The sequence below is a fragment of the Symphalangus syndactylus genome, chromosome 17, assembly GCF_028878055.3.
Source record: "Symphalangus syndactylus isolate Jambi chromosome 17, NHGRI_mSymSyn1-v2.1_pri, whole genome shotgun sequence".
Taxonomy (NCBI): domain Eukaryota; kingdom Metazoa; phylum Chordata; class Mammalia; order Primates; family Hylobatidae; genus Symphalangus; species Symphalangus syndactylus.
The window spans coordinates 87,826,911-88,115,268 of NC_072439.2; the positions used below are offsets into that span (position 1 = coordinate 87,826,911).

General features: G+C 44.4%; 1 protein-coding gene across 6 annotated transcripts; it reads right to left on the reverse strand.

Moving 5' to 3' along the window:
• Positions 1-17,791: 17,791 nt before the first annotated feature.
• Positions 17,792-228,111, reverse strand: DGKG (diacylglycerol kinase gamma). 6 transcript variants are annotated; one of them, XM_063621930.1, is made up of 26 exons: positions 227,821-228,110; positions 206,306-206,443; positions 186,984-187,298; positions 173,814-173,890; positions 164,932-165,097; positions 164,291-164,353; positions 155,669-155,839; positions 151,286-151,335; positions 147,187-147,261; positions 146,368-146,490; positions 141,990-142,107; positions 138,713-138,801; positions 135,264-135,380; positions 134,130-134,222; positions 131,415-131,474; positions 128,335-128,414; positions 127,077-127,151; positions 124,463-124,548; positions 119,724-119,813; positions 118,391-118,551; positions 109,775-109,839; positions 79,068-79,158; positions 58,258-58,435; positions 35,104-35,224; positions 31,808-31,868; positions 17,792-20,472 (listed from the first exon to the last, which is right to left on the reverse strand). In XM_063621930.1, the coding sequence occupies exons 3-26, from the start codon at positions 187,048-187,050 to the stop codon at positions 20,374-20,376; spliced, it is 2,376 nt and encodes a 791-aa protein (XP_063478000.1). In that variant the 5' UTR covers positions 187,051-187,298; positions 206,306-206,443; positions 227,821-228,110; the 3' UTR covers positions 17,792-20,373. The 6 variants fall into 6 exon arrangements, with proteins under 6 accessions (XP_063478000.1, XP_063477999.1, XP_063478001.1 ...); XM_063621929.1 differs by lacking the exon at positions 206,306-206,443; XM_063621931.1 differs by lacking the exons at positions 127,077-127,151; positions 206,306-206,443 and having other exon boundaries at positions 227,821-228,111.
• Between the last annotated feature and the right edge of the window lie 60,247 nt (positions 228,112-288,358).

The window sequence follows — 288,358 nt, forward strand, 5'->3', positions numbered from 1 at the left end:
TCTGATTTTCAATATCTTCATTGGATTGAAAAAGACAAGGCACATTGGGTTAATGATAAGGCCTTATCTGCCCATTAGATTCATAGAACTGGGAAGGGTCTTGGGAATTGACTAGTCCCACTTCTGACCGTCCTCCTCAGAAAGTGAAGCTCAGAGAGGCTAAGGGGCTTGCCTAGGGTAACAGAGCCAACCAAGGTGCTCAGCGACTGGAACCCAGTCTTTCCATACCCCACTTTCACATGCAGCCATCATTCCTCACTGCCCGTTCTTTTCTGAGATGCTCCCTTTTCTGCTCCTCCCTCCCAAAGTCTCCTCCTGTTTTGTGCCCCATCCTCTTCTGCTGCCTTCTCTCTCTCTGACCCAGTGTCTTTTCTTTCATACAACAGACAACAGAAACAGGTGTCAAAAAGAGATAGGCGCCGGGCACAGTGGCTTACGCCTGTAATCCCAGCACTTTGGGAGGCCGAGGCAGGCGAATGATGAGGTCAGGAGATCAAGACCATCCTGGCCATGGTGAAACCCGTCTCTACTAAAAATACAAAAATTAGCTGGGCATGGTGGCACGTGCCTGTAGTCCCAGCTACTTGGGAGGCTAAGGCAAGAGAATAGCTTGAACCAGGGAGTTGGAGGTTGCAGTGAGCCAAAATCGCACCACTGCACTCCAGCCTGGCGACAGAGCAAGACTCCATCTCACAAAAAAAAAAAAAAAAAAAAAAAAAAAAAAAAAAGACATAGGCAAGTTAAAGGATAGGCAGAAGTTAACAAGACAAAATGGAAAAGAAAAAAAACTCTGATTTTGAATAGACACAAACAAATGAAGAAATGAAGCCAGGGAGATTTTCATGGGCCTTAATAATGGTTCAGGGCTGGGTGCGGTGGCTCACGCCTGTAATCCCAGCACTTTGGGAGGCTGAGATGGGTGGATAACCTGGAGTCAGGAGTTCGAGACCAGCCTGGCCAACATGGAGAAACCCCCTCTCTACTAAAAATACAAAAAATTAGCCGGGCATGGAGGCTGGTGCCTGTAATACAAGCTACTAGGGAGGCTGAAGCAGGAGAATCACTTGAACCCACAAGGTGGATGTTTCAGTGAGCTGAGAGCATGTCATTGCACTCCAGCCTGGATAACAAGAGCAAAAGTCTCAATAAATAAATAAATGACCATGGTTCAGGTGAAAAGGCAGCCTGGGTGTGTTTGGAGGAGCATGGATTTGGAATCACAGGCTCAGGGCTTGAGGGCTGGCCATGAGGCCTTGGAAAACCATAGTTTCCTCCTCTTTAGTCAACTTCACTGGGTTGTTGTGAGGGGCAAATAGGAGCATGTTTCTGAAACGGTTTTGTCATCTCTGAGACATCATACCAGTGGTGGTTATTATCATTCACACGAGGCTAGAAGATTTTGTTGGCTATGAGAGCAGGATGAAATAGCAGAGTGATATGGTTGCCAAAGAAAGCTAATGTGGTATCGACAGCAAGGGATGCGACTCTCCACTTGACCATCCGTTTCTGGGGCACTATGCTGTGTTCAGTTCCGGGAATTGCCTTTTAAAAGGAACTTTGGCAAACTGTTGTTGTTCCAGAGAAAATCACAAGAATAGCTTAGGGTTTGAGAGTTATGACATATAAGGGATGATTTAAGGATTTGGAGGATGTTTAGTCTGGAGGAAAAAAAATAAAGACTTAGCTAGAATGGGGTAGCTCTTTCCAAATATCTGCAAGTTGTCCTGCGGAAGAGAGGAAAGATTCATTCTGTGTTGCTGGTGGCCAAGCCAGGGCCCAATGATGGGAGTTAATAGGAGGCAGATTTGAGTGCCATCGGAGCCTATCTAAAACTCAGAAAGTTGTTCCCAGATGGACTTCCTGGGAAAGTAGTGAGCTGTCCATAAGTGGAAGTCTGCAAGCAAAGGGGACTGTTTATGGGGACAGGGTGCTGTGAAGAGAAGTCCTGCTCTGGCTGAGAGGTTCAACCAAGTGTTCTCTGTGATCCCTCCAATTCTGAGACCACGATTATCTCCTTCTGCTCTCTCTGATCTTTCTTGCTGATCTGCTTCCCTCACTGTTTTTGATGCCTTTGTTGACTGTCTGCTCCTTCTGAGAATGCTTTAGGGTTTTAGATTCAGAAATATTTCTGTAATCATTGACAGTCCAGTGTAACGGAAAGTAGGAAGGAGGAACATTTAAGAACAAAGGCAGTGTTGTTACTTTGATGGACACACAGTAACCTGTTAAGTGGGGGTAGAAGCAGAAACATGGTGGTGTGTGTTAGGGAGTCTTGTAAATACTACAGCAAACGATTAGGCATCTCTTATTCTTAGCTATTGTTTAAAATGCAAACACAACTGCTAAAGGCCTTTGTTGTTGAATGGACCAGCATTTTCCTTGTTTATACAGTTCTTTTGTTAGCTACAGAGATTCAAGAAAATTCTCACTATAAGAATTCTAGATCATAAACTGCCTTCCAGACTCATAATTTAAGCGCTTTGCTGATTTGGTTATATCAAATTCTGTACAGGAGGTGTTTTCATGATTTCTCGACTTCAGAAAAGCCATTTTCTTGAGGAAAATATTTTTCACGCATAGTTAGTGTTGCAGCTGGGAGAGTAAGAGGCTAGCTGAATCTCTGCAGTTGAGTGGGCAGCTGAGCTATTTCCAGGATTTTGTTCTGCCCCCAAGTAGCAATTATGCATCTGTCTCACAGTGCTCCACCTCAGGCATCCCAACCATTATTTCAGAAACCTCCACCTAGACTCAAAGGCACAAAATAGAACTCAGCAGATCCAGGTGGAAGGATGAGGGAATGGGTAGGAATGAGTAACATTTTGGTCAGGTTCCCTGAGGTTAGAGTCCTCGCCCAGCTCCGAGAATGACAGCAGAGACGTGGAGAAAACTGTGGATCGGGGCGTGAGTTCCAATGCTTTGGGAGCCTTGTTGGTCCACTGTGGCAGGAAGAGCCTGGAGAGACAACAGTAATGGTTCTTCAAATCCGGAGGACTGGCCAGTTGGGCCAGGCTGGGCAGGGTGGTGGGGTGCTGAAGAGGCAGCAGCAATCTGTAGGAGCTGCAGCGTCCATGGTCATCCTCCGAGACTGCTGCCCTATTGCAGACCCAGTCTCTGAGGCTGCTGTGTTGAACCCACATCCTGTTGCCTCAGCTCCACCTCGGTGTGCCCTTGAACCCTGGGCTCAGGACAGCCTCAGCCTGGAGACCAGCAGGTGATTTGCTCTTGGACCTACATCCTGGAGAGACGGACCAGCCAACTCTGATTGAAGCCCAGCCCACAGCCTTACTCCCCACTCATTCTTTTTTTTTTTTTTTTTTTTTTTTGTGACAGAGTCTTGCTCTGTCGCCCACGCTGGAGTGCAGTGGCACGATCTTGGCTCACTGCAACCTCCGCCTCCAGGGTTCAAGCGATTCTCTTGCCTCAGCCTCCTGAGTAGCTGGGATTACAGGCGCCCACCATCACGCCTGGCTATTTTTTGTATTTTTAGTAGAGATGGAGTTTCGTCATGTTTGCCAGGCTGGTGTCAAACTCCTGACCTCAGTCGATCCACCCGCCTCGGCCTCCCAAAATGCTGGGATTATAGGCGCGAGCCATCACGCCTAGCCCCCACTCATTCTTTTATTCCAGACCTGCTTCCTCACCAATCTCTTATGTCTAGGGGTTCTCTTCTATAAGCTCTGGTTTCTGAGTGTATTGAAGTCTGGGAAAATGGAGTCTGGGAATGGAAGGGACTTCTTATCGAGTCGTTTTAAAACCCTGACTTGTCTCTGTTCTTCCAAAGTAGTCCTGCTGTCCCTGCATGGAGTGATGCAATGGTTCTCAAACTTCTGTGGGCATGAGACAGCCCCAGCTTTTACAACAGCAGATGTCAGAGGCCCATTCTCAGAGATCATGATGAGGGAGATCCGGGTGGGTCCCCGAAATCTGCAGCCCAGGTGTTTCTGATGCAAGCAGTCCCTGGGCCACGGTTAGAGAAACATTAGAGGAAAGAACGTGAATTTTGGGGTCTGAGAGAGACAGAACTGGGTTACTTATTGTGTTATGTGTTGAGCAAGTTAATCACCATTTTAATTGAGCCTCCTGTTTCATCATCTATAAAATGCTGACCATGTCTCAGGGGAGATGTTGGTGTGAAGATGTATATAAAGTGTTTAGCTAGGGCTTTTAAAACATTTTATTTTACTTTAAGTTCTGGGATACATGTGCAGAATGTGCAGGTTTGTTACACAGGTATATATGTGCCATGATGGTTGGCTGCACCTATCAACCCGTTATCTAGGTTTGAAGCCCCACAGGCATAGGTATTTGTTCTAATGCTCTCCCTCTCCTTGCCCCCCACCACTCAACAGGCCCCGATGTGTGATATTCCCCTCCCTGTGTCCACGTGTTCTCACTGTTCAACTCGCTGGGGCTTATTAAATAGGGCTTTTGGCTCTCTCTCTCCCCCTCCTTCAACACCAGGAAATTGGCAACAGAGAATTTCAACCCCTCCTAAACCTAACCCATCAGTGGTACCTTTCTAGCAGTGTGCACCTGTGGAATGGTCACAGAAGTGTCTGGAGGAGCATGCATATCCCCAGTGCTCTGTGCCTGGACAGCCAATCCTGATTTCACAAGCAATGGCATGAAAAGAAATGACCAGGATGTCAGAGGTCAGCCACCTGCTGTCATTTTTATTTGCAGTAAACCACAGAGTCAGGACATACACATATACAGTGCATTACAGAGCAAGTCGACGGCACTCTATGCAGGCAGATAAGCAGGCTCAAGCAGGCGACCACTGTTACAGAATAACACATCTAGGGTGGGGGAGGCAGTGGAAGTGGAAGAGCAAGGAAGGAAGGATCTGGATCCTGGTCCTGTGCTTTTAGTTAGCTCCTGTGCCAATCATGGCTGGTAAAGTCTGCATTTCTGCACTGCAATTGAGGTGTGTTAGGACCTTTAGCTTCAACCTGTGCCCAGGGTCATCCCCAAACACTGAGGTTTAGCTGAGTTCCGTAAGTGGAAGCAGTGCTTTTCTGCTGTGGGACTGAAGTCTCTTCCAGCACACTGGCAATTCAGGAGGGCAAAAGAGGTTTGATACACGGAAGGGAATATACTTATATTTCAGGGCTCCTGTATGTGTCTGTGTCAGTGTCTGTGTATGGGTGTGTGTAGAGGTGGAGAGCTTACCTAAGAGTTTCTTTGTAGTGTTTCTTTCATGTTGGACTCCCCCCATCCCCAAATTAGCTGATTTCTGAGCATGATCAGTCAATGAGGGAAGGAAAGTAGATTCTTGGCAGAGGGGCTAGGAGTGGCCCTCCTGGGTCAGCAGGGCTTGGAGAAACCTTGGGCCTGGTGGGAGACCCATGAGGACAAAGACCCTACCTCTTCTCCTATGACGGCCGCATTTACCCAAGGTGAAGCAAGATCGCTACAGCAGCAAGGTCTTTAGAGCACCCCGTTGTTTGACAGATAGAGAAAAGCATGTCCCAAAAGCCTATAGGATGTGTCCAAGACCACGTGAATGAGACAAGACTGAAGCCCATTCCCTGTGCCGCTCTTGTTTTCCCAGGCAGGATTTCATGCCTTATCCTATCATGGGATGTGGAATGATTCCCTTCCACAGCAGCCTCTATGGAGCATTTGCCAGACTTCCCCAAGATAGAAGGTTCTTACTTGTTTTCTACAGAGAGAGAAAATCATCCATCAGGAACCCCTTAGCAAGTGGCTTCTTGGAATTATGACTACTTGCTAATAATAACACTTTCTCTGAGATACCCACCAAACTTTGAGGTCGACGGTATAGAGAAGCATAAAAGCATAAAACTTCTTCCCATTCTATGGAAGAGGACAGCTGTGCTGTAAGCTGGGTCAGCAACTTGCTGTAAATCCTCTTCTCTTTAGTTGAGTTGTCTGCCTCTTGCTGTCTGAAGAAGGAAGAAAGAAAACACGGCAGGTTTTGAAATCTGCCTCCTTGTCGAGTGACCTACACACTAGACCACACTGTCTCTATTAAGACCTCGGCAGGTTAGCACAGACCAAAAAGGGCAACATCTGGAGCATCAGGCCCTGTCCAGGTGAACACCTGCCTTGCCTCCTATCCAGGGTCCTGGGAGAGTTGCTTTGAAGGAATTTTTTATATGCTGATAGAAGAACCAGTACTGAATGACCGCCATTTGTTATTCAGCTATAACTGAATATATATGCTATGTGCTATAACTGAATATATATGCTATATATATATATATAAAATAGCAAACCAAAATATAACTGCAAAATATAAAATATAAATAAAATATAAAAGCAAAAAATAGATATATAAAATAAATATAAAAAGGAAAATAAATATAAAAGCAAAATATAAAAGCAAACCAAAATATAACTAATATATATGCTAGTGTTATGCTGGCTGCCAACTCTACATAAAAGGTTGGACTTGATAACATCTAAGGAGGGGCCTTTCCAACCTAAGGAGGCTATGATTTTAGAACTCCTTGCTCCGTGGACTTCTCATGTTAATTGAGATAGTTTGTTAGAAACTGTGAGTCCAGTAGGGTTGTGCTTGTTGGTTTTTGCTTATTTGTTCTGTCTTTGTTGATTTTACAGAAACCCCATTCACCTAACTGCCACAGCCTCTAGTCCATTCTGGGTTCCTGGATCTGGTTTTACATTGAAACTATGGTCGTTATGGCCTGGGATGTTCCACTACGTCATTATGGGTTAAACTTCCCCACAGTTCTCTCTCACAAAGGTGCTTTATGTCTGTGATGTGACTCAAGAGGTAAAGAGAAAAAGGAGAGTAGTATTGAACAGAGGGGTTTAAGTTAGACATTGAGGCCATTTTTTAATGGAAGAAGTTGTGAGACGCTGGAGTGCATCCTGAAATTGGGCTTGGAGTATGCCCTCTGATCTTTCCTGGGCCTTTTAAGCACAGGTTTGCCTGGAGGTAACAAAGTGGGCAGATGGCCCCTTAAAACCCTTTTCTAATCCTCTGATTTTATGTATGAACATTCTAAAAATAGAACCATGCTGGGGTGGGGGAGGGTGCAGAGACTGAAGAAAAATATCATGAGAATAAAAGAAAAAAGCAGAAGAAGCAGGCTCTGGGTATGGGTAGAGGTTGAGAAAAGCAGAATGTGATGGGAAAAGATGGAGAAAAAGTAATAGAACTGCATTGCGACATATTAAGAGATTAGGGTGCAGTGCCTGACAGACTGACGTTCTTTTTTTTTTTTTTTGAGACGGAGTCTCTTTCTGTCGCCCAGGCTTGAGTGTAGTGGCGAGATCTCAGCTCACTGCAACCTCTGCCTCTTGGGCTCACATGATTCTTTTGCCTCAGCCTCCTGAGTAGCTGGGATTAGAGGCGTGCGTTACCATGCCCAGCTCATTTTTGTATTTTTAGTAGAGATGGTGTTTCACTATGTTGGCCAGGCTGGTCTTGAACTCCTGACCTCAAGTAACCCTCCTGCCTTGGCCTCCCAAAGTGCTAGGATTATAGGCATGACCCACTGTGCCCAGCCCAGATAGACATTCTTTTTTTTTTTTTTTTTTTTCTTGAGTTGGAGTCTCGCTCTGTTGCCCAGGCTGGAGTGCAGTGGCTCAATCTCGGCTCACTGCAAGCTCCACCTCCCGGGTTCACGCCATTCTCCTTGCCTCAGCCTCTCCAGTAGCTGAGATTACAGGCTACAGGCGCGCGTCACCACACCCACCTAATTTTTGCATTTTTAGTAGAGATAGGGTTTCACCACGTTGGCCAGGCTGGTCTTGAACACCTGACCTCAGGTGATCCTCTTGCCTCGGCCTCCCAAAGTGCTAGGATTACAGGTATGAGCCACCACGCCCAGCCCAGATAGACATTCTTTAAAAACAAAATATTTACTGATGAATCCTTTAGTAAGTGTGTGAATCACCCTATCCAGCCCCATTTTACATGTGGGGAAAGTGAGCTGTAATATGACTTGCCCACGTCCCTATTGCCAGTTGGTATCAAGGGAGGCACCAGAGTTGGCCTTGCGAGAGAAGTCCAATGCTGAGCGGAGGGAGAAGAGAGGAGGGATGTGTGGGTAGGAAGTGTCCTCAGGATGTGGCTTCGAAGCTCAGGAAAGAGAATGAGAATGGGCACAGCTAAGAATGGGCACAGCTAAGAGAATGAGAACGGCCACAGCTAAGGCCTGCGTCTTCCTTCCCTGGCCCTGCCTCAGAGCCCCAGGCCTGGAGTGACTGAGGCGGCAGAAGAGAGCCGGGCACTGCAAAGGGCCTCACGCATTTCCTTTCCTTTCGTCAGTGGCAGTAGGAGAACCAAATCCTGTCATACAACCGTCCCTTCTCCTCTTGGGAGCCATGCAAAATATCCACTGAATCTGGAAGCTGGGCTCATGAATGGCTTTTCCTTGCTTTTTCTCTTTCCTCGTTTCTCTGAGTTCCTGAGTGCGGTTTCCAGAAGTTTCTTTTCTCCTTTAAGAAAATGGAGTCTGGGAATGGATGGGACTTCTCACCAAGTCAGTCAGAGGCAGGATGGATTTCTTGCAGATGACCTACCTTTGAGACTATTTGACAGATTTCCCTAAATGTCCTTTTATTTCCCCTTTGGGGGAAGATGGGAATTCTCATCGATTAGGTTGGTGCAAAGGTAATTACAGTTTTTGCCATTAAGAGTATAAGCAAAACAGCAATTACTTTTGCTCCAACCTAATATTTTGTCTCTCCCTCTGCCCTAGTCCCTGCTCACAAACATCTCAGAAGGGACCTTTGAGCTGGAGTCCTCCGAAATGTCACACAGGCGTGGCCCCCAGCTCCCACTCTGTTTCTATCCTTGCTCCCCTGTGGTGACCCGCAGCAGTGTGGCCCCATCACAGAAAACAGCCAAGTGAAGGGGACTCAGCACATTCAAGTGAGCTTTGTCTTTTGAATTCTTATTTTCCCGCTTAGGAAGTTGGGCCACTTTTAATCACTGGGAAATAGGAAACTTTGTGCTTCCTCTTCGCTACTACAAAATGACTGATGAACAGTAGTACAAATAGGCCTCTCTGTTCTGAGGAGATAGAGAAACAAAAAATCATGTTGCCTAGGCGAGGCAAGCACAAGTGTGCAGAGACCTAGCCCAGCATCCGTCTCTGGGAAGGCCTGCCAAGAGCTCTTATATAAGCTGCAGTGAGCTCATGTGTTTGATCAGCAGATCCTGGGCTTCAGGGCCAGGGGTTAGGCTGGAGGAGGGAGCTTAGAAGAGATTGTGTTCTTCCAAAGAGGGGGCGATCTGGGAAGAAAACATGTTCCTACACTCAGAATGATGGAGGCAATTTTCATCTCTGTGCCGTCAACATAGACTTCCTTTTCTCGTGGTGTCAATGTCAGGAGAAGAAAGTGATGCTTGGCGTTATGAACTCCATGATGTGAGGAAAGGGGTGGCGAAGGGAGGGGTGGTGTTTAATGATTCAAAGGCGGGCAGATGTGCACTTGGGGTATGGATAAGAAAGCTTTCCTCTCGATATGTGGGAAGTCAGGTAGGTGCCCGTGTAGCTCCACCATGCACAGGCTGGGAATCTATCAGGCGTTGGTTTCTACTTGTTACTTCTCCCTTAGGCTGTGCTTAAAATGGGAAACTCATTTCGTTCATTGACTGAGACAGTCTGAATATTCTGGCACCTGCTATCACTCATTTTTGCCTGCTTTTCTTTTGTTTGGCAGAATCACTGAGCTGGTAGACCTTTGCAAGAAAACTCACCACCCACCTTGCCCACCATCTTGTCCGGAACATGTGCAGTCAGCCCATCCTGATCCCAGTAGCTAAGCACAGAGCAAGTGGAATGATACCTGCTTTCCATACATTTTGCCTATTGAAAAATTCTCTCTCACCCTGCATAAATGAGCCAAAGCTTTTCAACCAGACTTCCCAGATGTTCTCTCAGGGGTTGACACACTTCCAGATCAGTCTTGCCCTAGTGGAGGGGAGTATCTGTACATCACAGCAGCCTACCCACTCCCTGAGTCTAGCTTCCTATTCTTCACATGATGGGGCAATAACTATAACTGTTTTTTAGCTGAATAAATAAATCTGCCGACATGATGTTCTATTGTTTTACCTGTTCAAACTAATATTATGCCCAGCCATTCTGTAACTACTAATGCTTTAAACAGTTTTTTATTTCAGAATTAAGAACATGAATTTTTCAGGTGAATTTCTTTTTCTTTCTTTTTTTTTGAGACGGAGTTTTGCTCTCAGGCTGGAGTGCAGTGGCATGATCTCAGCTCACTGCAACCTCCACCTCCCAGGTTCAAGGGATTCTCTGGCCTCAGCCTCCTGAGTAGCTGGGATTATAGGTGCGCGCCACCATGCCTGGCTAATTTTTTTGTGTTTTTTCAGTAGAGACGAGGTTTCACCATATTGGGCCAGGTTGGTCTTGAACTCCTGACCTCAAGTGATCCTCCTGCCTTGGCCTCCCAAAGTGCTGGGGTTACAGGCGTGAGCCACTGCACCAGGCCTTTCAGGTGAATTTCTAACTCCTCCAAGTGTTTTGCATTTTCTCTCTGGCATCATTAGTGCTTATAACTCTTTCCAATTCAGTGTCTTTTGAGAATTTAGTTCATGGGCTGTTTGCTTTCCTGTTTCCAGAAGAATCGGAAATGTTTCAAATACAGCTAAGACTGTCTTTGGTTCCACCCCACACTTTCTCCTCATGAGTGATGGTAATGTCCTGATGAATTTCTGCTTGGAAACAATTGGACTCAGTCAGTTGAGAAATGACAGAGCTCATATGCACAACATCTTGAAGCCTTCCTTCAGCAATGCGGACGATACACACAACCTTCAACATTTCAGAGAGAATCCTCCTTGAGGATGTATGCTCAAGTATTTTGGTGTGAGATGTCGTGATACCTATAACTTACTTATAAAAAATTCAGGCCATGTGCAGTGGCTCACGCCTGTAATCCCAGCACTTTGGGAGGCCGAGGTGGGCAGATCACGAGGTCAGGAGATCGAGACCATCCTGGCTTACATGTTGAAACCCCCGTCTCTACTAAAAATACAAAAAATTAGCCGGGCGTGTGGCGGACGCCTGTAGTCCCAGCTACTCGGGAGGCTGAGGCAGGAGAATGGCGTAAACCCAGGAGGCGGAGCTTGCAGTGAGCCGAGATCGCGCCACTGCACTCTAGCCTGGGCGACAGAGCGAACCTCCGTCTCAAAAAAAAAAAAAAATAATTCAGCCAGAAAAGGATGAAACAGGGCAAAACGTTAACAACTGTTAAATCTAAGTGATGGGTACATGGTTGCTCATTATATTCATGGCTGCACTTTTTTGTATGTTTGAGCATTTTCATCATAAAAAGAATTTATTCCCAGATGTTCTAATTTCAGGAGGCGTATTTAACCTGTGGGGGCTTCGGGAGGCTGACAGGGAGCAGATGGGAGGCAGGAATTGCTTAGTTCTCCTAGGTCTATTATCATTACCTTAATGTCTGGTAGTAGCAGAGTACGACAATAGCAAACCTCAAACAGCAGTTCCGTGACACCCTCTGTTATTAACACCTTCCATGCAAGTATGGTTCTCTGAGTTAAAAGATCTAGTTCTCAATCCCTTTACCTCAAGGATGTTGGGGAGAGAGGAAATATTCACCAGGAAAACTTTTTTTTCTTGAAGATCATGCCATTTTCTGGTAATCAATTGGTACCAGTTTTCTTAAAAAAAAAAAAAAAAGACAAAAAAAGTTCATTTATTACTTTGAAAGTACTGTTGTTTAGTCCCTCAGCAGAAAATGCAAACTTTCTGGAATCTTGTTCCGGATTGCCAGGTATATTGTGGGGTTTTAAAATTCATTTCATTTTCTATATTCTAGGGTACAAATACGTTATTATTTTTATTATTCCTCACCTTGTAATTCCTCTTAAGATTTCATTTTTAAAAGATGTTTGCTTTTTGAGACTTAAAAATGCTCAATTTTTTTGCGTTACTCTAGGCAGTATTTTTTATCCCAAATTATGATTCACCCAAAAGGTTTTTAAAAGGCCACTTCAAATCTCCACTCCACCTTTAGAGATGTTACTAAATTCTGATATTTGACTACCTGACCTTGTTTCTTTTGCCCCTGATCTTTACTATGGTCTCTGCATATCTTTCAGACTGATCTTTAATACTATGTGAATACTGTGATCTGGCTGAGTTCTTCACTAGGTATCTACCGTTGTCCATCCTGCTCAAGTAGTGCCTTAGGATATATCCCATCTGGTGCCTGGGAGCAAGGACCTGGGAAGGTAGGAGGAGGTTGACATGGACCTCTTGCTGCTCAGGGCTGCTGCCCCACTTCAGGGTGCCCCTGCATCCAGACATGTGAATGCTATTTCCACTCCAGCTCCGTGGAAGAGGGAGGAGAGGGACTTGGGTTTCCAGTTTGAGAAGGGAATAAGTCCTACATAGGGAATTAGTTTTGGGGTAGTAAATCCCTGTCCATTCCTGAGGCTCAGAGGAATTGGTAATGGCACTGCAGGCACAAACTTGGACTTTGAAGGCAGATACGGACAGATCTGAATCCTGGATCTGTCACTGTGAGATTTGCTCTGTTTCTCAGTTTTCCTCACTTGTCAAATAGAGAACCATATAGGTTTTTGTGAAGTTCAAAAGTGGTCATAAAAATAGTAAGCTTTGGACTAGATAATGATAGTTGTTATTTAATAACAATGTCATTAATACCTGGGGATTTCTATTTTATCATTTATTCGACTTTAGGCTTAAAAAATATTTTTTGAGGATTTCTCAGTTCTTCCTTCTATTTTTGGACTGTAGTGTTCATGCCCACCTCCCTTGCCCAAATCAATCTGCCAAAAAATCCAGTTCTCTATCTCTTTTCATCTTATGAATCTGTATCTTATTATGCTGATCTCTTACTGTGTTGTAACTCTACTTCTGTGCTGCCCTTTTATTCTTTGTCAATTCTGACCTTATCTCTAAGAAGTGAATTGCAAATATTTCTGTCTTTCTGTCCAAGTTGAATTTCATATTTTCTGAATCATGTAGCTGCCCTCCATGTGACCTAGAAAGCCCTTTGATGATCCATATTTAGCTGTATCCATCACTCAACAGATGTCTGGGTAGTTAAAGGCCCCCATGAGCTCCCTCTACATCCTGTGGTTTCAAGTTCCTGAGTTGTTAGTTAAAAAGCTTTCATCCCCCTGCCCCCCACCCATTCCAGGGTAGAAGTACAGATACCCACTTTAGCTATTCATTCATTTATTCATTTGACAAATATTTACTCATTACCTACTGCATGCTTGATACCGGGTTAGACGTTACCCTCTTTGTTCCAAATTGCATTTTCTTAATCTGACCCATTTAGAGTAGTCTTCCAGGTTTTCTGATGATTTCTCTGGAATCAGCATTGAGCATCCAATTAAACCGTCTCTTCTACCTGCAGGATTTCCTGACCCCTGGGAGACTAGGAGGCTTAATCGTAAACTCTGATGTCTTGCTATAATGTACCTGCTATTCCATGAACAGATTTCAGACTTACAAAGGTTCACCACAGCTCTATCTAGGGGAGTTTAGTTCGCAGATGAGGTTGCAAGGCTGTGCTTGTCGTCCTGCACCTTGGACATGAAGAATGAAGTGGCAGCAAGGGTAGAATGCCTAGCAAGTTAAGTAGCTAGTTTCCAAAACCCCTTGGTTTTCTGTGTCCCTGGTTTCCCACAGAGACGCCTATGAGGAAAGATGCTTCTCTGCTTTTTGAGCTCTCTGGATCTTCCCATTAGATAGCATCTCCTGGCATCTGAAAGGCAGCTTGCCATTCTGTTCTCCTGTGGAACACAGATGGCCCAGCCCACGCCTATCACTAATGAGGACTGCATACAGAGCCTCCTTGCTGGAGGCTCCCTTCAGCAACCCCAGTGCTCCTTCCCTTTGCTGGCCAGTCACTGTTGACCATGGCATTTAAATCTGAGAAGGCTGTTTGCTGCTCTCCCACTCACAGAGCTGAACAAAAAAACCTATTAGGTATAGGTCCTGGGAGATGAGTTGCATGAAGACATTGAGGATTAAGGAAGGGATGGCTACTGATTCGATTTTCAGGGTTTTGGGATCCAGCTGCCCATGGAGGCTGTTGAGTTTAAATACGAACAAGCACTGGAAGTTCTTCAGTAGGAACATGATTAGATGGTTATACAGAGGTTGAACAGATGGGATATCAATTTGTCAATGCCATATTATTTCAAGTAGAATACTAGTATGGTTGGAAACAATTAGAATAGAATGTTAAAGGCACTAAAATATAGTAGAAAAAGCATAGATTTTCTTTCTTTTCTTTTTGTTTTTTTTTTTTTTTTTGAGACGGGAGTTTCATTCTGTCACCCAGGCTGGAGTGCAGTGGCATGATCTTGGCTCACTGCAACCTCTGCCTCCCAGGTTCAAGTGATTTTCCTGCCTCAGCCTCCCAAGTAGCTGGGATTACAGGCGTGCACCACCACACCCGGCAAATTTGTATTTTTGGTAGAGACGGGGTTTTACCGTGTTGGCCAGGCTGGTCTTGAACTCCTGAACTGAGGTGATCCACCCACCTCGGCCTCCCAAAGTGCCGGGATTGAAGGCGTGAACCACCGTGCCTGGCTGAGCATAGATTTTCATATGAGACAGACCCGTGTCAAGTCCTAGTTCTATCACTTGCTGTCTGTTGGACAAAGTACTTCACCTTTCTATGTATGAATTTCTATATCTGTAAAAAAGTACAATGTCAATATCTTAGGCTGTTCTGAAGATCAAAAGGGAAAGCACATGAAAAGACCTTGACACTGTGCCTGGCACTAGTAAGCAATGAATGGGAATTTCCTTTCTTTTTTTTTTGAGACAGAGTCTCGCTCTGACACCCAGGTTGGAGTGCAGTGGCGTGATCTCGGCTCACTGCAATCTCCCACTCCCGGGTTCAAGTGATTCTCCTGCCTCAGCCTCCTGAGTAGCTGAGATTACAGGCATGCACCACCAAGCCCAGCTAATTTTTGTATTTTTTAGTAGAGATGGGGGTTTCACCGTGTTGGTCAGGCTGGTCTCGAACTCCTGACCTTGTGACCCGCCCACCTCAGCCTCCCAAAGTGCTGGGATTACAGGTGTGAGCCACCGTGCCCAGCGGGGAGTTTCCTTTCTTATCTCCCTTTCCTGTTTTCTCTTTATAGCAGAAAGTTGAAAGATGCACTCTAATATGGTAGAACATCAAGTTGAGCTAAAATCAATGGCTCCATGTGACAGTTTGTATAATTCTGCTCTCCTGTTTTATTTAAAACTTGTTTGAATTTGAGATGTAGGATAGTTTCTTTTTCCTTGGTATTGCAAGTCTGATACAGGTCTGATATTTATGATTAGAAGTTCCAAACTGTTAATATGGATCTCGGTAGAAAGGCAAAATCTATTTGACTCTAACACTACAATCCATTTTTTTAAGTTCTCAGAGCTACCAAGGGGAGCAATCACAACCACCAGCAGCGACCCTTGAGGGTGCCAGTGAGTCAGGTCAATCCTGCCATGTCCAAGACTGGACTAAATGGTCAGTATTCCCGATCCAGAAATTGCTCTTGGAGTCATTTTTCATTCTTTCAGAAAATAAGGGACACCAAGAAATGCTGTTCAAAGGGAATTAATAGATTTACTGATTTAACATTAATGTCTACGAAAACAGTTTAAATAGCTTTTGGGGCAAGGTAGATTAGTTACTGTTTGTTTCCCATCCAACCAGGTCAAAGCTTTTTCCTATAAGAGCAGGTGCATGTTCATTCCCGCACGTGGCAGCCCTTTCCATATTAGAGCAGCTCCAGGAGCAGTTACTAAATTGAATAAAAGTTAACCTGTCTACGCCTGTGTTTCTCAGACCTGATTCTGGTCTCTAGAGTTACACAGATGAAGTCTGATCTCTACCCGCTATCATGCCTACCCTTTTATTTTTTCTTCTCTTTAATCCCCTTTCCAGTCCCTTCCCAACTCAGGAAACAAAGGGCCTAGATCATTGATTCTTGCTTGAAGATGTGTAGAGGGGAACAATAAAAATAGACAAACAATCTCATAAAGAAACAAGAAAAAGTGTCTTAAGAATGGAGACTTGGCCGGGCGCGGTGGCTCACGCCTGTAATCCCAGCACTTTGGGAAGCTGAGGCAGGTGGGTCACCTGAAGTCAACAATTCGAGACCAGCCTGGCCAACATGGTGAAACCCTGTCTCTACTAAAAATACAAAAATTATCTGGGCATGATGGCGCATGCCTGTAATCCAAGCTACTCAGGAGAGGCAGGAGAATCGCTTGAACCTAGGAGGCAGAGCTTGCAGTTAGCTGAGACTGCGCCACTGCACTCCAGCCTGGACAACAACAGCAAAACTCAATCCCCAACCCTCGGCCAAAAAAAAAAAAAAAAAAGAATGGAGACTTCTTGTCCTAGAAAAAGCACTTTTTGAGATATTATTGTAGAGGATGGTCACTTGCGTGTTTCCACCTCCACTGAGAACAACAGAATAAATGGTGGTCTTAAGGCAGTGTTTTCTAATCTATAGATGTTGACAAATAAAGGACTCTGGTTCTTTACTAGGAGTTCTCAGAGACTCTCTATGTACTTCCCAGAGGAGATCTAGCACTTGACCATGGAACTCTTTTTTCACGGAACATTTGATGGATACTAGTGTTTTGGGAGACACATTTTAGGAAATTATGGTTTCAGATATGCTGTGGGGACTCAGACTGGACATTTGAAATAATTTCGATTGATTACCGTTAGAGCCTGGAGCTGGCGGCCAAGGAAGACTGTGAAGTTTCCTTCCTTGGAAGGTTGGTAGACTCTTCCTCCTTCCCCCAACTCCCGCTGTTTTAATATTAGCATTAGACATGCACCTGCCTGGGAGTGTTGAGGTGTAGGCCTGACATATAGGGGATCTGAGCATCTAGATCCTTCCCATCCCCATGATTCTATTTTTATGGATCCCAATTGTGGTAGTGTTGCATGGAAGGCACAGACTAGCTGGGACAGGAGGTAACTGAGAGTTTTGGCCAAGAGAAGAGGGGGCTAGAGATGGGAAAAGTTGATGCAATTATTTTTGGCAGGAGTTGGAACCAAAGCAGCAGAAGAGAGTAAGTTTTAAGACTCTCTGGCAAAGTAACTTCCTAATCTGTCACTGAGTATGTGTAAAAAAGTGATTAGTGGGTCTCTATATTTATCATGATTACTCACAAATATGTAATTTACATAATATATACAGCACATTAAGTACTATGTCACCTTATATAATGTGCATATGTATAATGTATATGCATGTTATGTAACGCCAGTCTGGAGGCTCTTCCAGGTTCTGCCAAGTATTTCCTAATTTATTTGGCAATTTTAACGTATCTTTTCCATCTGTGGAAAGAACTCTCTTGAGAGGAGCTGGTCTCTGACCTGAATATAATCATCCTACTAGGTCTACCTCCACTCTCAACTCACTGGGGAAACCCCACAAAGACTAAGCCATAATGAGACACAATTCCTAGCCCATCAGTTTAGGGACAACACAATGTACTAAAGAGTTCCTGCTTTATGGTTTTATTGCTGTTGGGGCAGAAGCATGGGGGGCAGGTGAGAACATGTTTGTAGCATGGCCAGAATCAGAATAAGAAATAAGGGACTAGGTTCTCCCCTGACTAACCACGTGGCTTTGAGAAGTCACTAAACGTCATTGAGCCTTGTTCTCCTCATTGAGATTGAGATAATAATACCTTCTCTGCTAACCTCTGAGGTTGCTATAAGGGTCACTATGATGAGGGACTCCACAACAAGAAACCACAGTCATAGTGTTTAAAGGATGATTTGCAAGGCACGATTAAACAACAACACAAGATTTACTAAGGTTACCAAACTGGAAGTGCAATTCCACTGAAGTTGTTATACTCCATGCCTCTAAGAAGGACTTGGGATATGTCTCTCAAGCAACATTGCAAGTCCTGTGCGCTAGGGTCCAGCAGGGAAGGGCCATTTTCTGCACAGCCCCTTCATGAGACTTGTGAGTCTCTGAGAATCAATTTCACCTGTTGATAGTGCCATGTCTCAATAGCCTGTCTTGGGGATCATGGCTGAAACACATGCACGAACTTCTGTAAATGTCTTAGAATCAGCGACCCCAAACCTGAACCTGTCTCAGTTTCAGAATCAAGTGGCTTCCAAGATAGTACCTGTAGTAATTCTGGAGCTTGTTGGTCCCATCACCAAGAATACCATCATTAAAGATATTCTTCAGGTGGCCTGGTTTTCCCCTTACTTAGCATTCTGCACTGTTGGGTTGAGCAGAATGGTCCTAGATCTTGCTCCTAGATGGTCCTTCACAGTTAAGTGCCATTTGTACACACAATCTTAATATTCCCTTCTTCGTCCAAAGCTCCTGTCCAATGCGAGGATATTAGAGGCAGCTCAGTGGAGCGATATCAAGTGGGTCCAAGTTTCCACTGATAAATCTCAGAGACGGATGGAGGCCCAATGAAGCTCTGCATAGCCTTGCCCTTGGGAAAGGATGGTAATGCTGGCACTTGCTGAATGAAGCCCACCGAGCTCTGCTGAGACCCCTCTGTCCTGGCTGCCAGTATCTTGCAGAAGATGCCTCAGTTCTCCTCGTGACTCTCCACTGAGGTTATCCCTGCAGCCAAGGTTGTTTCCAAACTAAGAGACTATGGTACCATGATGAGGTGACATGTGGAGAGTTCAGTCTGATGATCTGTTTAGTACCTTCGACCTCAGACCAACTTCTTTTCCATTCAGGCCAGAGAGAACCTCTGGGAAGCAGCTGAGGCGCTCGTTTTCTTGTGTGGACATATCCCATCCACGCATGTGCTGTAGGTTTGTTCCTCCCTGGCAACCTGGATCCAAGTGGACTCACTTTTCAGTGACCAGAAATGACCCTACTCTGATACGTGTGGGTTCTTTTCTCCGTTAAATATCTTTGTAACGGCACCTACTCTCAAGCTGCATTAGCCAAGACACCACGGAAAAGTCTCTGAACTTTTCTGAGACTCAATTTTCTTATCTGACAAATGGGAGAGTAAATCCAGCCCAGCAGGTCTTTCATGCTTGTTTTGAGGATCCAGAATAGGAGTTCTCAGTCTCTTCATTCATAATAGGGAGCTACTTTCATTCCTCTTAACCCTTGTGATCACTGCAGGGAGATGCATCCTGACAATGAAACGGTGGGGTGGGGGAGTAAGAACCTTCTTTTTCCTTACCACTTTCTGTCTCATACTACCTATCCTTTTTTTTCCAATCAAGAAAAGTCCATCAGTAAATAAATATTTATATATATATATATAAATATATAGGCTAAATACACACACACACACACACACACACACGCGCGCGCGCGTGCGCACGTAAGACCATCAGAAGGTCCTTCAGGTCATACTCTGGGAGTGATGAGTGCAAAGAAGCAGGAGGGAACCGTCTCCTGGTTTCCCCAGTAAAGTTCCTTCCTTCCCATCTTTTCTGCCTTCAGGAATAGTCTGCCACCAGGGCTTGGAACTCAAACAGGAAACACGCTTTGGCTTGAAAAAGAAAGAAGCTGGGGGTGGTTTTTTTTTTTCTTCCCTTTTTACACAATATTATGACACCAATTTGAAAAATAAATCCCAGTTTCTCCGCTTTCCCTCCCAGGTGTTCACAGAACTAAGAAAATAAATACCACATCTAAGGTGTGCTATGCAGGCAGCTCTGAGGGCTCTTGGAGCCGCCTCTAAACAAACACATAGACACCAGGAGAAGGTTCCGGGAAAAAATAACAAGTGCCCACTGACAGCGCAGAAACCCAAGAATGGAAATACAGCTTTCCACGGCCTTTCTGCCTCCTCAGCAGGTTCAGGGAGACGTTGTCACTCAAAGGACGACCAAGAAACCAACGTGCACCTGCTGAGCCCTGCCAAGGATTATGCTCTGAGAGCTGGAGGCCATTTTGTCTCTGTACAGAGGGACCTTTGTGCAAATTCTCTGGAACCAGAGCTCTTTCCCTTGGCCACATCCGATCTCACCATAGGCAGGAAACCTGCAGCCGGCTCCTCGCGAGCGTCCGTGAAGAAACTTGCAGGGCTGGTAGAAAGAAAGGGGGATTCTCTTCAGTCTCAGAAAATTCTACTCAAGGCCTGTGGGAATGTGGAGGCTGCTGCATAAGCCAGCCACGCCCTCATGGGCCCTAAGTCCATTCAAAATGTTTTGTTGGCACTGGCTCTGTTAGGGGTGTACCCACTGTTGAAATAGAATGTATGGCAAGGTGGCGTTTTCTTCCCGAAGGGTGGCTTTGCTTCCACTGGTTAGAGAAGTGTGTATGTGTGTGTGTGTGCATGTGTGAGTGTGCACATAAATGTGTGTGTGAGTGTGCATTATAGTTTCTTGCTTTCTCTCTTGGTTTAGCTGCTGTTTGCACACTGTTTAGTCTTTTGAACGGCTCTTCCTCCTCAACGAGAAGAAGCTGCTCTTCTGGGGAGGCCCCATCATCATGGGCGCTTGGTTCTTGTGAGTAATTTTAATCTAAAAGCAAAGAGGCAGAAATGAATTAGTGGCATGCAAATCTCAGTAGCCTAAGGGAGAGTGAGTCGCAGAGAAAGGAAAGGCCAGCTTCAGGCTGGAAGGAGCCACATGCAGAAGGCCAACTGTCCTTGAAAGGCTTCAAAATTGGCAACTTGACCCTGACTGGGCCTGGAGTTTGGCACGGCTGGAAGTGAGGGGCGGAAGCACTGGGGAGAGACAGGTGTGAGCTTCCCACGTGGTGATCAGCTCACACCTGTCTTGTGTTCTTGGTATTCACAGACTCTCAGAATGTCACAGCCAGAGGAGACCTCAGGGACTCAATTGACCCCTCTGCAGGAGCCCATTAGACTAGCCTAAGTTCACAAACAGAGCAGCAGCACAATTAGAGCCCAGTTCTTCAGATTCCCAGCCGTCATTGCTCCTGGTCATTCCTGCCAAGGCAGTGCTGAGATGTCAATCAAGTGACCGAGGCTTTGGTCTGACCTCTGACCAGGCAACATTATGTGGAGAGTTCCCAAGTGAGTGCCTTATGTATTTCCTCTTTTCTTGGCCTTCGAGTGAAGACCCTAAATTCTTTAAAAAAATTTTTTTTCTTTAAATTTTAGGGTTTATAAGTGTTTTCTCCTGTAAACTTTAAGTCAATCGGAAGTGAAAGACACTGATGTATTCTCATTTTTGCCTTTGTTCCCAACCTTATCCTCAGGTCACGGCTTTGAAATAGTTAATTCCTACCTGAGTGTGGCCTTGCAACCTTAATAATCTACATTATCAGTCCATCCACAATATATATTAAGTATGATAATGCTCAGAGTAGGACGATGAAGTGGGAACAGGAAGCACTTAGAATTCAAAGACCTGGGTTAGAGTCCAGACACTTCCACTTCTTTGCTGTGAAAATTTAGACGAATCATTGAATCTTCAGAGCCAGTGCTTACTGAACTGTAAATGAGGAGGATAACATTTGTCTTATTTTCCTCACAAAGATCAAATAATAGATTGTCAATGAAAGCCCACTGTAAACTGTAAAATAGAAAGTAACAGTTAGTGAAATCCTTGTCTTATGGAGAAAGGGAAAGAGAAAGATGGATGTCAAAAGAAACAGAACCTATGAACTCATTCTTGTGGTTTTTACCCCATTATAGGAAATGACAGTGTGACCGCAGGGAACAACAGAACTCTTGAACACAGAACCATCAACGAGTTTAAATTAATGTCGGCTAACCCAAGTGGTGTCCAAAACAAGGTGGGCATGGAATGAGAAAATTCTGATGGGAACAAGGAGGAAAGAATTTTAAAATCTGAAGGAAGGAAAGGAAATGTGTTGGTGAAAAGGGAGTGGGTAGAGAAGTCACAGATGAGCAGGTTGAGTTCAGGGCAAACTATGAGAAATGTGGTCATGGACACAGGTGGGGGCAGCTGGTGTGGGGTTTTAAAGGGAGGCAGAAAGACTGGGTTCACATGAAGAAACAAGGAAGCATGAAAGATGGCATTCTGTGCTGGAGAATAACATGACAAAAAAAAAAAAAGAGTTTGAGGGAAATTATTTAACAGCTGTTGTCAAGGTGAGCTGGGGTAGTGAATACCTGGCTAAGAGGGCACTACTGTAAGCCAGGTTTACATTGAAAGGGCTCCAGGAACTGTAATCCTGGCACTTTGGGAGGCTGAGATGGGCGGATCACTTGAGGCCAGGAGTTTGAGACCAGCCTGGCCAACATAGTGAAACCCCATCTCTACTAAAAATACAGAAATTAACTGGAGGTGGTGGCAGGCACCTGTAATCCCAGCTACGTGGGAGGCTGAGGTAGGAGAATCACTTGAACCCGGGAGGCAGAGGTTGCGGTGAGCCAAGATGCACCACTGCAATCCAGCCTGTGCGACAGAGAGAGACTCCATCTCAAAAAAAATAAAATAAAAATAAAGGGCTCCAGGAAATGGAAGGGAAGGATGGAACCAGAAGACACTGTGGACAATTAGCATAACCTGGTGCTAAAAGCTGAAAATGATCCTTATGTTGGCTTCCACCAGCCTGGAGACCTAAAAGGGGAGAGAGTCTCTGTTTTGTGACAGTCACCAGAGGAGAAAACCGAGAATGCATCAACATCATTTTGTGCTGTGTGTCTTATTGTGGGCATTATGTTTATCCCAGGACGCACGGAAGCGAGGCATAGGCTGGAGACTGGAGACTCGGACAGCACTTATTTGTGGCATGCAATGTAGCATTCTTTGTGGCATGTTCCCCTGTGGTCAGCCTTCTCTCACTCCTGATCTCCCATGCCCAAGAGGGGAAGGACTTCGCTTATTCACCACGGTACTCTCTGAGCCAGTGCAGTGCCTGTTCAGGGTACAACACACTGTGGAAGTACTGACTGATAAGCCCTACGTGCTGGCAGTAGAGATGGCTATGTTTGAGGCAGAGGATGGTAGCTGGTGCCTACATTTCCCGCTGGTAGAGCCCTCCCGCCCCTTTTTTTTGAGACAGAGTCTCGCTCTATCGCCCAGGCTGGAGTGCAGTGACGCAGTCTCAGTTCACTGCAACCTCCACCTCCCAGGTTCAAGCGATTCTCCTGCCTCAGCCTCCTGAGTAGCTGGGACTATAGGTGCAAGCCACCATGCCTGGCTAATTTTTTTATTTTTAGTAGAGACAGGGTTTCACCATGTTGGCCAGGATGGTCTCGATCTCCTGACCTCGTGATCCACCCGTGTCTGCCTCCCAAAGTGCTGGGATTACAGGCGTGAGCCGCTGCGCCTGGCCTTTTTTTTTTTTTTTTTTTTTTTCAGATGATACAAGACCCTCACTTCTCTTTTTTCTCCCTTTAGCTGAGCTATTTATTTGCTTGTTAGTACCTCCAGGGCACAGAAGAGGAAGTAAAACTCAAATCTCTCCTGCTTGTTTTTCAGCAGTTCTGACAAAGGTCTTGACAGGGTAGGAGTCTGGGGCTCCTGGGTGACATAATATTTTGGTCAGCTTTGTGGATTCTATTACTATAGAACCGAAAGAAGTATGAAATCATATCCTCATTTCCAGTCAAAGAGATATCAGTCCCTTACCCTCAAATTAGGGGCTAGCAGGTAAAATAGTTATGATCCTATTTTAGGAGGTAGTTGGATGTGGCTAAGCCTGCCTTTTCAAACCCTGATAGAAAGAGGTCATCCCACGTTTCTGTAGTTAGCACCCAAGCTTCTTTGGTAATTGGGCAAGTCAGGCCATTAACTAAAGTCTCTATGATTTTCTTAAAAACTATTCACATCACTGACAGCACCTGGCCAAGTGCTAAGATCAGCAGCTTAGTGCATAGTTTTCTGCTTGATCACAGAGAGAATTGATACACTAAACTCTTGCATGATAGTTCGAAGTTCACAAAACTATTACAGCATGTAATTTCCCCTTTAAAATAGAAGAAAAATGTGAACTTCACTAGCTCTGGGGATTGACTTCATTGGGGGCTGTTTTCTGCAAACCAACACATTTTTATTACTTCAAGAGAAGCAAGAGATTGAGGGACTTCTTCCTGAATGTTGCCTTCTCAGGGCGTGTAATTCAGATAATGCCTAGTAAAATGGCCAATAACCTGAAGTGTGAACCCTTCCCAAACCATTTGAAAGGTGTCTGAGGGGCCGGGTGCGGTGGCTCACGCCTGTAATCCCAGTACTTTGAGAAGCCCAGGGGGGCAGATCGCTTGAGCGCAGGAGTTCAAGACCAGCCTGGGGAACACAGTGAAACTTCGTCTCTACAAAAAATACAAAAATTAGCTAGACGTGGAGGCACGCCCTTAGCTACTTGGAAGGCTGAGGTGAGAGGATCGCCTGAGCCTGGGAGGTCGACGCGGCAGTGAGCCGTGTTCTCGCCACTGCACTCCAGCCTGGGTGACAAAGTGAGACCTTGTCTCAACAACAACAAAACAACAAAAAAGAAAAGTGTCTGAGGTCTGCTGTAATTTGAACTGGAGATGCACAGAAAGGCACAAATCTGAAAGGTCTCAAATAGTCTCTGTGATATTTTAAAAGTTAAAGACATATGGCGAGCCTAAGGGAGGAGGAAGGTTTGCATGGCTTTCCGGTCTCAGCTGTTTCCGGGCTCTCCAAGATCCTAGAATGTGCTACTTCCTGACAGTGTTTCCTGCCATCAGAGGCCTTCGAATGTAAATGGACAAGGCCAGGCGTGGTGGCTCACACTTGTAATCCTGGCACTTTGGGAGGCCGAGGTGGGGCAGATCACCTGAGGTCAGGAGTTCGAGACCAGCCTCGCCAACATGGTGAAACCCCCATCTCCACTAAAAAATACAAAAATTAGCCAGGTGTGGTAGTGGGTGCCTGGAATCCCAGCTACTTGGGAGGCCAAGGCAGGAGAATCACTTGAACCTGGGAGGCACAGGTTGCAGTGAGCTGAGATCGCACCATTGCACTCCAGCCTGGACAACAGAGCGAGACTCTGTCTCAGAAAAAAAAAAAAAGAAAAAAAAAAAAGAAAGAAAAAGAAAAAAAAGAATGTAACTGGACAATCAGGTTTTGCAGAGGGTGGGGAAGAAGTGTGGGATTTATTGATGAGTTGGAAAGTTCAACTACGTCGTTGGTTCTCAAAATGTGGCTCATAGGCCAGCAGCATCAGCATCACCTTGGAAAACTTGTTAGAAAGGAAAACTCTCTGGCATCCAGACTTACTGAACCAGAAAATCTGGGATGTGGCCCAGCAATCTGTGTTTCAGAACCCCTGTAGGTTATTTAGATGCATACTCAAGTCTGAGAATCACCAGACTAGATAACTAGGATCATCTTTGACTTTGAGATTCTGCTATCGTCTAACTCTGGGAGAAGGTTCTGAATTTTGACGCTCAAATTATGCCACCTAACTGTGATGGTGAAGCATGAAAGATCATCTTACAGTGTTACAATAATGAGACAAGTTTTCTTAATAAATATATATATAATTTTGTCTATACATATATAAACAAATACGGGCGTTTGTTTTTGTTTCTTGTTTTTGTTTTTGTTTTGAGATGGAGTCTTGCACTGTCGCCCAGGCTGGAGTGCAATGGCATGATCTCGGCTCACTGCAACCTCCGCCTCCCGGGTTCAAGTGATTCTCCTGCCTCAGTCTCCTGAATAGCTGGGATTACAGGCGCCTACTACCACGCTTGGCTAATTTTTTGTATTTTCAGTAGAGATGGGGTTTCACTATGTTGGCCAGGCTGGTCTTGAACTCCTGACCTCGTGATCCGCCTGCCTCAGCCTCCCAAAGTGCTAGGATTACAGGCATGAGCCACTGTGCCCAGCTGAAACCTTTCCCTAAATGTTGGGCTTTTAAAGGAAATTTTTAGGAAATTTCCAACTTTTTGCAATGATAAGTAATGTAGACGTGACATTCTTATATATCAATCTCTCTGTATTTCTGGTAATCTGTATTTTACTTAGAATAAATTCCTAGAAGTATATGAACAATTTTTAAAAGTGAAAGTAAATGAACTAGATCAATGTATATTAATATTTATAACAGTCCTTGATACATGGGTCTACATGCTTTTCAGAATGGCTGTAACTGTTGATACTCTTGCCTCGCTGTGTGAGTGTCCTGGTCTCCCCAAACCCTTGACGGCAATGAATATTAAGACAAAAAAACAGCTGTGCTAATTGGTAAGTGAAACATGGCATGGCTTTCTCACTGTTTTAATTTGAAAATCTTTTCTTCCTTTTTTAAAAACTTGTGATATTAAATATTGTTTCATAGATTTATTAGCCCATGGCACTTCTATGAATTCTCTGTTCACTATTGCATTGTTAGTAATTTTTTTTCCACTGGATTCTAATAGCTGGTTTCTTTACACCTTGTGAGAATTAACCTGATCTTTGGGATAGTGATTGCAAACATCTTGTCCTTAGTCTTTTAAAGATTCTATATTGATTTTTGACTTGTAGAAATTAAAATTGGTTAATAGTCAAATATGCCACTTTTTCCTTAGAAAATCCCTGCCCCCAGTGTAATTATGATCATCTTTTTTTTTTCTGGTAGCTAGGAATATTTAATACTGTAATTGAATTGGAGGTTTTTTTTTGTTTTGGTTTTGTTTTTGGAATATAGTTTGAGGTGAGAGGTTCTATATAATGACATTTTCTGAAACGCAATTTCTTGGATATCGTATGCTAAACAGTTCATGCCTACCTAATTAGTTTATAATCTTTCTCTTTCCTTCATTAGTTTTTATGTATACTAGGGTTTCTCAAGGCTTGCTTCTGTACTATTGATTTATCTATCTATTACCATGCCAATAGCATGTTATTCAAATTATTGTGGCTTTATAATTATTTTAATATCTTGTGAGAAGTTATTTCTCAGCATTCTTTTATAAAACATCCTAGAAATTGCATTGTTTGTAGAGTTAAAAAAACAATTGCACTGGGATTTTGGGATCCCTGTTCAGGAACATGGGATGTTCTGTGTTCAAATCATTTTTTTTCTTTATTGGTTAAATCTTATAGTCATCTTCATGCATTTTACACAGTTCAGTATTTTATGTCTTTTATTGCTTATATAATGATATTTTAAGCTTTTAATTATATTCTTTGAATTGATTATTGCCAGTACATAGGAAAACTATTAATATTTGTCCATTTTTTCTATACGGTTTTATTGAAGTAATTTATCCTTTGAGGTTTTCAGTTTATTCTATTAGCTTTTTATGTACATAATCATACCACATACAAATAATGACAGTTTTGACTCTTTTCCAAATAATCATATTTCTTTTCTGCTTCAAGTATATATTGCATTGGCTAAAATTTCCAATGTTAAAAATACATGTCTTGTTCATGATTTTAGTGAGAATTCCTCCAGTGTTTTATTATTAAGTAAAATATTGGTTATGGTTTGACATATATTTAACAAAGGTATTTATTAGTAGGGGAGAAGCTTTCTGATCTTAGTTTTCAGGATTTTGTCTTTAAAAATCAGAAATGTTGAATGTAATTGAATACTTTTGGGTCATCTATTTTATCATGTAATTTTTCTATTTAAACTAATATTAGAAGGCTTTCTTTTGTTCCTTTGATATGCTCAGAGGGGTGAATGATTCTTTCAATACCTTGTTCAATTCTACCTACTAATACTTTTAACTAGAATTCTTATGTCATATTTATATATAGTCTATAGTCTATAGTTTTCTATTTTTAAGTATAATTTTTGTTAGGTTATTGCATGTCTTCATTTCATAAAATGGATTGAGTAGCTTTCCATCTTTGTCTATACTGTGAAACAGTTTACCTAATTATGTATTTCCTAGTAGTATGGAAGATCTCACCAATAAGGCCATCTGTTTTAAGATCATTTAGTATGTAATTCTTTGAAATAATTTAGTTTCATTAATGGTTACCAGGATTTTCACTCATCTTCTTAAGATGTTCAAGTTCATTAGAATCAAGATGATTATATATTTTGTTTTATAATTTTTTTTTTTTGAGACAGAGTCTCACTCCGTCGCCCAGGCTGGAGTGCAGTAGTGTGATCTTGGCTCACTGCAACCTCTGCCTCTGGGTTCAAGCGATTCTCATGCCTCAGCCTCCCGAGTAGCTGGAATTACAGGCATGGGCCACCATGCCTGGCTAATTTTTGTATTTTTGGTACAGATGGGGTTTAGCCACGCTGGTCAGGCTGGTCTCAAACTCCTGACCTCAAGTAATCCTCGTGCCTCAGCCTCCCAAAGTGCTGGGATTATAAGCGTGAGCCACCACGCCCGGCCTTGTTTTATATTTAAATAAAGCCACGGACACAGTTATATTTTTATATTACATTTATATTTTTTACATTTTAATATCTTTGATTCCTTTCTCTTTTAAAAATTAGGTTTTTAAACATTTGACATATTTTAAGAAGTAATTCTAGAGTTTCCTGTTTTTAATTAATTTCTACTTTTATCTTTATTATTTTCTTCCTTCTGCTTCTCCTAAGATTGTTTTATTATTGCTCTTCTAATTTTAGTATTATTCATTACATTTACTTCTTTTTTATATGATGGAAGATTATGAGGCTTTTAATTTACCTCCAAATATAGTTTAGGCTATATTCTATAATTTTTAAACTGGAGCCTTCTTATTTTTATAATTTTTTGAGTAATCTACCATGGTGGCTTTGATCTCCTCATAAATCTCTTGTTGTTTAGGAGAATTTTTAAGTCTCCAGGTGACTAAATTTTGTTTATTCACTTAATTTTCTATTAGTAATTTCTAGTTTTATTACTTTGTGGTCAAAGAAAATGACCTTTATAATTTCTGCAACTGGATTTTATGGAGCTTTTTGCCTTGTAAACTAGTTTGTGATCTATTTTAGTAAATATGAATGCTTGAACAAATATGATATTTAATTTCTTTATGAGTTATAGAGTTATTTCATCCAAGCATTTTTTTTTTGCTACTTAACCTCAAAGATGGAAACAAATATTTTAAAGCTTCTCAATATCTGTCTGTCAACTTCTATATCAACCTTTTCTCAGAATATATATTGATAATTTTTTTTATATATTTTGATTCTGTTATTAAATATCTAACATTTTATGACACTATATCTCATAATCGAATGTACTTTTTATCAAATAAAAAATGTGTTTACTTATTCTGCTTTATGCTTTAGGCACATGGGAAGGTTAGTTTGCCTAAAATTAGCATAATTAACATTACTATGTCTTCCTTTTAATTTCTTTGTACCTGATAAAGGATAAAATAAGAAAATATATATTATATATACATATGTATAACCTTTCATTTTAGATGTATCTTTTGTAAGAAGCATATATTTGGATTTTCATTTTTAACTCAATATGCGAGTATTGATCTTTTAACAGGGAGTTTTAACTCATCTATTTTTCTTTTATATATATGTGTGTGTATTTTATATATATATAGTCTTAACATCATTCCACTTGCTTCAAAAAATTTTTAAATATTGGCTTCTTTTTTGCTTTCTATCCTGTGCTACATTAATAAGGGTTTATATATTTTAAATTCTTCCAGATTTGAAAGGTGTGCACCCTATTTTTAGTTTCGCTAGTGACTGTCTACCTATTAAAATTATCTTCTGATTTATATGTTTTATCATCAAAGTGAAGAGAGACAATGAGAAACTTCACGTATCTTTACTATTCCTTCAGCAGTGTCTCCTGCATGTTTTTGGCCTTTGTTAATATAATCTTAGGTTTGGGATACAGGTTATTAATATTTACATGATACGTCTTCTCTTTCAAAGAATGATTTTTGCCATTTGCATTTAGTTGCATAACCATATTTAGCAGGTTTTTGGAAACTTCATTCTAATTTCACTGGTTTCCATTTTTACCAAAAGTTCTTTTGGGCTGTGATAGTCCATTCTTAAGGCTTTAATTTTGAATCACTTCTTAGTTGGTGTATACCTTCAAGAAGATGTTTCAACAAGGGGTACATGGGTTTTAACCCTTGCAAGTTTAAGAATGATTTTCTGTTACCTTCTGTTATGGAATAAATTGTGTCCCCCCCAAATTCATATGTTGAATCCCTAACACCCAGTGTGACTATATTTGTATATAGGGCCTTTAAGGAGGTAATTACGGTTAAATGAGGTCACAAGGGGGGAGTCCTAATCCCTTAGAACTGGTGTCCTTATAAGAAGAGAAAAGAGTGTACAAACACAGAGGAAAAGCCATGTGAGGATACAACAAGAAGGCGGCCGTTGCTGAAAGTCAGGAAGAGAGGCCTCCCCAGAAACCAGCCCTTCTGGCACCTTGGTCTTGTGTTGTCAGCCTCCAGAACTGTGAGAACATAAATTTCTGTTGTTTGAGCTGTCAGTCTGTGGTATTCTATTATGGCAGTCAAAGCAGACGGATATACCTTTACATATGGACTTCTGGGCCTCACACTATGAAATCACTGGTTCACAAATTTTTTCATAGTGAGTTGTAATCTCTAAAGGGTGGTATGGAAGAAGGTTGGGTGTGGGCGCAGGGAGAAGTATTTGGCTATTTCAAAATCCAGTGCTTGAATTTATAGGAATAGCAATCCAGTTTTCAGCTAGGACTGAACCAGGTAGGAGAGGGTTTGATTTCTTCCACCTTTTTTTTTTGTAGGGGGGTTGGAGATAGGAGGAACTTGGATAGATTCTTCTCAACTCAGTTCCATCAAATGATAAATAGTAGAAATTCTCTCTATCCGTCCTAACTCCAGCAAGGTGGAAAGCTATTATTTGATATAGTGTGTTTTCATTTTTTCTTAGTCTTCATAAGATTGAGGTAAGATTTTTGCAGAGAAATTTCTGTTTTTGATAACCTTTATAGAAGATGCTACCTTTTCTCAGTAGGTTCATGGAAACCCTCCTTTAGTAGAAGACAACTTGATGTTCTGAAGGGCTCGAAATAGCAGGTGATCAAAGTATCTGAATACTTCACTACAGTGCGGAAGCTTAGAGACTCCACTTTTGTCTTTTGAAATTTGCATAGCTGCAATCTCATTGAGGTTATTACGCATGTAGTATCCCAGCAGAGGCCCTGAAAACCAGGACAATGATTGCCCTCACCACAGAGATTCTAGCTGCGTTTCTAACTGAGGACAAACTAAGAAGGAAGGATGCATGGCTCCTGTACTAGTGCTAAAGGGAGAGCTAACAGATACGGTAAGTCTGGGAATGGAGATACTCTATTTTTGTTAGTTCATTTGTTCAGCCTTTTATTCATCATTTGACATATATTATTGTGCAACTATTACAAACCAGGCACTGTTCTACGTTCTGGGTGACAGTGCCATAAACAAAATAGATAACCTGCGTGGTGACTCATTCAGTGGAATTTTCAAGTAGGTTATCAGGGCTTTGGGTGCACTGATTGGGAGGCGTGTCTGTGCTCTGCGAGGAATTTTCTCCAGGGAGCTCCAGCAGTCAAAGGAGCTACCCTACCAAATTCTAGGTAAGGTAAGTGTGTAGATTTGGCTTCCACATAAGGAAGCAATTTGACTTGTTCATCAGCAGAACAGTCTTCCTTTTGAGGTAGTAAATTCCTTACCATTGACATGATTCAAGCTGAGGCTGTCCAGGATACAGTAGATGAAGTCTCAGAATTCACTGACTACAACTGTGAACTCCTCAAAGTCGGTTCTATGTCTCATTCAATTTTGTGACCGGTGCCTCACAGTGTCTGGCATATAGCAGGTGTTCATTAAGAGTTGGCAGGTAAATGAGTGGATGGATAAATAAAGTGGAAGAGGCGTTGCACTAGATAATCTTCCATGGTCCCTGCAACTCTGAGATTCAGTGATTTCGTATTAAGTCAGTGCCCAAAAGGGCTCAAAAATAAGGCTTCTCATCCCCATCTCAAAGATTGGCAAGACTCACCGTGCAACATGGCTGCATCCAGGGTTCTCCATCCACTTGCATTGGCAGCAGCTTGTTTGTCCTGGAACCCAGAACACCAAGAGAACACAGTGAGCTTTTTCAAGTGGGAGAATCAAGGTTGTTCCCACCAGGAAAACAGAAGTAGGAAAACCTTATCTGCCTACCTAAGAGTGGTTCTCTAAGACTGTTTTGGAGAACTTGTTAAAAATAGATTTCTGAGACCACCTCAGGGAGTCTAACTTGGCAGGTCTGGGGGCCAGGCCCAGTGGTCTGTGTTTCTGTGTGTGTGTGGGTTTTTTTTTTTTTTTTTTTTTTTTTGAGATGGAGTTCCACTTTTGTTGCCCAGGCTGGAGTGCAATGGCACGATCTTGGCTCACTTCAACCTCTGCCTCCTGGGTTCAAGCAATTCTCCTGCCTCAGCCTCCTGAGTAGCTGGGATTACAGACATGCGCCGCCACACCCGGCCAATTTTTTGTATTTTTAGTAGAGACAGGGTTTCTCCATGTTGGTCAAGCTGGTCTCAAACTCCCGACCTCAGGTGATCCGCCTGCCTCGGCCTCCCAAAGTGCTGGGATTACAGGCATGAGCCACTGCACTCGGCCCGGTCTGTGTTTTAATAAGCACTACGGGGGATTCTACTGCCTCGATCCTCAGACCCCACTTTGAGAAATACTGCTGTGGATGAGCAGCGAAATCCACAGAAGTCTGGGATACAGTGGCCAGTGAGTGTGGCAGTGCCACCACTGAGCACACGCTCCTCAAACAATCAGCTAGAAGGCCCGCAGTACACGCCAAAAACTCCACTTTGAAAGGGGAACTGGCCTGGTCTCTATGTTGAGTGAGAGGTTGCATCATGTCGATGAGGTAATGTCTCCAATTTATACAACATACAGCTCAGGTCTGAGTGTGTCTTGCCTTGCAATCTATTCTAACCTCAATCCTGTTTTTTGTTTTGTTTTGTTTTGTTTTTGAGACGGAGTCTTGCTCTGCGCCCAGGCTGGAGTGCAGTGGCACCATCTCGGCTCACTGCAAGCTCTGCCTCCTGGGTTCACACCGTTCTCCTGCCTCAGCCTCCCAAGTAGCTGGGACTACAGGTACCTGCCACCATGCCCAGCTAATTTTTTTGTATTTTTAGTAGAGACAGGGTTTCACCATGTTGGCTAGGATGGTCTCGATCTCCTGACCTCGTGATCCACCTGCCTTGGCCTCCCAAAGTGCTGGGATTACAGGTGTGAGCCACCGCGCCCGGCCCAACCTTAATCCTTTTTTAAAGTCTTCTGAACAAGTACACTCCGGGGTTGCATGGACTATGGGCCTGGCTTACCTGGGAAAGGGGGTCATCCAGGAATACTCTCCCCAGAGGAGAGATGAAAGTGTTGCCTTCTTGCTTGAGAAAAGGCTTTTCTGACCTTGGCATATGAATTTTTTAAAAAGAGACAGGGTCTCACTCTGTTTCCCAGGCTGGAGTACAGTCACATGATCATAGCTCACTGCAGCCTCGACCTCCTGGGCTCAAGCAATCCTCCTACCTCAACCTCCTGCATAGCTAGGACTACAGGTGCACATCACCACACCTGGCTAATTTTAAAACCTTTTGTAGAAGGGGGTCTTGCTATGTTGCCCCCACTGGTCTTGAACTCCTGGCCTCAAGCAATCTTCTCTCCTCAGCTTCCCAAAGTGTTGGGATTACAGACGTGAGCCACCACACCCCGCCATAGGTTTTAAAAGGAGAGAGATGAAGTCTTCTGACTTCCCTCTGCAGAAGAGTTATGAATTCATACTACATTGCCTTTGGAAGAAAAGGCAGGCTCTTTTGGAGGCCTCTGGTCTGGGTGAGCAGGGAACAGTTATCACCCATTGACATAGAAGCCCTCACCTGGGTTTGGCAACTGTTCTGTTCTTGAAATTATAAAATGGGAGGGAAAAGCTATCTTCTGATATGATGATTCTCTGATTGACCCTGAGGGTATTTAATAATAAAAGCAATAAATCTACTAACAAAAACAAGAGTAAAGAGTGGCATTTTGGCTCTTGAGGCTGGGGATAGTGTTCAGGAAAAGACCAGGAGGATGGGGCTCCTGGCTCACCCCCTCTGTTTCTATCTGGAAATAGAGCTCCAGAAAGAAAATGTCCTCCTCCTTATACATGGCTTTTGGATTCCTCAAGGTTCAGGATGTTCTGTTCTCTGTGGTCTTCATAAGTTATGGCTTAGATGTGTTAACAGACTGGACCTCCTCAGTATTAGACTCCTGGAGAATGGACAGGCCTCAAGAATTAATCTGGAAAACAGGGACCCCATCACGACAACAGCTCAGAAAGAAAGGAGAGCAAAGCTTTGGGGAATAGAAAAGACAGAAAACAAAGAGGGGAAATAAGAAAAGGGGTCACTGGAGCAGACCTTCAGCTAAGAGACCTCAGGGAATCTGCTCTGGGGACCTTTCTGAGGAATGCAGTGTAGTGCCAAGGGCAGAGTTTCTTCCGATGTGCCCTGATGACACTTGCCCAGGAGGTTCTGGGAGAAAAGAGTTCTGTGGTCAAATACCTTCGGGAAACCCAGCATCCTGTGGACTCTTCTCGGAGATCCCCAAGGCATATTAATAGATTTGGTCCATAGTAATTCAGTGAAAAAGGAAAGGAATAAAGACTTCTGAAATAATCAGGTGGGAGAAGAATCTCAGGCAAAATGTGATGAACTGCATTGATTAATCAGAGGCAACTGATCAGAGGATCCTCTCGATTAGACCTCATCTCTTCCAGGAGCCTGCAGTGGCTAACCTGTGTGGTCCATCCCCTACAGTTGTCATCCTCTCTGTCAATTATGCCAGTTCTGCTGATGTTGATGGCTTAGCGTACAAAGGCATATAGGAAATAGTGTTTCTCAGGTCACTGTCTGAGAAAGAGCAGAGCAGAGCAGAGCCATCGGTGTTTTATCAGAGTGTGCCCTCTGGCATCCCTCTGCCATCTATCTAACATTTTAATTTGCAAATATAAAAACACCGAGGAGTTGGACCTTTGGTGCTCTGGACCATTTAATCTTATATTCCTGTTTAGAGAACTTCACCAGATCAGTTTAACGGAACAGCAAACTGGTTGTGGTGGGTCCTCCAGTATGTTTTAGATGGGCGCATTATATCCTGTTTGGGAAATGGTCTACAAAGACGTTCTTTACAAACATTATCAAGCTTTTGTGCTGCACTCTCCCTGCCCTAAAATCCAAAGATGGCTTCTTAGTTGTCTGCACGAATGTGTAGGGAGGTGGGGAGATGCAGAGGCTGTTGGGTGACAAAGAGGCATACCTGATGGTGACAGAGGAGCACTGGGCCAGCCTCCTGCCTGCACTCTTCAGGCCGGTGTAGATCTGCCCCATCTCCATGGCTCCTTCTAGCCCCACCACTTCAAGGAGTTGGTCACTGAGGTCTGCAGAGCGAGACAGCAAAAGTAGTGCATATACATCTCTCTGTTCCTCAGACAAGTTCTGACAGAAAGTCTGGTCCCCAGATGGCCAATGTCTGTATCCCTTCGTCTCCCACCAAACACCTTTTTCATATTCACTCTGAATAGGGTGTTTCCCCAAAGATCAATAAATGCACCTTTTCATGAGGAGATGGTCACTTTTAGTGAAAAAAGATTTTGATTCAGACATCATATATATCCAATAAATAGGTTACCGTATCAAGAAGCCTCTTCAAATGTAGAGTGACATAAATGATGAACCAGCTATTTCTGATCATTTTCAACCCCCTAGTGCAGCTAAAGACATATTGGTTTGGAACTAGGATAGGAAGGAATGTTGATGAGGGCCATTACCCAAAGCTGGACCAAGTCTCTCTTCTCTGAATGTCTGAATAACATTTAGCCCCACTGACAATGACTGATGGTTAATTAACCTCAAATTTGGCCTGTGGTAAAAGCCGCTGGTGAGCCAACCTCCTTGGACATCCTCAGGAAAACCAATGACCTCTTTCAGGACACCAGGTGCCTAATCTAAGCCAAGGAAAAGAACATTTCACCAACATCGGAGTCTGTGAGCCCACAGTGGAAAAGGAGGGGCAGGAAGTAGGAGGCTCAGGCTCAGAGTCACTCAGGACCAGTGGTCTCCCACAGTGGGATTTGCTTCTCATTCACAACCTAGATGAGGTCCTTTTCTTCAGCATTGCTGAGGCTTGGATGGTGCCTCCCCAGTTTCTTGTGAAAGCAATAGCAGGATTAATGTTTGATGTTGGGCTCAAAACTCGCTTTTCCAGCACAGCTTTCATTTATTTAAAACAGAAGCAAAATAAAAAGGCAGATTTTAAAAAAGCTTTCCATTCCTTTGCCTACCAAGGCAAAAGTAGCTTTCTCATAAGTTGTGGCTAATCACTAACGCCCTCTTAATGTCCACAAACTAGAAAACTGTGTCTATGTTAATGCTGTTGCTTACATAACAGGTGGCTTCTGTCTTCTGTCTTCTAAAGTGCCTCCTGGTATAGTATAACAGTGTTAAGATTGGCAAGGAGATATTTGAGTTTGTCTTTACTCTTGTTTAGAAGGCTAACTGTTGTTTAAAAAACAATCTCTTGACGGATGTATTCCTAGTGAAGACAGTTAAACAAACCATTGGGCTGACCACAAATGTGTCAACATTGCTAGTCTAAATTACTGATGATCACTAACGGACATCAGCTGCCAACAGATACACGGCTTGCATCAGTCTTTCTGTGACAGGCACATAGCTTTTCCCCTCTACCTGTATTGACAATCAATTCTCCCCTAGTACTCCTTTCTTCATGTTTGTGAAAAGATACGCTCCATCTCATTTGGACTTGGAATAAGAAGCCAGGAAAGGGTAATGTTTGTTTAGGAGAATGCTCCAGGCTCTCTGAAGGAGTTTGGACCTAATAAACAATGAATGTCTAAACCTCTAGTCACTTAATTATCCTCCTTCTTTCCAAAGAGGGTTGAATAATGTTGGAGGGTCTAGCTCACTGTGTCATTCCAATAGTGTCTGTGAAAACAACATGGGCTATGAATGTGTGTGTGTGTGTGTGTGTGTGTGTGTAAGATAAAGACAGAGAGAAGGAGGAGGGAGAGGAAAAGGGGGAGGAGGAGGAGAAAGGTATAGAGTGTGTCTAGGGGTGAGGGGGTTGAGGGTTGATGTTGGGGTAGGAGAGGGGGAGAAAAGAGAAGCAGAACTTTTCGAAGTCTCTTGAGTGGCAGAGACAGATGTCTTGTAAACTGTTGTTCTTTGTACCACGCTTTGGTGTCTGATGGTGCTGTGATAGTTCAATGTTTTCCCTCCTTAAAACATTCCCTGGTAACAAAATGTTCTAAGAAGCAGGGGACTTAATCGACTCAAATGTTTCAGCTTTACAATGTCTTGGTCTTTTAACAAATTTTCCCGTTGAATGGCTTTAACTCCAAAGTTGTTATCACTTCCCACACATTACCTTGCAGCTATCACTTCCCACACATTACCTTGCTTCCTGGCTCTAGAAGAGAAGTAATGAAGGCTGATCTCATCAGCATGGTGGGTGGGTGGGGGCAGGGGCTTACACAGATGTGGGACTGAGGAGATTTGTAGGGAAAGGGGCTAGGATCTTGGCATATTGTTTGCCATCCTGTCTTTGAGTTTTCCCTGGCATAGAGAGGCTGGGATGACTACCACTGAGGCAGGACCTGGTTGCTCTTTTACTTCTCTACCATTGCCTAACTCATCTTCCCTTCCACTTCCTAGAATGCCTACAGAGAGGTCTTGAGGTAAAGAAATCTATGTAACGTTGTTTCCCAAAGTTATAAGACCACAAGACCCTTTTCTTGTGTGTGATGCCTATAAACAACCCACAGCTTCCATTTTTTAGGAATGTATTTTGGGAAATTCTGGCATCACTTAATCCCCTTTACTTCCTCTATCACAGAGATACTCAGGTACAACTTAAATTTGGAGTTAAAATGAAAGAGAACAGAATGCAAGTCAGTGTCTAGGCACACAGAACAATTAATGTTTAGAGCGAGACATCTGGTATACCAGGTGTCTGTTTTACCTTAAGCATCAATGATTCAGGGTGTGATTTTGGCAATTCATGTCATCTCCATATTGTCTTTACACTCTTCAACTGACTAGTATTTAAGATGGAATGTGTATGCACCTTAGTAAAACAGGAATTCACTCACTCACTCACTCACTCACTCACTCATTCAACAGTTACTGAGTAACAACTCAGTGCCAGACACTGTCTTGTAAGAGTTGGGATGCAAAATGTTCTATTCTCGAAAGGCTCTTAGCCAAGAGGGAGAAACCAAGTTAGGTGCAGAAAATGCTGTAATTGGACTGCAGGATCAAGGAAGCCTGAATGACTGATTCTGCTGGGGCAAAGTACAGAAGGCAGGTGTCCCAGACCTCTAAAAGAGGTCTTGAAGGATGAATGAGCGCCAAGGTAATTTTTGGGTTGAAAAGAGGAAGGAAGAAGGACATTCCAGGCACAGGGATGATCATGTGTGGGGTTGGAAAGTCACAGGATGAAGAAAAAAATAATTAAGCAATAAACCCACTTGGCAATTTCATTGGAAAACATAAAAAGTATTTTTTCCTAAGGAGAATTTCTGTCCAGAGACTCTTTTTGGCCAGAGCTAGAGGAAGAGGGTCTCTGGGCCAGCATGAGCTTGTCACGTCCATAGAGCTAGGACTTTCAATGCTGCTCTTATTTATTCCTTGGTAGCAAAGCCTTGTACAGTGTTTTGTGTGTAGTGAACACATAATATAAACGCTCCAAGAAAAGAGGATGATAACAAATGGGAAAATGGAAAAAGGAGAATGTGGAGGCAAGGGAGGAGAAGCAAGGACAACAGTGGGGGTTCCAATCTGGCCCATTCAGTTCAGCCTCCAGGAAATGCAAATCTGATTATGTCATCCGCATATGAAAAATCCTCAGTGGCACCCATCATAATACCAAGTGCTGGCCAGGCGCGGTGGCTCATGCCTGTAATCCCAGCACATTGGGAGGCTGAGGCAGGCGGATCATCTGAGATCAGGAGTTCAAGACCAGCCTGGCCAACATGGTGAAACCCTCTCTCTACCGAAAATACAAAAAACATTAGCCAGGTGTGGTGGTGGGTACCTGTAATCCCAGCTATTTGGGAGGCTGAGATAGGACAATCGCTTGAACTCAGGAGGCAGAAATTGCAGTGAGCTAAGATCACGCCACTGCACTCCAGCCTGGGTGACAGAGAGAGACTCTGTGTCAAAAAAAGAAACAAACAAACAAAAAAACACCAAGCGTTGGGGAAGGGAATATGCAGTGTGCATACTTTCACACTGAAAATGTAAACTGGTAGGAAGGAAACAATTTGGCCAATTTTACTAAGTATAAAACTTCCTTGCTGCTTGATCCATTAATTTCTTTCTTGGTATTGATCATGAAATCACCGATAGAAACTAAGTTCATACAAATATGTACATTGTGGCATCATATGCAACAGGAAATCTCCTTACCCCCATTTCTTCCTGTACAGGAATAGTTAAGTGATACAGTATCTATATGATGAAATTGTTTTGCTGACATTAAAATATTTACAAAATTTCAATAACATTAAATATTGTTTATGTTAAAATGTTAAGTGTGAAGGCAGGACATAAACTTACTTGTATAGCATCCTCTCAACTAGGTAAGAATATGCATAAAAGAAAAGGACAAATCCCAACAAAATCTTAACAGTGGTGAGTTCTAGGTAATTAAATTAAAGGTAATTGTTATTTTCTTCTTTACGCTTTTTGGTATTTCTTATTTTCTATAAGTGTGCATTCATGTTATGATAAAAGTCATGTACAAAAACATATCAACTGCTCTTCACAGTTATAAAAATAATGCTCACATTCCCTGGTTTGATGCCCAAGGTCCAATTCCCATCTGGCAAGGGGCTGCCTCTGCAGTTTTACTTCCTGTCTTTGTGGGGCTAGATGACTGCTGCAGACCTACACTACATGCCATTCCCCAGGCAAACCCTACTGTTGCCTCCTCTGTGCTTTTACGTATACTCTACATATGCTTTCTCCCACCTTCACTTGTCTATCAAAACTCAGGTCAAGTGTCATCAACTTCCAGAAGTTCGAAATGAACTTCAAACTTCTGTGCCTGCAGTTTGACTTACATGCTCCTCCTCAAACTCTCCCAGGTAGATATAGTCAAAGACAGAGCAAGGAAGATAAGGGCATTGATGATATTGGCTGTGGGCAGGAGATGGCTGCAGTAATTACTGTGCCACAGAGTCTGGGTTGAATAGGAAAGGAGATGGACTGAATGAAAAGGAAGAAGGTGAGTAAGAGACTTAAGGAGTTCTAGAAAAAGCTGTTCTGAGACAGTGAAAGACAGGGTTGGGGAGAGGTGCTGTGAACAGCACTAGCTGATGACAAATTCCACCTGTAGTCCCAGTGGTGGGCAGCTGAAGTGGATGTGGAGGGTGGGATTAGAGTCTAGGAGAAATGAGGCTAGGCCAGTGGTTCCTAAACTTTGCTGAGCGTTAGAATGACCTGGGGAGCTTTTGAAAACAACAACGCCAGGTTGCACCCTACACCAATTAAATCAGAATGTGTGAGCATAGGAGCTAGGCATCAGTCTTTGCTTTTAAGGATTTCTAGGTGATTAAAAAATGCAGCACAGTTTGGGAACCACTGGACTAAGTTATTGGGTGGATCATTCCCATCGGTCAGTGGTTCTCAAAGTCTGGTCCTGGACCGGCAGCCTCAGCATCACCTGGGAACTTGTTAGAAATGCAAATTCTTAGGCCGCACCCCAGACCTACCCAATCAGACAGTCTGGAGTTTGGGCCCAGCAGTCTGTGTTCTGACAAGCCCTCTGGAAGATTCTGAGGCATACTTAAGTTTGAGAACTTGGGCCTTAGGCAATAAAACTGCCCAAAATATATACAGAAGTTGGAGTGAAGAAGAGTGTCAACAAGTTATTTCATGACTGCTTTGAACTATTGCTATTTCAATGGAAAATTTGAAATAATAATATTGACCTCAAAGTGGGGTTATGAGATTTAAATGGCAGACCTGTGTGTGAAAGTGCCTGGCACAGAGTGGGCACCCAAAATACATTAGTTTCACTTTCCTTTTTCTCCACATTCACCCTGACAACTCCCAATGGTCAGTCTATCTACCTTCTTGGAGCTGTGTACAAGAGTCCCTAGGCCATAATATTAAGTCTAAAAACATTTTCTTAAATCTTCAATGTTCCTCTTAGTTTTACACTTCCTGTAAAGGTCAGAACTCCAGATGAGATTAACGCTGATGGGTAAAGGCTAGCAGAACACTCTGGGGCACATCTGACACATCCAGTCTTTCTTTGGGAACATCTGGAAGCCAAAACAAACAATAAAAACAAAAAACAAAAACAATGTTCCTTAGCTAGGTGTGCAAATATCCCTCTGTTTGGACAACTCTTGTTTAGCCTCCTGGGATGCCCCAGGCACCATGCTAGTTCCTTCTTCTGTGCTTAGATAGTGGATCTTACCCAACAACTGTCTCTGTACATATCACTCTCTCAACTCCATTGTGAGTTGAAGGCAGGACTATGCTCTTTTTTTGTTTATCTTTGTATCTCTAGCAACTAGACCAGCCTTTGGCATATAAAAGTTTCTTGATATATGTTTGTTGAATAAACTGAATAATATAGATGCTTTAGAGCCACAGACTTTGACAGGTTTGGCCAGAAGAAGGAAAGAGATAATAATCAATAATAATAATAATAACTATAGTTGTCTACAGTTATCAATGGGGGATTGGTTTTAGGACCCCTGCAAATACCCAAACAGATTCTCAAGTCCCTGATATAAAATAGTGCAGTATTTGCATATGACCAGTGCACATGTTCCTGTTACTTTAAGTCATCTCTAGCTTACTTATAATACCTAATACAATGCAAATGCTCTGTAAACAGCTGTTATGCTGTATTGTTTACAGAATAGAGACAAGAAAAAATGTCTACATGTGTTCAGTACAGGCATAATCATCCATTTAGAAAAAAAATCTTTGATCTGCTGTTGGTTGAAGCTACAAATGCAGAACCCATGAATATAGAAACCTGACTGTACTTGCCCAGATTGTACTGGGTAACAGGCTTTCCATGAATTCACTCATGTAATCTGCATATAACAGTCAATTTCTGCCCAGCCTGGTTTTTGCCTCTCTCCTTTATTGCATAATTTTTCTGTCCATTCTCATCCTAGTTGCTCTTTTTTTTTTTTTTTTCCGATATTTGGAGTCTTGCTCTGTCTCCCAGGCTGGAGTGCAATCGGACGATCTCAGCTCACTGCAACCTCTGCCTCCCAGGTTCAAGAGATTCTCCCACCTCAGCCTCCCAAGTATCTGGGATTAGAAGCACCCACCATCATGCCCAGCTAATTTTTGTAGAGATGGGGTTTCACCATGTTGGCCAGGCTGGTCTTGAACTCCTGATCTCGGGTGATCTGCCCGCCTTGGCTTCCCAAAGTGCTGGGATTACAGGTGTGAGCTACCGCGCCCAGCCCCTGGTTGCTTTTTTGCATTAGTGAAAATTCAATCATTTAAGAGGCAGGAGAATCTCTGGGTGTCCTGATTTGGGCTCTTCTTTTGCAGTGCCTTTGGGAAGTGTGGGATATCCTTAGCTTAAGAGGATGCTTTGCTACCCTCAATCCCACCCCCACTCCACTTCCCCTTCCATCAGCACACCAGGGTTCAGGTCTCGGGGCTGCCATGGAGCAGCCCAGGGAATCAAACAACCCTGAATGGAGGAGCAGGGCCCCTGACTGTGTATGGAGCCAACAGAGTTTCTAAACCATACCACCATAGTGGCCAGGAAGCCTGCCCCATACCTTAGAGCATCTGTGTCATGTGATAAAACCTGTGGGCCCTGTCCGTTTACCTGGGTTACAGCAGCACTGGCATGCTAAGATGTTAGGTGCTAGTCTGTGGGCTGGAATCCTGTCAGTTCAGTGGGTAACACTAGTTAGCCAATGCTCATGTTGAGCTCTTACCGGCAGGGGCATGCATCTGATTCATTAGAAATGCAAACAGGAATTTGTCACTACTTAATAAATAGCTACTGATAGAAAAACTGGGGTCACAGAGGTAAAGAAAAAAGCTGGGAAACTCTACACTAAGTTCTTGAGGATGGGACTAATAGCTTAATTGCTGTGTCATTTAGGGTAGGTCATTTGTTCTCTCTGAGCCTGTTTTCACATCTCGAAAATAGGGGCTGTATTAGTCTGGCCAGGCTTCCACAAACAAGCAGCCACAGGCTGGGGGGCTTAAACAACAGAAATGTATTTTCTCACGGTTCTGGAGGCTGGAAGTCCAAGGTCAAAGTGCCAGCAGGGTGGGTTTCCTCTGAGACCCCTCCCTTTGGCTGGCAGCTGGCTGCCCTCTGGCTGCCTCTTCACAGGGCTGTTCCTCCATGCATTTGGACCTTGGTGTTTCTCTGTGTGTCCAAATCTCTTCTTATAAGGACACCAGTTGGACTGGATTAGGGCCCACCCTAATAACCTCATTTTAACTTAATCACCTCATTAAGGCTCTGTCTGCAAATACAGTCACAGTCTCAGTGAGGTGCTGGGGGTTAGGGCTTCTTTGATGCACGAATTTTTGGGGGACACAGTTTGGCCCATACAGGGATAATCATAAACCCTACTTCACTGGGTTATTTTGAGAACAAAAGAGATAAAGAATATGAAGGTGTTCTATAAAAAGCCATGTCCCTTATCATTGTGCTGCTGAGAAGCTGACAAGCGCTGGGTGTGTGTGGGATCCTCTTACCCTCCTCAGAAAGAAAAGACACAAGCCCAGCTTTGCTTACAGTGGGGCCAGATTCAGTCCCCACAGTCTAGACAGGTGAGTGGGAGCTGGCAGGCCTCTTTGCAGACTTAGCCCGCTAAGGCAGCGGCAGGCACGTCCTCGGGCTCCTCTCCTGCCTCCAAATTTCCATGGAGATGGGCATGTGTCCTTGGTGGCTTGGGCACTCAAAGCCCAACAAAGCTGGGCACTGCTTAGCTCCTCTGAGCCTCCCAGTTGGACTGGTCTGCACAGATGAAACACTGCTCCTGGCGAAAGAGCTTCAAAGTGCAGCTCAAAGGCAACATAGCCTGAAAAAAGCCTAGGGGTGGGGAAATGGAAAGAATCCCTAAAGACTGTTTCCTGATCTTCTGCAGGGGAAGGGGACTGGGGTTCCCCAGGAACAAACGAGTGAGTAAGGAAGGAAAGCTCTAACTGGTCCATCTCCATCCCCCACGTTCCTGCCTGGCCTCTCAAAGCACCAGGCCTTCAGGCATCCCAACCATAACTAAGCTGAAGAATACTCTGTGATTAATGCTTTCCCCGGAGAAACTGACCCTGTCATGAGGAGAGAGGCAGAGGGCTTATTCCTTGGTCTTCCATGAACCCAGCACAGGGAATGCACCCCTGTGACAGGCTGTGAAACAGCACCAGCTTAGGACAGAGTTGGGTCTGATCCTGTCACTTGGGAGAAGACTCTTAACTTTTCCGAGTCTGCCTTTTATCTGGAAAATGTATTAATAGATACAATAAGTCACTGGCAGGGTTGTCTCGAAGTTTAGAAGGGATGCCCTCAAGTACCTTGTATGAATAGGATGGGATCAGAGCAGCACACAGAGACCCCTCAAGAAACACTTGCTCTTACTGTGATTTTATGTTTCTTTGAAAAAGGATGTACTCATGAAGTTCTGTCTTTGCTACACAGTAAGTGTGTGGCCTTCTGTAGATGGTAATTAATGTAACTTAGAGAAGGTTATGGAGGAAGAGGAAGGCAATGAGAGGGAGGGAGGGGAAGGACAGGTGAAAAAAAGAAGGGAGGGGCGGGGAGGATTCTGAGAAAGAGAAAGGCAGAGAGACGGTAAAGAGCAGAGATATGACCTTGAGAATTTAGGGTGACTTGCACCTCTGGCAAGTGAAGCATCTTTATTCCTTTTTTTTTCTGTTTACTCCAAAACAGGGAGGAAGCTCACCCTTGTGTTTGAAAATGAACTCCCCTCCTTTCCTTGTGGCTGTGTGTGTGTGTGTGTGTGTGTGTGTGTGTGTGAGATGCAATCCCACAACCATCCAGGTTGCCTTCTCTTGTTCCTGGGCTGAGCAAGGTGGGAGCAGAGCAGCTTCTAGACACCTTTAAGGCATGGGTTGGATACTCCACTCCTTTGTGCCATGCCCTTGTCACACTGGCTTGTGGGTTTCTGCTACTCTCAGGGCTCTGTAAAGCCCCATCAAAGGCATACAAGTGGCCAGAGGGCATCGAGTGGCCTTTGAGTCTGGATAATCCCATTGGGAAGGGTTAGGAAGGAGAAGCAGGGAGAGCCACTGCTTTCTGAGGAGGAGAGGGCCTGCAGAGCCTGAGGGAGAAGCAACGTGTGGGCCCAGCAGGCAGGACCGGAATTGTGGTGTCTGTTCTGGCTCTACTTGTGTGACCTGGGAAAATCATTTCCCTCCTCGGGGCCTCAGTTTCCCCCAGTTGAGGGTGGAGGCATGCTATCCCTAAGGTCTATTTGCACTTTTCCAGCCAAGATGGAGCCTGGATTTCCTAATGGGCTGAGTCAAGGGCAGTTGGGTAGGAGACCTCATCTGTCCTCACACTGTGCAGAAGACGGAACATTCAGTACAGCCCTACACTGAGGCAAGAGAAAGTGTGAGGGCCTGCACACAACGGCCATTGTTGTTGGTTCCTGAAAACCTGCTTGTGTGGTGGGCGGGGCGGGAAAAATATGTCCTCCATTCTGTGTGGCTTTATCTTCTGGGATTCTCCAGGGCTCCAGTGAAGGCGCTGTATGTTGCGGGAGGTGGACTTTGAAAGCTCTGTGCATGAGGGCCAGGTGCTTCAGAGGGGGAGGCAGTGTGCCGGCAGAGCTGTGTGATGGGGAACATCCCAATGGCTCTGAAGCAAGGGTGTGACATGAGCATGCCCCTCAGAGAAGCCAAGGGTGGGGATGTCCTTTAAGGCCTGGGAGCCAGCAGAGCTACGGAATCTTGATCTGGTGGTCCCAGTGAGGTCCAGTGCTGGGCACAGACTCCGCAGCCTAGAGCTTTACAAAGGACAAAAGCGAGAATCGACACATGGGATCTAATTAAACTAAACAGCTTCTGCACAGCAAAAGAAATGATCAACAGAGTTAACCGACAGCTTACAGAATGGGAGAAAAATGTTGGAAACTATGCATCCAACAAAGGTTTTTCTTTCAATCCTTGTGGCAACTCTATTAAAAACTACTATCCCAACATAAAAAACAACAACAACAAACCCTTCAGGCTCAGAGGCTAAGAAACTTGCCTAATATCAGATAGCTGGCATACTGTAAAGCTGGAATTCAAACCAAGGCCCGATTCAAAAAATAAGCTCATTTGAAAGGACGCAAGGCAGAGACAAAGTACCTTGCAGTGACAGGGTATCCGAAGGCAAGGAGGTGAGCTTGGGTGAGGGTGAGCCTCTTCTCATCTCCTCTCAGGGAAGCCTTGGCTACATGATCTTATTAAATGGAATGCTGAATTCTTCGGCTTGAAGGTAAAATACTAGTTGGTATATTATCTGGCATTACTTTACCCACTGAGCTCAGGAATCTTATTCTGGGTACACTGTATGTAATAAAATAAATCAATTAGTGGTAAGATTTTCCAGCTTAACTCAATCCTGATTCTCAGGCGTGGCATATATAAGGTACATTCCAGAGATGTGCATTGGCCAAACTAATCACAGCTCAACAGGCTGCCTACAGCACCTACTATTGAGAAATCATGTCAGAAAGATCTTATAAGGGAACTGATCACATTCACTAAGATCATCTCAGATTCTCCAGAAAGGAAAAGTTGGAGGAGAGTCATGACAGGGAGAGCCTTTTTCTGGTGGTTGGGTCAGGGTTGGCCAGAATGGGGTGGGTGTGGGAGGGTGTTGGGTGTGTGTGGAAAGAATCCTATGTTTGGAATACTAAGATTTGGGCTCTAGTCCCAGATCCACCAGCTAACACAGTCTTGGATAGGTCAATTAACCCTCCCTGGGCCTTGTTTTTCTTATCTATAAAGTATTCCTCAGGGGTGCTGTAGGGGATTAAAATGAGACAATGAATGTAAAATATTTCTGGCATCTAGTGCTAGATCCAAGTAAGTGCTTAACACATGCTGGATGAATAGACCTGAAGATGAAAAGAGATGGGTGCTGGCCTCACGCTGGAGGTGCAAAGGGGCAAAGGTCCCTGCTGATGCCTCTGCTCTGCTAACAGAAGCCCCTGGTGATGGGGAGAGGTTTGGGTGTGGAGGCAGGCAGGAAGAGGCTGAGCTTGTTGGGAGAAGGAGCAGGGGTCCTGCTGGGTGGTTTGTGGGGAAGGAGGAATCACCTGTGTGGCAGCGTCCTCTGTCCACCACTTACTTACTGTTGGCTTTGTCCATTCTTCCCCTTTGGGTTGCTGACTCTCAATTTGAGGCCTTGGAGCTATAAGCCCGCATTCTGCATTAGTCTCCTCACTGGCCTCATTACCGCCAGGTTCTTTCCCTTCCTTCTCATCCAAACTGCACATGACTCTCAGATCCTATTGCTCCTGGCTGAAAAACCTTCATCTCTTCTTATTATTCAAAGGATCACGTTCAAATTCCATGAACGGTCTCCATCTTCTGGTCTTTGCTTTGCTACTTCTGGGTTTCAGTGCCCAGCCCATGTTGCCTTTCTTTTACTGTCTTTTCAAATCTTTTCGAGCTCCCAGGACTAACACACATGCATTTCATCTTGTTCATTCATTTGTTCATCAAACATTTGTTGATCACCTACTAGGTGCCTTGCATGGTGCTGGGCAGCTGGGGCACATATTCTGAAGGGGAGACCTCCTTGCCTCCCACACTCTTATAAACTCGTCTCTTCCACTCCATGGTGCTTGCTCATTATGCCAATATTAATACGATTGTTCTACAGATATTTCTTACATGTAGATAGTAGATTGTCAACTACTTGAGGCCTGGACCATATTGTATTCTTGTCCCCTCCTCTGCAGACTTGGAGCACCTTAGATACTTGAAGACAGTTTGAGTCCAGGCTCTATCATGTGTTATCTGTGTGATTTTGGCCCAGTCACTTAATCCCACTGAGCTTCAGTGTCCTGAGACATAAAGTGGATTAAATAATTATGCAATGGTTTTGTCCCATAGTAGGTATTCAATAAATAATAGCCCAACACATATTTGCTGATTAAGAAGATTAAACACTGCTATGGACTGAATGTTTGTGTTCCCCTCCCCCCATATTCATATGTTGAAGCCCTAATTTCCAATATGATGGTATTTGGAGGTAGGCCCTTAGGAACATAATCGTATTATGAGGGTGGAGTCCTCGTGAATGTGATTAGTTCCTTTATAAGAAAAGACTGAGAGAGATGATCTCTCCACATGAGGATACAGCAAGAAGCATCCATCCACAAACCAGGAAGACGACTCTCACCAGGAACAAAGTGTGCTTGCAGCTTGATCTTGGACTTCCCAGCCTCCAGAACTGTGAGAGATCTGTTTCTGTTGTTTAAGCCACACAGTCCATGGTATTCTGTTAGGAAGCCCAACTCACTAAGAAAAACACTTCTTGCACCAAATAGAAACAGACCACAGAGAATACCAACATTCAGGCTGTGCAGAGCATGTGGCCAGGACGGAGTTTGGCTGTGGGATGGATCTTAGGTGGTGCTCAATATGAAATTGTCTATGAATTCTGCAGGGGAACAGAGACCAGTTTGGGGGTCAAGATGGGCAAGTGCAAGAGGGAAAAACTAAGGTGTCTAGTCCTGCCAAAGAGCCTAGCCTAGAATTTTCTTCTGTATGTGAAAAGTGAAAGGTTCCTTGGCTCTGTGGTTCTATTTTCAGCAGCAAACCTCCTGAGGCAGGAATTAAGTTGGAGTTCAACTCCAGCTCGAACCTGTGTGAGCAAGTTTTTCCTCTGCAGATGCTGAGCAGCCTCCTGAGGCACATTTCCACCTCGCCAGGCCCTCCCAGGTCTTGGAGAAGGGAGTGGGAGAGGGGAGGAGACACAGCTGGAGTCAGCGTCTTCTTCATTCAGACGTCAGCTGAGAAAGAGTGAATGATTGCTTCACTTGAATTTCCAGTGAATTTGAGTTGGGTCAGGACCAGCCGGAAACTGGGAGGCTGGGGTGGGGTTGGGGTGGTTACTCTGGGGTTTGTAGAAAGAATTGTACGTTTGGAATACTAGGACTTGGGTCCAGTACCAGATGCACCAATTAGTGTGAGCTTTGATAGGTCAATTAACCTCCCTGGGCTTCCTTTTTCTAATTTATAAAATTTATTCTTGATATTCTTGGGAGGAGAAACCAGACCTACCAGTGCAGTGCTTCTCAAAAACTTCAGGGTACGTGCGATCGCCAGCAGATCTTGTTGAAATGCAGATTCTGCTTCAGCAGGCCTGGAGTGGGACTTGAGAGTCTGCGCTTCTGACACACACCCATGCAAGGCCAAGGCTCCTGGTTCATGGACCGTATGGCGTTCTAGTGCAGGGATTGACTAACCATGGTTTGAGGATCAAATCCAGCCTGCTGTTTGCTTTTGTAAATAAAGTTTTATCAGAACACAGCCATGCCCGTTCATTTAAATATTGCCTATGGTGGTTTTCATGCTAAATGGACAGAACCGAGTAGTTGCATCAGAGACTGTATAACGCACATAGCCTAATTATTTTAATAGTTACTACGTGGCCCTTTGCAGAGAAGGTTTGCCAACCCCTACTGTAGGTCTGTGTGAGCCAAAAGATCTGCATTTCTGTCTGGGTTTGGCTAAGGGCAAGCCACTTCACCTTGCTGGTACTTTCCTTATCCAGGGAACAAAATAATATCTGCATTTCTAGGCAGCCTGTGATTGTGGGATTTCAGTATTATGTAGAAAACATCATAGTTTCGACAGAAATAGGCATCTGAGAACCATGTTGAATGGCCTGCATTTGGAAGCTGCAAAAACATACCTGGCCTAACCCGGCAGAGTCTAGCAAGGCAGATCTCGCCAGATGCCACAGCTACTTTCTGATATAGAGTCAGTTGGGAATAGAAAAGGGCTTGAGAGGAGAGAAGAGTGAGAATTGGAGGCTGACCTCCTGAGCTCTAGTACAGGTGGATGCTGGCAGAGGGGCCCTGGCACAGCGCATGCCAGCATCACTCACACAAATTCACTCTTGCCGAGAGACCAATTCAAAAACAATTCCCTAACTCACTGCTCCATGTGCCCCTGACTGGGTGCATTTGGTCAACCAATATTAACAAGCCCTTTTGAGGCCTCCGAGACTCTGCCAGGCACAGGGATATAGAAGGGATTATGACATCTGGGGCCTCCTGAGGGCCTCACAGTCTGATGGGAGAAACACCATGTAAATAAATAATTATATGAGAGTTCCTCAAGCCAGCCGTGAAGGGAAACACGTGACTCTGGGTCTCCAGCTTGGGCAACAGGTGAGACATCAATACGGCAGGAAACATGGGTAAGGGGAGGAGGCAGTGTTTTTAGGAGGGGGAAGGATGTGTAAAGATGGGGAAGATAATGACTAGTTTGGGGCATGTTGATTTCAATGTGGGCTGCTTGAAGGACTAAATGACAAAGCTGTGATTTCCTATGAAAAGCAAAACAGCATCTCTGTAGGCCTGCAAATGTTGAACGGGAATGACATGTATGTTGCCATGGTTACTCCCTAGAGCTGAGAAGAGTCCCAGTGCACACACTCATAGTACTTCTGGGGCTCCCTAGGGGTCACCTGCCTTGCTCTGTCTCAGCCCACAGGAGAGACCTGGGCCACAGAGGATCTCTGTTAAATGCAAACTTTTTAGGAACATTTTTATTTTCTCTCAACTTGGAAGAGTGGTGGCTGCTCATTTCTCACTATGACTGTCAAATCTCCACTGAATGGGAAAATTGGGAATCAACAGACCTGGACAGCTCCTGAACCCCTGAGGCCACATTCTGGTATGGCTTCATAAAGGTGAAAAGAAAGCCATGAGAAACAGTGAACTCGTGCTCACAATTATTTTGGTGTCTCAGCTGATCTCTAGTTCCTCACCTGGGAGTATGAATCTGAGATGGCTGAATGGCATCCCATTCCCTTGCTTTGGGATTCAGGGCATAGTCCATACAATTAGTGAGAATCCACATGGGCACAGTGCACAGACAGATTGAACCATACGTGCTTGCAAAGTAGCAGAGCCAAGGTATTGCCCTTCCCAGGTAAAGTGTCCACATCTAGGAGGGCAGATCTGATGACTGCACGTATTTGCCTGAAGAGTGCTTGTGCCTCTGCTCAGTTGGTTTGAGTGCTAGGCTAGTGAGGCCACAGGCATGCCCATGAGCTACACACTGGCTTGCTGGCTTTGCCTGGGCTCTGGGTAGCTAAGCAATTCTTAGCACTTAGCATAGTTCCTAATTATATGCCTGTCTATGGGATTATTTTATTGAGGCCTGGCTCCCCCACTCCTAATGGCTATAAAGACTGTTTGTTTTTGGTTTTGTTCACCATTGTACCATGGTGCCTGGCACCTGGTGGGGGCTTTGTAAGTATGTGTTGAATAAACTGACAGGAAGCCCATCCCCACTGCTGGGAAAATGACTCAAAGTGAACACTACCGAGGGTATCTGTCTCCCTGTCTTTGTTTGCCAAGAATTGCAAAAAGTATTATCTAGTGAGATCCTGGGGAGATTTTGCGCTACCCATTTATAACCTTCTCTAGGGGCTGGGTGCAGTGGCTCACGCCTGTAATCCCAGCACTTTTGGAGGCTGAGGCGGGCGGATCACCTGAGGTCAGGAGTTTGAAGCCAGTCTGGCCAACATGGCGAAACCCAGTCTTTACTAAATATACAAAAATTAGCCAGGCATGGTGGTGGGTGCCTGTAATCCCAGCTACTTGGGAGGCTGAGGCAGGAGAATCACTTGAACCTTGGAGGCAGAGGTTGCAGTGAGCCGAGACTGAGCCATTGTACTCCAGTCTGGGCGAAAAGAGAGAAACTACATCTCAAAAAAATAAAATAAAATAAAACATTTTCTAGGACACACCATTTGCAGTTCAAATAGGATTGACCAAGAAATCACTGAGAGGAAAGTTGTTTTACTGTCAGACAGCCAGAGGGGCCAGGTGTGGATAACGCAGGCTCAAGACCACTGCTGGCATGAGACTGAAGGCTGGATAGGAGCAGGCGTGAGGATCAGTGAAGAGTCTGAAAAAATATGTAGGGAGCCTCTGCATTTATACGTTAGGCTGGGGCCAGAGAGAAACAATGGCATAGCTCCCCAGGACTTTGCTCCTCAACCCCAGGGGGACCGACCCAGCCTTGTGCCATGCCCTTGCTGCTTCCCCAGGATCCAAGACTGGGCACCCTCCCCCTCCCCTTGCTTCACTGGACAGCCAGCTCAGGTGGAACTCCACATGGGCAGCAACAACCAAACATGTGTAGGCACAGAGCCAATACATAACCCTAGAATTACAGGTTGTTAGAGCCACAGGCAATTTAAAGATAATAGATCAAATCCTGAAGCCGTAGTCAAGAGAGTGAAATTCTAAATGTGGCCCCTTTCTTATAATATTATAAATACCTTCCCCCACACCTAACAATAATTCTGATTACTGCTGACCAAGGGCTTACCAAGTTCCAGGCACTCTGCTGAGTCCCTACATGGATGATCTCATTTAACCCTCAAAACAAGGCTGAGGGAGGGAGATCATACTTGTTTCCATCTCGTAAGCATTGAAATGGAGGCTGGAGATGTCCAGTGACTCATCGAATCCGTGGCTGGTGGTGAGAAGCTCTGGGTCTTCTGAATTCTAATTTAATGGTGAGTCCCTACGCTACCCTCTCTCAATTGCAAGTCCTCTAAGCTATATTTGAATTACCTATTTGAAAATGGCCAGCACATCTTACTTATCAAATGAGTTTATAATAGCTCCATGAAATTAAATTCTCAGCCTCACAAATACCCACATGTAACTAAGATTTTTTTTTTTTCTAAAGATTTTTCACTAAGTACCTGTTCCTGTCCTGCTCCAGAATCTACTGCCCACTGGCAAACTGGAGGCAAGATTCTTTCCCCTCTCTCCCCTCTTCCAACAAACATTTCTGTAGAACACATGTGAGCCAGGCAGGGTGGGAGGCTTTGAAGGGGACACAAAGATAAAGAACACTTGATCCTCATTTTCCAGGTAATAGCAGGGAAAACATATGATGAGAACACACATGCCCGTGACACAGGCCAACTTCTGATCAGTGTACTGATGAGATAGAAGGCAAAATTAAGTGCTCAGGGAATTCAGAGGCTGGGCTCACTTCCAGCAGGGAGATGGCCATTAGGCAGGCCTTACAGAGGGAGCAGAATGTCAGCAAGTAGTTGTGGAGCCTTTCCTCGGACTGGGTCTAAATACTTTCTATTTCCTGAGTGCGTGGCTTATGCAAGACACACAGTAGGCTCCCTAACACATTTTCTAAACGCTAGCCACTTGGGCTAGGCTAGGAGTCACGGGCTTGAATCTTGGTTCTGATACCACCACTGGAAGTAAATTGTATAAATCCTACCCTTTCTCTGGGCCTTTGATTTTCCCCAACTATGAAATAGGGATATGGAGGAGGCTGAGTATAACCTTGCTCATGGGTTTCTGGTTAGGATTACACTGTTAATACATGCAAAATTATTTGCAAGCCAAAATGAAATAGAAATACAAGAGGCTGTTTCTCACTATTCTTATTGTTGCCACAAAAACTAAAAAATAGCAAATTCCATATGCTTCTCATGTAGCGAATAACCTTTTTTTGGGGGGCGGGGTAACTACTTGAGGCCAGGCACCAGGGATACAAAGATTAATAACAACCAGCCTCCATCCTTGGAATCTGAAAGGTCTAGGAAAGGAGACAGTAGGTACAATTGGTAATATAAGTTTAATATGCTACAACAAAGGCTGGGCTGGAGTTTGGGCACAGGAGCTCTACTCTTTCTTTTTTTTCTTTCTTTTTTTTTTTTTTTTTGAGATGAAGTTTCGCTCTTGTTGCCCAGGCTGGAGTGCAATGGTGCAATCTCAGCTCACTGCAACCTCTGCCTTCCAGGTTGAAGCGATTGTCCTGCCTTAGCCTCCCGAGTAGCTGGGATTACAGGCATGTGCCACCACACCCGGTTAATTTTGTATTTTTAGTAGAGATGGGGTTTCTCCATGTTGGTCAGGCTGGTCTCGAACTCCCAGCCTCAGGTGATCCACCTGCCTCGGCCTCCCAAAGTGCTGGGATTACAGGCATGAGCCACCGTGCCCGGCCGAGCTCTGCTCTTTCTTAGTGGTAGTGCAGGTGGATAGTAATGCTTAGGACAAGAACTTCAAATGTGAATCAACTGGCATTCTCCAACACAAAATAGAATTATAGGCATAGGGACATTTTTTTTTTTTAGGTTTGAGCTTATTATACTATGTTCCAGGCACTTTCACATCCATCATCTTCCTAATAAGCCATGTATTATTATGCCAGTCTTACAGATGAGGAAGCTGAGACTCAGGGTGGTTGGGTAATTTCCCAAGATCTATAAAACTAGAAGCATAAAGGCAAAATTTAAACCCAGATTATCTAACTGTAAGCATGGGGCTTTTCCCAATGCCCCTTATTGCTTTCTTATCTGCCAATGTTTCTATAGAACCCATTCCATGCTAATCTTGAATGACCTTCTTACTCGGATTGTTTATCCCAGGAGAAAGACTAATCTTTGATGTTGTGCAGTGGTGTGATCTCAGCTCACTGCAACCTCCGCCCCTTGGGTTCAAGCAATTCTCCTGCCTCAGCCTTCCTTGTAGCTGGGATTACAGGCATGTGCTACCATGCCTGGCTAATTTTTGTATTTTTAGTAGAGATGGGGTTTCACCATTTTGGCCAGGCTGGTCTCAATCTCCTGACCTCAAGTGATTCACCTGCCTCGGCCTCCCAAAGTGCTGGGATTACAGGTGTGAGCCACTGTGCCCGGCCTGATGAGAGAGATTTGACAGCAACCCCTCCCATCATCATTTCCTCTTCCATTTCCTATGATAAACTCATTCCCTCCTACTGTGTCCTGACTTCTCCCTCTCCTCCAACTCCAACAAAACTGCCAAGGAGTTAAGAATCCCAACACACGAAGAGGCTGCAGAGAGAGCTCTCTGCCTCCTCAGCCACTAGCCTGTAAATCTCGGGACAAAATACACTGAGAGAAGGGAGAAATTTGAATACAGTTCTGTCCAAGAAAGAGTCCACATAGACCAAAATCTGACTATGCCTTAATTTTGCGGAACTGTAAGGAATCTTAAAATATAATTGTCAGACTTGCTTATTTTACAGATACAGAAAACTGAGACCCAAGAAGAGGAAAGGACTTGCCTCAAGTCACACACTAACGATAGGCAGAGTCTGGACTGGAACTCCAGTCTTCTGACTCCCAGGCTAATGCTTTTTCACTAAAATACGTTGCCTCTTTAGCTTTTCCCATTAACAACTCAACTTACATGAGATCATAGCCCTTTCAAGAAGAAAGCTCAGTGCTGGCATCTCTGCAAAGCCCAGAAGTCAGTGCCCCACTCTGATCAGCTGATGTCCTCATCTAAAGAACAGGAAGTGGTTTCACTTCTAGCTCTGAAAGCACATTGTAGGGGTGAGAAAGGGGGATTTGGGGAAGAGAGTTCCTGTACATGATAGTCAAAAGCAGACACTTTGTTCTTGCTTGAAGAAGGGGAAGATGTAAGGTCAGACATGTAAGGAGAAGATGAAGGTTCTCCTTGATCAGCACATGATCGCATCAAGAGCTTCCCCCAGCCCTAGGGTGGTGGAGAGTTGAAGTGGGGATGGGGGAGGGTGGTGGTGGGGATTCGGCTCTGCTCATTCCCTTCTCTGCTCTGAGGGAGCTAGATACCAGAGTAGGGGTTGAGATAGGAGCACCAGGGTAGGAAAATTTGCAGGAACTTGATACAACCTTCGATGCTTCCCCTACCCTCCGTTAGCACCCACAACTTCCCCTGCCAAGGGAGGAAGGAGGAACACATTATTCAGCTTTATACACTGAAAAGTTTACTGTGTGAAATAAAGGGGACTTAAGAGGTCAACAGAGGCCGGGCATGGTAGTTCACACCTGTAATCCCAGCACTTTGGGAGGCCGAGGCGGGTGGATCACCTGAGGGCAGGAGTTTGAGACCAGCCTGGTCAACATGGAGAAACCCCATCTCTATTAAAAATAGAAAAAAGTAGCCGGGTGTGATGGTGCACGCCTGTAATCCCAGCTACTCGGGAAGCTGAGGCATGAGAATCACTTGAACCTGGGAGGAGGAGGTTGCAGTGAGCCAACATGTGCCACTGCACTCTAGCCTGGGTGACAGAGTGAGACTTTGTCTCAAAAAAAAAAAAAAAAAAAAAAAAAGAGGTCAACAATTCCTGAATCCTCTCTTAAAGGACAGAGGTGTGGAGATAACGTTTCCTGATGACCTGGCCTGGAATATAACTATCTGACTGTCAAATAGATGGGTGTGAAACAAGAGAATAACTTCCCCAACCCCCGCCTCGATGTCAGTGGAGTTTTGTTTCTTCTAGGGGATCACAACCCACCTTAGCACTAACAGCCTGGGACATCAAAGCACACAGACGCAGAGCCATGGAATGCCAGGCATGGGAGAGACTGTGGGCATTTGCCTGTAGCAATGGTGCTCGAACCTGGCAGCCCATCAGAGTCATCTGGGGAGCTCATTAAAATTGAGATTCCCAGGAACCAGCACAGAGATTGATTAGGTAGATCTAGGCTGGGGTCCACAAATCTTCATTTTCAACAAGCAGCTGGTTTAAGAACCAAGGTTCTGGTTCAACCCCATCAATCCACCTATCAAAACTTTGATACAAGATACTGCTTTTACAGTAAAGAAAACTGAGGTGCCAAAAATAGGTTAGTAGCAGGACTTGGACTAGAATTTGGTCCCCTGCCTGCTGGTGTGGTGTTTCTGCCAGTGCTCTTTCACCTGGCTTTCTCCTCCAGCTCACCTGTCCATTGAGGACCTGTGAGGACCCAGGAGCCCAGAGGGGAATCAGCCGCCAGGAGCTTTGATTGAATCTCTCCATTTAGATCACTGGTGGAAAATGGCTACTTCTGGGGCTGGGGTAGAGGTGGTTTTAAGGACATTCTCAGAAAGATGTGTTTGTATTCTGGTGAGTTAAAAGTGGAAGGCCCAGCTGGTGGCCTCTAAAGCATACTACCCAGTTGTTCCACAGAAAGAATAGTCGGTTCATGGGAGAAGCCTGCTGTGTTGGAGGAACCAGAGTGGCGGAGGCAGAGTGAGCGATGGAGAGAGTGGCAGAAGAGGAGGTCTGGGAGGTAATGGGAGGCCAAAACATACGGGGCCCTCTAGGCCACGTGATCTTTGGCTTTTTCTCCAAGCCACTGCAGGATTTTGAGAAGAGGAGTGTCATAACCTGACTGCTCTGATGTGGTGGTAAGAACAGGCTACCTAGGGCAGTGGGATAGAAGCAGGGAACCCAGTGAGGAAGCTTTGCAGTAATCCAGGGGACAGAGGATGGTGGCTCAGATCAAGATGGCAGGAATGCAGGTGGTGAGATGTGGTTGAATCCTGGATGTTTTTTAAAAGTAGAGCTAATAGATTTTCTGATGGACTAGCTGTGAGATGTGAGATAAAAAGGGGAGTCAAGGATGATGCCAAGCATTTTGGCTCTAGTGATGGGAAGGCTGGAGTTACCAACAGAGAGAAAGAAGGCTGTGGGTGGAGAAGGTTTGGGGGAGGGACGGCAGGGCTCTGCATTGGACATGCCAAGTTTGAGGTGTCTGCTAAACACACAAGGGAAGTACGACACAGGCTGCTGGACATAGGAGCCTGGAGCTCAGGGAAAGCTGGAGACAGGCTGGAGGCATCATGAGTAAGCACATGGTATTTAAATAAAGTCTCATGACTGGATGAGGTGATCAAGGGATTAAGTACAGACAGTGAAGAGAAGAGGGTCAAGGACCCTGCCTGGGGATCCTCCAGCATCAAGAGGTCAGAGAGAAATGAGACCGAGAAGGAGTGACCAGTGAGGGGGGAGGAAAACCATGAGCAAGTCAAGTCCTAGAAGCCAAGTGGACCAAGCGTTTCCAGGAAGAGGGAGTGATCAGTTGGGTCACATGCCACTGACAGCTGTGGCAAGATGAGGGTTAGGAACTGACTATTGGATTTAGCTATTGGAGAACCCTGGTAACCTTGACAGTGGCAGCATTTGACTCTGAACCTCATGGAGCCCCACAGCTTGACAACTGACTGTCATTGAAGACACCCTTATTGGGAATTTTTGTCTTCTGGATTAAGTTGTAAACTTTGCAACATCGGATGATGAGTCAGCGTATCCACAGAGCATGGAGTCCTTGCTGGGCTGTGGGGCCTTACGAAGCCCGCTGACACCCACCTGAGGGCTCCTACCACTGGGCATTGACCTAAAACAATTATCCTCATTCCTGGCTTACCTTGAACGCAGAATTTCAGTTCTTTGGGGTCAGTGACACCCTTCCTGCTTTCCCGGATCACAGCCCGGTTCTTCTTGTTTTCTCCCCAGAGATTGGTGCCTCCGTACATGCTGGGAATGTTGAGAATGGCAATGCCTTCCAGGAAGATGTTGCTCAGGTCCACTCCTACCCCATCGCACTGGAGGACAGAGAGAAAAGGCCATCTGTTAGTGTCCTCAGTGTGTCACAACCCAAGGTGCTCTGTGTGTGTGTGTGTGTGTGTGCGTGCATGTGTGTGTGTGTGGTGGGTACTCTCTTAAAGGATGTGACAGGTCCTCAGCCACCACCCTGCCACTGTCAGAAGAGAAATCATAGGCAAAGTCGCTCAGACTTAATGCTTTGACCGCTGTGGTGAGATGAGAGATCCAGACCTGGTCAGCTCCAAGGAAGACAGCAGAAGGCTCCGAGGTCATCTTTAGGTCTAGAAGTGCTTTAGGGCTGATTCTCAAATCAATTGTCAAACTGTTCTCCAGTCTAATCTCATTATCATCAATCTTGCCCCTTCCTAACCATTAGAAGATTTAGTGGAACTGAATTCAGAACCCAACAAATGACAGAAAATTCAGAACCTAACAAATGACAGAAAATTTTCATTTTTTTTTTTTTTTTTTTTTTTTTTTTGAGATGGAGTCTCGCTCTGTCACCCAGGCTGGAGTGCAGTGGCATAATCTCGGCTCACTGCAACCTCCACTTTCCGGTTTCAAGCAATTCTCCTCCCTCAGCCTCCTGAGTATCTGAGATTACAGGCACCCGCCACCATGCCCAGCTAGTTTTTGTACTTTTAGTAGAGACAGGGTTTCACTATGTTGGCCAGGATGGTCTCGATCTCCTGACCTCTTGATCCACCTGCCTCAGCCTCCTAAAGTGCTGGGATTACAGGAGTGAGCCACCACACCTGGCCAGAAAATTTTCGTTTTACCCCCTCCTATTTTATCTCTCTGTGAGAAGCACAAGGCTTTAAGCTTTGGAAGGCTTTCAGAATCTGCCTGTCTCCTGTATCTATCATAAATGCAATTTTGGCATATGTGTTTGCTGAAGGAGCAGAGTTTCTTTATCCAGTCCCCACAACTTGCAGTCCCCACCAGGTACAAAAAGCCAGAAGGCTTGAATTTTCATCTCACATGTCTATAAAGTCAGCCCATTTTGGCATCGTGCTTACCAACACAGCAAGAAATATCAGCTCCGATCCTTGTTCCTCAGGGTAGTAGGTAGTTTATTTCACTTACAGAAGCAAACACTGGACCCAGAGAGTTGAGCTAAGTTATCCAAGCTTGAACAGCTAATAAATAACAGAGCAGGGATTCAAAGTTGGGGGATTTGACTACAAAGTACATGGTCTTTATCTTGTTTATTGCGAGAAAGAAAAAATCAAACGCATACAATAAAAACCCACTATCTCTGAGGTTACGTACAAACCCAAACTTCCAGAGACTGATCAACAGAGGAGGACTAGAAAGGTATTGTTGCCATCAGAGGAGGACTAGAAGACTTGTTGCCATTCACAGTGACTCACCTCCTGATTTCTTCGCAGTTCTTACGTTATGTTATCTTGTTTCCCCAACTACAAGATGGCATACGGTGAGCAACTCTGGTAACTGGGAACTCATTTTTTCACTGGGAAGTTCTGATAATTTGAGAAGTCTCTTTATGTTGATCTGGATTGTCTCTCACTCTTGTTTCCACCGGTTGGTCCTGTTCTCCCTTCTGAACCCATACAGAATGACCCTCCTTCCTCCTCCATAGGCCACCCCCCAGATAGATGATGATGATGATGAAGATCACCATTGTGCACATGTATTCAGCACTGCCATCTACCACACACAATTTTATACACATCTCATTTATTATCTCATAATAACCCTATAAGTTAGTTACTATGACTATCCTCTTTTTACACTGGAGAAACTGAGGCACAGAGGAGGTTAAGTAACTTGCCCAAAGTTCACAACTTACAAGTGGAAGTACACAGATTTAAGGGCAGGTAGTCAGAGCCCAGGTTTTTTATTTCTCCTCTCTCTCATACTACCAGGTTGTGCCACCTCTGGACTGTCAACTCTCTTCATCTTCTCCCATGAGACTTGGGCTTCAGATCTTTTCCCATCCCGGCTGCCCTGTTTTGCACACACTCTAGTTTGTTACCCTGCTATTTGGCAAGGCCCCCGGCATTGAAAACAACACTAACGACGGGATCTGATGGGGGCAGGTGGCTACCACACCAGTACTTCTTGTGGCTGAAATTTTGTGATACTATCATGCCCCAGAAATGAGATGACGTGCAAAGCTCATGTAAGAGCTCAGCACGTTATCCATCATCATCATCCTTATCCTTATTATTCAGTATGATAAAGATTGCGCTGGCCCTTTTGTTAGTGGCTAGATGACAACATCACTTCAGCTTAAATGGGTGGTCATCTTCGTTGCCCAGACCATCTCATGATCTATTTTTCATCCAGTTCTTTGCCATTCTGAACCTGTGTAGATTTTAAAAAATAACATAGACATAAAACTTTACATTTATGTTAATTAATTTCATCTGGCTTTCAGCCCAAGTTTCCTCTAGTCTACCCAGCTTACTTCCAGTCTTCATTCTGTGACCTTTTGTCATAGCGTTCCCATCATTTGGGGATTGGGTCATTAATATGTGTGTATAAAAGGAAAAAACAGTGACCGAGCCCTCTCCTTAGTCAGTTTAACACCAAACACTATGCATTAACATCCTTTGGGGTATGGCTGCTTTATTGGAGCTGCATCCTCTGGACTGGACTGTCACCCAGCCTACTTTTTATTATAAGACAGACTGATGGAATTTAGAGATGAGAGGCACATAAGGGAAGATGCCTCTCATCTTGCATGCCTCATCTTTCATAAATGAGCCCCAGTGAGGTTAAGAAACTTCCCTGTGGTCATCTAACTTATTAATGGTGGAGCTAGATATGTATCCAGGTCTCCAGACCTCAATCCTGTGTTCTTTCCGTGAAAACATAAAACACTGTGCCGAGATCAAACAGCATTTCCTAAGTGACCACTCTACAACCTCTATTAGAAAAGGAATAAGAGAACTCAATTACATCACCAATATCTGTGTGCAAAGCCTAAATACTTGGTTAACAATCTACTCTAGAATCTTGCCAGGGATCAGAATAAAGTGTATCAGTCTGTGGTTTCCAAAATGTACACTATTCTTATTTTTTGAACACTGGAGCCATATTTGTCTGCCTCTTATTGGCTAGAACCTACTCTGTTTTCTGGATTTGTCAAAGTGGCCCCTGAATGACATCTACAGGCTCGTCCGGCAACTTGGATTCAAATGTGTGTGTGTGTTTCAAAGCCAGTTAGTTCTCCATTGATTTACGTTGGGTTCTAGTATCCACCTTTGGCATCTTTTCTTCCATTTTTAGTTTAAGGCCACTGTCTTTGGAAAAGGTGAAAACTCTTCCAGAATGGCAAAGCCCTGTTGAGCTATGCTTTCTATGTTCTTTTTTGCTTCAAACGTTGTCTAGCATTCAGCTTGGCCTTCAGTTAGCCTGAAGCCAGGCTCACAGGTCTGAGTTGCTTTTGTGTATTTCTACCTGGTCGCCTGCCCAGGCTCTGCCTTTGCGTGTATGTGTACCATCTCCTGAAAGCATGGGCTCAACCAGAACTCTCTGTTGCTGTCACATTGATTGAAAAACAAAAACCAACTCCTTTTTCTTTTTTCTTTTCAATGTGATTCATGACTTCTTAGAAACTTATTTTGGAATGTCTTCTACCCTCCTATCCTTCATACACATATTCCTAGAGATTTAGGCTAGAGTCCCATTGGATCACACCTTCTTTTTTCTTTTCTTTTCTTTTCTTTTCTTTTTTTTTTTCTGAGACGGAGTTTCGCTCTTGTCGCCCAGGCTGGAGTGCGGTAGCGTGATCTTGGCTCACTGCAACCTCCACCTCCTGGGTTCAAACGATTCTCCTGCCTTGGCCTCCTGAAGTAGCTGGGATTACAGGTGCCCACCACCACGCCCAGCTAATTTATTTTGTATTTTTAGTTGAGACGGGGTTTCACCATGTTGGCCAGCCTGGTCTCGAACCGACCTCAGGTGATCCGCCCGCCTCGGCCTCCCGAAGTGCTGGGATTACAGGTGTGAGCCACCGCGCCCGGCCCACACTTTCTTTTGTCCTTGTCACCCTCTAGAGGAAGTGGCCACTTCCCCGCCTTGATTGTAGTTGCTTCCACATCATCTCAATTTATTTATTGTTGGTCAAAACATCCCTTTCCCTTCTGAGCAGTAATAATAATATTATTAGCAACTCATGCTTGGTGAGAGCTTCCTAGGGCACTGTGCTGGGATTCACCCACAGTATCTCTTGGGATCTTCACATGAACGTGATGAGGGAGGCAGCATTGCTACCCCCAACTGACAGGGCCTCTTAGGGGTTAAGATGCTTGCTCAAGGCTCCATAGCTTCCCACTCTACAAGATGGCAGAGCCAGGATGCAAACCCAGGAAGGCAGATGCCAGATCCTACGCTGGAGATGAGTCAGTGAGGCAAATCGGGATTTTTGCTGATGCTACGCTTATAGCAAAATTAAACTTCCAGCTGTTTGAATAATTGAGATCTCTCACTACTGCTCTATCTTATAGAGTGCTTAGAGCAATGCCTGGCACATCGATGTTGGATATTAATATTATTATATCTTGCCTCCACACCAGGTTTGTTTTCTAAAAAAGTACATCACCAGCACAGTCCTTGACAAATAGTATTCCACAAAGTCACCTTTCTTCCGTACTACAGTTTTAAGTGTACTCTGTCCCCTCCATCTCTATCCATAGCCAGCTAAGTGTGTTTGCTATTACCTTGGTAAACGTTTACCTCCCCCTGGAACAGCAGACAATCCTCACTCTGCTTTCTAGGTTGTCCCCTTCCCCTATTACCGCAGTGGGTCCCATGTAGATAGGGCAAGTAGAGGAGATGGGAGAAGCCTGGGGTCTGCGGGACGCTGGTGTCCTCTCCTCTTGGAATGCACCTACTTGGAAAGTGGGAGCCAATGTAGTGTCTTGGAAAGAACGTACCTGCCTGGGCTTGGAGGCAGAGAGACATGGGTTTAAATCTTGGCTCTGTCACTTGCCAGTGGTGTGATTCCAGGTTGTTTCCTTACCCCTCCGAGGTTTAATTTGTCATCTGTAAAATGGAGGATGGGGGAATAACATCTGCCTTAAGGGGTTGATTGGTGTCTGGAAGGCAGTAGCACTATGCAACTGTCTGCATTATCACCACAGGTTCCCCAACCTCTGTGCCATGAGGCATTTATCTTCCTGAATTCACTCCCCCTACCTGAGGCTTTGCTGGAAGCATCTTAATGGCCTCTTGGCCCGACCCAGGCTGGTAAGAGCCTTGGGAAGCACACGCCTGCGTGCCCATTCTCCAGAGTTCCTGGCCTCGCGATCGTGCACTGATTTCCTTCAGAACCCCAGGCCCGCTCTGGACCTGGAAGGCAGCCGTGCCGTCTGGGAAAGTGGAGCCGAGCCCGGGACGCTGTCGGCCTAAATGGAACGCCGGCACTGGGGCCCGCTCCCCGGCGGGTTCCCGAGCTAAATCCTCCAACTGTTCCATGACGTCATCGGGCCCCCTCCCCCTGCTCCGGCCCGCGCGGCCCCGGCGTGGCGCGAAGGAGGGTGGCGGTCCCCGCGCGCACCATGGGCCATCCCTAACCCAGGACCTGGCTAGCAGGCTGCCCTCCGAGCCGAGGCTGCGCTGGGCGGAACCAGGGATTTACCGCCCGAAGTGGGGCTGAAACAGAGCTCCTGGCCCGAGCAGAGAACGTGCACACGCTTGAAATCGTGCTCCTGGTGCGCCGGCAGCCAGGTGCCCGATGTCGGGCTTGGAAGCAGCGCCGGAGTCCGTCTGAACCCAGGCCCGGGAGGCCAGAGGCTGCCGGCCACGTTCAACTGTGTCCCCCTTGGGAGGACAATCCCCCCGTTCTGGTTTCTTCCTGAGCCGCGGGTGGTTGGTTGGTTTGGTGGAAGGCGGGTGCACAGGTAACAGAGACAGGGTTAGGAGGCAAAGCGCATTTATGTGCAAATGAAACGCACTGGGAACCCGTAATCCTCTCCACCCCCGCCCTTGATGTCTCGATCCCTACAATCACAGAATTCAAGGCAGAGGCCGCCGACTTCTCCGCCCTCGCCGAGAGGGACCCCGAGCACCGAAGCTTCCCAGCCGGTGCCGGCGTTTCCGTGCCCTCCTGCTCTCCTGCGCCGCGGCCTCAAAAGGGCGGCGGGCGGGGGCCCCTCCACTCCAGCCCTGTCGATCCTATTTCTGAAGGGCCTTAGGGAAGGAGATTCCACAATTTATTTGATGACCTGTTTCAGTTTTTAGCAACTAGGAAATTCCCCCTTCTTCTAACCTCGATTCACCGTGCCACAGATTTGATTTGGACGCAGATAGTTCTGTTTATAGGCCTGCCACTCGGCTTTGTCTGCTCTCAGGAATGACCTCCGCCAGGCCAGATCGGAGGTGGAAGCCAGGACTCGGTAGCTCCGGAGGCATGTGCCCCCTTTCTGCTGGAAATTTTCTTTCTTGGGTACCCTGCCACTGAGTTATTGTCCCTCCCATCTTCCACCACTCTTTCTTGATCTTTCTTAAAAAAAAAAAAAAAAAAAAAGCCGGGCAAGGTGGCTCATGCCTGTAATCGCAGCACTTTGGGAGGCCGAGGCGTTTGGATTACCTGAGGTCAGGAGTTCGAGACCAGCCTGGCCAATATGGCGAAACCCCGTCTCTACTAAAAATACAAAAAATTAGCTGGGCGTGGTGGGGGACGCCTGTAATCTCAGCTACTCTGGAGGCTGAGGCATGAGAATCGCTTGAACCCGGGAGGCGGAGGTTGCAATGAGCTGAGATCGCGCCACTGCACTCCAGTCTGGGCGACAGAGCGAGACTCTATATAAAAAAAATTATGGGTATTTTCAAACATATAGGGAAAGTAGAGAGAATAATAAACCCCCGTGTACCCCAAAACCCAGTCTGGGTAATCAGCACCTCTAGCAACAGGCAGCTAATCTTGTTTTAACTCTATCCCAGTTCACTTTATCACCGCCACACTGAACTAGTTTATAGCAAAAAAAAAAAAAAAAAAAAAAAGAATTACCTTAATACTATTGTTACTCTTAAAAAAATTCTTTAATAAGTATCCTGTAGTTGTTCAAATTTCCTTGATAGTGTCTTTTTTTTTTTTATTGTTAGCTTGCCTGAAAAGTCTTTACACTGCATTTGTTGATATATATATCTGTTAGGTCTCTTTTGATCTATAGACTCCTGTTCTTTTTTATCCTTGTCTTTTATTTATTGAAGAACTGGGTCATTTGTCCTTAGAGCAGTGCTTCTCAAACTTGAATGTGCATGCAGATCACTCCAGGGTCTTATTAAAATGCAGATTCTGATTTAGGAGGTCTGGGTGCGGCCCGAGACTGCATTTCTGACCCCCTTCTTGGTGATGCTGATGCTGCAGGTCCGTGGACCACACTTTGAGTAGTAAGGCTGTAGTGTTGCGCAGATTCTGGATTTTGCCAACTGCATCTCTGGGGTGTCTTTTAAACATAGTCTATCCCTTGTATTTTCACTAAATTGGTATTTTTAGATCTACAGGCTTGACTAGATTTAGGGTTGGCTTTTTGGCAAGATTACTTCATTAGTGGGGCTGTATATTTCCTATTGCATCTCATTAGGAAGCACATAATTTGGTTGTCTCTTTTTTTTGTGATTTTTAGACTGATCAGTGGATTCAGGTGTTGTCAGCCTACACCTTCTATTATACTTCTTGTCTTATATTATAGTTCTTGTCTAGACCCATTAATATAGTCCCCTAATGGTAGGATACCCTAGCACCTTCCCTGTACCTTTCTTCTAAATCTCTACAGATGCTATTTTCTCCATAAATTATTTCCCGTATAGTCTCTTAAAAGGATCTCTCTTTTTCTTTTTCTTTTTTTTTTTTTTGTAAGACTGAGTCTCACTCTGTTGCCCAGGCTAGAGTGCAGTGGCGCGATCTCAGCTCACTGCAGCCTCCACCTCCCAGGTTCAAGTGATTCTCCTGCCTCAGCCTCTCAAGTAGCTGGGACTACAGGTGCATGCCACCACGCCCAGTTAATTTTTGTATTGTTTTTAGTAGAGACAGAGTTTCACCATGTTGGCCAGGATTATCTTGATCTCTTGACCTCATGATCTACCCGCCTCAGCCTCCCAAAGTGCTGAGATTACAGGCATGAGCCACCGTGCCTGGCTTTCAGGACAGTCCAGTATTAACATATACAAACTGGCCTGGCCTGTAGCAACTCTTACAGAACAGTGGCTTCTCCTGCATTCAGAGGTGCTGGTTTACATCATTTTAGGAGCTGATGTCTATTGTGGGCTGTTAGATAATGATATTAATCCACACATATGTTATATATTATTAATATATATCATTTATTCAGTAACTATTATGAACCAGCACTTTATATATTTTATGTCTAATCTTCACAACCCTACAATGTCAGTATTTGTATTCCCATTTTTTTTTTTTTTTTGAGACAAAGTCTTGCTCTGTATCCCAGGCTAGAGTGCAGTGGCATGATCTTGCCTCACCACAACCTCCACCTCCTGGGTTCAAGCGATTCTCCTGCCTCAGCCTCCTGAGTAGCTGTGATTACAGGTGCACACCACCACATCCGGCTAATTTTTGTATTCTTAGTAGGGATGCAGTTTCACCATTTTGGCCAGGCTGGCCTTGAACACCTGACCTCAGGCGATCTGCCTGCCTCAGCCTCCCACAGTGCTGGAATTACAGGTGTGAGCCACCGCGCCCGGCCTTGTATTCCCATTTTTACAGATGAGGAAACATTGACTCAGTGACACTAAGGAAGGAATGTCTTTCCAAATTTGTCAAGGTTCATGATAGTCCTCATGAACCTGCAGGTTTCATGCACGAGATGCAAGTGATGAGATCAAGAAGTCAGCCCAACTTACAGAGTGCACGCACCCAATGCCTCTTACTCTTGTGCTTTGTTACCTATGAGATCACATTTAGAGTATTATAGAACAGGAATTTGATTTTTCATTTTAAGGCAGACCCTGAAAAAAATGGAGTGTATCAAGAGAAGAGTGGTCCAGGATATTTGTGGGTCTATAAATCAAGTCATCTAAGGAACTGAGGCTGTTTAGCTCAGTGAAGATGAAAAGGAGACACCATGAAGATACATCTCCAGCCCTATGAAAGACACTCATGTGGAGGAGTGTGGAGGATGCTCTGTGTGCCTCTGGAGGGTGAAAATGGGCCCAGTGGATGGAGAATTCAGTCATGCACCCCGTAAACACTTATTGTGCACCTATTTTGTTCCAAGTATTGTGCTAAGTGCTGTCTAGGGAAGAAGATGACAAGGAATGGGACACACAATCCTTGTTCAACATCAGGAAGAACTTTCTGAAAATCAGAGCTGTCCAGTAATGCAGCAGGCTTCTTGAAAAGTAGTGAACTTCCTATCTTTGGAGATTCAGGAGGAGGCTGGGTGCCCACTTATCACAACGTGTTAGGATGAGTCTTTTGTGGAGTGGTAAGTGGAACTAAATCCTCTTCCAGTTCCAAAATTCCACATCTACGTTCAGCTTTGTTTTGGCAGGCTAGTGTGTGCTGTGCTGAAAGAGTGCCATCCTGACCCCCCGCTTCCACCCAGCCTTGTCCACCCTGCTGTGTGCTCTGAGTTCTCTGACAGTGAGCTGAGGTGGGCCGGTTAGACTGGAAAGTGGCTGCATCTGTGACAGGGATGATGGAGTTCTGGCGGGTTTGTGTGGGCTCAAGGAATGCAGCATTGAAGCCATGTACACACAACCTGCTTAAGAACATCCCATGGGCAGAAAATGTTTTCTTCCTCTTTAGCCCTCCTCTGTTGCTGTGCCAGGCGGGCACAATGGTGCCTTTGAGAGGGGCAGCTGGAAGGGGGTGTTGGCAGGCAGACTGGAAGTAGAATATTGCAGCTGGGGGTGGGGGTGCCCAAATTCATTTCCAGGAGTGAGCCGGCACAGGGTGCCAGTTTCCAAAACAAAACTGCTGTTTCTCAGAGTTCACAGTGATGGCTTGCTTCAGAGTTGGACAGAAGGCAAAGCTGTTTCCTACCCGCTGCTCCACCCGCCCCAAGTGTTTTTCTTTCTTTCTTTCTTTCTTTCTTTTTTTTAAACTGGTGTGTTAAGGGAATCTTGCTCTGGATGCAGATTAATAGGCTTTGCTGTCTGTCTGGGAAGCTGAGGCCAACCTGGAGTGGATGGGGCTTTTTGAGGGATCACACTTTCCTGCAGACAAAGCAGGGCTTGATGGCCTGGGGGCCGGCAGGGATCATGGGCAGGTAGGCTTCTGAGCCATGAGAGAGGGCTCAGAATGGAGACCCTTTCTGCCCTGCAGGGTGACTTCCACCCTACAGTCACCTGGCACCCTCACGGCCACATGAGCTCTGCCCACTCACTGTCTTAATTCTGTTGGTTGGGAAAGAGGTGGGAGAATGTTGGCATTTCCTGTCCTGGTTCACAGTTGTCCCGGACCCTCTGCTACTATCAAAGATACCACCAATAGCTTCCTAGAGATGGGCGTGGAAGGCCTTCTCACTCACTGTGCAGTTAGGAGAAGGCCTGAGTGCCAGCCATCTTCCCCTTTGTGTTAAAAATGCAGCAAGGTGGGCCCCTTTTTCTGGTAGCTTCCAGGAAAAAGGCATGACTTGAGGCTAGTCAAGTGATCATTTCTAATGTTCACACCAATTGTGGAATTTCCTATACTTGGTTCAATTTTATAATCAACAAAAAACTATTGAGGAATTAGTTCATTTTAGGGATTGTGCTAAGTCCAGGGGTATAGAATGAATAAGATAAAGTCCTTGCTTCAGAAAGCTGACTGCCTAATAGATAGGCCAAGTCCTGAATGGGAGCCCCTTTATCAACTAAATGGACACATGACTTTTCTAAAAGCAAGAGGGTAATGCAGAGGTCATCTCCTACTGCAGGTCCCATGGCATTGTGAAGGGCATATGGGCCGGGGATCACAGATTGAGGCTTGAAACTCATCTGATCTTGGGAGTACTTACTTGTTTTATGAGATGCAGTTTCCTTGGGTAAATAATGGGAATAATACACAACCATGCAGAGCTGTTATAAAGATGAAATAAGACAGAGCTTGCCACATGGTAAGTACTCAGTAAGTTGCTGCTATTGTTATTCATTTGTTGATCCCAATGGGCTTGAGATATAACACGTGTGTGTGCACAGTGGCATTTATCCAACCCCTTGTAGATTCTATGACCTTCTTTAAAGATTCAGTTCTTCTACCTTCTTAATTCCTCTTCTAGTGAAGACTAAGATTGGTAAGTTTATGACCTCACAGGATAAGTTAGAAAAACAAAGACATATCCACTATAGCCAACAAGACATATTTGTATATAATTTTCTCTGTTTAATAACCTGTGATTGTAGAGGAAGAAAAGGATTGTAATGTTTCTCTTCCCTGAGGTTCCCAAATCTCCCGAGTGTGGTGAGGAAGATCATGAATTCCTCTGAATATTCTAAAAAGTCTAGGTCATTCCCCACTGATGGGGCCTCACAGTTTATTATTACTTAAAAGATGCATTTGTTTGGTAGACATTGCTTGGGGAAAGTTATTCTTTTAGTAAGGGACCTTGGTGGTAGAAGACTTATGCTTCCTGGGGCTGGGACAGAGGTAGGCTGAGAGAATCTTCCAGAAGGAAACGTATTGTGGGAGAGCATTCTGACCCAACATGCTGAATCACGTGACCCCCAACTGTGGTCTTCTGAGACTTTCTTGGGCCCCATCTATTAAACATGCTGCATATCCCTCAACAACTACTTTGTGAAAATGTAGGCATAAAACGTAATCTTTAAAAGTTACTTCTAAGTCCATGGAAGACACAAAGTAGATAGAGCCAGGAGTCTGAAGACAAAAGAAAATCAAAGCAATTCACAAAGAACAAAAGAAATGGAAAAGAACAGGAAAATAAAAGCATATGAATGAATTGACACTTGAAGTGAACTACAGGGTGCACATTAGTAAGAAATAAAAAAGAGGGTCATTTAAGAAAGAGAAAAAGTTTTATGTGCCAGAAACTGCAAGCAAACAATGGAATTTTGTAAGGGAAAGTTGACAGAAACAGTTTTTCCTTAGTAAGCTGAACGATTCTAAGCATCAGTGAAGGAAACTTGGAGTCAGCGCATGATTGAAAGAGACAGAGATGGGGATGATGGAGCTGCATTTAAAAATGAATGAAGATTTAATAAGCCAAAGAATCATAGAGGTCCTCAAGAGGCCTGATGTTAAAGAAACAAGGGCTAACATTACTCTAAGATTGAAATGAGGTCAATGTTTTAACAGTGCTGATTCCTGGTTGGTGGGATTGGAGGTTATTTTCTTTTTTGCTCCTCTATATTTTAAAATGTTCGGCCATGAATTTGGATTACCTTTGTAATCAGGAAAAGAGGTTAGCACACATATTAGGAGTAGCAGAAAGAAACCGATTAGGAGGAAGCAGAAAGAAACCAAGTGGTGAGAACTGGTGAATGGGCAAGAAGAAGCAACCAGTAGTGGCAGGAGCTGCTTTGGATAGTCTCACAGTGAAGGTGATGCTAGAATGAGGGAGCTGCTGGGCTGGATTGAGGAAGGGAATAAACTAGAAGGAGGAGCTCTCTCAGGACCATTCTAGCCTTACTTTTGACTCCAGGGTTTGATATGTAATCAGGTTGGCCTCTTATCTTCCATGAACTCAAAATCCCTTCTAGTGCTCTTCTCAACTTTCCCTTCCCCATGCGTGTTTCCATTGCTTCCACTGTGGCTGCATGGATGGGCTGCCCGTCAGCCAATTCCCACTTTCCTTACTCCAGAGAAAGGCTCTACCTGTGGTAGCCGAGAAGAAGGTTCAGATCATGTCAGGAGAGACCAAGACTTGAAGACCTCTTTCCCTCTAGTTTTAAGAGTGTGCAGTGCTGCAGGCGGATGCTAAGACAGAGTCGAGAATGCCCACAGCTGGAGCTTAAGAGCCGGGAGTTCTTTTCTGCACATACTGGTTTGGGTGAACTTAGTCAAGGTACTTAACCTGTGAAGACCTTGATGTCTCTCTTTTAAAAACAATAGCACTGGCCAGGTGCGGTGGCTGACGCCTGTAATCCCAGCACTTTGGGAGGCCGAGGCAGGTGGATCACTTGAGGTCAGGAGTTTGAGATCAGCCTGGCCAACATGGCGAAACCCCATCTCCACAAATAGAAACATTAGCCAGGCATTGTGATGTGTGCCTGTAATCCCAGCTACTTGGGAGGCTGAGGTAGGAGAGTCACTTGAACGTGGGAGGCAGAGGTTGCGGTAAGCTGAGATCGCGCCACTGCACTCCATCCTGGGTGACAGAGCGAGGCTCTGCTTCAAAATAATAATAATAATAATAATAACAATAATAATAATAATAATGGCGCTGGCTTAGATTGGAATAGCTAAAGGTATCTGCCCAATCTTAAAAGATGGTAATCTGACTCATTATTTGTGCTAAATGTTAGTTTTAGAATATGGATTCTCATAGGTGAGACCCATATCCTGATATGGTGATATGGATTGAATATCGCTAGCATATACCCAGCACATCCTTATTTTTTTAATTAAAATTTTTAAAAAAATTTAACCATTTTAAAATGTCAGTGGCATTTAGTACATTCACTCACACTGTCTTTTTAAAGTGTTAGAATAACAGTCATTTGGGTTGGTTCCATTTTGCTGCAATAAAAAAATGTTGCATTGCACCTCCATGCTGATGTGTGAGAAACTCTCTAGATCAATGTTGAGAAGAATTTGCTGGGTCATATAGGCTATAAATGCATTTTCGGCTTGGCATGTATTGCTGAACCGCCCTCCAAAGTGGCTTACCACTGATGTTCCCACCAGCAGTGTCTGAGAGTTCTCATTTCTGCTCCTCCTCACAGATAGTGGCTGGGTTTTCATGGAACTCCATAGAGCAGTTAAAAGTGACCAACCAGGCCAGGTGCAGTAGTTCATGCATGTAATCCCAGCACTTTGGGAGGCCAAAGTGGGCTGATCACTTGAGGTCAGGAGTTCAAGACCAGCCTGGCCAACATGGCAAAACCCCGTCTCTACTAAAAATACAAAAATTAACTGGATATGGTGGTGGGTGCCTGTAATTGCAGCTACTTGGGAGACTGAGGCGGGAGAATCACTTGAACCTGGAAGGCAGAGGTTGCAGTGAGCCAAGATTGTGCCATTGCACTCCAGCTGGGGCGACAAGAGTGAAACTCCTTCTCAAAAAAAAAAAAAAAAAAAAACAAACAGTGACCAACCTGCTCTATCAGCACTAACATGGAGTGACCTCAAGAACATAAAGGTGAGTCCAAAGGTCAGTCTGGAGCATAAAGAGGCTGGGGGCTTCAGCTTTATCTGTAATATTTTATTTCTTCTGTTGAAAAATAGTTGAAGGGGCCAGGTGCGGTGGCTCACGCCTGTAATCCCAGCACTTTGGGAGGCCGAGGTGGGTGGGTCACCTGAGGTTAGGAGTTCAAGACCAGCCTGGCAAACATGGCAAAGCCCTGTGTCTACTAAAAATACAAAAATTAACTAGGCGCGGTGGCGGGCACCTATAATCCCAGCTACTCAGGAGGCTGAGGCAGGAGGATCACTTGAACCCAGGAGGAAGGGGTTTCAGTGAGCTAAGATTGCGCCACCACACTCCAGCCTGGGTGACAGCATGAGCTCCATCTCAAAAAAAAAAAAAAAAAAACAACAACCACAACAACAAAAAATGGAAAAACAGTTGAAGGAAATAAGACAAAATAATGACAATATCAATTCTGAGTGAGGGGGAGTTGGGAGTATTTGATATACTATTCTCAAGACTTTTCTGTATTAAAAAAATCCTCAATTAAAAGGAGTAATTGATGTGCAGAGATTCCCAAAATATACTGGATAACCAGATTTTTTTCTTTTGAGCAGCTTCCAGATTTGGACTTACTTCCCCTCCATCGAAGTTTATATTAGTTCATATTAGTGGAGCTGGCTGGCCTTCCCTTGTGAATATGTTTTAAAGATTGGATTAAATATCAAGGAATTGGGCCGGGCACAGTGGCTCATGCCTGTAATCCCAGCACTTTGGGACGCTGAGGCAGGTGGATCACGAGGTCAGGAGTTCGAGACCATCCTGGCCTACATGGTGAAATCCTGTCTCTACTAAAAATGCAAAAATTAGCTGGGTGTGGGGGTGCATGCCTATAGTTTCAGCTACTTGGGATGCTGAGGGAGGAGAATCACTTGAACCTGGGAGGCGGAGGTTGCAGTAAGCCAAGATCACACTACTGCACTCCAGCCTGGCAACAGAGCAAGACTCTGTCAAAAAAAAAAAAAAAAAAGAAAAAAACCCCAGGAATTTTGGAAGTTCTTATTTTTAGCCAGTGAAATGAAACATCTCTACAAAATGTAAAATAAGTGCTTGAGTTGAAGCCTGTCTGGTTTGCTCTACCTATGATCCCATCCAGAAACCTCTGCAAGGTTATTCTGGGCCTGGGGTAGGGGAGGTGACTCACTGTATGCCTCCCTCGCCCCACCCCCCACCTGCTTAATCAGGTGAAATCAGGTTAGAATGAATATTAAGAGCCTCTGGAAGGGAAGAGATGTCAGAGAGGAGTACCCTGAGAGATCGCCTTAGACCAGGGATGGTGAGGGTGGGGGTGTGGGTGACATGCTGGCTTCTTTTTTTTTTTTTTTTTTTTGAGACGGAGTTTGCTTTTGTCACCCAGGCTGGAAGGCAATGGCCTGGTCTCCACTCACTGCAACCTCTGCCTCCCGGGTTCAAGAGATTCTCCTGCCTCAGCCCCCCGAGTAGCTGGGATTACAGGCACATGCCATCACACCAGGCTAATTTTGTGTTTTTAGTAGAGATGAGGGTTCACCATGTTGGCCAGGCTGGTCTCGAACTCCTGACCTCAGGTGATCTGCCCACCTCAGCCTCCCAGAGTGCTGGGATTGTAGGCATGAGCCACCGCACCCAGCTGACATGCTGGCTTCTTAATTAGGGCCCACAACGATTTATGGAGCACCCAGTTTCCAGGTACAGCACTCACGTTCACAGGCCTTCCTTTGTGGTCTCATAGAAGAAGCATCTAGGGTGAACGTTTGCAATATTTTTTATGCTCCCGTTTTGACAAATGGAAAAAATTGTTTCCGCTTTTAACGTTATCTGAAATGTCAAAATAAAGACTGGGAATAAGGACACTGGATATGCCCAAACCTGGTTGAGAGTCTGTGCTCTAGACTGAGCTTCTCAAGTGCCAGTACTGCCCAGAAACTCTCGGGTGTCTGGCAAACCTGGATTTGAAGCCTGACCTGATCGCTTGTAGGTTATGGACCTCAGGTGAGCTTCTTACCTTCTCTCAGCCTGTGTCCCCCTTCTCTGGAAAGGTGATTATGACACCTGCCACTTAGGGCTGCTTTGCAGATTCCATGAGGCACTTAGCACCACTGCCAGTTACATAAAAAAACAAAAACAAAAAGCCCTGAAAACTTTAATCCTAATAATGGCCTTGGGAGGTAGACTAACTCCTATGCCCCCCATTTTATAGATGAGAATACTGAGGCTCAGATATACAGTTCAATAAGTTGCTTAACCTAAGCACAGACCAGGGCTCACTGCCAGGCCTTTTGACTCCAAGTCAGGGCCCTGGCCATGTGTCTACAGGTCAGCAGGAGATTTAGAGTCACCTTCTCCCCTGCCTGAGTCACAGGCAGGGCCAGGAGTGATTTGACTCACGTGGCTCTGTAGGACTCTTTGCATCTAGTTTCCTTAGCACTAGGTAAGCAAGTGCCATATTGAACAGCTTTTGTGTGTTCTGTGGACTCCCTTCAGTTTCTCTTTTGTCCAGTTGGCCCAGTTGGCCACAAGCTTTGTTTCAGAGATGAGACCAAGTCTCCTATTCCTTCTCAAACAGCCACTAGCCTCGGAGAAATCACCTGTATATCACACAAATGGCTTTCTTTTCTTTTCTTTTTTTTTTTTTGGAGACAGAGTCTCGCTCTGTTCCCCAGGCTGGAGTGCAGTGGCGCGATCTTGGCCCACTGCAACCTCTGCCTCCCAGGCTCAAGCCATCCTCCTACCTCAGCCTCCCAAGTAGCTGGTATTACAGGCCTGCACCACCACACCCGGCTAATTTTTGTATTTTTAGTAGAGACAGGGTTTCACCATGTTGGCCAGGCTGGTCTCAAACTCCTGACCTCAGGTGATCCACCGGCCTTGGCTTCTCAATGTGCTGGGATTACAGGCGTGAGCCACTGCGCCTCGCCATGCAAATGGATTTTAATGAAGACCTTCCCTGCAGTCTCTCATTTGAGCTTTAAGTTTCACCATCTAACGTTTTACCAGATTGGCAAAAAAAAAAAAAAAAGAAAAAAAAAAAAAAGGAAGAACCTAAATAGATTTCATTGTTCCCCTAAGTTCCTTACAGTTGTGCTCTTCCTCTGGTCGCTGAACCTGTCAACCTCAGTTCCCTCATCCGTAAAGTGAGGACATTAATATTGGCCCTGCCTGTTCTGTGCATCAAAATAAATGAGATGCTGTGTGGGAGACCTTTTGCAAACCTTAAGGCAGTTTTCCTCCTCTCTGACTCTCTCTCCTATGATCCAGCCTGAATCTATTCCTTCCTCAAATGAGAAGTAGGACTGAGTCTTCTGTTCTTTGCAAAGCATTTCTCAGCGCACCTGCCCAGCTGCATGAGCTGAGAGGAAATCAGCATATTAAGGAGGAAGAAACAGTGCCTCCTGCTGAAGTCTTTACCCGCTTCTAGCACCTGTTAGGTAAATCTCTATTTATTGAGTTCCAAGCTAAATTCTCTCTAAAAGACCTGGAATCTTCTCTCCTATCAGTTTTCAGCAATGAAGTTTTGGTTGAGAGACTGAATGTACCTGAACCTAATTTTTAAAATGTGATAATACTTGCCTTGCTGCGTTGTCATAGCATATTAGGACATGTTATGGTCGGCAGTCAAAGCACGTGACTTTTTCCTGTCCTACTGGACTTTTCTCTCCTTCACTTTACCCTTCTACTTTTTTTTTTTTTTTTTTTTTTTTTTTTTTTTTTTAAGACGGTGTCTTGCTCTGTCTTGCCCAGGCTGGAGTGCAGTGGCACGATCTCAGCTCACTGCAGCCTCTGCCTCCTGGGTTCAAGCGATTCTCCCGTCTCAGCCTCCGGAGTAGCTGGGACTACAGGCGCCCACCACCCATACCTGGCTAATTTTTGTACTTTTAGTAGAAACAGTGTTTCACCATGTTGGCCAAGCTGGTCTCAAACTCCTGACTGCTGGTGATCCACCCGCCTCGGCTTCCCAAAGTGCTGGGATTACAACTGTGAGCCACTGCACCTGGCCCAGTTTACCCTTCTAAATCTCTGCGCCTCAGCTTGCTTCTCCATAAAATGGGGATAATAATCTCTGGACTACTTAGCTCACAGGGTCGGTTGTGTGACTTTGAAATAAAGGCTGTGGTGCGGAATTGAAGATGGTGAAATGTAGGAGCAATGCCTCAGTGGGGTTATTTGCTGGCCTTGGGCTGGGGAGTCATGTGCTGGTTCTCAAAGGCCCGGCCTGTTGTCTGCGGCAACTACGTTTAGAAGGTCCCTTAGCATAGCTGCTCTTACCAGCTCTTCCTGAGGCCCCTGACCCTCTCCCATCTCCCTGCAAGGCTCTGCGGTCTCCTTACACCTGTTACCCCCATGCCTCGCCCTGTCTTTCTCTCTTAGTCCGCCTCTGGATCGCAAGGCACAGGACCATTCACTGCTATTCTCTGGATACAGAAATGGTGCCTGCCCCAATCCTGAGGGCTGTCAGAAGCTGCCCATCACATGACACGCTCAGCCCCACTCCCCCAGCTAACCCTCATGAATAAATACTAAAAAGACTCATTATGGAGAGATAAGGAAAACAGGAAGTGCTTCTGAAAGCTCCCAACAACACCGTCCCTCCAGACCCAACACCCCCTCCAGAGGCCACCAGTGTCTTTAGCAATGAGGCCCCCTCTGCGGTTGAGGAAGAGCCTCTGTCTCTCAAACCCAGAGGGGACTGTGGGGCCTGGAGCCGGGAGGGCAGGCCAGAGGCAGGGGAGCTGGGTTGCTGTATTCTGGGCACGATTTCAAGGCCAGCTGCAGGGAGAACAAGCAGTCGCTGTGCGCCTGCAGCTGGCTGTGGTTAGGCCAGGGCTGTCCCTCACTTGTGGTATATTTAAAGAGACCCCACCAGACGGCCGTGCCAAGGGGAAAAAATGCACACACATCCCTGTAAGCCACACTCGGTTCCCCTGCCAAGGCCTCTCCTTCCTCAGCTCCCAGCACTGCGTTCACACATCAAGAGAGGAGGACCGGCTTCTCAGACTCCCTATGTGCCACCTGGGGACACACACCCTGGCGCCTGGCCTCTCTGCCCTCTTACCAAGCTGGCCAAAAGTTCAGGGGATTAGCCAGATCGGCGCCTCCCACCCTGGCGTTGGTAACCAACCCAGCAACCGAAGAGGAGAGGCAGGCAGATGAGTCAAATGCAGCCGCACAGAACCTCTGGCTTCGTGTTTTGTTTGTGAAAACTCCCTGTGAGTGAGAAGCACAGGGGCCCTTCCGGCAGGGAGGGACAGGGCTTTCCTACACCACTCCAGGCCACAGGCGCCTCCTCCAGGGAGGCCCAGGCCCCACTGGACTGCAGTGAGGTCTTAGAGGCCAAGCTGGTGGGCCAAGATGAGCCCACCCTGGCTGAACTCTCTGGCTGCCTCTTCCACTTGTTTTTCTCAAGTGAAAACAAGACTACAGGTCTAAATCCCACAGGCCTGGTAGTAAGAACTCTGGGCAAGAGAACCAATGGGCGTAAAGTCCCATGGAGCAGGTGTGCATAGAAGTTTGGGCTTTCAGGTGGCCAGAGACCAAGGAGCTGCCCTCATAGCAGTCAATGAGAGGGCTTCCGGAGCGAAGCCTAGCCAATATGGGGTGAGAGGGTGGGAAGTGGGCAGCTTATCAACCAGGGGAGGGGAGCCAGCAGGCAGACTGTCTGAGGCAGGCCCCTACAAGTGCCGGAAGAGTTAGTGAAACACAAGTGCACCAACAGGATTGGCTACATAATTTGTGGGGCCTAGTTCAAAATGAAAATGCCAGGTTCTTTGTTAGAAAATTATCAAGGATTTCAAGACAGTGACAGAATAGCACGAAACCAAGGGCCCTTCTAAGCACAGGGACATTTTGTGTTGCACACCCACAAAACTGACCCTGGGTACCTGTGAGTCAGCTCCTTGAAGCAGATGTGAAAATCAAGGCAGGTCAGCTGGGGGATGTCTGGCTGCAGCCCCTATACTCCCCACCCATGCTGCCCCGTAACACCAGTTCCCAGACTTCTACCAGGCTTGGGACATTGTCTCTCCAGCAGCAGCCCCTCTCTCTGTGCTGACAGCAATGGAGACTTTACCTCTCAGAAAAGAGGGAATCACAAGGCCACGGTGGAAGGAGGGCGGAGGGCTGGAATGAAGTGTGGCTCTGGGGTCTCGAGGCCTCTGAGTCCCACAGTCCCCCAGGGATTCTCTAGACAGGCCAATAGAGCCTTCCAAGTGAGGATATGGAGGTGTTTTGGAACAGGATGGAGAAACAACACAGACTACGGTCTGGGTCACCTCTTCAGGTCCCAAGAGGATACATCCTGTGCATGTGTGACAGTCTAGGAGCAGAGCCAAGATCCAGGAAGCCTTCTCCCCACTTGGGAACTTACCTCCAACTCAATGTGGTCATGGAGTTTCTTGCAGGTCGCTGCAAAAGTTTCCGAGGTGCCAAATTCAAAGTACCACAGCTTGTTCTTCATCCTGGACCACAAAGCAGAGAGATGCCTCAATATTCCATGCTTGAAATGCTCATGTAAAATAGCTATGTTCTTTGGATTGGGAGTCCCAAGCCTTCAGCAATTTCCCCAATCTTACATTTTCAGCACTTGTTAATCAGATGATCAAGGAATAGAAATTTTTTACCAACTGTTCTTGCTCGGAACTTAGGGAAAATCCACTTATTTCTTAGACATCATGGCAACCCTGGGTGAACTACCAACTGCTCCCCGAGCTTCCTGGTCAGAACAGGAAGAAGGTCTCTGTAGCTGCATTAAGGAAAGAGCTCTATGAGAAGTCAAGCCAGAGGTGGCAAATATCAATACAGTGCTCTGGCCACTGTCCTTTCCATTACTCAGGCAGAACTCTCTTTTGGGTATGTTTGGGGTGTAAAGGGAAGATCCTTCTAAGGCTTGAGGGATGTGCAGTCTCAGGACAGAGGAGGGATCTCCACACTAACCCAGCTAAAATGCGTGCCTCATTGCCCAGGCTCTGATTGGGGAAAGCAGAATAGCAAGAATTAGATACAGATTTGCAGGCAAGTTGGAAAAAAAGAAGAGTTGATTGGTAGCAATAATCACCTCCCCTCTTCCTCAAATGTATTTGCTTAGGCCATGGCAATCCTTCAGTTAAGGGCAAGCATTGTCATATTTGCTTCAAAGTAAGAGTTCACTACTTTGAGCTTTAAAAATTTTCAGCATTTTCCTTAAGAGAAAAAAAAAATCAATCAATGGGGTTCCCATGTAGCTGGGGGCTTTGCAAAGTCAGATGGTGTGTCCTGACACTTGGTGCTTTTGATCAGATGGTCTCTCTAGGAAGTGTTTCTGAAGGTATTCCATTCCTTCCACCCCAACTGTCACCCCATTATCAGGGGTTGGCTAAGAGAAGGGACACCTGTCCAGTTTACGAGCTGACAGATTTTGCTAAGGAAGGATTAAACAAAATCACATTCTTCTTGGCACTCAGAAGAGAGGATGCCACCTTGCGTGGTGCTAATCCTCTCTCCTCAGGTTTGCAGATGAAGGGGAAAGGAGCAGTCTTCAGAGGGAAGAGGGCTCTTATTTTTTCCTCATGTTCCTTAGGTTGTAGCAGATGACTCTCCAGAATAATAGACACAACTCCTTTCTGCAGATTTCCCCAAGCGTCTACCTAGAACTTGAAGATGAAACTGTGTTCTTCCATTGCATGAAGACTTCTGAGATCTAGTTGGTTGGGAAATAGCTTCTCTGACTCTTAGTATGCATGAAAAGAACTAATAAATGATGAAGAAAGTAAGAGTAAGCAAGCTCTGGGAATTATGCCTCATGAACAAAGTTAGAAGAGCTGGGTGTACTATAAGCAGATCGGTGCTTCTCAACCCATGTGCTGTGGCACAGGCATACCTGGGATGTCAGTCTCCTCAGCCTGCAGAGCAGCCAGGTGGGATCTGGGACAGGCTGAGCCCCAATGCTATGGCAAACATTCTCATTTGTATTCCCAGTGTGCCACACATAGATTTTCTACGCATTTCATTTTCTATGCATGCCATGATGATGTAAAATAATTGGGGGAAACATTGTTCTAGATCACTGATTCTCTGTATGCACAGTAATGTCATATCTAATCACTTGGGGATTTTATGAAGATGCACATTCTGATTCAGTGGTTTAGGGTTAGGGCCCAAGATTCCTCATTTTCAGTGCTGCTGGTCTAGGGGATACTGTGAGTCACGTGGATCTGGAGACTATGCCTGTGGTTCTCAAACATTGGTATTTATAAGAATTACCTGGGGAATGTGATTAAAATGCTGCTTCCAGGGCTCCAATCTATAGAGATTCTATGAGATAGTTGTGGAACGGGGCCCAGGATTGTGTATTTTTATGTGTGTCCAAGTGATCATTATGCAGATGGTCAGTGGACAGGACATTGCTGTAGATCCCAGTGAAATGAAAACATGGAAAAGGACAGAACCAGTTAAACCTGAAGGAGAGGATTCTCCAGGGAGGACAGAACAAGGGTCAGTGCCTTTCCACAGTCGATGATGGCAAAAGACTAAGTAACAGGAAAAACATAGATTGTCATAAATGTTAAAGCTGAGCATTCCTTTTTGGCAGCAAGAGCATCTCTGTAGCCAGGAGACTTGTTTGTGATTCCATTTTCAAATATCACTGCTGGCCTGAATCATGACTTTTGAAAGTTATTGCCAGGAGATTTAGAGTTTCAATAAAAGTTTCCGGAAGCCACAGCTATTTTTGCCCAGTAGTAGCTCTTCCGATGAGCTAATAAAGGTTAAGAGGTCATGGTTAGGTCAGCATCGCAGAATAACTGAGAAGATCAAACGGACTACTCATTTATTGCTGGCTGTGTAACCTTTGACAAGTGATTTAATGTTTTTAAGCCTCAGTTTCCTCATCTCTAAAATACAGATAAGAAAAATATCTGCTTCAAGAGGTAGTTGAAAAGTTAAATGAGATGACAGCAAAGCACTTCACATAGGCTTGCTCTATAGTAGGCTCATCAAGAATGCCAGCTACTTACTTATTAGCTATTATTATTTCAGTGTCTTGAGCTGGCATATCTGGATAACATAGTGAGGCAAAAATGACAGATAAGGATGTGTAGCTACAGATATTATATATTAATATTTTTCTGGGCAAGAAAAAATGTGATCATATTTATTAAATTATGTGTCATGACTTTTGGTGAAAAAAATATGTTCCCCATATGTCCTTAATAGATTTTTCCAGAGTCATACCACGCCCTAATCCTTGATTAATTATCTTGACTGGTCACACAATTGGCCAAAGTGATGTTAATTGCTAATATACTTCTGAGAAAGTGCATGTTTGGTGTGAGACAAAGTATTCATCAATTCAACAGACATTCCTTGTGCCAGGGACTAGAGAGGGTGTGCCTGGTACAACAAAGAACAAAATAGCATTCCATGAACTGGATATCTGGAAAAGACAGACAGGAAGCAGACCACAGTGTGGTCGGCCAAGAACCAGGCACCAGGGTTCGTAGCAGAAGGGACACTCCATTCTTAGAAGGATGTAGAAGGCAAACAGGGAAGGTGGAGAAAGCATTTCAGGCAAAGAAGGAAGCTAGGCCATGGGACAGGCAAGAGAGAGAATAGTCTTGCTGGAGGGGACACAGAACTCAAGGTAGGGCTTGGCCAGGTAAGGCTGGAGGCAGACAGGAGCAAGACTGTGAAGAGTGGGCATGCCACACTCAGGGGTTTGTGCTTTATCTTAAAATCTGGTGGGGCGTGACGGCTCACACCTGTAATCCCAGTGCTTTGGGAGGCAGAGGCAGGTGGATCACCTGAGGTCAGGAGTTCGAGACCAGCCTGGCCAACATGGTGAAACCCCGTCTCTACTAAAAATGCAAAAATTAGCCAGGTATGGTGGCGGGCACTGGTAATCCCAGTGGCTTGGGAAGCTGAGGTGGGAGAATTGCTTGAACCCGGGAGGCGGAGGCTGCAGTGAGCTGAGAATGCACCACTGTACTCCAGCCTGGGTGACAGAGTGAGAACCCCGTCTCAAAAAAAAAAAAATTCTGTAGGGAGTCATGGACCATCCTCAAGTGGTTGGGGAGGGGGATATGGTGACAGTAGTGACCTGATCAGATTTAGGTTTTTTAAAGATCATTCTGTTCCAGGTGTGGAGAAGGGACTGGAAAGAGAGGTACAGACTGGAAGTTTGGAAAATAGTTTTGAGGTGGTGTAGAAATCCAGGAGATAACTGGGAAGGGCCTGAACAAGGGTCATGACAATAGCATTAGAAGAGAAGAGCAGGGGAGAGTCACAGGCTAAAATTTAGGAGTTATTTTAGCTTACGGAACAAAAAAGAGGGGTCACAGTGATAGCCAAGTTTTTGTCTTAGACAGCATGATAGATGGCAGGTGCCATTTCCTGAGAGAGGGGCACAGGATATTGATTCTCCAGTGGCAGTCGTCTTTGTAACCGAAAGACAGCACTTTTGTTTTTGGTTAATCTTTTCATTCATCCATCCATCCATTGAATATTTATGGACCCCTACTATGGGCCAGGTGCTGTGTAGGGCTTGGAGATAAGTGATGAATAAGACAAGCAAAACCCCTGCCCCACCCCTCAACCCCCCCTTTTTGGGGGTGGGGTGGGGCAGAGTCTCATTCTGCCTCCCAGGCTGGAGTACAGTGGTACAATCTTGGCTCACTGCAACCTCTGCCTCACCGGTTCAAGCGATTCTCATGCCTCAGCCTCCTGAGTAGCTGGGATTACAGGCACGTGCCACCATTCCCGGCTAGTTTTTGTATTTTTAGTAGAGACGGGGTTTCACCATGTTGGCCAGGCTGGTCTTGAACTCCTGGCCTTATGTAATCCACCCACCTTGGCCTCCCAAAGTATTGGGATTGCAGGCCGCCGCACCCAGCTGAGCTTATACACTTTTAATAGCGTCACCAAGACCTAACATTGAACCTCTGACCCACAAGGGACGTGGCTTTTAGATATGTTCAAAATGGCAATGCTTCTATTTCTCCTCTTTTAACGCAGGCACTTTTTGGCTAGAAGTGAATGCATTCTATTCCCATGGACCTTTGGTTTTGCACTCTGCTAAACATTTTACACACACCATCTCCTTCAGTTCTCAGAAGAAGCATACAGGTAGGTTACTCTAAGATTTCCTTATTGTTACAAATAAGGGCATTCACAGATGGAAGTGAATTCTCCTCTGCCTTGTCTTCCTTTTCCTTTATCATCACCAGCACACCACCACCACCACCCATTTCCAAAGCCTTTAGGAAAAACCTATAGGCACGTGGTACCCTACAATTTGAGCTGGGAGATGCAGCCCCCACTCTCCCTGACTACCAGAGAGCCTGAGTGCAATGTTCCTTCTTCTCTTTCGAAGATGTCTCCCCTGCTACTTTACTCTTAGCCCTTGTTGGAGGACTGTTGCTGCAGAATGTGGCACTGAGCTTTTGTCTGTTTCATCTTCTACTGTACAAGAATATGGCATCTGAGAGCTGAGAGGCTAGGGTTCATGACTGGCTTTGCCACTCACTGGCTGGGCAAGTTATTTAAATTATTTGAACCTTCACTTCTTCTACAAAATGGGAACATTATTTTCTACTCACAAAGTCGTGAGGCTTATGTGGCAAATGCAAAGTACCAAGCAGGTGTTTAATGCATAGTAAGTGCTCAGTAGCGCTTCTTCCTCGTTGCTAGGAGACACATGATTGGAAGAAGACACATTCCCCAAAGGCTGCAGGGGTAAAGGCGGGTCTACTGTGGGGAGTCTATCGTAGGTGGCCCATATTTTTTGAAGAAAATAAAACTAACAATGTTTTCGTGGCCGCTGGAATGCTTTTTCTGCATCTCTCTTCCTGAGTTGTCTTTGGCCCACCATTTTTTTCCCCTCTTATAATCACCTTTCAGCTGGAGATGACTAATCCTTAACCAGCTGTTCTGAGGCTGATTTCTAGTTCCATGAAACTCCTAGGTTCATTGTCAGGCTCTGAACTATCCAGATGGACCCATTCTTGAGGCAGAAGATCCTCCTGTGTGCTCCAAGCGACTCTCAGCCACATGGAGAAATGGCAAATACAAATAGTGACACCATGGCTCAACTCTATTTCTGGGTTTTCTTAATTGCCCCCTGGCTTATAAGAAAATAACATCAATTGCACACTAGCTAGTTGAATCTTTTCATTAGACAGATGAGAGAAAAAATGAGACTAACTAAAAATGTTCTTTTATGTTTGTCAGCAATTTAGGGCTGAAATCCATCATCCTGACAGCTATGAATAGCCTGTTTTCAAGGATGTCCACAGTGAAACCCAGCTAGCTGCTGGCCATTCACTTTACCAGCAGAGGCTACGTACTCAGCTTCCTACAGCACCCCGAGCTTCTGGGGACCCTTTCCTGAGAATCAAGGAAGTTTTAAGGGCATTGGGCTTTTGAAGTTGTCAAAACATGAAAACATTTATTTGGGCTTAGAAGTCTACACAGAGAACACTACAGTTATTTCTAGAAATAGAAGCCCTTGAAGTGAAGGTATTCCTCTTTGTGGTTTGGACTTTGATAATCAGGTTCTCTGAGTGACTCATAACTCACATAGTTAGTTAGGCCTTGGGTGTCAGCATTAGGTTGGGAGGCCTGGTGAAACAGATGCTACCCACAAGATGGTGTTCTGTATTGCATGGGGGGAGGGCAGAATGATTTAGTGGAGACTGTGCTGCACCAGCGGGCAGAGCGGCCTCCCAGACCCTATTATCAAACCCACCAGCACGTGACTTCACGAGAGTCACTCAGCATCCTCAGGCCTCAGACTCCTCATCTTAAAAATGAAGGGCTTGGGGCCGGGCACAGTGGCTCACACCTGTAATCCAAGCACTTTGGGAGGCCGAGGCGGGTGGATCATGAGGTCAGGAGATCGAGACCATCCTGGCCAACATGGTGAAACCCTGTCTCTACTAAAAATACAAAAAATTAGCTGGGCATGGTGGTGCATGCCTGTAATCCCAGCTACTCAGGAAGCTGAGGCAGGAGAATCACTTGAACCAGGGAGTTGGAGGTGGCAATGAGCCGAGATCGCGCCACTGTACTCCAGCCTGGCGACAGAGCGAGACTCCGTCTGAAAAAAAAAAAAAAAAAAAATGAAGGACTCGGACCAACTGCTTTCCAAGGTTTCTCCAAGCTCCCCAGACAACTTGAGATGACACAATTCAGAACAGGTTGGGAGGACTCACGTGTTCTACAACTGCTGCCATGTAGGAGTGTGGGCCCAAGTATTGTCAGAACTGACATTTTTGAAAGAGAATCCAGAAATATATTTTCATGTAAAATCTCCTGATTATTGGAATTGGCAACTAATTCAAGTTTTTAAGAACCTAAGCCAAAAACTACACATTTGGGAAAACTGTAGCTAGCCAACAGGACATTTCTGTATATGAATTATAAATTTTCATCAGGTTCATCTCAATTAAAAAACAAAACAAATGATCTCAATCCCATTTGGGATTTGCTGGGTTATTAGTGGTGTCATTGCTACCACTACTGAAGATAATAGACTAGCATTGGATTACTAAGGTAAATAATAATTTAGCAAATCAGGTATAATAGAAATGCAGAATGGCCAAATGCAACAAGAGTTAAATTATAATTGACTGATAAATATTAGTAATAATATTGACAGTACTTTACCTGTTAACATTTTACATTACTTGAATCTTGGATACCTTTGGAAGCTTAGTAATTATGTTAACCAAAGTTTACATCAAGAGTTAAAAAAAAATAAAAAAGCAAAGGCAGGTGGGGTCTGCTCTAAGGCCAGGATGTCAAGTCCTATAAGGAGCCCATGACTGCCACCTCACAGGTGCTGCAGAGGCCATCTGTGTCACCCGCACACCCAGCTGCCTTGGCCCATCAGAGTGTGTCACCACATCTAATCCACGCTGCATGCTGTCTCCAGCTCTCACTGCTCATCAGAATAGGCACTCAGTGATCCTCAGGCATGGAGCTGTGGATAGAATCATCTTTTCCAAGAGGGGGCAGTGGCCCCTTTGGTTCAAGGGAAAGTGAACACCCAGCAATCAGGAAGGAGGCTTTATAAATAGCTGTTTTTGTACTCTGAATGTGACTCTTGTGCCTGCTGTTCCTGCCAACAGATTTGTGTTGGCTCGATGTGTTTCAGCTTCAAGGGGCGAGGTATTCCCTGGCTTGTTTCCATACTTGGGACAAGACTAGTGTTCATGGCACTCAGAAAAATCTAGGGTGGTGAATGATGGGAAGACTGGAGGCCAGAGACCAGGAAGGGTGGGCAGAAAGATGGAGAACAGGAAAGGCGAGATCTCAAGAAGAGGCTCAGAAAAAAAAAAAAAAAAAAAGGCTGAGGAAGGAGGGAGAAACTTGAGTAGGATGTATTTTATTGTATAACTATGGAACCCTCTTAATAACCTCTGAAGACACTTCTTGAGTCATTTTTATGTGTGAGAAATTAACTGTAAAGTCACAGATGACATACTGTTCGCACTTAAGAGGTCTTCAGCGTTCAGGGACTTATAGCCAGGGGATCACAGGTTCCAAAGAGTCTTCCAAAGTGTAAACGGAGTCCATGAGCTGCTGTCAATATTTCATAATGTAAAATAGTATTTGTGCATTTAATCATAATAAAGACAGCATAGGCTAACTAGTGGGTTAAATTGTAATTTTTTTGATGTGCAATGGAATTAAATCAGTTATATCAGTTACTGCTTGGTAACCAGAGACATGGATTGAATGGCAATTGAATCCTCAATAATCAAAATGGAGAAACAAATGATTACTTAGAACAGCTTTATGGCTGAAAAAAGTCTTATTCAATATGGTACCCATGGTAGGAGGCAGTGGGAGAATGAATAAAAATAGTGCACTATTCCATAGTAAAAGGGTACATGTAAAATTACTACTCTATACCAGGGCTGGATGGTGGTTCTCTTCTAAGCCATGGCAGCCTTCTCATGGAACAGCTTAGGAAACTGAGATCAGTTCTTGATGATGCAGCTGGGAGGAATGGAGCAGGAATACAAACCCCATCTTCCAGCCCATACTCCTTACTGGTTTACTCTCCCTGGGTCCTGTTGCTATGCCCCAGAGGCACCTGAGAGAAATGGAAAAGTCAACCGAAGTCACCAGAGCTAGTGACTGCAAAGCTGTGAGTCATTCTCATTCATGCTCGTGGGCTGGGTTTACTCACATCTACCACATGGGCCACCTGTGTGGCTGTAGGATCCCAGCTTGAGGTTGGCTGGGACCCTGACACTCTTTAGCAGAGTCAGTGATCTAGGCCTCCCCATTGGTCTCCAGTCTCCACTCTTGTCCCAGAGTAACAAAGGGCCAAATCCATAAGCCTCGTGTTTAGAGCAGCCTCTGTATCCCTTCAAGGGTAATTCTGGGCCCCTAAGAATCTACTGCCTCTAAACAGTGACTCTTCTCTTCCATATAAGACAGTGTGTTCCTGTGGACCAAGGACACATTCTCCATTGATAGGATCTCCGAGTTCTGTCTGGCACCTGACAGTATCTCCTCCTAAGGGCAGGACTCCAAGCACGAAGACTGCCAAAGTCTGAAATCGGATCCTTTCCCAGTGCAGCACACAAGGACACACGTGTGCACGTGTGGGCACACACACCGGCCGCAACAAGAAGGCTTCTCTGAGACTCATGATCCACTGTTACCAAATGTGCTCGCAGACACTGCCCCTCTGAGGCCAGAGAGTCTCTCCAAAGGCCCAGCAGCCTGACTGGAGAATGGCCACCGTGCTGTGAAAGGCACCACTTTGGGGGTGGCCCTCAGGGGAGAATGCTGAGGAGCAGGCAAGGCCAGGACCATGTTGTCAGGGTTTTCCTTTCCTGATGGCCTGGGTCTCTAGGGTGTTTTTCCGGTTAGTATCTGTCCTTGTCAAGAGAAAATAGCTCCTTTCCCTCATCCAAAAAGAAAAAGGAAAGAAAGAAAAAACCCTCACACTTTGGCTGCTTCTTAGCAATCCTTTCTCCCTTTGAAGAGTTATTCGTGGAAAGAAAATCCCCTTCAGGCTGATTTGGCGGAGGGTGGAGGGCATGGAATAAGCTTGCTCTTGGCAGTTATCGGAGAGCAAAGTCAAATACTGGGACAAAAAGAAATCCCTGCCTGGACGGACGGGGAAAAGACGGACAGGAATGCTCACTCCTGAGGTTCTGTGGTGATTCCTCAGCTGCGCTTTCCAGCATTCACACATCCATCAGCCCTGGGAACCGGCATCTGAAGGTGGTGGGGACAGCGAAGACACAGGTGGGCGAGGCCTCGTGTTAGAACCTGAGCCTTGAAGGCTTACGGAAGGTGGCTGCCCTGCTGGAGCTGAGCCTCTCGCTGTGGAAGGTGACTTCCTGGGTCCTGATCAACCAAGACTAAAATGTGGAACTGTCTGGAGGAGCAGAGGCAAACCCTGGAAGCAGGTCCACACCCTCACACTACCGTGACCGCCAGGTGGGTCCTGAGGGAGCCAGCTGAGCTCTGCCGGCCCCCAGCTGTTGAGAGGAATCTCACTTCCCACTTCATAAATGTTGACCGTGGGTCTGACTGCACTGGCTGCTTTATGCACCCAAGGGTCCTGCTCTTTTGATCCTCATGTCTACCCCCTGCAGTAGGTACTATGGTGGCTATTTGTAGATGTGTGAGATGGTTGTTCCTTGGCAAACCTACAGCTAGACTGGAACGGGATCGCAGAGTCTGAGGGGATGCAGGCTGGCTGATCCTGTTCTCCCCTCTGGCTCCCCAGCCAGTCTTTCTGAACACGAGGCAGTGCCTGCTTTGTGATAGGTCAGATTACAAAAGTTCCTTGGTTAAGCCAGTTGTTTGTCACTCTGAGCACATTTCCCCATAGAAACAATGTTATGTTGAGGTTGGGTTCCCAGGCTAACCCACAAGAGCCAATTAACCCGTTACGTACCCAAACTACAATGTCTCATTTTACAGAGAGCTTACTGGAGCTGAAGGAGTTCTGGTGGGAAGGCAGAAAGGCCTGGGTTCAAGCCACAGTTCAGTCATTTACTTGACATGTGGCCTTGGGTAAATCATTTAGTCTGTCTCTTAGTTTCTTTATTTTTGAATTGACATGACATGACCTACCTTGCAGGGGTTGCTGGGAATATTGATTAAGAATACACACACATGGTCGGGCGCGGTGGCTCACGCCTGTAATCCCAGCACTTTGGGAGACCGAGGTGGGCGGATCACTTGAGGTCAGGAGTTTGAGACCAGCCTGGCCAACATGGTGACACCCTGTCTCTACTGAAAATACAAAAATTAGGCCGGGCATGGTGGCTCACGCCTGTAATCCCAGCACTTTGGGAGGCCGAGGCGGGTGGATCATGAGGTCTGGGAGTTCAAGACCAGCCTGGCCAATACGGTGACACCCCGTCTCTACTAAAAATACAAAAATTAGCCAGGTGTGGTGGCGGGCACATGTAATCTGAGTTGCTTGGGAGGCTGAGGCAGGAGAATTGCTTGAACCCGGGAGGCGGAGGTTGCCACTGCACTCCAGCCTGGGTGACAGAGTGAGACTCTGTCTCAGGAAAACAAACAAACAAAAGAATACACACACATGTGTATGTGTACTACATATATATATATATATATATACACTCCAATAAAGGCACAGTAGAACTCCATTGTTGTATATAAAACTGGCTTTGTGGCCTCATGATTCTGAGTTCCAACTTAAAGTACAGGGAGCACATCTTTTCTGCTGAATTGGGATTGGGGATCTTTGCTTTCCTCAACTTCCTGGGAAAGAAACCTGGAGACTCCTCTAGCCTACATCCCTGGCAGTGACCCTGAAGTCTGGGCTGGAGTTCTACTTAGGAGGGGAATGGAGATGCCAGAGGGAGAGTGAGAAGCAGCAGAAGTGGAAAGAGTAGCAGAGAGCACACACTGAAGTATGCCTCCTGTGTCTTCCTTTTGCAATCATAAAACTCCAGGATGGTCTGGTTATTTCTGCCTACGTTTCCTGTGCCTTCCCCACCATCAGCTGGTTAGAGGCATCTTGTCTAGAATTAAGTCCACGGTAAGTCGCTCCCTCCTTGTTTCCCTTACCTTTCCCATCATGAAATTGTTAGCAAGGCAAGTCAAAAATGCACTCGATAGGGCAGATGCCTGGATAAATACCCCCCTTCTCTTCCCTATTCCATCTTCTTCCTGTGCCAGTTTAAAAAATCTTAAATAGGAAAGCATGAGCCAGAGCCTCGCTCTGCCTGAGAAGACTGTGGTAGGCCCTGCCAGCAAAATCCTTTCTATTTCATCCTTTTGAAAATCTCATCCATATGCTCTCTACTTTGCTTCCACTCTGACGTTTGTGACTTCTTATTCTTGTGTATACATCCCTGCCACCCATTTCAGAGACTGCAATTTATGTGAACTTGTCATCCTCACCTGGCCTGGTGGTGCGGCTGTGTGTCCTGCCCCACATGAGACTGCAGACTCATGTCTCTGTCTGCCATCTCTAAGGTCGTGCTCCTCTCCCCTAAGGAATACGAATCATTCAGTTTGCCCCTCTCACTGTGCGGTTGGCAAACTTGTCCCAGCTGTAGGTGTGGCCCCAGTGGTCCTCCCTGCCAGTTCCTTGGGAGAGCTGCTTGGCACCACCCTAGCCACGCCTCTTATTTGTAGCTTGCACCTGCTGCCCTTCTGTGGGCTGTGATTTTAGAGTTTAATTTGAACACTCTACTTTATCCAACTTAAATCTCATTTTAAAGCTCTTCTGTTTGGTCTTCAAGTATCTGGCCAAAAATATTCCTCTTGGTTTATGTGATAAGCTCCCAATTCCTTGCCAGGGTCCTCTCATTCCAGCATCAAAATCCATGGTCCAGAAGAACAGGCGTTCTCAGATCAGCTACAGAGCAGCTCTGTGTTCCCCATATGTGCCTGTTTCTTCTAAAATTATGACTCATGGCTGAGGAAGAGACTAAAGCATTGCCTTTGCCCGTGTCCCTTAGCTTCCTACCCAAGACATCAAAGGTCACTAGAGATACTAACCAGGATTCTTCCAAATGTGTCATTTGCCACCATGCCCGCAGGCAGACAGGAGAAAGAGTCTGTAAGTTATATGAGTATGTGCACTCGAATGCAGGGGCTTTCACCAATGAATTCAGCAAAATATTGGTCTCAAGAGGCTCTGGGGTAAGAGGATTCTGTGGTCAGGTAAATTTGGGAAATGAAATACTTTCCCTTGCTTTTGCGTGATCTCAGCAGGTTAGAATCTACATTGAAAGCTCTATAATATCAAACAGAAAAGAATTATGTTTAACTCAATTTTCCAAGTGTATTCAATGATTGACACCGCCCCCCCCCCACCAAATCTTGTGAATTTCCTTTTAACATCCTGTGGAAGGCATTTTAACCAATGCTACATTAATACATGCTGGAAGAAGACAATCTGGGTAGCTACCTCTGCAGGTTCATGAGGAGATGAACCTCATGATAAGTCTGTTAGCTGCTCTGTCTCCCTTCTCCAGAAGGTCCAAATTTATTCTCCTTGTGCAGAGACTATACTTTTAATTTTTTCTCCATACAGGAATTGGGCATTTCCTCTTTATTTCCATATCTATTTATTAATCAGAGTGACTTTTCTTTATGTTCTCTTTGTCCTCCTGAGTCCCTTTTCTTTCTGAATCATTTCTTTCTTTTTTTTAAATGTATTTTATTTACTTATTTTTTTTGAGACAGGGTCTCACTTCATTGCCCAGGCTGGAGTGCAAGTGGTACGATTATATTAATAGTTCCCTGCAGCTCCAAAATCCTGGGCTGAAACAATTTCTCCCCTCTCAGCTTCCCAAAGTGCAGGGATTACAGGCATGAGCCATTGTGCCTGGCCCTGAATCATTTTTTTTGATGACATCTAGGGATAATGCTTTAAAATTCTCCTCAAGCCCATTCATTCTCTCCTTTGGCAGGAGATCAGTTCACATTTATAGCACCAATAATTTGTGACCAAGGTCAAGCAAGAAAAATAAATAATTGGCCCCCATCACAACCCTAAGGTTGTATTTCCTGGGCATCAAAATGACAAGTTGGAGGGCCAAGGCTCTTATGGGACCTGGCAATGTGTTTATTTGGCTTGCACAGTGGTGTTTAAAATTGGAAAATTTTACATACACACCTGAAGCCCAGCTTCTCTTGAGAAATCAGATCTGTTAATACAGGATTGCTTTCCAACCTGGCAACAATCGACGGCCACTGAGAACTGGCTTCTCCCTTTACACAGCACTCAGGCTAGAGTTCTCACCACTCCCTAGAGCCTCACATCTACCCACTTCTCTCATTTACATGAACTTCCTGCCTCTGCATGCGTTTGGATTTGTGACCCCTCATATAGACGTCTGTAGTTTTCCCCTGGGAATTTCCCTGGAAGATGCTTCAAAAGTGTCTCCGCTACTTTCTTCCTCAGATCCTTGCTGTCTGAGCTGCTGGTGTCTTTGGTCATGAGTCCTAATACATGTCTAATTTCAAGGGCTGACCAGCTGCAGCAGGGTGAGAGATGAATCATATTGGCATTTGCAAAGATCACATGCACAGAAATAAAATATCATCCAAATCTACCTCTTCTGGGAAATAATATTGCAGTTGCTCTGTGTTTGGAAGTTAGGGCACAACCTGGTAGATAGATCAACTATTCCACATCATGGAACACTGAGAAATGAACTTGACTCTAACTATTAGAAAAGTAGCCTAAGCTCACATTTACCTTTTCCTTGAACTCACCATTTTGTACAAACCATGATTATTGTGAATTTTAAGATTATACCACCAAGTCTTGATTATTAAGGGACAAATTCTTTAGTAAGTAGATTATCCAATCCTTCAAATTTCTTCTTTTCTAACCCATCGGCTGTTAACCATTTCATTTTTCTTTAGTGCAGTTTTTACCAGTTGTGGAGACGGGGCCAGAGGGGGAAACAAGTACAAAACATGAACCAGAACATCAGCTCAAATCCGAGGGCATCCTGTGGCATTATCTCCATCCCAACCCTGCATATACCTACAGAAACCGTGATTATGAGCAGCCACTCCCCCTCTCCCCACCCAAGTTCAGGGGCAAGGTGGTACAGAAGAGGAAAGGGGGAACCTGACTAATTACAACACTCTGTGTTGAGAGCTCCAATAGAAGTTTCACTGAGATCAACAGTTTGTGGTTTTCATTTACCCAGGACTTTCTCACTCCCTCTTACTCTATGGTAACCCAAAACTGGAGATTACGGACCCACTTTCAGCTTATTGAGTTCAAAGGCAAGGTAGAGTACTTGGCTTGATTGGCAGTTTGGAATGCTCTCCAAAAGGCCCACTTTCAGGATTAAAGGGACACTCCATTTAACAGAATAGAAAACATCTTGTTACTAGACAGTGAAGAATTTCAATCTAAGTGTAGGTTCAATAAACATGAATATTCAGCAATTACGTAAGTCCCTGCTGTGTTAGTAATTTGAGGGTATAAGTACATTCTTGAAGTGAGAAGAGCCCCTCTTTCATTGAAGAGCATTAGAAGATTGGGAAAATGCCTTCTTAGTAAAATGTGAAGTGGTAAGCACCTCCTAACCCCTTCAAATTTAAACACTCCTACAATCTTCATAATAGAGATCTACAGTCTTCAAAGTAGAGATTTGATGACCCCCCTTCGGAGGAGCGTTTATAGAGGGGATGCTTACACTGAGAAGGGGGTTGAAATCTAAAGTCCTACCCAAAGCTAGGAGTCTATAAGTTACTATTACAGACAGGAATCACGACAGCATGCATTTAAATTAGAGATTCTACAGTGGATTCTCACATACTGCTGCATGTTCTCCTTAAAAATCCCTGTAGTAACCAATAGCGTCATACCAATACCTGATAAACTTCAAATCCATTGATTTATCTACTCTAATTCTCACAGGCACCTTGTCAGGCGGTTGTAATTTCCATTTTACACATCAGAACATTAGGAATCAGAGAAGTGAGTAATTTTCCCAATGGCACACAGTAAGTAAGACGCAGAGTAAGGGCTGAAACTCAGTTCTTTTGATGTTGAATGCAATGAAACTCAGGAATTTGTGTCTGTATTTCACATGAGGGTGACACGACCTGGCATAACAGAGTTGTAAAGCCATTTGTTCAGGGTTTCTGTGAAATAATTTACTTATTTCACAGAAGAGAGTTACTGCGTTTCCTGATAAGTACAGTGAAAGCTTGCTTTTGAAATTTCCTTTGGCCCACTAATAAGTGCATTACAACTTTTTTTTAGTAAATGTTGATTTAAATGGGGAGTTAAAATTAGTCACTTGAATCTTTTTTGAGAACATCTATTACCTTTTCGCCTTGTTTTTCAATTTCTTCATAATAAAATGCATGCAATCATGAAAAGTTTAAAGAAAATATGGAGGACTGAATACGCTAATCGCATCAGCTCTAAATACAGATACGGACTCTGTTGTATCACCAAAATACCCTTATGCAAAAGGGCAATAATTTTCCAAAAATACCCTTATGCAAAAGGGCAACAATTTTCTGAAGTTTTAATTAGTAAAGTACAATAGAAGGCCAATAAACTCTAACATTATTTTTTCTGGAGCTAAAAACAAACAAAGAGACATGTTAAACTAAGTTTAAAAGCCACCTAAGTTGCTCTCTCCCTGAAGGCATCTGAAATTGTGGTGGTGAGGAAGAGAGAATGACGTGCGGATTCTTTTTTTCAATATGGATTTCTACTTCACAACTAAATAGCATGCTTTAAAGCTCAGGGTTTATAAGAAAGCTCTGTTGTTGGTTTCCATAGTTTTTCCAGCCCTGATGTACACTGACTCCTCCAGGGCAGCAGAACTGGCTCCTTCATCTCTCTCCTGATGCCCCTCTTCCTTCTGTCTCCCCCTGGGGATTGCCTCTTTTCTGGGTCTTCCTGACTAACACTCTGTCTGTACTATTCTAATACTTCAGAAAGATTCCGTATTTTAAAGTCCCACTGTTTCTAGGAGCCCTGAAGTTTTTGTTCCAGAAATACTTTGAAAGGTAAGCCATTCCTTCATTAATCTGTTCATAAAGCACTTCCTGATGGATACCCTCACTGTCCACTCACCCGCTCCTAGGATAAGATGCAAATTCTGGTGCAGACCAGTGAGATCTGCTGCAACTGCTCCCCCCACCTTTTCACTCCACCCGGGAACCTCCGGCCTCTCCGCTTATGTCCAGTGTCCTCTCACACTTCAGCCCTTCTCCCACACTGCTTCCCTCCTCCTAGCATGTCCCCGGTTGCTTCTCTCCTTGGCGAATTTCCAGTTCTCTCTCCAGCTCTCACGCAAATGTTACCTTCCTGCGGAAGTTTCATCCTACTTTCTCACAACACCCTCATTGTTCACGTCCCTTTGTGGAAACAAAGCTACCATATTACACTGTATTTCCTTCTTCTGTGAAGGTTTGGGGGAAGACCGATGCTGTGGGCTGAATTGTGTCCCCCCAAAAATGATATGCTGAAGTCCTCACTCTCTGTACCTGTGAATGTGACCTTATTTGGAAATAGGGTCTTTGCAGATGTAATCAAGTTAAAATGAGGTTATACCGGATTAGGGTGGGTCCAATCCAATGACTGACGTCCTTATAAGAAGAAGGAAATTTGAAGAGAGACACAGAGACGGAGGGAGAAGGCCGTGTGATGATGGAGGCAAAGACTGGCACGATTGATACATCTACAAGCTAAGGATGTCAGACTGCCGGCAACCTCTAGAAGCAAGGAGAGAGGCACAGAAAATCATTCTCTCTCAGAGCCTGGGGAAGGAATCAACCCTGCTAACATCTTTCAGACTTGTAGCTTTTTTTTTTTTTTTTAGACGGAGTCTCATTCTGTCATCCAGGCTGAAGTGCAGTGGCCCAATCTTGGCTCACTGCAACCTCCGCCTCCTGGGTTCAAGTGATTCTCATGCCTCAGCTTCCCAAGTAGCTGGGATTACAGGTGCCCGCCCGCCACCATGCCCGGCTAATTTTTGTATTTTTAGTAGAGACGGGGTTTCACCATGTTGGCCAGGCTGGTCTTGAACACCTGATCTCAAGTGATCCGCCTGCCTCTGCCTCCCAAAGTGCTGGGATTACAGGCGTTAGCCACCACACCAGGCCAGACATGCAGCTTTTAGAGCTATGAGCGAATACATTCCTGCTGTTCTAAACCACCCGGTTGTGGTGCTTTGTTATGGCAGCCCAGGACAATGATACAGTTGGTATTAACTTCTGTATGTGCTCATCTTCCCAGCTACACCCACGAACTCCTGAAAAGCAGAGGCTGTGGTGCTCCATCGTTCCTCTCAGACCTAGCATGATGCTAATACAAATAGATGCTCAACGCGTTTTGGCTGAATGAAGAAACATGCTCAGCATCACCCTTCTGGATTTAGTTCAGTGGATCCCGAAGACAGTCTCACTCCTCTCCGAGTGAGAAAGCTTATGAACAACTTGGAGACATAACAGTAGTTTAGCATCCCAAACAATGAATTATAGAAGACAAAGAGGGCGCAGCAAAGTGGGGCAGAATGTGTCAAAAACATTGGAGATGGGCCGGGCACAGTGGCTCACGCCTGTAATCCCAGCACTTTGGGAGGCCGAGGTGGGTGGATCACGAGGTCAGGAGATCAAGACGATCCTGGCCAACATGGTAAAATCCCGTCCCTACTAAAAATAAAAAAATTAGCCAGGTGTGGTGGCGGGCGCCTGTAGTCCCAGCTATTTGGGAGGCTGACGCAGGAGCATTGCTTGAACCCAGGAGGTGGAGGCTGCAGTGAGCCAAGATCACACCACTACACTCCAGCCTGGGCAACAGAGCAAGACTCCGTCTCAAAAACAAACAAACAAACAAACAAACAACAACAAAACATTGGAGATGGAGTCTAAGAGAAAGTGGAGTACCAAATGGATTGATCAAGTAGGCTGGTTCAGAATATTCTGTGCTGCATTTTGAAATAAGTGATGACTAGGTCACAAGAGGAGATGTCATCTAGGTTGAGGGATTGAGGGCATGAGAGCAGCTGTGTGGGGAAGGTGAGAGTAACAGAGCAAGCAAACAGGAAGGTGAGGCTGGTGTTTGAAGAGGAGAATGTTATAAAGGGCGCTAAATGCAAGCATGGGATGTAACGTGGGACGGGGGTGGTGGAAGTAGGGGCTTGTGCAGCAGCAACAGGACCACAAACGTGTCCCAGGGAGACAAACGGGCAGCACCAGGCAGGGTGGGCCTGAGTGGGAAGGGCATCGAGATGGGCCAGAGGGTGGCTGAGGAAATCCTGAGGACGGGACATCTTGGAGACCAACTGGGAAGCGAGGAGCACAGGAGGCAAGCGGTCTCACAAGTAAATAAAATTGCGCAATTAAACTGTGCAGCCTGGTCAGTTGTGGAGTGGGAGACAGAAAGCTCCCATCTGGGTGGGGACCTGCTGGGTGCGATGAGTACGCCGCTGGGCTCAGAGAAGGTGGTGTGTTTATCGTCCCAGATGAACGCAACTCTCTGTTTTTGGAAGCCTTTGCAAGAGATTCCAAAACTACTCTCAATAACTCATTTCAGTCTTTAATATGTCTCCAGGCCAGAAGATTCTTGCTCCCATCCAAAAGACAATTCTTTACTTTTAGAGCACATTTTTTCCCTCTCTTTCTTTCCTGAACCGAGATGAAGAGGAAGGAGGTGCAGTCACTATTTCCTGTTGTGAATCCTTCACACACTTGAGGCCCACTCCCAGTACATTCTCTGTTTCTCTGCAGGAAAAGTGATTTCGGATGACTTGTGGTTTTCTCATGGGTCCTTTAATCATACCTGTGGCTCTTTTCTAGCCTTTTTTTGGGTGCATCTTTGGTCATGGGGCACAGAACTGGGCACATGGAGAGGCAGGGAATTGTAGCAGGCTAAGAGGAGATGTGGAGTAGACAGGCCTAGGTGTGAATCGTAGCTTCTCTAGTAACTAGTGTGGTCTTGAGCAAGTTGCATCATCTCTATGAGCCTCACGTTTCTCATCTGTAAGATGGATCAATAATACTTACACCTGGCGAGTTGTGCCGTTAAAAATAATGTACATGAGATTCTTGAAAGCTCTCAATAAATGATGGCTACTATTGTTGGTATGGGTTGGAGCAGGACAGATTACATTGGGAAAACCACCTTTCTAAACACTTTAATAAATGAACTCATGGTTATTCACGCTTTAAAAACTATACTAGGCCAGGTGTGGTGGCTCATGCCTGTAATCCCAGCATTTTGGGAAGCCTAGGTGGTTGAATCAACTGAGGTCAGGAGTTTGAGACCAGCCTGGCCAACGTGGTGAAACCCGCTCTCTACTAAAAATACAAAAAAATTAGCTGGGCATGGTGGTGTGCACCTGTAATCCCAGCTACTCAGGAGGCTGAGGCAGGAGAATTGCTTGAACCCTGAAGGCGGCCATGTCAGTGAGCCGAGATTGCACCACTGACTCCAGCCTGGGTGACAGAGAGAGACTCCGTCTCAAAGAAACAAAAATAAAAACAAAAACGATACTACTGCATAGTTCAGACGGCAACTCTTGCTATCTCTGGTGGTCAAATAAAACACAAACTGGTTCTTTTGAGATACAGCAAAACTATGGACAGGACCCACAATCGTGTTGAAAGGATAAAATATTTTTCATTTACCCTGTGCAATAGTAGAGCTGCACAACATATGAAATAGTTATTTCAATTGTGAAGGGACTTGGGTAATGGTATCTTTAAAACACTCAATGACTGAACAAAAGCATTGGGACTTTTTAATTGGAAAAGGCCAATAAAACTCCTACAGCAGGTGAACTCACTCCATTCAGCTCCTTTCTATCATCTTCCCTTCATAACCTATAAATGCTACTATGTTAATAATGTTTTAAACTAGTGTCTATAGCATGATCTCAAGTCAGTGAAATTGTGCAATTAAAATGCTGAAAGAAAATATGTTATAGCACTGAGTGTTTATTTCTTGGAGGAGGGGATGCAAAATATGATTTTTTTTTACAATGAGCCTGAATGACTTATATAAAGAAAAATTAGTTTAAAAATGGTGTGTATAGCTTATAAAAACACATTATCACAAATAGTTTAAGGTATATATATCAAGTTAACTGCTGTAATGCACCAAAATGGCAATATTGTGTTTCTCCATGACGGGACTATGAGTGATTGGTTTCTTTTCTTACTTTAACTTTTCTGAACTTTCCAAATTATTTATAATGATATTGCAATGTGCTATATAATAACACTGTGTGATGTATTATTAAATTACATGATAAATGTATTGATATTTTATTGGAAAACTTTTAAACAAGATAAATGACGAGAAAAATAATTCCATATATTTCTACATTGATGACTCACACCCTATTTAATATTAAATAGATATTTATCTGCCTATATTAGAGAATCACCAAAATTCAGAGTTTTAAGGGCTTCTGAATCATCTAACATGATTATTATCTGATGTAGGATCTTTGTAATAAGAATATTAATAACAATCATAATAGCTACCACTGATGTGCCCGACTCTGTAATAGACACTTTAAATGCATTGTTCCAATAGATCCTTGAAATAAGCCTATGAGGTTAGTAGGCGGAACAATGCCCTGAAGATGTCCACGTTCTCATCCCCAGAGCCTGTGAGTATGTTAGGTTACGTGGCAAAGGGGCAAAGGGGGAATTAAGGTTGCAGATAGAGTTTAAGTTGCCAGTCAATTGACCTTGAGATGAGGAGAGGATCCTGAATTTTCTGGGTGGGTTCAGTGCAATCAGAGTTCTCATAAGTAGAAGAGGGAGGCAGGAGAAAGAATGTCAGAGGGATGTCATATGAGAAGGACTCTACTGGCCACTGCTGGCTTCAACAGTGGGAGGGGGCCAGGAGCCAAAGAGTGGTGATGCCTGGAAAAGGCAAGGAAACAGCTTTTCCCCTAGACTCTCCAGAAAGGAATGTAGCCCTGATGGTACCTTGATTTTAGCCTGGTGACACCTATTTCAGACTTCCAACCTCCAGAACTGTAATACAGTAGTGCTCTTTTTGTTGTTGTTGTTGTTGTTGTTGTTGTTGTTGTTGTTTTGAGACAGAGTCTCACTCTGTCACCCAGGGTGGAGTACAGTGGTGCGATCTCGGCTCACTGCAAGCTCCACCTCCTGGGTTCACGCCATTCTCCTGCCTCAGCCTCCCAAGTAGCTGGGACTATGGGCGCCCGCCACCATGCCCGGCTAATTTTGTTTTTGTATTTTTAGTAGAGACGGGGTTTCACTGTGTTAGCCAGGCTGGTCTCGATCTCCTGACCTCATGATCTGCCCGCCTCGGCCTCCCAAAGTGCTGGGATTACAGGCGTGAGCCACCATGCCTGGCCAGTAGCATTGTTTTAAGCCACTAAGTTTGTGGCAGTTCATGACAGCAACAACAGGAAATTCATATAATATTATACCCCAGTTTTACAGGTGAGCAGACTGAGGTTTAGGGAGAGTAACTTGGTCAAGGTCACACATAGTGGTTAATGAGAACTCCAGGATTTGAATCCAGGTTGTCTGATAATGGACCTTTCCCATTGGGCACTTGCTTCCAAAATCATTGCCAGCATGGGCTTGAACGTAAAATAGGAAAACTCATCACCTTCTCCAATAGCTCACTGCACTTGAGGATGGCTCTGACCGGTAGAATTGATGTCCTATTTGGGGCTTAACCCAGTCTTGCATTCCAGTCACCTTTTCATTGATTTATTGTGCAAAATAACACAATTCCTGCTTTATATGAAAAGGCTTTTAAATATTTGAGGCCAATGATCACTTCTCTCTAAGGCTTCCCTTCTTTGGGTGAAACAATTCCAGATTCAGACTTTTGTTCGAAGACATCTAAAGTTCCAGCACCTTCTCAACCTCTCCCTTCTGGAAAGCATCCAGACTGTCAACACTCACGTTAGGATCCAGCCAGTTCCTACCTTACTTTGAATTTGTGTGCTTTGATTTTCTTCCATAAGGTTATCATGCTAACCTCAACTCTTGTGAACTGATTACATATTACATCTTGAGCTCTTTGATGGAAATATTTCTAGAAATCAATCAGTCAGTAAATACCGATAACTTTGGGATTATCTGGCCTATAGTCTTGAAAACACAGGGTGCTTTCAAGTTCCTTCTGATATGATCACAAACTGATTCTACTCTTTGTTGACATGAATAAGACCTTTCCTGTTCTAGCCTGGCAGGGGCTAGAAGAAAAAGCCCATTAAGCTACAGAAAGAAACGGTTCTGGCCAGTGGGTAACCTTGTAGGGAGGCTTGAGACGCCGCAGGCTGCTGCTGTGTAACAGTCTGAGAGGTTGTGCTGTCTGTTCCCATGCGGACTACGGACCCAGGAGGAAAATGAAAGGATTGTTAAGAGTCAATGTGATTTCATCATTTATTTAAAATACTGTGAATGTTAGGGCAGAGAGAACTGCATACAAATATTAATAACAGACTCCCAAAATCTTTGATCATCCACCACTTTAGATGATCCATGTGGTTGCTCCCTTGTTTCTGTGAATAATCAAGAGTTAACTAAAAACAATCCAACAACAACAACAACAACAAAAAACCCTGGACTTCTGCAGTTGTGTAATGATGAGCACCTGATGAAAAAAACATGAACCCATATTTCATTCATTTTACTCTCTGCATCTCTCCCAAAGAGAGGTGGGGAGGGTGGGGGACAAAACATTTTTGTGGCTTAGTATATAAACATTCAAGTAATTAAGTCAGTTGCTCTGTCAGAATTGACTTGAAAATCAAAGGTTCTTGAGCACAAAACATAAGGTTTGCATTTCTTTATAAATACCTACAGGAATAAGAAAAAACATAGAAAATGCCGCAATTAATTTCATTTGGGGCTTTTCTGAATGCCAGATATTTAAGAAAAATAGTTTCCTATATTGAGGGAAGCAGGTGCAGACAGTCTGGACCTCTGGCTACCTACAGCAGGTCTCTTTTGAGGTGCCAAATATTAGACGAAGAGAGGCAAAGCCCACTTCAGGGCACAGAATGAAGACTTTGATGGCAAGGATTTTTAACTTTGCTATATTTGCTGCTGTTGAACCTTTATGCCTTGAGAAAGTCACACATCTGGGTTGTAATAGTGGGCTACCTCACAGGACGCCAGGAAAGAATAACTTAGAAGGGTTTCATTTTTAGATATAAGAAGAAAATCTTATGTAAATTGTGATATATTTTATGCTTGTGACGGCAGAGCATACCGCAGGTATTCAAGAGAGGAAGCCCTTCCTTTCATTTTCAGAACTGTGTGACTTGAGCTTTGTCGGTTTCTATTTTGTTCCCCACAGAACATCTCTGTCTTTATCTGAGGTCAGGGTTGGGGAGAGGTACGTGGTGGGTGAGGGGAAAGAAGTACCCGTGAGGGAGGGGTAGTCACATCCCCAGCATCTGACCACAGGGCCACTTGCCTACCTGCCATGCAGTCCATGACCCCTGCTAGTAAGCCAGAAGCACCCAGGGAGCACATGGAATCTGTCCTGCCACTCTCCTTTACTCACTTCTGCCCTGCTCCTCCTGATACCATTTCACCTGGGGTCTGTGACCCCCTCCCTTGATCCTGCTAGCCTGGACTTGGCACTGGACTTCGAATCTCTAGTGTTCAGATCCCCAACCTCTGCTTCTCCGACTTCCATGGAGCCAGTGAAGGGGATTTCCTCTAGAGCTTCTGTCCTGTAGAATCCAAACCAACCGAAGTGGTGCCATATTCCCACCCCCAGGAGAAGGATTTGGGCAGATTCAATGCATCACTGCTAGGGTCTCCTCCAACTTTTGGTTGTCCTCCAACTTTTCAGGTTAAAGGCCATGTCAATGGAGCATTGATTCTATGATAACTGAATCCCATTTGCCACTCCATTAAAAACAACCCTTTTATTGTCAATACTTTATCGTCAATTTAAGGCAATGCTTGTTATTCAATGATATTCAACAACAAATGTTTATTGCGAACCTACTGTGTACTATGAACTTAGGTATTATGTCACTAAATACTTATAGCAACATTGCAAGATTTTCAAAAGAGGCAGCAAAGGATTAAGAAGATTAACTTGCCCAAGGTCACATAGCTAATAAGTGGCAAAGCCAAGTTTTGATGCCAACTTACTCTATACCCTGCTGCCTTCTTCTATAAATAGTTACTAAGTGCTTAGTTATTTATAAGGTATATTTCCAACCTCTTAAAAACTCAAGCTACATTAGGGCTTCTGGGGAGCCCCTCATCAGTGACTCCATGGGACCTGCTCCAAGAAAGCTAATATTTCAGAACCTGTTAATTAGTCAAGGGCTTTTGAGAAAGGTGGTCAGCTTCTAGTAGGAATGAAGCACTGCTTCGGTCCCTTTGAAGGGCCTAACAGGAAATAACTTGCTTCAGCCTCAACTGCTAAGAGACATAGTCAAGTGGATACACTCAACAGGTTTAGAATAACACATTCCTCAAGTACTCTGAGTTTCTAACCAACAATGAAAACATTCCACAGTTAGACTTCTCTTTCTAGACACTCACTGACAGTGACATTAGAATTAGGTGGCTTTTATATATAGATTTCGTATGCAAAACCCTTCATGGAGACTTACTCTGGAAACTTCATGGTGGGCTGGTTTTTGGCTATCTGGAAGACTTTGATGGGATTCTTGGCTCCTCTGCTAGTACTGACTGCTGCCTGTTTGTGGGACTGAGAGTCCCTTTCCTTCTCCCTAAGTTGAAACTCTCTTTCCTCCATTCTTTTGACTTTATTGCAAACACCCTACTCTGTGACTACTGGCAAATGTGTCTTCTTTTTATTAATTCCTCTCTCCTTGCCAGGGCCACCTTATAGGTGTGAGATGTAGATCCCAGGGCCCCACACTTAAGAGGGCTCAGTGCTTAGTTCAGTGCTTTGCTGTCCCATTTTTGAGGAAGGGGCCTCACATTTTTAATTTTGCACTGGGCCACACAGATCATATAGCCAGTCCTGCTCCTTGCTGTGGACATGGAAACGGAGAATACTCACAGCACACAGGATATGACTGGATGGTGTACCTGTTTTCTTCCCCTTTGGAACTCAGCAGGCATTGTCCCACAGAGACAATCCATAAAGGCAGATGATGCCAATGATAGCTTCATCCTCCTTAGCCTCAGTTCCTTCATTTCTAAAATGGGGACAGTGGCACTTACCCTTGCATGTTATTGTGAGCAATGAGTGGGATGATGTATAAACTACTTATCAGAGTGTCTGGTATACATCAGTGCTTGCTCGGTGAAATCCATGGGAGACAGCAGTTGCAGCAAACAGAGCTTAAACTCTGGAGTGAAGAGCTAGGTCAGAAATTAAATGAGCCCCAATGCCTAAAAAATACATGACTTTTGTCAGTTGACTTGGTTTCTTCCAGCGTCAGTTCCTTTATCTGTAAATGAGAATGCTAATATTTACCTTGTAAGGTTGTTTTGTGATTTAAATAATTTAATGTATTTAAAGACCCTAATTCACCACTTGGCATCTAGGAGGAGCTAAAAAAATGTTAACAGTTCTTAGTCAGGTTTCCCTTTAACAATATTGCTAGGAGGAGCTAAAAAAATGATAACAGTTCTTAGTTTCCCCTTTAACACTATTGCTACACCTAAAACAATCAATTTGGCCAGGAGTGGTGGCTCATGCCTGTAATCCCAGCACTCTGGGAGGTCAAGGCAGGCAAATCACTTGAGGTCAGGAGTTCAAGACCAGGCTTGCTGACATGGTGAAACCCCATCTCTACTAAAAATACAAATAAAAGTTAGCCAGGCGTGGTGGTGCGAGCCTTTAATCCCACCTACTCGGGAGGCTGTGGTAGGAAAATCACCTGAACCTGAGAGGCAAAGGTTGCAGTGAGCCGAGATCACACCACTGCACTCCAGCCCGGGCAACAGAATGACTCTTTCTAAAAAAAAAAAAAATGTCCAAAAACACCCCCCACAAAGAAAACAATGCATTTGCAAATGATGTTTGGGATCTGACCATTAATAAGCTCTTACACATTATACAACTTCCTGTATACTATAGCACCTATGAAACGCAACCACCTTGTATGTTAAAATAATTCTGTAAAAAATATTCGAGCACTATTTTTCCTTTTCTTTTGCTAGACGATGATTTCCTTGAAGGCAGTGGCCATATCTTATGTGCTCTTTATTCCAGATCACTTTCAAACACTTTAGAATCTCAGCTGAATTGAATTTCTCTTTTGCTCTTTATGCCAACAGTGAGATGATAATCTCCCTAACATTCCTCAATTAGCAATTAATAATTAGCTTATCGATAACTAGGAGGTAGACAGGGTCAAAAATAACCCCATCTCTGCCCTTAAAGGCCTTTTCTTTTTTGCCCATCACACATGGCTCATATTCCTGCCTCCTCGGTTCTGGTTCTTGCTCCATTAATGTAACTATTCCATCAGGGAACATAACTTGGTTTTCTGGAACCAACTATCTTCCCTGGCAACAATCCATCGAGAGAGGCCATGGAGGAAGAATTTCCTGAAACCCCAACATTTGAGTCATAATTTGTTGCCTCTTAGGATTCAAAGAGGCCTCAGACCTGTGACTTTTAAACATTTTGGGAGTACAGTTTCCTTTAAGAATCTTCTGATAGTTATGGACATTCTCTGCAGAAAAATACATTCAATACCTTAGTACAATTTCAAGGTGTTCTCAAAACCCCTGAAGCCTTTGGATCCCAGGTTAAGAATTCTTGTTAGAACAGCCAAGAAAAGGGAATCAGCAATGTGAATGATTCCGGTTTCCTGGTAAGTGTTCTAGCCCTGACTAGTCACTCTCCCTTGCTGAAAACAAAATAAAACAGAACAAAACACAGCAATGACAACTCCCAAGATTTAACCTCAAGATTATCCCTGAGAGTCCAAACCTGGGCAATAATGCTAAAGGCTTCCAGTCAAGCAGTAACTACTCTTTGGAGAACCTAAGTTCAGCTGAGTAAAATAAGCCTTGTTTGATAATACCGTTTACATTTCCAAATCGTGGGTATCAAGCTTTCTTCCTATCCCTTGCGGCCCTTCCTAAGTTTAGCCGCTGGTGTAATGGGGTAACCATGGCAACAACCACCTGCCTATTTAAAACCATCTCCAATGCTAAATAAGGAAGCCTGAAGAAAATGGCTGCTTGCCTGCCTCTCAGTGGACAAATTGGGCACTCCTGGGTATTTTAGACATGGGCGAATAGGCAGGGTAGAAGCAGTATGTATGCAAAGTTCTTCATAGGAAGCGTTTGGTGACCTTGTGAAATAGGTGCCACCTCAGCCCTTCTGTCTTTGTTAGGCGAGCACGCAGGTTTATGTGCAAATCCGTGTGCCTGTCACCATGTCATCCATGCTACCTTGACCTCAGTCAGGTGAAGAGTGAGGTGAGAACCTACCCTCAAAGAGTAGTATTGTTTATGGGACCTCGGAAGGGAGAAGGGAAAACAGTTCTACAGATCACAGTGAAGTTGTTCATACTTTGCATTAAAACGCACACTACAATCTTTTTTTTTTTTTTTTCCGACGGATGTGTCTTTCTAATTGTACTTAATCATGTGGGTGATGGATGATTGCTCTATTTATGTCGTATGTTGGCCTGCCTATTGATTTTTGGCATATGGAGAAATTTCTCCCTCCCTCTGCTTCCTTGCTTTCTGGGAATTACAGAGGTTTGGTTTCTTTCCTCTGCCGAGACCATACAACTGATCACACTGAACATCTTGCTCTTCCACAAGTATACTGTACCCTCTCACTCCTTCGTATCTTTTTGTACATTTGCTTCCTTCTCCCTGTGTTGCCCTCCTTTTTTTCCATGTCTTGGTTCAGGCATCTCTGTCATTGGAAAAACCCTCCATGCCACATTTCATGTCCTTGGTTTTTGCTCCCATAGGTCACCTCCAGTCACATCACTTAACACAAACCATTCTGCACATCTGCTTTCCAGCCTGTTTCCAGCACCGGGCTGTGAGTCCCCTACATGGGTCTGTCCAAAATGCCTGTAGAACAGTGTCTGGTGTGCATTATGTTTTCAAAATATCTGTTGAATGAATGGATGAATGAATGAACAGAGCCCCATGGCTTTCACAAGCATATGGCACATGTGCATGAGTACGTATAAGGATACTTGTGTGAGGCTGGGTGCAGTGGCTCAAGTCTGTAATCCCAGCACTTTGGGAGCCTGAGGTGGGTGGATCACTTGAGGTCAGGAGTTCGAGACCAGCCTGGCCAACATGGTGAAACATTGTCTCTACTAAAAATATAAAAATCAGCCGGGTGTGGTAGTGGGTGCCTGTAATCCCAGCTACTTGGGAGGCTGAGACGGAAGAATCGCTTGAACCCAGGAGGTGGAGGTTGCAGTGAGCTGAGATCACGCCACTGCACTCCAGACTGAGCAACAGAGCGAGACTCCATGGAAAAAAAAAAAAAAAAACAGATACTTGTGTGAAAAGAGGGCCTTAAAAGTCTGAGGAACGGGTTGAGAGGAGACTTTTTAAAAAAGTGGTTTGTGTGTATCTGGGAGTGCAAAAGACTGTTAGAGGAGATCATCTGAACTGTAAGTCTGTGACTATACTATCAGGGGCTGGAAGTACATGTGTTCCTAGTGTGCAGTGCATATAGTCTGTGTGTGTGAGAGCAAGAAGATGCTGTGGCAGGATGCACTTCCTAAAAGGTTCGTTCAGCTGCTATCAGATCCCACAGATCACTCTTTCTGAAGCTATAGTGTTCAGTTTCTGACCTCTAAAAAGACCTCCTTCTTCTTAGTTGGCCTCTCAGGCTGTGGGGTCAGGACAAAGAGTAGGAATGAAAATGACAAGTGCTGAAAATGATGAGTACTGGGCTTTAAATGAATGTCTTCAGTGAACACTCTAACCTCTCTTTTAAAGACAATTCTTGCTTGTAATCCCAGCACTTTGGGAGGCTGAGGAGGACGGGTCACTGGAGGTGAGGAGTTTGAGACCAGCCTGGCCAACATAGTGAAACCCCATCTCTACTAAAAACACAAAAGTTAGCCAGGCATGATGGCGCACACCTGTAGTCCTAGCTACTCAGGAGGCTGAGGCAGGAGAATCGCTTGAACCTGGGAGGAGGAGGTTGCAGTGAGACAAGATCATGCCACTGCACCCTGGCCTGGGTGACAGAGTGAGATTCCATCTCAAAAATAAATAAATAAATAAATAAAAAGACAATTCTGTGGGCTAAATAAAAGTCAACACCTTCAGGTTCAAAGACAAAGTCCAAATCATCCATCCTCCTCCCCACCTACCTAGGGTTGAGGTGGGAGCAGTGTCTGAAATAGTGGTCATCTTGAAATAGTACAACAAAGAAAAAGAAAGAAAGAATGAAACTTAACTAATGAGAAGAAACAGACAAAGAAGGAAGGAGGGAGAAAGGGGTAGCTGTATGTCAGTCACAACTCAGTTCTGGCGAATTTCCTCCTACAAGGAAGAAGGGCTTGCTTTCGCTTGCAAATGACCTGGTTTCCTCTTTCCTTTCATTTTTGAACCTAACTTGGTGACTTCACAGAGTGCCCAGGCTGAGGCTGGGACTTAGTGGGTTCTGGGTCTCCAGCCTTTGCAGGTACCTCTCTGCTGCTGCCCTCTGCTGTCGGGGGAGGCAAAGGAGATGCCCTTCTGGTCCTCCTGGTCCAAGCCCTGGAGCTGCCACCTCCTCCCATTTGAGACCGACAGAAGCTAGGGTCTCTTCCGGCCTCCCTGCTCTTCCCCAAAAGAATCATGAGGGGCTGGGGTTGGAGGCGCTGTACTAGGAAGCAGCAGAGACTCAGGACAGGGGTTCCAGTTAGACAAGGGCAGACGCCCTCCCACCTCCTCCCCTGCAAAAGCAGGCCCTTCATACCCACCTCCTGCCCCCCAGCCCCGCCCTCTGCACAGATCCTTTGGGAGAGGACAGGCAGTTAGCCTGCGCCAAGTTTCTGACATTTTTTTTTTCTTGGAAATGGAAACCCTCCTTCCGGCAATGTGGCAGGAAGGCCAAGTCCCTGGCGGCCCTGGCTGGGAACATTTCCAGAGAGCAGGTGAAAGGCCTCTGTTCTGCCAGGGCCACACTGGGTGGGTGGCAGTGCAGCTGGGCCTGCAGCTTACCTGCTGTTGAATTTTTCAGGATGTTTCTCTCTCATCACATGGAATCTATGTGCAATGGAAGCGTCCTGAAAGTGAAAGAGACAAAGCAGATCGTTGGTGAGTGGTCATGACAGTGCAATGTGGAGGGAAGGGACGCACGCATGCCCCCGCTGAGTCATGCCAACCCTGGGACTCTATCGCATGGTGGGGTTCCAGGTCACATCCGTGGAGCCAACAGAGGCTCAACACCGCCTCCAAGGGGATGAGCTAGCACCACCAATACTCTTACAGCCTATGCCAGTTGACTCTGGAGTCCTTGCTGTTTCACTCTAGCCGGGCCCGCCGAGAACAGATAGTTCAGGGGTGAGTGAAGGGGAAAGCCTTTGCCCTTTGGGGAGACTGAGAGTCTGTGAGCAGTTAGAGATCAGGAGCCTGTGTTTGGGGCTGAGCACGAGTCTCTGGAAATGACTTTCCATATTAGTTCTTTTTAAAATAGTTTTTATTTTGGAATATTTTGACTCACAATAAGTTACAAAAATAGCATAGAGTTCCTAGGTCCCTTTCACTCAGCTCCCCTCAATGATAACATTTTATATAACTATAGGATATTGTCAAAACCAGAAACCTGACATTGGTAGATGCTAGTAGATATTAAGTCTCAACCATCCACACCAATAGAAAGAATTAGCGGCATTGGATAACATGCTTAGTAGATAATAAAACAAAATTAAACTCTGGCTTCTGCTTCTTGATCACTTCACTCGAAGGACTCTCTCCAAGGCCAATAAGAGTCATTACTACATCATGTGGACACTGCCTTCCTATTAGCACATCCCTTTGCACTCCAGCACTCACAGTTAGGATGGCTGTCATGCACTGTGCTCCTGGGCTCTCCATCCCCTGACCACAACTCCCTAACCCTGGGTTCTACCTGCGGCCCCTACTCCACACCGTGGCCATCTCGTGAGTTCTCGTGGCTGTTACCAGCATCTGAATGATGACAGCTCCAAAGTGTCAATCTCTAGAGCCAACCCTAAGCCTCAAACCTGAAATGGAACTCGTCTTTCCTCCTCAAACTCGGTCTTCCACCCACGACAATGGTCTCATTTTCCAGCAGAAGAATGTGTAGTGCCCCTTCACTGCTCAGGCCCCATGCTGGTACTTTGGGTGCAGGTGCTGGGCTTCAGAAATAAACAGGCTAATTTGAGAGTTTAAAATTTAAACTTTAGCTATTGATTATTATTTTTTTTTTTGAGATAGAGTCTCACTCTGTTGCCCAAGCTGGAGTGCAGTGGCACAATCTTGGCTCACTGCAAACTTCACCTCCCGGGTTCCAGAGATTCTTCCGCTTCAGCCTCATGAGTAGCTGGGATTACAGGTGTCCGCCACCACGTCTGGCTAATTTTTTGTATTTTTAGTAGAGACAGTTTCACCATGTTGGTCAGGCTGGTCTCAAACTCCTGCCCACCTTGGCCTCTCAAAGGGCTGAGATTATAGGCATGAGCCACTGTGCCTGGCCAATTTAGTTTTTAGTTTAAGATATATTAAGGGTTTAAGGTCTTGGAGAGGCACCCCCATGGGTGCATGGGTGAGATGTGCGGACCCCAAGGAGGCCTCTGTCCCTGAGGCCTGTCCAGCCTGCACCGCTTCCCTGGGCAGCAGCACTTCATGCTCCCAGACTATGCCCACCTCCCACTCTCAGCAAATTTCAGTGAACACCCTCAATAAGATTCATGTGACATTTGTCAAATGCTTCTCTAAAATTCAAGAAAATATTCCATCTACTTCTGTTCCTTTGAAGCACTAATTTTCTTCTGTCAGGAAAAAAAAAGGGGGCGGGGAGAAAAAAGCAATCACATGTTGCCTGGCACAATTTGTACTTCACTATCCCCTACCCCCAATACTGCTGACTGACTCCCAGCTTTTTTATTCTCTGGGATACGTGTACAGGTCCCCTCCTTCCATGCAGTTCTGGTTGTCCTTGGTTTTTCCATAACTAGGTTTTGCAAAGATGCTTTTTACAAAGACCAGCCTTTAAAACATTATTAGTGAAGCACGTGGTCCCTAATTTGACAATGTAATCCCTTGGCAAATACACAAAGTAGCAAGAGAGAGTAGAGCACCTCCTTTTCTAAGTCTTAAAAAGGCAATGAGGGTAAAGACTCTGACCACGTTTCTCTACCTGGGGATTAAAAAGAGAGTCGAGATTCACTTTCACTCTCTGGAGCTTCTATGTCAGGCAATGACCTGAGCATATTTACAATCCGTAGTGACTTCATTTAAATTTGGGAAACCAGGGCTACGATGGTTCAAACCCTTTCTTGGTTATTAAGGCATAAACCCTTTCTTGATGGTAATTAAGGCAAAGCGAGACTTCTGTTCTGAAGGCAGGAGACGGGAATTACAAATCCATAGAAGTGATGGTAGTATTTCTCACAGCCTTACTCTCTGAAGTCTTTTCTTTCACGTGTGGGGTGAAGAGGAGATGGTGGAAGGTATGGACATAGGGCCTCTTTCCTGAACTACAACTCCAAGCACATGGGTGGACAAAGAAATTTGGGCCCCTTCCAAGTACATGCATCAGTAATTTGGACTCTGAGATATTGGAATGTCTAGGCCAGTGCTATCCAATAGAAATATAGAGTAAGCTACATATGTAAATGTAACTTAACATTTTCTAGTAGCCACATAAAAAAGTAAAAAAAAAAACGATGAAGTTAATTTTTAAAAAATTTTTAAATTTTTTTATTTTTTTGAGATGGAGTCTGACTCCGTTGCCCAGGTTGGAGTGCAGTGGCATGATTTCAGCTCACTGCAAGCTCTGCCTCCTGGGTTCAAGTGATTCTCCTGCCTCAGCCTCCCGAGTAGCTGGGATTACTGGTACCTGCCACCATGCCCGGCTAATTTTTGTACTTTTAGTAGAGACAGGGTTTCATCATGTTGGCCAGGCTGGTCTCAAACTGCTGACCTCAGGTGATCCACCCGCCTCAGCCCCCAAAGTGCTGGGATTACAGGTGTGAGCCACCACGCCCGGCCTGAAATTAATTTTAATAATATATTTTCATTAACCCAATAAGCCTTGAATATTATCATCACATGGAATTAATAGAACAATTATTGAGACATTAAATTTTTTTATATCACATTTTTGAAATGTATCCTATATTTTATACTTACACCTCACTTGACATCTTAATTAAGACAAGCCCCATTTCAAGCACATCATACCACATGTGGCTGATGGCTATTACATTAGATAACGCAGGTCTAAGTCACTTTGGCAATTTATGGAGATAAAAAGATAGAAAGGAGACCATAAGACAGATTATTTGAAATTTGGGTTGTTCTGAAAATTATGGGAGATTGGGGAACGGAAAAGGGTGTAGACTCTTGTCCATGTCCCTCTGGGGAGTCCCACTGTATTAGTATCTTCATGGCTCTCACAGGTGACAAATAACCTGGTGCCAGCAGAATCCAAGAATCTGCGGGAAAAATTATGTCTTGTTGAGAAATTCCCTATGTGTAGGACGCTTATCATGGTGGGAAGCTTGTCTGGTGATACCTAGGAACGATCTGCAAGGTGGAAAACGGTGCGAGGGTCAGTGCGACCACTGTGGCCTCTCCTTGGCCCCTGGGCTCCCCTAGCATCAGAAATAGATTTCACTGAATCAAGGGATTAGCTGTTCACCCGTCCTGTTAAGGCTCATGAAAGCAGAGCTTGTGAGGAGTTCAGAGTTACACATACCCTGGGAATTATTTTGTAGTCCCAAACTTCCTGTCACTGATACCTGGCCATCCTGACATTTTCTGCTAATCTAAAAATAAAGAACAGGGAGGAGCAGGCCAGCGAAGTCAGAGGAAGTGGCATCCTGAATGACTGTGTTTAAAATCTCCTGCCAGTAGATATTATCAGTTAGAAGGACTGATAAGGCCAATGATCTTCGCTTCTCACTGGTGAGAAACTGATGTGTGGATGGGGCTGTCATAGCAATGAGGGCACAGTCACTCCCTGGAGAGGCCAGGAGACCCTGCCTTATTTATTCCCTCAGCTATTAAATGGGTTCTGTTGGCATCAAGGGGTCTCAGTAAACTCATCAGAGAAAATTCTACCCATAGCACCCAAGGGCACTGCCTCAGAGGTCATTGTCATCATCTTTATAAATACAAAGCAACAGACGTTTGATATCATAAGATATTCTAGGTCCTTCAAAAGAGGCAAAGACCTTGGCAGGGCTCTCTTTGCCAACGGAGTCCGCCTCTATTTGATCATCGTAAGGAAGTAAAACTTCCTTGGTTTACATACCTACTTCTCTTACAAAGTTTGGGAAGTCAAATAGGGAGCAAGACCTTCTGCAAATGTCAGCCCCGGACTCTGTTAGGGTTGCGTGTTGGTTACTTGTTTTCTCAAGAATTTCTCTTTTTAACTTTTAAAGAGCGAGCATACAAACCCTGCAAACATTTTATTGAGAGAAAGCCAAGGGCACACCAATGAGATGAGAACAGCCCTGGTTTCTCATTCTTCTGCAATATAATATTAAACATGGATAAGCTAAAGGTGTATGAAAAAAATCACGAGAAAGATATTGTGAAGTTGTTCATAATTGGAAAGATGAATAGATTGGATTATTATAAGTCAGCCCAAGGTTGGTAAATTATCTTGACCACTGAGAGTGATGGAGAATCTGTTTATATGTGTTTCCTCAGGGACAATTAATTAGCCAGCCAGCAGGCCTTCCTTCCTTCCTTTCTTCCTTCTTTCCTTCTTTCCTTCCTTTCCTTCCTTCCTTCCTTCCTTCCTTCCTTCCTTCCTTCCTTCCTTCCTTCCTCCCTTCCCTCCTTCCTTCCTTCCTTCCTTCCTTCCTTCCTTCCTTCCTTCCTTCCTTCCTTCTTCCTTATTTTCCTACTTTTTTGCTAGAATAAATTAAAACCATGATTACTGAATAGTCTTGGCTCTTGGGTTTAGGGCCTGGCTATTTAGTTGAGGGAAGGCTGTCCATTCCTCTTCATGTGTTCATCCGTTTGGTCAGCAGATACTAAGGAGGACCATATTATACAGGGCACTGTGTTGAGACAGGGAGGTGTGGGGAACCATGTTTCTGTCAGCCAGAGCCGGGTGTGTTAGAAAGGGGAGAGGTGGGGCTGAAGCTTCTGCAGGCAGCTGTGCTGTAACCTGCTGTCTAGAAGCTCTCCCAGGCAGCTCTGCCAGTCTTGCTCCTCAGCTCTGGCTTCCAGCCCATTGCTTAGAGGGCTAGTTCTCCCCTCCTTCCTTGCTTCCCTCTCCATTTATTTCAGTTCTGGCTTCCATGCCAGCGAAGAGCCACTTCCTTTGACCATTCTTCTCTGCTCTAGTAGGTTGTCTTCACCCCCTGAGAACTTGGTCAGGACCATCTGCATCAGAATGATCTCAGGGGCTTGTTAAAAATGCCAGTTCCCAGACCTCGCCCAGACCTACTGAGTTGGAATAGGAATCAGCATCTGTTGTGGGGGTGGAATTTACATTTCTGATAAGAGGTGGTGGTGAGCCACCACAACTAAATTTTGAGATTCCCCTCTCTCAAACTGTGTTACATTTGGCAACAAGAAGTTGGAGGGGGCTTCAAAGAGGCACAAAGCTCAGTGGTCCACAGCTCAGTTGGCTCTAGAGTTCAACTATTATGATTCCAAGCTCTGCCACTCACTAGCCTGAACTTGTTTCTGTACCTCTCTAAGCTATGGTTCCTTCTTAAAAAACACAAATGGATAATGCCTGCATCCACTGGCAGGGAGGCTATGTCTGGTGTGCAGTAGGTACTCAATAAATGTTAGCAAGTTATGCTCTGGTTACTATAGGAAAAAGACATATGAGTTTTTTTTAACTGTAATGATGGGAAGCCCACGCTCCAGAACCCCGGACCTGTCAGTCATGTCTAATTTGCAGGAGCTGAAGGCTGCACATGTTCCTGCTGGGGGAAGCGGAGCCTGAGCAGCCGGTCCAAAAAGGAGAGGGGCCTTTGAGCACTAAGAGGAGGGAGGGCATCTGCATGGGTCACTGGAGGGGGCACCTGGAAGAGGTCCAGGGAAAGATTCCCCTCAGCCGAGGCCGGGGATCCAGTGGGATGAATCAGATTGGGGAATAGGAACCCCTAAACTTGCTCCCAGTCCACCACCTCCACCCTCTCAGAACCTGATCATGGGCCCAGCAATGCTTCCCTCTTCTGCTTTAGTAACAGAAAAAGAGCACTGGATTAGGAGTCAGAAAATGAAGGCAAATCCCTTAATCTGAGTCTCTGTTTTCTCACTCATAAAATAGAGATAATAATGCCCTTCAGAATATATCTGTGAATATGGTAAATTTTAAATCCTTCTGTAAATATAAGGTATTATTATTTTTAATCCTTTCTTCTCCCATGGTTCTCTATTTAGCCTTCTTATTAAAAAGATAAAACCTAGGCTGGGCGTGGTGGCTCACGACCGTAATCCCAGAAATTTGGGAGGCTGAGGCAAGGGGATCGTTTGAGGTCAGGAGTTTGAGACCAGCCTGGCCAATGTGGTGAAACCCCGTCTCTAGTAAAAATACAAAAATTAGCTGGATGAGGTGATGCACACTTGTAACCCCAACTCCTGAGGCAGGAGAATCACTTGAACCCGGGAGGCAGAGGTTGTAGTGAGCTGAGATCGTAACATTGCACTCCAGCCTGGGCGACACAGCGAAACTCTTGTCTCAAAAACAAAACAAAACAAAACAACACCCTTTACTTAAACTTGCTATCCCCTCAAGCCACCTATCATTTCTCCTTCTCTTTCCTTTTAAAAAAAATTAAAATACCAAAATTTAAAAAGAAACACAGCTGAGGATGGTTGAGGAGTGCAGGTATCAGAGAGTCTGGGGCAGAGGATTAGTCTGGAGGGTTTCACACGCATGTGAAACTGGGCAGCACAACTCCAAAGACAGGGGAACAGAGGGGAGAGAACCTGGCTCCAGAGCAAGGCACTGCCATGAGAGTCAAGGCTCTCGAAGCCTCATCTGTAGAGTGAGATGAGTGGGATAATGATACCTGCAGGACTCCTGTGAGGACTGGAATATGTACAGCCTAGCACTGCGGAGAGCACACAGGTATTCAATAAATGCTAGTGTCTGTTCTCACTTATAAGTGGGAGCTGAACGATGAGAACACATGGACACAAGGGGGAAACCAACACACACTGGGGCCTGTGGGGAAGTGGGGGGAGGGAGAGCATCAGGAAGAAACAGCTAATGGATGCTGGGCTTAGTACCTAGGTGATGGGATGATGTGTGCAGCAAACCACCATGGCACATGCTTATCCACATAACAGACCTGCACATCCTGCACATGTACCCCTGAACTTAAAATAAAAGTTTAGGGAATAAATTTGATAAATATTTGTTGAAAAAAAGAACAAATAGTTCAATAATTCTGTCATTCTTTTTTTTTTTTTTTTTTTTTTTGAGACAGAGTCTCACTCTGTTGTCCAGGTTGGAGTGCAATGGCATGATCTCAGCTCACTGCAAACTCCACCTCCCAGGTTCAAGCAATTCTCCTGCCTCAGCCTCCCAAGTAGCTCGGATTACAGGCGCCCACCACCATGCTAGGCTAATTTTTGCATTTTTAGTAGAGATGGGGTTTCACCATGTTGGCCAGGCTGGTCTTGAACTCCTGGCCTCAGGCAACCTGCCCGCCTCAGCCTCCCAAAGTGCTGGGATTACAGGTGTGAGCCACCGCGCTTGACCAATTCTGTCATTCTTAAAAAAAGTAAATGCTAGTGTCTTTGTTGCACCCCCATCCCCTCCCAACCCCCAGCTTCATTTATAGAAATGATTGATCTGTCCCCTCCCATTCCGATCCTGTTCACAGCAGCCTGGGAAGCAGTGCCCACCCCAATCCTCTTTGGACCAGAAGCTGAGCTACAGTAGATGTGCTGGGGCTAGTGGATGAAAAAGGAACAGAGTGCTGTCCTTGCACTGCGGGAGTGTGTGTGTGTGCATGGCGGTGGGGGGCACCAGATAAGTAAATTAAACCAATTCCTTCAATCTAATGCAGAGTATGCATGAATGGGGTGAGCATAAGGGCTGTGGGAGCATCAGGGAGGCTCACGGCATTCAGCCTAAGGGGTCAGCTGGGAGGAGACGCCCCTAGAGGTTTATGAAGCACATGGAGTGAGTGGAATGGGGTTGAGAGAAGAGAGAATAGGAGAGAAGGAAATCTGAGTGTTAAGCCAGCCAAGGCAGCTTGGGACCACATGGTCCTCCTTTGAGGATCAGAATTCCCAGTTCCTGAAGCTCATGTGAGAGTTTCCTACCAACCTTGTCCCCTGGTTATTTCTTGGTGTTGCTTTTCTATGACTGCTACAAATTGCAGAAGGAGTAAATATGTCTTTTGAAAAGTTTTCAGTCTTTTCCTGTGTTAGTTAAAATGACAGAGGAAAGAATTTACTCCCTAAACAAGAGATGGGGAATAAAGCGGGGGTGCAATCAGGGTGTCCACACTCAGGCCAAGTTTCAAAATGCTTGGACACAAGTCAGGGCTGTGGGGGCAGGTAAGACAGGTAGACACTAGGGACCCAGAGGGGACAACAGAAGGCTAGAGCCCTTCCTGGGCGCTTCTCTCCATGCAGAAAGGTGATCTTTGACCAACTCACCACACCAATGGAGAAATAGTTGTTCATGATGCTGTATGGGACCTGGTCCCCGTTTTCCACTTCCTCTCTGGGGATGACTTCCAGATGCCAGCGGTCCAGCATCACCAAGGGGCTCTGCTCAATGTCCTTCAGGATTTTTGTCAAGCTGCCCCCTTCATAACCTGTGGAGGACAGCACTGCATTTGCCACCGCAGCAGAAAGGCAGTGTTCTTGCTAATGCACAGGTAGTTGTCAGGGCAGGTAAGCCCAGGGCATCTGTGACTAGGGGACTCCCCACTGTGTCTGTGGGCTGGAGACACTTATGTTCCCTGAGCCACAGAGAAGGGGAGGATAATTGAAAGTAATCAGAGGCTGGGGGCAGGGGAGGGAGTGGGTGCTGGCTAAAGGTCACAGGCCTATGTAGCTGAAGTGAAGCAAACCCTGGAGAAGCGATGGGCTGGATGGCTGGGACTCTGCATGGGAGAACAGCAGATCCTTCTGGGCTGTGTCATGTGGGAGACGGACAGTGTGGCAGGCAGAATTTTAAGATGGCCCCTAGGCCTAGGTCCTGCTTGCTCTGACACTGCCCACCAAGCATGGCTGATCATTGAACACTGACCGTTGCACTGCCTGGTCTTGACTCATTCTCTGAATTATCAGCCATCTGGAGTCCCCACCCCTTTTCTGGCCGGCAGCCTGATCTGTCTGCTCCATGTGTTGAGCTGAACTTCTCCACTTTCTGGCGCATGCCCAACTCCATGGGGGCTACAGCAGTTTGCAAAGTTCTCTGCCCCTTGCCTTATAAACTGGTCACCACTCTGTGTTTCCTCTTAGGGAAATTTCAAAATGAGGGCCCACGGCCATGGGGCTTAGGATAATCTGAATGCTTCTAGTGACCGTAAGTAACTGGAGATGTAGCATGTTGGTCCTCAGTTTTAGTCCTAATTCAGAAGATTAGCCATTTGTGGGAGAGGGAATTTCACACAGAAAACATCTAAGTGAGCACCTTCTTGGATGGGACTCTGGGGATGGGACACATGAGACTTTGTCTTTACGCTACAGTTGATTGCTTTCTACTGGGGAAAGCAGGCTCTAAGCTGATGGTTTCAGGATGATAGTAAACATGGGGGTGAGGGAGCAAAAAGCTCCCAGAGCCCAGAAGATGGGCTTCTATTCTAGATTCAGCATGGGATGGAGGGCAGAGAAAGGGTCATGGACTTGACATGACTGCAGATTTGAGTATTACACTGTGGAATGTGATCCATAAAAGGATAAGTTCAGTTTAGCTCTGTAGAGCATCTCTGTAAACAGGAACACCTGTTCCCAGGGTAGCACCACTAGCATGCAAACTCACCTCCTCCCCAGCGGAGACAACGGGCAAGGTCATTTCCTGTTCCAAGAGGCAGGACAGCCACTGGTGGATGCTTTGCAAAGTTGGCCTTATCTGCAAGACACATAGAGGAACAGAACCACATGCCATGGGACTGTAGAATGTTTGAGTTGTCTTTTTATCCCTGATCTGATGCTTGAACCCCTCCATAGCATTCTTTGTTTGAATACCACCCTGATGGGAAACACACTACTTCCTAAAGCCATCTATCCCATCTGCAGCGTGTTAACCACCACTAATTGAGTTAAATCTGTCCAATTGTATTTTATATTGAGCTAAATCTGTATCCCTGCAACTTGCACATGTTTATTCAAATTTCATCCTAAATTGTCCTTTGGGGTGGCAGCATACACCCCAAAACATTAAGTTGCATGTTTTTAATCCTTAATGATAATCAGCACTTACTTCATTTATTCCTCAGCCTAACCTTGTAAGATATTATCCTCCTTCAAGTAGCTGAAGAAACTGAGATTGACAGAGGGAAAGTAGTCTACAACCATTCTACCCTGAACACGCTCAATCTCATCTGATTGTAGGAGCCAGGCCTGGTCAATACTTGAATGGGAGAGAGGGAAAGTAATTCCAGAGCCAGGATCCAAACCCAGATCTCTATGGCTCCAAGTCCATTCCCCTCCTCTCTTCAGGGGCTAGGCAGGTATACAGATTAGTAAAACCGGTGGGGCTAGGACACTAGGGAATAGTGGGACATTGGACAAGCTGAAGATGCTCACCTTCAATTTTTCACCACTCAAGTTTAAAAGTTTAAAAACTAACATTAGCTAAACGAACAAAACCTCCAGGTGTTATTTGGCCCCCACAACCAGTTTGTCACTTCACCACCTCTCAGAATTGCAATGACACAGATTCCTAATCATTCCTCTTCTGATAGTTGTGAAGGACATCAGACAGAACCATCAGAGAAAGCACAACAGAACATACTTTCATCTGGCCTCAGATCTACGGTGGCATATTGCTTAGGCTGAGAGAGCTGAAGAGGGCACAGGCATCCATCAGTCTTGGGGTGGGTGGGTATTTCCATGAGACCTCAGCACACATGGTGCCTCTGGATGTGAGCAATGTGATTGCGGCGTGGGGAGAGATGCAGGAATCAGCAGGGGAGGCTCAAGCTAGGGCTACCCTGGCAAACTGGGAACTCATAGGTCCTCCAGGTTGTCTGACCTATATCAGAAATGGCTGAGCACAGGCAAGACCCAGGATTGAGACGGCCACTGGAAGGCTGGAGATAGAGAGTGGAGCAATGCAATGGCTTCTCTCATTGTCCTCAGAACATGTGATCAGAGCACTGTCTCCCTGCCTTTGCACAGTCGGCTCCCTTTGCTTAGAAGGCTCTTGTTTCCTGTGTCTGCCCCTTCTTCTGTGTCCCCACCTCGGCAGGTCAACTGTCCTTATGGTGTTGAGGCTAGAAACCTGTATGCCACCCTAGGTTTTTCCTTTTCCCTCACACATTCATTCACATATCACATTCTGTGTGTTATCTCCTTAATAGATCTCCAAGCAATCTCTTCTCTCTATCCCCATGGTGATGCCTGAGTGCAGGTATGATTCCTTCCCACTGGTATTGCTGCAAAAGCCTCTTCTCAGCTCTCTCCACCTCCAGTTCCACCCTCCTAGTGTGTCACCCACGCTTTCACCAAGAAGGGCAGTCCATGAACCACAGCCCCTCACACTGGCTCGCTGCTTTCACTTCTGGGATGGGGCTGTGTGGCTCCCCATGGCCCCATAGCCTGCCACAGTAGGCCCAGGAACCAGGCTCTGCCTTTCTCCCTAGCCTCATCCTTCTGCACATCCTGCCTCCCACACAACATGTCAACCGTTCTCAAGTGTTTTCACTTCCTTAAAGCACAAAGCTCTCTGTGGCTCAGCTCAGAAGCTGCCTTTGGGAGGCCCTCCCTAGTTGCCCCAGCCTGGACCTGGTGCCTCGTCAGAATATTTCCTTAGAGCCAGAAATGATCTCATTGTACTCTCTCATAATTATCTCCTTGTTTGTTCCCTGAATGTATTGTAACCTCCCTGAGGGGGACTGGGTCTCATTCTCACAGCATCTTCACACATATCGACTGAAGCCTGCTATATGCAGATGCAGTGTTAGGTGCTCCAGCTCTGAGAGTGGGCAAGAAAGCCATGGCTTGGGTTCTTACGGTGCTTACTTACTGTCCAGTGGGACAGACAGATAATAATGAGGAATCCATGGAGACAATGCATCATTTCACATTCACGTTGGAAAACAGAGGAGCACTGTCCTATAAGAAGGTGGCTGAGGCTGGTGGGTGTGTCAGGGGAGGCTCCCCTGAGGAAACCACATGTCAGCTGAGATCTGGAGTGGAAGCTGACTGAGCGAAGGCTGGGGCAGCACTGCAGACAGGGTGGCCAACTTGTGTGAAGGCCCTGAGGTGCAAGGGAGACTGGAACGCCCAGGGGTCTGAGAGATGGGCCGGGACCTGAGTCTAGATGGAGAGGGATGGAGGTAGAAATAAGGCTGGAAGGGTGTGCAGCAGCTGGACCACCCAGGGCCCTGTAGATTACTTCAAGAGTTTTGTCTTTATCCTAAGAATAATGGAAGCCACTGGTGTGCTTTGTGCACACCACGCACCCAGTGACATGCAGGAAAGATCACTATGGGTGTAGGGAGAGAACAGGTCAGAGAGGCGACCATGGGGGGGCGCTGGAGAGCACTGAACAAGTGCTGAAATGAGTGAATGGATGAGTATCTTACGCAGTTATCCCTTTTGCTTCTGCTTTTTTCTCTTTGGGTCACTAACCTGTGAAAAAAACTAATGTTTCTTCCTCCTTCTGTGATCTTCTTTTTTTCTGTTTTGAGCAGCTTCTATCACCTGTGTCCTCTGCGGATGAACTGCATAAAGCTCTCCACCAAAGCCTACTTTCTCCCTCGTGGTGGAGAGGGAGCCGTGTGAGTAGTCCGGTACCGCAGCCATCCACCCTCTGCGGATCAGCTTTTCCTTCCTTGGCTCCCAGAGGACTCCTCCCTCCTCCCACAAACAACTCCAGAGCCCAAGGTGACAGGAGAGCGTGGGTGGCTGCTTGGCAGGGCTGTGTCCATGGCAACCAAAGCGACCGGGGGAGTGGCGGGCGGCAGGTGTACGGTCCTGCAGCTTTCTCACCCAGCTAGGTGGTCTACTTATAGCCCCCGGAGGCACAGCTTTCTCTGCCCTGGTCACGGTCTAGTCCTGGCTTATCCTTGACTTCCCTCTTCCTCTGATCTCCTACATCCAGTCTGTCAGCAAATAGTATTGCCTTCACCTTCTAAAGATATCCAAAAGCTGGCCACTTCTCACCACCCCTCTGTTTCTCCTGTGGTCCAAGCCCTGGACATCTCTCTCTTGGAGTGCTGCAGTGGCCTCCGAACTGATCTCCCCGCTTCTGCCCTCTTCTCTTAATCTGTCATGTTCCTCCTTTGCTCAAAACCATCCAGTGTCATGGGACCCTCCCAGTATAAAAGCCATATTCCATAGAATGTCCTATATGTCCTAGTCACCTGGCCCCTCATCACCTCTGCTTCATCGTCTGTAGCTTTTCTCGAATCCACTCTGCTTTAGCCATGCTGGCCTGCCTCCAGCAGCCTGGCCTGCTCCCACTGCAGGGCCTTCGTTTTTGCAGTTCCTTCTGCCTGGACTGTCCTTCCTCAGGTATCCACTTGGCTCACCCCTCCTCCAGATCTCCATGCCAAAGTTGTCTTCTCTGTGAGGTGTTAGATTGCAGCCTTGAGCTCGCTGTGCCCCTTCCCTGCTGTATTTTAAACACCTCCTGACATACTATGTCTCACTTATTTAAATGTTCATTGCCTGTCTCTTTCCTCTACACGGTGAGCTCCATGAAAGTGGAATTTTTGTCCGTTCATTCCCTGCTGTATCTCCAGTGCCTGGGGAAGAGCTTGACACATCGTGGAGCACAGGCAGCATTTGTGGGATGAAGAATGGAAAGCCCAGGGCTCATTACTCAGGGCCCAGTCTCTGACTTTGATGACTGTCCTCCCCAGTGCTCCCCTGGCTGCTTTCTTGTCCTTATATTACACTTTGCAGTGTTTGTCTGGGTTCTGTAGGGTTAGATCTTGACTATGCTTCCATCCCAGAATTTCAGTCAGTTTCCATCACTTACTGGGGCTGATGTGTCTGAGGACCCACAGATCCAGGTAGAGCTAGGTAGAACTCAGGCTACCAGCCTTCCAGCCTGGGCCTTTTAATCTAGGTTACTGTACTGGACACAGCTCAGTGTGGTCCTTCTTTTCTTGCACTGATCTGTACTTTGTAGATGCACTTTCTGGGCTCAGGATCCGGGTGTTCATTTGTCCCAGGCTACGATCTATGCTTAGTTCTCTGGCCTTTACCAACCCCAAAGGATCTGCCCAGAATTCCACTCCTGTCCTCCCATCCCCCAAATCTGGCCTGTCCTGCCACTGCCCAAACCCCAGCCATGACAGATCTGCTTTACAGGGAAGGCCTGAAACTAAACTGTTACCTCTGTATCGGAGGGAATCATTCCATTGTCTTATTTCTTTATTTTATTTTTTTCCACCCAAAGCAAATATTTAGTCAAGTGTTGGTTCAGGGGAAGATATAAGGATGAACAGACATGGCTCCATGCCTCTTTCTTTTTTATTGCCTTCTGCTGATTGTAAATATGCTTACTATAGATAAACAGCAAAGGCCCTCTCAGCCCATGCTTACCAATGCAATCCAAAATCCAGCCAACCGTCCCATCTCCACCACAGGCCAAAACACGGAAGTCTGGAGTATCACGGAAAAAGTTCAACCTGGGAAGAAGAAGAAAGGCCAAAATGGGCTTGTTACTAGGTTGCGGCTGACCGATACATGTTGAGTCAGAGTCTGCCCTGTTCCCCAGGAGTATGTTAAGACCTCGATTCCTTTTGCGGTTGAAAGGGTCACTCCATGTTCTGAAACCAGAAGTTACTATGCAGTGCCTTGAATATGGAGCCAAGGCCAAGGGGGCCATCCTTGTGCAAGGAGAATCTGACTCAACATTCGACACAAATGGAAAACGGTTTTCTAGAAATTCTGTACTAGTTACGCAGAGGAGTCCAGAGTTTTGGCGTCAATACAAATAGCCCCCAGTGTTTTCACTCCTCTTGGGCTCTCCTGCCTGCTCTGTCCTGACACCCGCCCTGGTAAGCGAGATGCACCGAATTTGCTGGATCTTCACTTCACTCTCCTGTAGGCCACAGTGAGTGGAGTGACGCCCTTCTCTTCTCAGGAGCCTTAACCCTGGAGAGCAGGGTGCTTAACCTGCGGTCCATCAACCTCCAAGTGTTCTGTGGATCAGATTCAGAGGCCATGAACTTGGAGGAGAAAATATTACATTCTTATTTTCTCTAAGCTCAAACTGAAATTAGTAGTATTTCCTTCAATTCAGCATGTAGGCAACAACCCACAGAGGTCTGAACGATACCCATGACTTTGTCAGCAGTCAAAATCGCAGCCATGTTCGTGTTTCATTACGGTTGTGGCAGATGCCTCATACCACCGCCAGGCTCATCACTGCTTAGAATTTACGGTAGTTATTAGATCCACTTCTGGGTCTTCCTATTTAATGTATTGGTGAAGCTCATATATTCTCATATCACTAATTTTAGTGTTTTAATAACTATTTTTTGATATGGCTTCCCTGGTCACCTTTTATTATTTTATTTTATGCATTAAGAAATAGTCCAAGGGGGAGTTTATGTGTTTCACCAGACTGCCAAGGGGGTTCCTGGCACAAGAAAGTTAAGAACCTCTGCTTTAGAATGAATGTGCCCTGCGGACACCTTGGGGGTGGAACTTGGGAAGCCGAAGGTCAATATTTCCAATCTGCCCAGGCTGGTGGTCTGAGAAGAGCCCTGGAGCTTTCAGAATCACTGATGCATGTGTAGGCAAATTAACATTCCTTCTCTTCCACTTCTCTTGGAGAACTCTGCTCTCTGACGGGAAGTGAATTCTGAACAGAGGCTCCCTCCAGCTAGGCAGCTTGTCTGATTACAGAGTGACACGCACATGAGAGACCCTCAGGGTGCATCAGCCCGGGAAGTAGCCACCTGGCTCGTCATCTCAGATGAAAACAATTTAGAATACATGAGGTTAAGCTGGAGGACTGTCTGCAAGTTTTGACAGTGGGCTGGTAAAGGTGTCTGTGGGGGGCTGCTCCGTCACAAGGCTGTGCTGTTCAGCAGTGACGGCAATCACGGTGACTGTGATGGCAACTGCAGTGGTATACAGAGGTGGGCTCTGTTCTGAAATTAGTTTTACAGGTAAATCATGGCAGGAGTACTGAATCTGCACTTACGTTTCTTTCTCTTTTTAACTGGGCCTTGTACTACCGCTGCCATAAATAATAGCTTTGGTGTCAGCCAACCAAAGACAGGGTCAAATTCTCTTTTCAGAGTCCTTACTCCAACCTCTCTGAGGGGTCTTGCTGAACCCGGAGTAGAAATCCCGGTTTGGAGGTGGGGCAGAGTGGCTGCGTGCTGGGCAAGCCCAGCCGAGTATGCAGACAGCCCCGGGTCCGGGGCCGGCCAGCAGGGGGCTCTCGAGCACCGGCCCGGACTGGGAGGAAGCCCAGGCTTTCCCGGCTTTCTAGCCCAGGTGCTGGAGGGGCCGCATCACAGGGACCAGGTGACTCTGCAGCATCACAGGGACCAGGTGAGTCTGCAGCTCACCATTAGCTGCAGACACAGGGACCACGCCTCCCACCAGGCCTCTTTACAACCCCACGCTAACGAGCAGAGAATAGCCAATGAGTAAGTGGCAGAAGGAGCAAAACAACCTCAAAATCGAATGATTTAGAAAACAAAAGTGATTCCATTGAACAAGTAATTGTCTCGATCCTAAAATTACCCCACAGCGGAACACCAAGGCAGAACTCCGAGTCACTGTCTAGATTTCCAAACTGCTGACTGACAATGATAAGAAAACTTTCTCTTCTCTGATGATTCAGTATGAAGACACCAGCTAACAGAGCCTTGCAAATAAGTTAAAATAATTTACCAGCCTGTTCCTCCTGTCAATCAAATGAAAGGTGCGTGCAGTTTTCCCCTCTTATAAAATCAACAACTTTTTCTAGGACAAGCTACAGGAGGCCACTTCTCAAACAGACTTAGCCTTCCTGGGCATCCTGAGTATCTCCAGGAGTCAGAGTAAGACGTGAGAAAAAGCAGAGAAAGGGAGTAAAATGGCAGGAAGGGACAAGTTGAGAGACGACAGAAAAAAAAGGTGACAAAAGAGGCATCTTCATTGGAGTTTAAAAGGGAAGGGTAGAAATAAGAGGTAAAGATTGTGATCTCCATACCCTGGAGTAGGCCCCCCATTGTCCAGGTTGAAAACTTGTTTGGGGTTGAGCAGATAGTGGAATTTCCGAAGAATTCTATGGAAAAAAAAAGAAACGGAGGGAGAGAGAGAGACAGAGAAGGAATATGTCATCGTGAGAAGTCACATTAGGGCAAACACCTCTGGAGCCCACTGGTGGCAGGGATGAGGGTTCATTTAAACCCCGGAGGGGAGGGCACTGCCTGCTGACCCTGGCGTCCAGGCTCCACCTGGCATCACCCGTGTTATCACCCCTGGTTCAAGGCTGAACTACCAACCTAGAATCCGGCTTCTAAGCCCAGAAGCATCACCCCTTACAAAGAGGACAGGGCAGAGAAACCCAGAAAACAGAACTTTCATTCTAAAGCTTTATCCTTCACAGAGACCTTCTCCCAAATGTTCTGTGTGGTCTAGGCAGTGTGATTCTGCCCTCTGCAGACTGTACAAAAGCATCACAGGACCCCCCTCCTCCCCAGGGAGAGGCCTCCTGCAGTCCTGGGATCAGGAGGGAATGCAGGAGGTGGCGTTGGGCTGTGGGGGAGGAGGGGTGCTGAGAGGCCGTGACTGCACCCGGGCCTGCTTTCCTGGCTGCAGCTTGGAATTGTCAGGTCAGTTCAGGAGGGGTGTCCTGCCCCTTGGACGGGGATGGGGGTCCTCATAGTTCTTGCTTTAACTCTACTAATTATTATTTTTTAACCTGGATTCCAGAGCACGGTGCCATCTGTTAATGATCCCGGAATTGGGAGGCAGAGCTGCTTTAACCATTCCCTCTGTCCTCCTGTGCTGTTTAGCAATTTCTAGCCTCCACTGAACTGGGCATTTCAGCAAACTGATGAGGTGGATGCACTGGCTTCTCATGGGTGACGGTAGCCCAGGAGGTCCTAATCAATGGCCCCCCATCATCTCTTAAATCAAGAGATCTGAGAAGCAAGAAAGGCACAGGCCTCTCAGCGTGGTCTAACTCTAGTGGTCTTAATAATGGCTCACGTGGCAGGCCGTGGGCTAAGCACCGTGTCTAGTCTCACCTGTGAGAGGAGGAATGATAATTATCTCCATTTTACAGAGGGAGAAACCGAGGCCCGGGGACATTAAGTCACTTGGACCAGGTCATAAAGTGGCAGGTGGCAGTGCTGGGATTTGAGTCTGCCTGTTTCCACAGCCTGCTGTGTTCCTGCCAAGGGGAGGAAGGGCCTGAGTCATGTTGCCCTAGTTGCTCCACTTTGAAACACAAGAGAACGTACCTTTCTCCTTGTCTCCCTCCACTCTTGGGGTTCACCAAGACCAGCAGCGGGTGGGTACCCGGGGTGGGGATGATCTTGTACTTGAAAGGTAAAAGAAAAAGAAATGAGCTCTGCTGCATCCAATAGTGGGGTGAGATGAGAGTTGAAGCCAAGACAGCTTCGGAGAGGCAGATGAGAAGCAGGCGGGCAGGCGGTCAGGTGTTTTTCCACTGGCTGAATTTTCTAAGGGGCTAAGTAGCTAAGTGTCTCCAGTTTGAATGGCCTTTAAGGAGTGTTAACGGAAATGAGAGTTTGAGGTCGGGATCAGCGATGGGACAATGGTGCTGTAGCTTCAAATCATTCAACAGTGATGTGGTCTTGTACCTACAGCACAAGATTAAATTTTGTGGGAGACACAGCTGAATATGGTCTTAGAAAGCACAGCCGTCTCATCTTACGCGTAAGCGAAATGGCACTCATAGAGTGAACCACCCGCTTCCACCGTGGCGCCTTCCAAACGCTCATTTCCGGCCCCAGTTTCCTCCTGAACCCTGGTCCCACATTTCTCACTGGCCAGTGGGTAGTACTGTCGACTGCACATCTCACCATCAGTACAAGCTCAACATGCCTCATGCATGACCCATCTTCTCTCCCTATGAAACTCGGCCTTTCTCCTGGTTCCCTGTTTCTGTTATTCATCCATCCATCCAAGGAAGGTCTTGTCCTGCCAAGTCTTTCCCTGAAATGTCCCTTTACCTCTGGCAGCTGCCACAGCCCCATGCTGCTTGCGCCTTTCCCACCCTAGGTAAGTCCTGCACGCCATCCCTACACGGTTCCTTCCCAGGACAGCAGGTCAGCCATGCCACTCTTGCCCAAAAACTTGTAATGACATCTCGTTATTAAAGGAGGATTTGGATTTTGTGGATAAAATGTAAAACTCCTAACCTGGAATCAAAGGCCTTTTCAGTCTAGCCCTATTCTACTGCTGTCTCCTAATTCCTGCTAACCGTCAGCTGCAGGTGCAGCCAAGTCCTGCTCTTGCTCCTCTAGTAAGTCTAGAGTGTGTCTCTTGCATTCCCACCCATGGGTCTGCTCGTGCTTGTTTCTTCTCCCATTCCATGCCCTGAAATGCCCACTTCCTTCTTTGCAAACTCTTAAAAAAAAATTCTGGCTGGGCATGATCACTCACACCTACAATCCCAGCACTTTGGGAGGCCGAGGCAGGCGCTTCACAAGGTCAGGAGTTCAAGACCAGCCTGGCCAAAATGATGAAACCCCGTCTCTACTAAAAATACAAAAATTAGCCAGGCATGGTGGCACGTGCCTGTAATCCCAGCTACTTGGGAGGCTGAGGCAGGAGAATCGCTTGAACCTGGGAGGTGCAGGTTGCAGTGAGCCGAGATCTCACCACTGCACTCCAGCCTGGGAGACGAGCGAAACCCCATCTCAAAAAACAAACAGGCAAGCAAGTAAGCAAGCAAACACACCATGTACTATCTTCTGGAGTTTCTTTTGTTGTTCATTTGTATTATTATTTTTTTTTTACTTTCTTAGATAAATGACTCAAAACATCAACTGGATTTAAAATGTTTTGGGAGGAGAGTGGGGTGTGTGTAACCCTACTACCAAGGACCCTATAGCACCAGACACAAGAGTGGGTGCTCAGCAAATACTTGTGGGTTCAGTGGAAGGATACACCAATGCGGACGCGCAGCTCTGCTCCATATTCAATATCTAATGCTTGCTTTTCCAGATCTCAAGCTAAAAGTCCAGCAAACACAGTGCCATGCTGTTTGAAAAGGATAGTAGCATTTGTCTCAACTGCCCAGGGTGACGATGTGATGCTCAGAAGCATCTTGGAGGCTGAGGAATAATTCCTCGCCTCTGGAGATGATACTCAATGTATTTAACAGCCAACCGTACAGTGTGGGCTCTGCCCCATCAGAACAGATGCAGGACAACCCGATGGCTGCCTGCCCTAAACAACTGGCATACATGTATCGGGTGTGGCTGTGTGTGCGCCTGTGTGTGTTTCCCACCTTTCTGCCCTTCTAGGTGTCTAGAGCTTTCTCACATATTAAGATTCTCCCCACATTCGGCCTTATATTTCACTTTTCTTTTTCTTTTTTTTTTTTGTTTTGAGACATAATCTCCCTCTGTTGCCCAGGCTGGAGTGAAGTGGCAGAATCTCGGCTCACCGCAACCTCCACCTCCCAGGTTCAAGTGATTATCCTGTCAGCCTCCCCAGTAGCTGGGATTACAGGCACCTCCCACCACGCCTGGCTAATTTTTGTATTTTTAGTAGAGATGGGGTTTCACCCTGTTGGTCAGGCTGGTCTCGAACTTCTGACCTTAGGCGATTTGCCTGCCTCAGCATCCCAAAGTGCTGCGATGACAGGCATGAGCAACTGCACCCGGCCTTTTACTTTTCACAACACATGAATCTGTATGTTCTCATTTAATCTCACAGACCTCTGCGAGGTGGGCAGGGCAGGGATTACTGTGTCTCCTTTGAGCGGAGGAAACTTAAGGCTCAGAGGCAGAGGAGGAGGCCCTGGTTTTCTATTTCCTTTTCTAGTACTCTTTGTTCCTCACCAGGCTGCCTTCCCTGCATTCCTTGGAACTCTGTGGAAGACACAAAAAATGTTCATTGCTGAACCCAAGTAAAAAAATGAGTTCTTAAGTATACATTTAAGGATTAAGAAGAACTTTTAGATCTGGTTAGCTTCATTTTGGCAGATCATGTTCTGGAGACAGCTTGGCAATCTTGAAAAACCCATTGTCTATTTTTAGGCCACATCTTTGTTATTATTTAGGACATCTGCATATTAAAGTTTTATGTAACTTGTTCCTAAAATAGTAATAAAGCCCAATAAGACCAGCAATGGGATCAGCCAACCTTTCCTCTCACCACTTGCTGACAGTGTGGCTGTCAAAGGTAACACCAGAGGCCACAAATAAATGCCCTCCTGGGTGGTATAATTAGTCAGATGAGAAGGCAAATGCTGAGATGCTTTTCCATAGAACCGGAACCCCATCCTGCCCACCACAGCCCTGGAACAACTTAGAAGGTGCAATCGGATTTAGAGCTCATGAGGTACCTGCATGACAAGTTCGCCCTTGGCGGACACGCAGCCATCAGACTTCCCACCTGGCTTGTCCTGTGACAATAAAGGAAAGACAAGCATCTTTTGGAAAAAGAAGCCAAATACAAAGAAAGAGATCAGATGAAAAACAAATGGCTGATACAAAGAAAGAGATCAGAAAGCTAGTGTAGTACGGAGACGAGGTTTTCAACATGGGGCTTCTGACCTAAATAAAGAAATGTACCCCTATGACTTTTTCTAGGATTCTCCAAGCCTCCAGTGATGACATCGCGGGCTGACTTTATCTTTGAGGCAAGGGACGTAGTGGGGAGCACTGAGATTGGCAGAATTCCACTTGGCTGATTTAGAAGCTTGAGCTCTGAGAAGAAAATTCTCAGACTTGGCGACTTGGCGACTTGGCTTTTCTTTCTTTCTTTCTTTTTTCTTTTTTTTTGAGACGGAGTCTCGCTCTGTCGCCCAGGCTGGAGTGCAGTGGCCCAGTCTCGGCTCACTGCAAGCTCCGCCTCCCGGGTTCACGCCATTCTCCTGCCTCAGCCTCTTCTAGTAGCTGGGACTACAGGCGCCCGCCACCACGCCCGGCTAATTTTTTGTATTTTTAGTAGAGACGGGGTTTCACCGTGGTCTGGATCTCCTGACCTCGTGATCCGCCTGCCTCGGCCTCCCAAAGTGCTGGGATTACAAGCGTGAGCCACCGCGCCCGGCCTCTTTTTTTTTTTGAGATGGAGTCTCGCTCTATCACCAGGCTGGAGTGCAGTGGCGTGATCTCGGCTCACTGCAAGCTTCGCCTCCCGAGTTCAAGTGATTCTCCTGCCTCAGCCTCGTTAGTAGCTGGGACTACGGGTGCATGCCACCATGCCTAGCTAATTTTCTTGTATTTTTAGTAGAGATGGGGTTTCACCACGTTGGCCAGGATAGTCTCGATCTCCTGACCTCGTGATCCGCCCACCTCAGCCTCCCAAAGTGCTGGGATTACAGGTGTAAGCCACTGCGCCCGGCCGTAGACTTGGCTCTTCTGCTGAGCACTATCTAATGATATGATATTGTCATTTTTCTTGGTTTTGTTTAATTTGTTTGTTTTTCTGATGTTTATTTTATTAAGGTTTTCTCACCTATAGTAAAATGCTCAAATCTAAATTGTACAGCTTGATGAATTTTGTATATGGGGATGGCCTCATAACTACCTCTTCAAGCATAACCCTTTTGTGACTCCTGATACGACATGGGTTTTGCCTGGCTTTTGAATTTCATATAATGGATTCATAGAGCATATCTTTTTCTGAGTCTAGCTTCTTTGGCTCAGCATTATGTTTTTGAGATTCTCCATGTTTTTACTCTATGCATAGTTTGTTCTTTTCCATTGCAATGTAGTTTCCCATTCTATGAATGCCAGATGCTGATATGCCTCAATTTATTCATCTATTCTCCTGTTAATGGTCATTTAGCTTGTTTCCAATTTTTAACTGTTATGAATAAAGCTGCTATGAGCATTCTTGTGCATGTCTTTTGGTGGAATAAATGCTTGTATTTTCCAGGTAGATGCACTGGGGGAGAATTGTTGGGTTATGGAGTTTGTATATTCCAATACAGTAAATATTGCTAAATGATTTTCCAATGTGTTGGTATTTTTCAGGGTTTTTTATTTTTATTTTTGAGAAAGAGTCTCATTTTGTCACCCAGCTGGAGTGCAGTGGTGTGATCTTGGCTCACTGCAACCTCCACCTCCTGGGTTCAAGCAATTATCCCGCCTCAGCCTCCCCAGTAGCTGGGATTACAGGTGCCCACTACCACGCCTGGCTAATTTTTGTATTTTTAGTGGAGAGGGGGTTTCACCATGTTGCCAGGCTGATCTAAAACTCCTGACCTCAGGTGATCCACCCACTTCAGCCTCCCAAAGTGCTGGGATTACAGGCATGAGCCACCGTGGCCGGCCTTTTTCTCAGGTTTTTAATGAGAAAGAAGTAGCTGGTCAAGTCCAGAGTGAGATGTGAGGAATGAGTGGGACTTGCAACATTTTTAAGATGGGAAGATGGCAAAGTTAAGTGTTTGATGCTTGTTTGAAAGAGGAGTCTTCAACACAGGGGACAACTTGTCAGGTGGGGGTAAAGGAGCTTAATTTTGCTGCTTTCATTTCCAAATCGGGCTGAGACACCCAAACTCAGGAGGTAGAGGGAGATAGGGTTTGGATGTGGCAGGGAGATTGACAGAGATGAGGGAGGTTGGGAGCCTGGCCATGCATAGGTGGTGACTGAGGTTCCTTGTGCTGTGCTCTGCCTGCAAGAGGCTTAGAACAAATGTGCTTTCCTTGATGGATCATTTCAGGGCATTCGGGGTGGCCAGCAATTGGAAACAGTTTAGTTAGAGAAGTTTTCTCTCAAAATCCGATCTGTGCCGCGCTGACCTCTTTTAAGCACATACTGAAAGCACAAACCCAACAGACAGGAGCAGAAAAGATTAATGACTGGGCACTGGGCTAAAAACCCAGGTGATAAAGTCATCTGCACAATAAACTCCCGCGAGACGTGTCTGCCTGTGTAACAAACCCTCCCATGTACTCTCTAACCTAAAATAACAGCAAAAAAAGAAAGAAAAGAAAACCAAACCCAGAGTTGTCAGGGAAGCCCTGGGAGGGATGTGAATGTCTGGAAGCTGCCTACATCTGACACCAGAACCCGGAGAGGCTAGAGCCCTCGACGCGGCACGAGCCCTTACCCGGGTGACGGGGCATATGGAGGTGGGCAGCAAGATGTGGTCTCTGAGTTCCCCACCGTCACACAACGTTGATAATTCACATTTGCGGTGAAACTGGGGGGAGAAATGAAAAAGAGAGTGAGCAAAAGTGAGCAAAGAAACATCAAACATGAAGATGGAGAGGTTTGGGGGAGAGGTGAGCTGCCTAGTGCTCCCCCAAATCCTGATGCACTGCTGGCTTTGACAGCATTGCCGTGTGTGTGTGTGTGTGTGTGTGTGTGCGCGCGCGTGCATGTGTGTGTGGTTAAGGGTGCAAAGCCTGCCATGGGCCGAGCAAAGAGGCCAAGAGCCGCTCATGGCTACCGAAGCGACATGGTCATGAGCCGGCCTGTGACCCTTCAGTGTGGCACCCCGTGTTGATTCCAGAGCCCCCTTAGATATGTGCTCTCCAGGCCCCGAGACTCTGGGAGGAGGGAGATCTTGATGAACAAACTCATGGATGGCTGAGAGTAAACCTTGTGATTCAACCTTTGTATTTTGAGAGTTCTGCCGTCTGGTTTGGAGAAACCTACATTTTGAGGCTGATACCTGGGGAGAAGGACAAGAGCTGGCACTGAGTTTTGACAGGCAGGTCGGCCAGCTCAGTGGCTGCCAGTGGCACTCTGGGTGTCCTGTGGGGCTGTGGACTCTAGCATGTGCTGTGGCTGGTGGCAGCAGGTCCAAACCTCTGGCCCAGGCAGTGGGGCTGCTCTGAGGAATGTGCCTTCAGAGCAGGCACCCCCTCCTATGATGCTCCTGTTGTCCAATTTTTCTCCCACTCTGTCAGTGTCCCTGGCCCTAGGTGACACCCAGGTAAAAGAAGTTCATAGTCGGGCCTGCTGATCCCAGCTGCCAGGCCACACAGACAGTGGACTGGCCAGCTTCTCATTCAGCAGTCCTCACTCCCCTGGTTCAGGGGTGCCCTCTCTCTAGGCAGCTTGGTAATTCACTGGAGCATCGTTAGGCTGAGGGCATTGAATAGTGGCTGTGGGGCCCTCCTAGCCTCGCTCCCCTGGCTCTGCTCATGCCCTCTGGCCAGATGTTCACTGCTCCTGGGCTGCAGCTTGGGCAAAAAAACATTGAAAAGAAGCAGGGCCGCCCTGGGCGCCAACCCACCGTCATCCGGCACCACACACAGTGCCGCGCGGTGACACTCTGGTAGCACTTGATACTTTTGTGGCACCGGTCACACTTGACGGAGGAGTTCCCTTCCACCCATGCGTGCTGCATCACCTGCGGGAGGGAAGCGAAGGATGCCAGGGAAAATGGCAGAACCATGTGCCCGGGGCCCTGGGCTGGAGGAGAAGGATCTGGGAGGGGACGCGGGGGAGCCAGAGGGACTGTTTCCTATTTAGAGGATGCTTATTGGATGTTGAGTGACTTTGCCTAATGGCATGATGTGGTTCTTCCCTGCCTAACCGCCATTGTGCAAATCAAAGTAGATTAAAAACCCACTTGGCCACATTTTGAACAGTTCAGTCGCCCTGGCAGGCAGGCCTCTGAGCAGCATCTTGTCTGGCAGTCCATCTGTTTGTCTTGCAGAACTCCTTGCAGAGTGATGTGTTTATATGCGCCCTCTTCTGGAAGGCAGTGTGGTGCAGAGGAACTCTGGAGGGCTTGGGTGGGCCACAGACAAAACTGGCTGGAGTCCCTTTGAAGTGGTGGCCTTTGGCCAGTTCTTAGACCTCTCTGAGTCTCAGGTCCCTGACCTATGGAAATTGGTATAAGAAGTCCCACCTCTGAGGTTACTGGGGCAATGCAACGAGATAGCACGTTTAGAAGGGCCTCCCTGGTACAGTCCTGGCCCTATGGGAGTACCTACAATTGGGTAACGCCTTTCTCCTTCCTCAGCTTTAGCTGCCCATTAGAAGCACCTGGGGGAGCTTTTAGACGTCCTAATAGCCAGCCGACACTCCAGACCAAATAAATTAGAGTCTTTGAGGGTGGGGCACATGATTAGTATGTTTTAAAGCACTCTGGATGATTATAATGTGAAGCTGAGACCAAAAAGCACTCTAGAAGGAAGTTAGAGAAAAGTCCAAAGAAATTAGTGAGGGTCCATTGGTGCTTTTCACACCTGTTCCTGGGGAGCTGGTTGTATCTGCTCCATGACCAGGAAATACCACCAGGGCAGGCTAGGCACTTGGAAACAGGTGGGGATGGTGGTAATGTTTTTGTATGTGTGTGTCAGTGCAGCTAAAGCAATAGCAGCTGGCTAGTAGCCCCACTATCTGGGAGGCTGAGCCCTAAGTTCTCTCCCCCAGAAATTCCCACCAAAATTCTCACTCAAAAATTTTCACCATGGTACCCCAAATAACAGAAGGAAGTGGATATGGATGCTGGGAGAAGGTGGGGGACATACCCTGGAGTGCCTGACTACAAGTGCAGTATTAAAAACCCATGAAATATTTGTGTGATTCAGTCCAGGTTTGTATTAAATAAGAATAAATGTGTTTTTTTGAGACAGTCTCACTCTGTTGCCCAGGCTGGAGTGCAGTGGCATGATCACAACTCACTGCAGCCTCGATCCTCCAGGTTCAAGCGATCCTCCCAGCCCAGCCGCCCGAGTAGCTGGCACTACAGGCACATGCCACCACACCAGACTAATTTTTGTATTTTCTTTTCGTAAAGACAGGATCTCATCATACTGCCCCGGCTGGTCTCAAACTCCTGGGCTCAAGCTATTGGCCCTCGTCAGCCTCCTAAAGTTCTGGGATTACAGGTGTGAGTGACTGCACTTGGTCCAAGAATAAACGTTTTAAATTACTTAGCAATTAAGTTGCTTAAGTCCTCCCCTAAGAATGTTTTTGGCAGAATTATTGCTCCAGAAGATGTGTCACGTTTGGTTGGTAGCTTATCACCTTGTGCCTTGCACTTCTGAGGGTGTAAAGAACTCGGTTTGCTAATTAATCTGTCATCTACATGGCCACAATTGAATTTGCTCTGAGATTATTATTTCCATTTTGCAGAGGAAAAAATGAAAGTTTCAGAGAGGTTAAGTGACTGGCCCCAGGTTCCAAGGCTGGTAAGTGGCCAAGTAGGGTTTCCTAGCCAGGTCTTCTGACCCCAAGTCCGGGGCTGTTTCCCCAACACGACATTGCCTTTGCCATTCTCTTTGGGATCTGAGGAGATGGTGAAAGACTGGGTTGCTCCTGCAGGCTGAGAAGTTTGTGAGTGTGCCCTGCCGGCCCCTAATCAGCCTCACTCTGTTCTCTGTGTGACAGGTGGCCAGAGTGCAGGCTTAGGGCCTGCATCCAGCAGGTACACCATGTGTCCCGGTGAAAGGCATGGACATGGAGCAGGGTGTGCATGGGGTGGTGCAGAAGGCATGGATGAGAGACCATGCAGTATCCATGGGGCATGCACACAGATCCTAGGAGGTGCCTTTCTCTCCCAGGAGTCTTTCTGCAGGAGGGCTGGGTACCACTCTCACAGCTGTCTCCTGACTCACATTCCTCCGTGTAATCTTCCCTTTTCAGGAAGGCAAAGTGCCCTTCCCCCGCTCATTTTAAGGTAAGTCTATTTCCAGACTTGGAGAATGGCATCACCCAATGGCCGAGTTAGAAACCTGGGAGCCATTCCCTACCTTTTCCCCTCTCTCATCCTCCGCATCCCCGCCCCCACATCCTGGTCCTAGTGGTGGTACTTCCAAATTACCTCTCAAGCTCTCCCTTCATTTTCTCTCCTTTAGCCAGTGTGACAGTCAAAATACCCAATAACCGGCATGGCCTGGGGGACCTCAGCACAGGATCATCCTAGAGCAGTGAGTGTGGATCCCACCCCAGTCGGGCCCCCAGCGCAGTACTGCCTTTTGCCTCAAGTATTGGAAGAGTTTCCGTCCTCTGATTTCTCTCCCACATCACACTCAGAGCTATTAACCTAACTCACAAACTCAGTCACATCTTTATGTGCTTGAAGCTCTTCAATGGCCCCCCGGCTGCACAGAAAACACCTTTCTCACTCAGCTGGCCTCACAAGACCTGCTTCAGGCCAGATTTCACCACTTTCTGAGTACATCTCCTGCCACTTCCCTTTAAGCATCCTCTGCCCCAGCTATGCCAAACTAAGTATGAATCCTGGAACAAGCCACATCTCATGCCTTTACACATGAGGCTTCCTCTGCCTGGAGAATCTGGTCCTCCTCGATGCCTCATGAAGTCCTCCCAATTTGTGTTCAAGACACAACTGCAATGCCAGCTCCTTTGTGCAACTTGCCCTGTGCTTCCACTGTACCTTCCACACAGCTGTGTTATTGTAGCACACATCTCACTATTCTGTTCTTTGCTTATGTGCCCGTCTCTCCTTCTAGACAGCATAGTTCTTGAGCAGGCTGGGGAACATCTCTTACAACCTGTGTACCCCCTAGCATGGAACCTGGCACAAAGCGGGCACCAGGAAGGTGCTGAATGGATTGATGGATGAACGGAATGGTTTACAGGTGGTCCTCAAGGCAGAGAAGGGACTGGATGAAGCTCCCAGCGCCCCTTCCTGCCCAGGAATCCATGTTGATGGACATGTTTCCTGGATAAGGCATGCAGTAGAACAAGGCAGTAGATGTCACCAACCTCACCGCTCCTTTTGGTTTTTGAGTACGTTTTGACACAACCAGGAATGTTTTTGGACACACAGCGTTCGTGGACAGTGTATTTACAGTCTGAAAAGAAAAAAAATCAAATCAAGGCAGGTGCTTGTGAATGTAGGAGAGGCCCAGCCACCCTCCCACCCTAGCCAAGGCCTGTATCTCCCTTTGGGTGGCTGGTGAAGGGCAGGGGACACATGGGGCTGGTCTTGCCTAATGGAAATTCAAAACAGTCTCTAATTGTTCTTGGAGGACAGAGTCCCTGCTTATCTGCTGCGGCTGCACCTCCACCTGCCTCACTGCCTTCCTCTGTAGGCAGTGAACGCAGCGGGAACACATCCCCAGAAAGGTGCTTTTTGCTGAAGGGGAGTGTGTGGCATCATCCTCCTGGCTATGCCAGTGCCACTGTATTGCATGCCCAGGACATTGGAAAATGGATAGAAAGGCCAGGGCTTTTTTTTTTTTTTTTTTTTGAGATGGTGTTTCGCTCTTGTTGCCCAAGCTGGAGTGCAATGGCATGATCTCAGCTCACTGCAACCTCCGCCTCCCGGGTTCAAGTGATTCTCCTGCCTCAGCCTCCTGAGTAGCTGGGATTACAGGCGCTACAGGCGCGCGCCACCACGCCTGGCTAATCTTTTGTATTTTTAGTAGAAATGGGGTTTCGCCATGTTAGCCAGGCTGGTCTCGAACTCCTGACCTCAGGTGATCCACCTGCCTCAGCCTCCCTAAGTGCTGGCGTAAGCCACCGCACCCGGCCAAGGCCAGGGCTTTTGAAGGCTAGGCAGGCCCCTGTGACAATCCACATGACCTTGGGTAAATTGTTTTACCTCTCTGAAATTCAGGGTTTTCTGTAAAAAGGGAAGAAAACGGCCTGTCTTTCTCTTTCTCTTTGCAGGGATGTTGCAGCAGTACATGAGATAGTTTGTGTAAAGCATCATGTGTCTGGGTCAGAGTAGCTATTCCACACATTATTGCTGTTGTTTTTACTACCATTATGTGAACAGCAGAGGCCCACGGGCCTAGAACTTAATGGGAATGAGATTGATCTATAAAATGTGGGTGAGAGCTGGGTTTGAACTGGCACTGGGGAGACTGTTGCACCTCTTCTTCTTCTTCTTTTTTTTTTTTTGAGATAGAATCTCACCCTCTCACCAGGCTGGAGTGCAGTGACGCAATTTCGGCTCACTGCAACCTCCGACTCCCTGTTTCAAGTGATTTTCCTGCCTCAGCCTCCCAAGTAGCTGGGATTACAGGCACGTGCCACCATGCCTAGCTCATTTTGTATTTTTAGTAGGGATGGGGTTTCACCATGTTGGCCAGGATGACCTTGATCTCCTGACCTCGTGATCCGCCCGTCTTGGCCTCCCAAAGTGCTGGGATTACAGGCGTGAATCACCGTGTCAGGCCTGGTGGACCCCTTCTTTAGCCCGTTGATGCTTGGTCTTTGTGGACAGTGGGCCCAGCTCTGCCAAGGTGACTTTTATGGCTGAGGTCACTTGCTGCCTAATTCACACGTGCATGTTGGATAAAGCACTTCAACCTGGACCACAGCCAAGGGGCCTCCCTGCAGCAGCAGCTCCCTGGTGTCTGGTGGGTTCAGGCTGAGTGTTGCTGTCCACATCACGGGGCGGGCGGCAGGGCTCTGTGCACCCACATACTCTGGTGCCTGCCATGCCTTCCTGCTGCAGCCCCTCTGCCTTCTCCTCCCGCTCCCTGTGTCCCCTTCTTTCCTACTCCTTATTACTCTTTTCCCCAACTCTTTCTCCTGTCCACCTTTCCAGTCTTCCTCTCTGCTTTTTCCTCTACCACTTGCAGTTTTTTCCACCTTTTCACTCTGACTTTACTAGAGGAATTAAAAAGTGAAAGAGCTGTAGAGTTTTAATTCCCATTGCATTTGCAGAATGTAAAATGCTTTTTTGTTTGTTTTTTGTTTTTGAGACAGAGTTTCACTCTGTCATCTAAGCTGGAGTGCAGTGGTGCGATCTCAGCTCACTGCAACCTCTGCCTCCTAGGCTCCAGTGATCCTCCCACCTCAGCCTCCTGAGTAGCTGGGATTACAGGTGCACGCCACCACGCCCAGCTAATTTTCTTTTAGTATTTTTATTTTTATTTTTTATTATACATTAAGTTCTAGGGTACATGTGCACAACGTGCAGGTTTGTTACATATGTATACATGTGCCTTGTTGGTGTGCTACACCCATTAACTTGTCATTTACATTAGGTATCTATCCTAATACTATCCCTTCCCCCTCCTTCTACCCCACGACAGGCCCCAGTGTGTGATGTTCCCCACCATGTGTCCAAGTGTTCTCGTGTCCAATTGCCACCTATGAGTGAGAACATGTGGTGTTTGGTTTTATGATCTTGCGATAGTTTGCTCAGAACAATGGTTTCCAACTTCATCCATGTCTCTACAAAGGACGTGAACTCGTCCTTTTTTATGGCTGCATAGTATTCCATGGTGTATATGTGCCACATTTTCTTAATCCAATCTATCATTGATGGACATTTGGGTTGGTTCCAAGTCTTTGTTATTGTGAATAGTGCCACAATAAACATACATGTGCATGTGTCTTTATAGCAGCATGATTTAGAATCCTTTGGGTATATACCCAGTAATGGGATGGCTGGGTCAAATGGTATTTCTAGTTCTAGATCCTTGAGGAATCACCACACCATCTTCCACAATGGTTGAACTAGTTTACAGTCCCACCATCAGTGTAAAAGTGTTTCTATTTCTCCACATCCTTTCCAGCATCTTGGTATTTTTAGTGGGGACAAGGTTTCTCCATGTTGACCAGGCCAGTCTCAAACTACTGGCCTCAAGCAATCCACCTGCTTCCGCCTCCCAAAGTGCTGGGATTTCAGGTGTGAGCCACCATACTTGGCCCCAAATGCTTATTAATTTTTTAAAAATAAGTTTCCTCTGAACATATCCCAGGATAAATATTGACTAGAAAACCCAACCGAAAGTAGTATGAGAAATTTTAAATTATTTGTGGACTTTAATAATTTTTTTCTAGGGGGTCAGTGGCTCATAAAAAGCCCCCAATAATAAATAGTCCAAGACCTGTCCATTGGACTTGGGTAGAGTAAAAACAGGACATGAAGGCCTCGCTTTATTCCTTCTGTTGGAACAATATGGGTGGTCCCTCAAGCTGGGAAGCAGAAATACCAACATTTTCTCTGCAATGGATCAACCAACCATGCGCAGAGCAGGATAGTGCCTGGGGGAAAGAGGTTTGAAGGAAATTTACTTACAAGTGCAGCACAGGCCTTGCTTGCGGACGCCCATGAGCATGATATGGCAGAAGTTGCAGTAGGTTGGTTTCTTGAAGTGCTTCATGGTCCAGGCATGCCGCCCATCCCCCTTGGAGCCCTGCAGGGGTAATAGGAGGTGAGACCCCGAGCTGGCCGCCCTGAGATGGAGGAAGCCAGGGGCTTCCTCTTGCATGTTCTTCCTTTTCCTAAATAAGACTCTTTTTTAATATTCAGAAGACGAGTTATTGATATTTTTTACTGTTTTAAATACAAATAAAAACAAAATTTTTGTGTGTGTGTTTTAAAAATTAGCAAATATTAAAAGCAAGAAACATCTGAATGGAAGTATGTGTATGTGGGATAAAATAAACACTCTCCCGCATGGCTGGCAGAAGCATAAACTGAACAACAATCTGATCTATCTATCTATCTATCTATCTATCTATCTATCTATCTATCTATCATCTATCTATCTATTATCTATCTTATCTATCTATCATCTATCATCTATCTATCTCCTTTAAATGTTTACAACCTTTGACTTACCAATCTCTCCTCTTCGACTTTATCCTAAATAAATAATTTTTAAAAGGCAGATGAGCCTTTTTGTGCCCTGCCAGATGCTTAACCCAGTATTATTTAAAATAATGAAAAGCTGGAAATATCCTAAAGGTCTCAAAATTACCAAAAGGCTAATTGTAGTACATCCATCTGATGTAATGTTAGGTGGCAATCAAAAAGATATCTATAAGACTATCTAATGGCATGGGAATGTGCTAATGATACAATGCTAAGTGAAAAAACAATGCCATTTCAATGATATGTTATGATTTCAGTTTTATATAATAGATCTTTGATGGGAAGTAATTTCACTAACCTGTTAACAGAGGTTGGCTATAGCTGGTAGCAATATGGATTTATTGTATTCTCTGATTTCTACTTTCTGCTGTGTGTTCCAAATTTTTTACAGTGTGCATATACTAGTGTGATAATCAAGATGAAAGAGTTTAGTAAAAACAACGTATTTCTCCTATCAACTTTCGGTACACAGAAAAAATAGTAAAAAGACAGACAGAGAAAGGGTTAGACCATCTCCTCCTGACTTTGTTCAGAAGTGAAATCATCTGCACCTACTAGGTACACCAAGCCTCGCACAGTCACGCCCACATCTCCCACATCCCATCCCAGGGGAACACAGCACAGCTTGAGGCTGTGGCTTGAGGAATGTCCCGCCTGCATGTGCTATCCCTGAACCTTTCTCATAGGCTCCATTACAAGAGTAACACTCTTGGGCTGTAAGTAAAAAGTAAAAGCTACAGTAAGGTGATGAGGATCGATGGTCATGGACGTAGTATCCAATGTGCGGGACTCAAATGTAATTCTTACTTCTGGGGTGCGTATGCATGTGGGCTGGTCACTGCAACCAGACCTCGGCCTGTGCTCAGGCTTCTGTTATCATCTCCAGAGGAGCTCACATTCTTTTACAAATGCTGGCTTCCTCCTCTGGGCCAGAGAAGCTATTTTCTTCTCATTACCTCAAACCCTGCCTCTTCCGGGACATGAGTTTTATAGAATTAAAACCCCTCGTATCTAATGGTTTCCACTTTGGTAAATGCATTCACAAATTGATAATGATTCATCAAAAGACTGATTCATTCATTTATTCATTTGACCAACATCTACCTCATGGGATTTTTGTAAGAATTAAATGACATCATGTAAGTAAAGCTTCTAGTTCAATGCCTGACACATTGTAAATTCAAACTTTCATTAAGTTCTTATTCCATTCCAGATACTGGGAGACACAAAATAAACTAAAAAGTGTTTGTTGACATGGAAGGAGGTAGATTTGTTCCCATTCTACAAATGAGAAACAGAGATTTGGAGAAGTTCTGTAACTAGCCCAAGCCCACACAGATAATGAGGGACTGAACGAGTAGTCAAACTTGGGTCTTTTGCTGGCCAGAGCCCATGCTCTTTCCATCCCTCTCCTCTACCTCACAAGCCAGGGTTTTCCTGTGTGGGTAGAAGGAAAATGATAGCACTCTTCAGCAGACTTCTTCATGTAGCCCAAAAGACTGTCAATGTATCTGAAAACAATGTAGCTAAGTCAGTTAGCTCATCCCCCTTTCTCAGCTACTGTTTTCATGGATGTAAGAAGTGCATGGACCGTGATTTGGGATAAAGTAATGTTTCTGCTTGGGTTATAGCACCATCATGTGGCTCTTTCCTTTCCACATGATGGTGGCTGCAGAACGTGGGCATAGCCTTCCTTGTGCTCGCCAGGTTTTATGCTGCTGCTACGACTTTCCTGGGAGAGAGTCTGTTTTGCAAATATCCCATTCAGTGATTCCCCAGACTTTTCAGTGGTTGTATGTGGGTTTTGAAAAAGCCCAAGAAGCAATGGACTTTTAAGACATTGATGGGGGCTTTCTCCAAAACCCCAAATAATAAGTGTTAAAAACTTTTAAAGTACATATTTAAAAATAAGTGCATAAAACTCTTGATTAATAAAACTAAACTTGCATTTAATAAAACTAAACTTGCACTTTCCTGATATAAATGAAAGTTTTCTACAAGGCTGATCTGGCATTTAGGGGAGACACTGGGGAGAATGCTGAGGAAGTAATGGGCTCTCCTTCCTCCTGCCACAAAACAGTGGGTCTTTTCCATGCAAAGAGTTGGTGGTATTTTGAACCTCAGCAAGTCCAAAGTAGAACAGAAAATGGAAATTGGTTCCCTATAACTAAAATGTCCCATCTTTATTACTTAAATGAGACAAAAAAAATGGTGTTTTGGAACAGCACCCGAGCAGAACTTCCATTCTGATTTGAGTATAATCTTAAGTGAGTAAAGTCAGAAGAAAGCATATCTAACTTATCTGAGCCCTTCCAGTTCCTGGATCACATGGGTTCTTGTACGTAAAGCTTCTTGGCAAGGGATCATTGGGTGAGAGGCACGATGTGACTGAGTAAGGGGGATGATCCCTGGTGCTAGTTTGGTGGATGTCCTTGGGCAAGTTCCTTCACTTCTCTGGGTCTCAGTTTGTAAAACAAAGGGGATCAACCAGGGACCACAAAGATATTTTCCAGCTTGACTTTCTAGGGTTCTAAGGAATAAGAAGGGGGTCATGTAGATCCTGGTTCCTTGATTTCTCCTTAGTGCTTGGAAAGCACTGGACATGCTATGAAATGATTGCAAGATTCATAGTTCTTGAGTTTCAGAAATGGGGGCTCAGCTTTAGTCCTGAATTGCAGAGCTATGAAATGAAGATATTATAGGTAACTTGGTCAGCTAGAGGGTCACCCAGCAGCACTTGCTGTTCTGTTCCTCTCTATGGAATAGTCTCAAAGAAGTGTAATCTTTGAGATCTGTAATCTCAAAGTAGTGTTGTCACACAACTGGTGTGACTAGTAAATGCTTAATGTCACCATTTGTGCTTCTACTAGTTTTAGTCTGCCCTACCTCATGTATGGAAGTGAGTTCACTTGGTAAATAGGTAGAGAATACAGTAACTGGGTCAGATGAAGGTATATATAACCATCAGTTTCACATTAAGCCTCTACACATATGCCCTACTCTGATCAAATGGGAGATTTGCCTAACACACCCAGAACTTTCTTTCATTTCTGTTTTTAATCAAGCTGTTCTCCAAGCCATAAACTCTCTCTAGGTCTTTAAAGCCACCTGCTCTTTATTCTCAAGAACGGGACATCAAAATCTCATGCATTCTTCAGGGACAAGTCAACACCTTCCAAGATTTCTTCCCACTGGCCTAACTCTCATGCGTGGGATATTACAAAGTGCAATATCTTTGGTATCAGAGACAAATCCTCACTCCTCCTTTTGCTCCTTAGGGTCAGAACCTCAGTTTTCCATCTGTATAAATTGGGATAAAAATATTTACCTTATCTGGTTGTTTTGATTGTTATATAAGATACCACGAATGGAAGCCACCCCCACAACAGATCAGTATTTTTTCCTCTCTCTCTTCATTCTTTCCTCTCACCCTTCCTTCGCCAATTCTCTTAGCATTTTTAAACCTAATTTGTTGAAAAGACAGAATTCTTCTTTGAAGTTTGTGGCCCTTTGCCTGGTTGAGTGTAAGGTTCCTGCAGGCAGATAATGTGTCTGTATTCCCTCACAGCTTGCAGAACAGTATTTTTAATGTAGTAATAATGTAGTAAATGTCTGTCAAACGAATATACTTCAGGCACTAATGGATACAAAATAATGTGAATAGAGAGTACTTTGGGGCTGGTCATGGCACGTCTGTTGGGCAGTCTGGAGCAGAAGCCAAAGTGATATGTTGATATTAACATGGAGCCCAATGTTCCTGAACGGCAAGAGATCTCTGAACTCCAGCTTGTTGACTTACAGAGTCATCCATCCCCAGGAGGACCAGCAATGGGATGGTGGTCATCCCTCCGTGGACCCATTCCTGTAGAGACACGAAGCCGTCCCGGTCATAGTCCATCCCTTGCAGCATCTCCTTCAATATCTGTGGAATCCAAAGAGCAATCATTGTCCATTTGCATCATCGACATGTCTACCTGCCTTCTGCCTCTGCTGTCTTGTTCGTCTCGCATTATCTGGTTTGTGTTTTACCCCTTTCCCCTCCTGTTAAGTGTGAACAGAGCAGACTGGGAGTGAGGAGGCCAGGCTTCCAGGTCTGGCTCTGTCCTTGGGCCTTGGGCCAGTCACCCTGACTCTGTGGGCTCTGGTTGGCTTATCTGTAAAAATGGAAAAAATATTGTTGTGTTTGTGGCACTGTAGCAGGGATTAGAGAAAATGAATGTAAAGTGAATAACAAAATACCTGACACATAGGAGCCCCCAAATGTAATTATTCTTATAATTCGTATTATCTGGTGATCGAGGAACATCTCTACAATGCTTTCTAATAGAAATTTCTACAGTTCTCTCTAAATTCTTTGATTGATGAATTTCTGTTATAACATTTTATTTCTGGTGAAAAGATGAGCATGGTTATTTCAGTTATGTCTGCACGTTTTCCTGCTGCCTACATTTTTCCTATCAGAGAGGTAGGAGGTAAAGTGCAGGACTCCAAAGAAGCTGCCTATAAGAAGATGAGTCTGGGAGCACCTGCAGAGTAAACACTCATTCATATCTTGAGTGTGTCCCCCTCCCATCTTAGAAGCTCACTCCAAAGCCACCCCATCCTTACAGAAACTCACAGGCCTCAGCTCTGTGGGATCCCACTCCAGGTACTGGGCAATATGCAGCATCTGGTTGACAATGCAATCCATCTCCTAGAAAATAGCAAAGGGAGAAAATATCAAAAGGAGACAACCAAAGATGTGTCATTAAGAGCCGAACTCAAAATTAAGCCCAGTGGGAAGAGGGACAGGGCAGGGCAAGAGAAGAAGCTGGTGCAATAACTGGCATTTTGTGAGGAGCTCAGTTTATTTCTGTCTCGACCACAAAGCTCACGAGAAGCACAGAGCATGCATAAGCCGGAGGTATGCAAAAAGCTCCGAAACACTGACCTCCTCCTGGACCCACCTTCCTTCCCTTATTCTGCGCTTTAACTTGGAAAGCATAGAAAGCACTGCTATTTTTATCCCTCTTTGTCATTATAGCTTCCACAAATACTTACAAACCAAGGCAGGTTTCTCCTGTCACTTCTTATCACTCATCCCCACAGCTGTAGCAACTTGGGATCCATCTCTCAACTCGAGGCCAGTTTCTGTTGCATGGAGGGTTACTGTGTGTGTCTTAGCTCAGGTACCATGATTTTGATTCCGTTTGTTATCTCCTCTGTTTCCTTTTTATCATGGTGCAGCCCTTAGCCCAGCCCCCAGGAGTCCGTGAACAGGAAACTCAGAGGAATATGTTTACTTGATGACTGAGCCTTTTGGTACTGAGGCCAGGCTCCATCTAACACCTCACAGAATTGTTGGCTGCCAATGAGTCAGTGTTCTGAGAGCCCCGCTGAAACACACCAGACTGAAGAGGCATTTGGTGTCAAAGTTAGCACCATTTAGGCACCAGCTAAGATGTTCACAGTAAGATTGCTTTGGGAGGACACGTCGGTAGACTGAAGCAAGGTTCAAAAGTGTTACCTCAGCCAGATAGAATGCTGGGTCAAAATAGCAAGCCAAAACCCAGCAGGGATTTTAAAAAATTGTATGTTATTTAAATTAAAAAACAATCCATTGCAAAACTACAGGATAGGCCAGTAGATGAGGGTAAGAAAGTGGGCACAAAGGTGGGGACAGGTTTTGGCAGAAGTTCCAAAAGAAAAGAACTTGTGAATCTGGTTGGGTCCAAGATTTAATGAGAAAATGTAATTCAGGAACAAAGAATTGGACTCAGTTTTGGGCTATGTAAATAGAAGCAGAGTTGGCAGATTTCAAAAGGAAAAAGTTCCCCTGAGGTCTTCCTGGTCAGGCCACATTGGGATACTTAAAGAGTCATAGGGGATGGATTCTGTTCTGTGCCACATTTCAGGAATGGCATTTACAAACCAGAGCTTGTCCAAAGTGGATATTTAAGCCTGCCTTGTGAGAACCAGTGTAGGAATAGAGAAATTTTAGCTTGGAGAAGATTTTAGGGGAGATGTGATAGCACCTTCAAATACTCGAAGGCCTATTGTATGGGATAGGTATTCCACTTGTCCTGGCCATGTATGGGGGACAGAAGGAAGCAGAGGGATGCAGGGAAGGGAGGAGTTGAGGATTGGCTTATTTTGGCCTCCCTGCTGGGTTTGGGGAGAAGGGGAACAGAAGCAGGTTTTGAGTTGAAAACGATTCCCCACCACACAGAGGAGTGCCTGTGTTTGAGAAGGAAGCCCTCTCCAGCAGTCACTCCCAGCAGTAGAATGGCTGTCTTTCCATATGCCAGGGATTCCAGGTGAAAGGTTGAACCAGATAACTCTTTTGAGATTTGCTTCAGTCTTCCAATATTACCTTTAAAATGTATCTGGAATTTAACAACTTCTTACCACCTGCAATGATTCTACCCTGCACAAGTCTACACCATTTCACGCCTTGATTGTTTCAATGGCCTCCTAACCAGTATCCCTGCTTGCATTCCCTCTGTCACCCAGGCTGGAGTGCAGTGGCGCGATCTCGGCTCATGGCAACCTCCGCCTCCTGGGTTCAAGTGATTCTCCCACCTCAGCCTCCAGAGTAGCTGGGACTACAGTTGCCCACTACCACACCCGGATAATTTCTTTTGTATTTTTAGTAGAGACCGGGTTTTGCCATGTTGGCTAGGCTGGTCTCAAACTCCTAACCTCTGGTGATCCGCCCACCTCAGCTTCCCAAAGTGCTGGGATTATAGGCTTGAACTACTGCACCCAGAGTACAGTGATTCTGTTGAAACATAAGTCAATCATATCACTCCTCTGCTCAAAATCATCAATGGTTCTCCATCTCTCTGGAGTAAAAGATACACTTTTTTTTTTTTTTTTTTTTTTTTTTTTTTTTTTTTTTTTGAGACGGAGTCTCCCTCTGTTGCCCAGGCTGGAGGGAGTAAGTGGCGTGATCTTGACTCACTGCAACCTCTACCTCCAGGGTTCAAGCAATTCTCCTGCCTCAGCCTCCTGAGTAGCTGGGACTACAGGTGTGCGCCACCATGCCCGGCTAATTTTTGTATTTTTAGTAGAAACGGGGTTTCACCATATTGGTCAGGCTGGGCTCAAACTCCTGACCTCGTGATCTGCCCGCCTCCCAAAGTACTGGGATTACAGGCAAGAGCCACTTGCCCGGCTAAAGATAAACACTTTTAATCACCTATAAAGTTTAATAAGCTTTGCAAACTCCCCACTCACCTACCCCCATCCCATGACTTCTCTGATCTCATCCCCTATTACTTCCTCACTCTGATCTCATCTGTTTTCTCATTCTGCTCCATTCACACTGGCCCGGAGTGAATCTTCTAACATGCTAGGGACCCTCAGGACCCTCGCACTCACTGTTCTTTCTCCTGGAAGTCTCTTCCCCTAGAATTACTCCCTCGCCTTCTTCATGCCTCTGTTCGGATGCCCCCTCCTAGAGAGGCCTTCCTTGGCGACCCTCGCTAAAGCTTCAACTTCTTCCAACACTTCCTCTCCTGTATTTTTCTTCTTAGCACCCATCCCTACCTGACACGTTTTTACTAGGCTGCTTAGTGTCTGTGCTTGGACTAGAATGAAAGCTTCATGAGGGCATGGAACTTTGTCAGTTGGCTACACTGCCATACCCTCAGTGCTTAGAAGAGTGCCTGACATGATGCAGACACTCAGTAAATATGTGTTGACCAAATGCTTGAGAATCTGTGATTCTCTGGATGTTCCCTCAAATGACCCAACCCACAGCATTGTAATGTGACTGGAGGGATCCCATAGAGGCACCCTGGGGTTTACAGGGAATTGGGATGATTCAGTTTGTCTAGTGGACTTCTTCCCTCCCTTCCTTCCTTCCTTCCTTCCTTCCTTCCTTCCTTCCTTCCTTCCTTCCTTCCTTCCTTCCTCTGGTCTGACTCAGCCCCATGCATCTCAACCTCAGGGCCTTCCTGTTAATGAGCCCTATCTCTGACATTGACAGTCAGGACCACAGGGCCTGTCTGACTCTGCTTGCCTTCTTTCTTTCTTTCCATTCTTCCTTTTGCTCCACGAGCCTTGATCGATGGGTGAGGGTGAATCTCAGGCTTTCTCAAGTGCAACGGGTTGGGAACATGTACTTAGAGCAGACAGAACCAGACTCCTAGGCTAGTGCCCTGGAGTAGAAGCAGCCAAGGGTGACGCCAAAGCACATCAGCAGTGACCAGCAGCCTCCTTCCTTGCAGATCAGCAGTGACCAGCAACCTCCTTCCTCACACATCAGCAGTGACCAGCAGCCTCCTTTCTCTCAAATCAGCAGTAACCAGCAGCCTCCTTCCTTGCACATCAACAGTAACCAGCAGCCTCCTTCCTCGTGCCCTTTTGCCCTGGTCTTGCTGCCTCCCCCGCCCTCTCCTCTTGGCCTCAGGACTCCTGCAGGAAATTGCAGGAGGCACTTGTGAACTGAATGGGAAGTTAAACTAGCTGACATGCTAAAGCATCCCTCCATCCTGAGATTTGATGATTCCCAGGCTTCTAGAGTGAAAAGGTAAGTTGGAATTCACGCTCTGCAAGGCTGGCCCTTTGGAAATAGCGGGTGGAGAGGTCCTAGTTGGATTTCCTCAGCCTGCATCGAGACATTGCTATTAGTACAAAGACGGAGCTGAACATTTTCAGATTCTTCCTCTGCTTGCTCCCTGCTCCCCCAGCCTTTCTCAGGTCCACGAGGGATATTTAGAGTGAGAACTTACCGCTTGGTCCAGGAGACCGTTCTCATCTGAATCATAGAGGCGAAACATGACTGTAAGAAACACAGAGGTAAGCCTTGAAGTGTCCTCTAAGAAGCACGGATGGCTGAAGTTTTGATGCTGCCAAGTTTTTAGATTAGTTCTGTCACCACTGTGACGGAGGTTATGGCAGCCAGCTCTCCCTCCCTCTGAGCGCAGAGTCTGACTTCCTTATGGAGCGGCTGGGCCAAGGGAGGAGAACCACCTGGCTTCTGGACCTGTCTAAGCAATACCTATGTGGCTGACCAAGCCCAGGTCATGAGTGTGATTCCCTGGGGAGCATGAACACCTTTCAGCATCACTAGAACACAACCTAAAGCAAATGCCCAGCTGGTGGTGGGGCAGAGGCACCAGAATTTTGCTTCTATTGAGCATAGAAAGTGTAGAGTTAGGCAGATTTAAATCCTAGGGCTGCCCTGCCACTTCTGGGGGGTGCCCAACAAGTTACTTAACTTCTTTGAGCTCAGCTTCCTTATCTGTAAAGTGGAGAGAATAATAGTTGGTTTCTCCTAGGATTATTATGAAGATTAATGTATAACTGATAGGCCAAATCAACTGGGCTTAGAACATAGAAAGCACTCAACAGATGTTACTAATTTTTATTTTCCTTTTAAAATGAACATTTATATATGGCATTTAACATATACAAGGTACTGTCCTATAGACTTTCTCGTTATTGCTTAATCCTCAATAATGCTATGGGGTAGTTATTATGGAAGCCATCTTTTCCTTTTCCTTTTTTCTTTTCTTTTTTTTTTTTTTTTGAGACGGAGTCTCGCTCTGTCGCCCAGGCTGGAGTGCAGTGGCGCAATCTCGGCTCACTGCAAGCTCCGCCTCCCGGGTTCACGCCATTCTCCTGCCTCAGCCTCTCCGAGTAGCTGGGACTACAGGCGCCTGCCACCACGCCCGGCTAATTTTTTGTATTTTTAGTAGAGACGGGGTTTCACCGTGGTCTCGATCTCCTGACCTCGTGATCTGCCCGCCTCGGCCTCCCAAAGTGCTGGGATTACAAGCGTGAGCCACCGCGCCCGGCCTGCCATCTTTTCCTTTTTCTAAAGGTATTCGGAAATATGCCATTCAGAAACATCTTCAATCACGTTCTAACTGCAAGGAGGTGATGTAGGATAAGGAAGATCTGGGAGAAAAATTTGGACAAGGGACTACATGTTTACTTATGAGACCTGGAAACCTATATTTTACTCAACCAAAAGGCAAAGATCCTGTCTGTGGTCTCGTAAGTCAGCATGGCAGGAAGCAGAGATAAGCATTTCTTCATTTTCCTGCTATTCTTTTTTTTTTTTTTTTTTTTTTTTTTTTTGAGACAGGGTTTCACTCTTGTTGCCCAGGCTGGAGTGCAATGGCTCCATCTCGGCTCACTGCAACCTCCGCCTCCCGGGTTCAAGCGATTCTTCTGCCTCACCCTCCCGAGTAGCTGGGATTACAGGCATGCGCCACCACACCCGGCTAATTTTGTATTTTTAGTAGAGATGGGGTTTCTCCATCTTGGTCAGGCTGGTCTCGAACTCCAGACCTCAGGTGATCTGCCCGCCTCAGCCTCCCAAAGCGCTGGGATTATAGGCGTGAGCCTCTGCACTCCCCGGCCTTTCCTGTTATTCTTTAAAACCCTTCATCATGCCTGCTTTCTCTGCGGAGCACCCATTGACTGATGCGGTGCAACCCCTTGGGGCATGTACTCAGCCCGGTCCCCTTATTTCTGCTAAGTTGTCCTTGTGTCATCATTTCCTCCTAGATGTTTTAATGTCTCTGCACCTTGTGTTTTTTTCGGAGGTGTATCGCTGGTCCAAGTCAAAGTCCTTTAAAGGTAGGGTGATGGGCTTTCGATTCTTTGTGATTCCTCAGAAGGTCCCAGTCAGAGGCATGCATCATATGCTGCTGACTCACCCAGCAGATGGTTGAGTGACATAAAAGGACAGCCCTTTTCTGCTAGCATTATTCCAGGACTCTGGGCCTAGGCGACTCTCCAACGCTGACCTCTCTCTGGTCTTACTGTGCATGAACAATAGAACTAGAAAGGCCTGAGTCAGCGTCCTTAATTTTAGCAGTGCAACCTCGGGCAAATCTTTTAACCTTCTTGTGCCTTCCTTCTAGGTTACGGTGAGGTTAAAATGAGAATGCTTTCAAAGTACTTAGCAAATATAAGGTGTTTATTGATGATAGTTGTTATTATTGCATTGGCAATAGGTGTGGGATTTCAGGCTATTATTTCCAAAAAATACATGTTTGGTTTTTAAAAAGAAAAGTTTAACTTGTTTTCAATCCTTAAAGTTAAGGAAAGATATAAATTGATATGGTTTAGTAAAAAGCAAACTAAAATGAAAACTCTATATGACCAAGTTTCTGCAACAAAAAATTGCAGGCCGGGCACCGCGGCTCACACCTGTAATCCCAGCAATTTGGGAGGCCAAGGCGGGCGGATCACCTGAGGTCAGGAGTTCAAGACCAGCCTGGCCAACATGGTGAGACCCCGTATCTACCAAAAATACAAAAATTAGCTGGGCGTAGCGGCAGGCACCTGTAATCCCAGCTACTCAGGAGGCTGAGGCAGGAGAATCACCTGGACCTGGGAGGTGGAGGTTGCAATGAGCAGACATCCTGCCACTGCACTCCAGCCTGGGCAACAAGAGCAAAACTCCATCTCAAAATAAATAATAAATAAATAAATATAAATAAATTGCAAGGAAAAAATTAGCAAAAGATGGAAAGGGATCCAAGAGATCAAAAGAGAGTAAAGAGACATAATAACCAGTGGTGATGTATGAATTTTACTCGGATCCTGATTCAAACAAACAATTAAAAATATCTAAGATAATTGGAAAAACGTGAATACTGACTATTTGATAATAGTAAAAGGAATCATTTTCTTTAGCTGTAATGATGGTATTGAGGTTATATTTAAGAAGAAGAGTCTGTGATTTTAGAGGTACATACTGAAATATTTACAGATAAAATTATACGATGCCTGGAATTTGCTTCAAGATACTCTGAGGTAGAGGGAATGGTGGGAGGTAGAAACACAACAAGATTGACCATCAGTTGATAATTGTTGAAACTGGGTGATGGGGCCATGGACGTTCACTGTACTCTCTACTTTTATCTTTCAAATTTTCTGTAATAAAAAGTTTCAACATTTCTTTGCATGGCCATTATAAGACTCAGGTGGAGAGTCATTAATATAAAAAAATCTGTCACCTTCTCTTTGGTAGTCACTAACAAATACAATGCCTGAAACTCAAAATCCAGCTAAATGCTGGAAATAATTTGATGTTTCACTTTTAACATTAGCTAGAAGAAAACAGAAATCTGCTACATTTGCCACCAAATTAGCACTTAAGACTTGCAATTGTTAACACTTCAAACCTATGGGAGAGATTCTAAGCTCAGCTAATGAGCAAACTGTTTCATTTTGTTTTTGGCAAGAGTTAACCTTTGGCAGACTTCCCTTGCTTATGTTTAAGTTTTGTTGACTAGTCTTGTTATTAACTGGAATTTTGACTTTGGCTATAACATGTACATTTTTTCCCCCTTACTGTCTACTTAAGTTCCCAAGAGAAGCAAAGACAATACAGATTTTTAAACAAGGTCCTATCATCTCCTGTTTTTTTAGAAGTATGTCTGTAGGCTCACAGAAGCCGGAGAAACCATCACTGGACTGAATCATCTACGAGACTGCAGGCTGTTTCAGCCACTGTGAACTTTCTGCCCCCAGCTCTTACTCTCCTCCTGAAGACATATTTTTAAAACCTACTTTAGTAGCACCACGAAACTGAGCTCAACTCCTTTAATTAACTGGCCCCCTCGTTCTCTAGAGGCCAAGAATCTTGGGGTGGGGGGCACAGGTAGAGAAATGGACAAAGCCTTATCAAGACAGAGGTTGATGAGATCTCAAGAAAAGAATATTTCCTCATAGTTAAAGAGTTGCCTGGGCACGGAATAGGGGAAGGAGGACAGATGTTGAATAGCTTTGTTTAAAAAATCTATTAAGAGGAGGTAGCAGTTTTCTGAGTAAAGGCTTTCAGGAAGTCCTGCCAGCAAAGCAAGGAGGTCTTGACCACTTGATGGGACCCATTCCCCTTTCCAGATTCTGGTTCTCAATACCTGGGTTTCAGATGCCCTTCCCACGTGATACACAACTGGTACTATGTCCCAGGGTGGATTCTAGGAGTTGTTCATGTCACTGCTGGTAACAGGACAAAGAAACCTCCCCAAAGAGGCAGGACCTATATCCATGATACCAGTTCAACCTCCAGTGTGTTTAGGAATAATGGATAGAACCCCAGATCTTTCTCCAGGAAAAAGCTGAAGCCCCTTGACAGGGTGAGCACTTACACTCCAGCTTATCCTGAGGCCTCCCCGTCTCCAGCAGGGACAGGTAGCACACAACATCCTTCAGGTACACCATGGGGGATTCCAAGCTTGAAGACCGAGGGACGGGGGGTTCCAGGGGTGTTGCAGCCACTTGGTCTTCAGTTGGTGCTTGCTTCTCAGCCATAATTGATTCTGCGATGAACAAAAGGAAAACATCCAAGGACATTTTCTGTTTAGTAAATATTAACCCCTCTTTGTTACCCCATCCTTTTCATGGTAGAGGCAAGAATTTTGTAGAAGTGTCTTCAAAAGCTTTGGTTACATAGATGTGACCAAATTAGTGGCCCTAGAAATCCAACCTGTGGAGTTCATATTCTCTGAAGGGATCCCATGCTGACCCCTTTAAGAGTCTATTTCCTTGCAGGAAATTCATCTATACCCTAACTATTCGTAAAAGATGATGGTGATTATTGGTAATATCAATAATCAACAGGTAAATGTCATTTGGCCTACTTTTTTGGGAACATACCCAACTTGTAGAAGTAATTTTGGCTGGGATTTCAAAATGGTAAATGGCCAACAGTCATTTCTCAATAAACCTTGCAATTTTCTTTTCAAACACATTTAAAGACACATAAAGAATGAATATTCAAAAGAGAAAACTGGGATTGATAATCAATGAATCTCCAGAAACTAGGGAGAACTCAAACTAACTGCAAGTCTAATCATTTGCATGAAGAAAATGCAGAAAGCGGATTATTGTACCACAAGAATGGGGTAAGTTTTCCCTTTAAAATTTCTCATTTCTAAGGCAGGAAAACACTTTGTCTCTTCCACACTCTGTCCTCTGGTTCAGAAATACAAGCTCTATTACTAACAAGAAAACTGGGCACCCCTATTTTCCTGTGTGAATTCTATTTTTTGAGACACTTTGAGTGCTGTCTTCCCTCTCTACCTGCATGCTCATCAGAAATGATCTCTTAATATCTACTAGGAGTGTACAACTCACAGAAAACAACTAGCCAGGGAACAAAGGGAAGATGGGCAGTGGAAAACCCAATGTTTTAGGTGTTGTAATATTATACCACCAAGTAACAAAGTACTGAAGGTAGAGGCAGTGGGAGAGACAGCCTTGATGATAATGTCTGTTGAGGAAGACAATGTTACCTGTACACTCTTCATTCGGAGAAACAAATAACCAAGCAATGGGAGTAAATATTCCATTTTAGGCAAGCAGGACTGTGCTAGATGAAAGCCTTCCAGGTTCCAGGGGTTCGGTTGTGGGTCTGAGAAGGGAGTTAACCATCATCCAGATGGACAATAGGAGAGACCAAAGGTCACTGACACACTTTGTATATTACAAAGGGCCTCATGAAGAAACCAAGATGGAGCCTGTGAAACGCAGCTGCAAAGTGAGGAAAGAAAGCTTCATCCTGAGGTCTCAGAAGACCAGATTTTCGAAAGTAATTTTCTACTGGACAACGCCTTAGCAGGATGCAAGAAGATATCACCTCTATTATACAAAAGCAGAAAGCCTCAGGGTTCGACAAGCAGAGATGAAAATACAATAGGATGAGATAAAGACAGGGATAGTGAGATAGGGAAGGTTGTAATAAAATTACATATTTAATGAAGTATTAAGATTGTCACTGGAGGAAAACATGGGAACAGGCCTTTGTACTGTGTAGTCCACTACACCCAAAGTTATTGCTAGGTCCTCAGATTATTCATCAATTAAAACACTATCGGTGACTTCTACCTTGACTAAAATGGACTAACAGAGACCAGATTTACCCTCTCACCTAAAACAGTGACAAAACTGGACAAAATATATGAAACAATGGTTCATAGGATATTACATTATTAGGGAGGACCAAACACTGATCTCTGAGAACATGAGATGACTCCTACAACTGCCACATCAGACTGTTTGGAAAGAGCTTCTAGGCCGCAGCACAGAGAGGGGGAAGCCAGGCCAACCCTGGAAGTCTCTCTGAGTGGAGGTGAAGCTGGAATCTGGAACCCACAGTGGCTAGGGTTCACAGAGCAGGCACTGGAGAGGAGGGGATGCACAGAGAGCTAGCTCTGAATATGTGTAGAAGTTCCCGTTTGAGTAACAGCAGAGAGTTCCCGTCAATTATTCAGCTGAGTAGTAATTAGCACACTTGTGGAAGGAAAACACCTAAGGCTAAGGCTGGGGAAAGAACTAGGATTAGAGGGAATAATCCCTGGAATGCAAAGAGAACCAGGAGTAATGCCTATTCCCACCAACCAGGGTAGAAAAGCCCCATAATTCGTGAATCATCGATAGAGTATTCAGAAACATTGTTTCTCAGTAGTGAGTAAATGCCTTTCTGGTCCTGTCCAGTGAAGCTTAAAAGATAGATCCAAAAAGATCAGACTGTTTCCAAGTAACCTAACTGTACCTAAAAACAAAGCTCAGGAGTATTTGTAGGAATGTGAAAATCCAGTACTCAACATTTAGTGAAGAGACACCATAAATTCTATACAAATTCTTCCAGAAAATTTAAGAGGAGGGAATCCTACACAACCCTTTTTGTGAGGCCAGCATTACTCTAAAGCCAAAAACAGACAATGACATGATAAGACATGAACATGCAAATCAATATCCCTTATGAACACAGAGGCAAACGTTCTTAATATTTTAGCAAATTGAGGCTCATAATGTGTAAAAAGAAATTAAATAAGACCAAATAAACAATTAAGTACACGAAAAGATACTCAACATCATTAAAGCACAAGAATATTTATAACACTTTTATTTATGATAATTATAAACTGGAAGCAATCTAAATGTCCATCAGTAGGTTAACAGACGAACAAATTGTGGAATATCTATTAAAACACTAATCAGTAACTAAAATATGTGAACTATTGATACATACAAAATGGATAAATCTCAAAATTATCATGTGGAGTGAAAAAAGGCAGACCCAAAAGAGTAGATAGTGTATGATGTCATTTATATAAAATCTAGACAATGTAATCTAATATATATGGCAGAAAGCAGATCAGTAGTTGTATGGGGATGAAGGGTGGGGAGGTAAGGAAGGTGGAAAAAAGGGATTACAAAGAAAACTTTTAGAGATGATGGGTATGTTCATTATATTAATTGTGGTACTATTTTTACAGGTATATAATACGTCAAAACTTATTAATTAATTATACACTTAAAACATGCAATTTTTTGTCAATTTATATCTCAATCCTTGGATCTTGAACCATTTCTCTAGTTTTCACTGAAGTCTACTGCTCACTCCTGTCATAGAGCTGCAGGGGTCCAGGAAGGCTGAGAGGCACTGACACTGTCTCATTAGTGTCCTTCCTCTTCATTCTGCTTTATATGAAATAGCCCTAACCTATGGCCATCTGAGTACGTCCCTCAGGTACCACCAGTAAAAAATGCCAACACCCTCTTCTGGATCACAGAGGTTCTGTCCTGGTGCCATGTCCTAAACACTTTCGTGTGACGGCTCTTGGGCAGACCTAACTTCTTTCACTTTCTCTCTTGGTATCTGTGTTACTTGTTCCCTTCCAGTTGGGCAGTGTGGCACAGTGGGAAGAGCTCCAGGCCAGGCAGCAGAAGACTGTGATTCCACCACTGAGTTTGTGTTCAATTGTGTGTGATTTAACACCCAAAGTATGTGTGTGTGATTTAACACAAGCAGGCTTACTCCACCACACTCAACCTCAGTTTTCTCGTCTGTTTAAAGAGGGGATTGCATTAAAACTGATGTTTACCCAAAGTCTTGAATTACAGAAATCATTCAAGTAAATGACTTAATTAAGTGAAGAACAAGACTGGGTCCCAAGTCCGGGCGCGGTGGCTCATACCTGTAATCCCAGCACTTTGGGAGGCCAAGGTGGGTGGATCACCTGAGGTCAGGAGTTGGAGACCAGCCTGGCCAACATGGTGAAATGCTGTCTCTACTAAAAATACAGAAATTAGCTGGGTGTGGTGGTGGGTGCCTGTAATCCCAGCTACTCAGGAGGCTGAGGCAGGAGAATCCCTTGAACCCGGGAGGCGGAGGTCGGGAGGCAGAGGTTGTAGTGAACTGAGATCGTGCCACTGCACTCCAGCCTGGGCAACAGAGCGAGACTCCATCTCAAAAAAAAGAAGAAACTGGGTCCCAGATTATCTATACAATACAGTCTGATCCCAATTCTGTAAAAAATTTATAGAAAAATCTACAAGGAGATTACACACACTCACATGTAATTGCATTGGTGAAATTATGGGTGATTTTATTGTGCTTTTTAAAAAACACATTTTTTAGAGCACTGTAAAATTCAGAGTAAAACTAGAAGAGGGTCCAGAGATTTTTCACACACCATGCTTCCCTACACATGCATAGCCTACCATGCCTCACTCCCCCACCAGAGTGGTACATTTGTTACAGCTGATGAATACATCAACACATCATTATCACCTGAAGTCTATAGTTTGTATTAGGGTTCACTCTTGGTGTTCTACATTCTGTGGGTTTGGGCAAATGTACAGTGACATGCATTCACCATTATAGTATACAGAGTAGTTTCACTGCCCTAAAAATCCTCGGTGCTTTGCCTATTCATCCTTCCCTTCTCCTGACCCTTGACACCACTGATCTTTGTTGTTTCTTTATTTTTTTTGTGTCCTTCGAATTTCTTACAATGTGAGTATATTACTTTTATAATTTGGAAAAACTAACACGAAATACTGGGGGACTTTCCTTGAGATTTCAGTATTCCAAGTTGCTGAAACATCTCGACAGCCTGAGAAACTAATGAAACACCAGGACACTGAAGTTCTCCTTGTTCATCCCAGTTAGTCCCGGGCCTTCATGAAGGGAAAGGTGGGCTCAGCCTTTCCTGAGCTGACATTCTGACAGTAATAGATTGCTCAGGCCTCCAAGCCGAGGTCTGGACCCTGAAATCTCTGCTCTTCTGTCTTTATGGCTCTGGGAATGAAGTGGGCTTTGCTGGATCTGAGCTTGGTGACTGATCTGATAGGCCTAGACAGGCCACATGAAATAAGAGTCTAAGCTCTTTCCCTGGCTTCCACCTGGGCAACAGGAAAAGGGTGGTCTTTTCAGCAGATGGCCTGATTGAAGGTGAGTCCAGGACTTGGCTCTTCCTCGCCAGCAGAGGCTCCTGTCTGTGGTGACTGCCTGGTCCTATAATTCTTGTTTCTGGTGAACAGGGACATCTAATTAAGACATCTGAGGAAGAGGGCCTAGCAGGAAAAGGTTTTTTCCCTTAAATCTCAAGTGTCAAAAGAAGATGAAAAAGATGCTGTATACCTCCTTGGACCAAGAGTCAGATAATTGCCCTTTCATGATTTTACTACAGGGGCCTGATTTTTCCCATACACAAGGAAAATAGTACACCACAAAGTCACTTCTCCAGGAGGAAATCTCTGGAAGTTTCTCTTTTAGACCCAGAATAATACAACTATTGCAAATAGCATGGAGGTCAAATAAGTCAGCTAATTTCCATTATCATCATCGATCATCTTTTCTCAAATATCACATAATGACATATCCCCAATAAGTTATTCCTTGGTACCCCAGAAACATTAGCCGTGAAAATACAACCTGCCCAGACAATTTGGAACCTCAATGAATGAATTGTATCTTCTTCTAGGTTCCTCTTGAAGTTCCAGATAAAATAAACCCTGTCTCTACAAAAAATAGAAAAAGTAGCCTGGCACGGTGGCATGCACCTGCAATCCCAGCTACTCAGGAGGCTGAGACAGGAGCATTGCTTGAACTCGGAAGGCAGAGGTTGTGGTGAGCTGAGATTGCGCCATTGCACTCCAGCCTGGGCAACAAGAGTGAAACTCCATCTCAAAAAAAAAGTCTCTAGGTAAAGAATTTGGGGCAGGATGCTTTTCACCACTGTTTCTTGGTGGGAGTTTTAAATCTCAGAGCTCCTAGTTTCACCCTTTCCTCCCTAGTATGAGAATGATTTATGCCAGAATATGCCTCCTCTAGTCCATAGAAGATATAAGAGTTATCTGTGCCTTACGTCCATTTCACCAAGGGGCTATGGACTAGCATGGCTGAGTGGTGTGCTGGGCAGGGCATGGACGAGCCAGCACTTTTGTGGAGTCTTGCCCTGCTGCTGTCCCTGAAGCCTTCAGGAAGGCACAGCTGCTCCTAGTCCTTGCTTTCCGGTGCTCTGTGCGCAGCCTGGAGTTTGCTGAGCTTATGATCCAGGGGTAACTGTTTTTCCCCAACCATGCTCTGCTTTCCATCTATCATGAACTGTTTACCTCACCAGTCCTTCAGTTAAACACTGAAAACTCGATAATCCTTCCAGTTTCTCTTCTTGCTGTGACAGAAAAAAAGATTAGAACTACGTTGAAGAAACTCTTCCAGGTCCCTGTTGCAATTAGTCCCCCTTCTCCTTCAGCTGTAGTATCTCTAATCTATCTTGTTTTATATATATTTAAAATATAGGCTGGGCGGGGTGGCTCAAGCCTGTAATCCCAGCACTTTGGGAGGCTGAGGTGGGCAGATCACGAGGTCAGGAGATCGAGACCATCCTAACCAACATGGTGAAACCCTGTCTTTACTAAAAATACCAAAAATTACCCGGGTGTGGTGGCGTGCGTCTGTAGTCCCAGCTACTCGAGAGGCTGAGGCTCGAGAATCACTTGAACCTGGGAGGCGAAGGTCGCAGTGAGCAGAGATCGTGCCACTGCACTCCAGCCTGGTGACAGAGCGAGACTCCATCTCAAAATAATAATAATAATAGTAATAATAATAATAATAATACTGGATTCTTTCTCCCGGCACATCCTAAGAGCTGGAATTCACCTTTGGATATCTATAAAGCTTTTCAATAAAATGATAATGCACAGTTAAAAAAAAAAAAAAAGGTCTGACTCTCTGAGTCTTTGTATTGAAAGCTTCAGGAGCAACCTGGGAGAAAGAGAGCCCATGAGAGACCTTTCATGAGAAGAGGATGCCCAGGTGACACACTTGGAGACTGAGGTTGCAGGCTGAAGGAGATAATGGCAGACCATACTGAGTTAAGAATAGAGTATACTTCTGTGCTGGGTGCGGTGGCTCATGGCTGTAGTCCCAACACTTTTGGGTGGATCACTTGAGGTCAGGAGTTCGCGACCAGCCTGGCCAAGATGGCGAAAACCTGTCTCTACTAAAAAAGTACAAAAATTAGCCAGGCATGGCAGCACACTCTTGTAATCCTAGCTACTCAAGAGGCTGATGCACGAGAGTAGCTTGAACCTGGGAGGTCGAGGCTGCAGTAAGCTGAGATTGTACCAGTGCACTCCAGCCTGAGGGACAGGGCAAGACCTTATCTCAGAAAAAAATTAAAAAAAAAAGGAATAAAGTGTACTTCTGGAAGGTGGCCTGGATAATAAATGCTAATATTTATCAAACATTTACTGCATGCCAGGCACTGTTCTAAGCATTAGCATATCTAACTCACTTAACCTTCATAACAACATTTCTTATCTCACTTAGGGACACTGAGGCACAGAGACATTGTTCAAACATGCCCACGGTTACAGAGCTAGGTAGTGTTGGCTCTGGGAATCAAACCCAGGCAGTCTGGCTCCTTAAGCAACATGCTCTGTTGCCTGATCCAACTTGAGTTGATAGTACTCAGGACATTTGTATTGAATACGAGAATAGAAATTAAGTATGGTAACCTTTACTTCTCATTTTTGTAGGAGCTTCTGGCCTTGGGCCTGGCCAGCCAACAGCAGAGAGGAATGGCTTGCCATTGATAAACGTGTCAGGGAAGATTCCACATCTCTCACAGCCCAACAGCGGGCCTATGGGCAGCAGGCACCACTACAGCAGCCCCACTCATTCCACAGGAACCAACCACACCACCAGGACCACTGTGTCCTCTCTCCATATAGGAAAGACTGCAGGAGTTTTGAGGTTGGATGATTCTGGATTGAATCCCTGGCTCCACAGGTCACACCAGTGGTATATAATCTCTTAAGGCCTCAGTTCCTCCTGTGTAAAGTGGTGTGATTGTGAAGCTTAAATGAAATGTGTAATGAGCAGATGCCTGGCAAATATCTCTTCAAGGCCATTTGAGCTGGCTTCCCTTGTTAACTTATTAGCAACTCCTCAACTTAATCAAAATAGTGTATATATGTTGTTGGAAGCCAACAAGGGCACATTTTTACCCTCTTGCTCTGTTCCTCTCCAACCACCCACTGGTAGAGTCATCTGCACCTCAGCCTTAGAGCCACAGCCATCTCTCTCTGTCTCTCTCTGTCTCTCTCTCTCTCTTTCTCTCACACATACACACACACACACACACACACACATGCACACACTTTCCCATGAGAAGGCTCTCCACTTTCTGGGTAGGCAGTCATATCAGAGGTAAACATCTAGCAAGCTGTCCCAAGTCCTGACCTGCTCAGTTCTAGAGCAAGTGAAGCAAAAACCTTTACCCAGCCTCAGAATCCGAGGACATTCAAATGACAGGAGCCCCAGAGATGGAGGTTCTGAAGGCCACAGGAGGACAAGATCTGCATAAGATTGTACAATTATATGAGCACAGCACTGTTGGTTATGTTTCCCCACTTCTCGCCAAGGATGAAGTATTCCCTACTTTTCCCACAAATCTTACATTCCAAAGACTTACCAGTATCAGGGGCACAGGCCTCGTCTGCTTTGGTGGCATTATCTGCATTCTGTATATTAGTATCTGAGGAACAAAAAGAAGATTTAAAGACCAGCCCAGGCCCTCCAGCTTCTTGGAAGGACAGGTATGGGACCTCCCCATGGGACCTGGTTCACCTGGGTTGTGTCTGTGTCTCTGGGTTACTGTCAGCTGGGTTCATGCTCGCTTATTGGGATTGGCTGTGTCTCCCCCATTATAGCCCAAGCTCCAGGAAGACAGGGATCGTGGCTTCTCTCTCCTCTAACACTTCCAGGCTAGTCCCAGCCTGGACACAGAAGCTGAATGTGCTCCATCCGTGGACCGTCAGCCTTTGCTGAAGGCTCTCTTCCCCCGCCATACATTATTTTGTGTCTCCTCTTTCCCCATCCTGCTCTTTGATCCATAGTGGCAGGAATTATACCTCCTCTTATTCCTCTTGCTGAGAGGTTCATCAGAGCTTCCTGTAAGGCACTACGAGGAAAGGCGTCCCTGTCCCTTGGTTCATATTCGCACCCATGGGGCAGTTACTATGTTCAGGGGACCCTTTAGGAATGCAGTCTGTGGCTGTGGCAGGGGCTGAGAGCTGCACAAGGTCTTCCCATCTTGGGGAAAGCTCTGTGTACCTGGGCTGTTGGCCTCGCTGTTGCTGGCTCCCTCCGTCGGGTGGTCAGAGGTCTCCTGTCTGGGCTTCTGGCTGAAGGCCAGGAAGAGGTGAGTGCTCAGTGGCTGGGGAAGGTCCACCTCCAGGTACGCCCTCATGAACAGCTTGAAGACATCATAGCTAATCGGCTGAGAAGGGGCAAAAGGGCAAAGTCAGTGGAGAGAAGCAAAGGGACTGAGAGGAAGAGAGAAGAAAAGGAATAGAAAAGCTGGCAGGTGAAGGAAATGGAAAGGGAGGCAGCAGGACATGGAGGAGCTGATGGGGACAGGAATGAAAGGGCCAGGGAAGTGATAGGGAATGAGAGGCACAGGGTGCAGGGGATGGGTTTAAGAGAGAGAACATGCTGTGGTTGCATATTGGGGCTTGGTGGGGCACAGAACCAGGGCAGGCTCCTGTAATAAGAAATGGTATTATGTAAATTTAGATAAAAAGGGAGAGATTGGAGAGTGAGCCTTGGGAGTGGAGGCCAAAGTGCAGGGCTCTGCCTTAGTCCAGGCCCGTGTGAGGGATGTCGCTTTAATGAGCAGGGACAAGATCTGTGCCCTGGAACCCTAGTTAAGATGAAGAAAGATGCAGTTGAAAATATGATGGAAAGAAATGGTTCTTCTGTAGTATCTTGGTTTTCCTCCTGTACCATGACGGATGTGATGCGTGAGTATTCAGGTCTCAGAAAGTAGGAAAGACCTGGAAGAGAAAAGAAAAGGCTCCATCCTTCATGACTTTCATAGTCCTGATCTTCCCTGGAAAAACCCTCAAATAACAAGGGGGTGTGTGTTTCTGGCTCAGCTGCTTCTCAAAACATGTCCTTGTGAAGGTTTTAGGCACCAGGAGAAGAGCAGGAAGCCAAGGACAGAAGGTAGAACCAAGAGATGTGCCAAAAACTAGACCCTCTTCCTGCTGTGTCTCTCCCAGTACCGCCTGGCTTCTTGTCCCAGGCTGGGAGCAGCTATGCCAGAAAGGGCTGCTGCACTCAGCAAACACTCAACAACAATAACAGTTTGCAGTGAGTCATCACTGGCTTGTGCTTTGATGGCATCAGATTCTTCATCAAATCGGCAGATGCTCCTGGAAATCATTGGAGGAAGCACTACTCTGAGATCTGCTGTGCAGGCTTTTGTGAATAATAGCAGCCATGAGAATAAAATCCCTTTGCAGGAGCGTACTTGATGTGCCCATCAAAATGTTGGTAGCATTTAACCCCTTGTCTGTTCTGGGAGATCTGGGAGACGTCCCAGAACCAGAGACTGGCTTACATGTGTATAAACAAGTTTGAGTCCAAAATCTTGGCCTTAAAAGCAAGTAATGGCCTCCCCACCCCACTGGGGGGGCTCACAAATAAATTTCTGTTTGGCACCAGGCTTGGCTGTTCTATCCGTCTCCTTTGCAGAGTGAAGGAAGTCTGATTCAGCTGGACAGAGGCTCTTACCAGATTAGGAGAACTCCAAGCAAATGGTGGACTCACATTTCTTGTGACAGCTATCCATCTCTCTCTTCCTTTTCTGTTCCCGAGTCTCTGTGTCTCTTTATTTCACACTCCGTCTCTCTCTGCCTCTATAGTTTCATTGCCTCAGAATGTCCTTTCCTCCCACATCCTCCTCCTTTTTCCTAATATACAATAACCAAATCTTTTCTTCCTCCTCGTTTTTCTTTTCTTTTTCTTTTTCTTTCTTTTTTTTTTTTTTTTTTTTTTTTTGAGACAGAGCCTCGCTCTGTCACCCAGGCTGGAGTGTAGTGGCACGATCTCAGCTCACTGCAACATCTACCTCCTTAGTTCAAGCGATTCTCATGCCTCAGCCTCCTCCTAAGTAGCTGGGATTACAGGCACGTGCCGCCATGCCAGGCTATTTTTATATTTTTAGTAGAGATGGGGTTTCACCATGTTGGCCAGGCTGCTCTTGAACTACTGACCTCAAGTGATCTGCCTGCCTCGGCTTCCCAAAGTGCTGGGATTACTGGTGTGAGCCACTATGCCCAGCCCCTCTTCTCCAATTGTAACCCTCCCACCTTGATCCTTGATTCCATCCTCGCTGGCTCTGATTGCATGTCCAGCATTTTCTTTTCATCTACCTGCAAGTATGTTAAATGTCCACTATTCCAAAGAAATTGCTGTCTACCAGATCTACTGGCCCATCCTTCTCCCCTTTCCTTTCAAATTTCTCCAAACAGACCAGATTAGCCTCCTCACCTCCTTAATCCCATTCGGATTGGATCCTAGCCCATTGCCTCTGAAACTGCTTTGTTGAAGGTCACAGACACAATCGTCTCTTTTTAGACTGTCTCATCTTTGGCCTCTCTGCAGCATTTCATCCTCTCTTCTTTTTGAAACTCTCTATTTTCCATGGAGTTGTTCTCTTTTGGTTCTCTTCATTCTCTACTTTGATTTGACTGAATAATATGGCATTGTTCTTCATTAATTTGTTTCTAAAGCTCTTTTTGCATTGTCTTTTTGTACCACTTTAATTGACAAGTACTATTTTTTTTGTTTTATATGATTGCTTTTTATTTAAGCTATATTTATTTATTTATTTTTTATTTATTTATTTATTTTTATATTATTATACTTTGGGTTTTAGGGTACATGTGCACAATGTGCAGGTTTGTTACATATGTATCCATGTGCCGTGTTGTTTTGCTGCACCCATTAACTCGTCATTTAGCATTAGGTATATCTCCTAATGCTGTCCCTCCCCCTCAGTACTATTTTAAAGGTACTTTTCAGTTCCAAAGTGTACTATTAATCTCTTCAGCTAGCATCAAATGAAAACTATCAGAATAAAATATTTCTGGAAAGCAGACTGTACTAAATGATCTAATAAAAAGAAAGTTTGGTTAAACAGTCTAACATTATGCTGTAAAAAGCCAAAGCCAAAAGATCATGAAACAAGATCAGCATGAGGTTCAGGAAACCTCGTGACTGGTCTCAGACCAAGCGCATTTCTCCCCTTTTTCCAATCTGTTTCTTCTTCAGCAAATTGTGAGTGCTGAACTAGAAGATTTCAAGTTCTAAACTTCAATTAGCTTGCTCCCTGAAAACCAGCTCCTCTTCCTGACTCCACAATTTCTGTTAATGCCAATGACACCATTATGCTCCCAACATTACAGGCTGAGCTTTGAACTGTCAGTTGGCTGAGACTAGTTCTTGTCCCTTCCTTCTGTCCACTGTTCTTCTGCAACATCTGTCACATCCAGACCTTTTCTATGTCCATCGTCCCTGCTGCCATGACCAAAATTCCTGGATTCTGACTTCTGTTCCATACATCTCACCTGGGCCATTGCAATACCTCTCCAAAGCTTCTTTATCCCCATGCCCATCTGTTGGTCCTCCCACCTATCTTACCTATCCTTGCCCTATTGATCTTCCTAAAGCACAACTCTGATAAGATTGCTTCTCTACTCAAAAACTTTCCATGTGACGGGCGCAGTGGCTCACGCCTGTAATCCAAGCACTTTGGGAGGCCGAGGTGGGCAGATCACGAGGTCAGGAGATCGAGACCATCCTGGCTAACACGGTGAAACCCTGTCTCTACTAAAAATACAAAAAATTAGCTGGGCGTGGTGGTGGGCTCCTGTAGTCCCAGCTACTCAGGAGGCTGAAGCAGGAGAATGGCATGAACCCGGGAGGCAGAGCTTGCAGTGAGCCGAGATTGCGCCACTGCACTCCAGCCTGGGCGACAGAGCGAGACTCCATCTCAAAAAAAAAAAACTTTCCATGGTTTCTAATTGCCCATGGAACTGAATTGAGATCAACTGATGTACTACTGTGTTCTTACACTATACATTATAAAATATTTGCAAAACTAAATTGGCAAGTGGAAATTAGATGAATGTAAATAGAAGGTCTAATATGCAGTGTTCTACAGTCCAGTGGACCATCCTGTGTACTCTCCTAGACCTTTGGGATTCATAGCCTCCAATAATGCCCTCCAACCTAGATTTGTAGTTACTTCAAGCTCTGAGATGATTCTGGTATTTTCTCCTATTATTCCCCATGTGCATGTGTGCACTCTGTCCATGCTGACCAACCCTCCATGCACTCTACCCTGCAGGAACTGCTTCCATCTTTACATGTTCAAGTTCCAGTCATGCTTTAAGGCCCAACCCAGATTCCACCTTTTCCAGAAAGCCTTATGATCTTCTATCCCTGAATTTCCCTACTTGGCACCTTGGTTCCTGCATTGTGACACTCATACGTGCTGCTCTGCATTGATATATCATTGTTTGTGACAGACCTTTGTTCCTCTACTCAATCCAGAGCTCCTGGAAGTAGTGATAATGTCTCCTTTCATCTTTGAATCCCCCACACCACCTACCACAGGGTTCTTCATAGGTATTTGAATGGATGATGTGTCCTAATCAGTGCACCTGAGGAATAGCCTGGTGCCTGGTCCCTGGATGTCATCAACTACTATGGGATCCATTCAGTCTATGTATAGATTGAATAGATATATATATCTCCACTCACAATTTGCTGAAGAAGAAACAGATTGGAAAAAGGGGGGAAATGTGCTTTATATATGTATACATATATTTATGTGTATATGTGTGTGTGTGTATATATATATATATATATATATACACACACACACATATATCTTGAGCCTCTCAAGTGCAAGGCACAGTACAGTGCTGGGCACCAACGAATTAGGCATGAGTCCGTATCTTCAAAGAGTCAGTGTTATATGAGAGGTAGAGGTAAAGATATTGAAATAATTGCAATGCGTGGTCATCAGTGGCGAGTGCCATAGGAAAAGAGCTGACTAACTGTTATGAGAACTTAAAAAATAATACTGATGGAACTCATCCAACCATGCATATCCCTATCCTAGAGAACAGGATGCACAGAATAAACCCAGATGCACAGAACATGCAAACCAGAAGAGTCTCAGAGGGCACTCAGTCTTCTGATGCCCCCGAGGCTCAGGAAATTCAGTAATGAGCCCCAGCGAGCTAGCAGCAGAGTGAAACCAGAAGCCAGACCTCCTGACTCCTAGTCCAGTGCTCCTGCTACTATATCTGTCACAGGGTCCAGAGCTGGTATAGTGCTCCCTGACACTCCCTCCCAGTATCCCATGTTCAGCAGGCAAAGACATGCAACGATGTGCCACACTCTCAAGGTGATATCTGGGTTATGCAAAAGTTCTTTAAAAGCACAGCCCAGGAACACAGTAGCTGCTTAGTAAATGCATGATGAGAGAATAACTAGCGAGTGGCTAGGGGTCATGCCCAAACCAGATGACCAACCACTATAAGGCATGGTGGCAATTCTCTGAGACCTGGACTAACATCCCAGGCACATTCATGGTTCAGGCCAAAGGAACTCTGTTTTCCCCCAGCAGCTTTTATGCAGGAATTAGCTGGGCAATTTGCTCCTGCTGCAACATGCTTAAAGAGAGTGTGTTAATCCCTACACAGACCAAGAAGAGAGGAGAACTAGATGGAGAGCTTAGCAGGCATCAGGCACTTTCATTCTCAAGACAGCAGTGTGGGGAAGAACTGTTACTGTGATTTTGGGGATAAAACAAATTTTGGCAACATAAGTAACTTGCTGAAGATCATAAAGCATGTGGCAGAGCTGGGTTTTGTGCTCAGGTGTCTGGGTCCAGGCTCACAGTGCCACCAAGCCACCTGCCTCTTTTGCTCTTTTGGGTTTTGTCCACTTTCTAGCTGTCTGCCACCACTCTATTCTCCAGAGGATCACTTGGTACTGATGGGCAAGCGCATGTTCATCACGGCCAGATGCAGCTCTGCCACTCTGCAAAGTTTTATTCCCATCCTACCTTTGCTAGCAATCTGCCCCTTCCCACAGCTAACTCGTTTCTCATTGAGACATTTTAGCAGCAGTAAGCCATCAAACTCAAGAGAAATTAAACCCTTCTTGTTTCCCTAACCCCGTGCCATGACATTACACCTACTAGAAGTCAGCTGCACTGTGTGAGAGAACAAAATCAGAGTGCCAGAGCTCCCTGGGACCCAGCAGTGCCTGGCATTACAAAAAGTGGGGGCCAGCCCCGACAGAGGTGAGGGCGGCTGCGTGCTCATAGCAGCCAAGTGACTCCCTGCTTCTGAAAGCTCCTGTGGCCTCCACATCCGCGGTGGCCCTGACCAAACTGTTCCTCTCCCACTCATCAGCCCCAGGGCGGACAAGCTGATCAGCAGCCCCCGCCAGGATCTGTTCCCGTGTTTTTGGAGCTGGGGGTGGGGGGTGTGGGGCAGTGAGTTCTTTGCTGGCTCTGCTATCTTCTCTGCGTGGTTTCTCCTCAGGAATGTTCTTTGAAATGGTGCATTCTCAATCTCGCCCCTGTTCTGGCAACCTTCTTCCTGCTTCAATCTCTCTGCAACTGGTGCATTTTATCCAAAGCCCCTCTTAGGTGTACCTTGAGGGCACAGGCTCTGTTGATTCATTTCCAGTGTCCAACAGAGAAGGTGTTGACTCAGTTTTGTTCAATGGTTGACAACGTGAATAAGAAAGTGGCCAGTGTCTCCCTAAGTTAATCCTGCAGATCAGTCACTTTGCTGTGGTTAGTCTTTATAAAACAACTCAGGAGCAGGGAAAAGGGAATTGAGTTAAACACATTCTGGGCAAAGGGGATGGAAGAGGGATAATAATAGGTACAAATTTTTAAGTGCTTGTAGAATGTTAGCCACTTTGCAGAGATCCCGTCATTTAATTCATTCATCCACAAACTTCGAGGCTTTTTTTGTTTTATACAGTTTATAGATGAGGAAAGTGAGGCTCAAAGATATGAAATATTATTCAAGACCATTTGTTGATGAAAGAGGTAGAAGTCTAACTTAAGACCATGTAATTCCAGGGTCATGGCTTTCAAAACTGCCATGTAGGAAGTAAGTCCTGGAGGGCAGGAACTGTGCTTCTATATTTTTATGCCTTCTACAGTGCCCCATACAGTGCATAGAAGCCCAAGAAATGTTAGATTTATTGAATTTGAAAGTAGGGGGAGGTCTTGCGTTCATTTATTCAGTCCACAAATATTTATCGAATGCCTGCTATGAGCCAGATATTTTTCCAGGCACTGAAGACACAGCAGTGAACAAAAATATGCTAGTGGGAGAGACAGACAATTAATTAGGTAAATTATATAGTGTGACAGGTGGTAAGTACTTAGGAGGAAAATAATGCAGAGCAGGGGGATAGGAAGTGTCAGGAAAGAGGGCTTCAAGTTTTAGACGAAGAAGGTGATGATCACTGAGAAGGTGACTTGAGCATAGACTGGAAGGTGGTAAGATAATGGAGACTGTGATGTGCTGAGGAGGAACATTCTAAGAAACAGTAAGAGCAAGCGCAATGGTGCTGAGGTTATGGTGACACTGGCTTGTTTGATAGCATCAAGAAGGCTAATATGCTGAAAAGGAATGAAGATGGGGAGAGTAGCAAGAGATGAGGTCAGAGAGCTGGAGGAGGTGCAGATTGTAATGACCTTCATGTTTACTCTGAGTAGGGATGGGGGGAACCATGGGAGATTGTGGAGTAGAGCAGTGACAAGCTCTGACATAAATTTTAACAGATTGCTCAGGATGTGTGTGAAGAATAGACTGAAGCAGCAAGGGCAGAAGCATGGAGACGAGTTAGGAGACTCTTGCAATAATCTGGGCAAAATATGGTGATGACTCAGGTCAGGATGCTAGCAGTGCAAGTGGCGAGATGTGTCGATATTTTGGATCTATTTTGAAGGTAGATCTAACGGAATTTGCCAATGAATTGGATGTGGGATGTGAGAGGACAAAAGTTGATGAGGACTGCATAGTTTCAGGTTGAATAACTTGAAGGGTAGAGTTGTCATTTACTGAAATGGGGAAGACGGCTGGAAAAACAGGCTTTATAGGGGAAGATTAAGGACACATCAGTTTAGTTCATGTTAAGTTTGAGATGCCCATTTGATTTTTAAGTGTAAGTGTCAAGTAGAGGGATAAGAAGAAATCGGGAGAATGTAGCATCTTAAAACCAAGTGAAGAAAATGGAGGATGACTTGACCAACCATGTCCATTGTTGTTGAGCAAAATTGCCATTGGATTTAGCCATAGGGAGGCCCTTGGCTATCTTGACTAGTGGTTTGAGTGGAGGAGTGAAGGTTACAGACTGATGCAAGGCATTTCAAGAAAGTAGGAAAAAGATAATTTGGAGGCAATGAGTATAGACAAGTATTTTGTACAGTTTTGCTATAAAACACAGGAGGGAAATGAGGTGGTACCTAGAGGAGGAAGTGGAGTCAGGAAAACGTTTTTTAATATAGAAGAAATAACAGGTTGTTTACATGCTGATGGAAAAATAAAATATACAGAATAAAGTCGATATGAAGGAGACAGAGGTAGAGATATAGAAAGAAAAGGAGGGAGGAGGAGGGAGGGAAAGAGGGAGTCTGGGGAAGACGTGTTGCTGAAGGAATGCCTGTCAGTAGGCCAAAAGAGGATGGGGATGAGTGCACACGTGGGGGAGCTGGACTTAGATAGGAGCATGGAGAGGTCATCTCTGGTTACAGAGAAAAGGTACAGATAGGTGGGCATATGGGGTGAGGGAGCTTGTGAAAGATCTGTTCTGTTCTATTTTCTCAGTGAAGTAGAAAACTCAGTTGTTAACTGAGGATGAGGAGAGGAGGGGTGAGAGATGAGCAGAGGGGAAGTGGTGGTAGTCTTCTAGGACAGTGGAACGGGTGTATGGGCTTGGGAAACATATAATGCCAGGTAGCATAAATGGCTCACTTGAGACTTAGGAGGAAACATGCTGAGGAGCAATTTCTTCAAGACAAGCGGAGTCTCCAAGAGGGAAACAAATTATGGAAAGGCTAAAACACAGGGGTTTTTAAAGGCTTAAAATGGAAATGTTCTTACCTCATGTGGGTCATACTGTTTGAGGCTCCCACCCTCATTAAATTCAGTCAAGACATCTTTTATCTTCTTGGAGGAATCTGAAGAGACACAATTCACATGTGAAACACTGGCAAATAGCTAATGGAAGCTGGGCCAAGTAAATTCTCCCTGTGTAACCATGTTTATGTTGGAGCTGCCCCTCAGTCCCAGAAAATCTGGAGAAATGTCACCCTCTTCTACCCTTTGTCCTCTCACTTTTTCTTTTCCGTCTGATTTCCCCCTTGCATCTAAATAATCTTTCTGAAACACAAATCTGATCAGATCATATCCCTACTCAAAACCATTCCAGGGCTTTCTGTTCCTCCAGGATAAAGCTTATCATTCTTAGCTTAGAAGATAAGCCCTTAACTTGGAATACCAGCCCTTGGTGATTTTATCTACCCTATTCCTCATTTCCCTATTTACTCTATGTTTCAGCCATATCAAGTTACATTTCCAGACACCCCTGAACATATTGTGCACTCTCTCATGGTGTTTCTTCTCTGTTTTGCAAATTTCACTCATTCTTCAACATCCAGCTCAAATGTCAACTCCTTTGTAAAGTCTTCTTTTGCACCCGTCAGAGTTAAGCATTCCCTTCATTGGCTCCCACGTGACTTGTACACAACTATGTAATAGTGCTTGTCATATAGTGTTATAATTATTTATTAACTTGCCTATCTTGCTCATCTCCTGCTTCAGCTTTACCTTGAGAGCTGTTAACTAGCTGGTGAGTCTTTGTATATCATACTAAGACCTGACGTGTAACTAGGGCTCAGAAAAACAATATGTAGATAAGTATATAAACATCTGAGTGAAAATTTCAAAACATTAAAAATTCATTAAGTATGCAAGATGGGTGGGCATTAAACCCCATAAGGCTCTGTCCTTGGTGCTGAAACACTGTTGTACACTATGGCAAGATAGTTTCTTCTACTTCTGGAACCTTGACAACTCTGTCCCTTTTTTTTTTTAACCTGATTTTTATTTTTTATCTTGGTGGATAAAATTGAGCTACTCATTCTGACACATAAAACATAACCTCAATTATGTCTCATAATTAGCATGGTTGATTTTATGTTCCCATGGTATTTCTCACATATTTCTGACAGCCAGAAGATTTTCCTCTGAAAGTTGAGGCCTCCACCCACCCGCCATGATTTCCCCTTAATGTTCCCTCTATGTTGCATTTACATTGGAAGGGGATAAAGAAAGACTCAGATAATTCATGAAATATGATGTTTTGGAAAATGCTGCTTTCCATAGGAAATCATTCAGAAGCAACTGGAGGCAAGACTGGCTGCTTCTTTTTGGAATTTTATAAAGGAATTGGGAATCCAGAAAAGAGACTCAACAATTGTTATTAAAAACACATTATGAATGCATCTTGTGTAGCTATCAGCACTCTAGATATCAAAGCAAACCAGGGTTTCTCTGACCTGGGCTCTCCCTCTCTCCCAATATTGTGGGTAATTAAGAGCTTTCCAAGCTCCATTATTGTTGCTATTTAAACATCTGAGCCAAAGGACAATGTTATTAAAAGCTCACACAGTGTATTTTATTGCCCAGGCTCTTTGTACAGAGGGTTAATGTCTCTTAAGCCTAGGTGAAGTAGACATATTCGTGCGCTGGGCTATTCTCCGTGGCTTTGCTGACTTGCATTCAATCAAGCAGAAGTTCTAATCATTTCAGGATTGAGACATATTGAAATACAACAGGAAAATGCTTCTGTTGCCTAAAAATGGAAATTTCTTTCTGAAATTCAAAACAGATGTTGAAAAACTAATAGCTCAGTGACAGCCAGGCAGCAGATGCTGTCAATTTGGGCTGCTTCCATTCAATTCAGAAAACACTATGGAGGGGAAGATGTGGCAAGATCTGTTAATGGACTAGTGGGAAAGATGATCTAAATAACTGTGGTACTAATAGCTGTCCCTTACTGGAGACCTTCACCTGCATAGTCTCATCAACTCTCCTCTATTAATCCATGCAAGTATTTTCTTCAGTTTACAGATGAAGAAGCTGAAATTCAGAAAAATTAATGAGACCTGCTCAAGAGCCAGGGTTGTAAGTCAGGTCTAGTCTGGCTCAAAAGTATATGGTCTTTTCCCTTGAGCATTATTCACTACAGCTTCCTAAACATTTGTTAACATAAAGAAAGGTGTAATTAAGGGTGACACAATGATATGAAGTTCTATGAAACACCAAGTGAAAAAGAAGGAAAATTAGGATGAAAGTGGGGTGGGTAGGGGTGGGAACTGAGGCTGCCCTATAAGGAGGTAGCATTTGAGCTGAGGCATAAAGAATTGGGTAAAGTTTATAAGGCAGATATGAAGTGGAAAGGGTGTTTTCGGAAGACACCAAGGGAGCAATGGTGCAGAGATGGCCACCATAGAACGTTTAAGACAAGTTAGAACCAGAGAGTCATTTGTGGCTGGATTTGTGGGGGGTCTTGAATGTAGAGTTAAGAACATTGATTTGAAATGGTTGAAGATTTTTTTGAGTGGTGAAATAATATAACCAGCTCTCTGTTTTCTAAAGACCACTCTGGAAACAGGATGAAAGAGAAGTTAGAATGAGATCAAAGCTCAGTTAACATCACACATATATGTTATTCCACAAGCAGCTTAATTATTTAGGAAAACAAATCCTACATTTTAGAATCTACTTTAATGGGAGGTTGTTAGCTCAGCCAAAATGGCTAAATGAAATTAAAAAAATAAAAATTTGAGAACATGGGTACCCCTGGTGTGACTTCTGCAAGAAGAGTGTAGAGTTAGCATTTTGATTGAGAACCAATGGAGTAATTTCAATTGAATATATGATATTTTGATGTTCTCATCTCATTTTGGATATTCCACCATTCACTCTAGCAGAATTCCTTTGATTCTAAAGGGCTGCTGGTCTATTTTAAAAATCCTGCTTTATATTTAAATGTGTGATATATATACACACATAAATTCATCATATGTTTGCATAAAATAAACAGAGGTTTCAAAAAGAAAAAATAGAAAAGACATTTATTTTAAGATACCTGATTAATAGCCTGAAATTAAATGGAAAAAAAAGCCACGGCCGGGTGTGGTGGCTCACGCCTGCAATCCCAGCACTTTGGGAAGCCGAGGCAGGCAGATCATGAGGTCAGGAGTTCAAGACCAGCCTGGCTAACATGGTGAAACCCCATCTCTACTAAAAATACAAAAATTAGCCGGGCATAGTGGCACGTGCTTGTAATTCCAGCTACTTGGGGGGCTGAGGCAGGAGAATCACTTGAACCCAGGAGGCGGAGGTTGCAGTGAGCCGAAACCGCGCCACTGCACTCCAGCCTGGCAACAGAGCGAGACTCCGTCTCAAAAAAAAAAAAACAAAAAAAAAAAACCACAACAACAATCTAGGAGGTTTCTAACTAGCTTTCCATGAGGTGGATTACTCATCACACATTTACTTCAGTTTTCTTCATGGGCTTTCATAGGATTATAGCATCAATACCCTTTAAAAAAGAGAATCAACCTAATTCTCAAATTTGGGACACATTACTTTCTCCTTGGATGTCCTTATATACTTTACAACAGTTTTCCTCTTAATAGATTTCTGGGTTGGGTTTCTTTTTCCATGAGGAGTAAGTAGGTATTATGCATGACTAATCTGCTTTAGTGACAGCTGCTTTATTCTGTTTCATCTTAAGACAGAAAAGAACAATGAAGGAATAGCATTCCTTGGTCTTATTTTAGGTGTCATCTGTGGGTCCAATAGTATAACCTCGCAGAAAATTCCTTTGTCAAAGCCTTTACCATAATACCAGCACTAGATTCAGAGGACACCTTGCTCCATTTCTGACTGTACAAAATAGGGCCATTTCCACAGCTCTTTGTAACAATTCCCGTTTTGTGGAGTGCTTATTATATGCTAGATGCTGTCCTAGTCACCTTACATATTTTATTTAAATCCCCACAACTACCCTCTAAGGTAATAATTATCCTTATTTTAGAGAAGAAACCGAGGCTTATGGAATTTAAGTGATTCTTTCACGGAGACTCAGCTCGTAAGTCACACTTTTTAAACATTTCTAAATCATGGGCCATGGTTATTCGATTCACTGGATACTTGAACGTTGGCAAGTTAGAAGCCAGGACTCTTCCTCTGTGAAAGTGGCTCTCAAACCTGCCTGCATGTTGAAATCACCTGGGGAGCTCTATACACACTGTAACCCAGGTCTTACCCCAGGTGAATTAACTCAGCATCTCTTGAGGAACCCAGGACACAATATAATTTAAAAACTACCTGGAATTCAGATGTACAGTCAAGGTTGAGGACTGCCATCCTAGGACATGATTTTATTGTTGTAAATGAAGACTGTCTTAAAAAGCCCCTGAACTTGAATACTTATTGCCAAGGGAAAAAAGCTTATAACTGCTAAATTTAAAATTGCTGTGCTTGGCAGACGTTATCCATTGTTTAAGTGGACCACACCAAAGAACTCTACCCAACAGGTCAACTTGTTCAGCTGCTTGGCAAGGTAGGGGTATGTTTTGCATTAACTCAGACTGTCAGGACTATCCACATGCAGTTCTATCCTAAATCGGGTGTTCAGAAAGTTTTTCTCTTTGATCAAGGTTACCAGTGCACTAAGAAGTTTTCAGTCCAAAATTGTCTTCTATACTTTATGTGCCAAGAACTCTGGGACCTAAACCAAGCACTGTTCCTAGTGTTTGAGCAAATTCAAAGCCTTTTAAAGGGAAAAATTTGGCCCTACACACAGACACCTTTGTTGCCTTGTTGGTGTGGGACAGGGGTGCATTCCATCTGAACAAGCAGACAAATCAGAGACTTCAGTGTTTACAGCAGAATATTCGTTGTGCTGCCAGGACTAGACCCCAAAGTTTATAGTCTGTTGTCTAGTTAAGAACACAGAGTATTTGAGCATTAGACCATTAAACTGTTAAACTTTGAAAAAACTATAAATCAACATTTTCAAAAGTGAATCTGAAAATCCATATATGAGAGTGGAATTCTAAGGTACATGATAACTCTTCATTCCTCAAAGTTCTCTATGAGCTTCTCAAACTGTAATGTGCGTATGAGTCACATTGGGATCCGGTAAAAGTGCAGATTCTGTAGGACTGGGCCATGGCCTGAGATTCTACGTTCTGAATAAGATCCTAAGTGACACCAATTTTGCAGGTTCATGGACCTCACTTGATACGCAGGCTCTAAGCAATGTCCCTGTGGATCTGGGGCTGACTGCTGAGGCTTGCCTGTCACAACCCAGAAAAGACCATGATGCCGAGGACAAAGGAACATATTCTATGGAGTGGAAAGACCATAAGTGGTGGGCAGGGGGAGTCACTGAGCTGACGGGAAGGGAAATTTGGCGCATGAGCAAAAAAATGAAATCTAGATTTTCCTTCTTCCAATGAAGGCTGGGATGTAAGAATACATTTTCTAATTACTCTAGGAAGTTATACAGTGAGATGCACAAAAACAAGAGCAGAGTTTTGCGAGGGTCCTGAAAAATGTCAAAGCAGAAGGGCCAGGACCAGGAGCACTGAATCAAAAGGCCCACCTCTTTAGCCAGCTGGAGTCAGGCCTCAGAGCAGCACGTGGGAAGCACAGGGGAGAAGCTCAGCTTCATAAGCACGGATGTACTTGCTACACACATATTCTCCCAACTAAACTTTGCTTCTGTTCACTGTTCATCCCCAGCATGCAGCCCATTGCCTGGCAAAAACATAGATATTCAAGAAAGATCTATTGAATAAATGAAGGCTAGCAAAGGGATTGAGCTGGTCACACTTGACCCACATGTCCTATATTCTCAGGGGCATGGAAGGAAAAGGTAGACTAGTGGTTATCAACTTTGGCTGCTTATTGAAATCACTGGGGGGGGGGGGGGGGGGGCTTTAAAAATGCTGATGCCCAGGCCCCATACCTACAAACTGTGATTAAATGATCTGGGAGGTGTGGGCAGAACATTGGAAGTATTCCAAGCCTTCCATGTGATTTGAACATGAGCCGAGGCTGAGGACCACTGACTTGTGGAAGTGATGGCTCTGCCACAGATGTTACATATGAAATAATAAGAAAAGACTTTATATAGAAGCAGAGGGAATTGGGGTCAATAACAATAAAACACTTTTTAAGACACAATTTTTTGTCATCATAAATGATCTGAATGACTGGTATGAATTATTTGTGTAAGTAAAATTTGTATTGCTAGAACATTTTCTCACCTTTTCTCCAAATAATTTGGCTTCATCGGTCATATTTCAAGGGAAGGTGGAGCAATGGATCAGACAACTTGGACCATCTTGCAACTAAAAGTGTGGTCCCTGGACCAGCAGCATCAGCATTGCCTGGGAGCTTGTTAGAAAAGTAGAATCTCAGCAGTACCCCAGACCTACTGATTCACAGTCTGCATTTCAATAGCTCTCCAGGAGATTCATGTGTACATTAAACGTTGAGAGCTATTGTTCAATAGAAATTCCTCCCTGTCCATAGATTCTGTGACTCCTGGTGGGCAGAGTCCTACCCATCGTTAAAGGAAAAGAAGGTCTGTGGTGCTGAAACACATGTCGGTGACAAATAGTTATGGCTATCCTTCCAAGATAGAAGCAACTAGGCATGACCCTTCATGGGCCCAGGACTTCATGAGCATTTGATCCAGTCTCACTCTACTGGCCAGCATAAATAGCAAGGTTTTAGTGACATTTACTTACAGCCTTCTATGGTTCTACATATCAGCCCTAAATATGTTCTCTGACTCTGACAGTTTTGTATTTTGAACTGTACCTACATCTTAAAGTCAGAAACTTTGTCATAATCTGATTTGAATGAAATATATTTAAATAGCACAATTTAATGATTGATTCTCTTTACATATTAAAATTTTGCTTTAATGTAGTTTAATTGACATATACATATCTGCACACGCACACACACACACGCACACACACACACACACACAAATGTATGTTTGAAGGTTGAGCTCCAGTGGGTACTTTTTGTTTAATTTGTTGTTGCTGAACTGAAGCAAATGAGTTTGTACTAGAATTGAGAGACTTTTGGTTCTAATTTCTATTTTACCATCGACCTTCTGTAGGACCTTGGGCAAGTCACTGAGCTCTTCTGGACGTAGTAGTGTCAGTTTTAAAATGAGTAATGCTTGGCATTGATATGGTTAAGATTTTTCCCAACTTTAAAAATTCTGGCCGAGTGTGGTGGCTCATGCCTGTAGTCCCAGCACTTTGGGAGGTTGAGGCGGGTGGATCACCTGAGGTCAGGAGACCAGCCTGGCCAACATGGTGAAACCTCGTCTCTACTAAAAATACAAAAATTAGCTGTGCATGGTGGCGGGAGCCTATAATCCCAGCTACTTGGGAGGCTGAGGCAGGAGAAACGCTTGAACCCTGGAGGCAGAGGTTGCTGTGAGCCGAGATCGTGCCACTGCACTCCAGGCTAGGTGACAGAGTGAGACTCCGTCTCAGAAAAAAAAAAAAAAAGAAGTTCTACACAGTCCAAGCAACTGCTGGCTGATGTAGGAAATGTTTGGTTTAATTTCTTAGAGAATTAAAAGTTTAATGGATGCTTCATCAGTTGTTTTTCCTTTTTTCTCTTTCTGAATAAATGAATAGTTTCTGCCCTTGGTGCATCATGGAACTTTTAAGGAATTAACAAAAAATTGAAAAAAAAAATGCCCACCTCCCCAATGGCCACCAGCAATTCTTGTTAGGAAGAGGGTCAGTAGGGGGCATCCCAACATGCACACACCCTCTGCAGTAGAAATCTATTTAAATATAGAAACCAAGTACTGGAAGAGCTAATGAAGGTCATTTAATCAACCAGATGACTAAAGCTGTTATCTCCCCTATAGTGTCTCAACTAACTCTCTGCCCAGACAGTTCCAGGGAAAGGAAACCCAGTCACTTTTAAGTCAATTCGATTCCATCTTGGGCAGATTTGACCACTAGTAATTAATGTATTCCACACTTTAAAGACTTCCTATAACTTCCTCCCATTAGTCCTAGGGCTACCTCTTGAAGTCATTCAAAATTAACTTCACACATCTTCCCACAACAGTACTGAGCTATTTTAATACAATGAGCTCTTCTTCACCTTTCCCTTCCCTTCTCCAACAAATATGCACAGTATCTTCATTTCTCCATAATGTGGCTGTGAGGCTCCTCACCAACTCTCAAACAAGTTCCAGGTTGTCCATGTCCATCATAAACCATAGTGACCATAAATAAATTCAGTTCTCTAGAGAGGTCTGATGGTCTATCAGGGTAGGCTAGAATGTGGATATCAGTTTGCCTCACTAGGCACTATGAGTCTATGAATACTACCTAGGATTGCAATGACTGGTTCGGTTAGATGAAATAGTACAAATGTAGTAAAAAAGAAAAAAAAGAAATCTCTGCAACCGCTAAAAGCTATGCTTCTGAAGAGTACAGAATGATGTGGGAATGACTCATGATCGATATTGTGTGCTAGCCAGTTTCCAAAGACGGCTGCCATAAATTCTTTCCCTCCCTATGTGAGTCCCTCCTCCCTGAGATGTGGAGTCCATTCCTCTACTTCACTGAATGTGAGCCAGGCCTGTGACTGCACTGACCAATGGAACGTGGAGGGAGTTCCGTTCTAGGATCTCTGATCCCAGGTGCTAAAAATATCTGACAACAGCTTCTTTTGTGCCCTTGGAGCCCTGAGCTGCCACGTTAGATTTCCAGGTTACCCTGCTGAAAAGAAAGGACATATGGAGAGGCCCTGGAAGACAAGAAAGTGCTGGAGAAAGAGGTTCCATGAAGGAACACTGAGGTCCCACCATGTGAGTGAATGAGCCATGCCGGATGGTCTAAGTCCTCACTTGTTTGAGGCCTTCCTCTTGAAGGTCCAAACACAGTGGAGCAGAGATGAGTCATGGCCACCATGTCTGCCCAGGTTCCTGACTCACAGAATCCTGGGAAACCAAAATGGTGGTTGTTTCAGCACACAAGTTTTGAAGTTGTTTTGATGCTGCAATAGGTAACTGAAACATATTGTTAAGGGGAAGAAAACAGCATACAAAATAGCACAGCATGCATATTCTCAAGTTTGTTTTACACGTGTATGTTGTATATGTGTATATATGTATATGTGCATGTATATTTTGATATCTATATTTATACTTACATTTATACATAAACATGCTAGTGCTGGTTATCACTGGAAAATAGAATCATGGGTAGCTTTAAATTTCATCATTTTATAATACAAATTTCTTAATATCACATTAGCTCTTTTGATAAGTACTTTGTATTGTAGATTGACAACAAACTTACTGTCAGCTATATGTGTGTGTGTCTGTGTGTCTGTGTGTATATGTATGTACGTATACATACAAAGTTAATATACATGTCTCCAAGAGCAGTTTTAAGATGCCCCACCCACACCCTGTAGAAGGTCACCAGAGAAGGTGCCAATTTTATACTATATAAATGGAAAACACCAAGAGCCTCTCCTACCTGGTAACCCCACTGGAGAAAGTTCTCAATTCTTAGGCTGTACACTTCATTATTTTGTTATTGTAAAGCTCCTGTTTATGTGGTTATGGAAGAGTGGTTGCTATGGCAATGCAATCCGACTGAACACCAGAATGTGTCTAAAATTGGTGGGAATGACTTTTGCAGGGTTTCCTCTGAGGATTAATCATTTTGTAAGAATTGTACCTTTTTTTCCTCTCCTGTTCTAACAACAGTAGCAGAGTGCCTCATCCAGTCCCGCGACATGGACAACACGAGCAAGGGTCAGAGAAGGACAAAGGTAAATGTTTAAAGAAAAGGCCCAACCCCAACAGAACCCTCTCCTACTGAATACTCCAGTTCCTTTTCATCCCTCCGCCTGCTCAGCGGCTTTGCTGCATTTGGAGCCCCTCCTTGCCTTCGCGCCCTCCATACTGCACTCTTTTCCACCTACTTGCCTTTCTGGTTCTTCTCTCTGTGTCTTCTGCTGACCCCTGATAGAGGCATACCTTAAGCCTCATTCTCTAGCCTCTTCTTTTCTTTCCTAACATTCCTGCTGTCTGAGTGCCTTCATTCATTTTCTTTCTCTCCTTGCTATCTCCACGCATGATTCCCAAACCAGAGCTATGGACTGACCCCTCATTTCCACTTAAATCCCATCACACACCCTCCTGGGGCCTGCAGGACATGTTGCTTAGAAAGCAGGATTCCCCAGGATGGGGTCCTACTTTCCTTTCTAGTTCTTCCCCCAACACTCCTGATGCCACCACCAACACATGCTCTGGGCTCTCAGCCTGGGAGCTGCTTGCAGTTCTTGGATGCTCCCATGATGTCCTCCTCCCTGCCCTGCCCTTGCCCATGCCATGTCCTCTGCCCATAATGCCCTTCTCCCTCCCTCCCCTACAGTTCCTGGAGTTTGGAAACAATGCATGCATCAGGAAGCCTCCCACTAGGCTGAGCTGGGCCTTCTCCTCCCATGCTGCCCACTTCTGAGCACCGGCTATACTGCAACACTCTTGCCTGAGTCCTGTTTGTCTTCCCCTGTGAAGCAGTGATCTCTTTGAGGGCAGGAACTGTGTCTCATTTATTGCTGGATCCCTGGAGCCTGGCACATAGGAAGGCATAGCGGATGTGTTATCACCATCTTGAAATCAACATTCCCAAACATTCTCCATCAGCCCTGCATCCTGATGTCATTTTCTACAGATTCAGTCTGCAAGATATCTTTGATGGTTTCCTTTTGTTCTACATGTGTTGATGATATTTCCACCACAGTTTCCCATGAATTAGCATTTGTTCATGGCCACACTCACCATCTTAGTCTAGCTCTTTGGTTCAGACTAGGTTTCCTCCAAATGATCCTGCCCAATTCCCTGGCCTGGAAACTACCTGATCCAAGCCACCCTGCACAGTCTCCAGATTCGTGGCTCTAAATTTTGCCCACACTTTGACACACAAAGCCCAAGACCTCCTGCTATCCCCATGCCTCCTATGCCCTCCTCATTCTCTGTGCCTTCTCACCATCCAGCCCAGAATCTCTCCTTACCCACCCCTGCACACCACAGGAATGCATAGTGGGTGTGTAATCACCATCTCAAAATCAACATTCCCAAACATTCCTTTTGCTTCCATCGTTCCCCTTCCATCTACTGCTCACATTTTAAACCTCTTTCCTCCACGGAGTTTATCCAGCTAAATCCTCTGTTATCAGTTCAACCATGCCCCAAAACTCAAATTTATGTGTTAAAGTTCTATCCCTCAATAACTCAGGATGTAACCTTATTTGGGTTGTTGCAGATGTAATTAGTTAAGATGAAGTCATGACAGAATGGGGGGGGTCCAGGCCAATAAGGCTGTGTGCCTAGGAAAGGGGCAACTTTGAACATAGAGATACGCACACAGGGAGACTGTCATGGGAGGGCATGCAGAGATAATACGGCCATCCACAAGCCAAAAACACAGCCCTGGGATGGATCCCTTCTCCACAGCTCTCAGAAGGAGCCAGTGCCACTGACTCCTTGCTTGTGGGCTTCTAGCTCCTAGAACTTTGAGACTATAAGGCTTTGAGACAATAAACCCACGCTGGATTGAACCAAATAGCAAAGTATTATAATACAACCCCATACCAGTTTCCCTTGGTTTTTGATCCCCTTCTTGTTTCCACGCTTAGTTTAGCCAGCTCTACCAGAGCTGTTTGCCTGCTGCCTTAAAGCTGTTCTCTGTGTCACGAGCACATTTCTGATTCCCTAACAAGATTCTGATTCCTCAAGGGTAGGCCTCTCCTTTGTGCTTCTTCTTCATCCCTGACAGGGCTTGGTTCTTTGCTGACCTACAGAGCTAGCTGAATTAAATTGAATTTACCCTGGAGGGTGATTTTTTGCTTCTTGTCAATATATTAGAGTTTTTCTAAACCCATGGAGGTCAGATGAGAGACCAAAGGCTCTAGAGTACCAGGAGGGTGACAAACCATTAGCCCTATGGCCCCCTGTTGACCTTGGAGAGCATTCAGAGTCACAAGATGCTGGGCTGGAAGGGACCGCAGGGAGAGAATGCCTAGTCCAACCCTCCCATTGTATAGAAGAGGTTGCTGAGACCGAGGGGTGTTCAGGGATGTCACAGCATAGAGAGCAAGAGGCAGAGCTGGTACCTGAACTGGATCCCCTGACTCCTAGACCAGCGCTGGGGACAAGGACTGCCTGCTGTGTGAGAAGGGAGACCTGTGCAAGAGCAATAAGGCAGGTCAACAGCTGCAGGCCCCATGATTTACAGAAGCGCCAACACAGTTAATGTGAAGGGAGAGACCATGGGACAAGGGCATGGAGCAGGCAGTGCAGCTGAGGACTCTGCAAGATGAAGGGCCTCCTGGAAAGTCAGTGCCACGCAGGGTAAGTGATGGTCACTCTGTGTGGGCAGCGTGCAGTGGTCAGGTGGTGTCCTGCCACAGCCCAGCAGGTTCCTCTCACCAGTCAGGATTAGGAGTTGCCTGAGGGGACACAGCCGTGGGCGCATGTGTGGCTGTGCACCTTACCACCACTGTGTCTTGCACTGAATTGGTTCTGGGGCACAACTAATGGGAAACCAAGAGCCCCAAGTAAAAGCCCAAGCCTTTGCAAAACAAAGTCAAGAAAGAAACACACATCAGCATTCAGCATCTTACTGCAAGAAGGCTTTGGGTCCAAATGCAGGAATAGATTACAGTAAACGATTGAGTAACATTGTAGCCATGCAGCACGCAGCCCTTCAAAATTATGCTCTAAAGAGCTTTAATGACCTGAGAAAATACATACGATATATTAGGTGGAAAATACAGGCTTAACGAAGGGTGTATACAGTGTGAGCTCAACGGTGTAAAGCAATATGCACAGCGGGGAAGTGCTCTAAGATGTTTGTAGTGTTGTCAGTGATTTTTAACCTACTCTATTTTTATCTATGTATATTGCAAATTTCTATGGTGAGCACATAGTATTTACTGAGCCTAAAGATAATTGTGTTTTTATGTTAAATACACTAATTCTGTATTTATAAGGAAATATAAGCCGTCAGGCCTGACATCGTTCTTTGTGCCTTTGCAATGATAATACTGCTATGCTTTCCAGAAATGATGTCTCCAGCCAAGAAGAAATCCCGTCCCAGGTCTGTCAATGCATTTACTCACATTCTGAATATTTCTGGAGTTGGTCAAATTCTTCTGGAGTGAGGGAAACCCACCGTTCTTCACCCATTTTTAAACTTTGTGTGAGAGGCTAAAGGGCAGTGATGGAGTTTTGTTCACTAGGCTGAAGTGGAGGCCCAGCCCAGGGCCTGGCTCATTGCAGGCTTGGGATGTAAGCCTTTCAGGAGACTTCTGGGAGCACTCAAGTGTATACAGCAGCAGCAGGCACCTCTCAGAAGATGAGACGAAATCTCTGCTATTCCTTAGGCAACATCCTCCTGTCTGTATTCAAGGTAGATTCAGAAATCCTGGCTCTTCCTAGGTAGAAGCAGAAAAGACATTGTAAATGAGAATGTTAAAAAAAAAAAAAGGCCCCCAATGTTCTTTGCTGAAAGATCTACAGGGGACAATGGTTCAATGGTTCTCAAGGATGGTTCTCCCCTTAGAGAGGTCTGAAGAGGGCACAACGACAGTTGTCTGGCTGGGGGTGAGAGTTGAGGGGCAAGCTGTGGCCTGTATGAATAGGTGGCCATGCTACTCAGCTCTGGGAAATGTTCCATGTGTCACATGAGAGGTGGTGTTAGGGCTGCCTAAGAGCATCCTCAGGGCATAAAAATGCCTTAGGCTATTGGATGCCTCATGAGTAATTGCAGGAACAGGAACCTATGCAGCCATTCTCTCCTCCACTGATTTCTAAATTCCACCGTGATAGCTCTGGTGAGCCATTTTGGAATACTCCCAAGGCTGGCTAACATCTAGTGACTGAAGCAGTTCTCTGTCCTCTTGGAGCCATTAAAAGGGAGTTAGAGGGATGGGCTGCTGGCCTCAATGAGGCAAGGAAATGGGGATGGATTCAAACAAACATGGAGCATCTTTTCCTTTGAGCCTCTCATACTGTGGGTCATTAAATCAGTTTTGTGGTTGTGAAATTGATGTAATGAGTCACAACAAGCATGTAAACACATGAAATGGAATAGGATAGAATGAGATGGAGTTGAAAATACTAGAGTGCATCTACCACAGTAAGGGGATGTATTATGTCATAAGACTTTTCCTTCAGTTATACACCCGTGGTTATACTGATCATATTGTGAAGTGTCTTTCTTATTCTCAGTTGAGGTTACAAACATGGTTGGGAAGCCACCAACCTAAAAAGGTGAGAAATAAAGACCAATTGAAACACAGGCTCTAATGTTGCCAAAGAACAAGCCCAGTTTTAACAAAACAGGATCCATCCTGAGGGCCAACTGCAAGGCAAGTCTGGGGTTCCTGGAGCATATGAGCAGTGCTGGATGAGATGACCAAGTTGGGAGGCATATATGGACCATTCTCTGGGGAAATGTGTAGACTGGTTGTTTTGGACTTGGAGAGTGAACTAGAACTGAGGGAAGATGCTGGAGAGAGAGAGATTCTAGCTTTATAAAGAAGACCTTCCATTAACCAGAATGCATGGCAAGGAAATGAGATACCCACATTCCTGGGGACATTAAGTTCTAGTTTCTCGCCTTGACAAGTCTAACTCTCTCCTTAATCCAGCCAGCTTGACTCTGCTTCTTGGCACCTGCTGCTGTCAAGGTCATCGGTGACCTAGCTGCCAAATCCAGCAGGCACCTTTCAGTCCTTCCTCGGCTCGTCTCTCTCTCTGCAATGTTTGCCATGGCAGAAAACTTCTACCGTGAAACTCTCTTATCTTTCTGGGTGTTTCTTGTCAGTCTCCTTCAGCCTCTTCTTTGCCATTTAAATATTGAAATGTTGCCACAGCAAATACATAGAATCAGCCTAAACGCCTATCAATGGAAGACTGGATAAAGGAAATGTGGAACATATACACCATGGAATACTACACAGCCATAAAAAAGAATGAGATCCTGTTCCTTGCAGCAACATGGACGGAGCTGGAGGGCATTATCCTAAGTGAACTAATGCAGGAACAGAAATCCAGATATAGCACATCCTCACTTATAAGTGGGAGCTGAACATTGAGAACACAGGGACACAAAGAAAGGAACAATAGGTACTGGGGCCTACTTGAAGGTGGAGGATGGGAGGAGGGAGAGAACTGAAAAACTACCTACTGGGTACTATGCTTATTACCCGAGTGACAAAATAATCTGTACACCAAACCCCCAGTGACATGCGATTTACCCATATAACAAACCTGCACACGTACCCTTGAACCTAAAAGTTAAAGAAAAAATCAGCGCTTCCAAAATTCTGTCCTCAGCCCTCTTCTCACTCTACATCCCTTCCCTGACGGACCTCATCTACCTCCAAGCTTTAATGACCCCCAGCATGCTGCGGCAGCCCTGAGCTTTCTGCTTGGTCTGAATCTGAATATTCAGATATTCAGACGCCTTAATCCAGATCTGAATATCCAACCATCTACTGTGACTCCCTTGTGTGTCCCAAACCACCCCTGATCTGCAGCTTCCAGTGTCCCCAGGTGCTTGGGTTATGCCTAAGAGAAGCCAGTGCCCAGGTCAGAGGCGGGAGGCTCAGCTAAGCTCCTCCCCTTTTCTCTCCTGCCAAACCCAGGCACTAGCCCTGGAGTTTGACTGTCCACTGTGTGCTCCCTCTTGTCCATCACACCAGCCCTGGCATTAACTCAGACCTTCCTTATCTCTTGCCTGGCCTTTGACAGCAGCCTCCTGCTGCTCTCCCTGCCTTGCGCTTTGTTCTCCTCCCCTTGGTCTGCTCTTTAAATTGCCAACCAGATCACATCTCTCTCGGTAATAAAATTCTTCAGTAGTTTCTACTGCCCGTAGAATAAGATGTAATCTTCTTTTCATGATACACAAAGCTCTTTATGATCTGGCTCCTGATGATCAATTTAGTACGAAAGTGAGGAGTATCCTTTAGAAAGCTTTGCCATCATGCCAGGGAATCTAGCATTGCAACCACTGTCACCACTGCTGCTGCTATCAATGAATGGACATATACTTTACACTGTGCTATATGCTTTATATACATTATCTAATTTAGTCCTCTTAATAACATGTCAATTCAATATTGCTGTCCCTGTTTTGCACATGAGAAAAAAATGAAGCTAGGTGTTTAGTAAACATGGTGAGGAGAAAGAAGGAGCCACTAGTGCTTCTGTTTAAGAATGCCTCCTGCTGGGTGCGGTGGCTTATGCCTGTAATCCCAGCACTTTGGGAGGCTAATGCAGGAACAGAAATCCAGATACAGCACATCCTCACTTATAAGTGGGAGCTGAACATTGAGAACACAGGGACACAAAGAAAGGAACAATAGGTACTGGGGCCTACTTGATGGGCGGATCATGAGGTCAGGAGATCGAGACCATCCTGGCTAACATGGTGAAACCCTGTCTCTACTAAAAATACAAAAATTAGTGGGGTGTGGCTGGGTGCAGTGGCTCATGCCTGTAATCCCAGCACTTTGGGAGGCCGAGATGGGTGGATCACAAGGTCAGGAGATCGGGACCATCCTGGCTAACATGGTGAAACCCTGTCTCTACTGGAAATACAAAAAAATTAGCCGGGCATGCTGGTGGGTGCCTGTAGTCCCAGCTACTCAGGAGGCTGAGGCAGAAGAATGGTGTGAACCCAGGAGGTGGACCTTGCAGTGATCCGGGATTGCGCCACTGCACTCCAGCCTGGGCGACAGGTGAGACTCCGTCTCAAAAAAAAAAAAAAAAAAAAAAATTAGCTGGGTGTGGTGGCGCATGCTTGTAATCCCAGCTACTCAGGAGGCTGAGGCAGGAGAATCGTTTGAACCAGGGAGTCAGAGGTTGCAGTGAGCCGAGATCGCACCACTGCACTCCAGCCTGGCGACAGAGTGAGAGTCTGTGAAAAAAAAAAAGAATGCCTCCATGGCCTGGGCATTCTGCACACCTTCAGAAGCACAGAGGGAGATCTAAGAGGACACAGAGGCACACTGCATGACAGAACAACACTGAACTAAAACCAGAAGGCAGAGAATTTGAATCTGGGCTCTGCCCTCTCCTGAGCTATTTCAGCCTAGACATATTTTTCATCTCTTGAACTTTGGTTTCTTCTTCTCAAACACGAAGATACTAATGAAAAAGCTTACTGGGTTGGTGTTGGGATTAAGTGGGTTAATATATGCAACAAACATAAAAACAAAATCCCCACCTGGTGCAAGGCCTGCACATAGCAAACACTCAATAAATGATTGTTACTATCATCCAATTGCAAATACAACACGTAGCAATATGGCTTAAATGATCAGATGAAAAAAAAAAACCCAAAATAACCCCATTAAAAAGTGGGCAAAGGGCACAAACAGACTCTTCTCAAAAGAAGACAATACAAGCGGCCAACAAACACGAAAAAATGCTCAAAATTGCTAATCATCAGATAAATGCAAATCAAAACCATGACTATTATTAAAAAGACAAAAAATAACAGATGCTGGTGAGGCTTTGGAGAAAAGGGAATGTCTATACATTGCTGGTGGGAATGTAAATTAGTTCAGTCACTATGGAAAGCAGGTTGGAGATTTCTCGAAGAACTTAAAACAGACCTCCCATGCAATGCAGCAATCCCATTACTGGGTATACATCCAATGGAAAATAAGTAGTTCCACAAAAAAGACACATGCACTCATATGTTCATCACAGCACTATTCACAGTAGCACAGACATGGAATCAACCTGGATTTATCCGATTTATCCATTTATCCAATGATGGATTGGATAAAGAAAATGTAATACACGTATACCATACAATACTACACAGCCATAAAAAAGAATGAAATCATGTCTTTGCAGCAGCATGGATGCAGCTTGAGGCCATTATCCAACATGAATTAACGCAGGAATAGAAAATACCAAATAAAAATACCAAACACCAAATAGAAAATATGTGAAAACCAAATACTACATGTTCTTACTTATAAGTGGGAGCTAAACATTGGGTACATATGGACATAAATATGGAAATAATAGACACTGGGCATTACTAGAGGGGGCAGGGGGAAGGAGCAAAGGCTGAAAAACTGAAAAACTGAAAAATTGGGTACTATGCCCACTACCTGGGTGATGGGATCATTCATACCCCAAAGTCAACATCATGCAATATACTCAGGTAACAAACTTGCCCCTGTACCCCCTGAATAATAGTGGAGATTGTAAAAAATCAGCTGGCAGTAGTCGAGTAGAAAGTTTCTAGTATTGTACCACAGGTTTCTGAACTTGATCTGATACTGCTCCAGGTTGTTGTAATTTTGTAATTACTCATCCAACACTTATCCACTAGTTTTAGCGTCCACTAATGGTTATTGCCTGGATTAATTATTACAACGATACTGATTTTCGAATTCCATCATTCCCTCTATATTTGCTAGTTGGGAGTCTATTGTAAGTAAGAGCTTTCCCTTCTTGTTATTTATATCGATTCACATGTAGACTATAAATAAAGATAAATTATAAATATATAAAGAATATATATGTGTGTATAAAAACTGCATTTATATATAGCATATATTTATTTTCACAGATTCTTATTTTATTCTGTGGGTTACAAATCTGTTGCTGTCTTTGATTCTCAAATTGTTCCAGATTTGATCAGTGGAAGCTCAGTCAAGGTGGTGATTTGTTCTTTAGATATACCTCAATCATTTTTTGAGCACATCCTTATTTTCTAGCACTACAAAATGTTTCAGGCTCATCTAGTATTTCCTCAGCTCAAGTGCTAAAATCAGTCATTTCTCTAAGGAGCTCCTTTGCTGAAGAATGGCATTTGAAGCCAAGGCTTCGGTACCACGTATGCTCATAGCTGCTGGGGTGTCATTGCTTCTAGGCCCTATCAAGGACAGAGCTAGAAAATAGATGCATGTGCTGGGTGTGGTGGCTCATGCCTGTGATCCCAGCACTTTTGGAGGCCGAGGCGGAAGGATCACTTGAGCCCAGGAGTTTGAGACCAGCCTGGCCAACATGGTGAAACTCTGTCTCTATTAAAAATACAAAAATTAGCTGGGCGTGGTGGTGCATGCCTTAGTCCCAGCTACTCAGGAAGCTGAGGCAGGAGAAGCACTCGAACCTGGGAGGTGGGGGTTGGATGTTTCAGTGAGCCGAGATCCTGCCACTGCACTCCAGCCTGGGTGACAGAGTGAGACACTGTCTTAAAAAAAAAAAAATAGATGTATGTACACAGACACATACACACACCCCCCTCATCTCTCTCTCTGTGTTAAATACCTTGAGTTTATACTTACACCTCCAACTCCAGTCCAACATTACAAAGTTAATTGTAGCCTTCCCTTCCTTCCATATTTTTTAACTTTCTTCTCTAACAAGCTCTGTTTCCATCATCTACAACATGCTTTTTGCTTAAGACACAGAAAGTAGTTTCAGAATTGCTAGTCCACACCTCTGTGAAAAACAAAATAGACTTCAAGATTTGTTTACAGTTCTATTGTTTTCAGGCAACAGCATATCCTCAAAATACTACTCTCAAAAGTTACGTAGGTTAGTTCTTTCTCACTCCCATCAGTTTCTGTTTGTATTTCATTTTGGGGTATTTTCTTCATATCCACTGATTCTTTTTCAGTATGGTTCCAAAGTCAAAACTATATAGAAAGATACATTCAGCCAGGCGTTGGTGGCTCACTCCTGTAATCCCAGCACTTTGGGAGGCTGAGCCGGGCAGATGCTTGAGCCCAGGAGTTCTAGACCAGCCTGAGCAATATGGCAAATCCCTGTCCACAAAAAATACAAACAAAAAAATTCACCAGGCATGGTGGTGTGCATCTGTGGTCCCAGATACCCAGGAGGCTGAGGTGGGAGGATCACCTGAGCCTGAGGGATCAAGGCTGCAGTGAACTATACTTGCACCACTGCACTCCAACCTGAGCAGCAGAGTGGGATCCTGTCTCAAAACAAAAACAAAAAGAAAAAGATATACTCAAAGAAGTATCCCTCATTCCTCTTACTCTGTTCCCAGCTCCTCTTTTCTATCTTATTCCCACTCACCCTTATAGTGTCTAGTTTATACTTCCTGTGTTTATTTTTACACATGTGAGAAGATATATGAATATCTTATTTCCCCCTTTCCTCCTCCTTCTCCTCCTCCTCCTTCTCCTCTTCCTTCTTCTTCTTCTTCTTTTTTTTTTTTTTGAGACATGGTTTCTCTCTGTCACCCATGCTGAAGAGCAGTAGTGGAATCACAGCTCACAGCAGCCTTGAACTCCTGGGTTAAGCAATCCTCCCACTTCAGCAGCCCCCTCCCAGCCTTCCCAGTAGAGTAGCTGGGACTACAGGTGTATGCCACTAGGAACTGCTAATTTTTTTTTTTTTTTTTTTACTTTTTGTAGGGACAGTGTCTCACTATGTTGTCCAGGCTGGTCTTGAACTCCTGGGCTCAAGTGATCCACCTGCCTCGGTCTCCCAAAGTGCTGAGATTATATGTGAGCCTCTGCCTGGCTTCCCTTTCTTTCTAATACAAAAGGTAACACATTATAGATCGTCAGCTTCACATTGTTTTTTCACTAATCAATACACCCATGAATCGCACCATACCTGTTCATAGAGATCTTTCTCATTTAGAATTAAGTTGGACTCTGACACTTACCTCCTTAAAATCCTTCAGAGGCCTCCCTTGGCCTCCAGGAAAAAAAGAGCTGCCTCCTTAGCTAGTTCCACAAGGTTCTTTACCTGTGGTAATAACTCACCTCCCCATTCTCACCTCCATTACTTCCTGCCCCCCACACTCCACCTTCCAGCCAAATCTACCTTCTGTCTACTCTTAGCACTAGCAAAGTGCCTGGATGTGGGAGGACCCCGTAAGCATTATGGACTGACAAATACACCATGCCTTTGATCTACTTGAAATGCCCTTTACTCTTTCCTTCCTAAAACAAATCTCTACTCAACTCTTTGGATCCAGACTAAAAGGTCACTTCTTTTCTATAGCTTTTTGGAACTCTTTGAGCAAATTTGCCTGTTCTCCCAGCTGTGTTCTGCAGCATCCTATGTATTTCTCTATTGTGGTAGTTGATGATTCCCTGTGGGAGACAGGCACCCAAACAGCTATTAATAATTAACACACAAGCTGGCAAGAGAAGTGGTGCAGATATGCCCAGAGATTTATGGGGTCATCTAATGTGTCTGAAGCAGGCACAAGGAATCAGGAAAACCTTCCTGAAGGAGCTGATGCTCCTGCTGGGAAGGGGTGATGAGGTGATGTGGTATACATTGCTATAACTCAACAAATATTCTTACTATCATTATCATGGTTGTTCCATTGTAGCTCAGTGCTTGACTTCACAGTGGAAAGAGCTACACTATTTTTTTTTTTTTTTCTTGAGATGGAGTCTTGCTCTGCCTCCCAGGCTGGAGTGTCATGGCATGATCTCAGCTCACTGCAACCTCCACCTCCTGGGTTCAAGCGATCCTCCTGCCTCAGCCTCCCGAGTAGCTGGGATTACAGGCACCTGCCACCACGCCCGGCTAATTTTTGTATTTTTTGTAGAGACGAGGTTTCACCATGTTGGCCAGGCTGGTCTTGAACTCCTGACCTCAGGTGATCTGCCCACCTCGGCCTCCCACAGTGCTGGGATTACAGGTGTGAGCCCCTGCACCCGGCCTTACACCATTCTTTATTTCCTTCAAGAAAAGTTAGGGGCCTAAAACATTGCCTGACTCTCCAGATGGTATCCCACGTGACAGCCCGCCTCTGGCTTCTGCCCTTTGATGAAGGTGACAGCTGACAGCCAGGAGGGCTTTCTCTAGCTCACGAAGCCCAGCACTTCCCTCAGCAGCCTGCTCCGTCACTCCCATCTCAGAGGCTCTTTATAGTATGAACAATCTTCTTATTACCACCCCAAGCATCTTTTCTGACAGAAAAAATTGAATAGGATTTTCTAAATAAAACTCAGATTGGATATTGTCTGACTTGGGTAGGAGAAGAGTATTTTATGTCTCTACAGCTATGTCACTCTGAGCAACTGCTTCAGCTCCTTTGGCCTCAGTTTCCTTGTCTATAAAATGAGGGGGTGGGAATAATGGTTTCTAATGCACTTTCTAGCTCTGCAATTTTATATACTGGATCAAATTCTATTTGTTCTGTACAGATGTCAGCATGGAAATCACAAGTCAGGAAGAAGAAGGCAAATTTAATGAGTATTGAATTGCACCCTGGGTCTCTCTATTCATTTGAATGAATCAGCCATACCCAATTATCCAGGAAAAAACACCTCCTCATCTCCTCTTTGCTCTCCTAAAAACATTAATTCATGAATATGACATCAGATTGGAGAAGCCTATTTATGTGCATTTGAAGGTTTATTACAAAGCCATAATGAGTACGTGTTCATAAGGGAAGAAAGACTAAAAGCTACAAAGACAAAAACCCCTCTCTCTTCTCAGACTTGTGGAAAGTCACAACTTGACAAGTGCCCCATCTCTGGCTTTTACTCCTACTGTTCCTTCTTCAACTCTGTAACTCTTATGCAGCCTTTGGAGTTTAGTTCAAGTTGCACATAAAGATGCCCTCTTTAATTGCCCAGACCTGGCTGGGCACATCTTCTCTGCTCTCTAATAGCACTTTGGGTTTTTCTCCATTATGACATTTACTGCAGTGCATGTACTTACCAACTCTCTTCCCTATAGGGCTTTGAGCTCCTTCAGGGCAGAAAGAGTGTCCTGTCTGCTTTGTAGCTCTAGCTACCACAAGATTTCTAAGAGTTCATTTTTTGACACTAGAAAAATGATTCTCAACCTTTTTTGGACCAAGATCATTTTCATGGAGTCAAAGTTCCTACCACATCTATTTACATGTCCCTGTAGAGGAAGAACTGGGTGATAAAAAGAATTCAAGAAGAACAAAAAACACAAGTTGCAGTACAATTGTTGATAATATCACTTATGGGTCACTTAATTTACCATAAAATATACATCAATACTCACATTTTAATATTAAAATAATGACCTACACAAGTATAGGCTATCAAGGTTATAAAGTTATAACAGATACAGACTTATAATCAAGTTACTTTATTATGCTTAATCTGATAGTATTTTGTAAGTTACATAAGTTGCTTGAATTTATCAATGAACTGTCACTATTGTGGTTGTCAGTTACATTGGTGGTCCCCCAAGCCATGCTTCCTGATATTTATGTCCTTTCTAGTTTCTTCCCTGAGTCCGGACTGCACCTGTAACTTGCCCTAACCAAGAGAGTGCATTAGAAGTGGTGCTGTGCCAATGTCAAGCATAAGCCTTGAGAAGGCCTGGCAGCTCACACTTCTGAGATCCTAAAGGCACTGAACTGCCATGTAAGAAGTTCAGCCATTTTGCTGGAGAGATCACATAGAGACCACATGGAGAGGCCACATGGATGAAGGGAGATCTAGCATTACAGAGAGGAGAACTGAGCAACCCAGCTGATGACAAGAACTGAAGCCCAAGATGTAAGACCCCAGTCAAGCCATTCCAGCCAGCACCCAGTCATCTAAGTCATCCTAGCTGTGTTGTGAGACAAGAAGCCATTTGGGATTTCCCAGGCATAGCAGACATCACATGTGGAGCAGAGATAACCCCTCTCTGCTCAGCCTGGTCTGGATTCCCAGTGCACAGAAACACATAGTCGAATAACATAACTGTGGAGCAACAACATTTTGGGGCAGTTAGTTACGTAATCATAGATAACCAAGACAACTACACAAGCACTTTTAGGGGCAGGTTATGCATGTGTCTATTTGGCAACAGAATCTGCATGATTCATGCTTGAACTGCAACTTATTCATGTCTTAAAATCTAGTAATTGGAAAATTATAGGCTAAAAATACCTTCGATGCAAATATGTATCACTGCCTGCTGTAGGGTTAACCAAATATCCTTCACAAACTAATATGATAATGATGAAGTCAAGTGAACTATAATTTCTAATTAATAAGCAAGAATAGCAGTAGCTGAAAACCACAACCAACTCAAAGCAAGACTGACATGCAATGATAACAACGGGGCCTTCCCCAGGTCACAGGATTCTAACCATCTGCTTGAGTGTGGGGGCTGTAGCTGCTGAGCATTTAGAAGCAGCCTGATTTCACAGATAACTGAATTGAAGCCCTTGGGGAACTTAGCAATGATCTAATTTAAGTTTATGAGTGGCAAATATGAGTAATACCTAATAACTCATTTAGCAGATTACTGGCATATAGTCCTTAAACAAACATAAACATAAAAGTCTTGGGATTGCATTCTATCCATAAGAATTCAGAGAGGATTTTCATTTGAGAGGTACTTTGTACACCGTCAGTGGCCTCAGAGTGAAGGTAAGAATCTCTGCCACAGGATAGTCATGAAAATGTCAGGCTGAACCAAGTGCCCAGGTGGGGGAGCTGGGAGTGGCTGGTGCCCAGAAAAAGCTTTTGGGCTCTGAGGAGAAGTTGAGGACTGCAACTTTGGGGGTCTGTCTTTGGCACAGGCAGACAGTGTTGGTCTAAGAAGACTATAGCTTAGGGGCATCACAGTCTGAGGATTGGTCATTCATTCATTTGTTCACTTGCTCAACAAATCACTGTAATAACAAGCAATAACAGCAACCTCCATTTATAGATTGCAACACATCTTGTGCTTTGCAAACTTGATCTGTAATAGTCACCAAACCCTGTGAGGAATGTATGTTTTATGCCCATTTTACAGCTGTCGAAACAGGCCCAGAGTAATTCTCCCAAGTTGTCCTGCTAGTAAATGATGAGACTGTATAGGAATCTAAGTCTGTGTTGTTCCAAAGCTCATGGTAACATCTCTGGATGAATGAGTACTGAGTAGCTAAGTGTTGAGCCTGTGCAGGTACAGATGCCATTAATAAGCCACCTGTGGAGATGCCACGCCCTGGTCTTCAACATGGAAGGGGAATGGAAGCCAGAAGAAGAACCATGGCCTGCTCCTGAAAAGCCAATATTATTTGAGGGGGGAAAGCTATATTATATTAAACATGAGCACAGAATGGAATAGAATGCAAAATATGCAGGAAATTTGTAGGCAAAACATGGGACTTCGAAAGAAAACCTTGCTCTTGCCCTGGGGCCACCTCTGTGAAACCTAGCAGAGTTCACTCAGCTTCGCCACTTGGGGCCCTTAACAGTGGAAATGTTAAGGAAGCAGGGTTGTGAATAGCAATGGGAAAGTCTGATTCTGAACTCCAGTGCTGAGGGGCTGATGTAGGGAAGGGATTGTGAGTGGAGGTTTCCTTTATGAAATTACTACCTGGGGAAGCATCTGCCCTAGACTATGCCTTGTGTCAGGGAGACTTCTGCCCAGAGCACCAAGCACAAGTCTGGCTTTGGAATTAGAGACCAGAATTAAGATCTTGGTTCTATCCCATACAACTTGTGACATTAGCAAGTTCTTCATCTCTAAATGGGAATGATGAAAATATTAACACATGCTTCCCAAGGTTATTATGAGGATTATTTGTATAATGTTTGTTATGGTTTGAATGTTTGTCCTCTCCAAAATTCATGTTGAAATTTAATCTCCAAAGTGGCAGTATTGAGAGGTGGGGCCTTTAAGAGGTAATTGGGTCCTGAGGATGCTGCCCTTGTGAATGGATTAATCCATTCGTGGATTAATGGGCTATCATGGGAGGGGAACTGGTGGCTTTATAAGAAGAGGAAGCAAGATCTGAACTAACACGTTCAGCCCCCTCACCATGTGATGCCCTGCACCACCTTGGGACTCTATGGAGAGTCACCACCAGTAAGAAGGGCCTCACCAGATGCAGTCCTCAACCTTGGACTTCTCACCCTCCATAACTGTAAGAAATAAGTTCCTTTTCTCTGTAAGTTACCCAGCTTCAGGTATCCTGTTATAAGCAGCAGAAAATGGCCTAAGTGTTTATGAGAGCATCACTAGTAAAACTTTCTGTCAGTGGCTTTGAAAGCGTGGTCCGCATCCCAGCAGCATCAGCACCACCGGGGGAACGTGTTCGGAAGGCAAATTCTTGGAACCCGCACCAGAGCTAGAGAAATTCAGGGAGGCCTGTGTTTTGTAACCACTGCTTTATGTTAATGTAAGGAACAGGACTAAGAAGAGAAACTTGGAGTATTTGGAGCTATTTCTTTTTCTTAATGGGGACCTTAAGCAGACAGATTGTGGGTCTGTCAAATCAGTTCCACTTTCCTGAGGCAGTAAAACATTATAGGGAAGCTGGAGGCCCATGACTGCCAGAAAACTGTCATCATGCCACACTTCCAAAATTGTCATGTTATGACTTATATTCCCTGCAGAATTTTCCTTTCTTTCCAATCCGGATCTGTTTTTCATACTCCTTCTATAACATTTTGTGCAAAATATTCATTTAGAGAAGGCACAGAACAGGTAAGATTTTCCATCATAAAGCAAATGGACAAGAAACAAACTAAAAATCCAAGATGGTAAGAAAATGACAGCTCCATTAAGGCCAGCAGCTCATTCCCACACCAGAAATGGACCTGTCAGCGAAGAGACATTGCAGAGCCCTGGGCATAAGTATGGGGCTTGGGCAGGTCTAGAAAGACAGCTCTGTAAAAATGCCTAGGTATTTTGGTGATAGCGGCGTGGTGTGTACGTGTGTGTGTGTTTCAACAGTAACCACAACAAAACCCCACTAAAGAGAAAACATTCAAGTTTGGAATGGTGTGTAAAACCATGCTCAGCTTGGTAAGTTCCCAAGGAGGAACTTGAGGTCAGCCATCCAGTCATCATTCTCCACTTCATGAAGTGCTTGTCTTCTCCCTCCCCTCTCTCTTCTGCCAACGCCTGATCTCCCATTCTCTAATTCTCCTTTCCTTTTCCTCTTCCCCTTTTTGCATCCCATAACAACATAAACAGCAGCAGCTGTTTACTGAGAGTCTACTATCTGTTCTGTATTAATGCAATCCTTAAAATAATCTCTCAGGGTAAGTAATATTACACCTGGGACCAGGTTCCTTGCAGGAAACTGAGCAATCATTCAAACCCATGTCTGTCTGAGTGCAAAGCCCATATTCCCCCACCCCACCCTGCATCTGTACTGCTTCTCAGACCTACGGAAATTATTAGTACCATCTCTAGATTGTAAACTGATGGAGGGTGGATTTACCGGTTCATTCCAGAAACCTAGGGTTGAGTTTATGGAAGGCTCTGGGTAGCCAGGTGCCTCTTCCTCCACCAACCAGCAGTGTCCTAATGGGCAATTATGTAGCAATGGTTCTGCACTGTGGACAACAGCATTTAGAGGTGCATACACCTCAGGCCTGGCCCAGACAGTATGTCCCTGGATGGCCTCCTCTACCCCAGAGGTGTCTAGAACCCAGTTTGAAATAAATACTTCATTAATATTCAGTAACCTTTACAATGTGACAGATGGTCCTAAACAACTTGCATGAATTAGCTGGTTGACTCTTCATAACAACTCTATTAGGTGGATACAAATATTATGCTCATTTTAAAGCTGAGGAAACTGAAACCCGGAGGTTAAGTAACTTGTCCTAGGTCATAGAGCTATTAATTAACGAATCCAGGATTCCAATCCAGGTTGCTCTGACTCTGGAGGCTGTTCTCCACCATTATGATATATGACACAAAGTTAACGGGCATTGGCTTGTGGCAGTACTTGGCATAAGAAAGTCATCAAGAAAATGCAAATATACCTGTAATAATTTTAAACATTGTCATTTGAATAAAGTACAACATTGAAATCATTTCACAGGGCGCTCATAAACCCCAGTTACAGAAACACCACAGCTTGATGGGGTTTGGAAACCAGAAAGGAAGAACAAATTAATTTTCTAAAGCAAATAAAAGGTGTTGTAAGACCTGGAGCCCTTGGGTCTAACCCAAGTCCTGGTATTTAGTAGCTTGCCCAGGCTGGAATGCAGTGGCGCAATCTCGGCTCACTGCAACCTTTGCCTCCTGGGTTCAAGCGATTCTCCTGCCTCAGCCTCCCAAGTAACTGGGACAACAGGTGCCTGCCACTGCACCTGGCTAATTTTTTTTATGTTTTTAATAGAGACGGGGTTTCACCATATTGGCTAGGCTGGTCTCGAACTACTGACCTTGTGATCTGCCTGCCTTGGCCTAAGCAGTCAGTTCTACTCTGTATGCTTCAAGTTTCTCATTTGATAACTGTAGTGAGTGAAATAAGTAGCATTTAAGCTCTTTTTAAACAGTAATTTTATTTTCCTTCCAGAAATGTTAGACATAAACCCTTTACTTTTGCCACATGGTATCTCATGCCATCATTTTAGGCTGGGGAATGCCTTTTGTTTTCATATTCATAACTATACTCCATTGGATGGAAACAACAGTAAGATACTTTTGCCACCTACCAAATTGTTAACAATTTAAAAATAGTTAATATCCTTGTTGGTAGGAAAGGAAGGAAACAGAAACTCTCGGATGCTGCTGGTGTGGAAGTAAATTAGGCAAGGTAACGCTATATGCCAATAGCCTTAAAATGTACCTTTCCATGAAATTTTACTTCTATAAGTTTATCTTAAGAAAGCAACTATGGACAGTAATAACAGTATTACTTTCACAACTATTACTATTATTTCCACAAGACTTCAACTCCCAGGACATTTGTGGCAGCACTGTTTATAATAGCAAAATATCGAAACAATTTAAATGCCACACAATATAGGATTAAATACCTTTTAGTACGTACATCTAAAATATTAAACTATACATATTTGTAGTAGGTGCTGAACTGTGCCAATCATATCTCCCAGATACTTGGGAGTGGTGCTGGCAGACAACTCTCAACTGTCGATTATTTTCAGGAATTGCCTTAACTCTAAAAAACTGCCTTGTCCAAGGTCGTGTCCCCTTCTTGGGCAGCCCACACCAAATGACCGGATGATACACAGCGGTATGGTATAAAAGCCTGGTCATCTCACCCCAACTGGGAGCAACTCGGCAGGACCATCCCAGTCCAACTTCTCCCTTCACCAAGTTCCATTTCTGTTCCTTCCCTTCCACGAATGGTGATCCCAAGCGTACTCCCTAATAAAACTCATTAACACTTCTGCATGACAATCTCCATCTCAGAATCTGCATCCCAGGAAATTTTATCTGCAGCAGTATGAAAATTGAGAAAAAGATCCATGCATTCTTCAGCAACTCCATGTTTAAAAAAATGAAAATATGAAGATTTTAAATATCAATGTAGTAGATTACAATTTGGTTAGAGCAATGCTTAAAGGACACTTTGTAGCCTTAAATAAATTTCTTAGAAAACAAGGTAGATGAAAACAAAAATGAATGAAGCCTCCAACTCAAGAAGCTAAAAAAGGGACACAAAAGTAATCTAGTGAAGTCAAAGAGGGCAGTAATAAAGATAAGGGCAGAAATTATGAACTAGAACCCAAAACAAAACAAAAAACTGGGCAGTTTTGGTTAAAAGCAAAAGTTCTTTTGGTTGTTAATATTGTTGAAAAATCCAATAAAATAGGCAATCCTTTGGCAGAGTATGAGACAGAGAGAGAGAGAAGTGGAAGGAGGAGGAGGGAGAGGAAGAAGAAAAACCAGTAGCAATATTTGGAATGAAAAAGAATACATAACTATAAATGTAAGAGATTTTATTAAATTATGAGACACTACTATATTCAAATTTATAGCACCACTTTCAAGAACCTAGATGAAATGGGAGAATCCTGCAAAAGTATAAGTAATCAAAAGTGACTCAAGAATTAGAAAAGCCTGATTAGTTCAATAATAGATAAAATTGAACCAATATTAAAAGGCCTACTTGCCCCACCCTCCTGGCCCAGACAGTATTACAGGCAGTTCTAGGAGTCATCAAAAAACAGATAATTCTTCTCTGACATAAACCATTCCAGAGCACAGAAAAATATGTTAAGTTACAATTTATTCTATGAGGCTAGCATAACCCCATAACAAACTGAACAAGGAAAATACAAAAACAAATTATAGACCGACCTCATCTAAATAGAGTAAAACCCCACATAAAATAGTAAAATTCAGTATAGTATTAAAAGAACAGTAAACAGAGTTTATTTCAGTAAGGCAAGACTGGGTCAATGTTATAAAACCTATCAATATACTATATTAACAGAATATAAGAGAAATTCATATGACCATCTCAATATATGTAGAAAAAATTAACAAAATTCAGCACTCAAATATAATTAAAAAACAAACAAACAAACAAACACATAAAACAAAACCTCTAAGCACATCAGAAGGTAAATGAAACATCCTTTAACTCCATAATGGCTATCCTCCAAAATCCTACAGCAAACTTCATATTTAAATGGCGAAATACTAGAAGCATTACCATTAAAATCAAGGACATGATAAGGATGCATGTTAGAAACTCTACTATTCGGCAGTCTCAGTCTATGAGAGATCCCAGTCAATGCAATTAAATAAGACACAATTAGAGGTATATAAATTGGAATAGAAAAGGCAAATCTGTCATGATTTTTAAATGATATGATAGCAAACCTAGAAAAACCAAGAGATCACATAAATATAAATTATTAAGGGATCTCAGCAAAGTGACTGATACAAAATCAATATTAAAAAATTGCTGCTTTCCTTTACACTAGCAATAGCCAATTAGGAAATACAGCATAATAGAAAAAGATCTTTTTCAAAATTTTAATAAAAAGTAGAATGGGCTGGGCACAGTGGCTCATGCCTGTAATCTCAGCACTTAGGGAGGCCGAGGTGAGCAGATTGCCTGAGCCCAGGAGTTCAAGACCAGCCTGGGAAACAGGGCAAAACTCTATCTCTACAAAAAATTCTAAAAATGAGCTGGGTATGATGGTGTGTACCTGTAGTCCCAGCTACTGGGGAGACTGAGGTGGGAGGATCCCTTGAGCCCAGGAGACAGAGGTTGCAGTGAGCCAAGAACGAGCCACTGTACTCGGGCAACAGAGTGAGACCCTGTCTCAGAAAAGAAAAGTAGAATGTACATTGGAGTGAATCTAACAATTAATGTTCAAGACCTTCATGGAGAAAAATGGAGAGACCTGTAGACATTTATAGCTGGACAATAGGGAAATCTGAATAAACGGATACATGTTTTATTCATGGATATGAAGGCTCACTTTAGTTCTGGTACTTACTAGCTACATGACTGGTAAAATTTTTGAAATCTTTGTCTATCTGAGCCCTAGTTTCTTCATGTAAGTGATAATGGAATCTCCCTTGTGGAGTTTTTTGTGACTATTAGAACTAGTAAACGTCATTTTAAAAACCTCTCAAAATTACATGCAATATTTGTGGTGGTACAAATATTCTTATGTAACAGTAAAAAAGAGAGATGTGAAAGGATATACACGAAATGTAATCATGGTTACTTCCAAGAAATACATAAAATTTAAAAGTTGAGGTTTTGTTATCTGTAACGTTTTAATTCTTTTTAAAAAAGGGAATGTATAATGTATTATTTATACTTTTTAAAAATTTGAAGGAAAGTCCTTATTTCTACCATCTTGGTCTGCTTCTTTCTATTTTTTTTCTGGCACAACTCAGTCTTTTCAAAGTTTACCTACATTGGTTAGAGATGGAGTCTTACGGAACATTGACTTGAAGAGAGACACCCAAGAAGTTACTGCATGGAACATATCTATGTGTACTATGTATGAACACGTGTAATGTATGTGGGCTTATAGGATGAACAATATGTATTATGTCTTTTCATTCTTTATGAGTATTATTTATATACATGAGAATTTTAGTATCTGTGAACGATGTATGAATGTATACCATTGTTAGATAAATGAATTACCTTCACCTAAAGTTCCTCTACACCAGAAATTATAGACGACTTTTTCTACCTTGAAATCCTATTCTATCTTCTATTTAGCTTATCTTTTCCTATAAAGTTGGTTAAAATAATGATGTCCAATAGGCAATTATGCTTGTGCATTTATCAAGCTTTTGGTATGTTTAAAATACTCTGCTAGGAGCTATGGGGGATGCAAAGATGAATTAGGATTACCTTAGCCATCAGTGAACTTAAAGCCCATTGGGGATATCACAGAGCTTCCATAAAAGCTATAGTACTGAGCTGTGTGTGCTAAGGGCTGTGGAGCTCAGAGAAAGAAGAGCTCAGCTAGCAATGATGTTGACATGGTTGACTGAGAAGAAAGAGCAGAAAAGATTCCTGTTTACTAACTGTGTCTTACATACCTCCACCAGAGAGAGGAACTACTAAAATCAAAACCTCAAGACTCCTAAATTGGATGTAACTTTAAAAGAGGTTTTTTTCATGCTATGAGATTATGTTTTTGTATTTTCAATTTCAATAAAAAATATAGCTGATGGGTTCCTCAGTTCAAACTAGTTAGGAATGTGCTATTTCATTTCCCCCAAATCTTCCAAAATAATGAGCCCAGCTTACTGAGGCATGTGTGTGGGTTGTGGGGGTGGGTGGTATGCCAAGGGGCCTGTGAGATATTGAAGGTTTCTCTGCTGCTCCTTTGTACTACTGGCTTCTGATGTGGAGCACAAAGTGTCAGCAGTACCCGGAAATCTATATCTGCCAGGAAACAGAAAAGAGTATCACCCCAAGCTCCAACAAACCTGAGTCAGCATGTTCTCCATGACATTTCCTATATTTGTGGTCTCGAGCATACTATTTATTCTACTTAATCTCTTGAGCCCAAATTTCCTCATCTGGAAAATGGGAATAGTGGTATCACCTTACACAGTAGGATTAAAGATAATGAATATAGGTTTCCCAGGGCCATGCCTGGCACAGGTCTCCACAGATGTTAATTCCCTTCCCTTCTTCTTTATCAGACACAGGTAAATATGCCAAGATTCCCTGACCCCTTGAGTGTCCTCATAAAATGGAGAAGTGGTATAAAATGAGAGAAAGTATGAATTTAGAGATGAAAAATCTTCGAGGAAGAGGATGGGAGGGAAAGAAGATGCTTTTCAGTACCAGCTGTAGAAGACAAAACATTGTAAATTTTCACCTTCACCTCTAGAAGCTGTTAATGAATAAGTAAATTTTAAAAACTATAAACTTTATGGAAACATCTGCTTGCAGGGGTTAGGAGCGGCTGGATGTGTGGGCCAGACTAATAACACTGGAGGGGTTGGGAGAAGAGCACAGAGTTAGTCATTTGGCTGAATGTGTTTAATAAATTACAACCCAGTTGGAGGGACTGGCTCCCTGGGTGAGTCACTTTGAACTAGGCAAAAATAGCCAACAGATACCAGCCCCAACTAAAGAAAAATAAATCATTTTATTTGACTGACTGACATTGTTTTGATCAGAGTGTGATATCACATGCTGAGTTTAGTTTGGTCAGAAAGGCACCCTGTTGCTCATGGAATCACATGCACGTATTCATTCCTCTAACCACTTGCTAGATGTAACTTTTAAATATATAAATAATCTACTCTCAAACTTACCTTTCTCCCACGTCTATCTCCAAAACTAAACAACTAACTTTTTCAACGAAGAAGTCATTCTCCACATTTCCTGGGCTTGATGCATTGGCTTTATTTACCTTTAGTCTCCCTCCCCTCTCTGAAATCTCAATACCAAATCAGACATCAACTCACCAACTTTTGTCTTTTATCTGTCAGCTCTGCCCCTTTCTCTCCATTAAATTACTTGTAACAGCACCTCCAGTTTCTGGGTAGGGGCTTCTTGATGGCCCGAGCAGGTCTCTGGTCTCATAACTATCTTCTCACTCATTTCAGTCTGTTCTGCACATGAGACTTTACCGAAAACCACAAGCTTCAATTATTTTCCAGGTCAAGAACTAAACTATCAGTTTGCGTTCAGTGCCTTTTCCAAGTATTCAAGGTACTGTATCTCCTAGGCTAACTGGATCTCCCACTGGTTTGAGGGGCGAGACTGTGAAGGACTTGGGAATAGGGATAATGTTGTCATTGTTCTTTCTGCTGACCATTGGGATTCTGGGATAACAAAGAAGCAGATATCATTAACTGGCTGTAGATTTCTGGACCATGATTTATCATATGCTGGAAGGGTAAGTTCATGTCTGGTCATGAAGGGCTTGTATCTACCAAGCATGCGGGACATGTATTTAGTACCCGGTGATGAGTAAGAGGATCAAAGAGCTGGGATAGAGCCAGATGCAGTGGTACACGCCTGTGGTCCTAGCTTCTTGGGAGGCTGAGGAAGGAAGACGGCTTGAGCCCAGGAGTTCAAGACCAGCCTGGGCAATATGGTGAAACCCCCAACTCAGAAATAAAAATAAAATAAAAAAGAGTTGGGATAATACCATGAATCTATCCAGGAACTGCTGGTAAAACAAAGACAAATAAGAGAGGGAAGGTATCTGGTGACACGTACACATATGTATACATAATTATAAAGAATACTAGAAACTACATTGATGGGCTGAATAGTCTAGACAGCAAGAGATTGATTTGTTATGGGAATTCATCACCCTAAGGATAGAGCACCTAGAGATATCATGAGTGAGCAGAATATGGTAAAGAACACACGTGAGCTCATTATGAGCACTTTCTACAGGCCGCTTGGCCACAGGAAGAAATGGAGGGTGGATTCCTAGCCACTCTCATTCTGTCATAAGGGAAGTTACAGCAGTGAAAGTGGTCTTGTGCTGGCTGAACACTTACAAAAAGCCCTTTTCAGCTAAAAATAGAGCATCAGACAAGTCTCTTCATTTCCCTTGTTGACATGGAATAAAGAAGCTTAACTAGATACACTCCTCTGTCTCTCATTCTTTATTTTTTTATTTAATTTTTTGTTTTGTTTTGTTTTTGTTTTTTTCTCTCAGTCCCTCATTCTGACCAACAGAAAGACCCTGCTTGGTGAAGCAAGCAGAAGAGACATATTAGGAGAAACAAGCCACTCCAGCTCAGAGGTCATGATTGTCAATGAGGAGGAGGCTGGCTGTAACAAATAGCCAAGAAGTCTAGATTTAGGCAGTCTAAAAAGTTAAAAAGACGATAGTTATGATTAGATGAGATTTTGGAAGAGAGGCAGACTGAAGTTTTCCAAAATGGGGAAGCATTCAAAAATCATTCCAATAAAAAGGGAAAAGAAATAGTTCTTTTAAAAAATGTGCCTGTAGCCTCACCCATGGATTCCTGTCTGAAAAAGACACTTAGAGAAAAAGGAAAAGAAAGGCACTCAACCAAGGAACATATAGGAAGATGGCACAAACTTAAACTTAAAAATTATTATGTGAAAAAAATAGCTGAAAGTGATCTGAAATACTAAATGACAATAACAACAAAAAACCCCAATATGGGCCAGAAAAAGTTGGAGGAATTCTGGGAACTGGGCCAGTTCATTTTAGACCAATAAGAGCAAAGAGCAGCTTAGTCTATTGCTTGGGAACGAGGATTACCAGAACCTCCATGGAGGCTACTGAACCACTTTCGTTGATCTTTGAAGAATTTTGGAGAAAAACAACAACAAAAAGCCAGAGGACCAGAAACAAGCACATCTAATCTTCTTTCTTTCTTTTTTTTTTTTTTGGAGACAAAGTCTCACTCTGTCACCCAGGCTGGAGTGCAGTGGCGCAATCTTGGCTCACTGCAACTTCTGCCTCCCAGGGTGAAGGGATCCTCCCATCTCAGCCTCCTGAGTAGCCAGGACCACAGACGCGCACCACCATGCCTTGCTAATTTTTGGTAGAGACGGGGTTTCACCATGTTGCCCAGGCTGGTCTCAATCTCCTGAGCTCAAGCAATTCGCCCGCCTCCCAGAGTGCTGGGATTAGGTGCAAGCCACTGCACCTGGACTATCTTATTTTTATTATCAAAAAAAGTGGAGGAAAATATATTCCACAAACTATCAACAGTGTGAGCATGATACTAGCCTTAGCTAAGAATCCAAATCATATTTTTAAATGATTTTAAAATAAAAATCATATATCATCTCATTATCCAACTATAATGACAATTAACATTTTGCTGTAAATTCTTTCTAGAATTTATCCATATATATGTAGGCATTTCTTTAAAAAAATTCAAATTTGTTTTAGCTCTTTTTGTCTTTTTTTCACTTAGCAGTATATGGTGAGCATTATTTGGTGTTACTAAACATTCCTCAATACCAGGAAAACAATACTGTTTTCCCTGGTTACCTAGTATTTTATTGTGTAAATAGACATAATTTATTGACAGTTCCCTCTGCTGTTGTTTATCTTTAAAATCCATTTCTTGCAACTCAAAACCACAATGAGATGCCATCTCACACCAGTCAGAATGGTTATTATTAAAAAGTTCGAAAAAAACAAAACAGATGCTAGTAAGGTTGTGGAGAAAAGGGAATACTTATACAATATTGTTGGGAGTGTAAATTAGTTCAATCGTTGTGGAAAGCAGTATGCAGATTCTTCAAAGAGCTAAAAGCAGAACTACCATTCGACCCAGCAACCCCATTACTGGGTATGTACCCAGAGGAATATAATTCATTTGACCATAAAGACACATGTGTGCAAATGTTCACTGCAGCACTATTCACAAGAGCAAAGACATGGAATGAGCATAAACGCTTATCAGTGACAGATCGGATAAAGAAAATGTGGTACATATACACCATGGAATACTATGCAGCGATAAAAAGAACGAGATATGTCTTTTGCAGGAACATGGATGGAGCTAGAGGCTATGATCCTTAGCAAAGTAACACAGGAACAGAAAACCAAATGCCGTGTGTTCTCACTTACAAGTGGGAGCTAAATGATCAGAACTTAAAGAACTTATGAACACAAAGAAGGAAACAACAGACACTGGGGTCTACTTGAGTGGGGAGGGTGGGAGGAAGGAGAGGAGCAGAAAAGATAACTATTGGGTACTGAGCTTAATACCTGGGTGATGAAATAATCTGTACAACAAACCCCCACGACACAAGTTTACCTACCTAACAAACCTGCACATATATCCCTGAACCTAAAATAAAAGTTAAAAAATAAATAAGTCAATAAAATTCATTTCTAACAATTAGAAACTATGACTTTTACTATTTTTGCTTGGAGGAACCTGCTAAGGTTTTATCTATACCCTGATGCATAATTAATTTTTATAAATGTTCCACGAGCCCTAGAAAAGAAATTTTATTATGTGTTTTGGGTATTACGCAGCATATAATTTTTTCAGTAGTGTTCATTATATTACACAATTCCTGTATTTATATTATGTTTTGTTTGTTTACTTGATATGTGAAAGCCTGAGAGTGGTGTTTTGAAATCTTCCACCTCCATCGTGTTTCCATCAGTTTGGGATGCAATATTAATTGATGTGCATATTTCCATGGCCATTATAACTTCATTGTGAATTTGATTCTTCATTTATAGAAAATAATCCTCATTGTATTATTTAATGATATTTGTCATGAATTGCATTTTCTTATATCAATAAAATGACTTCTGCTTTAGTTTTTGTGGCATCTCCCTGCTATACCTTTTCTCAGTGTTTTAATTTTTGCACGACCCTTTGTTTTAAGGGTTCCTATGGTAAACAACATAAAGCTGAATTTTCATTTTTGATCCCATATGAAGACTTTTATTAAAAATGAGTGATTTAGTTTACTTATGTTAGTTGTTAATAACTGAGGTGTTTGGTGTCTTCATTTTCATGCTCTATTTTATTATCATTTTAATGCTTCCTTGCTGTCTCCTTTGTTTAATTAATATTTAGTTTGCTGCATAGAGTTTGCTTTCTTAGACCCCCTTGATTCAGAAGGTGGGTTATTGAAAACTCTGTAACTATTGTCTTCTAAATTTAAGTGTCAGGAATGAAATGACTGTCTCATAATTGAACCAAGGAATTCAGAACACTTTATTTTCACTGTCTTATCCTTTCAGACAAACACCAGTATTTTCAGGCTTTAAAAATCATTATCTGGGGTTTTAGGCCCAAATTTTTTTCAGGATTTTTTGTATCAATGCATATCTGCTGTTTGAATGTATTTTACTTTTGCATACAGTTTTGTTTTGTTTTGTTTTGTTTTTGAGACCGAGTCTCGCTCTGTCGCCCAGGCTGGAGTGCAGTGGCGTGATCTCAGCTCACTGCAACCTCCACCTCACAGGTTCAAGCAATTCTCTGCCTCAGCCTCCTGAGTAGCTGGGATTACAGGCGCCCGCCACCATGCCTGGCTAATTTTTGTGTTTTTAATAGAGATGGGGTTTCACCATCTTGGCCAGGCTAGTCTTGAACTCCTGACCTCATGATCCACCTGCCTCGGCCTCCCAAAGTGCTGGGATTACAGGCTGAGCCACCGCCCCTCGCCTTGCATACAGTTTTAAAACTTGATGTACAAATTATTAGTTAGATGCCTTTTTTAATTGGCTTCAGTACTAGTTGCCTATCTTTTACACTATTACTGCCTTCACATGCTTGGTTTGACTTTTGATAGAATACTCTGCTCATTAATTCCAGCTAGTGAATTTTAATTCTGCTGTTGTGCTTCGATTTCCTCGCAGTCCGTCCATATTTCATTCACATCTTTGAATACCATTTTTCATTTTCATCTCAGCTTTATTCTTATTCTCTTTTGATTTGTAAAGACCATGCCCTCTAGTGCCCTCTTATGAGGATTCTAGTCTACTAAAAGATTCTTTTAGGCCCAGCTGGAGTAACTCATTTTCATTTCATATGCTATTATTTACTCCCTTATTTTACATTTCCTTTAATTCCTTTATGTTTTACTCTTTATTCATTCTTAAAGAAGGAAGCATTCTATAAACTTGGTGCTTGTCAAATAACAGGTCTTTTTGGTCTTGTTCTCACCGAATGCTGAAATCAATAATGGTGAGTGGATGTACACAGGTCCTAGATCTACATCAAATTTCAAGGATAGATTATCCTAGAGTAACTATACTATACTATATTGTTTTATTTGCCTCTTACTGCCAGAACAAGTTCTACATTTTTTGAAATGTATCATAATTTTTTTATGATGGGATCAAAATAGCTCAATATTTCATAAATATTTTAATATATTTTTTTCATTTCTTAAATGTAAAGTCCCATATATGTCCATTCCATCAAGCTCCTTATAGCCTTAAAACTTTTATACACTAATTTGTTTTTGGCACTCAATTTGTTGCAGATTGATAGACGTATGTTAGATTTTCCCTCTGCAATTGTGTTTTGACAATTTTATTGTATCATTTAATGACTTTTTTATTAAATTTTACTTTTAGCTATAGTTTAAACATAATATCACCCTCCTTTCTTTTTGTTTGCATTTTCCTGATATATCTATGCCCTTTCATTTTTTATCCCCTTTCTCTCCCATTTTGTTTAAACCAGCATATATTTAGAATTGGGTTTTGACCAATGTGTGGTTCTTTGTCTTTTAATAGAAATGATTGGCCAGGTGGGGTGGCTCACCCCTGTAATCCTAGCACTTTGGGAGGCTGAGGCAGGTGGATCACGAGGTCAGGAGATCGAGACCACTCTGGCTAACACAGTGAAACCCTGTCTCTACTAAAAATACAAAAAATTAGCTGGGCATGGTGGCACGCGCCTGTAGTCCTAGCTACTTGGGAGGCTGAGGCAGGAGAATTGCTTGAACCCGGGAGGCGGAGATTGCAGTGAGCCTAGATTGCAGCCACTGCACTCCAGCCTGGGAGACAGAGTGAGACTCAGTCTCAAAAAAAAAAAAAAAAAGGAAATGATTAAACCATTCACACTTAATGTGGTATGTTTGACCTGGCTTCTATCATCTTATTTTATACTTTTTATATTAATGTTTCCTTGCTATTTCCTTTTTTATATATATATATATATATATTTTCTTTTCTTTTCTTTTTTTGAGGCAGAGTCTGTTAGACGTATGTTAGATTTTCCCTCTGCAATTGTGTTTTGACAATTTTATTGTATCATTTAATGATTTTTTTATTAAATTTTACTTTTAGCTATAGTTTAAACGTAATATCACCCTCCTTTCTTTTTGTTTGCATTTTCCTGATGTATCTATGCCCTTTCATTTTTTATCCCCTTTCTCTCCCATTTTGTTTAAACCAGCATATATTTAGAATTGGGTTTTGACCAGTGTGTGGTTCTTTGTCTTTTAATAGAAATGATTGGCCAGGTGGGGTGTTCTCCTGCCTCAGCCTCCTGAGTAGCTGGGATTATAGGTGCCCACCACCACGCTAGGCTAATTATTGTATTTTTAGTAGAGACCGGGTTTCACCATGTCAGCCAGGCTGGTCTCAAACTCCTGGGCTCAAGTGACTGCCTGCCTTGGCCTCCCAAAGTGCTTGATTTATAGGCATGAGCCACGGCACCGGTTGGTTCATTATCTTACTACCCCAAAATTCCATAGTCATACCTCAACTTATTTCTGATATTTAGTGTTGCAGAATGTCTGACACTTGCTTATTTTTTCTCTGAAAATAAAGCATTGTTTTTCTGTTTTCATACCAACAGATTTTTTTCTTATAATTAATAATTTTCACCAGAATATACTTTTAATTTTTCTTGGTACACATTAACTATTTTGAACTAATGTCAGGAAATTTTTTTATTTAAAAAAATATTTAAATTTAAGTTATGGGATACATGTGGAGAATATGCAGGTTTGCTACGTAGGTACACGTGTCATGGTAAATTAAATTTTTTTTTTTTTTTTTTAATTAGAGACAGGTCTCGCTCTGTCACTCAGGCTGGAGTGCCATGTCACGATCTTGGCTCACTACAGCCTTGACTTTCTGGGCTTAAGCAATCCTTCTGCCTCAGCTACTTATATTTTTATTATAACATCTTCTACTTTTTCTTTTCCTGAAAAATTCTGTATTTATATGTTTAATGTATTGAATAATAGCCTCCATTTTCCCCTCATTATTTCACTTTCACGTTTTTTGTCAGAATTGCGAGAATTCATGCTCATCTTTAGCTTTCTGCATTGTTCCAATGTTTGTGCTTCCACTGCATGATTTTAATTCTGCAAAATATTTTTCATTTCAAAGCAGGCAAAGTTTCACAATCTCAGATTGCTCTCTTTCAGACCGCTCCATGTTGATAGTTCCTGCTATATCCTCTTAAATCTCTATAAATATAACTTGGAGATTTTTAAGTTTATGTTCTCTCTTTTTTTTTAGCATCTATTTTAAAGAGTGACATTAGCTTTGCATTCTTAGATGTCTCCCTTCTTTGGAACAGCTAGATATTGTTTTCATGAGCTTCACAAAGAGTGAGTCCCATGGCCCCAGCACAAGGCACATCTGAGGGGCCACTGGATGTGTTTGATTGAGATGTGTTTCCCATCGCCTGCCCACCTAGCATTCCTGTAGCTCTTGCCACTTTTTAAAGTTTTTTTACATGGTAAAATATGCATAACATAAAAGTTACCATTTAACCACTTTTAAGTGTACAGTTCAGTGTCATTAAGTACAGTTAAATTGTTGTGCAACCATTGCCACCATCCATCCACAGAACTTTTTTTTTTTTTTTGAGACAGGGTCTCACTCTGTTGCCTAGGCTAGAGTGCAGTGGCGTAATCATGGCTGACTGCAACCTCTGTCTTCCAGGTTCAAGCGATTCTCATGCCTCAGCCTCCTGAGTAGCTGGGATACAGGTGTGTGCCACCACGCCTGGCTAATTTTTGTGTATTTTTTTTTAAGTAGAGGTGGGATTTCATCATGTTGGCCAGGCTGGTCTCGAACTCCTGACCTCAGGTGATCCACCTGCGTCGGCCTCCAAAAGTGCTGGGATTATAGGCATGAGCCACCAAGCTCAGCCTTCCACAGAACCTTTTCATCTTGCAAAACAAACTGTGGCGTTAAATGATAACTACCCATCTTTCCCACCACCACACCCTGGCAGCTATCATTTTACTTTCTATCTCTATGAATTTAACTACTGTAAGTACCTCATATGAGTGGAATGTGCAGTATTTTTTCTTTTGCGACTGGATTATTTCATTTAGTTTAATGTTTTCAAGGTTGCACATTGCAGTATGTGTCAGAATTTCATTCACATTTAAGGCTGAGTAATATTTCATTGTATGCATTTACCACATTTTGTTTATCCAGTCATCCATAAGGGAACATTTGTGTTGCTTTTACTTCTTAGCTATTGTGAAGGATGCTGTTATAAACATGCATGTACAAGTACCTCTTCATGTTCCTGCTTTCAGTTTGGGGGAGTATATACCCAGAGGTGTGATTACTGGATCATACAGTGATTCTATTTTCAAGTTTTTGAGGACCCACTGTGCTGTTTTCCACAGTGGCTGTACCACTTCACATTCCCATCAGCAGTGTACAAGAGTTCCAGTTGCTCTACATCCTTGCCAACACTTGTTATTTTCTGTTCTTTTAAAAGATATACATAATAGCTCTCCTAATGGGTGTGAAGTGGCATCTCATTGTGTCTTTGACTTACGGTTGCCTGATGATTCATGATGCTGAGCTTCTTTTCATGTGCTTATTTGCTATTCATATATCTTTGTTGGAGAAATGTCTTTCACGTTCTTTATCAATTTTTGAATTGGGTTATTTTGTTGCTGTTGTTTAGTTTTGGGAGTTCTCTATATATTCTGGACTTTAATTCTTCTTCAGATATGCGGTTTTCAAACATTTATTCCATTCTGCGCAGCCTCTGATGCTTTACCTTTGGAGATGTTAGTGGAATTCTTCTAGGAGTCCTTTCCATTTAATCTTCAGACCAACTTTTCCTTCCATTCTGATGACTTACAGTTGCTTGGTCTTTCCCTCATTCACTGTTGTGAACACTCTTTATTATGGAATGTTTTCAAAACATCTGACATGTGGATTATATTGGTGTCCTTTGCTAGTTGTCAGTACTATAACAAATATTCCCAAATATTTATATATTAATTTGGTTATTTCAATAAAAATCATGGAAGGTAAGAGTTAAATGTGTAGGCTTCATTTTCCATTTTTAAGGCCTTATTTTTTGAAGGTGGTATCACTGCACCATAGTTACCCTAACTACTGGTTAAAAACTCTGGTTCGAGGCCCCCTTCCCAAACCTCTGGCTCAGAGTCTCCCAGGAGAAAGCCTTAGGATCCACGTTTCATTACAAAAGAAATCTCTAGGAAGTTCTAATGCAAATGAAAATTAGAGAACTACTGGGTTCAGTGGTGACTTGTGAGCAGTTAAAAGAGAAGGGAATGATCCCTTGGAACTAACCAAGGTTCACCAAGAAGTCATGGCGGGTGATTCTTACATCTTCTTGACAGGTACATCAGTTATATAACTCAGGTAGACAGTGGATATAAGTGCAGGAGACTTGACAAAGTTTTCATGAGCCTTGCAGGCATGATGGAGAAATACCCATTGAATACAAAAACAGGGATAACACGCTATCAAGACCATGGCTGGTGCAAATCCAGTTTCGGTTGTGACACCTTAAAGTAGCTTTTAGAGAAACTGTAATGCACACGTAGGAGATTTACCAGAGGAGCTAAGGAATTAAAAGCTCTGTGATTTGAGAAATGACTGAATTTTTTGTTTAGCAATGGTTCTTGACTCTTCTGAACATTGGTATAGTTGGTAGCACTGGGAGACGTAAAAAAGTACTGAGGCCCAAGCTTTGACCCCAGACCAATGAAGTTAGCATCTCTGGGAGTGGGACCGACAACTGGTGCTTTTTCAAGGCCCTTCCACACACCCCCCCCAGGCAATGTTAATGTTAAACAGAGTTGAGAACCACTGGCTTAGAGAGAAAGACCATGCTTACAAATTTGCGAGCTCTAATATGGAAGAGGGGCATAAGTGTTTCTGTAAGCCACCCCCCTGCTTGACCATTCACCTGGCAGAAGTGGACATTGGTCTGAGTCAATAAATGGCTATTGGGACAGCTCAGTTGCCAAGCCCAGACTCTCAATGCTGTGAGATGTTTCTTTCCCTTATTAGATAGGCATGGACCTCCTTGACATGAATCTTTCAGGTACTGGCAATACATTGATCAAGATACACGGAAATCGACTCTCCCCTGATCTCATGAGTTTTCAGTTTCACCCACGACTTGCACTGAGGACTTCCTTATCTGGGCCTCCAGCCACAGAGCTCATCTATCCAATTACATCTCCATCTGGATCTCTCACTGAAACCTCAAAGTTAACATGCCCTGAACTGAACTTGATACCTAACCCCACACCTGCTCCTGTTCCTCGATTCTCTTGGTCGATGAAACCACTATCCTCCCAGGTGTAGGAGCCTGGTGGCCACCTTTGGCTTCTCTGCCTCCCTCAGCCCCCTCACATACACTCAGTTACAGGTTCTTTCCTGGTTCTGTCCCCCATTCCACCTGTACTGCCATTGGTTTAGCCCCTATCTCCCTGGAACTCCCTCAAAAGCCTCTCACGGGCAGCCTCACTTTCCATCTTCTCTCCTTCCAAGACAGCAGCCTGAGGGATTGCTCTAATGTTAAAACGTGGCCATGTCAGTTCCCACTTATGAGTTCTCAGTGCCCCTCCCCTCATCACTAGCTACAAGAAAAAAAATGCACACTTTAATGTGACAAACAAGACCCTCCATGACCCAGCTGCTGTCCACATTTCCAGACTCATCTCCCATAACTTCCTGACTCACAGTTTTTGCTCCAGAAACATTGAAGTACAGACAACAAGAGCTGGCTTCGCATACATGGTTCCATTTACCTAGAATTTATTACCCTCATTCCTTCACTTCACTTCACGCATCCTTTAAATTTAGGTTCAAGCTCGTCTACTCCAGACCGTATTACCTGATTTCCTAGGTCCAATACCTTCCTAGGCTGAGGACGTGACTCTCTCCTGACTCTCATCTAAAGATTGACTCTGGCTGGGCATGGTGGCTCATTCCTGTAATCCCAGCCCTTTGGGAGGTTAGGAGGGTGGATCACCTGAGGTCAGGAGTTTGAGACCAGCCTGAACATGGTGAAACCCCATCTCTATTAAAAGTACAAAAATTAGCCAGGTGTGGTGGCATGCATCTGTAATCCCAGTTACTCGAGAGATTGAGGCAGGAGAATTCCTTGAACCTGGGAGGTGGAGGTTGCAGTGAGCCAAGATCACACCACTGCACTTCAGCCTGGGTAACAGAGTGAGACCCCGTCTCAAAAGAAAAAAAATGTGTATATATATATATACTTTATATCTATATCTATATCTATATCTATATCTATATCTATATCTATATCATCTATATCTATATCTAACAGTGGACTCTGTTCCACTCAGCTCCTGGAAACCCAGTTGATCCTATCCCCAGAAATGAGTCCTATGACTAGCATGAAGTGGGTGCTCAGCACATATTTACTGATTGAATATTGGTTAAATGATGGAGCATCCTCAGGAGAGCATTGCTATGGTTTGCATCATTTAGGGATTAGAGAACGGTATGGTCTTTGGGGCACCATGGGACTTTTTCCCCTATAGGAACATATGGCTACTAGCTTCCTAATAGTTGAGAAAGATCACTTTGTGATCATCCAGGCCTGCTGGACATGCTGGCATGAGAAAAGGGAAGAGACTGACTTCCACCTGTGAATATCTTTATGTCAGGTTCTGGGGATCAGGAACATCCTTGTTGATGAGAATTTAGGATGGGGAGTTTGGGGGCTAGATGAGAGTAACCATTTTGTGTGGCTTCCAAGGAAGGGATACCCTGGCCTTCTGGGAGCTGGAAAGAGCTTTCTCTAGCTTATTTACTTTAACTGCAAGACAGGGGCACGAGGGAGCTGGTGAAGTACTATGAGCCACTGTTCCCAGAGTAGAGGGGTGGAGAAATGCAGCAGGAAATGGAAACATTTAGGCCAAAAACATTTCAAGTATTTCAGCATCTAAGGATCAAAGTGGCCTCACTGACCTTTGGCTATTTGTAACTTTCACACCAGATCAGCCATCAGCAAAGTGAAAACTTGGTTTCTGTGTAGATGATACTGTTTATTCCCCAGGTGAGAAGAACTTCCAATGCAAAACCCACAGAAAGGAGTGATGGACCCAAATGATTAACTGGGCAGGCAAGTCTGGGTTTTGTCAGCTGCTGTCTGGCCATTGAGTTTTTCTCTTCCATCTCTTTTCTTGCCACAGCAGACTTTTCTAGATGCCTCCATTTTTCACTTGGAAAATGAGAGCTCTTAAGCTCTTTCCTTCTTTTCTCTTACACATCATGATTCCAGGAAAGAATCTTTAACTTTCACTGAAGCATCAATGCCTTAAGAAGCGAATTCCAAGAGGAGAAATGGATATTTTTGCAGGAAATAAAGCCTTAAGCTTCTTCAGAAAAGAAAGTGAAAAGAGGAGTTATGCCCTGGAGAAGGCACTGGTCAGAGTGGTGAGACCCTGGCTCCTGTTCTGGCTGGGTAACCCCAGTCAGGGCACTTATTTTGTTGGGGGTTTCCTTATTTCTCAGGATGAAGGCTTAGAACCAGATGTTCTCTTGGCTCCTTCTCTGATCTCATTTTCTATGACGCCAGAAATTCTTAGATCTGCCCCAAATTAATATATATCTCTTATCCTAATTGAATAACATCCCAGGGTGCTGAGACAGTGTGCAATTGAGGTAATTAGACCATGCTCCTTAATTTGTTCAGAATCATAGAGTTAAGGAAGCCACTACTATTGCCATCATCACCCTGCCCCCAACCACCATTATCATTATCACCACCATCACCCCCACAACTATCACCACCACCATCAATACCACCACCAACACCACTATCGTCAACTCCCCGCACAACTGCCATCACCACTACCGCCACCACCAACACCACTACCACCACCACCACGATCATCATCACCACCATTATTGTCACCCCCCACCACCACTACCATCACCACTATCACCACCACCAAAAACACTACTCCCACCACCACGATCATCACCACCACCACCACCAACACCACTACCACCACCACCACGATCATCATCACCACCATTATTGTCACCCCCCACCACCACTACCATCACCACTATCACCACCACCACCACCACTACTCCTACCACCATTATCATCACCACCACCACCACTACCATCACCACTATCACCACCACCACCACCACCACTCCTACCACCATTATCATCACCACCACCACCACTACCATCACCACTATCACCACCACCACCACCACCACCAATACTACCATTATCATCACCACCACCACCACCACTACCATCACCACTATCACCACCACCACCACCACCACTACCACCATTATCATCACCACCACCACCACTACCATTACCACTATCACCACCACCACCACCACCACCACTGCCACCATTATCATCACCACCACCACCACTACCACCATTATCATCACCACCACCACCACTACCATCATCACTATCACCACCACCACCACCACTCCTACCACCATTATCATCACCACCACCACCACTACCATCACCACTATCACCACCACCACCATCACCACTACTCCTACCACCATTATCATCACCACCACCACCACTACCATCACCACTATCACCACCACCACCACTACTCCTACCACCATTATCATAACCCCCACCACCACTACCATCACCACTATCACCACCACCACCACCACCACTACTCCTACCACCATTATCATCACCACCACCACCACCACCACCACTTCTACCACCATTATCATCACCACCACCACCACTACCATCACCACTATCACCACCATCACCACCACCACCATCGCCTCCACTGCCACTACCATCATCACCACTATCACCACCACCACCTTACCACCATTACCCCCACCACCATCACCCCACCACTACCACCACCACCACCATCACACCCCCACCATCACATTCCAACATCATCTCCTCCACCATCACTACCACCACCACCACCACCATAATAATCACCCCTACTACTGCCACCACTATTACCACCACCACCACCACCAGCATCACTGTCCTACCACCACCATCATTACTTCATTACCACCAGCACCACCACCACCACCAGCATCACTGTCCTACCACCACCATCATCACCATTACCACCATCATCACCACCACTACCATCACCTTCATGAGAAATAAAGTTCTACTTTTTAAAATGGGAAAATTTATAAAAATGTCTTAATTTGAGGGACTGATGTTAATTCCAGGAAACATTCTGGAATGGGATGTGGAAGGAGCTTTTAGGATTGAAGCTGTGATTTCAAGGAACCAACATGGAATCACTGAAATCAGTTTATGTCAGACCAACAAAATTGCTTCTTTGACAAGATTATTGGATGGAAGATCAAGGAAATACCAGTGATGAAGAATATTTGGACTTTATCAAGACCTTTGATACGATTCCTCTAATAATGTTGAAAAGGATGAAGAAATATGGGCTCAGTTATAGTACAGAAAGCTGAATAAATTTTCTAAGTAAGTGCTGTTTAATTATTGAATTAATATCTATGTTTAGGGAACATACAGTAGAATGCCTCAGAATCCTATAGTGTTCATTATTTTTATTGATGACTTAGATGAAGAGGTCGTGCTCATCAGATTCAGAGATGGCAGGAAGCTGGCTGAGAGGGCCAGTAAATACACTGGAAAATATACTGGATGATAGAATCACAGCCAGAAATATCTGGGCAAGTTGGCAAGGCAGACTTAACTGAACAAGATAAAATGAGAAACAACGCACAGTCTCTAGAGTGTGAATAACATCCCAGGGTGCTGAGACAGTGTGCAATTGAGGTAATTAGACCATGTGAGGAGGTGTGGGCAAGTATGAGGTGAAGGCGAGCAGGTGGGCAACGCAGTTCAAGAGCAAGTTTAAAAGAGAATTGGGTTACTTCAGTTGATATTAAGCTCAACAGGTGTCAATGGTATAGATTCTTAATTAGACCTTAAAGAGTTTTAATAGAAATAGGAAATAGAATGAGGAGGTGGTAATTTCAGTCTTCTCCATGCTGATTAGCACTCCCTTGAAATTTTGCACTTTATTCTTTAACAATAAAGAAATTAGAGAAAACTAGGACAAGAGTGATGATAATAATAGTGAGGGCACTGGAGCAAATGGCCCATGAGGTAGGGTGGAGCAGTGAAAAGGGCATCGGCCAGGGAGTTGAGAGCCAAGTTACCCCATTAATAGGCCGCGAGGTCTTGAGAGCTGGTTCAGGACTCCCTGAGGAGAAGCACAGACTGTGGTGGTTGACTGATCTGCTCTTGTAGGTTTTGGTCCCCTGGTCAGGCCACACTATGGGTGGGTTCCTTTCTCCCTCCCTCACCCATCCAGGGACAGGTTCTCTTAAGACCCCTGAAGAAAATTTTGCACTCTTGATATGTGATTCAGAGTCATAAATTATACCCATTGTTTCTCTTGGAAAGCTTTCAAAAGGCCCCTTTCTGTGATTTCCCAGGAAGCCAAGATGGCGGCAATCCTAATCCACATCACCACACACAGCAGTTATTGAGGCAGTAAAGCAAAAGGTCCAAGGAAAAAAGAGAAGATAAATAAAGAGAAAAGGCTTTGAAATCATATGGACCTGAGTTTCAATCTCAGTCTCTCCTATCAGCTTTGTGACCATAGGCAAATCACTGAAACTTTCTGAGACTCAGTTTCCTTATCTGTGAGATGGGGTTAATACCAGGCATGTAGTGATGTGAATATCAGGTGAAGTTAAGAGTGTACAAAACATAGCACAACGTGGGACTCAGAGTCAGTGCCCAATAAGTGCTATTGCTAATATTACCACAACATTTACTACCACCATCCCTCCTTTATCTTTCCCTCCCTCATCTCTTCCGGGCTAGGCACTGTGCTAGTGCAGAGGATACAGTGGAAAACAAGACAGACATAGACACACACTTTGCTTGCACCAAGCTTACACTCTAGCACAGTCCAGTTAAAGTTTTGGCAATGATGGAAATCTTTTAAATGTGCATTCTCCAATATGGTAGCCAGAAATCACATGCTGCATTGTCAGCATTAGCAATGTGAGTGGTGTAACTGAGAAACTGAATTCTAAATTTCATTTAATTTTAATGAACTTAAGTTAAACACAGAAATAGTCACATGTGAAAACAGACAGCACAGCTCTAGTCACCTTTTAGGTACGTTTCTGGGACTGACTACCCTGAGTAGAATAAAGGTACACTGAAAGAGAAATGCACGTAAAGCATTCAGTAAGTACAGGACCTGGAAAATTCTCTTATTTGTTCATTCATCACATTTAATTGTTGACTATGGATTGGCACTATCTCAGGTGCTGGGGATACAGAAAAGAATTAGACATGGTCTCTGCCTTCAGGGGGCTCATAGTTCAGTGGGAGATATGCAAATAAGTGACTTCACCATACGAGGTAAGCTTACGCACAGGTGCTATGGATTCAGGAAGTCTCTAGGGTGGGCTTCCCTGAAGGATGTTTCAGGACCTGAGCTGAATCTTGCATAAATTGATCTCAGAGTGGGAGCAACAACAGATCATATTCCAGGGCTACTAAACCCACTGCTGGTGGCAGAGGTGGCTTGGAAATCAACGAGGCTCTAGGAACAACTCGTAGCTAGGGCCAGTTTGTTTTCTTCTAACTCGTTTGTGTGTGTGTGTGTGTGTGTGTGTGTGTTTTGTATTGCCTAATTCAATCTCTCCTCTGCCAGCCACATTTTGTTTCCGCCTGAGGACATTTTTTTTTAGATGATGGGTATAACCTTATTTTTAAATTGTTTTATTACTATTAATAGTTACTAGCCTTGATTTTTTTTTTTAGTCAGACAAACTCTGTTACTTATAAAGTGACATCAGCTCTCACTATGGTTGAGTGTGGAATTCTGATACTTGGTACAAATAAACAACTCTTTGAATATGGCCAGTATGTGAAGAAGCTGTTGCTGATGGGTTAAGCTTGCTGAATCTGGCTGTGATCATGATGCACGTTCACAGGAGTGAGTGTTGTTGTAATGACTTGTATGGAGAAGTGGGACATTATACACATTTGTATATTTTACATGATGGTTTGATTTGTTCAAAGTTAGTATGTGACATTTAGCTAGAGAATTCTGCAGCTGATACTTACTCACATAAAAATAGGTATAGCTTTATGTTGTATGGTTTCCATAATCCCTCCTGAGTGTATAAAGTAAGGTGATATGTGTGATTCCTTCTTCCATGAGACTGAAGAATGCTCATGTGATGTGGCTTGGTCGTGTGAGGCCTTGGCCTATTTGAATTCCTAAAGGTCATCTGCTTTAACTATGGCTGGGTTGCTTCTGGTGAATGGAATCGTAAATTAGCGTACCCTTTCTGAAAAGTGGCTTCTCATATATACTGTGAGCCTTCATGCCCTTTGGCCTGGTGATCTATTTCTAGGCATCTATCCAAAGGAAGTAATGGGAAGTGTGTGCGGTAAAGACTTTGCCCAGAGTTATTTGTAGTTGCTAAAGACAGGAAGCAACTTAAATAACTAACAGTGTAATAATATGCAGCCAGGAAAACGATGTTCATGAAGGTCTTTTGCTACAACACTAATTCAGAAAAAAGCAGAGAAGCAATAGCTACAGAGGCTGAGCAACCATACTTTTGAGTCAGACAGCCTGGGTTTGAATCTTGATTCTGCCATGTACTAGCCATGTAACTTGGGCAAGTCACCTGAAGTCTTAGAACCCTAGAAAAATGCAACCCTAGAAAAATGGGATTCATAGTAATAATACTCACCTCAGAGGGACTCCTGAGGATTAAAGGACATAATGAATATAAAATTTAACACCATGCAAAGTATACTTATTAGGCACCCAATAAATGCTGGCTCTCTATGGATTGTATGATTTCAAGGCATAAAAATAGATGGAAAGGAAATATGCCAGTATATTAACAGTGTGGGATGGGAGTGGTAGGATCATGGGTGATTGATTTGTTCTTTGCATACTTTTCAACTTCCAAATTTTTTGGCAATGAACATGAATTACTTTTATACTAAAAGAGTACATTATAATGATGTAATACAATAAGATATACATTTTAAAAGTTTTAAAATTTTACCACAAAGAAAGGATACTTCCCCACCCTTTCCCCCCTTCTCTTCCAGGGGAAGAGATGGGGCCAGCATCCACCAACTCCCATCAGTAGGAGAGGGGAGAGTTGCTGGCTTCTGGGTTCTTTCCTCGCAGAGGTTCACTCATGCACAGCCTGGGCCTCTGGGAGTGTCCGGGTTGGAGGGATCCTCGCCATCTGTTGATGCTGTTGCGTGGGGAGTTGGAGCAGTTGGGGGAGCTAGAACAGATGATCTTAGTAGTTACTCCCATCTCTGGGAGTCTAGATTTCAAGACATGCTGATGTTTATCGTTTTCTCCCCATGTCTTGGTTGATCTGATCCAACCACTCCATAAAATTCTAAGATAGGAAAGACTCATCTACTAGCTTCCCACCCTAAAGTCCCTCCCAGAAAAATACCTGTAGTAATGCCTATAGTGCTGGGCGTAAACGTTAAGGGTGATTGGCAAAAAAGACATAGATCAGGAGTACGACCGGGAAGTTAGCTTAATTGCAGCGGCTTTATTTAAGGAGTATAATTTATATTCGGACTGGAATCTCCAGCAAATGTAGTCTTTTAATATGACAGTGAAGTACCTTCCTATGTTAGACACATGCCTGGAATGAGAGGGACATAAAACATAAAGGGGTGTGTGTCTGTGCCTGGGTTCATGACCAAACCTCAACATTTGCCCTCTATGATCTAACTTCCTTTATTGACAACCAGGGTGCCCTGTGTGCCAGCAAGTGGCTCTGCCAGCTCTATTTTACAGAGAATCCCAAGCACCAAAATAACAAAGTTGATTCCCCCATCCAGACCAGAGGGGCCGTTTCCAGTCCTGTGTCCTGACCGCTGTCTCTCATCATGACTCCCCTGGTGTTCACCTCCAGATCCAAAGTGTCGTCACCAAGTCCCCAAAATAAAGGAATGACAAACAGCCCTTTCAGGCCCTCCCCCCAACAGAGAGGTCATCGTATGCTAATGAAGTCCGAGGAGGCAGCGGCGCAGCGCGGGAGAGCGCGCCCACGGGTTCACAGCGCTCCCGGGCACCACGGGTTCACAGCGCTCCCGGGCACCACTGCGGCGCAGCCACAAATCGCCTCGCGCTGCAGCAGACCCTCCCGCAGCGTGGGGCGACTGGGGGAGGGGTCTCGACCGCCGCTCTGAGTTCCGCAGCTGGATCCCTCCCATCTGGAAGGTGGTTCTAGCTCTAGTCCCACGCTTTCCACTGCAGTGGTGGTGGGGATGGGGGCAGCACGTCAAATCACCTGTAGGGCTTTTTAGAACTCCACAGCCCTCTCCCCTAATTCTATTCCACTAGTTCAAACGAAGAAAATCGCAGACTAGGCAAGGGGAGGTGGACCGGTGCAGTCTGCGAAAGCACCACAGGTGACTCCGGGTACGCACTCTTCAGGACACAAACACACACACGGACACATCTTGTGACTCTGAGACTACACAGATCAACCTTAGATTCGACCCTTCCCTCCTTTATTCTCTGAGGTGTCTGTGTTCTCTTCAGCTTCCCTTTAAGTCGCCCTGCCCAGGGGCTTTGTGGAGTGCCCCCAAAGTCCTAGAACCCCGCGGGACGGTCGGAGGCTTTGGCGGCCAGACATTAGGAAAAGCATTCCCTGCTTCTCGGACTGCCTGGAGCGCGAACTGGATATCACGGAGCCAAGGTAAATCCAGGAGAAGAAGGAAATCCGACCAGTTGCTTTAGCAAACTGCCTGGAGCAAGGCCGCTTCCCACCCGCACAGCTTTGAGGCTTGAGGGGGCCTCTCAGTCGCAGAGAGAGCCGAGCCCCACCCTGTGCCTTCCCCAAGCCTGCACCCCTCGAGCGGGGCATCCCTTCCTTCAGGGCTTTGTGGCAGGTGGAACTGTCGGGGTGGGCGCCGTGGCTTTGGCTGCAGCCCCTTCCCTGGCCGCGGGACCGGCTCCCGCTTTGCCCTCCTTTTCCAAGTTGCTGCACCCGGCGCTCCCTGAGCGGGGGACCCCTTCCGCCGCCCCAGCCGCCGTCTTACCTCACCAGGCAACACTTGGTTGCGCGGTGGCCCGGGGCGCTCCTTCCTCGCGGTTTATTCCCTTACTTGGGAGGAAAGAGGAACCGAGAGACAGAAGGGGGACCGAAGCTGGCCTCTGGGCGTCTTCCCGCCCGCGCAGCCCTCTCGGGGGAGGGGGATGCAGCCCGAGTGGGTGCCGCGGAGACCAGGCGGCCAGACTGTGGTTGGCAGCGCCGGGGTCTTCACCCTGTGCTCGGGGTTCCGCAGCTCCAAAGCCGTCTATCTCCGTGGCCCGCTACTACGGCACTGCGGCTCTGTGCCCTGCCCCTCGCAGCCTGGCAAGTCCAGCTGCCACTCTCACTGCGGAGCCCTGCCCCCGGGCGCAGAGCCCGCCCCCGCCACACACACCGGAGCGCGCGCGTACACACACGGCACACACAGACACGCGCTGCCACACATGCACACGCGTGCGCACACACGAATGTGGATCCGCTCGATGGGAACCTGACCCCCTTTGGTGCAAGTAGGGCGCGGGCATCATTAGGACGCTTTTTACTGACAGGGCTTCGGTTTGGGAGGAGGAGTTTCAGGCTTAGGAGTGTGGAGAGGATGCAACAGTGGTGGGTGCCAGAGGGCCCCTGACCCGGAGGCAAAGGACAACTGTTTGACAAATAAATACCTACTGGGCGTTTCCTTTTCTCAACTCTCGTCAAAGCTACCGTAATATCCCGACCAAATCGAAGAAAAAATAAAGATATAAAATCAACAAGTTCTCTTTGTTTCCCAGGAACTCAGTATCTCTAGGCTCCAAATCACTGACCCTATCCAGAGGGTCATTTCTGACAACCTTGACTTTGGTGGCAGTGGATTGGTGGCCGTTCAACTTGAAAAGGTTTTCCCCTCGTAGCCTGGTGGAGACTGGCACAGCCTGCCTGAGCTGGACTCTGTTGGATGGGTCGGGTCTCTGGGTGTGTTTAATTCCCATTCTCCTTTACTTTTAGGTGACCTTGGACTGTACTCCTGCAGAACAAATAGATCTCTTCTTTTTTAAAAATGTAGAAAAGCACCGAAAAGAGGCTGGGGTGAGGAGTCGGGGGGAATAGGGGAGCTACATTGGCCGAGGCACTGTGACTTGTTGCTTCTCTTTCCATGACGTGCATGTCCACGTGAGGGGGTGATGGTGGTGGTGACACTATTTCAGGCATGTCACACAGCAGGATGACTTCTGTCCATTTCACACCACATTTAGAGTCATGAGGAGTTTAGACTGTCATCTTTAAAATATGTGGAGTTTACTCGTTTCCACAGCCGAGAATTCTTTTCTGCCAGTGGGCAGTGAAGGTCCCTGGGCCAGCACTGTAGCCAAGAAAAGCTTTCTGCAGAGTGTGGAGGTGCTGAGGGGCTCTGGGTGTCTGTGCATTTGGGGAAGAAGCCTCAAACACGAATGTCAGACAGCCCTGAGGACCCTGTTGGGTGGTGTCCATACTGAGCTATCTGCAGGCAGGCTGGTGAGGCAGATGAGAAACAGAGCTGAGAGATCTCCTTAAGGTTCCACACAGTGATGAAGATAGAGGTGATACCAGAACCCCGTGTTTGCGACTCCTCTTATCCTCTGGGTCTTATCCATTCGATCACCCTGGGTCGCTTCTCAAAGTTCCCTTCAGCTAGGCTGAAATAATCTCGGTGAGGGTGTCTTCAAAGTTCTTCCTCTGTCCTTTCTTGTTGCCTCTTCAGTCACTGACTCATTCATTTTACAGCTATTTATTAACCTCCTACTCTATCTTCAGGTGCTTCCCCGTAACTCCAGTCCTGGGCCTTACTTGGGAGGAAAGAAGAACTGAGAGACAGAAAGGGCTTAGAACTGTCCTCGTCCCTGGAAGAGGGGAGCCCTGAGCACAGGTTTCTGGTATATATTTTCACTCTGCTAGGTTGCGTGGATGTGGAAGACACAATCCTTGCTTTTTTTGACTGCGTGCTCAATGGAGGAAAATGCACATACATGTCACAAGAAAAACATTCTGGCTGTCTATTCTTGACTCCTTCTAAAGAAGGCTAAACTGAAGGAGACCCTGTGTTTGGCTGAGCGTCATAATGGACTTGGGGTACATGTTTGGAGGCTGGTGTTAGGACAACATTGAGTTGCTCTGCCTATTAGGACAGGAAGGAAATAAATTGAATGGAACAAATGAGGAAGACATGCAGAGACTGAGTGTGGAGCCTCAGCTTGGTTGAGAGCACACTGGGGAAGGGTAATGAGAGGGGAGGAGCTCTGAGGACAGGGTTGCCAAGCAACTTGCCCGAGAACAGGCAACAGGGTTGCCAAGTTGTCCAGGGATTTGGACAGGGGACATGCTTGCAAAGATTGGTAAATAGTTTGCTGTGGGATGGGCTATGAAAGCCCCGGTCCTATGAAAGAAATCATTTGTAAAGTCAATATTGTTCACCAGTTTGTTTGCAAATGGATTCCTTCGGGATCAGGATGGAGGCAAATTATGCATCTGAGTTGCTGCAGGATGAGTTCAGAGAAGGCTGTGTGGACTGAGTTACATGCTAATAACATGGAGGAAAAGGGTGGTAATAGAGGCTGAAGCAATGTGGAAGGCAAAGAGGGATGGGGCGGGAAGAAGCACCAAGAACAATTAGTGCTACGGAGGCATCATGGAGGAGGTAGGGTTTCAGATCGGATTTTAAAGGGGAATAGAGATCTCACTTAAAGATCAACAGGACAAGGGCAATCTAGGCTGGGAAAAAGCAAAAGCAGAGAAGTAGGACAATTCATGGTGAGTTCTGGGTCTTCCCAGCAGAAGAAAAGAAGGCTGGGACAGTATTGTGGGAGTCTCCAAATGCTCTTCTGGGAGCATAGGCCTTGGGTTCCATAGTGAGGATCTATGGCAGGTGTGGATTTTCTGTTGTTTGCTTTTGATGGGAAATGAGCTGGGAAGCAAGCTGGGAAGTATCTGATGCCAGCTTTCCCAAGGTAGGCCTTCCCCATCAGAACGGAGCACTGTGGGGAGGGAGTCCTTGTTGCTGCTCTCACGAGGAGCCAGAGCCCAGGTGGCTTATGTGGCTCGCTGCACAGGACACCCAGCTAAGGGGCTGAAATCCAACTCATGCCCCACTTGCCCAGCCACACAACCTGGCAGGGTCATGTCTGCCTGGAGGGAGGGATGCCTTTTCTCCAATTTGCATGGGCTGACAGAGGCCCTGCAACTGAGCTCTTTATTTGAAAAGGCTGAAGCTACAGTGAAACAAGCGAGGATTTACCGGGCATTTGCTGTATGTGCAAACATAAGGTAAAGCAGAAAGAGTCTTGAGGTCAGGACTATCTGTGAGTCTGCGCACGTCTGTGCTCTGCGGTGACACCCTGAGACACACTGTAGGGTAGAGAGGAGGAAGCTTAGTGCCTCCCCTCGAAGATTTTGCAATCCATGTCAGTTATAAAACAAACGCTCCACTGGTTCAGAAACAGTGAACGACAGTATGGAATCAAGTGCCAAATTGTACGGGGCAGATTCTCAGGGCTTGAGAAAGGAGACCTCATCTGGGCTGAAAAGAATCAAGGCAGGCTTCATGGAGGAGGAGGGCTGGGTTTGGCAGTGGAGCATGTGTATGTTGGTTCTCAGCCACAGAAAAGACCTGCGAACAAAGAGCCAGAGGAAATGAAGCTGGGGGCTTCTGAGCATGGATTTTTAGCCCCCACAGCCACCCTAATGCCATTCCCAATTGTAGCACAAGCGCTGTGATGAGTCACCCTTGTTTCTGAGAGACGGGGCATTTTTGGATGTTTAACTGGTTCAACACTTTACATTCCCTGAGACTTCAATGTTGGCAGCTCACACTCACCATGTTGCTCTGGGAACACATCACCCAAGCCAGCAGCTGATGCCTGGTCTCCATTGCCAAGGCAAAGCGAGGGCTGAGTCAGGTACCTGTGTCTGGAAATTTTTAGTCCCACTGTCTCTGACAAGCTGAGCGAACAGCACCTGACAGTTGGAGCACAGCTGAGGTCAGGGTCACCAACCGCAAGGTGGGCTGGGTGGGGGGGTTCTGCTCGCCTTCTTAGGCCTCGCTTTTCTCATGTACAGAACACAAAGGATTATACCAGATTATCTCCAAGCTGTCTTCCACCTAATATTTTATGATCTCATAATTAACAGGATCTCTCCATGTTATCAAGCAATGACAGGATGGGAACAGATATTAGCCAAGTCCTAACCTTAACTTTCCTCTTGGTTTTGATTGTGAAAGCTGTGGTGGAGTGAGACTGTGGGTTGGAAACGGGAGAACCAGGAGCTCCTGGTCACAGTTTTGCCATGAATGGGATTTGGGATCCAGCCCTGGGAATGTAGGCAGGAGATTCCCTCATTTTAGTTTTCTTAGAAAATAAGGAGGCTGGAAACGGTCCCTACAACCCTTTCTGGCACTGATACTCTGTTAAGTACCAGGAACTGAACAACTTTTAAGTACTGCCCCCTTGCCTGGGTGGGGCCCGTCCACAAGGCAAGCTGGGAAAATTCTCACAATATCAACTGATAGACTTGAAGAAAAGCACAAAGGAGAAGCCATGGGGTTCAGAACAATAAATAGATAATTTAGAATTAGATGGAGTCGAAAGAGCTAGATCTGAGTCTCTAAGCTCCAATTTCCTCTTCTGCAAAGTGGGGATAGTAATACATGCATCTCAGGGTCATGGTTAAATGAAGAAGCTTATTTGAAAGTGTTTTAGAAGTGCTATGCAAAAATGTAAAATATAGTTATTGAAGATAGTCTGTTCCCTTAAGGTAGTCTATTTTTTAAAGCCTAATTATTATACTACTTGCTAATGTGTCTGCTTCCTAAGAAACAGCAATTCAGGTCAGCGACTCTTTCTACACCACATTAAAATATAGTAATATTTTAACATGAAAGGAGCTGGTGGACTTCAGGACTACCAGAGTGCACATCTGCCCCCTGCCTGGAATTCTACAGTGTCACTGGAGTTGCCCACAGTGGATTTCCCAGGAACTTTGATTGTGTTTACTTGACAATGAAGGAGACACCTACCCATCCAAGATCCTGCTTTGATGATTGCCTATCCGGAGACAGATGGTGGAAAGAGGGGAAGGAGGTGTGAGTGAGTAGGGAGAAAAAAGAAGGAGGCTTTCTTCTTTCTGTTATATTTTGGGCAAAGGATGTTAAACTTTATGCTTTAATGAGCTTGTAAAAAGGCTAATTTGGGTTCACTACATTACTCCAGGTCTGTTTTCTGCTATGTCTGGTCAAGAGACACCGCCGTGGAATTCTTCACTGTTGTCCCTGGAGGGGAAGATTTCACAGAAAACGCTGGGAAGAGCCACAGAGGGGAAAAGGTTCTAACTCCCTAAATGACCATTTGCTTCAAAGCCTGCCCAGCCCACAAAACTTTTGAAAAGATCAGTCTATTTTTAGAAATCCTGCTCACTTCTTTATCTCCTGTTAACCAATTTGCGGGGACAAAATGTCATAATATGTTAGCAATTGAGGGAGCCCCAAGTGCCAGCACTTCTCTCATCTGTTCTCATTTGCTGCTGCTGGAGGAACTTCTGAGAGTTTAGACCCCAAGGCCCTCTCTTTGTTCAAAAGCCTTCAAAGCCTCAGATCCCTCATCCATAAAAGGGACATAATAATACTTAGGCATAGGCTTTTATGGAAGATAGAAGAAATATTTATAAACAGTCTACAATAGGATTGGTCACATAGTAGGTTCTGGATGAATGGAATTATTGTTATTACTGCCTTAAATAGAGAGAAATAGAGTCCCTAAAATGGCATTCAGGGTCCTCCATGAAGTGGTCCCAGCTCACTCATCCACTTGCACGTCCGGTAAGCTTTTCGAGGACATGGTGCGCACGCTGCCCGGCTTCGTCTTCCGAACACACCTTGCACCTGCTCCTCCCTGTCCTGCTCAGGCTACTCCCACGGCTGGGAGAACTGCCTTTTTTCTCTCTCTTGCTCCTTCTGTAGTGCTTTTTAAATCCACCCAGTTGCAGTTAATTATTCTCTCTCCTGTACTTCCATTGAAACTTGTTTATAATTTATTCCGGTACTTACAACAGACTGCCTTGTATTATGATTACTCGTCTATGCTTCATACCCGTTGTCCACCCCCATCCATGGAACAGCAATTTATCCTCCTTAGACTACATCTTGTTTTTCTATCACTCACAGAGTACTGCACATAGTAGGCGATCAATCATATGAAACTGAATATAAAGAAGACAACTACACGTCCCTGATGGCTCTGAGATTCTACAATTACAGGAAGGCTTATTCCCATTTTCAGATCTTGCTAAAGAGCTTCCTCTCACTGAGCACCTATCATGAGCCAGGCACTATGCAGACTTGGAAGTTAACCCTCCCAAGAGCCCTGTGAGGCGAGAATCATCCTCCTCACTTTACGCAGAGGTGGATGGCTGGGCTCTCCCAGCCCGTACGTGCTGGAGGCAGTATTAGAAACCAGAAGCCACCGTGTGCTGTGCGCTTCCTCTGAGAGAGCTTCTCTCACGCTGAACTTGCCTTAATTTTCATTCTGCGGCACTTGTCGACAAACTGAACTGCATTCTATAAAACTGGCTTATTGTTGCTTGGCTATACTTTTTTACGTCTTTGTCTTGATTCTCCAAGTATATTTTAATACAGTTGTAGGGCAACACAATAATAGAAATAAATAAACATTTATTAAGCATTTATAAAGTTTTTAGCACTTTATACACACACATCCTATGAAGATGTTATTAATCCCAACCCATGGGGAGTTTCACCGGGGTAGCTGCTACTAGCAGGAGGTTACTACCTGGGAGAGCAGTACTCAGGGCAGAGACTATTTTTCCAGCTTACAAAAATTTTTGGTTATTTCAACCACCAGCATGCCGGCTGCATCTCGGCCCTCAATGTTTGTTGAATGAGTGATGGGATCTCTTTCATCTCTCACCTATGCTGTTTACCCTGAATCCCTGACTCTACACATAGCCTGTGGAGTGACAAGTCGTTACTTACCCTCTTCTCCCACTGGAGAAGGAATCGGGAGAACGAGAGAGGAGGCATGATTCTGTACCAAACAGACAGAGGCGGTCTCAGGAGATGAGCCTTCAGCCCAGGTAGAAGTGATGTGGCATCTCTTCTGGGCTAGCAGTTCTCTAGATGTGTTCCTCACATCAGTTAGGTCAGACTTTCCCAAGTGCTTGTTAAAATGCATATTCCTGGGCTCTACCCTGACCCACCGAATGTGCCTCCCTAGAGGGAGAGACTAGAAATCTCCATTTTGAACAAGCCCTGCAGGTGATTCATCCAGGCCCTGAAGTCTGAGCAGGACAGCCTGGTCTAAGCATCTCCTCAGGTGTCCCTTTCAACCTCAGCAGCTACTGCAAATACAACGTGCTTTTTTTCTCAGGTATCACCATTTACAATAAATAAAAAAGAAACCATTTAAAATTTCATTTTATTGCTTCCAAGTATTGCCCGTTGTCCAAAGGTTACAGTGTAGTTTGACACATTCCATATGTCTATTTTATGATGTGTAAAAGAAAAGAGTGGTTCCATAGTATAGCTTTAGTGCTTCCTATTATTTTCCTTTGCAAATCTCTCGAGTTGGAGCTGTGTTGTCAGTTATTCTTCTGAACACAGTTCTATGAGAAAGTGTATTCTGAATTTCAAAACAACAATTTCATAAATAGATTTTCAGAATACAGCATGTTCCTACGTAGGGAACTGCCTGTATTTTAAAGTTTTTGTAGTTATTTGTTGCTGAGAGAAAGATTTTTACAATTGGCCCTAGAAGGATGTAGACTGGGGGGCTCTGAATTTTTCCAAATCACCGTCTCACAGATCTCTGGCTAGCGTCATAGCTTACTTTATTCTGTAAATAATTTCTAGGTGTTTCTGGGAGGTTTGCCAATTGGGGATATATCAAATTAGAGGTATAGAAAGTACTTTTTTTCCCCCTCTCATTTGTGAATTTGTTCATTAACAAATGCTTCTTGGGCACTTCCTGTGAGTAGATGCTGTGCTAGCCACGAGACTCAGACAGGGGTGTTGCTTTCTGTCTCTGAGGGGCTCATGGTGGAGCAAAAATTATAGACCACACAGGGGAGAAGTTGGTGGTAAGAAGATGCAGTGGGATTAAAGGTCTAAAGAAGAGAGAGTTGAACAATCTGTGGAGGGAGAATAAAAGAGAAGTCCCAAACACCTACCAGGAATTCTGTTGATTAATTGTTTGAGATGGGGGTTCTTGCTCTGTCTGCCAGGCTGGAGTGCAGTGGTGTGATCATAGTTCACTGCAGCCTTGACTGCCTGGGATCAAACAAGCCTCCAGCATCACCCTTCTGAGTAGCTGGGACCACAGGTGTGCACCACCATGCCTGGTTATTATTTTTGTTTGTTTGTTTTTATTTTTGTAGAGATGAGGTCTTGCTATGTTGCCCAGGCTGGTCAAATGATCCTCCCACCTTGGCCTTTCAAAGTGCTGAGAATACAGGCATGAACTATTGCACCTGGCTTTGCTTTGTATAATGAGAGAAAACACTGTGGACTGTAGCCTCTACTACTTTGAATGTTCCCAACCTCTGCTGGGCTAGGGATCGCACAAGTGGAGTTCCCTCAATATTTGTGGCAATAGCAAAAATTCCTTTTCCTGTGTTAGGGTGTAGAGGCAGGGGAAATAGACTAGGGCGATTTTTCAAGTGGGTGACGGGCAGAGGATGCTAACTGAAAAGTAGAAGACAGAGAGGACCCTGCATTCTATAGATTTGTAGGAGCTAGGGACTCTATTTCTTCAGAGACTCTAAACTACTTCCCTGCCACTTCCTCGTTTTGGTCCTGGTTTTGTCCACTGATATACAGAAAAATAAATCCTATTCTTAAAAAAATTTTTTTAGAGACAGGGTCTCATTCCGTCACCCAGGCTGGAGTGCAATGGTATGATCATAGTTCACTGGAACCTCAACTCCTGGGCTCTAGCAATCCTCCCCCCTCAGCCTCCTGAGCAGCTGAGACTAGAGACGTGTGACACCATGCTTGGCTAATTAGAAAAACAAACCAACAATTTTTCTTTTTGCAGAGATGGAGTCTCATTATGATGCCAAGGCTGGTCCCAAACTCCTGGCCTCAAGTGTCAACTCTTTTTTTTTGCAAGGGGTCTTTGCAGATGTGTGATGGCAGCTTCCGTGTTCCCCCCCACCCCCTCCCACGGAGCATTCACTCATTCATTCCAACATCCAGTCAATAAATGTTTATTTATTTACATGCCTACTTTTCCAGGAACTGCATCAGGTGTGGGAGAATGGAAATGAAAACAGGGCCCTGTGTTCACATGGGAGGACTGGCATGTGGACACATGGTGACACCATGGCCTCACAAGTGATCTACAAGAGAGGAGCACAGGGTGTCCAAAAAGGTGGGTGGGGGGACTTCTCAGGGACAGATGATGGTGCCCCATCTGTGTCCTCAAGTCTAGTCAAGGCCTTCCATCTGCCCTTGTGTGACATGGTGGCACCCACTGACAACCGCAGGCAGTGGTGGTCCCAGGGGCCTACCAAGTAGTGGGCTGGAGGCAGGGGTGCTCATCTCTCCCCGATTCTGCATCTGGTGACATCTGGTGCTAGTTTCAAGCCAGCCATGGTGGGAGTATTTAAGCCATAGCAATCTGCAAATGCTATAAATCAGAACTCTCTTTCTCCCACCCCCATCAGAGCTGACTGTCAAATATTTACTAGTACAACATTGGTCCTACCATACCATTCTACCCCTAATGCCCTGTAGAAACTAACACAGGGACGAGAAAGAGATGCAACCTAGCTTCTGGTTCTAACGTGAATGGTCTGCCTGCTTTTCCTACCGCTACCTCCACCAAGGTTATGGTTGAACATTCCCTGGGGACTCTCAGAGTGACTCCTTTCCTTCACTGCATACCTCAATAGAAGCCCTGATGAGTTTCTGGGAGTGATGGTTTGTGGCACCATGTTGAGAATCACAGTAAGCTTGTTTCAGATGGTGAGTTGTCCTAAGGCTGATGCAGGTACAGAAACTAGAGACTACTGGCCACATGGTTCTTTTCAAATGTTTCCCACAAAAATATCACTGTCAGTGGAGAATAAACTTGTGTCTTCCTCCTCAGGTCTTGAGGCAAAACTTGAAGCACATCACTGCGTGCTTTAGTTTAGTTTGTTGTTGTTGTCGTTGTTTTTTACTGGCATCATGTTTGTTCATTACAATTTATAGAAATGTGGGCTGCAACTCCATGATCTTTTCATGATTGCTGAACATAGAAATAAACAGTAGACAAAAAAAGAAAAAGAAAAAAATTAAAAAGGAATAAGCAGTAGAAATATGCTGTTTATCCTTTTGTGTTTGGAGATGGAGACGAGTCCCAAGTGGAACTCCCAACGCTGAGTTGTGGATAAGCACAAATTATCGTTGAGCTACTTTGTTATAGATGACAGTCTGCCTTTCATAGTTGAAACGGATTAAACTAGAAAAACGAATACATTGAGACATTTGCTTTTGCGGCCTGGGTGTTGGTGTTACCTCATCTCTGCAGCATTAAAAAAAGGGAGGAATAGGAGCTCAGCCAATTTGCCATCAGTCCACAGAGTGAGATTCGGCTCATTTTGTTGGATTCTGGATGAGAGTTTTTCAGCTCTCTTCTGCTGACAATTATATTTAATGGTAATTTAAGAAATTGATTGATGCCATTGAGTCCTATGCAGTTTTATAATTGATTTCTAATCTTCTCTGGAAACTTGAAGATACAGAGAAGAAAAGAAAGGAAAGAATGAAGACACTCATCATGTGCCTGCTGTGTGCCAGACCTCTCTCTAATGCCATTTCAGTCTCACAATCGCCCTGTAAGGGACAGAAGACCCTGAAGTCTGGGAAGTGAGATGGGCTGCCTAAGATCACACACCTGGGGTAGCAGGAAGCAGACAGTCCTGTTGGGCGTCAGGACCCAGGCTCCTTCCACCTTGCTGCTTCTCCTCATAATCACCAGATGTTTTCAAAATCCAGAGAAGCCGACGCCAAACTCAATTTTTCACAAACCAAGCGGAGACCTAGAGCTCCTTGTGCAGGGAGATATGTCCAGGGGATGTCCTGCCATCAGTGTCCTCCTAGAGCTGGGGACATTTGGCCAGAGTGCCCCAAAGGGGTGCAGGATCATTCCTGTGGTGGTGAAGCAGGGGGAACCAACCCATGAGCAGCTGGAAGAGGAGAAATGGAGGCAAAAAGAGTAGTAACAACTACTGAAATTAACCCATCCTCTCCTCTGCACTGGTCACCTTGCTGGGTCAGTTCTCATCCTGACCCTACAAGGAAGGTATTATTATAAGCATTTTACAGATGAAGAAGAAACTGAGCCTCAGAGAGTTGACACAACTTGGCCAAAGTCACACAACAAGGTTTTCTCCTGGAATTTGAACCAAAGACTATAGGGCTCTAAACTTTGTGCTTTTTTTTTTGAAACTGAGTCTCTCTGTGTCACCAGGCAGGAGTGGGGTGGCACAATCTTGGCTCACTGTAGCCTCTGCCTCCTGGGTTCAAGTGATTCTCCTGCCTCAGCCAGCGGGGTAGCTGGGACTATAGGTGCATGCCACCATGCCCAGCTGGTTTTTTTTGTATTTTTAGTAGAGATAGGTTTGACCACGTTGGCCAGGAAGGTCTCGATCTCTTGACCTCATGATCTGCCTGCCTCGGCCTCCCAAAGTACTGGCATTACAGGCGTGAGCTACCACACCCGGCCAGTTTGTGCTGTTTCTGTTGTACCAAGCCATCCTCTGGAGGTAACTTTGAGGTCCATTTTCTTTTTCTCTCCCATTGCAGACCACTTTGGGGATTGCTTTGTATGTAGGTTGCTTGTCATGTTTTCTTTTCCTATTTCATTGTCCCTGCATACTATTTACCTCTTTGCTTTTCCCTGACATTCTCCTCATCATTGTGGTTTTTCCTCCCTAAGTAGCAACCATCATCTGGGGTCATCTTTGGCCTCTTTCTGCAGGTGCACAAACCTGCTTCTATTCCCTTCTGTTGGAGCTGCTGCACTCCCCCTTCCAAACCCGAAACCAGTATAGAAAAAGCATATCTGCAACAGACATACCTGGAGGGTGAGGGCAAAATAAAAGAAATGGTAGGTTTTGGTGTTCTGTACAGTGAGTGAGATTTCTTGGTAGGAAACTTAGAAGCATTTCTAAACCCAGCCATCGCTGCTATAGCCTCCAAAAGGACTTCCCGGGAAAAAAATGTCAAACTGAAGGGATAAAGAAATATTGGTCTTGGCTACTTTGGCTGTTCATCTTTCCAGAAATAGGACTTGGGGAGGTGGCCTTCTCAGACAGGGTCTGTCCAGTTGTTCCCATCATATTGGGTTCCACTTTATTAAATGGAAAATTTTAAAACAGCACCTCAAACTCAACATGTCCCACATTCAACTTGTATCCTAGTGCCCCACACATTTGCATCTCCCCTGCGTTTCTTTCCTTAGAGAATGGCTCCCACTCTCTGCAAATTCAGTCAAGCTAGGAACCTCAGGGTTAGCTGAGACTTCCCCTCTCCTAGGCCCTCTTCTTCCTCTCCTGGACCGCCTTCCACCTTCAGTCCCTGAACGATGACAATTCGTTTTGCTTTCTTGTTGATTTCCAAATCTGTTGCAAAAGAGGAAGATTCCTCATTGCTGCACTTCCTGCCTGCATTTAAGCTTGCATCCTCTCTCCCTGGACAGCTGTGCTGGCCTCCTGGTCATTTTCCCTGCCACAAGTATTGTTGTGCCAGTCCAATCTCCTAATCTATACCTTCTGTCCTGCAGCCAGAATGAGCTTCCCAAAGTACAGATCTAATCATGTCACTCTCCCGTGATTTTATCTTGTTACAGTCTCCCCAATAATTTCAATATAAAATCTTAAACTACTTTGGCCAGCCTGTAAGACCCTTTGTGATTTGGCCCCTGCTTACCTTGTTCTGAGTCATTTTTCACCTCTTCCCACTCCTTCCTGTGCTCCACACATTTTGAACCACTTCCTTTGGAAGTTTAAGTAGTTATCACTCTTTGTGGCTCCCTGAAAAATATGTTTTTGTTTTGTTTTGTTTTTTTAGACAGGATCTTGCTCTGTCACCCAGGCTGAAGTGCAGTGGTGTGATCATGGCTCAATGCAGCCTCAACCTCGTGGGCTCAAGTGATCCTCCTGCCTCAGCCTCCCAAGTAGCTGAGACTACAGGCATGCACCACCATGCCCTGCTAATTTTTGCATTTTTTTGTAGAGATGGGGTTTCACCATGTTGCCCAGGCTGGTCTCGAACTCCTGGGCTCAAGCGATCCACCTGCCTTGGCCTCCCAAAGTGCTGGAATTACAGGAGGGAGCCACTGTGTCTGGCCAAAATATGTGTTTTTATCCCCACTTTTAAGTGAAGAATCTAAGCCTCAAATCACAGAGCTGCTAAGTGGCAAAATCTGATTTTAAAGACAAGCCTCGCTGACTCTGAAGATCAGGGTCTTTAAGACAGAATAGGGGAGCCTGGTGTATTTTGTGGAGTCCACCAGGTCTGCAATGAGGAAGAGGGGGAGATGGAAACATTGCGACTCAGAAAGCCCTGACATCATCTCACTGTAGCCCTGTCCTTTTTCTCTGACCCACATGATGTTGCAGATGTGAGGGGTGACTGAGCCCCAAGATTAATAATCATTGCAAAACTCACTGGGGCCAAGGAGAAAGCAAACCATTCATCATGTGAACTGTGCTCAGACTCCATTGCTTGAGTTTAATCAGACTAATGAACCAGCTGGCTTCCTTTCTAAAATGATTTCTGCTGTTTCCATAACTGAATAACAGCACAGCAGGATTTGAAAGGAAGAGAGAAGAAACTTCGACTGGAGAGAAAAGACATCCTCCAAGTTAGCCAGCTGACAAGTTGGCTGTGCTGGTAAATGCTGGGCAGAGTGGCTGGGGTATGAGGAGGAACTGTGTGGGACCTTGCTGATGTCCAGTCCAGGCCTATTACCTCCAAGCAAATGTTCTCAAGGAATAGAGCAAATTTTTTAAAGGGTGGATAAGGACAGCTCCAGGGGACTTATAGGCCAGTGTGTTCAAAGAACAGCCAGGGTATTGAAGGAAGCTGAACCTAATGAATACATTCATTTATCTAACATTTATTGATTCTGCCATGTGCTGCAATATTTTAAACACTGAAAATACAGTGATGGGCTCTGCCTCAAATAGTTTAAAATCAAGGCAATTATTTTCAAATATCTTTAAACCACAAAATGATTTGTTCAAACAAAGCCTTTAAGATAAACCCAACAGTGAAACAAAGGCAAAGCTCTATGTGGCCCCGATGAGCCCCCTCTGAACACTACACAGAGTTAAGTGGACCATGCTGAGGAGCAGGACCCACAGGCAGAGGACACAGAACTGTCTTCTAACATTTGATGGGGATCCTGGGGGAAAAGGGTCTGGCGTATCCATTGTGGTTCCATGTTAGTCAAAACTCTATTAAGAAGAGACAACAGAAAGTGAACCCAAACCTCTGAACTACCAAGCTGCAGAAAGAACAGGGAAATGAAAGGATCTCATGAACAACTGGAATCAGGGATCAAATGTCATCATTTCTCTATCTTCCCCTCCCCTTTCCTCCTAAGCCCAATCTTATCTCTGCTTCTTTCTGAACTTCAGCCTCATCCTCTCACACTCCAGACCAACTTTCTCTAGATGGCAGAAAACAATGATATCTTGTCTTGGTTCTAACTTTTAAAATCCCGGGGAAGGAATTTGATTGACATGAGTGAAGTGCTCACTCTTGGACCAGCCATCTGTGGCCTATGTGGAGAAGATCATAGAAGCTCCAGCTGATTCCATGGGGCTGGAAGGAAGTTCCGTGGAACTCCCTTAAAGGACCCAAGGCATAGAATCAGAGAAAACAAGCCAAAAGTTAGAGGGAAATACATCTTGGCTCAAGAAAAGAATAAAGTCCTAATGGTCAGAGATGATAAAGAGTTTCTCCTGCTGCTTCTAGCAGAATAGAACACATTTTTCATGTGATTCCCTCATGTGCTTTACTCAGAGTCAGCCAGGATGCCTATTTATTTAGGAAAAGTTTTTTGTAGGTTTTGTTTTAGAGTGCACAGGATGTGATCGACAGGCTCTTACAGAATGCCTAAGTATGTCATGTTGGGCTGAACCTCTCCTTGTTCAGTAGTAATAATGGTAATGATGGCTACTGAATGTCATAGCATTAATTTCATACTTTATCTTACTTAATCTTTGAATAAGTCCCTTAGGATGAGTCTTATCTCATTTTTCATATAAGGAAACCAAGAGTGAGAAAAGTTAGGCAACTTGCTCAAGGTTACTCGGTTACTAAGTGGTGGAGCTGGGATTTGAACTGCAAAGCCTTGCTATTAATCGCTGCTGTATATTGCCTTCAAGACCCATCCTCCAACGCTAACCCTGTCTGTGTCTTTTTTGGCTAGGGTAAGTGCCTGCTTGACATTCAATTGGCTCTGGGGCTTTTGAAATTATGGTTTTAGCATGAAAAATGTCAGTGCTAGAGAGAGAATGAGTGACCAGGAGAGATATTGAGGTAGGGATGGGAATGATTTAAAAGGAGAAGATTGGCTGGGTGCGGTGGCTCATGCCTGTAGTCCCAACACTTTGAGAGGCCAACGCGGGCCGATCATCTGAGGTCAGGAGTTCGAGACCAGTGTGACCAACATGGAGAAACTCTGTCTCTATTAAAAATACAAAAATTAGCTGGGTATGGTGGTGCATGCCTGTAATCCCAGCTACTTGGGAGGCTGAGGCAGGAGAACTACTTGAACCCAGGAGGCAGAGGGCGCAGTGAACCAAAATCACACCATTGCACTCCAGCCTGGGTGACAGAGTGAGACTCCTTTAAAAAAAAAAAAAAAAGCAGAAGATTAAAATTCATTCATCCACTCATTCCACAAACATTTGCTGAATTCCTAATACTCTAGAGATAACTCAAAGTACCTTCTAGTCTACTCCATACTCTATATTCTAAGGGAGTCCCCACCGACAGGCCTTGCCTCAGTGAGTGGCCATGAACATTTGAGTACCCATGTCCTATGCCATGTGGTAGCCCACACACTGACACCCTGACTGGCCCATTTGATCACCTGACATAAGGATGGCTAACTAACCTAGAGGTTGGCCAGTGGGTATAACTTGGGCTTGCCTTGAAAAGATGAGCTGGGACAAAAGGATCCTCCTGCTCTGAAAACCTAAGCCAAGAGACACAGAGAGAAATTGCCAGTTAGCTCTGGGAAGAGAGGGACAAACTTACGGGTTTGGGTGCTGGTATGGCCATATGGATTGGATGACCATACATCCCAGTTTGCCATGGAGAATCCCAGTTTATCCCAGCATAATTATGACTAGGATCCCTTTCTCTCTTATAAGTATCCTAATTTGGATGAAAAAACTATTCAATCACCCTAATTATGGACCATGATGGGATGCGGAGTGGGAAAGGAGAGGGAGGAGAGACGAGACTGGGGTCAGGCCTTGAAAAGCCCTGTGGGTTAGGCTAAGGAGGCTTGATTTTTGTGCTGAAGGCAATGGGAATTTTAAGCACGAAAAGTATGAGTTCAGATTTTTTTGCTTTAAGAAACAGTACTCTGATAAAGCATGAACAGCAGATCAGAGATAGGTGGAAGTGCAGGCAAGGAGATCATCTGGGAGGTTCATTGAACAGTCCAGAGAAAGGCTGGCTGGAACTAGACTAAGTGACTGCAGAGATGAGAAGGCAGATGTGCTCAAGGAATATCCAGGAGAAAGAGTTGAAAGAATTTTGGAGACTGATTAAATTTTGAGGGGATGAGGGAGAGAAAGGTGTTAGCGGGGAGAGCAAACTTCTTGTTTGGGCAACTGGTGAACAATGCCACCTTTCACCTAGAAGGTGTTGCTGGTGGTCAGAAGATGGAGAGTATAGCTTTGAACATGTTGGTTTTGAAGGCCATTGTGTTAGTCAGAGTTCCCCAGAGAAACAGAGCCGACAGAAGGATGGATGGATGGATACATTGATTGATATATTAAAGGAATTGGCTCACACCATTGTGGAGGTTGAGAAGTCCCACAATCTGCCATCCACAAGCTGGCAAACCAGGAAATCCACTGATAACTGCAGTTGGAGTCTACAGGCTCAAGAGCTAGGAGCTTCGATGTCAGGGGCAGGAGAAAATGGATATCCCAGCTCAGGAAAAGAGAGAGAGAATTTTCTCTTCCTCCTCCTATTAGTTCTATACAGGCTGTCAACAAATTAGATGGCACCCACCCACATTGGTGAGGGTGATCTTCCATACTCAGTCTACTGATTCCAGTGCTAATCTCTTTGAGAAACACCCTGTCAGACACACCCAGAAGTAATGTTTTCCCTGCTATCTGGGCATCCCTCAGCCCTGTCAAGCTGACATGTACAATTAACCTTTGCAGCTATCAAAGTGGCAACTAAATGATTAGAACTCAATTAAGGAAGACGGGTCTGGGCTGAAGATGCTGAATGGTGTGTGGTTGTCAGGGAGGTAGTTTCATTCATGGGAATTGAAAGAGCACCCAGAAAAGATGAGTAGGGTGAGGAGGAGGGTGAGAGAGATGGGTGGTGAGGACAACCCTCACAGCTGTCTGTACTTCTGTGTTTCTTACTCTCCTTTGTATTCTAGTTATATTTTTTTCTTGCCATTCTCCACTGTAGACTGCAATCTTTTTGAGGTCTGGCACCCTTGTAATCCTTGAGTCACTCAGCACAGTGCATTTGCATAGCACATTGTTAGTATGTATTTGGGTGAATGATGGAAGTGTTTTAAAGGCCCACGAGATTGATCACCAAGAGGTCACTGATAACCTTGGGTGGGTATTTTTTCATGATGTGCTGGGGCAGATGCCAGGGTGCAATGTTACATGGAACAGAGGGTGAAGGGAATACTTCACCAGTAACTCAAGCTATAATCTGGGCTGCCTCCCTTTCCTGTAGCCCATTGTCTTGTTACAGTAGGTAGCTAGTCAGACATGAGCAGGGCAGGAGAGTGCCAAACCCCATCAGGAATGTCAGACAACCATCAAGTGATGGTCAGGTGGTGTTAAGCTGTCTCTCTAAAATAATAATTGGTCACAGCCAGTGCCAGAGAAAGGCAGTCTTGCGATAGATGGAAAAAACCTGAAACTGGTGATCAGCATCTTCCCAGTAAGATTTCAAGATCTGGTTGAGTGGGCTCAAGCATGTACACTAAGAGGCAAAATAGTGGAGTTTAACTGGTGTGCGACCTTCTAGGAACATTGAACTGGTAAGGGAAGAACGCCTCAAGTGCGCATGAGTGCAACTCCAGTAAACACGCTGCACATGCAGCTCCTTCCAAGGGCTGGCAGGCCACTGTGCATGCAGAGAGCTCACCCTAAGGGAAGAATCAGGGGAGGAGAGATGCAAACTCTGGAAGCATGCCAACATCTAAAGCCCCAAGTCAATGGTCAAACTGTGCACTTGATCGCTCAAGTCGCCTGCTTGGCCCTCTTCCAAGTGTGCTTTACTCCCTTTTGTTCCTGCTCTAAAGCTTTTTAATAAACTTTCACTCCTGCTCTAAAACTTGCCTTGGTCTCTCACTCTGCCCTATGCCCCTCGGTTGAATTCTTTCTTGTGAGGAAGCAAGAATTGAGGTTGCTGCAGACCTGTATGGATTCGCCGCTGCTAACGTAATTTGGTACCTCATGACTCAGATACGTTCCCTAGTGGTAACTCTCTCCCACCTCACATTTTGAAGGAGGTATTTTTAATTATTCTTGAAAAAAGGCAATGAGTCATTTGGGAGGGACAAGAGCAAATGGAGGAGTCAGAATGTCTATTGACCTGTTTTGTTTTTCCCTTTAAGGGTAATGCCCCTAGAAAAACAACAGTACCACAACGTAATAGGAAGTATTATACTATGTGAAACCCCAGCTCTGTACTTGGGAAGGACACCATTCAGATAGCCCAGAATCGTAGGAAGAGCTTTGGAATTTGAAATCAGATCAACCTGGGGCCAGTATTCAGGTCTATTCTTTACTTATCTAATATCTTTGTAAACTTTGTAAAGTTTCAACATCTCTGAATGTTAAGTCACTTATCAGAAAAATGGGCATAATAATGAGTACCTTTCAGTCTGCATAGCTAATCCATGGGTAACAGAAACTGAAACTTACAGAGGTTTTATTTACGTACTCAAGGCACTTGGCTAGTAGGTGATAGAGCTGGGATTTCGACCCAGCTATCCTCAATTTTGGTGCTTTTGTACTTTCTAGGGCATACCGCTGCTTGGCACACGGATGACTTGTATATGCCCTCAACTCCTCTTTGGAATGAAGCAAGGCATAAATAACTAAAGAAATGCTCAGATCAAGAGTATATAAAATCCTCTTCCTTACCCTCATTTTCCTTGGGACCTTAGGAAAACCTTTGTTATCACTGAGGTTTCTCATCTACAAAAGGTTGGGAAATTATAGGGCCCGCTACACAGGCTAATTTTGAGGCTTAGAAGAGTTAATGTCAACAAAGGCACCCAGCAGTGTTTACACAGTAGGTGCTAATGAAATGGTAGCTAAGAGTGGTTCTAACTTTAGAGGGTGGGGTCAGCTCTTCTAACAAGCTTTGCTGATAATGACAGTGATTGTTGCTGTGGTGGAGGTAGTTGTAGTGAGAAAGCTTTAGCTAACATTTGCAGAACACTGGAAAATCTTCACGTGCCAGGAAGTAAGTCTCATTTAAATTCACAACAACCCTCTTAAACAGGTGTCATTATTTATTCCTATCTTACCGATTAAGATAGCAAGGCATTAAGATAGCAAGGCATGAAGAAAGAGGGTAAGTAACATGCCCAAAGTCATCTCGTTAGTAAGTAGTAGAACAGAGATCAAATCCAGGGCTCAGGGTATCAGTGACATTTCCACCTGCAGTGGATTCCACCACATGAACCCCAGGGTTTGGTCATAATTTATTCCCTTTGTGGGGTCTTTTGTGCTGAAAAGGAAGTAGGAAGTCTCCTCACAAGCAGACCCGGCTGGTTCCCTGACTGTAATTCTGCGAGCGGATTCTGGGCTTTCGAGGACAGTGCCTACAGCTAGGCTAGAGGGGAGGCCATTGTCATGATGTCATTGTCACTAAATGGCTCCTTAGCCCCAGCCTGTACTTCTGTGGCCCTGTGGCCTGCCAGTTCCCACTGAGAGACACTGCCAGCCTTACTGAGGCCACTGGAAGGGAGAGAGGCATGGGCTAAAGGCTGGAGAGACCCTCACACAGAGACAGGGAGAGAAGCAGAGCGAGAAAACCCGCTGAGTGGACCAAGTGGATGGGCAGCAGGGAGTCTGCCAGTCCGCTCATCTGTATGCTCTGAGGCTGAGAGCTGCGCGGAAGCCACTGCCCAGGCAGCGTCATTTGAATGTGGGCCATGAACCAATCAAGGCTCAGAGGCACCGTTCTGAGCTTCTGGGGGTTCTGATCCCATTCCCTGCTTTGCCCCTGTCCTCTGCCCAACAACAAGATCGGCCTGTGGGTGTGGTGTGTACATTCCCATACCACAGAAGCAGAAAAAAATGAAAGTCCTGGGATCCATCCCCATCCCAGAATCCAGTCCCAGGACTGTGTCCTCTCACTCTCCCTGAAGCCGCTCTGGAGTCCTCTCCCCCAGATTGTTGGCAAAGCTGCAGAGCTTCTGATTCAGTGACATTTTACAGGATCACTGTGTTCTTTCTTTAGAGCCATTTCAGATAGAACTGAGAACAGGAAGCCCACTGTCTCAGAGGATGAGATCGAGAATGGTGTTCCCCCCAGCAGCTGAAGGCTGCAGGGTCTCAGAGCAGAGGGAGAGAAGAGGGAAGGAACCAACACCCCTTGTGTTCCAGGACTTGCATCATGTATTTTCACGTATTGTCTTTTCTTTTAATCCCCTCAGGAATACTAGAAAGTGGGCAAAACTATCCCCATTTACAGGTAGAGAGAACTGAGGCTGAGAGGGATAAAAGTGACTTGCCTAAGATAATTTAGCAAAGTAAGTAGCCTAAAAGGCTTTAACACCAGTTTTCTCTAATTCTCCATGATGACTCTTCCTGCATGTCATGCATCCCCCAAGCTTCGCCACAAGCCAGGGACACATCACTGGGTAATAAGGCAATGCTGAATGTTGTGAGTTGGAGGCGCTTGCTTGTGCACAGGGGGTCATTGTGCCTTATCCCCTTCTACACACTCTTAATCTAAGTCTGTCAGAAATTCTCATGGAAAGGCCAAAAATTCTTGGAGCAGGAGGAAAATGTGCAGGTCGTTTAATTCAAATTTCCAATTCGTGGATTAAAGTTACAGTACCTAAAGTAAACAGTTTGCTCGTTTGTGCTTGGAGAGTTATAGATTGTAAAGGACTTGTACAAAGGGAGGAATTGTTATAAGAAATAGTAACAAGTGGCTGGGCGCGGTGCATCATGCCTGTAATCCCAGCACTTTGGGAGGCCGAGGCGGGCAGATCACCTGAGGTCAGGAGTTCGAGACCAGCCTGGCCAACATGGTAAAACCCCGTCTGTACTAAAAATACAAAAAATTAGCTGGGCATTGTGGCAGGTACTGGTAATCTCAGCTAGTCGGTAGGCTGAGGTAGGAGAATTGCTTGAACTAGGAGGCAGAGGTTGCAGTGAGCTGAGATCGCACCATTGCACTCCAGCCTGGGCAACAAGAGAGAAATTCTGTCTCAAAAAATAAAAATAAAAAAAATAGAAACAAGCAAGATTTGACCCCCATAAAGCACAGGCTTACATGGCAAACACCCAGAATTATGTGGTGGCAGTGGTCATGATGAAGGTGGTGTGGGATTGGTAACAGTGGTGATGGCGGCAGTGATGATGGTCATGATGGAGGTGGAGGTGATGATGGAGATGAGAATAACAATAATTACAATAATGAGGGGGGAGTGGCCATGATGGTGTTAGTGGTTGTAGTGGTAGAACTGGCAGTGATCGTGGTAAGGGAGGACAATGGGGGTTGGTAGTGGAGGTAGAGGTGGCAATGATGGTGGCGGTGGAAGTAGTAAGGCCAGTGGTGGAAGCAGTGTTGGCAGAGGAGGTGATGGTGGCCAGTGATGAAGGTAGTGGTGATAATGGTGGTTGGAGATGAAGGTAGAGATGAAGGAGGAGGTACAAGGGTGGTAATGGTGGTTAGAGATGGAGAGGAGGACATACTAGAGGAGGAGGAAAGGATAAAGGTGGAAATGGGGTTGGGGTGGTCTTGGGGGAGAAAGAGTGTCTTACTCTCTAAGATTTAGTGCAAGTTGGAGTCCCCAAAGCCTGAGGCGCCAGTGCACGTGGGGAAAGCCCCAGGCCCAGTATTGGCAGAGTGTGATTTCCTTCCCAGGTTCTCAGTTTGGTTTGTTTGTCCCCTGCAAATCTCATGCTGAAATCTGATTCCTAATGTTGAGGTGAACTTCATGGGAGGCGTGTGGGTCATGAGGTGGTTGGGTCATGGATGGATCCCTCTTGAATAGATAATGCCCTCCCTGAGTCAGAGGGTGAGGAGGGTGTTGGCTGAGTTCTCACTGTATTATCTCCCATGAGAGCTGGTTGTTAAAAAGAGCCTGGCACCACACCCCTCTCTTGCTTCCTGTCTTGCCACTCTATCTCTGCATATGCCAGCTCTACTTCACCTTCTGCCATGAATGAAAGCAGACTGAGGCCCTCACCAGAAGCAGATGCTGGTGCCGTGCTCCTTGTTGTATGGCCTGTAGAACCATGAGCCAAATAAATCTCTTTTCTTTATAAATTACGCAGCCTCAGGTTTTCCTTTATATCAATAGCAACACAAATGGACTAAGACACCAGGACATTAAACAATTGTCCAGATTGCCCCAGGGTAACTCTTCCCTGTGAGGAGAATGAATAAATCCATGGCTGTCTCCTGACCTGTATCGCTAAGGGTGCTGCTTTGTTCTGGTGTCTGCCTAGGCTGGAATCCTGCATGCCAAAGCCATTCACCTTCATTCCCACGTGGCCAGGGGATAGGGTCCTCAGGCCTGGTAGAGTTATCTAAGCTGCGTGGGAGTGCTTATGATGGAAACATTCAGGTCCACACACTCTAACACATTTCCTCTGATAGGCACATATATACTCACACACTCTGACACATCTACACACACATATCTGCACACACAGAGAGAGTTTCTGCAGAAGCCCATGCTTTTTGTCTTTAGAGCCAGTAGACACAGGATGGAGTGTGTGCTTAATGTGCAACATGTCCACCTCCACCATCCTGATCTGGAGTGGTTACATAGCGCTGGCAGCTTTGCCACTGACTCAGCCACTGAGACACCACCAGTGAAGAAAAATGAGGTTGTGAAGTGAGAGCACAACAGATGAAGATGCACAAAGGGTGGCCTTGACAGCAGCTATTGATGGTCCCCCACTTGCCTCCAGGCTTGCCTTCTGTTTCGTTCTAGCGACCTTCTCATCTGTCAGGAGTAATATATGGGATATTTGATGAAAGCATCCTCCATTCTGTGTTATCTGTATTGATTTGTATGGCTCATTGGCTTCCCTTCAGAAGTGGCTAGTTGCAAGGCTGGCTTAGTATAGCCTTGACCCATAAGACTCCTGCTATTTATTATGCTCCACAGTACTCCTTCCCCACAAAAACACGTGTGGTTCATACTCCATGCACCCCTCTATCCAACCACCTCAAGCACTCCTAGTGGTACCACCCAAATCATAGATTCACTGAAGTGCCTTTCTTTAATATGATTTCTTACTTCCTTACATGGAGTAAGTAATAATCTCTAGAGCAAGAAGGCAGAAGATCATATGAATGTCATTCCTTCTTTGGTGCCTGGTGCTTAGGCAGCATTTAGAACATGTGTGTTCAATGAAAGGCATGTGAGGGCTGTAGGACACAGGTGTGGAAGCTCCGCCGTGTTTTCATGGCCATATTAACCATGGTGCAGGGAAAGAGTCAACCCAAAACTTGGACAGTCTCCAGGAACAGAGGCCCCAACTCAACACAAACACACCGTACATATGTTTTCCCACGTCTACAGGCTATAAAGACAGCCACCAGGCTGTCCCTGCCTGGATGGCTTTGCATAAGACAATGACACATGTTGGTACCTAGCAGTTCTCTAGAGACCCAATTTTAATGATTTCTTTTATATCCTAATTGCCTCCATGAAGACAAGTCAGCTCATGACAACTACAGCCTTTTGAAATTCTGGACAGTGACTCAGAGATTAGCCAGAAACCACACCATGTCATCTGCAGGCCCAAGGCTTAGGCACTGTATGTACCTGGCAAGAATGTCTCTGCCATCCTGCCTAAATTCCACCCTATATACAAGGAGAGGCCCTCAAATTCCAGTGAACCAAAGAAGAAAAGGCCAGTTTTAAGGAAATTGCCATTTACTTGAAAAAATAATACCCAGACCCTCTATAGCAAATTCTGCTGGTTGCCAAGCGAACTTACCAACTGAATCCTGATTTTATTCAAGGCTCCATCCATTACTAACTTGGGGCATTGCACTGGCATCTGTTTCTGGTCCAGGTGTGGGAATGTGTATTTGGTGCCTTCATTGATACCCAGATTGCATCATGCCTGGGCCTCCATTTATGTCAGATAATACATTTCCTTATTGTTTCAGTCAGTTCGGTTCCATATGTTCTGTTCCTTACATCTATGAAGACACTAAGTGAGATGCTTTGCAACACTAGCTGGAGAGGAAGATTCTCAATGTGAAAAGAGGCAGAGAACAACACAGCCCCGCTCTTCTTTCCAGAAGGTCACCTCCCATGGTGACCTCAGAGGGTGCTGCTCCTCTTTGCCCCACCACAGTCCTTTTTTAAGCTCCTCCACCCATAGAGCAGAGGGCAGGCTGGAGTATTTAAACAACCCTAGCCCAATGCTCTGGGATATCAATAGGAAAATAAGCATGGGGAATAATTTGTAACTAGATAATCTGGTTTTCAACATATGACTTGGTTTTCTTCAGATTGTGGCATTGGTTTTCATTCAGTCTTTATATGATGGGCTCCACCTAGCATCATAGAGTCATGCCTTAGAGATCTATGTTCTTTGACATCTAGTCTGGGAGTGTGTGTGAGAGAAAGAGACAGACAGGGAATTCTCTCTCCCACTTCTCAGTTTCCTGTCTCAGGTCCTGCCTCTTCCTACACAATGATTGACTCACGAAAGGCCACATTTCCCAGTTATAGGAAGAAGTCCTACTTAAGGCCACAGTAGTTGCCTAGCTGCAATGAATATTTATTGAATAATGAATGAGAAGAAAACTCCATCCCAGTTCAAGACAATGACTCCAGCACTGATACAAGAGCCAGAAATAGGCTATAAGGGGGATAAGAAGATTATTATAAGACAGCCATATCAGCTGGGCCCATGCCTCTACAGCCCCCGTTGAGCACAACATGAAGAGGCATTACAGCACATTTCCTCCAACCCATACTGACAGTGGAGTGTGGTAGGAGTGGAATACGGGCCCACTGCCTGGCCTTGATCCCTTTTCTGCCATCTGCTTGTCGTGTGAACTTAAGCAAGTTATTTAGTTCTGTGTGCCTCAGTTTCTTCTTGTACAAGCCTACTATATATGTTGCCATGATGATTAAAAAGATAAAATATATACCTGTGCCTGGCACACTAGCAGTTTCCTAATATGTGGTAGTTTCAGTTATTAGTAACCACTTAGCCAGTTTCTCACTTCTTTCCTTGACCTGTTTCAGACACTCCCAGCTCTTTGTAGCTCATTCTTCTGTTGATCCTCAATGTTATCCTCAGATTTGGCATACAAATTATTCCTTCCCAAGTTCTAATACTGGTGTTGACCATGCCCCACAGATATTCTTGGAGAATGACCTCTGGCATTTCAAGATCCTAGAACTCTTCTTGTTTAGATGTGACCCCGGGTGCACTTCTGCCCATCACATCTAGACAGAACTCTGGTAGCAGCCAGAAAAGACTGTCCCCAGGTTAAAAAAGAGCCCAGAAGGCAGCCCCCATGGAAATGTTGGAGAGGCGTATGGATCTCACTTGAGCTTTTGTCATCTCAACGATATGACTGCATCGAACGGTGCATCCCCATGCCAGCTTGGAGAGGAAGCAATCTGGACAAGGCCAGCATGCTAAAGAGTTTGATCTCTCTCAATAAGGCCTCTCTGACTGGGGTGGACCAGAGCCAACAGAATCTTCTGGGGCTACGACAGACAGATGCCTTTCAATGGGTTTTGCCATTGATCTTAATCAATATAAGGAGGCAGAAAGTGGGCTGATAAATAAAAAGCCATCCTGGCCTGAAAGGCTTATGTTCAGAAATCCTCACCATTTCAAATAAATTTACCCAGTATTTGCAGGGCATCTCCCATGAACCAGTCACTAACTATACTGGGCCATGTGATTACAAAGATGAGTAAAAGGCACTTCTGTTCTGGAGAGGCTCAGAGCCTCCAGAGAGAGGCAGGGGTGTGGGCGGATGGGGGTAGAGTAGGGTAATAATGATTATAGATTCCAAGACAGAGGCCTAAATGAGCTGCAAAGGGTGCGCTAAGGAAACAGGGGTCAGTTCACCTGGGAGTAGGAGGTCAGAAATGTCTTCACAGAGGAAGTGTCTCACATATTATCAGTTCCATGATATTTATTGACTGACAAAACAGCACTAATATCTGCGCTAAGGGATTTCACAGGCATTATCCCATTTATGCTTCACAAAAATCATATGAAGTAGATATTATTCCTGATTTTCAAAGATGTGAAAAGGTAAGTCCAAAAGTTGCATGGTTAATCATGATGTTGGAGCTTTGACAGGATTTTAACTCTCAGTCTGACCACTCAAGTGCCCTAACTTTGGGGCCTTGTTTTGCCCATGCACATAAGCCTTAGTTATATAAGGGGATGCCTAGATATCTACTCTTCATTCTGGTGACAGTAAAATACATGCAAATGAAACTCACAGACAGAGTAGCTAAGGTAAACCTCCCTCCCTCGTATCCCTATACTCTCTCAGTTTTGAAGGCATTGAACTTGACAAAAAAAAAAAAAAAAAGAACTCTTTGCCCTCCAAAGCCACTATTCTTCTCTGTTCCATTACATTGGCCTTGAAATTGACAAAGAAAGGCCTATTTCCAAGGAAGTCAGAATAGAATGGGCTGGGGAGGGAGTGGGAGAGGAAGAGAGAGTGGGGAGAGGAGAGAGTCCTACTTGGGCTGTGAGGACTGAGGGCTGAGGGAAGTAATGAGAGGGTGAGAGTGGAGGCAATGGCACAATCAAATGGGGAGAGTGAAGACAAGATAGACCAGAGAATCAGGGAGAATGAGCAGAAAGAGCCATAGCCAGGCTCAAAAAGGATACACAAGGAGGGACCACACAGCTGGGTTCTCTCTCCTGAGATAATATCCATAGATTCAGTCAATCCCGGTTACTCCTGCCTTGATCTTTGTGTCCCAGACCTGAAGGCCTCATTAGGGGATACTGTGCTGGTTCTTTAAAAATACAGACTCAAGTAATGGAAGTACTGGTTTCTGGGGGAAGGGGACTCAGTAAACCTAATTTCACTAAGTCCCAGTCTCTCTATCAGTGAAGGAGCGGATTGACCGAGTTTATCTCTACGGACATTTTCAACTTTGGTTTTCTAGGATTGTTGAGCCTGCCCATTTTCCCTGGATTTGGTTGGAGAGAAAGGAGACTAAGAGCCTAGGAACTTGAGCCAACTCTGCAGGTGCATAGGAAGAAGCATCAGATTTAAGACAGAATGAATACCTTGGCTTGGGGCTACAATTACCAAACATGTTATTTATGGAAGGCTGTCTTAGTTTTACTCTCATTCACGTGGCTTTCCCCAAATTCTTTTGTCACTATATTTCCTTTTTCTCAAATATAGGAATCTCTAACTGAACATTTACCCAGAGGCAGAAGAAGCTGCTGTAGTGTGTAAGCCCCCAGCCCAGCAGTGCAGGCTGAGTAATGTCCCTCAAAGTGATCAGGTCCAAATCGTGGTACCCATACCACGTGGCCACCTTACTTGCAAAAAGAGTTTTTGCAGATGTGATTAAGTGAAATTTTTAAATTTAATTTTCTTGTATTATTTCGTTTTTTAGTATAGATGGAGTCTCGCTATTGCCCAGGCCGATTTTGAACTTCTGGCCTCAAGTGATCCACCCACCTCAGCCTCCCAAAGTGCTAGGATTACAGACATGAACCACTGTGCCTGGTGATGGAGTTAAACATTCTGAGAAGAGGAGATTATTCTGGATTGTCCAGGTGGGTCCTAAATGCAATCACATCTGTCCTTATAAGTGGGAGACAGATGGAGATTTGACACACATGGAGGAGAAGGCCATTTGTGGATGCTGGCCTTGAAGGCTGGAATGAGTGAAGCAAGCACAAGCCAAGGAATGGCAGCAACCACCGGAAGCTGGAAGGGGCAAGGAAAAAATGCTCCCCTAGAGCCTCCAGTGGGATTGTGGCCCTGTGGACACTTTGATTTCCACACAGTAATACTGATTTTGGACTTCTGGTCTCCACAACTATGAGACAATAAACTTGTTTTTAGGACACTAAGTTTGTTATAATTTGTTACAGCAGCCATAGGAAACTAATATACTCAGCCTCATCCCATTCCCAACACCTATGTGTTCTTCTGCATCCATACCCTGCATTTTGAACATGCCATGGGCCCGCCATTTCCCTTGGAGGTGTGAGGTATCATCTTGACCCTCTGGATGAGCTGTAATTAAAAAAAAAAAAAAAGCCATAGACCTGGAGGTAGGATGAAGACCTGAATTGGAAATCCAGTTTGTCACTTATTGGTGATGGGCAGAGGACTTAACCTCTCCAAGCCTGTTTTCTCATCTGTAAAACAGGAACTACAATCCCTGACTAGCTCGTTGTTGTCGTTTTAGGACTACATGATATAATGGACTTAAAGACTGTTTGTGACCTTTAAAGCTTGACATATTCATGCCAGGAATCATTTACTGATTTCATTAAATTGTGTTTCCTGGACATAATCCTGGGCAGATTCCTACTGATATCAGCACACAATCCTGAGGAAATGCAATTCAGGGTCAGGTTGGGAAAAACTTTTGTGGCCCTTGCTAGGCTTGACATTCCCCATTGCTTGTTTTCTCTAATTCTGTGTGACAGGAAGCCATGGGACAAGGTGTGAATGATCTAAAGGAGAGTTGATGGATGTAAACCCTTTCCCAGGCCCCCTACACTGCCAGCATTGAACTTGACAAAAATGACAAGTAACTGACACTACACTGGAGTAACTGATGTGCTTTATCTACAAACTTGGTCAAGACCATAAAAGCCTCAGTGTACTCTACTCATGACCTTAGCACCGCTAAGGTGAAAGGATGTGGCATAAATCCAACAACTTGTGGACAATCTCTTATTTGCTTTGTATCTCTAGTATCTAGGTTGGAGGGCCCAATAAATGTTTGTTGGATGAATGAAGGAATGAGTAGATACATGAATAAACTATTAAAGAAAGGGAATGAGTCCTGAACACCCACATAACCTCCAAACCACAACCTTCTCATATCCTCCAATGTTTGTTTTGACTATATGTTTAGGTTTTAGCCTCTGTTCCCCTGTCTTGCACTGTTTCCCTGGATCTCTGTTCTGAGCTTGGCTGAGACAAACTTTCACAAGTCTCCATCAAGAGTCACTGCCAGATCAAAGACACAATGAGAAAAGAAAACTACAGGCCAGTAGTCCTGATGAATATAGATGCAAACTCCTCAACAAAATACTAGCAGACCAAATCTAGCAACACATCAAAAAGTTAATTCACCATGGTTAAGTAGGTTCTATTCATGGGATGCAAGGTTGGTTCAACATATGCAAATCAATAAATGTGATTCACCACATAAAAAGAATTAAAAACAAAAACCATATGATCATCTCAGTAGCTGTGGAAGAAGTTTTGTATAAAATCCAAAATTCCTTCATGATAAAAACCCTCAACAAACTAGGCATCGAAGTAACATACCTCAAAATAATAAGAGCCATCTATGACAAACCCACAGCCAACACCATACTGAACAGACAAAAGCTGAAAGCATTCCTCTTAAGAACAGGAACAAGACAAGAGTGCCCACTCTCACCCCTCCTATTCAACATAGTACTGGAATTCCTAGCCAGAGCAATCAGGCAAGAGAAAGAAACAAAAGCATCCAAATAGGAAAAGAAGAAGTTGAATTATCTCTCTTCACTGATGATACAATTCTATAACTAGAAAACCCTAAAGACTCCATCTAAAGGCTTGTAAAACTAGTAAATGACTTCAGTAAAATTTCAGGATACAACAACAATGTACAGAAAATTGGTAGCATTTTTCAGGAATGCTCTGGGGGATTTTAAAAAAATTCAAATCAGTAGCATTTCTATACACAAATAATGTTCAAGCTGAGAGCAAAATCAAGAACACATTTCCATTTGCAAAAACTATAGAAAGAAAAAAAGACCTAGGAATACATCTAACCAAGGAGGTGAAAGATTTCTACAAGCAGAACTACAAAGCTGAAAGAAATCATACACAATAAGAACAAATGGAAAAATATTCCATGCTCATAAGCTGGAAGAATCAATATTGTTAAAACGGCCATACTGCCCAAAGCAATCTACAGATTCAATACTATTCCTATCAAACTACCAATGTCATTTTTTACAGAACAAGAAAATACTACTCTAAAATTCATGTGGAACCAAAGAAGAGCCTGAATACCCAAAGCAATCCTAAGCAAAAAGAACAAAGTGGGAGGTATCACATTACCCAACTTCAGACTATAGTGTAAGACCACAGTAACCAAAATAGCATGGTACTGGTACAAAAACGGACCCATAGACCAATGGAATAGAATAGAGAACCCAGAAATAAAGCCGCACACCTACAGCCATCTGATCTTTGACAGAGTCAACAAAAATAAGCAATGCTGAAAGGTATCCCTATTCAATAAATAATGCTGGGATAACTAGCTAGGCATATGCAGAAGATTAAAACTGAACCCCTTCCTTATACGTTATACAAAAATTAACTCAAGATGGATTAAAGATTTAAATGTAAGACTTCGAACTGTAAGAATCTTAGAAGAAAACCTAGGAAATAGCATTTTGGACATAGGCCTTAGGAAAGAATTTATAACTAAGTTCTCAGGAGCTATTATAACAAAAACAAAAATTGACAAGTGTGACCTAGTTAAACTAAAGAGCTCCTACACAGCAGAAGAAACCCTCAAGAGAGTTAACAGACAACCTACAGAATGGGAGAAAATATTTGCAAACATGCATCCAATAAAGGTCTAATATCCAGAATCTATAAGGAACTTAAACAATTGAACAAGCAAAAGACAACCCTATTAAAAAGTGGGCAAAAGACATGAACAGACACTTCTCAAAAGAAGACCTATAGGCGGCCAACAAACATGAAAAAATGTTCCACATTATTAATCATCGGAGAAATGTAAATCAAAACCACAATGAGATACCATTCCACAACAGTCAGGATGTCTATTATTCAAAAGTCAAAAAATAAAAGATGCTGGCAAAGCTTCAGAGAAAAGGGAATGGTTATACACTATTGATGGAAATATAAATTAGTTCAGCCACTGTGGAAAACAGTTTGAAGATTTCTCAAAGAACTGAAACAGAACTACCGTTCAACACAGGAATCTTGTTATTGGGTGTATATCCAGAAGAACATAAATCATTCTACCAAAATGACACATACACTCGTATATTCATCACAGCACTATTCACAATTGCAAAGATATGGAATCCACCCACATGCCCATGAATGGTGGACTGAATAAAGAAAATGTGGTACATAGACACCACGGAATATTATGCAGCCATGAAAAAGAACCAAATCATGTCCTTTGAAGAAACATGGATGCAGCTGGAGGCCATTATCCTACGTAAATTAACCCAGGAACAAAGAGCCAAATACTGCATGTTATCACTTCTAAGTGGGAGCTAAACATTGAGTATACATGGACATAAAGATGGGAAAAATATACTCTAGGGACTACTAGAGGGGATGAGTGGGAGGGGATAAGGGCTAAAAAACTAACTCTTGGCCAGCCGTGGTGGCTCATGTCTGTAATCCCAGCACTTTGGGAGGCTGAGGTGGGCAGATCACTTGAGTTCAGGAGTTTGAGACCAGCCTGGCCAACATGGTGAAACTCCGTCTCTAACAAAAATACAAAAATCAGCTGGGTATGGTGTCTTGTGCCTATAATCCCAGCTACTCAGGAGGCTGAGGCAGGAAAATCAGCTTGAACCTGGGAGGCGGGGGTTGCAGTGAGCTGAGATTGCACCACCGCATTCCAGCCTGGGTGATAGAGCAAGACTCTGTCTCAAAAAAAACAAAAAAACAAAAAACAAAAACCCCAAAAAACTAACTCTTGGGTACTATACTCACTAGCTGGAATCAATTATACCTCAAACCTGAGCATCACATAATATAACTATGTAACAAACCTACAGATGTGCCACCTCAATCTAAAATAAAAGTTGAAATTATACAAAATAAAACTACTTCAAATGGGGAAGAAAAGAGTCACTGCTAAGACCCATAAGCACTGTCCATGGTCTTACCCTGCATCTACTGGTTACTGTAATCACCATCCTTGTGAGTTTCCAACTACTCACTGTACTGGGCCCCACAGGTGCACAGCCAGCCCTAGTTATCTGAGGGCAGTACCCTCTCTGTCTTATATTCTTGAACAGTCCATATGCACCTTAGAACCATCAGCTCCAGCAGAATTAGGGTTTCTCAACTTTTATCTCACCCTTTCTTTCTCCTGGGCCGCTGTGGTTCCCTCAGATTTCATTAGAGACATGATTGAGAGTGAAAATAGGACCAAATATTTCTATAGATCAAATGGGATTTTTGAGTAACCTGATTTTCAAGTAAGATATGTTCATTGTATAGAGCTTGGAAAGTACCTAAAAGCATAAAGCATTAGAAAAAAGTAATCGTAATTCCATCTTGAGTCAATCACTGTGAACGTTCTTGTACATTTCTTTCTAGTCGTTTCTCTAATTTCTACATAATTAAGATCATAGAATATGTACAATTTAAACCTTGTTCTTTAAATTTATTTCGTACAAATCATTTCTCATATTGTTAAAAATTCTCCAAAAATGTAATTTTTAACAGCTGCATAAAATTCCTCAACCTCATATTGATTGCAATTTATAGGTATAATCCACATGCTGACTTTCCCTTATTGCTCTGGCTCTGTCCTATTTTCTTTGTTCCCTGTAGAATCCATTTGCAGAATTCAGCATTTCTTTGTGTCCCATAAGAAGAAGTAGTTCATTCCAAAGCACTGAGAGTAATACAGACTTGTGCTGAAGATCCCACAGGGAAGATGTAAGAAAGATTTTACATGGTATATCCTATGCAAACAACTTTAGTAAATACATCTCTTAACCACTTCTGATTTATATTAAATCAGAAGCCTCTATGTGGCCGGAGGAATTTTTCCCCCTGGTTCTTCTTTCCTTCTTCCTAGTTACCACCTCCACCCCATCATATTTTTTAACTACTCTTGTAAGGAAGAGCTCCTAGTTTCACACACTTATCTTCATCTTGAGACTAAGGAAAACAGACAAGGTCTGACCACCTAGACCCACCTATCTTTCTAAAAAGGCAATAGAGGCCGGGCACGGTGGCCCATGCCTGTAATCCCAGCACTTTGGGAGGCCGAGGCGGATGGATCACGAGGTCAGGAGATGGAGACCATTCTGGCTAACACGGTGAAACCCTGTCTCTACTAAAAATACAAAAAAAATCAGCCGGGTGTGGTGGTGGGCACCTGTAGTCCCAGCTACTCGGGGGGGCTGAGGCAGGAGAATGGTGTGAACCTGGGAGGCGGAGCTGAGATCACGCAACTGCACTCCAGCCTGGGCGACAGAGTGAGACTCCGTCTCAAAAAAAAAAAAGGGCAACAGAGTGACAGTCATCTGATATTTGAATAGGCCTTTGAAACCCGCCCCCGTTCCAACTGACCTCACTTATCATCATCAAAATATTTCTTCCAGACACATAAAATGCTTTCCTAAGAGTAAATGGCTTTCTCAATTTTATTAAGTTGGTGTGTAATAAAATCTCCTTGATTTGTTTTTCATGGAATCAATTCTTTTTCATTTAGGTCTGAATAGGAAATTTTTGTTTTAAGAAGGAAATAGAAAACTGTTCATGAAATTTGGAACCTGTATATATGAATTCCATAGATACCCCCCAAACAGTTGTACCCATCAACTCTAACCAGAGGAATTTGATTGGAAAAGGGGGAACGGACATTACTTACATAAAACAACTCCAGTCCATACACACTTGGTGAAAGAAGGAGTTGTACCTCACTGGCTGGTAGTCCAGAGAAATTCAGGCTACATTAAGCAGATACAATCACATTTCAAAATATTGTAATGTGATATTTTGAGAGTGCATTATACAAATTGCTTTCATGTACATATTTTGCAAAGCTCACAACTCTACAAGGTAGGCAGGATCTCTATTTTTCAGGAAGTGAAGGTTGTAAAGGGAAGAAAATAGGCATCAAATAGCATGGCCAAGGCCATATAGCCAGAAAACAGCAGAGCCAGGATTCAAACCTAAGTCTTTAAAAAAAAAAAAAATTAACTTTTAGGTTTAGTGGTACATGTGCAGGTTTGTTATATAGGTAAACTCATGTCATGGCGGTTTATGGTACAGATTATTTTATCACCCAGGCATTAAGCCTAGTACCCATTAGTTATTTTTTCTCATCCTTTCCCTCCTCCTACCCTTCACCCTCCAATAGGCCCCAGTGTATGTCATTCCCCATGTGTTCTCATCATTTATCTCCCACTTATAAGTGAGAACATACAATATTTGTTTTTCTGTTCCTGAGTTTGTTTGTGAAGGATAATGGCCTCCAGCTCCATCCATGTTCTTGCAAATGACATGACCTTGTTCTTTTTTTACGGCTGCATAGTATTCCATTGTGTATATGTATCACATTTTCTTTATCCAGTCTACCATTAATGGGCATTTAGGTTGATTTCATGTCTCTGCTATTGTCAATAGTGCTGCAATAAATGCATGTGCCTTTACAATAGAATGATTTTTATTCCTTTGGTTATATACCCAGTAATGGGGTTGCTGGGTTGAATGGTGTTTCTGTTTTTAGGTCTTTGAGGAGTCACCACATTGTCTTCCTCAATGGCTGAAATAATTTACATCCCCACCAATAGTGTATAAGCATTCTTTTTTCTTTGCAACCTTGCCAGCATCTGTTATTATTTGACTTTTTAATAATAGCCATTCTGACTGTTGTGAGTTGGTATCTTATTATGGTTTTGATTTGCATTTATCTAATGATCAGTGATGTTGAACTTTTTTCATGTGATTGTTGGCCGCATGTATGTCTTCTTTTGAGAAGTGTCTGTTCGTGTTCTTTGCCCACTTTTTAATGGGATTGTTTGGGTTTCCTCTTGTAAATTTGTTTAAGTTTCTTATAGATGCTGGATATTAGACCTTTGTCAGATGCATAGTTTGCGAAAGTTTTCTCCCATTCTGTTCACTCTATTGATAGTTTCCTTTGCTGTGCAAAAACTCTTCAGTTTAATTAGATCCCATTTGTCAATTTTTGCTTTCATTGCAATTGCTTTTGGTGTCTTTGTCATGAAATCTTTGCCAGTTCCCATGTCCAGAATAGTGTTGCCTAGGTTGTCTTCCAGAATTTTTATAGTTTTTGTTTTTACATGTAAGTCTTTAATCTATCATGAGTTAATTTTTGTATATGGTGTAAAGAAGGGGTCCAGTTTCAATCTTCTGCATATGGCTAGCCAGTTATCCCAGCACCATTTCTTGAACAGAAAATCCTTTCCTCATTGCTTGTTTTTGTTAGGTCTGTCGAAGATCAGATAGTTGTAGGTGTGTGACCTTATTTCTGTATTCTCTATTCTGTTCCATTGGTCTATGTGTCTGTTTTTATACCAGTACCATGCTGTTTTGCTTACCATAGCCCGGTAGTATAGTTTGAAGTCAGGTAGCATGATGCCTCCAGTTTTGTTCTTTTTGCTTAAGATTGTATTGGCTATGCACAAACCCAAGTCTTCAGACTGCTTTATTCTGTTCTTTCTACCATGCAGGTTCCCATGGCAACCCCATTAATTGCCCAAACACAGTGGTGGGCAGGAGGCAAGGAAAATCAAGATGGAACAAGGTGGGCATCAATCTCTCCAACCCTCTGCTGTCCCCCATATGCCTCGTGGTCTTTGGGCAGTGAGTCATCAAGCATTGTTCTCCCACTTCTTAAATCCCTGCTTGGTGCCCTACAATACGTCTTCAAAATGGATTGCAGAAGCTGGAATTTGTGGGTGCCTCCCCTGGGGGCTGGGAGGGTGGGATGAAGGTTGCTGATAGCTGTCCTCCCTCATCACCCCTCCGTGAGATCATCCACCCAGCAGTTGACTTTAGGCACTAGATCCTCCAAAACACAACTCAGAAGGCAGCTTCCATGACTCCGCTCCCCTTTGAAGGGCTGATGGCACCCAAGAAAAACTGCTCTCAGGCTGCTAGAGAGAATAGGGATAAAAGCTGCAATGTCTTGACCACTTAGGTGCTAGGCCTCATGTTGGCACTTTATATGCATTCTCATATTTGATTTTTTCATGCCATTTCTACTAAGTGAGCATGACAATCTTATTTTACAGATGAGGAAGTTAACTTGCCCACTGTTGCACAGATGGTAAGAAGCAAGGCCAGACCAGGACCAGAGGTCCTGTCTCTCCATCTGGACACCTTTCAACCACACCATATTGCTTTAGAGGCTCATTTTGCTTACTCTGGATGAAAAGGGCATGGGTGTGTGGGAAATGAAGCAATGATAACTGCTCAGTAGAATTCCTGCAGATGAACAAACTCACCTGTTCCCACCTGGTGTGCAGCAGATACACACTGAGGCTGAACTGACTGCTAAAATGTCATCTGGTTGGTAAATTGCCACCCAAGTGCTTCCTCAGCACCCCAGCCTTCCTGGCCAGACCCCCAGGACCTCCTCACTATCCAGCAACTAAAGGGCTATCACTTAGGCACTGAGATTGCAGGGTCCTGCCCAGTGCTATGGTCATTGTTTCCTCTGACTGGTTCCTTGCTGCACCAGTATTATATGTGTTGGCATCATTCCTACCTGACTGAATGAAAGCTGTGTAATGGGGACTGTTGGAAGTTAAGTAATATCTGGCATAAAAAAATCCTGCTTTCAGACGTAATTTGTGGGTGACGAGGTGTCTCCCCAGAGGGAGGGAGAGTGAGCACCAGTGAAGGTTTGCTCAAGAGGATCTCATGAGAGAGAAAGGATGTGTGCCTGCAAAAGTGGCCATAGGGTGAAATTCTTCAAATAAACCCTGTTGTCTTATTGATTCTTATGATAAAAATCAGAATTACACTTGAACGGTCAGTTTATTATTGAAGAATAGAGGGACACGTTTCTGATCAGGCAGGGAATGAGGTGGCCTGTGCCTGAAGCATGCTGGCTTTTGCAATATAGAATTGCTTTTGCAGAACTTTGCAGACTTGAAACACTTTGTTAACCTTAGAGTCTCCTGTCTGCTGCAACCTTTCAGCCCTTTTCAGGACATAGGAATCTCACTAATTTCTGAGAGTATGACTCAGAGCTTCTGGAACTGGGCTCCCTTCTGTCCAATTCTGCTGAGAAATGGTCATAATAACTCTTATTTAATGAAGAGTTCAGATCTGCCAGGCACTGTGCTATATGGTTAACATATTTTATCTCATTTACTACTCATTGCAATTTAGTAATATAAATTTATTATATTACATAAAATTTATAATTTTATTATGTTCACTTTATAGACAAGGAAACTGAGGCTTGGAGACATTTTTAAAAGTTATCTATGGTAACTCAGCTGGCAAAAAAGCAAATTGTCTAACTCAAGTACAGCCGACTTCAAATCCCGTGTTCCCCCATCTCTAGTACACCGCTAGGTGGTCTGGGTAGTCAGGGCACCTCGCCGAGCTCCAAGGCCCTGACGTGGTCTGGCTGCTGCCTCCTACTGTGACCTCGTCCTGGACTCTACTCTCCTCTTCACTATCCTCCAGCCACACCGACCTTCTTTCTGCTTCTCAAATGCACTGTTTGTTTCTGTCACTGTGCTTTCACTCTTGTGACCTGCAATGCCAGGAATCTAGAAACTTTTCAAGTTCTGAGAGTATAAAGATATAAGAGACAAAGTTCTTGCCTTCAAGAAATCTATAATCTAGTGAGGGGAGGCAGATCCACAGATTAATACTTACAATGCAATTTACTAAATTTGAGAGTAGAGTTTTGTATTAGTCTGTTCTCACACTGCTAATAAAGACACACCTGAGACTAGATAATTTATAAAGGAAAGAGGTTTAATGGACTCACAGTTCCACATGGCTCAGGAGACCTCATAATCATGGTGGAAGGCAAAGGAGAAGCAAAGGCACGTCTCACATGGCAGCAGGCAAGAGAGCATGTGCAGGGGAACTCCCGTTTATAAAACCATCATACCTCATGGGACTTACTCACTATCATAAGAACAGCACAGGAGAGGCCCGCCCCCATGATTCAATTACCTCCCACCCAGTCTCTCCCATGACACGTGGGAATTATAAGAATTATGGGAGCTGTAGATTCAAGATGAGATTTGGGTGCTGACACAGCCAAACATACCAAGTTTGCTAAAGACATAACAGAAATATAGAGATGGGAAACTACCTAAAGGAAACTACCTAAAGAACAGTCTGGAAGACTCTCTGGAGGAGTGATGCTGAGCTGAATCTTAAAGAGCAAGATGGAGTGTAAGTGAACAAGGCAGAGTGTGAAGGAGGGGGAAGGTCCTTTCACATCCAGGCAGAGGAGACAATCAGAGGAAAAGTGCAACGATTAGAAACCATGGCGTATACGGAAGTGAGTGATCCACAATTTGGCATTCTGGAACACCAAGTGTTAGGAGATGAAGCTGGAGGGGCAGGCAAGGGTCAAATTGTGGAAGACCCTAGGGCTAGGGAGACCAAATAATTTGCTGTCCAAATCAGGATACTTTGACGTGAGAGAGGATGCTAGTTAGTGGGATCTCAAGTCAACAGGGATAAACTGGAACTGTCCTGGGGATGCTGGAATGCACAGTCACTCTCACCTAGAGTCCACGCTAAGGAACGTGGACCTCGGCCTATGCACAATGAGGAGACGTTATAAGATTGCAATTGAGAGGTGGCAAAATTAGACTTATTTTTTTAAGGGTCATTTGGGATGAATTGGAGGAATGGGTTTGACAGGATGGGGACAGGAAGACCACTTAGGAGGCCCTTATAATAGCACAAGAGAGAGGTGGAAAGGGATGGAGATGATGGTGGTCATAATAGGATAAAAAAATAAGGGAATTTATCAATATGTAAAGGAATACTAAGGAGGTAAGATTTTGGGGATCTTGTAATTGAAGGGGAGAGGGAAGAAAGAAGAATAATTGGTATGCCCTCCAGGTTCCTAAGTAGGGAACTGGGTAGATGGCAGTGCCACCTGAAGTAATGGAGAGCAGGCTTTGGAGATGTGTACTGAGTTTAGCTTTAGACAGGTTGAGTTTGAGGGGCCAAGACATATCTGGGGAGAGATGTCCAGTAGACTGTTATGAGTCTGAAATATGGAGAAAGGGCTGGAGGCTTACTGGAACTCATCAGAATGTAGAAGAATTCCAAGAAGGTGAAAAAAAAATTCTCACAGAGAGTATGTTCACTGAGAAGAATGGTGGGCTAACACTATTTCTTATTCTCTCTTGGCAATTTTCTTTCAAAAAATAAACTTTATTTCATTAACATGATATTTAATTAACACTCTAATCACTTGTGAAAATTAATGAGATTATGATTTTCCCTTGCAAAAACTTGCCTCAGGTTCTCCGAATTTTTAATTATGTTATTATTTTCCACACACTTAACTTATCTCTGTTAGTTATGTATGGCATGGTTCAGCATCTACTGTTGGTAAAGGTCAGCGCTGTGTTCACTAGGTTGCCACCAGAGCCTGGCAGTGATGACCGAGTTGTGAGAATAAAGCTGGGCTGGGCCTTCTGTTCTTTTTGAGTTTTTTTTTTTTTTTTTTTTTTTGAGATGGAGTTTCACTCTTGTCGCCCAGGCTGGAGTGCAATGGTGTGATCTCAGCTCACTGCAATCTCTGCTCCTTGGCTGAAGCGGTTCTCCTGTCTCCTGCCTCAGCCTCCCAAGTAGCTGGGATTACAGGCATGTGCCACCACACCCAGCTAATTTTTGTATTTTTAGTAGAGACAGAGATTTGCCATGTTGGCCAGGCTGGTCTCCAACTCCTGACCTTAGGTGATCCACCTGCCTTGGCCTCTCAAAATGCTGGGATTACAGGCGTGAGTCACCGCACCTGGCCTGACTTCTTTATTTACTTCTTTTTTTCATTTTATTTATGAGTGTGTAATGTAGGCAAATGGTTTATAAATTTAATGTATTTACATATATGTAGCAAAAAGTCTCCCTCCCGCCCCTGGTCCTCATTCACACAATCTCATCCCTGCCTCAGGTAACCATTGTTATCAATTGCTTGTATAGCCTTCCAGAATTTCCTTAACATATATGAGAACATATAAACATATATTCTATTTCTCCTACCCCATTTTTACCCAAAAGGTTTTAGAGTATACTTACAGTTCTGACCTTGTTGTTTTTACCTAACATATCTTGAGTCCTTTTCCAGGTTAAAACATAGAGACTCACCATTCTCTGTAAATCACAATTTATTTAGCTAGTCCTCTATTGATGGACATTTGGGTTATTTCCGTATACTTAACAATTATAAACACCAGTGCCATGAGCCTTGTGCATGTGTTATTTTACATTTGTGCAAATGTGTTCTTTTACATTTGTGTAAATATGTCCATAAGGTATATTCCTAGATGTGGAATTGCTGGGTTCAACATTTTATCTTGGTAGATAGTGCCAAGTTGCCCTTCACAGTGGTCCTACCAACTTCCATTTCTATCATCAATGCATGAGAGTTACTCTTTCTCTGCAGCCTTACCTACAGTAGTACCAAACAGATTATGTGAAAAATGGTATCTCACGGTAGTTTTCGTTTGCATTTCACTTAGCTTGAGTAAACTTGAGCATGTTTTTATTTGCTCGTTTTATGTAACGATTTGTCAATAATTTTTTATAGTCTGAATGCTTGTGTCCCTCCACATTGCATATATTTGAACTTAGTCACCCATGTGATGGTATTAGGTGGTAGGGCCTTTGGGAAGTGATGAAGTCCTTAGGGTTGAATGGGATCGTGCCCTTATACAGGGGACCCCAGAAACATCCCTTGCCCTTTCACCATGTGAGGACATAGGGAGAAGGCTCCATCTTTGAACCAAGAAGTGGCCCTTACCAGACACCAAATCTGCTGGTGTCTTCGTCTTGGACTTCTGATCCGATTGATAATCTCATCCAGAAACACCCTCACAGACACACCAGAAACAATGTTTAATCTGGGCATCCCGTTCCCTCCTTACATTGACACAGAAAATTAACCATTACAAACCACACTGTCTGTCACTGCTGAGGCAGCTAGAATAACACAGTGATTAGGGGCTTGGGCTCTGGAGTTGTGTGGTTGTGGACTTGGGGCTACAACTCCCCCAGCTGTGTGACTTTGGGTAAGGCATTTAACCTTTCTGGGCCTTAGTTTCTTAGCTGTAAAATGAGGATAATACAACCTCATAGGATTGTTATGAGCACTAAATGAGATACTGTAAAAGTAAAGTAAGTAGTTAACAAATGTTAACTATTACCATTATTGGATAACCCAAGGTCAGAGGATGGCTCAGAGAAATAAACACCAGGCCCTTAAGAGAGCACAGTTCCGCCCGCAGCCCTCTCCCGCTCCATTGCTAGGGGCACTAGAGTAAGTGGTAAAGCAGGGCCTTTAAATCATGGCCACTGCGGTCTCTGGGTGCATTAGCTTTGAAGCCGCTGGTCCCCTCCTGGCCAGTTCTGGAGTGGCATCCATCTTGCAGCATCTGAGTAACAGAGAGGGTCCTAGCCACCGCTGGAAAAGATTAAATACAAGTACCCCCTGCCACCCAGTTAAAGAGCAGGGTCTCATCTGGTGCAGAACTAAGGAAGGCCTGAATTGGGATCAGTGTATTTCCAAAAGAAAGCAGCTCCCTCTAGATAAACAGGCCACTTTCCCCACGATTGCACCGTGGTAGACAGTGTCAAGGAAAACAAATTTGTCCCCCTGCCCCTCGCTGGCAATCTAGGCCCCTCTACCTATCTTATTTAGTTGAAGCAGATAATAGTTTTCCCACAATAAAAGCACAGCCGTCCCCCGAAGAATTCTGTGAACCTGTTTAGGGACAGTTGTAGACATGTGTATCTAAGCGCATGTCTCGATGTTACTCCCCACAATAGTAACTGTGATTATTTTTGGGTGGTGAGGTTTGGGTTGATTTACACTCTCTTCACAATGCACGTAAATTATTTTCATACTCAGAGCAAAAAGCCATTTCCATTTTAACTATTTAGTTTTTGAAACAGGGTCTTGCTCTGTCACACAGGCTGGTGCAGTGGTGTAATTATAGCTCACTGCAGCCTCAAACTCCTGGGCTCAAGCAATGCTCCTGCCTCAGCCTCCTGAGTAGCTGGGACTACAGGCGCATGCCACCATATCTGGCTTTTTTGTTTTATTTATTTTGTCTTGTTTAGATACGGGGTGAGTCTTGCTATGTTGCGTAGGCTGGTCTTGAGCTCCTGGCCTCAAGTGATCATCCTGCCTCAGCCTCCCAAAGTGCTGGGATTACAGGCATAAGCCACTAGGCCCAGCCTACTTCCATTTTAGAAAAGAAAAACTGCCCATGTATCCCAAGAAATATTGCCCTCTTTAGCCAAATATTCAGCATTTCTGAGTACTCTATCTGCTACCCCACAAATTGATGAGCAAGATCTGATTCTCAGAAATATCATCTAACTCTGTTGGCTTCTAAACTAAATATTGGGAAGCAGCACTTCATCATTTTTGATGGCTCTTTCTGGGAGTAAGTGGGACCAGCAGATATCAGGTATGTCCATGGTCCATTTTGTCAGGACCCTGTGTCATCCCTGACTGCCCTCCAACACCGAATCTCACCCCTGCCAGTGCTGGGCCTCCCCGACCTGAACTCAGCTCTCCTCAGTCCAGTTCTTGGCCTGGATTTCAATTCCATTGGTTTGTGTTTGTTTTTTCCCCCAATTTTCATGATGACACATCTCAAAGCCAAAGTTGCCTCTTCTGGTTGAATGAAAAAATGTGCATGACTTTCTGGGTTTGTATGTAGGACCAAGGATCCCGGATCAGGCAACACTTCACATGATTTTAGTTCTGAGGTTAACCAGGATTCTTAGGATAGCGAACAACGAACAATGCTTTCTAACAACATGTGACCTGGGTACAAACTCATTAATTTACTAAAAGTTGCTCTTTCTGATGTGTCTGAAGCCTGTAGAGGCAGGACAGTCGTTCCGACTGCAAAGTGCTTTACAAAGTACGAAAGATACTGAGTTGCCGGAGGCCTGCGAGCAGGAAGCCAGAACTGACGGCAGGCTGTCACTAACTGCTCTCCAAAAAAACAGTGAGGAGGCCCAGGAGCCTTTGCCATACGCCAGGGGATTACTCTCTGGAAAAAACACAAGGTTGGCTGCCCACCAAGACACAAGGTTCCCAAATACAGCCTGAGTCCTGGAGGGAGAGGAGATCTAGCTCAAAATAGCTATGACGTCCCAAAGTTGATTTTCTTCTCCCCCTCGCCTTTTCATTTTTTCAGTGAGTTCACCTAAAATAGCCTGGCAAAAGATTTTTTGCCCTTTAAGTGGAAAAAGAAAACAGCTAGAGAGGTCAAGAGCTGAAGTTAAGCTTCTAAGAAGCCTGAAGTTTCCGCCCAAAAGACAAGGGGGTGATGGCCCTGTCCCGGGTGAAGGTTGCCTCCCTGAAGAGAAGGGCCAAGGCCTGGGGCTTTTCAGGGAATGACGTGAGCTCCCATGGCCCAGTGGACACATACAGGCGGTGACCAGAGCCTGGACAGGCATCCAGGTCACTGAAGGGCAAATTGGCCTTCAGCTTGAGGGAGGATGGCAGGCTTTGAGGTCCAGCCCCAAGGCTAGCATTTCAGGAAACCTAAGGATAACTCGTGTTTGGGAGGCAGCATCCCAGGCCGTCTTACTCAGCCAGGAACCCCAGTGGGTGGGTCAGAGTCAAGATGTCTCATTATCACCCTCAGAAAGAGCTCCAACATGAGGAAGTAGGGTTTGCCGAGAGATAGGGCCAGGTGAGGGAGATGCCCCCCACCCCAGGGGCAGTCAACTACTTAGAAATACCTAGGGAATTCCCTTCTCTGGGAAGGTTTTCCATTTTTCCACCCTTGCCTAGGAAGGAGAATGAATGTCTCCTTCCTCTTTGCCTCCCTCTTTGCCTCTCTGGCTTGCGGTCCTCACCTCCTTGGGGTAGCCTGACTCAGAATCCTCTTGGAGTCCTTGTTGAGACAGAGCCACCACCTTAGGGACTCCTTTGAAAGACAAATCCCAAGTCAGGGCTCAAAGCAGAAGGAAAAAGAGGCAGTGCTATTCCCTTAAAACCAAAGCAATCACAACAGCAACTTGAGGCTGTATAATTATAGTCCCTCAAATACAAGCAATGTTTTGTGTTATGCAAAGTGTTGCCATCTACACTATCTGATTGCTTTAACAACTGCAAAATGGATTAGGTAGGGGATTCATTCATTCACTGAGCAAATATGGCTACCTCTATTTTACAGCTAAATAAACTGAGGCTCAAGAAGCTGACTGACTTGTTGCTCAAAGCTATGCAACTAGTAAAGCTACACAGTCAACAAATTTTAGACAGAAAAGTCAAATCCGGGTGCCTGTCTCCCAGTCCAGGGCCTCTTCACTATCATGCAAAAGATTTTAGTAGGGGAGGCACATACTCCAAGGGGGTGTCCCCAGGTGAAATTCACTACAGACAGTGGGGAGAAGCATGACTGATGTTTGAAGGTGCAGGTGTGTCCCACTGCCAGTGTTCAAATGCTGCCACTTAACAGCATGTGAACTTAGGCAAGAACTTCACCCCTCTGATGGGGTCACTGCACACGATGGTCAGGATTAAGCCAGAGAGTATATGTTAAGTCTGTAGTACAATGACTGGCATAGAATAAACACTCAATAATTTTAGCAGTTTTATTACCATTATTTTCATAATGTTCATAGTACAGAGCCTAGTATCAATTTGGCAGACTCAGAAGCCTAGTTTTGCCAAAGTACTGAGAATGAATTAGTCTCCAAGACTGATATTTCAAGCTGGAAAAGAGATGTGCACTTTCCAAGGTGTTGTGTTCCCTGCAGAGTGAAATCTGTGTTCTGCCCAATGCAGGCTTCTCTCCCTTAGACAGGTGGATCGAAAGGGTCTTGTGAGCTTGGCAGCTGAGAAGGTGCTTGTCAGAATCCAAAGGTTAATGACATTGGGCTAAGTCTGACTCTGCCGTCTTCACCATATGGGTAACGGCCACCTTTTGCCCACCCACTGAAGCACTCATTCATTCAACAAGTGTCTTTTGAGCTCCTGCTCTGTGCTAAGCACTGTTTCGGCACAGGAGAGATGGTGGGAAATAGAACAGCTCCTGTCCTCATGGACATTCTAGGACCAAACAGGCAGGTCCTTCTCCCTGTCCCCCATCGACAGTGCTGGGAGTGGGCAGGGCTGACATTTGCTTACTCTGCCCCTCATACTCTCTTTTGTCTGCCCTCAGCAGCCCTCCTTCTAATGACACAGATGTTTCTTGGGATATGTTAATGTCATATGTCCCTGAGGATGAAATGCAGCCCCCAACATATCATCTCTCTCCCTGGCTGCTGGCAGTACCACCTCGCTCCGGGCCAGACCCAGGAAGACAACCCCCACAGCCCAGTGTTGTGGGAGCACACGTCCTGCACCTGCTCCCCAACTCTCTTCACCTGCCCACACTGCCCTGCTGTGGCCCCTCCCCAGCGCCCAGCCTGTGCTGTTTCTGGCCTTGGCTGTCCCGCAGCTCTCTCCTGGCTCCCGGTACTTGCAGCCCACACTCTCTCAGTGCCCAGGGTTCTCTCCCCAGACAGGCCTTTAGGACCCCTCTTTGTCTTCCTCTACGCCCTCCCAGCTGGCTTTCCCTCCTGGTGAGAGTTCTTCCTTTCTCTCCAGGCTGCCTCTGCCCCTTACCTGTTCTCTCTCTTCCACCTGCTGCAGGCCCTCCAAACTTCTGGTCTTTTTGACCCCTGCCCTCTCACTCTTGGGACCATCCCTTTCTTTCTGGGTCCAGGATCTTTCCTAATTTTCATACACATATTTTCTGTCTTGTACAAGAGCTTCCTTTTCAATATTTAAAAAAATTAGGCCGGGAGCGGTGGCTCACGCCTGTAATCCCAGCACTTTGGGAGGCCGAGGAGGGCGGATCACGAGGTCAGGAGATCGAGACCATCCTGGCTAACACGGTGAAACCCCGTCTCTACTAAAAATACAAAAAATTAGCCAGGCGAGGTGGTGGGCGCCTGTAGTCCCAGCTACGTGGGAGGCTGAGGCAGGAGAATGGCGTGAACCCCGGGGGCGAAGCGTGCAGTGAGCCAAGATCGTGCCACTGCACTCCAGCCTGGGTGAAAGAGCGAGACTCCATCTCCAAAAAAAAAAAAAATTAAAAAGTATATATGTAGGGAGCTATCCATTTAATGGGAAATGTTAAGCCAATAATGATATAGGGGGAAGGCAGGTATTTCAAGATTTGAGAAGATGGGACAAGGACAGAAGCTTGGGGAGCAGAGCACTCATACACCCAATTGGGTTCCAGTCAAGTCTGCCAGACCCAAGCCCTGGGCTGCCTCTTTGAGGTGGATTTTCCTGCCACTCCTGAGATCATCTATCATGAGCTGGTTTTACGGTGACCACTCAGAGGACCCTCTTATTTGCCTTATTTCAGGTTCTTGAGACACACCTCACATTGCACCCAGGTACCAACATATATACCTTCTCTGCCTATGTGGATAGTTTCTCCTCAAGACTGACTTTAATCTCCAAGTGAGCTTGTAATTAAACTGGAGCTCATTTTCCTATAGAAACACATGAATACGTGGTATTTAAATTCCAGACCAGTACATACACTGGATACCATATCACTCATAAAGTAGTTGCCGAGAATCCGAATGGTTGTCTAAAGGCCCTTGGGCCCCATGAGCACTGCCTGTGGGTTCTGACCGCCACCCCAGGCTTGCTGGCAGGACACAGAGAACTGAGGCTCAGAGGTGGCATAAGAGAGGAGTTTGTCCAATTGTTTGATCTGTGTATGAGCCACGTTCCTCAAGATCGCGGAAAAGCCTTATTTAAAACATAGGTGTCTGGACCTCACACACAACTTGATCAGTTAGAACCTGGGGAAAGGGGAGCCCTGGAAATCTGTTGTATAACAGGGTCCTCAGGTAATTTTTATGTATGTTGAGGATGGGAGAATATCTTTCAAAATTGATGAATATGTAAATCAACCATTATGCAGCATTTGAACAAAAGGTTAGTTAAGGTGACACCAGCTGCAGTAAGAAATAAACAGATAGGGCGGGCACGGCAGCTCAAGCCTGTAATCCCAGCACTTTGGGAGGCCGAGGCAGGCAGATCACGAGGTGAGGAGATAGAGACGATCCTGGCCAACATGGTGAAACTCTGTGTCTACAAAAATAGAAAAAATTAGCTGGGCATGGTGGCATGTGCCTGTAGTCCCAGCTACTCAGGAGGCTGAGGCAGGGGAATCGCTTGAACCCAGGAGGTGGAGGTTGCAGTGAGCCGAGATTGTGCAACTGCACTCCAGCCTGGTGACAGAGCGAGACTCCATCAAAAAAATAAATGAATAAATAAATAAATAAACAAACAAACAGATAAATTCAGAGGCTTAACACAATAAAATTTTACTTCTCTCTCACATAACAATTCAATATTGGGCGGGGCGGGAGGGGTCTGTTCCGCATAACCATCTGTGACCCAGGCTGCCAGGGGCTCTGCCATCTTTGACATGTGGCCCCAAGGTTGCTTTGGGCAAGCTGATGTGGAGAGAGTGCACACGGGAGGTTTTTATGAGTAGGCCTGGGGGTGATCCTTACCACTTCACTCATTCTAATTTTCCATTAGCGAGAACTCAGTCATATGATCACACCTAACTGCAAGGGATGTTGGGAAATGTTCTTTAGCAGTATGCACAAGTAAAAGTCGTAACAGTCTGGTTAGCAGCAACTTGGAGTTTTCCCATAGATTCTTAGTTCAAAGTTGGGGGAGAAATCTGAGGAGGCTTCTTGGAGGAGGTGACCCTGGCATGGGAGAGTCTGGCACACTGGTTCAGAACAGCAGCTCTCCAGTTAGATAGAGCTGGGTTTTGCTAGCTGTGTGACTGTGAATAAATTACTTAACCTCTTGGAACCTTGTTTTTCTCATCTGTAAAATGGGTATCAATAGGATATTATAGGCTGTTGTGAGAATTAATAGATGTAATGAGGTAAAATGGAGTTACGTATATAATCTGGCTCATAGTATGTTCTCAATAAATGTTAGATAAATGTGAACTCAAGCTGGACAAAGGAGAGGGAAAAGTGAGTTTTAGGCCAAGAGAATAGCAAGGAGGCGAGGAGTGGCTCTGAGATGTTGACGACGAGGAAGCCAAAGGGCCAGACCATTGGGGTGGGCTAGGGGAAGGGCTCTGGGGTTGAGCTGACGACCACATCTATGTCCTCCCTCTGCAGAACTTCTATCAGACCCGTGACCACATTTCCCCAGACTTGGAGGAAGGATGGGATGGTGCACCTGGGAGACTCCTGGCCTCTGCAATAACCCTCATGTAGCACAGGAGGCAGAGAAACAGCAACCCCACCAGGCTTCCCAGGCCTGAGGAACAAAGAGGGCCTGGACAGCAAGCATCTCAGCAGGAACCGAGACGAACGGTGGCTCGAAGGGCAGGGAGGCCTCCCTGCCTCTTTTTCTCTGGTGGAGAAGGCAGAGAGGCCTTTGCTGTCTTTCCTGAAGCTGAGGTTTGGACAGTGAGGAGAAGCTCCAAAAGAAACTGAGAGTCAATTACTGTACCCATCAGAATCAAGTCTCCAAGTAAGATTTAACTTAATTTAGATGAAAGGTAACCTTACTTTCTCAATGTTATGGACTAAGTTTCATACTGTTTACATGTGTATAGAAAAATACTAGGTACTTGTATTAATCATGCCTTTTACTTTCTGTATTCTGATGCTTTGGCATCTGGGGCCTTGCTGACTCTGGAGGGACTGCCCCTCCCTGGGTGAGTCAATTCCTAGAGACAGCGAACAACTTGTCCATGAGTATGTCTTGGAAATGCAAACCAATCAATCCAGAGCCCAAGCTCCAGCCACCTCCATGATAAGGCTCTGGGTCACTATTCACCCGCCCTAATCATCCCAGGGCCAGGACCAGACAACAGAGACAGCCCCTATGCACCAGAGCCACTGGAATTATTTAAACCAGTCAATCTGAAGCCCGCTTACCCTGCCTGACCTGTTTCTTCCCATGAAACCACAATAAGAGCTCTTGCCCACAGTTTACCCCTCCTTCTGCCTCCTGATGTTTCCCCGTGGCCCTCTCCCCCCATGGCATGGCATGCCCCCTCCTTTTGGGAACTGTAATAAACTATCTCTTAATGGCAATTGTCAACTGGTCGGTTTGCCTTACTGTACCTCAAGTGTTCTATTAGTACTATATATATATATATATATTTATTATATTTTTGAGATGCAGTCTTTCTCTGTCGCACAGGCTGGAGTGCAGTGGAGCAATCTCGGTTCACTGCAACCTCCGCCTCCTGGGTTCCAGTGATTCTCCTGCTTCAGCCTCCCAAACAGCTGGGATTACAGACGTGCACCACAACACCTGGCTAATTTTTTGTATTTTTAGTAGAGACAGGGTTTCACCACGTTGGCCAGGCTGGTCTTGAACTCCTGACCTCTGGTGATCCCCCAGCCTTGGCCTCCCAAAGTGCTGGGATTACAGGCATGAGCCACCGTGCCCAGCCAATACACTATATTTTAAAATAATGCCATTTATTCTTTACCCTGTGCCAGGCAAGAGAACAACTGATTTAGACACATAGTCTCATTGCATCCTCACAATCACCCTATCAGGAAGGTTCTATCATTAACCCTGTTTTAAAGATGAAGAAACATATTCCTAGAGAAGTTGGGTCACCTGCAAGCGGCATAAGGCAGGTTGTGAACCCAGGTCTGCCTGATTCCAAAAACCACGTGCTCTTAACCACTGTACTCTATTACCATGTGTGGAGTGCCTACTGGGTGCCAAAATATAGCATAAGACAGAAGCAGCCAAGGCCATTCCTAGGGACTCCAGACCCCAAGGGAAATGCCTTCCTTCCCCCTAGCCCCTGGAGATGTCCTTGGCTGCCTCCTTCTCACTGTGCTCTTGACCTTGGCTACTCTTGGGCAGTACCCAAAAGACGCAGGGAACACACTTCCCCTATTCCATGTCTCTCAGGACAAATGAGGAATTACACATAAACTCTATTAATTCATCTCTGAACTCCAAGCCTCTGGCACAGTACCTGGCAATATTTTACATGGTATATAGCACCTAACAGGCTATATTCAAAAAATATCAGAGGATAGATGGGAAGATACAGTCACCATGCCAGGCAGGGAATGTTCCCAGGGAGAACTGTAGCTGCAGGGAATGGGACTTATCCTGACTGCCCTGTGAGATCGCTAATTTAGAGCACATCAGTGTGACAGTACATTTCTTTTGAAATGCAACTCAAAATCCGCTTCCTCCAGGAGGAATGCCAAGTGGCGTCCCGGAACAGGACAAGTTGTACTTCACAGGAGATGGGAAGCTAGAGGGTGGAAATGCCATCATTAATCCACCGAGCAGCAGGGGGTGGGGGCGCTTGCCTCCAACAGGCATGGCTGGAAAAATAAACAGCTCTGAGTTGTGCTCCTCCCTGTGTCCCTGCCACGACTGTGAAGGGCTAAGAACACAGCAGAAAAGGTTCCAGTTCATTTACAAGCCTCGGCTATTTTTAGTTCATCGATCCCTGGGGTCGGTGTGTGTGTGTATGTGTGTGTTGAGGGGGGCCGGGGGCGGGGCTTGCAGAGCTCACTGTTTGAGGTGAAAGCTGGGGAAAGCTTTAGAATTCTTTTCATAGAACAGGTACTCAGTTCACTACGCACCATCCAGCCTCTGGAGACCTAACCGCTTTTCTTGGGGCAGGAAGAAGGAGCAGTGTCAGGGGAGGGAGGAAACTGAAATGAGAAAGGGAACGAGGCAAGAGGCAGTGATGCCCTTGTGCCAATGACCAAATTGGGTCAGAAAGAACAACCTTTTGAATGCAAGTCAGGAAATGTGAATCGCTGCCTCAGCAGGGCCAGGTGCATGCCTAGTGGGTGCCAGCCCAGCCTGGCCAGGGAACTGTAAGTGGCTGTGCCTCCTGCCGCCGTAGAGAACCAGACTGATGACTATCTAGAAGTGCACTGATCTTTCTTCCTTGCCCTGTGCCCTGCGGCCAGTTCAATTCCTATTATCAACCCCTCCTAAAAGCTGTCAGGGAAAAGGAAGGAGAAGTTCGAATTTAAAGATGGATCTAAATGGTGAAAGAGGTGAAAATCATTGCCGTAAAAGAGATCACCTGTGGATTTTGTGCTTTATTAATTCTATGATCCCTATCCTGTCTGATTCTGATTGGCTATATATAAATGAAAAACCGGCTCTTTTTTCATACTACCTCTACAGCCCCTGCAAGTAAGAAAAATCATTATCCGGCTTTTCTCCTTCTAAGTGTGGGCTGCTTGATTTAAGACATTTTGCAAAACTGTCTTTGTTCCAAGGATTTTTAAGCAAAAAAGGTGAGTCATAGTAGTAACTCAATAGATGTTGAGCTGATTTGTGTTACTAAGAAGCTGTGGGCAAATTGCAGTTTTGAATTTTTGGAAACGGAATCATATTGTAAATGTTCTGGACAGTTCAACAATTACGGGACTCCTCTGGTGAGTCCTGTGCAGAAACCTCCTCATACTTGAGTCACTCAGCAGCATTCGATGCAGTCACCCATGGCTTCCTTCTCGAAACAGGTGTGATTCCTTGACCCTCACACGCACTTGGCTTGCCTCCCAGGTTGCTGACTGTTCCTTCTCAGGCTCCTCTGCTGTCCTCCCTGCCTCTACCAGATCTCAGTATACTGGAAGGACCTGCATTCTACCTTTGTTCCTCCTGGCTTCTTTTCCTCCTTCCTAGAGAAATCTGGAGGATGCCCATCCTGGCAGTCTGATGACTCTCAAATTTCTTTCTTTCTTTCTTTCTTTCTTTCTTTCTTTCTTTCTTTCTTTCTTCTTTCTTTCTTTCTTCTTTCTTTCTTTCTTTCTTTCTTTCTTTCTTCTTTCTTCTTTCTTTCTTTCTTCTTTCTTTCTTCTTTCTTTCTTTCTTTCTTTCTTCTCTTTCTTTCTTTCTTTCTTCTTTCTTTCTCTTTCTTTCTTCTTTCCTTCTTTCTTTCTTTCTTTCTTTCTTTCTTTCTTTCTTCTCTTTCTCTCTCTCTCTCTCCTCTTTCTTTCTTTCCTTTTTTTTTTTTTATCTTGCTCTGTCACTCAGGCTGGTGTGCGGTGTCATGATCTCAGCTCACTGCCTCCACCTCCCGGGTTCAAGTAATTCTAGTGCCTCAGCCTCCTGAGTAGCTGGGATTACAGGCATCAGCCACCACTCCTGGCTAATTGTTTTGTATTTTAGTAGAGATGGGGTTTCACTATGTTGGCCAGGCTTGTCTTAAACTCCTGACCTCAGGTGATCTGCCCACCTTGGCCTCCCAAAGTGCTGGGATTACAGGCTTGAGCCACCGCACCTGGTCGACTGCCAAATTTCTATCTCTAGCTGGATCTCTCACTGAGTTCTAGATGTGCAAACACCACTGCCTGCTGGACATCATCGCCTGCCTGTCTGTTAGGCAGCTCAAACTTAGCAAGGACAAAATTGATAGATTGCTTTTTATCCCTCAAAATATACCTCTCCCCTAGTGTTCTCCATTTCAGTATATGTGGCATCATCAACCCAGCTGCTAGAGCCAAAAAACCAGCAATCATTCTTGATTCCTCTCTTTCGTTCATCCGCTATGCTCAATTCATTTGTAATCCTGCTGGTCCTAATGCAGTGTATAATCAGGATCTGGTCACTTCTCAGCACCTCTGCTGTTCTGATTTTGTACTACTGCCATCCCTCACTGGACTATTTCACCAGCCTCCTTCCCAGGTCCCTGCCTTCCAGTCCATCCTCCATAGAACAGAGCAATCCTTTTAAAAATATAAATCAGACTCTATCACTCCTCTGCTTAAAACCCACACTGAGAATAACATCCAGATTCCTCATCGAGGCCTTCACGAGTCTAAATCAAGGGTTAACAAATTATGGCCCTTTCTTTCTCTCTCCCACCGCTTTTTGTAAATAAAGTTTTATTGGAGCATACGCACCCCCATCACCCCCATCTATAGATGAATTATCTATGGCTGCATCTAAAGATGAATTATCTATGGCTGCATCTAAAGATGAATTATCTATGGCTGCTTTGGTACCACAAGGTCAGAGTTGAGTAGCTGTGACAGAGTCGGTGTGACAAAGCCTAAAATACGCACCATCTGGCCCTTTACAGGGAGTGTTTGCTGTCCTCTGTCCTGCATGGTCTAGCTCCCGCCTCTTCATTCATGGCTCTCTTTATTCCCCTCCTGGCTCATAAGGTCCTAATCACACCACTGCTGTCTTTCATGTATATATATATATTTATTATACTTTAAGTTCTAGGGTACATGTGCACAACGTGCAGGTTTGTTACATACGTAGACATGTGCCATTTTGATGCACTGCACCCATTAACTCATCATTTACATTAGGTATTTCTCCTAATGCTATCCCTCCCCCCTCCCCCACCCCACAACAGGCCCCAGTGTGTGGTGTTCCCCACCCTGTGTCCAAGTGTTCTCATTGTTCAATTCCCAGCTATGAGTGAGAACATGCGGTGTTTGTTTTTTTGTCCTTGCGATAGTTTGCTGAGAAAGATGGTTTCCAGCTTCATCCATGTCCCTACAAAGGACATGAACTCATCCTTTTTTATGGCTGCATAGTATTCCATGACACACCACTGCTTTCTCCTCCTCACCTGTGCTAAGCTTGTTCTAGCTGGAGCATCTTTGCACTTGGAGTTCTTGCTCGCTTTGTCCTCCCCACGGATCTCCACACAGCTGCTTTCTCATCACTTAGGTCTGAGCTCAGACGTTACCTCCACAATTACTGTTCTAGCTAAAGCATCCCACGCCAGTTATTCTCTATCAGAGTATCCTACTTCATCTTCTTCACAGTGCCTATTGCCAAGGAAAAAAATGTCCATGTCTATGTCTGCAACTAAGCCTATGTCTTCATATCTCAGTATGTGTAACTGCAAGTATGAAAGTATGAGTTAATTATCTGTCTTCCCCACTAAAAGATGAGGTGCTTGAGAGCAGAGACTGCTTTACTCACCTCTAAGTACCCAAGATCTTCTACTGTGTCTGGCACATAGTAGAAACTCAGTGTATATTTGTTGACTAACTGACTGCATCTTTGTAAAGCAAATTATTCTAGATGGTATGACCAATCAGACCTTACTTTGTTATGCAAATTCAGATATTCATATATCAAATTTTCTTGATGTGGTTTGTACCTACATATTTCACTGCTGGCCAAATATTAATTTCAAAAAGTATGTGTTGTTATTTTTATTGTTTTAGACTTAATGTCTACCATTTATTGAGTGCTCAGAACTGACTAGATGCTTTACATATATAATCCTGTTTTAGTTCTTATGACAACCCTGTGAGGGAGGTGTTACTATCTCCATTTATAGGTGAGGAAACTAGGGCATGAAGTTGCTAAGTAACTTGCCCTGGGTCACACAGCTAGAAATTGACAGAGCCAGAATTTTAACCCATGGCTGTGTGACTCCAAATCCCATGTTGTTACTGTTACTCCACGCTGTGGGTGAGTCCTTCCTGAATGCTTCCCCCCATAATCAACAAATCTTTAATGCATTGGTGAATTCACTTATACCATCTTGTCAGGCTCTAGGGAACATTCAGACATCTCTGCATCACACACCAAAGGCCCAGGGTGTTCCCGTTTTCTTCAGATTCCTACTTCACCAGAGAGTTGACAGAGTAGAAACGTCTTTCCACTCTCATATTCTGCCATTAGTCACCAATGACTAATTTGGGGAGTGTGAAGATGATCTGCTCTTAAGAGTTTCTTGCAAAAGGCAAACAGCCTTGGGAAGGGTAGCACTTTATCAGAGATGAGTTGGCAGCTGTCTGAGCCTGGAGTCCTGGGGAGGAGGACCCAGACAGACAGAGAAGAGAGGAAGAGCTGAAGGCAACATTCATTCATTTTGTCCATTTAATGACAGAGAAAGATGTCCTCTCTATAATTAGGCAAATAACGTGGATTATAGCATGGTGTGTACAGTATGATCCATTTTCCATATACATAGGAAGAAGACCAGAAGATTCCATACCTATTAACAATGTTAAATCTGAGCAGTAGAGTCATGAGTGATTTTTTTCTTCCATTTTTGCTTTTGTTCTTTTTTTCCACTGGAAGAGACATCTCTCTCAGTAGTGTTCTCTTTTCCTCCCCAGGCCACCACTGTGGTCATTCTAGAACCAGACTGTTCCGGTGGCTGCCAAAGGGTCTCCTCCCTCAAAGCCCTCTTGGCTCCAAGGTGTCCTGCACACAGCTGCCAGGTTAAAACATAGCTCAGACTATGAAATTGCTCAAGACAGTCCCTTCCCAGGCAGTCACTCTCAAGGCTCACAAGTCTAGGCACACTTCTCAGGTGGGAGAGGTCAGGAATTGCAAAGAGCAGGTGTGTGAGTGCCGGCTGGTTTCCATGGTCACTGAGTTGTAGCTGGGAGAGAGCGAGCTGGCTCTTAGGACGCAGGGAATCTGTAGCCTGGGTTATCCTTCCCAGGTGGCAGCTTTATGAATTGCTCCTTTTGGCCTGCAGTCAACTGAGCCAAGGAGATCATCTCAAGGCCCCAGAAGTGAGTTATGGGTCTAGGTGAGAGCAGCCTTCTGAGCAAGTAATGACAGTGAGCTTCCCCAGGTGGTTCCCAAATGCCTTGAACCCTTTCAGCACCTCGGTTTCCACAGAAGCAAAACAGCAATAGTAGAGGTAAGGCAGAGGCCGCAGAGAGGAAAGACCACTCCCCACCCCCACCACCACATGCCTATAAACAAGCCTCTGGGGACTTGGATGGCACTCTGGGAAAACACCAGGGGCATTTTCTTAATTACACATTTTTCCTGCATTAGCCTAGAAAATTTTCACTGGAAAAAGACAGTCTGCTTAACTTGCAGGCTACTTATCAAATCAGGCTGCTGCGGTAAACATTAGTCTCTCGCAACCGGGTTCATTTTAGGGGGTGCAGACTGAGAGGAATCTGGGATAATGAAATATCATTAAATGGAAACAGCTTGTTATGAAGCAGGATGAGTCCAGGTTTGTAAAAGAATGTGAAAAATATGGATATACATGCATTTAAAAAAAGAATGGGACTCATGCAGCAAATAGTTAAAGATATATTTATTTGTGTATGTTTACATGAACTTTTCAGTATTTTCAAATATTTTTTATGACCAGGGTATATTATTTTTGAAAATATATGACAATATTTATGCTTTTAGAAATTAAGAGTAATACAAGGCACCAAAACAGCCAGGCGTCGTGGCGGTGGCATGTGGCTGTAGTCTCAGCTACTCGGGAGGCTAAGGCGGGAGGATCGCTTGAGCCCAGGAGTTTGAGGCCAGCCTGGGCAATATAGCAAGACTCCAACTCTTAAAAAAAAGGGGGTGAGGGATCACAAAACCTGTGATCTTGCAGTGTTAGTGAATTCATTATATAATTTTCTTTTAATGTAAACATTATTAACATTTTAATATTGCTTATTTTCCTACCCCTATATTAACATCAATTCGTACTGTATTCAAAAACCTTCCTAGACAGATATAGGATATCCATATCTTTGCTACACTTTTTATTCACAACAAGTAGCAGTAGCTTTAACAGATTTGTCTTTGTAAGCCAAGTATGATGTTTGGCATGAAATTGTTTTATGGTCTTGTATACACAAAGTATACACGTTTTTTAAAATTGTATATTCTTGGTAAAGATTATATTACCTGGCCTTATCCAAACCATAGACATGTTCCAGGTGTTAATTATTTAACAGCTATTTGAATAACCATAAGTGTGGAATGCAATGAAAGTTCTTGCCAAGGTCTGAGGATAGGTGGTCAGGTGGGGTGTGGAGGGGCATCCACTCAGTTCTGGTGTTCCGATTTTAGTAACATCTAAATGAATTTCTCAAAATTTAGGAACCTAGAAACACCAAAAACACTTTTAAAAACGATCCAGGACACTTTATTTTAGGAAGATTGGTATTCAAATTTTTTAATCTATCAAAAGAGAAAAAACACTTTTTAAAAAAGTCAAGTTTATTGAATATAATTATATGCAGTAAAATTTACCTTTCTAGTGTACAGTACTATAGATTTTGACAAATGCATACAGTTATATTACTGCTACAACAATCAAGACACATAATACTTTTATCACCCCTGAAAATACCTTTGTGTCTCTTTGTGGTAAGCCCCTACCCAATTCCCAGTCCCTGTCAACTCCCGATCAGTTTTCTCTGTTATGTTTTGCCTTTTCCTTAATGCCATGTATTATCCACGGTGTAGCCTTTTGGATCTGCGTGCTTTCGCTTACCATAATTCAACTTGAGATTCGTCTACTTTGTTGTGTGTGTCAATACTTTTTTAAAGGTTTCTGATTAGTATTGTATTGTGTGGATGAACTAGAGTTTGTTTATCCATTCACCGGTTGAAGAACATTGTTTCTTGTGTTATTGTGAATAAAGCTACTATAAACACCCTATTGCAGGTTACTGTTGAAACATACATTTTCTTTCTCTTTCTTGATGCGTATGAGTAGGATTGCTGCATCGTGTGGTGAGTGTATGTTGAACTTTGTAAAACTGTCAGATGGTTTTCAAAAGTGGCTATACCATTCTGCATTCCCACTAGGAATGGATGAGAGTCACAATTGCTCAACATCTTTGCCAGCATTTACTGTTGTTTTTAGTCATTCTAATAGACCTACACACTAGGCTCATGGTTTTTCGAATGCATTTCACTTGCATTTCCCTCATAACTAATGATGTTGACATATTTTCATGTACTTACTTCCCACCAACATATCTTCTTTTCTGAAGAGTCTCCTGAAATTGGCCAATTTGAAAAATTGGATTGTTCGCTTTATTATTATTGTTTGGAGAGTTCTTTGTATTAAGGACTTATCAGATATGTGTTTTATAAATATTTTCCTCTATTGTGTGCTTGTCTTTTGTTGTTATTGTTGTTGTCATTGTGGTTTTGTGTGTGTGTGTGTGTGTGTGCGTGTGTGTGTTTTTGAGATGAAGTCTCACTCTGTTACCCAGTCTGGAGTGCAGTGGCCCCATCTTGGTTCACTGCAACAACATCTGCTTCCCAGGTTCAAGCAATTCTCCTGCCTTAGTCTCCTGAGTAGCTGGGACTACAAGTGCCCACCACCATGCCTGGTTAATTTTTGTATTTTTAGTAGAGATGGGGTTTCACCACATTGGCCAGGCTTGTCTCAAACTCCTGACCTCAGATGATCTGCCCGTCTCAGCCTCCCAAAGGGCTGGGATCACGGGCATGAGCCACCATGTCCAACCTTGTTTTTTCATTCTCTTGACAGTATCTTTTGAAGAGCAGATGTTTTAATTTTGAAAAGGTTTATTTTTTTTCTATACTTTTGGTGTTATAGCTAAGAAATCTTCATCTCACCTACAGCCATAAAGATTTTCTCCTATGTTTTCTTTTACAAATTTTGTTGTTTTTAGTTTTACACTTAGATCTGATTCCTTTTGAGTTGAGTTTTGTATATAATACCAGGCATGGATCACATTTCTCTTTTTTACATTTGGATGTCAGTTGCCAAAACCATTTGAATGACCTGTACTTGGGTTTACTGGACAGTTAAATGTACATATAGTTCATTACAGTGTGGTTACCAATGTGTCCCTGGTGAGTCTTTCATTCATTCAGTTATTCAAAGATTTCTCAAGTACCTGCTACAATCTAAGACACTAATCATGAAGAATCACTGCCTTAAGGTGTTTACTGTCTAGTGTAGGAGAAATATATGTCAATAGTATATAACTATACTATGATGCAGAGAGTAAGAAGCTGCATATGTTCTGCCCAAGAATAGAATCTGAATCATTTCATGATTCATGTCAGGAACCTACTAGAGTATTTAGAAAGAAGCTATATGGTAGGCTAAAAATGGAGGTAACTGAGTAACTGGCCCATCCCTTTGGACAACTAGCCTCTGAGGGATTTGGCAGAAATGCCAAGTCAGAATGTTTGAATGCTTGCTTATAAATGCGAGGCACCTGAAAATCTAAATGGTCATATCGAAATGCTGGAGAGTTGGTGAGAAACTTGGTCTTGGAGACAATTCATGTGCAGCTTCAATCAAGTCACTTCAGCATTCTGGGGCTCAGTTTTCACATCTATGAAGTGGGAAACTTGGACCAGGTAAACTTGGACCAGGTAATCTACGTGTTTCTTTCAGGAAAAAAAATGCAAAAATCTGGAAGTTTGGTGCTATGCTACTGAAACATAGAAGGCTATAGTCATGTTAGGTGAGTTGATGGATGCTAGACAGAAAGATATAATTATTGAGTTCTTAGACAAATCAGTGGATGCTAAAGGAATGAAAGGATATTGCTCATAAGTTAAAATTAAAGCCAGACTTACACACTACACACACACACACACACACACAGACACATATATATACTTGAGACAGTCTTGCTCTGTCACATAGGCTGGAGTGTAATGGTGCATTCACAGCTCACTGCAGCCTTGACCTCCTGGGCTCAAGTAATCCTCCCACCTCAGCCTCCTGGATAGCTAGGACCACAGGTGCACCACCACACCTGGCAAACTTTTTGTATTTTTTTGTAGAGAAAAGGTTTCACCATGTTGTCCAGGCTGGTCACGAACTCCTGAGCTCAAGTGATCCACCTGCCTTGGCTTCCCAAAGCGCTGGATTACAGGCATGAGCCACCATTCCTGGCCACGCACCATATTTTTTTGAGGGGTAAGGAGCACTCATGAGAAAATGAATTAGTAAACATTACTGATATTTTCAAAACCCTATGACAAGATCTGTGAAAAGTCTATCACAGTGTTTCCCTTACATTAATGATAACTCAGTTTTCCTCCATTATGGCCAGGGACTTGCTTAAGAGACAGGAAATAAAAGGCATGAAAATAAAAGGATAATTTTTCTGAATGAGGAGCTAAAAAGAGCAGAGATTGGCCTCAGAATATTTTGTC

Excerpts from the sequence above, each read along its gene's own strand:
- DGKG (XM_063621929.1), bottom strand. The coding sequence starts at position 187,050 with ATGGGTGAAGAACGGTGGGTTTCCCTCACTCCAGAAGAATTTGACCAA. Across the intron at positions 135,381-138,712 it reads AAACCAAAAGGAGCGGTGAG|GTGATGCAGCACGCATGGGT; the intron begins GTTGGTGACATC and ends TCCCTCCCGCAG. Across the intron at positions 119,814-124,462 it reads CTGGATTTTGGATTGCATTG|ATAAGGCCAACTTTGCAAAG; the intron begins GTAAGCATGGGC and ends TGTGTCTTGCAG.